The sequence below is a fragment of the Ahaetulla prasina genome, chromosome 3, assembly GCF_028640845.1.
Source record: "Ahaetulla prasina isolate Xishuangbanna chromosome 3, ASM2864084v1, whole genome shotgun sequence".
NCBI lineage: Eukaryota > Metazoa > Chordata > Lepidosauria > Squamata > Colubridae > Ahaetulla > Ahaetulla prasina.
Window position 1 is genome coordinate 106931949 of NC_080541.1, and position 264160 is coordinate 107196108.

Consider the following 264160-nt stretch of genomic DNA (forward strand, 5'->3'; position numbering starts at 1 on the left):
TCTGTGTTCCCTCCAGGCTTTCCTCTCTGCTCAGCCAAACCAGTGAAACTCACCAGCTGCACATAAGTGTAATAAGACATAAATCTTATACTTAAAGACATAAATTCTGCTACTTGTTCTGGGCAAAACTACTTATTTTAGTAGGGGAGGGGGAAAGCCTGGAATCCCCATTTCCCAGCCACAAAACTAGATTTATGCAATGATAAAATCATGCCCGAAGAAAACATTTTTACAAATAACTAGAATTGTATGAAAATAGTTGAAATGGGTTTTTTTGAAAAAAAAAAATAACAAAACTGAAAGATCAGAAAGCTTTAATGCAGTAAAGCATATTTTATTTAACTTAACAATAGAGATAATATATTCAAATTATATTTTAATTAATATTACTAGGAATGACAGACACTTCTCATTCCTAATTTCAGAGCCATTTGATTACGTGTTACTGATGAAAAATTAAATACTGCTTTTGATTCTAAAAATGATAATCAACTTTAGTTCTATAATATACTCACAATTAAGCATTTAAATCAAATGATTTGGAGATCTCAAACATTTTAGTGAAGCTCACATTTCAACCTAGCTTTGATATTCACTTATTTGAGGATTGCCTTTTCCCTATTTCATCTGCCCATCCCATCCAAACCAACCGAATGGGCATGTTACCCATTCTGTTGTTCAGGGAACTATGGTACATTTTGCTGTGGCTCTCAAATCTTCTCCCCCACAAATATGAGGTAGGCCTCATGACTCCGGAGCTTTCAAAGGTCCCTCAAAACCTGATTCTGCCAGTAGGCCTGAGGACCCCAGACAATGGATGACCTTGTGAGTCGGGTCCATTATTAATAACATCCCCCTGTCTCTTCTTTTCTTGCTTACTTTTGCTTTTATACATTTTAATGCTTTTAATATTTATTATATAGGTGGTGGGGGACAAGGAAGAAGCATCCCTGAAAAGTATAGGAATCCTAAACTCTGGTATCTCCTGGGCAACAACACAGAATCAACTGTTTATTCAATGGCAGTGAGACAATCTTTGTGATCTCCTGGCTTAAAACACATTTATTTAGTGTATTGCCATATGCTAAACAAATAATATAGGTAGTCCTTGATTTACAGTCACCACAGGGAGTGCCAGAATTGCCATCATAAGTAGGTGCAGTCGTAAAGCAAGAAGTCATGTGACCATATTGATTTACTCTTGGCAATCCTGGCGGCAACATCCTATTGCGGTTGTTAGCTGAGAATCACAGGTCATTAATCAATAACCCAGCCCCATCAAGCTATTCTGGATTTGATTCCGCTGCAAGCAGCCCCAGAACAGTGCAGCTCGGGTTGCTTGCCATGCCCCAGGAAGTCCCAGTCCATCCCAGCAAACCGCAACAAGCATTAGTTCATCCAGCTGCTTCTTTCCTATTTCCCTACACTAACCTTTTGCCGGTTGCTATCTCCTTTTTGGACCCAACTTCTTTGTAAAAGGTTTCCTACACATGAGTTCTTGAGTGTCTTTGGAAAGTTACATTGTCTTCATAAAGCTATGAGAAGCTGGATTCGAAAAGGAGATAGGAAAGGTAGCAAGGCATATCTGCTTTGGCCACAGCGGCTGGATGAAAAAGGCAAACGATCAGCCACAGAGCCATGTGATTCTGGGCCTGCTTGCTGCTCTGCGACGCAAAGTGCTGGGATATAGATGGAGGACGGGATATACGGCACACTTGCCGTCAAAAAGTGTGAGTAAGCTGCTGCCACACACCCAAATTTTGATCATATGATCATGGGGGCACAGCGCTTTGTACATGGATCATAAATCCAATTTTTCAGCCCTGGCATAACTTCAAATGGTTGTTGAACAAATGATCATAAGTCAAGGACTAGCTTTAGAAGCTTGAATAGATATAACTACTTGTAGAAAAGTCAATAAATTCAAATGGATGAGTCATTATAAATCTACCTTTCAGACTGGAAAATATCTAAATTCAGGAATTCTCACACGTTCCAGAAGGCTATTTTATGGAAGTGAGATTTAAGCACCTAGACAAAATGGTTAAATATGTTAACCAAGTTCCTTGTCATGTATCTGTGAAGCACCAGAGATAGAGGACATAGCACATACATTCTTGAATTCCAGTTATATGAGAAAGATCAATATATTGGATTGCACATTAGACAAATGTCCTATTGGGATCCATACATTAAAACAATATACTTCATGTATGTTCAGAATTGAAATATACAGAAATGCTTCTTTTTATCTGAATAAAACAATATCATTGAGAATTGCATATAAGGATCTGATTGGGATACAACAGAAATTATTTGCATTTCCTTTTAATTCTACTGTTTGCTCTCTTTTGTTATACATGATCTTATTGTTCTATATTTTGCATTCTGATATGGCCTTGTGCCTAATCATTAAAGATTATTATTTCAAAGCAAAACACTTTTTTTTCATTTGGCAGTCTTAGTAATGAGTAACAAGATGGGTCATTGACTGTTTAAAGGAGACTTGTAAACATAATGGTTTTGTTTTTCCTTCCTGGAAAAAGGTTCCTGTTCAATTCATTGTTTTTGAATTCTTTTACTAAAATCTTGAAATAACTGCCTATTAGATTCTTTAAGAAATCATTACTTTAGCCAGGCTATTTTATAGGTCTTTTATTTCAGAACTTGCAGTTGATGCCCCATTGGAGTATTTGTAAATATAGAATTTGACTTTGAATTCAGGCAGGTCTTGTTGTGCATATAAATGTCTACTGTTGCTGGTATGAGATAGGAAACTGAAGGGGAATATTATTTCAATGGAAAGCTACCAACCACCAAAATAAGGTTTGCTTTCTGACTTTTAATGACACTATTGTTTGTAGCTAGGAAGTCCTGGTAAATTCTCTTTTCTTGGTTTGCACTAGGTCTTTATTCAGTTGCTCCAGCAATAAGAGGTCCAGAATATAGTATAAAGCTGGATCCTCCTTTCAGAGTTTAAATTACCTAATCAGCTTATTTTTGGCCTTAAGACATTCTGAACCAAACCAGGCTGAGAAGGGCAAGCATCATTTCCCCCTCTTCTGTGGTATCTGAGCTCACAGTACTGGTTAGAGCAGTGATGGTTAACCTTTTTGGCATCGAGTGCTGAAACTGGAGTGCGCATACGTGCCGGAACCTGGAAGGGAGCAGCTGTCCAGCACACATGCGCACATGCGCACGACGGAATCCAGAAGAGCACCTGGCAACAGCGTGCGTGCCCACAGAGAGGGCTCTGTATGCCACCTCTGGAACACGTGCCGTAGGTTCACCATCACAGGGCTAGAGTAACTGATTAATTTCTATACTATAAAATAGGGGTGAAATGTAAAATTTGTTACTATTGGTTCTGTGGGTGTGGCTTGGTGGTGGTGGGTTAATGTGACTGGGTGGGCATGGCCAACTTTTTTTTTAAACTTTTAAAAGCATTTTTTCTACAACCTCTTTGGCCCGAAGAGGTTGTAAAAAAATGCTTTTAAAAGCCTGTATGATCAGGCTTTTAAAACTCAGTTGGGATCACCAGAGGAAAAAAGCTTTTAAAGAGTTCTGACGATCCCAGCTGAGTTGCCTGATCGCCAGAACCTTTTAAAAGCATTTTTTCTACAACCTCTTGGGCAGAAGAAGTTGTAAAAAATGTTTTTTAAAGGTTCTGGCGATCAGGCAGCTCAGCTGGGATGCCAGAGGAGCCTTTTAAAAGCTTTTTTTTAACAACCTCTTCGGCCGAAGAGATTGTAGAAAAAATGCTTTTAAAGGGTTCTGACGATCCCAGCTGAGCCGTGCGATCATCAGTGGCTTTTTTTTTACTTTTAAAAGCATTTTTTCGGCCGAAGGAAAAATGCTTTTAAAAGTAAAAAAAAAAAAAAAAACCTCTGATGATCGCGTGGCTCAGCTGGGGTCGGGGGGAGGGGCAGGGATTTTTGATACCGGTTCTCCAAACCACCCACCGCCATTGCTACCAGATCGGGCAATCCGGTCTGAACTGGGAGCATTTCACCCCTGCTATAAAATGTAGTTTTCCTGTCTACCCTCAACTATTGTAAAGTAAGTCTGGGACACAACCTTCAACATGAGCAGTTCAGACTTTTCCTTTTTGTACTCTTAGGTCCATTTAACACAAATCAGCCTTGACCTTAAATCAAAGTGAATGTTAGCAACAGTAGCCATTTCGAGAAATAGCTTACTAAATGCTTATATTACTGAGATGCTAGGATGAGAAACACAATCAGGTCAATTTATATATTTTATATAAAGGGTTCCTTGAGTTTAGAATGTAATTAATTGTCTTGGTCCATAGACAGAATTCACCAGGAAAATTGGTACTGATAGCTCCACTCTGTAAATATAAATTCATAATTTCCAATTATTTTTCTTAGCAATGAGTAAAGTAGTGAAATTTCACCATGTGATACTTGGTAAACCTTAGCAGTTGCTGCCTATAGTATTTGAAGCAGCATTTAAATTGATTTTAAAAATCATGTTTTATTTAACAATCTATTTTATGAGCTTTTCTATTAACGGTACTCCTACCAGTTTCAAAGATATAGCCATAAATATACAAAAATGTTTTAAGAAAAGATCATTCAGAAGTTGAATTTTATAACCATTATTAGTTTCTACAAATGCTAACACTCTGAAAATGTATGGCTCTGCCAATTGGAATAATTTCCTTTGAGTTGTGTTCTCTGAGCATTTTTCTTATCTTTATATCCAAGTTTCTGTGCTACAAAATGGCTTGCTTTCTGAAGAAAGCATAGCAGATACTGTAGTTCTAAATAAGCCATATTTATTTGTCAAAGATTTATGCATATTCTGTATTTGAGAACATTTTCCTTTCCTCTAATAAATTGGATGCCTAGCAGAGACAGCTTTGGATTGTAGAGTGAAGTGCTTCATTTTCCTCTGAATACTAATTTTGTTCCAGGTTTAGCAGCTAAAAGTGAAGTGGGAAGAGTCACCCTTCTGAAAAACATTATCAATTGTGGAAACTGATCCAAACAGGAGAGCTTGTTTATCTTTGCAACAAAGGGTTGTGAGCAGAGCTTTCTTAATGAGTTAACTCACCGCGTTAATGTTCTATTTTAACCATGACTTTTTTAAATACATAAATGTGTTACAGTGACTGAGTTGATTATGTAGATCCATAATTTATAAACCATAATTCTTGAGTTCAAACAATATATTAAGTCACAAACAGCCAAAGCACCTGGTTATGTAATTCAATCAAATCAGGATGATGTCAGGCCTTCTTTTTATGCAGAAGAGGTTTTTCTGGAACCTTGACAGATGATATTCTTCAAATCGTGTTCTACTGAAACGTGGCTAGTCATTCATTCTTGGGTTAACCTGCTTAACAGGGTTTTAAGAATGCATTTATATACTTTCATGTACAAATGTATTCTACCTTTCTTTCCTTCAGGAAGCTTTGCTAGTAAAGTAAATAGAGCCAGCAATACATTAAAAAATGAAGAAACCAAGTTACTTTCCTGCATGTTGTCCTCTATTTTATACGTATTTCAAAACAAAGAAAGTTGTTTTTATTTATCTCTTTCTCTTTCCTCCCCCTGGGGGAAAAAAAGCTCCCAAACAGGTTCATTTCTTAATATTATAAAAGTTAATTTAATAAAGAGGGAAGGACTATATAGCACTCTAATCTCCTTCAAAGAGGATTGAATTTCATTTTACTTACTGAATTTAAACTGCACCTTTTTGCTTATTCTGACACTTTAAATGGCCTACAACAACAATAAAAGACCAAGCACAAACAGAAATTATTACAATTGAGATTACAGATAAAACAAATCATTACAATAATTAACAGTTAAAAACTTATGCTTTGATGTGCTTTGATCATCTTCCTAAATATTGTGCAGACTGAAGCTAAACACATCTAGATAGGGAGTACATTCTGTAGCCTAAGAGCCACATGAGAACCTTTTTTGTGTAATGGAGCGGCCAGGTTTTGGCATCTTCAGAAGAAGCTGTCCCATTAGGCAAGTTCATGGCTGGCTAGAGGCAGCTTCATTGATAATCAGTTCCCCAAGCTGTTGAGGACGTGAATGGTCAATATGAATTATGCTCAATAGGTAAGGTGTAGCCTCTGCAGATCTTTCAGCTATCATATCAGTACCATGTTTTGTGTCCACTGCGATTATCTAATTCTTTCTCTAGAGTATCCCCAAATGAAAAATATTGCAATCGTTGAGGCAGGTTGTAACTGAGGCATGGGGAACTGTCACAAAGCCTGATTGGCTCAGGAAGAGTTATGGTTGGTACAATTATGCTGCAAATCCAATTACACCTGGGGTTAAGGGATGTGAATCTCTGCAATGGGTTGTAGGAATATCTTTGAGGAAAAGGAGGCAACAGTCAGCTATATTTCAGTCCAAGGCAGAAATGTAATTTGAGAAAGTGTCTCCATCTTGACTCTCCCTAATTCTCTTGAAGATAAAAGAAGGGAGGGGAAAGATACATTCTAAGTTCGAAGATTCTGTTAGTATAACCATGTAATAAAAGTAGTATCAGCATTCTCTCTCCCCACCCCTGTTTATTACAGTCTTAGAGACTGTACAGCGACCAGAACAAAGAAAAACACTCAGTACATATACAATTAAAAATTCTAGTATAAAATAATAAATGACAACTAAAATCTATAATATAATCCAGTCTGTCAATTATACATGGTCTAACTATACTAAAATTACAGTCCATAAACTTTATGGCCCATTGTAGGTTCAACGCTAAAAGGGAAAAGACTAAGCAATGCAAAAGGTTTGCCACATTTGTTATATAACATAACTATGGTGGAGAAGACATGAGTTTGCCATGAATGCCCAGTGCTGCTGCACAGAATCTGGCCACCTGTGCTGTAATTATGGACTGTTCATCCTTAAGCAGACACTGAACACAGGCAGTATTGGAACAGCCAGAAAACCTAGCAGTTATTGGCAGAATATATTTTTTCCTAATCTCCCTATAAAAGGAACATCTAAGGAGCATGTGACCCACAGTATCCACCTCTCCTGAGCCACAGGAACAGAGTCTTTCCGTTAATGGTACCCTTTTACACTTGCAGTACAGGACAACTGATGGAAGCACATGGCACTGTGTAGCAAAAATGCTTTCTGGTGGTTTGCTGACTCTAACTGACTAAAATAGCTGGCAGGCGCAACAACACATCTAATGGCATTTGGAACCAGAAACAGCAGAGCTTTCCCTAAGTCCACCTGCCTCTCGATGTCCTCCACCCTTTTTTGCAAAATTTGTCTTGTAGGTTGTAGTCCATCTTGAGTATTGAAGCTGGGGAGAAGCCTAGCTTGGCAAGGTTGGACTAGATCCATGACGAAGAGAATTTGTCTTGGAGAATTAATGGAGCAAGACTTTGTGGAAAGAAGCTAAGCTTTAGCCAGAGATTTAAGGATGCTATATAGATTCTTGTTTTGACTTTTATCAATCCTGTCTCCAGGTGCAGAAGTGCATTTGGGACACAATGCGGTATCTGGAGAATTGATCTAATGAATTTGGATTGAACTATTTCTAATGGTGTAAAACACGAAGCTGACAATCCGAGCCAAGTCCCATAAAGAAGCTGTGCTAGCAACTTGACCAGAAAAGGCTAAATTGTGGCAGGGACATAATATCCTCCCTTTCTGCGAAAAAAATTAAGGATAGTGCTTGCTGATCTTTGGCCCAAGGCAGCCGCATATTCTCCATGTGCTTTTCTCCATGTGTCAGCATTCGTAACTTTGATTTCCTAGACTATTGTATCTCAAAAGGCTGACAATCTCCTCTTTTGAGGGATGGGAGAGATTGCAATCCAATCTATAACACATTTTATTTAAATTTCAGAATATAGCTTTCTTTTTACCAACACCACTTTTATTTTATCTTCATTTAATTTCAGCTTGTTCTCTTTCATTTAGTCTATTATTTGAAGTTGGCAATGTTCAAGGTTTGGTTCCTTGGAGTAAGATAAGGGAAGTAGAAGTGAGTTCCATCAGTACAGTAATGACATCACAGTTCCTGATGATCTTCCCCCAGCAGTTTCATGTTGTAGATATTAAACAAAGTAGGAAACAGAGTGCAGGTACCATCAGACAGAGATCCAAAATTGAACAGTAGTCCCTGAAGCATTATCTTCTGGGCATGTTGCAACAGGAAGGATTGTACTATCATAATGACAACAGCCTGTCATTACAGCCTGTTAACCAATACATTTGGATTCCCAGGAGGGAAGAATTGCATTCCAGAGGACCAAAAGACAGTGATGTTTAAGTTGCTCCCTAGAGGTTCTCAGAATATATCTTTAATGATGCAAAATTGCTTTAGTTTAGCAAAATTTCTGTCAGCTTCCAAAAGCCAAGAAAGACACACAGAGTTACCTCTAAGCAGTTTCCTTTATTGTTCCTCACCTACAGGCAGATAAGCTTAGTACACAAAATCATCTGCTACAACCTGTTAATGACTACTTCAGCTTCAACTGCAATAATACATGGGCAAACAATAGATACAACTCAGGGTAAACTGCTCCAAATTCAATTGCAGAAAATATGACTTCAGCAACAGAGTGGTCAGTGCCTGGAATGCTCTACTTGACTCTGTTGTTACATCCTCAAACCCCCAAAACTTTAACCTTAAACTGTCGACCGTGGACCTCACTCCATTCCTAAGAGGAATGCATAAGGGGGCATGCATAAGCACACCAGCATGCCTAGCCTCTCTGTTATGGTAGCCATCTTCTGACCTTCTCCAATTTGCCAATGCCCTTTCTACCCTGTGGCTATTTTAAAAACTGCAGTGTAAGTTGGAAAATGATGATATATTAGTTTGTGTCTACAAAGAAAAGGAAAAGATATTCATCAATACCAAAGAAAACACATTTCCTCCATATCCAATATTTCTGCCATTGTTTGAGATACAGTTCTTGAGAGCAGTTTGTAAGAGTTTCTTCTTATTTTAGTGATAAATTAAAAACCCATAGAAAAATAATTAGCCCAAAACATGAGTTAGTTTAATGTATTTTTCTATCTTTATTGAAACACCAAGGATCACAGGAAAAGGCTGTAGGTTTAAAGACAGGTGACCGTTTGGTGCCTGGTATAAACATATGCATGCACACACAAATGTACTAGCAAAACCTGAGCCATTTATTACCTTGTGCTGCTTATAAAAAAAGAACAAAAGTACAATCAGTGTGCACCAAGGAGAGATGTGCCAGTTATAGGCTAAATGTATATATACATTATTTAAAGTATGAGAGTAAATATGGCAATTTAATAGATTTAGACCAGCTCAGAAATGATAATAGGTATAACCGCCTAAAAATCATTGCTTTAATTTCTTGCACATTGCTCATTTATATCAGTGATGTTTGTGCAGGAAAACCTCTCAGCAAATGACAACCCTCGTATTTAAGCTGATTCAATTGAAGTTTTGTTATAGAAAAGCACAAAAGCAGATGGCTCATTTGGAGTGGTATTCTTACAGAATAAACACATAGTTAATTTTCATTTTCAGTTTCTATGTCCTTCTGGAATAAAGATTGCTTCCCTGATACAAAATTTGTATTTTCAATGAAAAATAAATACAATAAATATATGGATAATTGTATAAGCACCAGCACAAAAAGTTAAATCTTATACTGTATTCAAAGAAAGAGTTTAGATTCAGTAATTCTACTAATGAGAAAATATTATAAAAATTACAAAGGTAAGCTATACCCAATTAGATCTGATACATTATACACACAATGGGCTGATAGATTACCAGTTTACTGCCTGATAAAAACATGAAAAACTCATCATTGCCATTTTTAGGCTTTTCCATTGCTGACAGAAATTATTAGCTCAATAGCAGCCAAAACTATTTTTTTAAATTCAAATGGCAGCCAGCTACCATGGGGTGAGAATACAAAGTTCAAGGTACAAACCTGAATATAAATCTATGTTTCTCAATTTTAAAAAAATAAGGACAAAAATGTGTCCAACTACTTGTACACACAACTGGTTTGTTTTAAATATTGTTCGGTATGGGATCTCCAGTTTTCAAGAACATAAAACATTCATAAAAACTGCAGTCATCCAGGTGGATTATCAGTAGCCGGAGTCCTATGACTTATTTCAACAGGTGGGAATAACATACCTCATTTTGTATGACAAACTGGATGTAAATTATATAGACAAGATTGATTTATATATACTGAGTGCAAACTCCACTTTGGAAATACCACTTTCTTCTTTGGAAACTTAGTGTTATGAAAATACAGAACAGTTATTCTTTTCTACCAGCAGCTCAGTTTATGATCTCTTAGTAGAATAACAGAAACGAATAGATTAATTCCATTTGCTCTACATATTTTTGTACAATCTAAAGCTACACTCTAAACATGCACTTTCAGTGTGAGACAATACATTTGAAGATACAAAGGAAGGTCAATAGAAGAAAACAGGATGCAAACAAAGTACCAAAATCTTAAGAGCATCTGTGGAAAGACACCATAGTTACTATAATTTTAATATGTACAAATAAGGGAGTACAATATTCAGGAACAGAGGAGAGGAAAGAAAGAGGCATCACCTTTTACTCACTGGGATGCCTTATACCTCTATTTTTCTATGGGATAAATCACAGCCTGCTCTTCTCTAGCTCTTCCTTGATAGTTCTTCAACTGTCCTCCACCATTAAACCCAGTGGGTAAATAATAGGACTGTGATGTGCTATGGAAATATGAGGACATGAACACATATCTGCTTATATCCTTTAAAGCAGCTACTTTTTTTCTGGCAGCTATATAATCTTGAGGAAAATATAATTGTTTTAAAGAATTGCAGATATGTGCTGTGTTCATATGCTTGGAAGTATATCTTTAGAATGAAATCTGAAGTGCTGTACAGTTCTAGTAAATGATGCCAATATGTATTGACATATTAATTTATATTAGAAAGCAAATTAGGGAAATCTAAGTTCATTAGGCATAGGTCTTACCTAAAAAGACTATGACATGAAATAAGAGTGAAGGGATAAAATGGGCCAAGGTCTCCAGGGAAGAAGGAAGAAAATGATCACAAAAAAGAATAGAATATAATGTTCTAGAAGAAATAGGGCTTTTCTCCTTTGAGAGAACTTAGAATTTGAAAGACATTCAAAAATCATACCTCATATCTTCAGTCTTAAATGATTTGCACCACCTCAAGATTTGATTTTCTGCTACATGTATTCAAAAATATTTTTTCCCCTTAATTACACTCATGTGAAATAATCCGTTTGCTTTTTCATTTAATATTCAGTCCAAAGCAATTATACAAATGTGATACTTCTGTAATGTGTGTGTGTGTGTGTGTGTGTATACACATATATAAGATACACACACAAACATATATATATATATATATATATATATATATATATGTGTGTGTGTGTGTGTGTGTGTGTGTGTGTGTGTGTGTGTGTGTGTGTGTATACACACACATACACACACACACGTATGTATGTATAATAATAGAGCTGTGTAATTTTGATAGGATGTTTGACTGGCCAAGTATAAGATACAATTATTGCTTAATATCGCACTGTTATTTGATAAATAAGTATTTGGTAAGACCCACAATGTCTCAGACAAAGGAAAGTAGTTTTAATGATTTTGATGTATGATTGTAGGGCTTTAATTCCAACAGAATTGCCTGAAATGGAAGCATATGAATATATTATTTTAGTTGATATTTCCTTTTAACATTTGTCAAGGATGAACTGAAAAAAGAGTTCCTTAGGGAATTGTCTCTAATTTTGCTCTAATTCCTGAGACTGTTTATGCGTACACCTTTAGTGATTGCTTTTATATGAAAAATATATGCCTATTATCTTGTGTTATTGTATCATAGAAACGTGTGGAAGACTGCTATTTTTATCTTCAGTTTCTTTTTTCTATCTCACACTTACACAATTGTGAATCCCTACTGCTTCTTCCTTTCTCAAACTTGAAAAATAATACCTGCTTGCTCATTCCAGTCTTTATCAGAGATTATGCCTGACAAAATAATAAATATATATGACTTGGATCAGTATTTGCCAGCCGCAACAACTTTAAAATACATGGACTGCAACTCCCAGAATTCCACAGGCAGAGACCTACAGGATTTGTGACCTCTTCCTGTAACAGCATTTTTACCCATGTTATTATATTATGTAGCAAAGTGTATTTGAAAAAGAGGGGATTTCCGTAAGTAATTTGTGATGTGGTACAAGGTAGGGGAAATATCTAGGCTAGTTCAAGCTTCCCACTTAAGACCAAACTAGAATGACAGGTCAGCATATTTATTGCTTGTCTAATTATCTCATTAAAATATAATCAGAATAAGAGGCATTTAGAGAGAATGATATGCTTTCATGCTTAGCTTTCCCCCAATATAATATCCTAGCCATCTTTTGATAATAGGCTGGGGGAGGGGAAGATATATGGTGTATCTATATGCATGAATTGAGCAGATGTTTACCAGGTTTCACTCATGCTGATAGGAATGACAGCAATCAAAACAGAAGTGCCACCTATAGTCAAAATTCTATCCTTTTAATTTAAACAGAAAGGTGGCAGAAAACCAACAATACTTTTATTGCCCTACAGTTCTTACATATTCCAGGTACCTGGGATATTGTAACAATAACCTTTCTAACAAATACTATTATTCAGAACTGTTAGATTCTTGTTCTTTGGATTAACTATTTTAAGTCTAGACTTCAAGGTGGAAAATCTGATAATATTGTCTCTTTTTCCCCTTTGGTTTTTCTCTATTTTTTAAAGAAATCAATCAAATTGTTTTTAAAATAATTTATCAATTCAGCCGTCTTCCCAAACCAGAATTCAATTCAATTCAATTCCTATTCCTATTCCTATTCCTATTCCATTCCCAATCCAGATCATCCTTCCTGTACGATGGATGTAATGATTTTGTAGAGATGAGGCTCTACAATGTGTAATCCCAATCTGACATTCCAAATGTTTGTTCCTTACTCATTTAAGGACAGCCAGATCACTGAAACAAATTATATAAATGCAAGCAGGGAGGCTTTATATCTTTTCCTTCTCCTTACTTAATGTTGCGGGGGGGGTGTCACAGGATTTCTTTTTATCCATCAATTAATATGAAACAACATATTGTCATAATCATTACTGCATGGTGTTTAGTTATATATAATTATGATCCAAGGGGGGGAAACCATTTAAAACTGCTTGTTATCAAGGACCATGGGATTAGGACAAAGATTGTCTTGACCTCTGGCTTCAGGATGTGAAACTTCTGGGCTGCTGCTATTGCTGCCGATAGGAGTAAATGAATTGTGGGCAAATTGCTTTAGGCCTCATAAATATTCTTAATTTCTTTCCCACTCCTAAATTCTTACTGGCATAAAAGCACTAAGTTTAATTTAATTTACTTAGAGAACAATTATTCAGTTTATCATTAACTCCAGAATTCAATTTATCTGAACCTATTGCAATATGGCTGGGAAATGGGATAAAGATCAATTATTTTGGTGTAAGATCTATATTGGGATCCCCACAGGATGTGTGGTCCTAGTAGTTCACTTGCACAGCTCAGCAGTCTTTGATACCATCAACTATCACATCCTTGAACAAAAGGAAGAAGAGGGCAGATACTGGAAAACAGATCAAGGGGGATAGCATCATAGATGCCAGGAGGCAGATTTTATTGACTTCAGTGTGCTCTGGAAAAATTATTTTATCATGGTTATACAAAACAAAGCAGTTTACACTATTCTTGCAAAACATCAATGCCTAAAATGAGATAAGATCAATTTGCAACATACAATATATACTTTAAACCTACAGCAAAAAGAAACACATTTTAAAATGAAAATGTTACGATTCTACTTATTTTATGTATAAAAAAATAAAATAAACATGTCATTTAACTTGGAGCAGAGTTGCTATTTGCAAAACTGTAACATTTTCACTTTTATGATGGAAAAGCCTGGACTAATTAAAACTATGTTTTAAACAGTATCTTCTAGTCTCATCTTTTATTGCTTTATATTTTTTAAATATTACATTATCACATAAATTGATACCATCTCCAACATGACCCTCAAAAATGCCTTAATGTTTTTTTGGGAGACGACTTCCGGTATCCGGCGGCAACGGACGTCTGGAGGTGTTTCTCCTGCCTCCAGTGTCCGAATCCGGCCGCCTCCGAGGCCCTTAGGGGCCAGGTGTTCCGAAAAGGACACCTGCCGCACGGACGGCTCGCCAGGGGTCTCCCAGCCGATATACAGGACTGGGGGGACCGATGCTGGCGCGTCCTAGGCTCGGAGGGGTTCGGAGGCCTCAGGCCGCGGCCATTACTTTGGTCGTCGCCTGGGCCGCTGTGCCCGGTGACACCGGGGCTTTGGATTTATAATTGCAGCAGCCTGGTGGCGAACAGGGAACGGAGAAGAATTGAGGAAGGGAGAAGGAAGGAGATATCGGCAAATGTGGTGGAGTGCTCTGGAGTGCGGGGGTTTCTCTCCCTGCGACTGGAAGGAGCACGAATCACTTTGGAGAGGAGAACTTAAAATAACAAGATTACGGTTTTGTGGAGCTCTGGAGAAGAGGTGATGGAGAAATTTAGGAGGGAGGTTTGAGGCCCCCTCCTCTGAGGAACAATGGTGGCGTCCAGCTTCCGCCTTCACTATGAGAATCTTGATGACATCACTTCCCTTGACTTCCTGGTTGACTAACTGTACTCTGGACTCGTTGCTCCTGTGAGTGCCCCTGGTGGATCCGGAGGAAATTACAAGGATACTGTGCTTGCCTGAGGATTTTAAAATTTTTTAAATGGCAAAGGTCAGAGACCAACTGCTGGAGAAATGGAGAATTTTGGAAAAGTTATCTAATATGGACAAGAAACTGGATGAAATAAGAGCAGAAATTGTGACTATCCAAAAGGATTTAAAGGACACTCAACAAGTCTCAGCAGAAAACAAGCAGAAAGTGGAAGGTCTGGAGGGTGAGATGCGGGCAGTGCAGAAAAGAGAGGAGACGACAGGCAATGCTGTGCTTGGGCTACAGATGGATAAAATGTCTTATTTCCTTAGGTTTCAAAATCTGGAAGAAGTGGACCAAGAAGACTTGAGAGATGTTGTGACTAAACTGTTGGGAGAATTTCTTGGGAGAGGTGTTGACTTTATGAATTGGGATGTGGATCGAGTTTATAGAGTTAATTCAAAATATGCACGCACGCATGCAGTTCCTAGAGAGGTTCATGTCAAATTTGTGAGAAGAGGCGAGATGAAATTCTTAGAAAACATAGGAGTGGGGCACTGACTTATAGGGGCAGGAGATAGCCATTCTGAGGCAGATTCCCAGACAGGTACGTGAAATGAGAAAGAAATATTACTTTTGTCAAGCAAATTGTACCAGAAGGAGTAGGCTTCAGATGGCTGATGCCAGAGGATTGATGATTTTCCGGGAGGGCATTACGAAAAAAATTAGTACAATTGCGGAGGCTGCGGCCTACGTGGAGGAACACAAAGCCCTCCTGGAATTAGATGACCCAGGAGTTGAAGAAGGGGAGGTTATAGACCATGGGGCGGGGGCGGCTGCCGCTGTTGTGGCCCTGGAGTTGGGTCAGGCTGAACCCAGAGTTCTGAGATCCAAAACTAGGAAGTGACAATGATATTTGGTATTGTGTTGGTTTTCCTTATTCTCTTTTGTATGATATTCTGATTATTCTTGACCCTTCTTTATTGCGTATGTAAGATTGATAAATTTAGCTACTTCGTATCACCTGCTTGCCATATGGCTGTTGTATGTGTTAAAAATTTTGAGTAAAATTCTTATCTTGTATAAGAAAAATGAAAATTTACCATACCTGATATGTATTTGTATAAACCTTTTTTGACCAATAAAAACTTTTTGGAAAAAAAAAAAAAAAAAAAAATGCCTTAATGTTTTTTAAGTTTAAGTTCCTAATTATCAATAATGAAGGCAGAGAAAGAAGTACTAGTGGCTAATATGCTTTTATTATAGGTTGCTAACATATTTACATAGGGAAAAAACAGCTGTTTTTACTTCTTTTAGGTGAAAGGTTTAAAAGGAAACTAACACAATCTTTTTTTTCTAGGGAAGTTGGTACTAAATCAAAAACTGAATTGGTAAATGAAATAAAACGGTTCCCAGCTTAGGTGGGAAGATTCTGTCACTTTAAAATAAAGGAGTTGGGATGTGCTATGTGGCTGAGAGTGAAGAGAAAGTGCTGAAAAGATCAGGATGGCAGCCAGGGCTATGTACTCTTAGGACCTAGTGCAATGACCAAAGGAAGAAAAGTGCTGGGATGACACAGTGTGTTGTGTAAAGGCTTTGACAATGGCAGCTGAGGGGTGGGAGGCAAGCAGAAATACTGAGAAGATGGAGAGAAGGTAGGCTAGTGGGATATGCCAGGCTGGGAACAGCTGAGAGGAGAGAATATTGCAATACCCACCAGCCTTTTTACCTGTTGTTAGAATTAAGGTAAACTCTCAATTTAACATTTGTCTTTAAATATTATTCTGTTCTTCAAGTAGTCTGTTATTGTTATTGAGTTGAAGGGATAGTTGCAGAGATGAACATGTGTTCCATTTATACAAAGATAGAAATTTAGAAAGGGATTCTTCACATTCCATAAAAAGACAGTGATGCAAAATGAAGAATTTTATGTCGGCAACATGCACTGTGCACTGCCCAGGTTTTTAGTAGCCACACTGTGCATGACCACAAACTATTTTTACCTCCAAAGTATTGTTATGTATATGACATTCCAGGCTCTCCATTTGTTCTGTTCCATTTTGTTTCGAAAACAGTTTTACTGTGTTTTGAGGGAGTGGGGAGTTACAGAAAATTCCAAGGGGATAATTTAGAGCTGGTCAAGACCGAAGCAGTTTGTCTCACCAATAAATTGTGTTGTGTTGACAATGGGACCAACCCATTCTCATCATATGGATGATGTGAAATGGATTTCTATATACAATCTATTATACAACCAAGAGGAAGTGATAATAATGAATGTTTTTAAAAAAGTTTCTGAATGCTAAAATGGTTTGATCAAAGGGAAAATACTGAGCGACCATAATTATTTAATTAAAAACAGAATGAAGAAGGCTGTTTCATGAAGATGGTTGATGGTAAAAGTGATATATTATAAAAATCCTAAGATTTCATAAGAGAATATTAAGCAATCTTTAATGAAAAATATCTGTAACAGCGAACAAAAATCTCTGAAAAGACAGTCATTGCTACTATTTATTTATTTCTGCATTTCATTCCTTTGTAAGAGTTTATTTTGAATTTAAAGCTTAAAATCCTGTTAGATCCCTATGTGAAATAATTGATTGCCCTAGATTAAAAGTCATAATTTGTCTACAGTGTATAAAAACACCTTTTAGAAGTTTTTTCTCTTGATGTTTTTAAAGTGATTTCTCATTACCATCTTCCTAGGGCTGAGAGGAAATGAATGGCCCTAGGTCACCGGCTGGCTTTTGTGCCTAAAAATGACCAGAACCCATCACCCACCCATAGACTTCTAGTCCTATGCATTCAACAATGCATCAAAATGGCTCTTGCCATGCTAGATGCTCAGTAGTTAATTAACAAAGAGATAGAAAATCCAGAATGCCGTTATAGTCCCTCAGAATACATTAGAACATTAAATTAGTATAAGAACATGAGTTCTGACAATTTTATTGCATTTGTCTAACATAAAATTGAAAACACTAAAAATGAGCACAAGGAAGCAATTGGCAAATTATGTTTATGTGTATGTGTGAGGGAGAGGTACAGAAAGAGCAAACTTTTTATTGGTTAAACTATGTTGTATTAATACATTTATTCTATCTGGCTGGCCACAAATTAGCCACATATGTGGATGACACTAACTAGATTGAGAGGAGATTCAACTATGGAAGTCATAAGAAAAAGCAAGATGCTATGTTGAAGGGAGACTACAAATCACAACATTTTATTTCATACTATTGATCCCAAAAAGAAACTCATTTGAAATAAGGAAGCACTAAAGTATAAATTGTTGGGTAGATTGAAAGATGTGTTTACACCCAGGCATCAGCTTGCTGTTTTTCTGTTAAGAATGACCTTTGTGGGTTATGTAGATAAAATCTTCCTTGCATATATGCCTAGCTAAAGATCCCTTCTTATAAAAACAGAGTAAAACAAAGCATATACATACATAAAACAAAACAGGACAGTCCAGGTCCAAATATCACTGGGACAGTCAGGAATGCTGCTCTTATCTCTGAAAATGTAATGGGGATGGATGAGGTCTACATGGAAGCTGAGGTGTCTTCAGGATTTCCAGAGTGAATAGAGCAAATCACATTAACGACAGCAGAGTCAATTGAACATTGAATGGGGACTTTATCATAGCATTCTCAGTTTGTCAAAATCTAATCCTCTCTGCCCAAGGTTCAAGAAAATTAAAAATAAGTGTTATGCAATTTTGTGGTAAATACCAACAAAAATTCCTAAAATAGGATTTGCATAAGCAAACCACCCAGTGGGATACAAAAGGAAAAACAATAATATGCCCAATCAGGTCCAGTGTATCCTTCACAGAATGGCAAATGATAACATCAGCAATAATATATGTGCAAAATATGCTTTTTACAAACCAGTGTCTTCAACTAATTATTTTAAAACATGTGCCATGTACTTATATTGCCTTCTCAACTAATAATGTCCCTTTACATCCATTTCCTATTCTCCAGTCTCCATACAGCAATAGATTGTCTGATGATCCAAATATCTGAATTTTGTTTTATATCAAAACAATTTTGGTTCAAATCTTAATATAATCCTGAAGTTGATATGTGCGGGGATACAGACTTTTTCAACTGTACCTATTTTTTAAGACACAGGAATATTATTAGTGCTTACCTTAACAAACTGTTGCCAGGAAAAAGAGGAAAGGGAGGGTCATAAAGTACTTTTCAATCTAAAAGTGCTAAAGAAATAGTCTCAATAAACATCGAGAACCCATAACAGATTAGTCCAGGCATGGTATTTTAAATTAAAAGGGAAAAAAAGAGTTAAATCTCCTTTGAGTCACATTTGGCTCCTGGTGATTTCATGGATATATCCATGTAGTTTTCTTGGCAATAATCAAGTTAAAAACCAGGATGTCATCTCATGAGTCTGCCGGGGCCGATAGGCCTAAAACTATTGCTTGGAAATATTCTAAACAACCTAGTGATCACATTCTGCTGTTAAGAATAAAATGGCAGCAAGGTTCATCTCTACAGTCTGAATTCAGTTAAGATTCCTCCCAAATCTCTTCCTGGGATACATTACTTCCCATAAGGAAGTCATTGTGTACTACTTCTGAAAAGTACAGGTCCATTCTTGTTAATAAGTACCTGGAATTCAATTCTCACAGCGCTATTTATGACATCGGAATCATCCAATGAGGTGTAATATTCTGCAAAGTAGATAAGCTGCAAGGAAACTTTCTTAGGAAAGAAGAATAAAATAAATTCCTTTTGCTTTTCTCCAAAAGCAGTCAATGCAATGTACCCTCTTCTTTGTATCTTAGCTATAGTCTCAATTCATAAATTAGTCTTCCATCAAATAACTTAAAAAAAAAACCTGTAATAGTTCAGTTTCTCTGGCTCAGAGCCAGGTAAAAGTTAGTTTGCCCATCAGACTCTCCGAATTTGTAAATCTTCACATCAATATAGGTGGTTTCCAGGTGAGTGTTTGTATGTATGAAAAGATGGCTTAGAAAGAGACTAAGCCAAGATAAGAAGAGGCCCCACTGAACTTCACAACTTTCATAGCTGGGACCTCATACTGCTTGGAAATGCCAACCATTTTCATATTGCACTGGTACAGAAGGAAGTTGCCTCTCAACAGACTGTCCATAGGATCAATGATCTCTGCACATAGGCAAATTTACAAAAGTGAAGACATTAAATTCTGTCATGATGGAGAAACACAAGAAGATTCCATAGAGGGAAAGGCACACAAACCCCAGCTTCTTATCTAACTTCCACTTGTTCAAATGAACTCCAAACACCTAGAAATAGAAAGAAAACCATTACTTCTATATAAATCTAGAGCTGGCCCTCCCATATCTATGAACCAATGTGAATAATCTTCTCTCCATTAATCCCTCTTATAAATCAGCAGCATTTCCTCTTCCAAGAGCAACAATCATCTGGCCTAAGTTCCTTGACAAAGAGATGCTTATGAGAACAATCCAACAGATTTATTATATCACATATTATGTTTCTCAATCGCGCTGACAAGAAAATGTTCAGTTTCATCCTTGGTACAATCTGATAAGATCCAATTTGCAGGTCTGAATGCTCCTTTGCTTTCCATCTAAACATGGGAACTGGTACTGATACAGTTTGAAGATCAGCCACAGGTATTGCCTCTGTGGAGTTTAGATTACCCCCCACCCCTCATGGCCATTATGCCTACAATCCCTTTAAAAAAAAATAAAGAATGATATACTTACTGTGACAAAAACCGAGGCCAGCAACAAGCCCACAGAATAGATAAGTCCACGACTATTCAATCGAATCTGAAAAATTAGGAGGATATGTTAAGAATTCTATTATTCACATTATTTCCAATGAACTGCAGTTATAATTTCTATGTAAAAGGAAACTGGCTGTCAGAACTATATACAGTATTAAGCAAGTCTGTTATGCCACATCTTTAGGCTCAAACTGAATACTGCATGTGGAGTATTGCTGGACCTTACCAGCAGGATCAGCCCAAGTCATCTATTGCTGTACCTTCTTTCCAAAAGTTAGAGAACAAAGGTGATGGTCTTTCTCCATAGTTTGGTAGTCTGGGATTCATAAGGCATGGATGGCTAATTGTGGCTAATGGCTCCTGAAAAATCCATCTAACTTAGCCAATTTTTCACATGTGTCTGCCTCAATTCCTCCATTCAATAGAGCTAGAAAGGTTTGCCACAAATTTTCTACATTGTAGGAATAACTGGAGAGATTTGCTATCCAGTTAATCTGGCACCTGGCACCAAGCACTTGACACTCCCTAGTTTCTTGGGCTGAAAGACGAAAGAGGAAAGATATACTTTCAGATTTGCAAGATTCTATAATCGTTCAGTAAAGTAAGTTGGTTGTGCTTCCTGTCCGAACTATTTTGCAAAGCTCACATTGTGTGTGTATTGCTCTGACTAGCACTTACAAAGACATATTTGAAATCGCTTAGACATGAAGTACCAGAAAGCACAGTGTGTTCTGGGATTTGAGTAGTATTTGCAGAAAGAATGAAATCGAGGGCTTTTCTCTAAAACAGTTTGTCATGTTCAAAGACTGCTTAATTGCTAAAGGCAAGAGTTGCTCTTATACAGAACAGAGTTCTATTTTTAAGATGTCTCTTGCTTCAGTTCAGGTCTTTTCTTCTGTGGTTTAAGTGCTGAAGGCAACAGCTGTTGTTACACGGAGCAGTTGCATTTTCTCTTTGTTGTATTTTGCCTACAGAGGCAATCTGTAAAAAAAAAAACACTCATTCTGAGGGGACATTCAGTTCCTCATATTTGCCTGAGGAGAGAATTATAAAGCCAGCCAGAAAAGGAAACTTATACCTTATCTGAAACGTGTGAACCTTTGACTTCTCATTATCTCATGATGGGATTCATGATATAACATAGGGCAGAAAAAGAAAGTCCAAAGAGCTTAACATCATGCCAAATGTGTCCAATCAATGGCTTAAAGAAATGGATGCTAACTTGCAACTTCAGGGGTTTTTCCTTGCTGCAGAATAATTTTCCATGTGCAGCAAATGACAAGTTAAAAGATAGCTAGTTATCATTGAGTAATACCTTGCTTAATGACCATTCATTTAGTGACCATTTGAAGTTACAATGACACTGAAAAAGTGACTTATGTCCAATCCTAACCCTTGGAATCACCACAGCATCCCTGTGATTGCGTGATTGTAATCTGAGCATTTGGCAACTGACTCGCACTTATGACAATTGCAGCGTCCTGCAGTCACGTGGATGCCATTTGTGATCTTCCCAGATAGCTTCCGACAAGCAAAGTCAATGAGGAAGCTGGCAGGAGGTTGGTTACAGGTCACAGTCACTTGATGTCTTGCTTAACAACATGAGTGATTTGCTTAACAATTGTGTCAAAAAAGGTTGTGAAATTGGATGCAGTTATATGATGGCTCACTTAACAACTATACCAGGGGTCTCCAACCTTGGCAACTTTAAGACTTGAGGACTTCAACTCCCAGAATTCTGGGAGTTGAAGTCCACAAGTCTTAAAGTTGCCAAGGTTGGCGATCCCTGAACTATACCACTTAATGACAAGCTTTCCAGTCTCAATTGTGATCGTAAGTCAAGGACTTAACTGTACTATAATGTTATGTTTCTATTGGCTGAAATGGAAAACTCTATTTTCAATTTCAGGTGTGTTGCTTTGTTTGACCTCTCTCTTTAAGCTTTAGAAGCCAGAATGCACGTTGGGGAAGATGAATAAGCATAAATAAATAACTTTTTTGGGTGGCATGCTGTTTCTATTTCTGATAATCATCTGATATATTGACAAGTATGCTTAAGGAGTGGACTAGATCTGGGAAGAATTTAGTCCAGTCATGGAAATTCGCTGCATGGCTTTTAGCCAGTTGCTACAGGTGGTTCTCGACTTACAACAGTTCGTTTAGTGACCGTTCAAAGTTATAATGCCACTGAAAAAAGTGAGTTATGACCATTTTTCATATTTATGACCATTGAAGTATCCCAGTGGTCATGTGATGAAAATTAGGATGCTTGGCAACTGATTCATATTTATGATGGTCGCAGTGTGCCAGGATCATGTGATTTTGCAACCTTCTGAAGTCAATAGGGAAGCCAGATTCATTGAACAATCGTGTCACCAACTTAACCGCGGTGTGGCTCAGGCTGTAAGAAGCCTGTTATTAAAACACAGCTGCCTGCAATTACTGCAGGTTCTAGTCCCACCAGGTCCAACGTTGATTCACCCTTCCATCCTTTATAAGGTAGGTAAAATGAGGACCCAGATTGTTGGGGGGGCAATAAGTTGACTTTGTAAATATACAAATAGAATGAGACTATTGCCTTACACACTGTAAGCCACCCTGAGTCTTCGGAGAAGGGCGGGGTATAAATGTAAATTTAAAAAAAAAACTGTACTAGTTCACTTAACAATTGTAGCAAGAAAGGTCGTAAAATGGGGCAAAATTCACTTAGCAAATGTGACACTTAGTAACAGAAATTTTGGGCTGAATTGTGGTCATAATTTGAGGACTACCTGTATTTCTGAACCCAGACTACTTTTCATAGTTGTTCTGAAGAAACATTGGAAATGGGAACAAACAAAGCATAACCAACTCATGGATAAAAGGGGAAACAAACCAGAAATAATGTGCCATGTATGAAAAACATAGAAAGAATGGTTGCTGGGTATGTCTAGTTTAATGAAAAGAAGAACTAGGGATGACATGATAGCAGTGCTCCGATATCTCAGGGGTTGCTACAAAGAAGAGGGAGTCAAGCTACTCTCCAAAGCACCTGAGGGTAGGACAGGAAGCAATGGATGGAAACTAATCAAGGAGAGAAGCAATCTAGAACTAAGGAGAAATTTCCTGAGAGAACAATTAATCAGTAGAACGACTTGCCTCCAGAAGTTGTGAATGCTCCAACACTGGAAGTTTTTAAAAAGAGATTGGACAAACGTTTGTCTAAAATGGTATAGGGTTTCAGTAACTCTGTAACTCTATTATTCTATTCCATTCCATTCTCATAATAAGATGCCATGTATGAACATAGGGCAATCATTGTCAACCTCATATAGAACATCTATATACATCTATCTACCAGTTTATTGAGTTTGGCTGTATAACTTTCTGTGTGACTGCTCTTAGCTAGGCTATGCAAATTCATCCTTTACTTCTGCATTAATTTGTTTTGCTTCCAATGGATATTTGTCTAGCTTCTTCATTCAGCTTGCATTAAGATTGGTGCTGCCTTTTCCCAGGCTAACTTAGATTCATTTGATACAGATTACAGTACAGTGTTGCCTTCAGCTTGCATTTGGCTAAACTGCATCTCCTCCACTGCCAATTTGGCATGCATTACATAAGCATTCCAGATTTCCTGCTGGAAACTGTAATTATACGGAAAACTATGCTAAATTTTCAGCATTTCACACTAGATTAGCATTAGATTAGCATTCCCTTTGGGAGAATAATACTATAAGTACAACACAGACAGCACAAAAAGTTTTAAAATAACTTTTAAAAATAAAACAAAATCCATCAATCAATGTACTGTAAGCTTGTTAGATTGCACTTCACAATCATCTGGCAACACCTAAAGAAAAGAGTGGTTGACCATAGGTCACAAGAAATCACAATTTAAACCTGGCATCAGAAGAATTTCTACAGACTGAACAAAATTACATTGTAGGATGTGAGTGTAATTTGCATGTGTATCTTCTACAATGCATCTGTCCATTTTGGGATGGGTATTTATATTACTTAATGTCGTATTCCATAACAGATACATAATACAAACATCTGAAGATTATATTGGATTTTCTTTGTTAACATCTACTTTGCAGACAGATTACAAGTATGCCTTTTTCAAGGAAAGTGTCCCATATTTTAAAATGGGAAGCAGCCTAGTCTAGCCATGGGCTGATCCAGTTCAGTACCAGGAATTTTCCAGGATTTAAGACTGAGACCCTCCTGGAAACTTCTCCTTGCAAAGCAGAGGGGCTACGCTAAATTCCAGCCTTTCCCTTCAGCTCTGAGAAACTGGCAGACATTCTGTGGAGAGTAGGAGTGGAGCCTGTAGGGAATGCCTTTTATCCTGAGGATGGGGAAAACATCTGTACCCGGCCGGGACTTGGAGCTCATTTTGTCTGCACTTTGTTGATCAACTACTTTTTTACTCAACTAACACAATACAACTTTGTTCATTAGTTCAAATGAATACTGAATAAATGCTGTTATGCCCTGAGGAATGCAAACATGCCTAGTTGCATATTCAATTAAAAAGTGACAGTATCAGCAAACAAATATTAGTTCTAGTGAGTGGGAAGCCCGTGCAAGAAGCCCACCATAATACAGAAGCCTAACCTTAAAATAGAGGCATATTAACGTCAGTTCAGCATAGTGGTTAAAGTGTTGGCCTAGAAACCAGGAGGCTCTGAGTTTTAGTTCTGCCTTAGGCATGAAATCCAGTTCGGTGACATTGGACCAGGCACTCTCTCTCAGATCAACTCACAGGAAGAGAAGGAGTATTAGATATGTTTGCTGCCTTGAATTATATATAAAAATAATAAAGGTGGGATTAATCCCGCAATACTGCATTCTAACCACTGCACCACCAGGGCTCCTAGACATTGAAAACTATTTTTGCAAAGGGTTTTTTCCCACCAAAAAAGTGCCTGGGGCATTGCTTACTCTTCCTGCCTCTGATATACTATGTACATATATACCCTGACTCTTATGAGTACATCGGTTTCTAGGAGTGGAACACTATACCTATTTACTGTATGTAAAAGCAATCTTACTTAGGACACATTATAATAATAATGTATAGGATTGCACTCTTAGTATTAGACAACCTGTGACACGTTGGGTCATCATTTCAGAAGTATTTCCATTTATGTAAATCACAGGTCTTTAAACTTGGCAGCTTTAAGACTTGTGGACTTCAATTCCCAGAATTCTCCAGTCAGATATGCTATGCTGGCTGGAGAATTCTGGGAGTTGAAGTCCACAAGTCTTAAAGCTGCCAAGTTTGAAGACCTCTGATGTAAACAGAGAAACAGAATGGCCATAAGGCGGGCAAAACAGAAGTGACTTCCAACTTTCTGATGGCTTCCCCATTGGTTTTCCTTATAGGAAGCTGTCGGAGAGTGTTGGAAATAACAATCGCATGACCACAGCTGACCACTGCAGCAGCACGGCAGTACTGAAGCAGCCACAACTTTGTCAAATCTGTGTCCCTGGACCTTTAAAGGTTTTCAGAAACAAGACATTTCCCAACAGTAAGAGAGATGGATTCCCGTTAGTCACCTTAGTAGTAACAGATGTGTATATTTTTGTACTTGGCTCTATTCCAGTATACACATGATCTAACTGGAACTTCAGTGGGATCATAATACATAGTTAGAAATAAAGTCTGCTGGGACAGCACATTTAAACTACAGCTGTTTAGAACTGAAGATGGTTAGAAAGAAAGATTTCAGTATTACTCAGAGTATATAAATGCATTTCCTATTTTCCTTCTAGAAAAACAGTTATATGGTGTCAATTTTACATGCTGCTTCAAAAAGAGTCCATGCTACATGATCAATATTTATGATCCATCAAGATAGGTGCAAAAATCCACTTTCAGGCCTGTTAAACAACCCTATATTGAATCAACTGTTAATTTTTTTTCCTGGAGCCATATAAACATCAGGACAATGTCCAAGAAACACAATTATTTTCCAGACATATTTTTTAACTAGTATTTGTTGGCTTGCTTTTATTTTTTTTAGGTTATCCAAATATTTTTAGTGGCAAGCCGCCATTGTTTCAGAGGGCTCAGGGCATCTCTAGCAGACAAATATTCTTCTTCTAAAGGTGATGGGATGACTTCCAGATTCTAGATGCTCAGCTGGGCTCACAGATGTACAGAAAGAGAAGAAGAAAAGCATTCATCTGTCACCACAAAATAACTGAGGATTAAAGTTCATGCCCTGTTAACAATGCATTTCTTGTTCGTTCAACAGAAGGACTTTCTTCCTAGTTTGTAAAGTTGTTCTCTGCCTAATGAGCAATTAAAATAAAATGTTTCTGTATCAAAGTAATGCTCAGTAGTATTGCATCAGTATCAACTATTTCTTACTTTGCCTTCAAAGGCAGTAAACACATGAGAGCTAGAATATGCAGAGGCAAAACAAAGTGTAAAAATTAATTTAAAATATAGAAATATCATGGATATATTAGAGAAGATATGGTTTAAGACTTTAATTTTCATATAGCATTGCTATACCTGTCATTGTTTTTTGGTCTTATCTCCTTAATTCCCAGAACCAGACTGGGTACAATAACAAGAAAATGCATCTAGAATATTTTTATATTCTTACAGGGCAGCCTGATCCAATACAGAATCACGGCATGAAAGGGCCAAGAAATCACTTTTCTTCATGCTGGATATAAGTTTTTAGAATCTCTTTAATGAATAAAGCAGGCAAATTTCCGTAGGGAATTTTCTCTGGGTAAAAATTCACTGGGACTGTTGCAACTGAAGACTTTGCAGCTTTTCCGTGTACTTGGATTAGAGACTCAGCTGCCCACAATGGCATTATAGTTGTGTTTCCTGAAACAAAGATTGGATTTCTTGGGCAAGAAAGCTTCCTGGCACATGACTCAAGAAACAAAAAAATAGCAGGCAAACAAAAGCTAGTTATCCCTGGCTAAGGTGCTGGCAAGATGTACTTTTATGCATCAGAAGTGCCACACTGGGAGAAAAGTCCAATGGGAGGGGGATCTATGAGGAACCAGGAAATGCACAAAAGAATAACTTAAGGAAACCCAGAAATGAACCAGTACTCCAATAACCCCCCCTTCTGGCTGTAGCATACTTCATTGTCACTACATCGCTGCTTCCTCTTCTCACAACAGATACAGGGTTGCATAAAAAAGCACTAGCTGTGTCAAGAAAGCAGTATTTAAGCACCAGCCATTAGGAAACTAATTTGCAGAGTAAGTCCTCTTGAAGTTTGACCAGGAAATCACCTCTCAGGATTAAGGAAACATTTCATAGGGAAGGGAAGCCTATCAGTATAGCTCATGCCATCAACAGAGAACGTTACACACAGAGAGGAAAGGGCTCCCCTTTCTCCCCTCCCACATTATAAGTTAGCAGTTATTCAGTAGCAATAGCATTTAGACTTATATACTGCCCCATAGCACTTTACAGCACTCTCTGAGCGATATACAATAAAAGCATCATTTGCATATTGCCCCCAACAATCTGAGCCATCATTTTGATGAACTTGGAAAGATGAAAGGCTGAGTCAACCTTGAGTCCCGTCCGAATTAAACTCCAGGCTGTGAGCAGTGTTTGGCTACATTCTAATCACTGCACCCCCAGCCCTCCTTTCCTTCTTAAAGCGGGGGTGGGAGGTGTTACTGGAGCAGTCTTTTAGATCGGGGGTCCTCTGTGGAGTTTCCTTTTCTCATGAGATGGGAAGGAGAAAAATTCCCTTCACAATCTCACTGAATAAACAGATGATTTTACAATATACTGTTCAAGACTCCAGTTCCCTTGCATAGAGAGTAAAAATAAGAAAATAGGAAGAGCAGCATTCTTTGCTTTCTATTTCTGATGCTGTACTTGGATCAGGGAAGATGGGGACCTGTTGCTAAAGCCAAAACCAACCTATTACAGCCATACATAAAATAGTAGAATTATAAAATTGGAAGGAGCCATTTCAGTTCTGATCAGTACAGTTAAAACATCCATCCATTAAAGAGATGACTGCAAGCAATAATTGGCCTCAGTATTAAATCTATTGTTGCAGATGAAAAGTTCCCCCTGCCAGCTTCCATTGCAGCACCTCCTTTCTGGGATCTGGCAACTTTGCTTCCTTTGGCATTCTCTGAGGTGTCTGAAGTGTGTAGCTACCTGTTTGTTCCTTCTGTGCAATTTGGGTGGGGGGAGGGAAGAGTAGAGAAGAAAGTGCCTCATGCTTCCTGTTCAACCTGTTTTTGCCATTGTTGTTTCCATTACCGTAACTTAACCAGTAGCGGTTTGGTACCAAATTATCCTCATTAAGGAATGCTAAGTTTCCATGAAACTCCAAAGGTTAGAATACACAGTTGCTACATCCCTACTGTTTGTATCCCTCTTCTGGGAGTCAAGCTATTGTCCAAAGCATCTGAGGGCAGGACAAGAAGCAATGGATGGAAACTAATCAAGGAGAGAAGCCAACCTAGAACTAAGAAGAAATTTGCTGACAGTTAGAACAATTAAGCAGTGGAACAGAAGTTGTGAATGCTCCAACACTGGAAGTTTGTAAGAAGAGATTGGACAAACATTTGTCTGAAATGGTATGAGGTCTCCTGCATAAGCAGGGGGTTGGACTAGAAGACCTCTAAGATCTCTTCTAACTCTGTTATTCTATTCTATTCTGTTTGTTTCTATGAGGATATCTCTGTTCTTTGAGTCATTGAAAGCAAAATACAAATACAGCAGAGAGACAAAACAAATTTAAAGTTGAAATGAACTTAATGAAATTGTGTGCCAAACTACTGTAATGTACATTCATATTAATAGGTATTACAATGCTGCTACAAGAAGGCTTACCCTGAAATCTAGTAATATGATCCCCATTATTGCATCTCAAATACTCAGAGTGAAACCAATGAGGATGACCTAGAAAAATAAAATGAATTGCCAAGTTGCTTAAGCTAATACATACAACGCTATCTGACCATCTCTCAGTAATTGGCTACATTGTTAAAGGGTTTGTTATGGATAAAAGATTTTCCCTGTCAGTTTTCATTGAAGCACTTCCTTTCTTTGATCTGACATTTTTTCTTCCTCTGGCATGAGCTGAAGTGTTTGAAAGTTAGCATGCCCTATTCCAATTCTTTTGACTCTTCAAACTTGGAACTTGCTTCAAAAATATGACAGGTAGCTCTCAAGTAGGATCTCAAGATATAACTTCAGGCCCCAGTTCAATTTCACTCTTGTTTTTTAAAGTACAGGTAGTCCTCAACCTTATAACAATGGTTTACTGACTATTCGAAATTTCAGTGGCACTGAAAAAAGTGACTTATGATCATTTTTCACACTTATTGCTTAACAATTGTGTCAAAAAAGGTTGTGAAATTGGATGCAGTTATATGATGCCTCACTTAACAACTATACCAGGGGTCTCCAACCTTAGCAACTTTGAGGACTTCAGCTCCCAGAATTCACACATCCCATGATCAAAATTTGGATGCTTGGCAACTGACTCATATTTATGATGGTTGCAATGTTCCGGGGCCATGTGATCATCTTTGGTGACCTTTTGACAAGCAAAGTCAATGAAGAAGCCAGATTCACTTAATTAACCATGTTACTAAATCCCTTGGACTGCAAACAAGTCAGTCCTAGAGAGATCAACCCTGACTGCTCTTTAGAAGGCCAGATCCTGAAGATGAAACTCAAATACTTTGGCCACCTAATGAGAAAGAAGGACTCGCTGGAGAAGAGCCTAATGCCGGGAAAAATTGAGGGCAAAAGAAGAATGGAACAACAGAGAATGAGGTGGCTGGATGGAGTCACTGAAGCAGTAGGCATGAGCTTAAATGGACTCCAGAGCATTGTAGAGAACAGGAAGGTCTGGAGGAACATTGTCCATAGGGTCGCAATGGGTTGCACACGTCTTCACAACAAACAACAACAACAACTTATCCCAAAATTGATGCTGTTTAGTCTTTTCTAGTAATACTGTTCTCAAAGGCACATTCTTTTTCATTATGCTTTACATTTACTGTATTTATTTATTATCTAACTATATCTATATAGGACCATATCAGGGATTTGGAACAGCAAAGTTATAGCGTCCAAGATCTCATTGCACAAAAGAATTACTCGTAGCCAGAGAAACAAAGACAAGTTAGCAAATAGACTCAGAAGTCAAAAGCAAAACCAGGTCAAGACTTAGACAAGGGTCTGGAAATCAATATTTAAGATTCAAGCAGAAAAAGGAGGGCACACTGACTGTTGGATAATCAGTATTGACAAATTAACACAACTAAGATAGTCAGTGAAGAGCTATTCTTAACCAAAGACAAGTTCTTGCAGCAGCTACTATTTCATCTATACTCAGCTGGTGTTTTTTCAAGCTCCTTCAGGTCTAATTGTAAGGTCATCTAACCACACTAGATTACCTTCAGGTTTCTCTCATCTTTACAATGCTGTACCTTACATTTTGTCAGGGACCATTCTTGGGACTGTATTAGTGGGTCTAAATCAATTCATAATGCAATGGGATTATCTGATTTTTCGTCTTCCTCTCAGAAAGTTGCTATGCCAGGAAGAGCTTCTTTTACATTTGATGGATAGTGAACATCCAGTTCCACAGCAACAAAATAATTAATGCTTTGACTCTGTAAAGTAGTTGCTACCGTGTGTTCCCTTTTCTATTTTGACTGCTTGGATACTAGCTTATATAGCTAGTGGTAAATAGAATTGTTTTGCTTTGACTTCTTGATTCTGAAAACAGCTCTTATTTTCTTTCTTGTAAATCTTCTACAATCAATTATAAATATAATAACACAGGTATTGTAGAATAGCACTGGATGGGAAATAATGCTTGTGTAAGTATATACTGTAAATCCATTGCAAAGGATCTTGGAACTTGGATTGAGGCAGATTTCTAAGAAGTCTAGCAGTATGGAGAGTAGGCATTAATGACTTATAATAGTTTGCAAACTATTTTCTTTAACTTGTTATTCTCTTAATATTTCCATGTTGTCAATATTATTTTTTATGTTGGTACTTCCCAGTTTTGATTTGGAATTTAAGACTTAAAACTGGATTAGTACCTTAGCTTTATGAGGTATGTGAAGGGAATATGGTAATTCCTGCATTATTATGCTAAAAATACTATTACTTCATATACTATAAGTGCAGTCACTCTGGTTCACTTAAGGTGACCGAAAAGTGGAATTTCTCCAAACTCATTGGTTATTTTTTAATTTTCCTTACGCTTTGGAGCGTAATATATAACTTTTACCAACCCATAGATTCCTATTTTAGTGCACCTCCACATCTTTCTAGATCAAACATGTCCAATTTTTTGGCTTGCCTGGTCTGCACTGAGTGTAGAGGAATTATCTTGGGTCACATATACCAAAGTAAATAACAAAGTTCATTTATTTTGGGGGGGTCTTGTGGGATCACATTATTAGCTGTCCAGTGGCCCACATCTGTGGGTTGGAATGCTTGTTCTAGAAGATACCATTTTATGCTTCTCATATAATTCTCCTCCCCACCTCCCATTTTAATTTTCTCATTGAAACCAAGAAATCTAAGCTGCTCAAACGTTTTTTGGATTGGGATAGTAAATAATGAAATCAACAGGTAACCTTTCTAGTTACATAGAGAAAGTATATAGAGAAGCTATCAGTTTTAATTGTATCCATGCCACTGGTCCTTGCTAACAGTAAGGTGATACCAGTCAAAATTGTTATCCACCTTAATTCTTAATTTCTTCTGAGTTTTGCTTATGTCTAGAAAGTTATCTTCCATCTTATGCACTTGCATTCATTCAGGCAAATGTAAAACTTACAACAGAGCCATAGTTTACTGCTAGAGTCTGTAGAGACCATGGAAGGCCAAGGCCAACTAGAATATCAAAGACATTGCTTCCGATGGAGTTGGAAACGGCCATGTCACCCATTCCTGCAACACAAGAAAGTAAGTAAGTCAGAATTACTGCAAAACAAAACTACTGAAGCAGATCTCTAAATTCATAGCTGGGCACTGCTTTTATTACGATCAGCTAAGATGTTGTAAAAGCATATGTAAGCTTTCTTTAGAACAAATTATAAGCAGAAGTTAAGAAATGGAGAAATTACTACTATAATATTATTATAGAGAAATTTAAAAAGCCTCCCTAAGATTTGTCTTCTGGGGCGAATGGAGGGGAAGGTGCTTTGAGGCTTCCTGTTCATCCTGTTTTTGTCATTGTTTTTATTAGCATAACTTAGTATGCAGCAATAGTGGTTTGCTACATATTGCTTTCAATAGTTTAAAGTGAAGTTTCACATGAAACTCCAAAGATTAGAGTACACAATGACTATAACCCTACAGCTCTTTTCTTTCTTTTCCTTTCTTCTCTCTGAGAGAGGTATTGTCTATTTGGTTATTCCCGGTTTTCTAGAGAATCTGGTTTTTTTTTCTTTTTGAGTCATTGACACCAAGATACAAATGCAGCAGAGAACAGATTTAAAGATGAAATTAGCTTAGTGAAATCATGTACCAAACTACCGTTTTGTATTTTAATATTAATAATTATAATAGCAATAGCACTTAGATTTATATACCACTTCACAGTGCTTTTACAGCCCTCTCAAAGTGGTTTACAGAGTCAGCATCTTGCCCCCAACAATCTGGGTCCTCATTTTACCGACCTCGGAAGGATGGAAGGCTGAGTCCACCTTGAGCCTGGTGAGATTCGAACTGCCAAATTGCAGTCAGCTGGCAGTCAGCAGAAGTAGCCTGCAGTACTGCTTTCTAACCACTGTGCCATCACAGCTCAATAATAATAATGTGTTTAATAATACCTGGTAATGATAACTATGTTGATTTGTAAAATGAAAATAATAATGATATATTGCTGAATTACTTTCACTTGAATTACATTGGTAGCGAATACTAACAATAAATGTAACCATTATTGTATCCTAAGGACAATGATAACTGTAGCAACGATAATAATTACATGTAAAGCTCTCCATTAATATAGCTGAACCCCTAAGTATTATCTTTGATAAAGCTTTCACTACCAGTTCTCTTCCCAAACTTTGGTCACTAGCCACAGTCATCCCCATCTTCAAAAAAGGAGACCCCAGCTTAGTCGAAAACTACAGACCGATCTCCCTTTGCTGCGTCACCTGCAAAGTCATGGAATCTATCATCAATCAATCCATTACCTCACACTTAGAAACTAACAACCTACTCTCCAACAAACAATTTGGTTTCAGGAAAAAGTTATCATGTAACTTACAACTTCTCCACTGCAAAAACATATGGACTTCAAATCTAGATCAAGGCAAATCAATAGATGCAATCTACATAGACTTCTGCAAAGCTTTTGACTCAGTAGTACACGATAAACTTCTCCTTAAACTAACATCCTATGGCATCTCAGGACCCCTCCACAAATGGATATCTGCTTTTCTGTCTAACAGACAACAAGTGGTCAAAATTGGCAATGCTTTATCAAATCCTGTTCCTGTCAAGAGTGGCGTTCCTCAAGGCAGCGTCCTTGGACCAACACTCTTTATTCTATACATTAATGATCTTTGTGACCATATCTCAAGTAATTGTGTTCTCTTTGCTGACGATGTCAAACTATTTAACACCACAGACAACACTTCTATCATTCAAAACGACCTTGACCATCTAACCGCTTGGTCTAAAAATTGGCAGCTCCAAATTTCAACCAGCAAATGCTCAGTCTTACATATAGGAAAAAGAACTCTAAAACTAAGTACATACTAGATGGACATTACCTTACAGACGACCCCATCCCGTTAAAGACCTTGGAGTTTTCATGTCAAATGATCTAAGTGCCAAAGCCCACTGCAACTACATAGCAAAAAAGCTCTAAGAGTTGTAAACCTAATTTTGCGTAGCTTCTTTTCCAAAACACCACACTACTAACCAGAGCATATAAAACATTTGCTAGACCAATTCTAGAATACAGCTCACCTGTTTGGAACCCTCACCACATCTCTGACATCAATACAATTGAACGTGTCCAGAAATATTTTACAAGAAGAGTTCTCCATTCCTCTGAAAACAACAAAATACCTTATCCCACCAGACTTGAAATCCTAGGCTTAGAAAACTTGGAACTCCGTCGCCTTCGACAAGACCTAAGTTTAACTCACAGAATCATCTATTGTAATGTCCTTCCTGTCAAAGACTACTTCAGCTTTAATTGCAATAATACAAGGGCAACCAATAGATTTAAACTTAATGTAAACCGCTTTAATCTAGATTGCAGAAAATATGACTTCTGCAACAGAATCATCAGTGCTTGGAATACTTTACCTGACTCTGTGGTCTCTTCCCATAATCCTAAAAGCTTTAACCAAAAACTTTCTACTATTGACCTCACCCCATTCCTAAGAGGACCATAAGGGGCGTGCATAAGCGCACAAACGTGCTTACCGTTCCTGTCCTATTGTTTTTCTTTTCTTCTTCCTATATATGTTTATATGTGTATATACTATATAATCTTTTTGTATGATGTTGTGACAAAATAAATAAATAAATAAATAAATAAATGGCATAGCACCTGGTGTTACCTAAGGGGCTGACCTTCTCCCATTGTTCTGCCTGTCTGGTACATTCAGGCAGAGTGGATGTGCTCCAGGTCTCCTCTTTTAAATGTTGTCATCTTACAGGACCTAGGAAGTGTGCCTTCTCTGACACAGCCCCCAACCTCTGGAATAGAACCCCTCTACAGATGCTGAGGCCAAGATGGCATTCTCCCTCCTGGGGCTCTGAAAAGCCTTTAATCCTGGATTTGGTTGCAGGCCTGGGATTTATGCATGCAAAGGGATGAGTCATCTTGCTTGTTTTAATAGTTCTTTAGTTCAGGCTGTCTTGTTTTATTTTATGTTTGTTTTGATTACATTTTGCATTACATTTTATACGATACCCAATGTCCAATGCGTGGGAGGCTATATTAAAATCTAATAATTATGCTCTCCCTGGCTCCACCCAGTTGCCATCCATTACTGCCCCCTTCCCACTTCTCAATGTGGTTTTTGATTTGAAAATAGCTGTTGACTCTAAAGGATTAGAGAAAGATTAGAGACAGGGTTAATTTAGTCTAGCATTTCCCCCCAAAAAAGCAACTCTTCTACAGCATTTGCTGAGAAGAAACTAGTATTGAAAACTTACATCTCTTCTTAACCAGTGGTGGGATTCAGCCAGTTCACACCACTCCGGGAGAACCGGTTGTTAACTTTCTGAGCAGTTTGGTGAACTGGTTGTTGGAAGAACTCATTAGGGCAGAGAACCAGTTGTTAAATTATTTGAATCCTACCACTGTTCTTAACACAAAGGTAACTGTCAGCAATCAGGATTATAAACCTGCCCTCCATAAATTATTGTCATCCCCTATCTTGCAGTAGCACATTCTCTGAGATAGATGCATTCTATGAGGAACACAACCATATGTGAAAATGAAAAGAAAAGAAAAGAAAAGAAAAGAGGCATGTTAGGAGAGAGGGTAATAAGTAATTCTCTTCCCTATGCCAACATTTTCAAAATTTAGTCTTTCCTCTTTAAGCTTTCCCCTCTTAATTACAGCCCTTAAATGACACAGCTAAATTTTACTATAATCCTGACTGAACACTAACTATAATTTTGATTTAACCCCAACATGACAGTATATATTTACAAACCTAACCCCAACAATATATCCCATAAATATCATTAAAAATAACTTTAATGATAACCTTGATCTCTAATTTAACCATACTCAATACAACATGCTAATTTAAATTTAACCTTAACATAAAATATTTACCCCATTTCAAATCTACCTTTTCCCCTGACTGATATTAAATTGAAGTTTAACCTTAACACTAAAACTGAAACTAACATTTTAATTTATTTATCATATTCTTTTTGGCTACCCATCTCAAAAACTGTGACTCTGAGCCATTACAATCAAACCATAAAATTGATTTGTTAAAAAATCAACAAATAGTATCATTAAAATACTAGAAAAGAGCATCAGATTATAGTTATGTGCAATGGAGCTACCACATCAGATCACAATTCACATGTGACTTCCTAGAATAGAATAGAATAGAATAGAATAGAATTTTTATTGGCCAAGTGTGATTGGACACACAAGGAATTTGTCTTGGTGCATATGCTCTCAGTGTACATAAAAGAAAAGATACGTTCATCAAGGTACAACATTTACAACACAACTGATGGTCAATATATCAATATAAATCATAAGGTTAGCCAGCAACAAGTTATAATCATACAGTCATAAATGGAAAGAGATTGGTGATGGGAACTATGAGAAGATTAATAGTAGTGCAGATTCAGTAAATAGTTTGACAGTGTTGAGGGAATTATTTGTTTAGCAGAGTGATGGCCTTCGGGAAAAAACTGTTCTTGTGTCTAGTTGTTCTGGTGTTCAGTGCTCTATAGCGTCGTTTTGAGGGTAGGAGTTGAAACAGTTTATGTCCAGGATGCAAGGGGTCTGTAAATATTTTCATGGCCTTCTTCTTGATTCGTGCAGTATACAGGTCTGTTTTTCCTGTTGATGCAGTCAGGTTTGAAGGACTTCCAGAAGGTGAGCAGAGATGGGGCCAATCTCACTTTGAGAGGATGATGTTCCACAGAGTGTGTGCCACAGCAGAAAAGGCCCATCTCCTGGCTCCTGCCAGATGTAACTCTTTGGCAGATAGGACCTACAGCGTATCTTTTCTGCTGGACCATATGGGATGAGATATAGTGGGGAAGAAGCAGTCCCTTAAATAACCTGGCCTGTGCTATGAAAGGCTCTAAAGGTCAAAACCAACACTGGGATTAGAATTTACCTTAATTCTAATCCTAATGGCAAATCCCAATCCTAAAAAAACTGTAACACTAAGGAGTCTGATAGTCACATAGTTCCAACATGTTTGGTTGCAATTTTCTACTCATTTCTACTCATTTTTTAAAATACAGAATTCGATCCTGTATGGCTAGAATTCAGTGTAGGAAGGTTGATAGTCTTGGCATCCTTGCTGCTGACATATTTGTTTTTGGCAGTCATGTGATTTGCAAGGCCTTGGTTTACCAACATCACATTCTTTGCCATATGTTGCATCACAGGAATATTATGTCTCTAGCATAATACAAGTAGTATTGTAGAGATGACAAAATCTAGGGCCCTCCAATTTAGAAGTTAGGCCAATACATTTAATATTGGGATAGGTGAGCCAAAATATAAAGTGGACAAGGCTGTTATTTTCAGCAGTTATGATCAGAAAGTGTTCTGAGGGCTACAGAAAAAGAGAGAAAGAAAATGAAAAGAAAAATAAGGAGGATGGAATTGTAAAGGAAGAAGAAAAGGAAGAGGTGTATATATTCAAATTGTCATCTGTGTAATCCATCATAACATATCTATGGTGAAAAATCAAAGAGAAATGGGAAAGGGAAAGAAAAGGGCATGCAAGTTTAGAGTCATTCCTTATCCTTCTTATTATTATTTTGGCTACCTATCTGAACAGAGACTACTCTTTTCCATATTATGAATATATATTCCCTATTGTAGAAATTATTATTTCTTTACCCTGAAGCAGAATTAAAGAATGCCTTTTAAATATCTTCAAAGACTCTGTAATATTCATATATAACAAATTACAAATATACCTTGTCTTGCCACAATAAGGCTTGCCATACAATCTGGTACACTGGTTCCAGCTGCCAGAAATGTGATCCCCATTATCACATCTGGAATACCCAAAGTGAAACCAATGACTGTGACCTAGAAAAATAAAATGAATTGTCAGGTTGCTTAAACATTTATCTATAATACCATTTGGTTTTCAGTGAGGTGTTCTGTGGTTGGAGACACTTTAGGTTTTCCCAGATCACCATGTGGCTACAACTCATTTCTGCAGGAGCAGTAGTAATTATTAGAACACTTTGGCTGAAAAAAGTATTAGATATAACTGGATTCCAAAAAGCCTGCGCTGCAACTGGTTTGGGTGATATTATGGATGAAACCTAAAATAGGAAGCTTGCAAGGACTCTCAACAATTGTTACTGAGTGCCCTCTCTGGTCTGCTGCATTATACAAAAAGAACTGTACGTACTAACATAGTAAGGCAGACTGCTAGAGTAGGAATCCCCAACCTCTAGTCCATGGACTGGCACCGGTCCGCAGCATGCCAGCAATCAGACTGTGCAAACAAACTATCTGCAGGATGCAGGCAGCATGCAAAACCACACCTCCTCCAGTCGGCGGAAAAACTATTGCTAACATAGTGTAAGCCGCCCTGAGTCTTCGGAGAAGGGCGGGATTTAAATGCAAATAAAGAAATAAAATAAAAAAAACCTTTCTCTGTGGAACTGGTCCTTAGTGCCCAAAAGATTGGGGACCACTATGCTAGAGGCCAGATGGAGAAAAAACAGAATTTAAGAACCACAGCTTAAAAACTACTTCATGGCTTGTGAAAGGAGAAGAATCTTCATTGCAGGCAGTGACCAGTCCATAACCAAGACTAGTACTATAGTGATGTAGTGCAAATAAGCACGAGAGGTTTTTTTTCCTGTGCCTATGGCACTCACAACCTTATGACCTGTTAAGTTGTTTCAAGTTGTAAGTGGCTGATTTGCATTCCTTCTTCCTAAAATTGTTTTAGGGAATATCAAGAGGTTTGTACTACTTTTAATGAGTTGCCGTATTTTGCTGACAAAATATGATTTATTCAGATTATCTGGGTGACATCTTTCATACATAGTCAACTATGAGGGTGTTTAATAGCTAACAATAGCTAGATCTAATTAGTTTCAACTGTGATGCTTGAATCATTGTCTCCTTAAAGGATATGCTCTATAACTAGTCCCATGGATCCTTGCTTAACTTCTTTTGTAATTTTTAGCTGAGAGTAAAGATGTTTTATTTAGTGAGACAAAAGCTTTCCAGAACACAAGTTGCCTCCTTGTTTAAAGGAAACCTCTTTAGATTGCCTTCAAGCACTGAGAGGTGGGCAATATGTTAGGATTGGCTAGAGGATGTGGATTTTTATAAAGAGATTTGGCAAATGCACATAGGACAGACCGATTGTATAAATTTTCCTGTCTTGTAAGAATAGGCATAATTATTTGGGGGAGGTGGAACAAATGGACTAGTTTAGAAATTTATTTTTCCTGAGATTTGTGCGGAAGGGAATGCCCACAAGCCTATTTTAGGATACACACCATAGTTGTGTGCTTTTCCTAACTCAAAATGGCAGAAAATGATACTTCTGGTTTTTTCCAATTGTGATGAAGGGATGGCAAGGACTATTAACCAAGGCGGAGCCACAAGAACACCTGGGGTATGAGGTTTGTCACTCCTGACATCATTTCACTGATTGCTTGGCAACTGTTGGGAGGACAATAATATTTTTCTTATGAGCTTCTGACTGATTAATGCTGAAAACAAAGAATGGATATTACTGTGAGAAGACAGTGCCTCTACCGAATCTAAAGCTATCTTACTCAAACCTAATACATACCATCCAGACCATTATATAGGAAAAGGCAGCAATCCAGAGTGTAGAGGAAGCAAAAGTGACCAAGAACCATTTCTCCCAGTAGGGTTTGCTACAGTTGGGCACCGTGAAGTATAAGAGCAAAGATAGAGGCCAGGTGAAGAGCCACTTGATAATTTCTATTATGCCAGCTGTAAAAATAAATCAATACATTTTATAAGAACCAAAGAACTTTACATGCACTTCTTATGCCACACTTTTATACATAATCAAAGCTATGCTAAAAACAGCAGTGGAGAATATGGTTAGTCAAAAGTATAGATATCTGAGTAATTCAGGTCAGCAAACTTTCATATATTGCAGAAAAGATAGAGAGACATGAAATGATGGATGGATGGACAGATGGAGAGATATACCTTTATAGACTTTATAATAATAGTCAAAAGCCAGCAGTTTAAAATAATGCTGGGTAACAAAGATTTTTCTTCCTGAACACTCCTGGATGTATTTTACAGGGGTTTAGCTGCTAATCATTAAAATAACCTGCAATTTAATCTATCACATATTGTTTTATATAAACTATGTACATCCTTTAGTACATGTTGGACACATGAAAGTACAACTGGAATATTTGGAAATCTAAAAGTAGTGGTTTTACTTGGAATGCAACTCCGATATACCAAGTACTGTTGTTACATATGCAAATAAGACAGTCATGCAAGAGAGTCATATTATATTAAAAAGAAATGGCCACTCTGAAAGAATTAGAATTCCAGGACATAAAAATGTGGCACATGAACCACCTTTTGACCTGACAAATATATTTTTGCCTCTGCTTTTCATAAAATTTGGACTCATGAAAAATTTTGTGAAGGCGATGAAAAAGGAAGGTTTTCATTATTTGTGACAGATGTTTCCAAGAATAACTGATGCCACAATTAAGGAAGGCAAATTTGTTAGTCCACAGATCAGATATGCCATCGGTGACAAGTGGTTCAAAGATCTGTTAGTGGGGTCAAAGAAAATCCTGGAAAGCATTTAAGGATGTCATTGAGAATGTTCTTGGCAACTGCAGATTATCAACCTACATTCATCTGGTTAACAAGCTTCCTACAGCATTCAAAAACCATGAACTATATGCCATTGAAGATTCATTTTATGCATTCACCCTTGGATTTATTTCCTGAAAATCTAGAGGAAATCAGTGCAAATATGGTGAAAGGTTTCACTGAGACATTGCCACAATCGAAAAACAGTATCAGGGCAACTGAAATCCACCAATGCTGGCTAACTATTGTTGGACACTGCAGTGAGATGCATCGGACACTGAATGCAAATGAAAATCAGCAGCAAAATACTTTTAGACCTACTGAACTTACTGTTGAACTCATGCAGCATGTCAGAAACATTATGCAATTAAATACATTATAGCCATTAAAAGTTAGTTTAATATTTCTCAAGATTCCTATGCGTTAGTCATTCTGGAATTACATTTTTGTTCAGTTTGAAGGGATCTATCATTATCATCAAAAGTTTTTCAGGAAGCAAAACTTTTGCAAAAAAAGTATTTTCCACTGTAACATATAGGGAATGAATATAAATTAAAAAGGAAAGAAAAGGAGGGTGGGGACTGAATACAATAACTGCAAATTTTACAGGATTTGATTCAGTTAGGGTCCCTGGCTTCTGACAGCAAATATAGTACAAAATTTAGCCCCTTGCCTGGAAACTTCACTGAACTGATTCCATAGTAAAAAGTGCATTGCCAACTCAAATATTGTTCAGGTTGAAGGGTTATCAATTCCACTGTCCAGGGAGGATTGATTGGCAAGTACTATCATCATTATCTTGATTTCCTATTAGAACAGAACTTGGGAGGGAATGTTGTTACAGCCTTGTTAACAGCATTGAGGGGAAGGTGCCTAAGTGTGCCAGAATGAATATTCTTTGGTATGAAAATACAGAATCTGAAACATATTTAGGGATGGAGAAAGATGGTTATATAAAGTCAAACTAGAAGTAGTATGAGATTGTAGTGTTATCCCTTTGCACACTGAGGTCTTTAATTTTTTGTGTAATTTCAGTTCTAGGTCAGCAGGCATAGACCTTGATGAATAAGACTGCTATAAGGCAGGAAAGAAGAAAAGTTACAGGATCCAATCTGGGTTGGCCACCAGGAGCAGAGGTTTAGTCTTCCGAGCTTTCAGACTTGTGCTGGAGCCCATCCTCAGGCAACTTCTCCCTAGTGGAGTGTGCTAGAAAAAAGTTTCCTGAGGATGGATACACTCTGCTAGAGAGAAGTTCCCTGAGGATGAGCTCCAGCACAAGTCTGAAAGCTCAGAAGACTAAACCTCTGCTCTTGGAGACCAACCCAGATTGGATCCTGCAACATTATCCTGGAACATGTATTTATTTATTTTATTATTTATTTATTTATTTGTCAACAAGTACAAGGAAACAAGTAATAGTATAGACATGGACACATGAAAAAAAATTGGCACAAATAAAAGGAAATAAATAAGCAAAACATAGCCATAAACACATAAAATGAGTACATATAAATGGGAACAGTAGGACAGGGACGGTAGGCACACTGGTGCGCTTATGCCCGCCCCCTTAGGGACCTCTTAAAAAACATGAAAGGTCCATGGTAGACAGTTTAAGATAAAATGTATGGGGATTAGAGAGATTAACAACAGGATCAGGTAAAGTGTTCCAGACATTGACTACTCTATTGCAGAAGTCATATTTCCTACAATCAAGATTAGAGCAAATTACATTGAGTTTGAATCTATTGATAGCCCTTATGTTATTGCAGTTGAATTTAAAGTACTCATTTACAGATAGGATGTTTTGGTAAACAATCTTATGAACTAAGCTTAGGTCGGAACATAGACGGCATAGTTCGAGGCTATCGAGGCCTAAAATTTCAAGCCTGGTGGTATAGGGAATTTTATTTCGAGCAGAAGATTTGAGTACTCTTCTAGTAAAATATTTCTGGGCCTCTGAAATATGTCTGAAATACAGTGAGGATTCCAGGCAGGTGAGTGGTATTCACGTATAGGTCTGGCAAAAGTTTTGTATGCCCTAGTGTCAAGTATAGCGTTACCAGAGAGAAAACTTTGTAAAATAAGATTGACAACTCTTAATGCCTTTTTTGCAATGATGTTATAGTGAGCTCTGGAGCTTAGATCTTTTGAAATGAGTACTCCTAGGTCGTTGACAGAGTGTAGGTCAACTTTTAGATCGTTTCCGGCCAGCAAATATTTTGATGTTCTTATTTCTATTGCCAATGTGCAGGACTGAGCATTTGTTAGCAGGGATTTGGAGTTGCCAATTGTTTGACCATTCAGATACACAGTCTAGGTCATTTTGAAGGGTAATAGAGTTGTCTGTGGTGTTGAATAGTTTAACATCATCGGCAAAGAGGACACAGCTGCTTATAATTTGATCACAAAGGTCATTGATATAAAGCAGAAAGAGTGTTGGATCTAGAACACTGCCTTGGGGAAGACCACTGTTAACAGGTGCAGTATTTGATAGGGCGTTGCCTATTTTGACCACTTGTTGCCTGTTTGACAGGAACACAGCTATCCAATTATGCAGGGATCCAGAAATGCCATAAGATTTTAGTTTTAGAACTAGTTTGTCGTGCACTACTGAATCAAAGGCTTTACAGAAGTCTATGTAAACTGTGTCTATTGCTTTGCCCTGGTTGAGTTGAGAGGTCCAAATGTTTTTGCAGTGTATGAGTTGCAGATTACATGACAAATTTTTCCTGAAACTAAATTGTTTATTAAAGAGTAGGTTATTTGTCGCTAAGTGGAGGGTGATGGATTGGTTTATGATGGATTCCATGACTCTACCCATGATGCAGCAAAAAGAGATTCTCAACAAGGCCGGGGTCACCTTTTTTGAAGATAGGTATGATTGTTGCTAATGACCATATGTCAGGCAAGGAGCTCATTTTAAAATTTACTTCATAGATGGTGCTTAGAAGTTGAGCTATGGCGGAGGAAAGCTCTTTAAGAAAGAAGTATATTCATCTTCATTCATAAGAAGAAATTTGGTGCTGCTGTGAAGAAATGTTACTTTTTAGGAGTATATGACTTGCACTAGAGATTCTCCTCCCCAACATTTGCTTGAACCAGTATTTAACAACAATAACAACAACAACAACAACAACAACAACAGTTGGAAGGGACCTTGGAGGTCTTCTAGTCCAACCCCCTGCCCAGGCAGGAAACCCTACATCATTTCAGACAAATGTTTAGCCAACATTTTCTTAAAAATTTCCAGTGTTGGAGCATTCACAACTTCTGCAGGCAAGTTGTTCCACTGATTAATTGTTCTAACTGTCAGGAAATTTCTCCTTAGTTCTAAGTTGCATCCCAAATTTTAACAAGCATAGCCTCAAGCAGGCATCAAAGAGAAAGCATCTAAAAGAAGGAGAACATTAGTAACTGAGTATGGGACTCAGAATGTAATTCCCAAGAATTTGAATTGTATTAACTCTAATGAGGGGACAGCCTTGTATACAAAATGATATATGCATTACAAAACAAGTATACAATAATAAAATCAAAACAACTTTGATAATTCCCCCTTCAAGCCAGTCTTGTCAGTTGAAGGGAAAGTGATTTTCATTAAACTAATAGTCAATCTGTAACGTTGTTGTTGTTAGTTGCGAAGTCGTGTCCAACCCATTGTGACCCCATGGACAACGTTCCTCCAGGCCTTCCTATCCTCTACCATCCTCTGGTGTTCATTTAAGCTCACGCCTACTGCTTCTGTGACTCCATCCAGCCACTCATTCTCTGTCGTCCCCTTCTTCTTTTGCCCTCAATCTTTCCCAGCATTAGGCTCTTCTCCAGTGAGTCTGTAATAGGGTGCATTTAACCCCATCAAATGCTTTTTCATAAATGTCTAAGAATGAGCAGGACACCATCCTGAAAAGGCTAGAGGGACTCAAACAAGCTCTTTTCATTCTACAATTTCTAATTGCTACTTGCTAGTGCTAATAATGAAGACAATGGCAAGCTGTTCTCTCTCCTTTCAATCGTTAAAGATACAATTCCTTATGATAACAGCAATCTATCTACAAAAACACTACCTGAGCAAGTCCTACTTCTCTAAATATTGCTGTGTTTCTTTTCTTTTCTTCACTGCAAGAATGGTATTGTCTTATGCCTGATGATTTCTTTACCAGAGCAGCAGAGATCAATGAACTTATTTGAAGTGTGGGATAAATCTAGTGCAAAAGGCAGACTTTTCACAAATCAACAAGATCTCCATCATGCAAAACTTTACAACCTAAACTGAAGGCTCCTACTGATAGTTTCAACTCAAGTGCTGGTGCACCTCCCATTCATTTTCTATTTCAATGGAACAATTCTTGGTTCCACAGCACCTCATATGGTCGTTATGGAACACTGCTGGCTGGCATACTACATTCAGGGACCCTGATCAGATCATTTTTAGTAAAATTTAAAATCCTTTTTTTTTGGTAAGAAACATGGCTTTCCAATCTATAAAATTAAAAATTCAAATATTTATTTATTCAATTTCTATAGCCAACCAACTCAACCAGGAGACTCCAGGTGGCTTACACTTCTAATACTATAAAATAATTAAAAGCATTAAAACAATAAAATCATCCACAAAATAAGTACAATAGCAACCATAATGATTAATCAGCAAACAGTAAAACCAAGTAATGGGGCCCTTAGACCAGAGTTCCCCAACCTTTCCAGCTTTGCAGAACGGCAGGGGGAGGAGAGGGCATGCTCACTGCTCACACAAGTGGGGATATGCATGTGCACACACGCACTCCCCCGCCACTTGCACAGCCCATTTCCGAAGGACTCAAGGCCTGGTTGGGAACCCCTGCCTTAGACAGTTGATTCTCTATTAGAAACTCTAGGCTGGAAAGTTGACCAAGCCCAATGAAGTATGAGCATGTTTATTGCTGCCAAATTGGAATGACAGATTATCTTTTCAGTATCCATCTCACAATATTCACCACTTTTATTTTAAAGAATTAAATAATCATTTCTTCTTTTAGTATTTTTCAAGGGTCCTCTAGTCTCTCTAGGTTCTCTGGGCCACAGCATCAGTATTTCCCTTTGCAAGCTGGCTACAGAGAATTCTCAATTCTTCCTCAGTTAGGCAAAGAAACAGGAAGTATTTTGAGGAGGCTTTCAGTGCAGAAGTAGCTTTCCAGAAGGTCAGAAGGTTTTACTGTTGTCCCCTTTCAGATTTTTCCCTCTCCGGTGTTAGTGGTAGCACATGAGATGTCAGTAACATTACTCCCACATTACAAAAGCTTTGCAACCAGCAGCATTCAAAAGGAGGGACTGCTCTAATTCCAAAGCATCCAATCAAGAAGAGCCAAAACAGAAATGTTTGCTCATTTATATTTTGCTTTCAGTGCTACAAATATTAATTGTTTAATAGCTAAAGCAAAAACACAAACATTTTTGAAATTTCTTCAAGAGTCCATAGACCTGTAACTTTATTCTTTGGAAGTGGAAAACTTAAATTTAATATAAAACAGTATTAGAGGATTTTGTAAGATTTTCCCCTACAAGAAGAGGAAGCTACTTGGTGCTACACAAAATATTTAGGACAAGGTCCACAATCCCATTCTTGCTGGGGTTGGCGGAAGTTGAAGTCCAAAACATCTGGGGAATACCAGGCTGCCTATCATAACCCAAAAGGGAAAAATACTTTAAACTGTCAAATCCTACAAAGCCCTGAATATAGAAAAGAATATCTGACATTTATTATTTCCCCTTTTCCTGCAAGGCGTCAAAGAATACAATTATTTAAGGACAGTAAATTAATTTGAATTAATTTTGTCTGTATGGGAAAATAATTGAAAGGAAGGGAAAGTTAAGAAGGTACATTGCTTGTTGTACTCTGTTGTTCTAATAGCATAAAGTACAATAAAGTAAATATCTCCAAATTAGATAGTTCATCTTTAAGGAATGATGAAAGATAAAGATTTGAAATGTTAAGGAAAGATAGGTTAAGGAAATGTTAAGGAAACACAGGAATTTCTTACATGGTGGATCAAAAGGAGTATAAGGGCCTTGGTCATCATCATCATCTTCTTCTTCCTCACCCTCATCATTCTCATTATTTTCATTGTCATCATTTTCATTCTCTGTTTCATTGCCACCCTCAGCAGCCTCCTCATCTCTTCTGGTTCCATTTGTGCTTCCTTTAGCAGAGTTGCTGAGCCCTGATCCATTTTCCATGGTATGTTTGAAAGGTACCTTGATGGCTATCTCTGATTCTCCATTGGTATACACTCGGCTGTTGATTAATCTTTGTCTCTGGAAGAAAACAAAAACAAAATGAAATTTGCAGGCATTTTTAAAACACAAAGAAACCGAATGAAATGATGAAGAGATGTGCAAAATGAAATGACCAAATTATTTGTTCAAAAATATTTGACTGATGCCAATATGATGTCAGGACATTGTGATTTTAAAGGGCATGTAACTTTTATTGATGCCCTAAGTCCGTGATGACGAACCTATGGCATGTGTGCTGGAAGTGGCACGCAGAGCCATTTCTCCAGGTACGCAGAACCATCGCCTGTTGCTCTTCCGGGTTCTGGTGCACCAGCCAGCTGGGTTTCATGTGCACCGGCAGGCTGGAAACCAGAAGAGCAGCCGCCCATTGCGATGCGCACTCCAGGAAGATGATCTTCCTGTTTCCAGAGTGCGCATGCGCACCGGCCAGCTGGTCTGGTTTCTGGTGTGCATGTGCGCGCTAAGACCAGCAACAGGAGCACCTGCCAAAAGACGCAAAGAGGGGATCCTGGCGGTCGCTCTTAAGGGGCAGAGCAAGGTAAACCAGGGCTTCCCTCCCTCCCTCCCTGCTTGCGTGGGCTTCTTGTGCAGCCCCAGGCGGTCTAGACCAGCAGCCGGTGAGGGCGGGGTGGTGGTAGTGGGCTGCCTGCACAGATAACCCTGTGGCCTGGTCTCCTCCCCACTGGGAGCTGCCGTTCCCCAGCTGGCGGCAGCACTCTCAGCCCTGTCATGTATCTGCCGGGGAAGCTCCGAATGCGTAGCTTGCCTGGCCTCCTTCCTACTGGAGCCGCCGTTCCCTAGCTGATGGGTGGGCTCTCGGCCCCGCCGGGGAAGCTTTGAACGTGTGGCTTGCCTGGGCTCCTTCCCACTGGGAGCTGCAGGCCAAGCAGGTGGAGACGGGGACTGGCTGGGCCCACTGCCACCTAAGCAGAAAACCCAAAGAGGGGCATCCCAGATGCACGTGCTGCCCTTGGCGCTTCCCCAACACTTGCCTGTTGCCACCACTGCTACGCGTTGCCTGCTTCCCCAGCTGCTCTTCTCTAAGTGAGAGCTCGGTGGCCAGGAAAACCAGGAGCCACCGCTTTCACCCTGCCCAGCACCACAGATCTGTTCAGCTCAAGTTCATGGAAATCATATAGCAGCTCTTGAAACTTCAGGAGGGAACTGGCTGCGAGACTTGGAGGCGGCCTTTGGCGAAGCCAGCCTGATGGGGAACTGAAAAGAGAGAGGCTTTTCCCTTCTTCCGCCCTGCTCGCAGCCTGTGGGGTTTGGGGTGGCTCTAGAGCCAGAATTCACTCGGCTGATGATCGGGCAACTCCAGAGCTTCCTGCTAAATATGTTCGTTCTCTCACCCGTCTTCTTTTCCTGTTTAAAAGGGCTGTGCTTGTAGGGGGGAGAGATCTGACTAAAGAGCTGTGCTTGTGGAGAACAGGAGGCGGAAACTGGGAACAAATCCTGGAATAGTTTTTATAGGAAATCGCCTCTAGCCTTTCCACTGTCAAATAAAGGGGGCAACCGTTGTTATACTTGAGCATGGAAATGGCAAGATGGCTGTGTCGTGCTGTCTGAATCTCACCTTTTCACGAAAGGTCACCACTCAAGGTACTTTTGCCTGGGCTCCTCCCCACTGGGAGCAGGCTTTGGCAGCTGCAGGGGGAAGGACAAGAGCAACCGGCCGACTCAGGCACATGGGGCAGCATTTGCTGGCTGGGCGGCTGGCTGCTCCGCCCACTGCTCCTTCCCCGTTGGGGCCCTATTGCCCCACGTTCAGAGCTTCCCTGTTGGGGCCAAGTGCACTTTCACCAGCCAGGGAACAGCAGCTCCCAGTGGGAAGGAGAATTTGTTCCTGGTTTCTGGGACTTTTGGCATGCAATGCCAAAAAGGTTCGCCATTACTGTCCTAAGCCTTGTATACTCATTCCATGAGAAGCATATAAAATGCTGAATTCAATAGCACTTGAATAGACAGAAAATGTTTTATTTTTAAATAATTATTAATCTTTTAGTTTTAAATATGTTTGCAAATAACTAGAGATTCAGTGTAGATTGATCTTTGAGGAAATTGAACTTTTATATGAGCTCCAAAGTCTAATGATGCCATCCCAATGACAAAGATTCTGGAAGGGTATGGGAGGAGACAGATTATTACATACCATACAGGGATGAAATGTAAAATTTGTTACTACCGGTTCTGTGGGCGTGGCTTGGTGGGGGGTAATGTGCCTGGGTGGGCGTGGCCAACTTTTTTTTTTACTTTCAAAAGCATTTTTTTTTACAATCTCTTCAGCTGAAGAGGCTGTAGAAAAATGCTTCTAAACAGTTCTGACAATCCCAGCTGAGCCGCGTGATCAGCTGAGCCGCGTGATCAAAGGGTTTTTTTTTTACTTTTAAAAGCATTTTTTTCGGCCGAAGAAAAAATGCTTTCAAAAGTTAAAAAAAAAAACCCTCTGATGATCGTGTGGCTCAGCTGCGCATGTGGGGGGCACAGGGATTTTTGTTACCAGTTCTCTGAACCACCCACTGCCATTGCTACTGGATCGGGCGATCTGGTCCGAACTGGGAGCATTTCACCCCTGATACCATATCAAATTCTGGTTTGCCAGGAATTAACAGCCTGCTGATCCAAACACTCCCTTTATGTCCTCTTATAACTGAGTGCCGCAAGCAGACTCAGAATTTTACTGTGTTATATAAGCCACAAATTCTGACTAACCAAATTCCTGTTAGTATGAAGTTATCAAGGTACAAATGAAGCCTTCTGGGTTAAACTGTCATCCCCACAGGCAGGAGAAATTTAGGACTGAGCAGCATATACCATTCCTTCCCTGCTTTCTTCCTGCTAAGATAATGAAAGGGTGGGTTGTAACATTTGAATAAAATCTAGTAAATACCTCATTGATCAACATGCGACTGGCCATGGAGAGCCGGGTCCTGGGAGGAAAGTGACTTGTGATCATAATCCGGAGTCCAGCCTCTGAAAAGGATAGCTGGTGTGGATATGCAGACAACAACTCGTCCACCATGATTACAGAGGCTTTGCGGTGGAAATTTCCTAAAAAAACAATTAACAGAATTGGAAGGAAAATGTCTTTTGCATCATCAATTTTTCTTATCTGAAAGTTCTACAATTTATGGTATTTTTGACCTTAATTTCATTTAACATTTTAGTAGCTTCTCCCTAATTTTTAGAAACATACAATAATTAATGCTGAAAAATCTAGATGTATTGAGTCCATTCACCACTGTCTTTTGCCTCTATTATCATATTTTTCTATCTGCTTACGTTGGCCAAATATATTTTTTGATAAACAGTACAAAATTCTAGATATTTATATATAATTTATGACAGAAAAATAAATTGTAGATAACTTTAAAATGATAATTTATGGATATATACTGTACCAGAGGTATATGGATGCTTAATTTTATAAATTACAGATTTTTACTGTTTCTAACCTGGTTACAGACTAGACCAATAATCCACTACTCTCTCGACTCTGCTGATCTATATCGTATGCCACATGGTAAGCTACAGATATTACAAATTACAAAATACTTAATGTTATTGTTTGAGCCATTCAGACTCCTAATGTAAACAGCAGCTTAGTTTCCAAAGTGAAGCATAATAGGGCATTGTCCTCCAGATACTTTTTCTTACTAAATCTAAAAATCTTTTTAGCTGTACATGTAAACAGATGGAATACTGTTGTGATTAATCGTAGAATCCTATACAAGTCTAGGATAGCTCAGGCAGTAGAGAAGCCTGTTATTAGAACACAGAGCCTGCAATTACTGCAGGTTCGAGCCCGGCCCAAGGTTGACTCAGCCTTCCACCCTTTATAAGGTAGGTAAAATGAGGACCCAGATTGTTGGGGGGGGCAATAAGTTGACTTTGTAAAAAAAAATATATATACAAATAGAATGAGACTATTGCCTTATACATTGTAAGCCGCCCTGAGTCTTCGGAGAAGGGCGGGGTATAAATGTAAACAAAAAAATAATAATATTAAAAATATTTTTCTGTTTTTGTTTATACAGTAGTCCTCAACTTACAACCATTTGTTTAGGGACCATTTAAAGTTAAAACAGCAGTGAAAAAAATAACTTTTTATTGGTTTTTCACATTTATGATGACTGCAGCATCCCCATGGTCATGTGATCTTGGAAGTCAAGCAGGGTTGGAACTGGGTTTGTGCTTGGATGGTGAGAGATAACCAGGGAATCCAAGAGATGTAATGTATACCAGGAAGTTGAAAAACATCTCAGAAAAGATAGCATCCAACTGTTGCCAAAGAAGTTGAATCCAAGACATTGTGCCTTTACTTAAGAGGTCCCACTTTCCCACTTTAGACCTAATAACACTAACTTTCTAAAAAAGATAAAAATGGCCACTGTCTAAGTCCCCCAAATTGCCTACTTCTTTTTTTGAAAGTTTATTTACAAGTGGAGGTCCTCTGCTCCTGTGTGCTTCCCCACAATCTGAGATTAGAGATTGTGTCCATACATATTGCTAAACCAGGATTTTTCATAATGGCTCGTTGAACAAATTAATGACTTGGTTCAGATGTAATGCTAAGACATCACACTAAGTTTACTTTATAACACTGTTGTGCCAGAATTGGTCCATAGGTGCCACTCCACCTCCAGATTCTGTCAAGGGGACTGCATCCCTTCAGGGGGGCTGAAGAACATTTGCAACTCCACATAAACCCTTAAATATTGACAAGAGGTTTCTCTTTAGCTGTGTGCTCCCAAGACTCCTTCAGCTGACTTTGAAGGATGCAAATATTAGTGATACAGCACTTCTGCTGCCTATCTAAGGACAAGTAGGCAAATGGGAGGGAGGGAGAGAGACAGGCTGAGAAGACATGCGGGAAGAGACATCGTAAAGGGAGGAGTGGGAAAGAGGATGTAAATCTGCTCAGTTATTTCCTCTATTAGCAGAAAAAGCTGAGTAATTCGTTAACTCTGTGAGCAAATGAAGTTTGGATTCAGTAATTTGTTAACTCTGTGAGCAAATGAAGTTTGGCTTCTTCCTTCATGAAGTTTGAAAACTGGCTATTAATGACAATGAGAATGGACTAATTTTGCCTCTTTGCTTTATTTTATTTAAGACCTTCCTATCTCATTCTTCAACTAAATCTGAAAGAGCATATAAAGTAATGATTAAAGGAATGCTTAGTGACAACAGAAAAACAGTTTACTTTGCTTATTATATAAACATTAAATATAGTATATAAAAGCTTAATATCTAAAAATGAATACGGAGTTTCCAAATTGTATTCAATGTGACTTAATCTGCAGGTAGTGATATACAAATCAGTACCAGAATATAAAGCATCAAAAATAGTTTATAAAAGGTATTTCAATTGGTTCAACTAGTTCTAGACCTTTCTACAGTTAATAAAAAAATTATATACCACATCAGAGTCTAACTCCAACCCCTCCCCCGCCTCTCTCTTTCTTTTTTTCCTTCCTTCCATCCATCCTCTGCTTGGAATTCTCCTTGAAATTGATTTATTTTACAGTCAGGTTCCATGGAGTGGGTAGAAGAGAAACTAACCTTATCACGACCAGTTGTGCCCTATGTGCAGCAAATAATAGCTTTGGAGTTGGGACTTGTAAATGAGGGTCCGTATTATTGCTATTGATTGGAAAATGACATGGGAAATCCCATGGATGAAATTCAGTTGGATCAAAAAAAATGCCTAGATTGGCCCTGGATTTCTAGCTTATTAAATGTTAGAGTTCTACAAGCAAGCAGGTTGACTTACTGGAACAGTTACCTTTCTTTAGTAATACCACTGTAGCATCACAATTGCTGTTGTCATCCATCTCGGTATTATTTGCTAATCCATTCACCATATTTGCTACATTCTTTGTCCTCCGTTCAAACATATGCTGAAGATTGGCATTAAACCTACACAAAGAGGAAATAATTAGGAATCATTTTAGGCACTCTTAGATGCTATACGATCTCTGGTCTCATTTAAGATTCCTGGCTGAATGTGGTAGGGGAACCAGCAGAGCAGCTACTTTTGAATTATTGTTTGGGAAGGCCCAGACAACTTTCATTTGGAATCCTGCAACCTTTTACTTTACTGCTAAAGTATGCTTCTTATTGGGGCACCTTCATGAGGCCCAGTATATGATGTTTTGCCCAGTTAAACGATGAAAGGAATCAGTTGGCTCCAGCTGGCCCTATAACCTGTCCTTCATTTTAAGTAGCTTGTTTTGTGATATGAGGATGTCCCATGGTGACGTTCCTCATAATTTCACTTGTTTTGCCAATCCAATCATATTTTAACCTGATTCAGAAGTTACTGCTTTGTTCACATTTTTATTCACTTTTGATATTAAGAGTCTGATTATGCAGAATCTTGACACTAGCCTCTCAGTTTTGGCATATTTTGTGATTATCTTGGGAGTCAGAATTCTACTGATGGATAGGTAAATCCAGTTTATAAATTCCCAGTTTATATTGAAAATGAGCAAAGATATTTTTTGTAAAGTAAAAATAATACATATGATGAAAAACCTGTAGGAACAAGTTTCAATGACTTGTATTAATTAACATTCACTGATCTCAAAACAGTTAAGCCAAGTCAGACCTGCTTAATACCTGGACAGGAGCTACCAATAAATACAGGTCTATAAATTAGACTTGGCTGTAAAGGAGACAAAAGCAAATGTCTTCTGTACTGTTGCCAAGGTAACTTCACGGACATGTCTAAGTAGTCACCAACAGCAGAGTTCAGCTTGCAGAAATCTTGGCCTTTGCTTTACTTGATGTACATGGATGGAAAATAGAAAATACTTACTTGTTTCCCATATTTCTATACTATCCAGCTATGTTTGTGTACTGAACTCTTTTGTTTCCTTCAATAATCTTCTGTTTGTCTATTCTACGAAACATTCTATGTAACTGCTTCCCCCCCCCCCAGCTGTGGGCTAGTAATGAGACAGGTTGCAATATGGCTAGATTTGCCACATCTGGATTCTAGAAGGTCATATAACCACAAGGTTGAAACGGACACAGAGAATATTACATTTTTTCTGCTGCCTTGCAGGTGACCAGTTTTTTTTCATAGTTTGCTAATATGAGAGTAGGATGAGTAATGACAGAAAGTGGAGAAGCCAGGAAAAAAAAACAGCAAGGTGTCTCTGCTAATTAAAATGGGAAGATATAACTGCCAAAGTGTACAAAAATTGTACTGTATTAAGGAGAAGCTTTCAAGCAGATTGAAAAGGACACTGATTTGTCTAAAATAAAATAACATGGAATAATAAACAGGTCGGGACATATTGTACTTACTTCATGATAAGAATGTAGATGAAGTACATCAGCACTAGGATTAAGGACTCCCACCTGTTATCAGCCAAGGAGGGAAGAAAAGAAAAAACATAAGCAGCACAGTTCCATGACTATGATTGCCTTCTCTTTTGAGATCCAGGCCAAGGATACAAGGAAGGGTGAATGATGACAAGTGTGGAGCATAGAGGGCAAGATACCCTCTAATAATAATATTGCTTATGGAGAGTGAGATGGCACCTGATAGTGAAAGGAGAAATCTGGGGTATCAAAAATGAATCTGGATAGACAGGAGAAGGCAGAGCAGAGTGACTGGCAAAACATACAACTGAAAACAGCATGCTAATTCATTTCAACCTTTGACCTTGAGTTGGTACTCATTCTCCTGAGATGTGATTTTGTGAAGAATAAATCTCTAGAATGTTGGCCCAAACTATAAGTCTTAGTCTATGCATGTCCCACATCCAATTATTTGGAATGGAAGCATCATCTGACAAAAGAGCTAGCAATATATAATGGATGGAGAACATACAAATAACTTTTGACACAGCTCATCATAATCGTTCACTAAAACCTGCAGTGCAATTCCTTATTACCAACCTTCTCTTTATTTATGTGAATTTGGCATTACAGTTAAGGTTGGTTGGGAGAATTACTTTGATCCTGATGGCTGATCCGAAAGTCCTGGGAAAAAGGTTTTCTCTTTTAATTTTAAAAAAGATTTAGACAAATCATTCTATTATTTAGTTTTCCTGCAGGATGGAAATTGGTCCCTGAGCTGCTTAGCAGAACACTGATTTTCCTTGCTTTTCTTAATTGGAAAATGACAACCATACTACTTACCAAGCAACTTTTTCATCATAAATAAACTGAGGGAAAAAAATGAAAAAATAAGTATTACTGTGTAGGACTGCTAATAAAATATCTATTGCTTTTTTAAAAAAGAATCTCATATCAGTATTTTATGCTGACTCTGTAAACCAAATTATTCTACACATTTCATTCTCTCAGACTGTTTAAGCATCTATAATGTAGAACTCCATACATTACATGTAATTTTTGTTTTAAATTAACATGTGAATTAAAAAGGCAGAGTTTACAATAAATAAATCAGTTATTTATTTCCAATTTAAGTTTCCAATTTAATTATCCAAAAGCAATTTATCAAATTTTAAATAAAATGCATATATTAAATCATATAGAGAAGCAAATAAGTGTGATATAAAGTTCTGTTAAGTAATTGTACGTCCAACACATGTGACTTTGCACTGTGAACTTCACGTAAAGAACTCAGTTGGACAAATAGGTAGTTATATGGCATCTTTCTGAATAGTGCCACTATTTTCATATATTGTAAATGCATAAATTTGAATAGTACATCATATATCCACTTTTCCCTTCATGTCACTTTATACACACATATCCATTCTGAATGTGGGAAAACTTTCTAAGATTCCATCTCCATATTGAAATCACAGTCCCAGATTCTAGCAGCTCCTTCTGCAATCAACATATAGCTCTATTCCTCTTCTGGGAGGTCCACCAGGAAGAAGTTTTCCACTACGTGACCACCAGGGTGCACTGATATTCTGTGCTTCCATTTGACTTGTGTCCTTTTTTTCTTTCAGATGTGCCTACAATGATGCTAGCGAACTAAAGTACCAGGAATGAATATTTAGGAGTAGTATTTGCACAGTTACACTTCTAGATTTCTACCTCTTTTATAGTTAGGTGGTTAAAATATACATCTGATTATCTGTTTGTTCTTACTTATCACCTATAACTACAGGCTTTATTATGAAGTAACTTACAGGCCAGGAAACATTCATGCAATAATAAAATAACATAGCAGAGGAAGACAGCAAAAATGCATTTCTGATTTCACAACTTTCCTTTCTTGCCATCTGAATTTGGTTAAAGATTCCTAGAATATTTTCTGACAATGGAAAAAAAGGAAAAGCTCTTGTATAGCCTTAACCACAATGTGGTGCTCCTAACTACAGAATGATCTAATGTCCAGATCTCCATTGTGCTAGGTGGCTGAAATGGTTTCTTTTGTCACTTCCACTCCCGGGGGCCATACATGCTTTCATGATAGTGCTTTGACTTTGCTTGAGCAAAGCCTAATTCTACTATAGAATTATTCTGCATGAGCCCAAAGAAGGCGCAACTGTTTAAGGTGTCAAGGGATTAAAGTGAATGTGACTGTTAAAGCATCTTCCCTTTTTTCACCAGCTTGGCAAGAGGCTGAAAAAAGAGGGAAAGGGACTGTTTTAATGAACAGTCTGCAGCATTATCCAATGTGAGGCTTCCAAGCACTTCTTCCACATTACAGCTCTACTTTCCCTATCAAAATTTCCATGTGAGATATGGAATAAAGAAAACAAAGCAGAGAAATTATCGAGAAGACAGCAGCAAACAACTTAAAGAAGTAGAATAAAGTAATCACATTGAATGGTGAGAGACACCACTACTGTACTTGAAATAGGCTCACTGTCATGATTCATACAATTTATTCTTTACTTAATTTTCTATCAAAATGAAAAAATAACTATCGGCATCATACAGAGTATTAGCACTTTCAAAATGCGACCAATCACTCTCTCACCATACGAATAGCTATATAAATATTCAATATAAGTGGTATTGAATTTGCATATTGATCTGTGCAACTGCTTTGTGTCGGTAATCCATGCAGTCCCAGTTGTCATCATTAAGTTAATGTCCCAGTTGTTAGGCATAGCAACTTTCTGCTGGCTTCCCACAACCAAGGAAATTCTAAGTTCCAGGCCCTACAGGATGGGTGTGCTTGGGTGTGCATGGGAGTTTCAGCGGAGATTTGTGAGGGCCTCAGAACCTCTTGGATTTTCAGACCTAGAGTCAAGAAGCTTCTGAAACTTCTCTACTCTAGGAGTGAAAATCTAAAAATTCTGCTTGGATTTTGGCAGATGTCATCTTCAATCAGTCTTTAGAACCTGGGAACTGGCTAAAAACATCCCATGCCAAAATCCCAATTGGATTTCAGGATGGAGTTTTGTCATCCAGTCCCCAGAGATGAAAGGAACTCTCAACTCTGGGATCTGGCTGAAAATACCCTATGCCAGTGCTTCTCAATTATTTTCTGTCATGCCCCCCTAGGAAGAAGAAAACATTTTTCGTGCCCCCCGCGCGACTGTAAATAGTATCATTAGCTTGTTATGACAGTGTTTGCTGGGGTCAAACGCGCCCCCAATTGGATTTCAGGATGGAGTTTTGTCAACCAGTCCCCAGAGATGAAAGGGAGGCCTCTCAACTCTGGGATCTGGCTGAAAATACCCTATGCCAAAATCATGCTTGAGAGCAACAGATCTGATTTTCCCTGCCGGCTTCCCATTGGCTTTCTACAGAAGCCAGCAGGGAAGACTGTAAATGGTGATCACATGATCGTGGGACACTTGGTAACTTGTTGTAAGTGCAAATGAGTTGCCAAATGCTCAGATCACATGGGGGCACTGCAACTTCCATAACTTCAGGGACCAGTTGTAAATCCCTTCATTCAGCATAATTTTGAATGATTGCTGAATGAATGATCAGAGGTTAAGGACTACCTGTCCAGTATTGGAAAGGAAATGGTTTCTTTAATAAATCTCCATTCAAATATACTACAAACAACAATACAAACATACTATTTAAAATGATTTAGATTTATTATTTAAATTAAAACTAATAAATTACAAATTTTAAAATAGAGACATAAAGCCTTTAGCCAATATAATGTAATACTTTAAACTGGTTAACAAAGTAGAATACAACTATAATATTCCTACTGAAGCTCCTGGAAGGTATCGGAGCTATATCAGGGGTGAAATGCTCCCGGTTCGGACCGGATTGTGAGATCCGGTAGCGATGGGGGCGGGCAGTTCAGAGAACCGGTAGCAAAAATCCCTGCCTCCCCTGCCCATGCCTACCCAATCGCCCGGTCCCCACTTGTGTACTTGGCAGCTTGCTGCTTCTTTTGGGCTCGCTCGCTGCCTTTCTTTGCTTCGGCTGCTGCAATCAATTGTATCAGCGAGCAACTCAATCTGCCTGCCTTGTCCCTTAAATTGGGTAAGTAAGGGGGGGAGCTTTAAAAAAATAGTTAATTGGGGTTTTCTTAAGGAGTTTTATTTTTTTTTTAGACATAGCAATTTAAAGTTAAGGAAGTTTTAAATTTAACTGCTTTTATCTAAAAATATAAATAAAATAAAATAAAATATTTGTGCAGCTTTCTGAGATTTGGTGTGTTTCTGTAGTGTTTCACTCTAACTACACAAACATACAAAATCTCACAAAGCTGCATGTGGCATTTTGTGTGTGTGTGTCAGTCTGTTGTGTTGTGTTGTGTTGTGTGTGTGTAAATTGTGAAACTTGGTTTTTGAGCTTTTTGTGGCTGTGTGAGGTTCCTACTACAGGGACCATTTTGGGTGAAGTGCAGCTGCGTTTACATTGTGTGTGAGTCAATTGTGTTGTTTTGTGTTATGTTGTGTGTGTATAAAGTGTGAAAGTTGGTTTTTGGTACCTCTTATTGTTTTGTGTACTTTATTATTTTTATTATTTATTGTTATTGGCCATGCCCACCCAGTCACCTGACCACTATTTAAGCCACGCCCACAGAACCGGTAGGGAAATTTTTTAGATTTCACCCCTGTGCTATATAATATGTAATGTCTGGCAGATTGTACTATCCCTTTTTCCTTGCAAAAATGCTACTCACTGGTAGGTGGGGATTGGTACCTTGTTAGAAGAAATTCATTTTACTTTCAGAATTCCAATTTCTCAGATCTTGAAGGAATGAGAGTAAGTAATGATCCCTATATTTAATGCACAACCAGTATTCTATTACATTATGTGCCACATTAACTTTTTCACCTGCCTCACAAACTCTTGCACTGGCTTTCTTGGAATCTCAAGATATTATTAATCCCAGGTCAGATAATAAATGATACAGAATCATGCAATATAAAATAATCTCTTTTACTTTTACAATATTCTATGAGAGGAATTTGACTTTCAGGGAGTTGTCTATAGATTTTCAACCCAGCTGAAATCATGAGAATATGTTAGTTGTACCAGGTAGTGCTGCTCACTGTAGTAACAATATGTTGAATTTCTTTACATAAAAAGCTCATGTAATGGAAGCCAAGAATTTATGGATTGCCAGAGGTTTAGCATGGCTACCAGATGTGGCTTGCAAAAATCATGATTGCCACTAAATAGCAACAAAGAGATAAATAGACATTTTTTTTTGCCATCAATGAGCATTAATCCAGAATTTTTGCAGCCCAGAATTGTAGCTCTACTTGAAAGTACATCAGTACATCAATGTTTTTAGGCTACCATTTTAGAGCCATTGTTATAGAACATACTGATGACTAAGGTCATGCACAAGTATGATTTCTGTCTTCATAAATTCAAGCAGATCCCCTGAGACACACAGTGCATCTGAAAAGATATCTCAATCTTGGCCTTTCAGGCCTCCAGAAAACTGAGTTAATCCAAAGAGTTTATTGATGTCACCCAATGGGATTGTTTTCATGACATTTATTATTTTAGTTCCTACTGTGGATATTTTATTTAAATGCTTGCTTTTCTTGTAATTACTGTAAACTGCTGAAAGACTGAAAATTGCAGCTGGCATAAATAGGCTAAATAAATAAAATATAACAGGAAATAAACATCTAAAGATGGAAAGAAGGGATAACAACTATGCTTTTTGTAAATAGCACAAAATAACATCTTGGCAGTTCACAAAACAAATTTTATGTCAACGTTCAGTTATTAAGACATATTTTCTGAATGACAACATATGTTTCAAGACTTCAGAATGTATAGCATTTGCTTTAAATACTAAAAATTGTTGTGTTCAATACAGCTGTGGCTATCTAAAGCTGAAGCCTCACAGTCTAAAATTTTGAAACAAGCTTTTTCAGATCTCAATGGACAAAATCTAAAGAGTCATTAAAGTAAAGCCTGAAATTGTTAAGGAGTGTGACTTGTATTTAATTAAATGGAATGTCCAGAAGAGCAAAACAATCACTATATTAAAACATCTCTCATTACTAAAACCTTACAAAATAGGAAGATCAACACTCTTTTGTTTGTTAAGGGCAGTCAAAGACTGCGTTCACATCACATTCTTACCCAAGGCCAAATTAACCATGGCTAATTCAGTTGTGGATTTGTACAATATACCTTATCATAAATTAGCTAGGCCAGTGATGGCTAACCTTTTTGCCATCATGTGCCAAAAGCGAGAATCACGTGGGGGTGGGGTGGGGTGGGGTGTTGTGGGGTGTCGTGTGTGTGTGCCCACACCCATAATTCAATGCGCCCCCCCATGCATGTGGGCATGACCGCCCCGCGCTCCCCCCGCTTTTGGCACGTGATGGCATGGTGGGCCCAGTAGGCCCATTTTTTGCCCTCCTCAGGCTCCAGAGTCTTTCTAGGAGCGTGTGGAGGGCAAAAATGGCCTTCCCCACCCCCAGAGGCCCTCCAGAGGCTGGAAATGGCCCATTTGCTGACTTCTGGTCAAGAATGAAAAATGGGCCTTCCAGTCCCAGCCGAAGTCAGCAAACAGGCATTTCTGGCCTCCAGAGGGTCTCCCGGGTGGGGGTGGAGAAGGCAGTTTTCGCCCTCCCCAGGTTCTTAGAAAGCCTCTGGAGCCTGGCGAGACTGAAAAACGGGCCTTCCCCACCACCCCGGAGGCCAGAAACAGCCTGTTTCCCAATTTCCAATGGGTCTGGAAGGCCTGAAAATCAGCTGGACAGCACATGCATGCGTGTCGGAAGTGAGCTAAGGCAACGCTTGCGTGCTCACCAATATGGCTCTGTGTGCCACCTGTGTCATCATGGAGCTAGGCAAACTGGGCATATACACAAATGCAAACCAAAATTTGATTGGCTAGGTCAGTATGACAAGCGCACTTACATAACCAAAACCTTTATTTAGGAGAATAACCACTTAGTACTTACCAAAATAAGTGCAGCAACGGAGCAGGTATAATACACTGAGTCTCTCAAGAGGCTCCAAGAAGACAGTACAACTATCTGAGGGGAAAAAAGCAAAAAGAAAATGAATTGCTGAGCACAAACTTTGCATCAAAAACAAATAGCAAGAAAGGGCTTTTAGAATAATTTAGAAGTTTGGGTGCTGTTTCCCATATACAATTATTCACTATGAGAGATCTGAAAATGTTGCAGTTTTGAAACCCAAGGTTACCTCAAGGAAAAAATACCTAGTTCCACACAATGAGAGATTAGTTCTCTGATTTGTGATTTAGTTTGAATTTAAAGTGAATCAAGGCAATTTAAGCCAGATTTTTACTTTTCTGAAGCAGGTTCTACCCTGCTCTGTCTTGATTCAAAACCTTCCCCAATGTTGAATTCCAGAGCATTGCTCCACTGCAAATGATGGCTCTGCAACACAAACACACACACACTCTCTCTCTCTCTCTCTCACACACACACACACACACACACAAAGGTGGCAGGGATTGACATTGGTTGTATAAAATATTGGTGGAAAGGATACTGGTAACCCTTTTAAAAGTAACCCTTTTAATTAGACAATGAGTGAGCCTTTGGGATGGGTAGGCAAATGGGCTCTGGGGCACTGACAAGGCAGCCGAGCAGTCAGCTAGAGAGACTAGGGAGAAGCAGATCGCAGTATTTGCAGGGCTTGCTCTGGGAATTCTGGTTCTTTTGCATTCAGTAAACCTGCTGAATGAGGTGTCTATGACAGGTCTTGCTGACTGAGGCTAGTTTGTCAGTTTGGCTTGGGAGATACCAAAATGACTGTTGTGTAAAAGAGGGGGCAGGAGAGCAACAAGATGAGGCACTGGCAGAGAAATATTACCCCCTCCTTCCCTGTGCAAATGGGTTGGTCTGTTCTACCTTTCTTCAGGCTTGGAGTAGACCCACCACAGTTATTTACTGGGGGCTGGTTTCTCTAGTTTGGGGGCTTGAACAATGGCTCAGCTTTCAGGAGGGAAACACATGCCTCTGAAAGGGATGGGTTTTTCTGAGAATCCTCACAGCAAGAAGAGAATTCTTTTTTCCTGAAACCATGTTCCAGAAGTGGGAACAAGTCAGGGCAGACTATCCCATACCAAGTATGTGTCAAACTATTTTTGAATCTGACCTTGGATGTGGACCAAGAGATCACTTATGAACATGTATGAACATTTATGGGGGGTGGGGAGGAAATGATTATGCCAGCAATCAGAAAGAGATTTATGATCATTAGTAACAGATTTATTATTGCTGCTGGCATCTTGGTTTTAGTGAAAATTGAAAATTGACCCCAGTAGATTCCTGTGCTTTTCCTTCTTTAATGCTAGAAAAGAGGAACAATTTTTCCTCTAAGAAACTAATCTATATATGTTTAAGCATTGAGACGACAAAATCCCATTTTTGAATGCTGATTGATATAGATTCACACAAGCTCAAAAAACACAATATATAAAGAAATCATGTGTTTCCAATTCACTCCTTATTATGCTAATAAATGTTTTGATTCGTCATAAAAGCAAGCTTTCCAAAATATGAATACCACTGATTTGCAATCTGAAGAGATTTGATTCATTTTATCAACACAGGTCTCTTATTGACCCATTGCTGTCTCATTTTGCCACTGCATTAAGGTGAGGCTTGAGTTATTGTCATCAAATTCCAAATTACTCCGTGGGTTACAATACTAGGATGTTTCAAGTCAGTTCGGTGGTAATAAGAGGTGGGTTTCTGCAGGTTCTGACCAGTTCTGAGAACCGGTAGCAGAAATTTTGGGTAGTTCAGAGAACTGGTAGTAAAAATTTTGACTGGCTCCACCCCCATCTATTCTCTGCCTCCCAAGTTCCAGCAGATGGGGAGGAAATGGGGATTTTGCAGTAATCTTCCCCAGGATTAGGGAGGGAATAGAGATTTTACAGTATCCTTCCCCTGCCATGCCCATCAAGCCACACCCACAGAACCAGTAGTAAAAAAATTTGAAACCCACTACTGGTGGTAATATATTTCACACTAGCTGTAGAATTCCGATTCCATACAACAAGATATTCCTTTAAGTTTATTTAGTGGTATGAATAAAGACTATATTATTTATTATTTAAAATAACCGTGCATTATTTACAACATCTAGTGTATTTAGTACATCATATGCTGCAAACTTTTTCAGAGAGTATTTTGTACCAAAACAATCACACCCAAAATCATTTTACAGGACAGCAAGTTCATGTAAACAATCATGATAAAAGAGATCAAAGACTGAAGCCATTTGAATTACTTGTACCTGGTAAAATGCAGAACTAGAGAAGAGAAGCAGCATTTGAATTATTGCTGCTCAAAGAATATTTGACACAAATAAATTGGGCAGAACTCCCACCCCATCAGCCAGGGTATATCCTAACTAACTAGTCACCCAACTATGCATCTAGCCATCTATAAGATTTCTTTCTTATATGACAGTTTAGTTTGATAAAGTTTATATGACCCATAATCTTCAGATTAAAATCAGGGAGGATATTCTGTTGGGCAAACCAGCTGTAGTTGTGGATCCTTCACTGTCTATTTCTGTGTTGTTAAATATTTCATTTCTTTTACATAAAATTAGTACTTCATTTGCAAGACCTGGAATGGCTTAGTGCTTTGCAAGAGTTAGTGCTCTTTGGTTCTAACAATACTTTATGGATATAACTCAGGGGTGAAATGTTCCCGGTTCGGACCAGATCACCTGATCTGGTAGTGATGACGACGGGGTGGTTCGGAGAACCGGTAGCAAAAATCCCTGCCCAGGCGCCATGCCCAACTGAGTCGCGCGATCATCAGAGGTGGGGTTTTGTTTTTTTTTACTCTTAAAAGCATTTTTTCTTTGGCCGAAAAAGTGCTTTTAAAAGTAAAACAAAAAGCCTCTGATGATTGCGCAGCTGAGCTGGGATTGTCAGAACCTTTTAAAAGCATTTTTTCTACAACCTCTTCGGCTGAAGAGGTTGTAAAAATGCTTTTAAAGGGTTCTGGACACCACGCAACTCAGCTGGGATCGTCAGAACCCTTTAAAAGCATTTTTTCTACAACCTCTTCGGCCAAAGAAGTTGTAAAAAAAATGCTTTTAAAAGTAAAAAAAAAAAGTTGGCCACACCCACCCAGTCACATTACCCTCCCCACCAAGCCATGCCCACATAACCCGTAGTAACAAATTTTACATTTCACCCCAGATAAAATTGCTATTGGGAATAATGTGAGGGCTCTTCCTTGATCCTAACTACAGCTGATACCATGTCATCCTCTCATGCCTAGCTCATAACTGAGGCAACTCACATGGCCTTTAAGTACTCTGGTTTCAACACAGTATTTTTGAGTATGATATGGCATGCTTTCCTGATAATAGGATTGCTAATCTGTTCAGGGGATGCTGTGGGATGGTATCTGTCCAATTTCTGCTGGCCACTTTTTGACTGTCAATAACAGTCTGTCTGCTTGCTACCTATTACCTCTTTCCATTTCATCCCAAAAGCCCTTCCTTACCTCTATCTCTCAGCAGGCTATTTTTGAACAAATGTACAGTGCATTCAATCTTTGTTCAGAAATAGTCCAGCTGACAGCAGCAGCACTGCAAGCTCTCTTCCCCTTTAGCCTTGTACCTCCTCTATGTTGATTATCTGTCAGCTGGGCATGAACAGATCTTAATTACCTTCTGTTTCACCTTTAAAAAGATATAGGTTGCCTGTATACTCCAAAAGTTCAGGGGTGCCCACCGAGTAGGACAAAAAGTAAAGATGGTGACTGTGATTATGTGATACAAAGGCTTTTGGGATATGAAAATACTGAGACGAAATGAGGTTTCCAGTTGCTAAAATAAACATATGGAAAGCTTCAAATGGATTATTCATTCCAAAGTATTTGTTTATAGGACTCAAGTGACTGCTATTACTTCCAGAGCCAAACAGAAGATGTTAAAAGATAGGAGTTGTTTAAAAAGTGCTTTATCTAAAATCAGGTATGAAATTGGTACATGGTTATTGCAAAATTACTCTTGCGTAATTGCTGTGATGATGCAAAAGGCAGTGTGTTGCATAAATGATCTTTCTTGAATGGTCTGATTGGGATTATTTTAGTTTCAAATGCCATTTACATTACCATCTAATGCCATTTATAAGAGTTTCCTTTATTATCCTGGTTATGTAACTGCTACTCTCTGCATGAACACACGAACAAGCAACTATCTCTCCAACAAGGTATAGCTTTATCAGCAGCAAACGGGGAAAACTAAGTGTGAAAAGAAATATAAAATGTAAAGAAAATTCCACTGAGAAATTCCCTTATAGTAGACCTCAGTTTCTCCCGTTTAAGAATTTAACTAAAAAAACCGCACATCTATCCATCCCCATGCTTCACTTAGGCTGCAAATCCTTTTTATCGTTTAAAATACTACATGTATTTTAAAATTTTTCCATAATACTTAATTTTTTTTATAGGAGTTGATGCTATCAGGAGAACTAACCCATCAACTTTTGCTACATATTTGCTGGACTAGCTATTTTTTCTTTTTTTAAAAAAATAGGAGTTTGATTCTAAAGAAGGTATATTACAAGGAGACATCTACCAAATAAGAAATCCTTGTTGATTTTGAGTGGCTCCTCATCTAGTCTGAACAAATATTCCGGTGCCACATTTTGTTAGGATGAATGGAACAGCAATACAAATAGAAAAATTGAGTATTAATACATTTTCTCCTGAATTTAATTCCCTTCCCTGTATTAATCATTAACTAGACAGATAGTACTGTAATAGCCACTAAATATGGCATAATGCTTCATGCTTCACTAATCTCCTGACCAAATTACTATAATGCATTATATATGGGTCTAGTTTCAAAAGTCAATTGAAAATATGATTGTCAGAATTTTACCTTCTGGAGTCGGATAGAATTAGCTTCCAACCACAATTCAAGAAACTGGAAATTATCTGTAATGTGCTAAATAGTTTGGTATTCAAATACTTAAAAGAAGCACCTTTCACTATGGCGAAGACCCACAACTATTTTGGACTATAATATAGAGAGCTTGAATATATATATATGTATATTTAGTTATTTATTCATCCTGCTACTGCCGCTTTGAGTGGTTGACAGTGCATTAAAATTCCCAAACAGTAACAATCTCAAATAAGTTAAAAAAAAAAGAATTAAAACAAGGGTCAATATACAATATACAATATATCAGAAGTTCAAATAGATTCTTCCATCTGGCAAATCCATAGTAAAAAAATGCTGGAGTTTACTTAGGATCCTGCCCAAATGCCTGAGGGTAAACCAAGGTCTTTAGCATCTTATAGAAAGTCAATAGAATTTGGGGCCATTCAGATTTCTTCTAGCATGACTCTTCCTGTAGCTGACTTCAAGAAAGAGTCATCTTGCAAAAGAGTCCGGGGTCTGGCATTTCTTTAGGTGATGCTTTAAAAGTTTCTATTACATTGATTCATTAAAAAAAATTCTAGTGATCTCTTATTGTACTTAAAAGAAACTTGCTATTGCATTCCTATAGGATTTCTGCATTCCTTGCTACTTGAAAAGACGCTGAATGGAATTCAGTAAGGTTTTTGTTTTAGGCTAAATCTTGTAGCATTTTCATTATCCCAAAATCAATTTTATGGAAATTCTCTTCATATTCTCTCAACTAATTATTTCAGCAATGGATAAGGAAAAGAAGTTTTTTACTTATATTAGCATATATTGATCCAAAGATAGGCAAATATGTGAACAAAAGGTTACCCATCCTCTTACAGATAACTATATGGATATATTCACATAGTTTTAATGGCAGCAATGTGAAAGTGGTTTGCTACCTTCAAAAATGCCCTTAGCAATGGTGAATAGCATTGTGGTATTGAATGGCATGTGTGGTATTTTAAGTTTCACTTTCAAATAATTGTGAAAATCAAATCCTTAAACTAAAGTATTCCTGAAACTCAGGAATCTACTTCTATAAATAATACTTGTACTGCAGTAGTGGGTTGCTACTGGCTCGCAAGGACCGGTAGCGATAATTTGGGCTAGGACGCGGAACAGGTAGTGATTGCTGGCTGGCCATGCCCCCGAACCGCTCCCCGCTCACTGACCCTGGCTACCCAACTCTCGCTCACCCCACCCCCCTCCACCCGGTCACTCCTCACTTCTACTGCATGGGTCCTCGTTTGCAGCTTGCTTGCCTGAAGCACTGTGCCCCAACTGAGTGGCCCTGATCTGCCTGCCAGCTAAATCTGCGAGTCGCGGCCTACCTAGCTGCCCCTGCACCCCCACACCATCCCAGCCTGCCTCCCCTACTCCCTTCCCTGCGGCCCGTAGCCCTGCCATGCTTGCCTGCCTTCCTTGTTGCCTTCTTGGCTTCCCGGTGGCCAGCTTGTGAAGGCAGGTAAGCGGAAGGCCACGTGGAAGGCAGGCAAGCATGGCAGGGCTACAGGGAAGGGAGCAAGCAACCTACTCCCTTCCCCGCAGCCCTGCCATGCTTGCCTGCTTCTTTGCGGTCCCCCACACCCGCTTGCCTTCCAAGGTCGGCGTCTAGCCCAGCCTGGCCAGTGGGTGGGCGGGTGGCCCTTGGTGGAGATGCCGCTGCTGTGCTGCCCTGGGACATGTGCAACAGAGAGATCAGGGACAAGTGATTTTTGAACGCATTCTCATTCTGTACAGGTTAAAAGAAGTTTTAGAAATGTTTTTGAATTCTATGAATTACCTTACCTGTCCTGCAAATAGGCCACAAACCCCAATTATGCACAGGATGTTGAATACTGCAGAGCCAACAATGGTTCCAACACCTACATCTCCTTTTGTGATAAACACACCTGGGGATGGGGGATAATTTCAATGTGTTATCAAAAGGCAGACAAAATTTCTGATCATGAATTAGAACTATGCAGAGTTGAACTGCAGAATAAAAATTGCATAATCTTTAAACTCTGATTAAAGCAGAGAACATATGCAGAATTACAAATGCAGCCAGATGTGGTTTTTGCATGATAAAGTGAATTACAACAACATTTATGCAAAGATTTCTTAACATTTATTCAAAACCCACAGAGCCACAACATATGTCTCAAAGTAAGATGGTGAAATAAACTTCCATGTGTATTTTTAACCAGATAGATGAGGCAAAGTTAGGGGGAATAAATCCTGCTCCCAGCCATTCTTGCAAATAAGCTCTTAAAATGTGACTTTCCTTATATTCAGTCTACAGGTAGTCCTCAACTTATTATTATAATTGGGACTGGAATTTCTGTCATTAAATTGTTGCAATTGTAAAGTAATTTATCACATGATTGGACTTGATTTTACAACCAATTTTACAGCATTTGTTAAGTGAATCAGGCAACTGTTAAGCCAATCCACTTCGCCAATTGACATTGCTTGTTGGAAACTGGCTGGGAAGGTCACAAACTGCAATTTCATGACTAGAGGAAGCTGCAACTGTTCATAAATGCGAGCACCCAAATTGTGATTACGTGACCATGGCAGGTTGGTATGATGGTTGTAACTTTGAGGATAGATTATCTATCACTTTTTTCCCCAGGCTGCTGTAACTTTGAGCTGTCATGAAACGAAAGGACTATTTGTATCACGTTTTCACCTTGAATATAATAATATGTAAAGGACTTATCAGATTTGGGTGGTACTGGAAATATATTCAGGAAAAGCTGCAATGCGTAAATGAAATCATTCTGGTAAATGAAATTATTCTGTTTTCTACATATAAATGTATACATGATACAGCATCAGAGGTGTAAAGTCTCACATTTTTTAAACTGCACTTTTGATTGACATGAGCAACAAGTTTTGGTATAGACCTAAGAATGCTGGACAGGTTGTTCTAACTGCATACTTCGTTACAGCAAGGACCCCCGCCAAAGTGCGCTGCTCCCTGCCTGGCAGGAGATCTGGCAAGGAGTCCTGTGCAAACATTCCATAAAGGCGTCTAACAGCCCTGCCTGCTGCTCTGGCTTCTCTCTCTTTGTGACCACACAGAAGATGCTCCAGTCAAATCTACTGTGAGAAAGACTAGAAGAGCTGAGTTCCCCTCACCTGATCCATCCTTCCCGAAATCAGATGCTGGAATATAAGAGTTCCCTCTTTCAGAACACTGCTGGTGACGGACAGTACAATATTTTCTCTGTATTCTTGCTTAGTAGCAACCAAACCAATCCGGCCTTCCCATCTGTTACATATTCCGATGATTTGTATTAAAAATACTTACGCTGTTCTCATTCAACTGCCATTTCAATGCAGTTCATTTACCTCCAATAAAATAAAACAAAGCAGCATTCTAAGCCAGCTCGGTTCAACCTCTCTTGCATTTCAGGCAGAGGTGCTACTCAGCATCCCATCTGGAAATGCCAGGAACATAATGAATGAGAGGCATGTGCTTTGTTAGTTACTACTACTTTCATTAGCTGGCTTCTCACCACATTTCAAACACCACATATCAAAGTAATGATCAGTTGATTAATGAACTGTTCTTCCCATCCTTTTTAATGTAACCTAACAGCAGAGTTAGCAGTTGTAAACATGGGAGTATGTATTAATTAATGCCCCTCTGTTTTGGCATTTTGGCGGTTGTTCCGAATAGAAACTTTTCCTGGTTCACAGACTTCTGCTAATAACCCTACATAGATTTTTCAGAGTCTGAATGTTGCTGGCATCATGCAAGATCCCACTTCATTGCATAGGGCGACCATTCTGTCACTTTTTCTGCCACAAAGGTTTTCTCTTCCATTAGCATTAGCTAGTTTCAGAGACACACTTACTGTGTTTTCCCGAAAATAAGACTGGGTCTTATACTTTTTGGGCCACCAAAAAAGGCATCAGGTCTTGTTTTTGGGGAGGTCTTATTTCCCACCCCCCATGTACTGGGAGGCAGGGGGGAGGTGCCCCTCGCATCTCCTTGCCTAATGGTCTTACCAGCAGCTTGGTCCGTGGAACAGCTGATCTGCAGATGTGCTCCTGCTGCCACCTCCAAGAAGTGCAGCTGCTTTTGCAGTTGATTGAGGCTGCAAAAGCAACAGGAGGCCCCACGCACCTTGCACCCCCCTTCAAGAACAGTCTTACCATACCAGCAACTTGGTCAGGAGGCCAAGTGAGGTGCCCCATACACCTTCCACCTCCTCAAAACAGCTGATCTGTGGGTGTGCTCCTGCCCAGCACAAATGCACATCCAGGATTGCAAGGCTGAAGGCTTCGGATGGAGCATTTTGGGGCTGTGCGTCTGTGCTGGGCTCAAGGAAAGGACGATCAGCAGGAAAATGAGGGAGGGAGGGGATTAGGAACACAGCCATAAATAGTAATTCTTATTTTCACAAATGTTAGTGGTTAGAAGTTAGTGGTTTTGTTACCTATCACAGATGTAAACAGCTCTGGAGCAGAACTGCCAGCTGCCATGAATGTTGCCCCTGCCACATCTTCACTGAGGTGCAAGCGCTGTGGAGGGAGCGGAAAAATCATTGATTGACTGATATGACTTTAAAACCTCTTAATGTTTCTCAAGGCATAATAAAAGGAGATAACAAAAATTAAAAACACATTTAAATTGTAGTTAAAATATCTAAGCAACTGTCATATTGATCAAATATTAGATGAGAAGCAAAGGGCATCTAATACCTGCCTGGGTAAGGATGCATTGCATGGCTCGTCAAGGGCGGAACTCCAGAACTGGTTGAGCCATTTTCTTCCTTCATGCACTTTTCCAGTAACATCAATTTCACAGATCTAGACTGATGACTGAGTATGCATTTTCGCCTAGGCTAGGTGTACTGGTACTGACTGAGAAGTTGGAAGCTTGGTTTGGTTATCACTTATCTGTTTCCTAAATATTCTATTTTTGCTCTGACCTATTGAATGGGAGCTCCTACCAACTTCAATTTATATGTTTTAGAGTTATCTTGAGCATTTGTTAGGTTTGGAGTGACGAAGTCTTTGTAATCAGAAGGTTTGTACAAATGCCCAGTATTATATTTATTTTATAAATATGCAATAGTCCTTAAACAATGATCCTGCATATGCATTCTGGATGTGACTGTATTTTTTAAGCAGTTATCAACAACCTATAGTCATGGATATCAAAAAAAGATACAGAAAGATACAATTATATTTGTATAAATATAAGGGAAATGAAAATTTCCCCAATTGGACTTTTTAAATTTAAACCATTCAATTCAGATCAGGGCAAACAAACATATCACACGGTTAAAACTGTTTGCGCCAGAATTATACTGTTGGATATACTGTAGCTCATATTTTTTATAAACACTTTCTAATGTCAGGCTTTATAGACAATCACAATTCTTGTACAATTTCAGTGTTTGAAAAGCTAATTCCCTGCTGCAGTTATTTGAAAAGAGCATGGAGAAAAACAAATAGGGAACTGCTGGTACTTTAAGAGTATTACACACATTTAATAGCATAACTGTGTTTGGAATACTGTGTGTACTCTGCCACTTTAGTAATTTTCCATTTAAAAAACACGTCAGTTTGGAAAAAAATACCTGAAAGGGGACAAATAAAACAATATGGAAATTAGAAAAAAAATGTGTGTTTTTCACTTTAAAAAATTAGAATAGGGAAATGTGCACTTCATGCGCTTATGGATTACTCTTTTATATGTTCACTGGAATTCTGCAGTGCTTCAGAATCAATTATGCCGAAAAGTTCTCTTGTAACATGCAAAAATGCCAAGGTAACATCTGTTGGTCATTAAACCAGCTGTGTCTTTTTCCATATCAGCCATGTGCTTCGGGCAACAGATATGGGTGTTTTAATGAATTATTGGCTGGTGCTGAATTCATTCTTCAGATGCTACAAAGCAAGTTGCAGAATTGAATCTGAAGCTTGCACAGCCTTTAAGTTTAATATGCTAGGGGACATTTACAAGGAACTAGACATACTCAAAATGGAGAATTTTTCCCCATGTGTATTAGCCTTAACTTCCATGTTCAGAGACCACAAAGCACCACCAATAACATTTCTTGGGAAGCACTAATAGTCAAAGCTATTCTCCTTACGTTTCTCACTGGTAAAAGAAGTACATAGTAGGAAATGGTATAAGCATACAGATGCTCAGGAAACCTCTACTACAGACATGAAAATGTAAAATAAGAAATTAAATATGACTAAATGCAAAACTTGGTAATGTATACATTTCAATAAACATGGAAAACTATTTTCAACAGATACTTACTTCACAAATTTTTTCCAATGAAGGAACAAAGAAATCATCACAGATAATAGCCAAAGCGTAGAACATGTAGACAGCCTAAATAAACAAAAAGCATTCCGTTGAGAATTTTTTTAAAATACTAAAGAGGAAAGACTATTTAATTGAGCTCAACTCATTGGTATGTCTACTTTGTTTTCTTGATAATATGATTAAATTTTTTTATTATGACCACAGGCAGACAGAAAAAAATATGGAATCTTTGATAGCAATATAGAAGTTGTTTCCCACTGCAACCCTCTGGGATGTTTCTCTATCTTCCCAGCTTAGTTTACAGCTGAGGAATGCCCTAAATATTGGAAAAGGTCCAAACCTACTCAATTTCTAACCCCAAACAAGGGCAGATGGGTGCATAGTTGATTGGGTTAATAATGCCTGGTTTTCTTGCAGGAAGAATATGAACATAGTGTAATAGACTTCTCTCAACTAGCTTACTATTGAGGGAAGTTGTTGAGAGAACTCCATTATACATTTCAGCTCCCTGAACAGGACTCCCTGCACAGAACAACTCTTCCTACTAAAAAACCAGGAATTATTAACCCAAGCAGATATGTACCTGCATGCCCAGTTCTCTACAGTATCTGTATGTGTGTAAAAACAACTCTATATTTTCAAACATGTTTTAATCCTTTCCTTAATTTAGGCCATGTTCAGTCTAAGAACTAGTGGTATAAATCTGCATTATGGCTTTTGCTATAATCTTGAAGTAATCACTGATAGGCAAGGCATCACAGATTCTGTCCACCTATCAGCTCCAAAATATGATCCCAATTGACAATCAATCCCAAACTGTTTATGCTGACTGTCTGAGCAATTAGAAGAATAACCCTTAGAAGAAACACCACATTGCTTTTGTCATCCTTGCTTCTACCTTCCCAGATGTTTTATTGTAGTATGCACTGTATTAAGACCAAGGGAAGAGACTATGTAGATTGCACCTAATTATGTCAGATAGCATTCTCTATAAAGGGATTACATAATGCACAATACACAGTACAAAAACTACTCATATCATATATCATATCATATCATATATCATCATATCATATATATCTGGAAAAAATACTGCACAATATTTTCATAGTGTACAGCGTTTTTGATGCTAATTGTCACATATTTGAAAGTACTTGAAGTCATCAATTCTGAATATACTTTTGTGATGGATAAATGGTTCTCTTATTCATTTGTGTTTGTTCTATATGTACATAACTTTTATGTGCTTATATTTTTCTATGTGATCCTTGTTGCTTTTACATTTTTATTCTGATTTCAAGTGATTTCCATATAAATAAACAATATTGCTATTCAACTTCCAGTAGCATTATTGCCCATGCCTAGACAGATTCAGTACAAGCATTACAAATCAAATGCTGATTATACTAAATGCTGAATTAATATCAATTCACATGCTCTGGCCTATTAGTTCCATGCAAATAAATTCTGATGCACAGACAAAGCTTTTTCCTGCACAATGATTCCTGAATCCATTTCAGTGGAATATCAATTCCACATGCCCCATTCCTTTGTGTAGAGCTTTGTACAAGCGCAAGGGAACCTTCAAGTCACTCAAGCATCTTATGCAGGCTAATCCAGAATCACTGGATATCACTACATCTCATACACAGGAACAGGAGAATCTTATTCTGTGAGGAAAAAATGCTAAAGCACATGCAAAGATATTCTCTTTAATGCATAGCATATGGTCAGGTCATATGCAAAGAGCCTCTGTGCACTTACCTGTGAGAAATTATGTATTATGACCAGTTTCTTTTCTGGAGATGCCAAATAATGATCACATTTCCATAGGATAGGTAACAATGAAGAAAGGTAATTTTATAGAAATCTACTTTATTTCAGTTCCCAAACAATTGGAACCACTTTTAGTTTTCATTAAATCAAGCACATTTAAATAAAAATGTCTCCCTAGACTAATTATCTTTTCATTGCAGGGTAATAAATGCTGTGCCAGAAGCTAAGCCACTTGGAGAGGTGTCTTCATGCCCAACTAGCATGCCTTCTTTTCAGGAATTTCTGGTCAAGATGATGATGATAATGTAATTGACTGGGACTAGCTTTAGTACTTCCTGCAACATGTTTCTCCTGCTTAATTACTACTGGAGCTAGAAACAAGTAATTGTTTTCTAATTTGGATAACTGAGCAGATTTCTTGCCAAGTGAGGCAAAGGCCAGCAAGGGGAGAAAAAAGCTCAGCTGTCATCATCCCCATCCAAAGAGCAATGTCTATGGCATCACTAAGGATGAAGATAATTTGTCTGTTCTCTTTGAATGGAGAAGAAACTATCATTGCTTGATTTTAAGGTGCCATTACTGAATAGACATAATAAACTGGATGGAGATGAAAAGAGATTGTAAGATTGTGGAAATTTATTGTAACATCCAAGGTGGGTAAAATGGAGACCCCGACTGTTGGGGGCAATATGGTGACTCTGTAAACTGCTTAGAGAGGGTTGTAAAACACTGTAAAGCAATATATAAGTCTAAGTGCTATTGCTATATTGCATTTATCTTTGCACAAAGCTTCTGATGTTCCTACTGACTCTTATTATTTCTAGGCACTTTATTATCTAATCATGTGGCAGAGAGTCAAATGCTTTCAAGTAATGCTTTCAAGCTACATTCAATTTTGTCTTCCTCTTGCTATTTTCCAAAATAATTTTGTCAGTTAGGAGCTGATCTTTTTATTCCTCTGCTATTTGGACGGTTTCATTTCTGGTCAGATGGAAAGAGCTTGTTTTCAACTACGGTAGTTGCTGTTAGACTGCATCATCTAAAACACCATTTAGCAATGTGAAAGTGGTTGGTAAGCAAGTAATTGGCCTGTAGTTGCCTGGTGCTGCCTTTTTGTTGGATCTTTCATTAACACTTAGATTTTGCCAAATGTTAACCAATCTTCAATTACAGCCACTTGCATTCTGTTATTAAACTGCTTGGCAATGAGTGGGTATCAACCAAGCAGATGTTTCAACCAAAAACAATGCAGTGTATCTACATCTAGCGCTGACCAATTCTTGATCGTCCTAGCTTAGCGATGGCTAACCTTTTTGCCATCGTGTACCTGGAGTGAGGGGGGTTGTGCGTGTGCACGTGCATGCCCACTCCCATAATTCTATGCGCCCCATGCATGTGAGCGCAACTCCCCCACTCCCCCCATTCCTGGCACGTGATGGCCTGGTAGGCCCATTTTTCTCTCTCACCAGGCTGCAGAGCCTTTCTAGGAGTCTGGGGAGGGTGAAAATGGCCTTCCCCACCCTCGCAGAGGCCTTCCAGAGGCCAAAAACGGCTCGTTTGCCAACTTCTAGTAGGACAGCATTCTTGTATTTCTTTGTATTTCCAAGGATTTAACTGTTTCTTCTTTGGCAGATACTGACTGATTCATTGCTGTCTCTCCATTGATTAGTAGAAATGTTTCTGTTTCAACTGAAATTTGAGATTATTCCTCTTGTGTAATTTAAGTTTGTATCTGTTGATCTTGACTGTATTTGCTACTTTATTATTTCTAATACTTCCTTGTTTCTATATTTCTCGATCAAGTAGTTTTTGGTCTTATTGCTCTTCAGCTTCTTTTATTTCATCTGTTCTAGCTTGCTTGCATCTGATCTTAGCATGCTGATTTATTGTCCAATCTGATCTTCCATTTTGGTGGTGCACTGGCTTCTTTTGTTGTTTGTTGATTTTGCATCAAAGTTATCTAGTTATAACTGCAGCCATGCTATACATTAATTGGTTTGTTTCTTGCAGCAAACTTATATTTAATATTACAGTATTGGCATCTTTTAAAACTTGTACTAGATGTTCCTTTGTAACAAGTTTCAAATAATACAACCTTACTATATTATTTTTGCACTGTTCTAGATGCTCAGTTAGTACAGTTGTCACCAGATGTCCATTTGGTAAACATCTAACATTTAGCATGGCTCTTGTTGACCCAGGAGTCAACTGATTGGGTATAACTTTCTGTAAATTATATCTCACCATATTGTTTATGGGAGAGACACTCTGATAAAACCTGTCTGGTATGGTTGAACTTCTGGCATAGCTCTCATCTTCCTCAGAGCACACAACCCACAACCATATCAAGGTAGTGCCTTACTGGGAGACAATAATTTCTTTTATCCTTGAGAGAGTTTGAATGATTTGGAATTGATTGGGCCTATGCTTTCCTGCTGTTTAAAAGAAACTATATAAACATTCCTTTCATTTTTACAATACATACAGAAAATTTGACTCACTTTTCATTATGGACTTAATGTTTAGCATTAATAAAAGTTTATGGTCCAACTTTACTAGTCTTTTTAATTTTAACTTTTTAACACGCACACCGCACATACAAATACACACAAATACCTGCATGCTGAATGTCTTTTTTTTCTCCAGTTAATGAACATCAAAAATTACAAAAAACAAAAACAACAACCCCAAACCCAGGAACATCAATAAAATTATACTTGGTAATGTTTTCACTGCAGCTATACTCTGTTTTGCTACCATGCTGAGAATTGAATATTTCATATCTGAAAAAAGAAGCATAACATTAAACCCGCCCATTCTGTAAAGGTATTGGCACGAGAGGAGCAACCCATAAATAACTTTTACAATGCCTCTGATGGAAAGCACTGTAGGAAATAAGGTATCGTTTCAATTCCCAGATAAGCATGGTCAAATGGGCTCAGCTAAAGGGATTAGAATATCTAATCTACAGAAGTGCAGGATAGAAAGCATTGTGCTTACCCTATTTTTTTCTCAAATCCAGAAAAGGCAAGTATTTAAAAAACCTGCTGATTTCTAATGGAATTTTGCAGCCTCCACGTTCCCATTTTTTTCAGATCTAAGTATTTTTTTCTAATATTTTGAATACAATCCTCAACTTGCAACCATTAAGCTAACTTTCATCTGTAAGTAATGTGGTTGTTAAGCAGGTCACCACTGATTGTGACTGATTTTACAACTATCTTGCAATGGTAGTTATGTAAAGGCAGCAATCATAATGCAAACACCATGATTGTTATGCAAATTCATTGTTTGGGATGGGGCTTTTTTTTCCAGAAACAAAAAGTAAACATGACTTTACAACAAAAATGTAAATCACAGTCAAGTGAGCACGGGACATTGCAAACAGCCATAAATGCAGCCTGAGCATTGAAAATGCAGTCACGTGACCACAGGAGAAAGGACAGCCATTCTGAGAGGACAACCCTCAGAACTCTGGGTTGTAAGTAGCTTTACTGGGGTCCATCATAACATCACCATCATAACATCACCAGTCATAAGGTGAAGACTGCCTATATAGTAATTTAGCCATCAAAGAAACCCTTGTTTTACCTGTTTACATTCTACAGCAGGGTTCTCCAACCTTGGTCCCTTTAAGACTTGTGGACTTCAACTCCCAGAGTCCCTCAGCCAGCAAAGCTCCCAGTTGAAGTCCACAAGTCTTAAAGGGACCAAGGTTGGAGACCCTGTTCTACAGTAAATACATTCTACAGAAAGTTGACATGATATTACCTTTTGCTCAATAGATATTTTCCAGCTTGATAAGTAATCATTTTTTAGAGATAAAGAAACAGCTTCAGAAAGTATATATTGAATTGATATTGATTCAGAACGTAATGCATTTGATTTTTAATTTCTCCCAAGGAATTGGACATCTTGTATCCAATCTTCTGGGAAAGATATAGTGTTTCCTGCTTTAGACTAGGACAGGGGTCTCCAACCTTGGTCCCTTTAAGACTTGTGGACTTCAACTCCCAAAGTCTCTCAGCCAGCAAAGCAAAGACTTCAAATGGAGTTGAAGTCCACAAGTCTTAAAGGGACCAAGGTTGGAGACCCCTGGACTAGGAGCCCTCCAAGGTCCCTTCCAACTCTGTTATTCTGTTACAGCTGCATAAAATATCTATAATTCTTTGAATTTAAAAGTTGTTTGTTCCATTAATGTCAAAATAGATATTCAAAGATTTTTATTAAAGTATGTAAACCTTTGACCAACGTATGAGACTTCTGTTTATTACAAACATATGAATGCATAGTAACTTTCCTATCTTAAAATTAATCTTGACAGTAATATAAGGCTTTTTCAGAAATGGCTTCTGTAGAGCATTGGATATCATCAAGATCATTTCATTTGAAAAAAGCTTTAAGATATATTCTATTCCATTAATACCATTAATTTCACTGTTCATAAGCACCAAATATTGGTTATTAACAGAAATAATGATAATGAAAAGGGACATCCTTGCTTTGAACCTCTTGTTGTTATTTCACTTTACTTTAAGTCATTAAGACCGAGTTTTGCATAGAATAATAGGGCCATATTATATGTCTCTAATAACTTTTCACATGTGGCTATTAAACTAAATCAAAGCTTATGGAATGTGGAGTGACACAAATGCAGCACCCATCACCAACTCTTTAAAACAACTGTGTCTTTTCTCTGGGTCTTGCTGTGTAATCCCAGGATTATCCCCAAAACCTTGGCTGCTTTAAGGAATTGCTAAAAGGTGCAGCGTGAGGAATCTCATGCTCCAAAGCAGATTTGCCTTACAGATCCAAAGCAATTTACAATCCTGATACTCTCTCTCTCTCTCTCTCTCTTAAATGACAAGTTTTTAAAAGAAGTGATTTGATAATGATGTATATTTTGGACCTGCAAATATTAGGACAACATACTATTTTAGCTACTTAGCTATTAATTTTGTATAAATTGTAATCTGTATTCAATAATAAAATTGAGCTATAAGATAGAGGATGTTTTCTGGATTTAAGAAGCCTAATCATTACAGTGTTCCTCCATGCTTTGGGAATTCAAAAGTCATTTTCTAAGCCATGCAGACATAGGCAAAAAGTCTGGATGAGTCTTTCACTGAAATAGAAATGAGTGAGTATTGTCCAAAAAGAAGAAAAAGAAGATGTGGGTAAGACAGCACCACCACCAGGTGGGTTCGTAACTGGCTGACCAACTGCACTCAACATGTAGTCCTCAACGGAACTAAATCCACGTGGAGGGAAGTATGCAGTAGAGTACCCCAAGGCTCTGTTTTAGGCCCAGTACTCTTCAACATCTTTATCAATGACTTGGACGAGGAGATAGATGGGGAACTCATCAAATTTGCAGATGACACCAAGCTGGCAGGAATAGCCAACACTCCAGAAGATAGGCTCAAGTTACAGAAGGATCTTGACAGACTTGAACATTGGGCGCTATCTAACAAAATGAAATTCAACAGTGAAAAAAGTAAGGTTCTACATTTAGGCCAAAAAAACAAAATGCACAGGTACCGTATATGTGGTACCTTGCTCAATAGTAGTACCTGTGAGAGGGATCTTGGAGTCCTAGTGGACAACCATTTAGATATGAGCCAGCAGTGTGCAGCAGCTGCTAAAAAAGCCAACACAGTTCTGGGCTGCATAAACAGAGGGATAGAATCAAGATCACGTGAAGTGTTAATATCCACTTTATAATGCCTTGGTAAGGCCACACTTGGAATATTGCATTCAGTTTTGGTCACCACGATGTAAAAAAGATGCTGAGACTCTAGAAAGAGTGCAGAGAAGAGCAACAAAGATGATTAGGGGACTGGAGGCTAGAACATATGAAGAATGGTTGCAGGAACTGGGTATGTCTAGTTTAATAAAAAGAAGGACTAGGGGAGACGTGATAGCAGTGTTCCAATATCTCAGGGGCTGCCACAAAGAAGAGGGAGTCGGGCTGTTCTCCAAAGCACCTGAAGGTAGAACAAGAAGCAATGGGTGGAAACTGATCAAGGAAAGAAGCAACTTAAAACTAAGGAGAAATTTCCTGACAGTTAATAAGTGGAACGACTTGCCTGCAGAAGTTGTGAATACTCCAACACTGGAAATTTTTAAGAAAATGTTGGATAACCATCTGTCTGAGATGGTGTAGGGTTTTCATGCCTGGGCAGGGGGTTGGACTAGAAGGCCTCCAAGGTCTCTTCCAACTCTGTTGTTATTATTATTATTATTATTATTATTAAGAAATCTTCAGACTCAGATGGTTTCTCAGGGCAATTTTACCATGGTTGGCTGGGGAATTCTGGGAGTTGAAACTTGCCAATGTTGAGAAACCCTGGGAGCATAGAGTGTCCTTGGCAGTTTTTTTCAGATGTACATTTGCCAATTCTTCAGGCTGAGATAGAATGACCAGACCAAAATCACCCAGCTGACTTTCATGCCTAAGGCAGGATTAGAACACACACTTTCCCAATTCTAAACCAAACTTTGGATTTCTTTCTAGACCATAAGCCTACCCAATCATATTCTCAGATTTATAACACTGGATAAAATTACACATATCGATTTAATGTAGATAATTTTCAGCATCCTTTAATCCCTCTTAATGAAAATACATACTTTTATATAAAAAAATATTTTTGCTTAGCCTATTTTCTGTTATTTCATTCCTTGGTACTAGGATTTAAATTATGTAATGTATACTCTCATGGTTTTTTTTACTATAAAATGATTTTGGTGATGATGCTTTTATTGCTTATATAATATGTTTATAACTACTGCTTTAGTTTAAGTGTTTTCTAAATACTCCTGTTATTACAAAAGCTCCCAGGGAAAAACTAAGCTTTGATATCCAAAATTTTAAAATAAATAAACATGTCATAAATATTTCACACAGCATTTCATAAAATGCCCTTATTTAATTTAATTTCATATCCTTATTTAATAATAATTTAATCACACAGAAAGCATTCTGCTGGAGCAGACCAACAGCCCATCTAATTTTGTTTAATTTAAGTTTAATTTTAAAAAAAGAAATATTGTTATTAATTTACTTAGAATACTAAAAAGATAGTAGCTTTAAAAATACAAAGTACATACATGTACACCATCACGATTTCTTTTCAAGATCTAGAACTTTATGTAGAATCCAGAAAAGCAAGGTGAAACAGCCAAATAGATTGAAAACATAGAATAAAAAATAAGAAAAAGTAAAGATAGCAGTTTACACCAATACCATGCACCATCCTTCTTCAAACAAAGCCCAGTTTAAGTCCACACATGCTAATTAGAGATTAGAGACCATACGCAAAGTAAGATCTTTAATCTAGAGATATATTGTTGCCTGTTTTCCACCAAAGAGAAGATATATGGAGTATTTTTCACACACACTCAAGGTCAATATTGAGAGACCTGGATAACATATTATTGAGTCCTCTCCTAAGCTGTAACGAAGAGAAGATTTGCTTAAATGCCAGTAACAGTTTGTTCCATAAATGGGCCCTATCATTACTGGTGAGAACTACAGAAACTACAGTTCTTTTAACTGCAAATACTGTAAATTTACACATTAAATGCTACTTTTAAATGGATGATTTGGGTGTCAGTTTGAACCAAATCTAATAAATAAATAAAATAAATAAATCTGATAACCTGCCTCAAAAGACTTGGTGGTCTCCAAATTGACTACTAGATGTTAGGCTTAAGGTGCCCTTGTGTTTCTTAGTTACTCATAAGGTAAATTATTCCTCTTGGACTCCTCTTATCCTAAAACCCAGGGTAAAGGGAGAAAAACATGATGGTGGCTGCAAATATTATCTGAAGACTATACCTGTACATCGATACTGGCATTCCTGGTTGGATGGGGCAGAGCCAGTGATAAAGAGATCCCTTACATCTAGATGCTTATAACCTCCCCATTTGTTGTATAGTATACAGCAGAGGTGGGTTCTATTTACCCTTACTACCAGTTTGCATCGTGTGCAGAAGCTTCTGTGCATGCACAGATCACTTTTGATGATGTTCGGGTCAGTGGGCGGACCCTCCCACCGATTTTACTACTGGTTCTATAGAACCGGTCTGAACTGGGGCAACCCACCACTGGTATACAGTATTGTAAAGTAACTATTATAGTCATAGATTATGGTTTAAATCAAGAAATCAGTTCCATAGGCAGATCTGGTACTAAGGAAGACTGGTAATTATCAGAAGGGCAATCGATAAGCTTTTAGGGAGCTGGCATACTAGAGTACATTTTTAAAATTATTGGTTTAAACTCCATAGGTTAAAAAGGGAGACTATTATAGATCTATTTCAAGTTATTTAGCTATCATCAGCTAGCCTTACCCTTCTGGGATTCAAACCTGGGCTTGCTTGCATATGAGGTTGATGTATTAACCTCTAAGCCACAGGTTCTCCTTGCTTTCTCAGCTGTACCAGGGGAAAGATTAAGTGAGTTTTTTCCTATTGAAGCAATCTGGTCTACCCAAATATGGGAGGGAGCATACTGCTTCCCTTTCGCCTTTCAACCCTAATCCAAGAGCCCTCACAGGCAGTTACTTTCACGACAAACTATTTTGTGTTAAATTTATATTTAAATTTTAAATTATATTTAAATATATGTATATTATTCATATGTATGTGTGTGTGTGATATGTTATTCTATATATAACTATATATTGTATATATGTTATGCTCTATATAAGTACAGTATATAGAGAATGTTTTGATGGCAATTGCAAATTAATAAAGGAGATACAGAAGGATCTTGACAGACTTGAACATTGGGCCCTATCTAAGAAAATGAAATGCAATGGTGAAAAAAGTAAGGTTCTACATTTAGGCAAGAAAAACAAAATGCACTGGTAAAGTATAGGTAGTATCTTCAAGATCCCTCTTACTATTTACTACTTGCTCAATAGTACTATTGAGTGAATAATAAGTAGTAAGAGGGATCTTGGAGTCCTAGTGGAAAATCATTTATTTATTTATTTATATTTAATCAAATTTTTATACCGCCCTTCTCCCAAAGGACTCAGGGCAGTTTACAGCCAAATAAAACAAAACAGACATAATAAATACAGAATAAAATACTATTAAAAAAACTTATTCAATTTGGCCCAAGTTAAAATCTTTAAAAGAATAAAACCCACTAAAATTAAAAACCAAATAAAAACTAAAAACCATATGCCAGTCCTGCGCGGATGAATAAATATGCCTTCAGCTTGCGGCGAAAGGTTCGAAGGTCCAGAAGTTGGTGAAGTCCTGGGGGAAGTTCATTCCAGAGGATGGGAGCCCCCACAGAGAAGGCCCTACTCCTGGGGGCCGCCAGCCGACATTGTTTGGCAGACGGCACCCTGAGGAGTCCCACTCTGTGGGAGCGCACGGGTTGGTGAGAGGCAATTTAAATATGAGCCTACGGTGTTCTGCAGCTGCCAAGAAAGCAACCACAGTTCTAGGCTGCATTAACAGAGGGATAGAATCAAGAAGTGTTAATACCACTTTATAATGCCTTGGTAAGCCCACACATGGAATACTGCATCCAGTTTTGTCACCACAATGTAAAAAAGATGTTGAGATTCTATAAAGAGCACAAAGAGCAACAAAGATGATTAGGGAACTGGAGGCTAAAACATATGAAGAACGGTTGCAGGAACTGGGTATGTCTAGTTTAATGAAAAGAAGGACTAGGAGTGACATGATAGCAGTTTTCCAATATCTCACGGGCCATAAAGAAGAGGGACTCAAGCTAGTCCCAAAAGTACCTGAAGGCAGGACAAGAAGCAATGGATGGGAACTAATCAAGGAGAGAAGCAACCTAGAACTAAGGAGAAATTTCCTTAGAACAATTAATCACTGCCTCCAGAAGTTGTGAATGCTCCAACACTGGAAGTTTCTAAGAAGAGAATGGACAACCATTTTTCTGAAATGATATAGGGCCGTGATGGCGAACCTATGGCATGGGTGCCACAGGTGGCATACGGAGCCATATCGGTGGGCACGCAAGTGTTGCCCTAGCTCAGCTCTGGTACGCATGTGCACGCTGGCCAGCTGATTTTCAAGTCTTCCAGGCCCACCAGAAATCGAGAACTGTTTCCAGTCTCCGGAGGGCCTCTGGGGGGGAGGCCATTTTGCCCTCCCCAGGCTCCTAGAAAGGCTCTGAAGTCTGGGGAGGGTGAAAAATGGACCTACTGGGCCCACTGTGCCATCGCATGCCTAAAGCGGGGGTCGCACACACATGCGTGGGCGAGCAGGGTGCATTGAATTATGGGTGTGAGCACGCATGCACGCAACCCCTCCGTGCTGTCCTGCTTTTGGTATGCAACGGCAGAAAGGTTAGCCATCACTGGTATAGGGTTTCCTGCTTAAGCAGACCTCCAAGGTCCCTTCCAACTCTGCTATTCTTTTCTTTTCTTTTCTGTTCTGTTCTGTTCTGTTCTGTTCTGTTCTGTTCCGTTCCGTTCCATTCCGTTGTCTCTCACACCCACACCCACATATGTATTTGTTGTACAATTGTAATTTTTGTACAATTACAAAAGTATAGACATATTATATATATTTAATCTTTTATTATATTTTTCTTCACTTAATTTTAACTGCTTAAGTATTTTTATAATGCATACATCTTTCTGTTTTGTTCCTCTTTTCCTTTATTTTAGAAGTAATAAAAATTATTTTAAAAAGGAGAAGATAGTAGATAGGTTAGGAGGCAAAGAATGAATACTGCTGCGCCTCAAAGTCCAGTGCTTACTGGAGCATAGACTGATTATCATAGTTTGATCTAGAATTCATAATTCTGGGGACAGCCATCTTGATCTAATGGTATTTGAAAGGTCAGGATGCTCTTTCCATTGTCTTCTGAAGGAGCCCCCAAACTAGTATCTTCAAGTTAGCAGTCTCCTATGGAGAAGGCATTTCTAGTGATTGTCAGAAAGCACAGTAGCCATACTGTCCTCTCTCTCTGTAATTTTTAGGCTACTAAATAAAGAGAGACAAATAATGAGAACTGATTTGACCCTCAGATGTTTACATACTCATCCTTCATCCATCTACCCGCCCCCTGCCACCCTGATTATACACATTAATGAGATTTAGGAGGCAGCCCAACTCCATTAGACTCTAGGCAGCTTACAATATTAAAAGGTAGTAAAGCTGTAAAAACCCAGAATATGCATATCCAGAAAAGATCCTCTATCAAATTAGTAAGGATGACATTATATTCGGACCAGAGAGAGCAATCCTATTATTAAAGCTCATCCAAACAGAAGCCCATGGCATTCTCTCCATAAACCAAACAATACCAAATTGTTATTAGTCCTTTCTGCACCTGCCATTTGCCTCAGTAAAATTTATATAGAATAGCTCACTGATTTACAGCTGAATAGTATTGGCTTTCTTTCTACTGTTCTTAATAGCATCAAACTTGCTACCTAAGATTGTCACAACACAATAACTCATGGAAGAGCTGCTTATGACTCCACTTCCATGGGGTAAATAACATTAAATGTAGCAAGAGCTGCAATAGCATTTTCCATTTTACTGCATATATTTAGGTATTAGAAGAAAAAGTCTATTGATTTGTAATTTGTCCTGCACAAATGTGTATACGTGAGCCATGGTGGCACAGTGGTTAGAATGCAATTCTGCAATTACTTCTGCTGATTGCCGGCTGCCAGCAATTCGGCAGTTCAATTCTCACTGCCTCAAGATTGACTCAGCCTTCCATCCTTCTGAGGTCAGTAAAATGGAGATCCAGATTGTTGGGGTGAGGTGAGGTGATATGCTGACTCTGTAAACCGCATAGAGGGCTGTAAAAGGCTGTGAAGCGGTATATAAATCTAAGTGCTATTGCTATTTTGTGAATGGGCTTTATAATTTGAAAGACCAAATTGGATTCCAACTGAAGTTTTTAATGAAGTTAAATCTAGGGTTAGATTCTTTCTCTAGGTTCAAATCCTAAATCCACAAAAACTATTACATGATGTTATGTTAATTAGGAGAAAGTGTTTGGTAGGCCAGGGATGGAGTTAGTAATTTCTGGAGCTATCAGAGATGATCATATAATGGCCTCGCTGTGCCTGGGGGCTCAGAGTGGACTTGGATGAGCAAAGAGCAAAGTAGCCAGTCCAGTTGCTCTTCCCTCATTCTATGAATATGTGGATAATCTGTTTGGGGGAATTTTGGAGTCAAACCATTCGGAAACAATCTGGTTAGGATTTGCTTTACAAAAAGAAAGATGACAGATGAAAAATATTCAGTGTTTCCTATAGTATACAACAGTTAACATAAAAGAGAAAGAACTGGGTCGGAATAATTCGTGTTAAATAAAGAAAAACAATCATATTCAAAAGACTGTATTTTCCTGATTGAATCATATATATGTGTGTGTGTGTGTCTGTATGTATATATATGTATATGTGTCTATATGTGTGTGTGTGTGCGCATATACATACATACATACACACACACACACCACCCATCTTACCATAAGGTAATTCTTACAGACATAAAAAATACATCTACATTAAAACCTGAATAAATTAAAACCAAACATTAAAATTTAAGGACACATGGGGAAGGTTGGGGGCTGGACAGGGGGAAGGTAGGATCTGCGGTTACTCGATCAACCACATCCACTGTGTGGTTCCCCCACTGGGGCCCCAGACCAATGGCAGAGTGAGGTCTTTAGACCCTTACAAAAGGAGAGGATAACCTCACATTGTGGGCGGCAAGATGTTCCAGGGGCCACCTCTGCCAGCGCAAGTGGGACGAGCCAATCCCAGTGGGATGAGATGGTCCTTCGAGTAATCTGGACCCATGCCATGAAGGGTTTTAAAGGTGATCACCAACATCTTGAATTGCATCCGGAGGCAGACTGGTAACCAATACAGGTCATGGAAAAAGTGTTACAGGGGCCATTCTTGGGGGCCCCAAAACTGCCTGCACCACTGCACCAGCTGCAAAATGAAATGCTCTTCAAGGGTAGCCTCATTTCAAGTGCATTATAATAGTCCAACTGTGAGATGACTAGGGACTGAATGGCTGAGTGCCGGCAGTCCTGATCCAGTAAAGGCCGCATCTGGCACACAACACAAATCACCTAACAGCACAGGGAAAACCACAGCTAACCCTGGAATCAATAGCAAAGTGTGGAGACTTGCATTTTGATGAAAGTAAAAGTAGGCTAGTCACTCACATCACGAAACAAGGAATCACAACTTTAAAACTTTTCAACCAAATAAATCCATCTCCTGAACAGGTCACATCGTTCTTTCAGTTACCAACTCAAGGTAAAAGTCAAAAATAGACCCAAAAGACGTTGAGAAAATACAATACTTTGGGCAAAGGTAACTAGGATGTGGAGTTTTGAACTCCCTCTTCAGTGCAGGACTCCTGACAGAAACAAAGGGATTCCTCTTAAAGTATTCTATCTATGTGTGAAGTTTTTGACCCAGGACTTGGCATAGCTATCAAAACAGATCTGGACAGACCTGCAAAAACAAATATCTAGATCAGAGCAGGATTATGAGAGCAACTGTAATAAAAGCTATGGAGAGGGAAACAGAAAACACTGACCTATTGATCAGACAAATTGGTAAGTCAGATTCCAGAAACAAAATATTCCATTCCTACTGCCATTCAATGCTACATGCATCATGATTCTCCTCAGTGTCAAGATTTTTTTATACATACACCATTTATGATATCTTACCCTGTTATCCCAGCCTAAAGCCATTAAAATCCTGATTTAAGACATCGAAATCCTGCCAAGCAGGATAATAACTGATTACATCACCACCTACAAAACATAGAGTGAGATTGAAAGCCCAAGCAGTTTGGTTTTAAGTGAATTCAAGTGCTGCTATGGTTCATTTTCTAGGTTGTTTTCATAGTCTTTTTTTATATGCTGATTTTAATTTTGTTTTCTGTTTTATAAGAGTACTACACTGTTACATAAATGCTAGTGTGGACATTCAAGAGCAAGCAAGAACACTATGCAGACGTATCTTTTGTAGCAGAATGTATAATACATAAACTAAAAAGGATAGTTGAGATAAGCAAGTAATAATTAATTGCCTATTAGTTACGGATTAAATTCTTATAATTCTCTCCGTGACTCATAAGAAACACATTTCACAAGAAAGCTCATTAGTTCCTATTGCATTTCAAAACTGATTTTAATTTAGATAGAATGTCGGAACACAATGTGCATGCAAGTTTAGAATTTGTTCTGCTATATGGATTAGTTTTTCGATAAGCAGATCTAGGATGAAAGAGATACGTGAGGCTATTCATTTATGTTTGCATTGGAAGAGAAAGGATCACAATTCAGTGTTACAGCTAACATTGGCTAAAAAGGCTGAGTGATCCTTGGCGTATCCTCTGCAGAAAGATTAGGAATGAAATTCTAGATAGCAGCTCTAAGTCAGTCAGTCAATCAAGCATTCCAATTTATTTTGACCATAGATCAGAAACAAAGGAACATTTTCATCCCAATAACTTAAAAATAGCCCAGAGATCGATCTGACTGCTTTATTCAAAGCTGCAAATTAACATAGATCACATTGAGATGAGTGGACCAACTACACATTTTCTATGTTTTTAAATCTCTTTACTCTTTAAGCACATTTTAGACATTTGTTACTTAATATGTCACACTACAGTCAATTGATTCTTTTTTATTAATATTGCCTTGAAAGGTTATCTTTCTACTAGTTGCAAGCCATATAATGGTATCTTCTTGTTTTGAATATAGTATTAATTTTATTGTCTCCCATCTTAAATTAATAAGCTTAATCATCTCAAAGTCTAATGATTTCATAAAGAACCAGCCATTTCATTTCTTGTGCCTAGTAAGTATTTTGTGATTGTTGAACTGAAATAAGCATAAATAAGTTGACTAAAAAATACTATGCAATCCTGCAAAGAGAATTTTCAGATACTATGATTTTCTTTGAATTTATTCTATTAAAATTATTATTAACAAACAACACTGCTTGCTGTTTTCTAAAACTTTTTCCTAAACCATTAACTTAAAAATGCCCAAGAGGTAAGCCCTGATGTATATTCAAAAGGGGGCAGTATTGCATGGTAACATTCTGCTGTGGGATGTCTCTATTCAGTCCTGTAAAACACCACTGAGCATTCAAGGAGGCCAGGCCTTGAAAAAACTCACTTAACTTGGCTAAGAACAGTTTGTCTACAGCCCAGGGTATCCGAACGGGGAGGGGGAAAGGGGGGGGACTGTCAAAAAAAGTCAAGTTGGTGTCTGTTCCTTTTTATGTACACTGAGAGCATATGAACCAAGACAAATTCCTTGTGTGTCCAATCAGACTTGGCCACTAAAAAAAAAATTCTATTATGTACATTACACATGTACCTCCATCACCGTTACTAGCCCTGAACACCTCAACTTCCTCAAGTTTGCCTTTTGTGGAGGGCAAGACCAGAAGACATAAACTTTGACTGATGTGATGGCTTATCTTTTTGGTTGGATATTATCATTTGATTATCACAGGTTTGCCTACTTGACCTAAAGTTAAGCAGCTTCAAGAACTATTATGATTATGGTTTGTCGCACAGCCAGATGTTCAGACAGGATTTGGCATTTTTGTCCACCTATCAAGTCCTTCCAACTGTGTTACCCCGCTCACTCACACACACAAGTAAATGTGGTTTAGTGAGTTTATTAATGTTCCCCAGCAATTCCCTTCACCAAGACTCAGAACTGCCCCAATTAAGTCCAGCTACAAGCAGGCCAAGATTAGTCCACAAAGCAATGGCCCAATAGTCCATAAAGCAAATGAAAGTTGCTCAAATAACTCCACCAAACAAACTTAAATCATTAGCTGTCTGCCACTGCAAGCTTTCCCCAGCTGAAGCCTCTTCCAATTCTCTTTCTGCCGGCCATTCAGAGCCATTAATCAACTCAGTTCCTGATGTGCCAGGAATGGGCTCATTCTCTCTTGACCTCTGAGAAGGAATCTGGGGAGTCGTCCAAGAGAGACATCACACCAATGGACCTTAGGTAAGCAGATGTGGATGTTTGATGGTCTTAAAAGATATCTTCACAGGATGTAAGCTATTCCAAGCAAAGCTGTCTTTTGCAATTGACTCATGGTGAATTTCTCAATGCTGATGGTGTTCAAGTGGTGCTCCAGTTATTTTGGGTTTATACCCAAGATGTCTATTATTATTGGTACTACTTTTGTTTTCTTTTGCCACAATCATTCTATTTTTATTTTCAGGTCTTTGTACTTTGTTATCTTCTTCAGTTCTTTCTCCTCTCTTCTGCTGTCTCCAAGCACTATCCAAACATTTTGTTTTTCTTATCAGTAATTATTAAGTCTTGGGTATTATGAAGCAGGTGCCTGTCGGTTGTTTGTTTGTTGTTGTTGTTGTTATCATTAAAATTTATATGCCACCCATCTTTCAATAAGGTGATTCTTACAGATCATAAGTTTATCATTAATAGATAAGAAATTAACTGAATATAATAAAAATATTACAGAAAATGGAGATAGCTTAGTTTCTCATTTTCGACAACAGTTCCAATAGCTGGTTGGCTGAGGAAATGATAGGCTACTAAGTGGTTGTGGTGGTGTGGAACCTGGAACAATATTGGATTTATAGAATGCTATTGCCTTTCTTTCATTTTGCTGTCTTAGCTCCTTGGCTCTTGTGTGTGAATCAAGCTGAAAGCAATTAGTAATCAGCAAATTGACCTTTAGCATCAATCCAGACATATGGAGGACACTGTTCTGGATCTTTGTTTATTAAGAGAGAGGGGGAGAGAGACAGAGAGAGAAAGTATGCTCAAATAAGCAATTATTTTACTATTTTTTCCAGGAAATGACAGAAAAGATATATGATACAAAGTTCAATATTCTCTCTGGAATTCAACCCTGAAACTTTGAATACAGAATACAGTAGATGCTACCATAGTTCAATTCAAGTGCATCTCGCAGATCAGTTTTTTAAACATGTATTTGCTTTTTTGTTTTATCCTGTGAATCAGAACTTGGATGGGAACAGTTATTTCACTTTTCCTACTGAAAACTAGAAAGTTTTTAATGTCTTAATTTTAAGAAATTTACGGTATGAATAGGCAATATTAATGTGACCCCTTGCTGTTTCATCTCTTTTAAGGCAGCCAACATAATATGCATGCAGGCAGATAGTAACTCACACAGAAAGCATGCAAAATTACTGCTCCATGCCGCCGATCTTCATTTGTAAAGACGTCACTAGGGAATTCACGGAGAGCTGAGAAGGAAAAAGAAAAGAAAATTAAAACATTGGAAATAGTTGAATTGTAATAAAGCTATATTAATTAAACAAGCAAAGTAGTTTTATAGACTGGCAATCCTTGTATGTTCCTATATTATGGAAATTATCCTACATTGCATATTATTACCAAACTACTTCATTTTACATCTTAGTGTAAATACGTATAATTAAATTTGATGTTATAATAATCAGGCTTGAAAGATCTATCAAATTCTTAAAACAATAAAATTATACTTACAATACTGGTCATAATTTAGAAGCACATTTAAAAACTTTTGATTAACATGAGACAATACAAACTTGAGAGTTTTATCATCTCTACAATTCAGAGCAATTCCCAAGTAAGTGAATTTACTTATTTCAAAATCTGTACTAACAGAGGATATATTAAAGGGGAAATAGTGATGGCAACTGTAAAATGAATGGGGCTAAATGTATTATTTTCTCACTATCACTGCATATAATACTAATTGTGGGAAAAATAATAGAATAGAATACTTTATTGCCCAAGTGTAAAGACACACAAGGAATTTGTTTCTTGTGCAAAAGTTCTCGGTGTACATGCAAAGCAACAGAGTAATAATAAGCATAATAATAATATCAATAAGAGGGAATAGTAAAGCAGATGGGAAGGATAATAATAATACTACAGCCATACAACATGATGTATTTAGAAATAAGACAATATTGTGAGAATTAAGTGTTCAGCAGAGAGATAGCATGAGGGAAAAAACTGTCCCTGTGTCTAGTTGTTTTGGCATGTAATGCCCTATAGCGGCACTTGAGGGAAAGAGTTGAAACGGTTTATGTATAGGATGTGAGGGGTCTGTATATATTTTCTCAGCCTGCATTCTGACCCGCGCAATGGTCTTCTAGGGAAGGCAGGCTGGCTGCAATTGTTTTTACAGCAATCCTACCAGTGGTGGGATTCAAATAATTTAACAACCAGTTCTCTGCTCTGACTGGCTGGGAAGGGCATGGCTGGGGGTGTGTATGGCCAACTCACCATCAGTCACATCAAGGGGTGCCTCCCCTGGCCCCTCCCCTCCCAGCTTTCCAATCTCTGTGTGTGTATGTGGGAGGAGGCAGCGGCAGGGGCGGCTTCTAAGCAGCATGATCCCCCCTCCCCAGTCAGCCAGCTCCACCTGACCTACTCCCTGAGTCTCGCTATTCTCCTCACCCTCACCCTCAAGTGGCGGCAGGCTCTGCGGGACAACTGTGCCTCTTATTTTTCCCACAGCGTGGCATATGCTTGCTACTTTTTCTTGTCTGCTTGCAAGTGGCGATTTTCTCTGCTTCTCTTGGGACGCTGCTGCAGGCACCATACATCACTTGTTGAGGTTGAGCAGAGAAGCCACTGTCACACCACTCCCCCTCACTTCCCCGAGCACAGAGCTGAGGCCATGTGCTTCCACGCCTGGCTGGCCACCAGCAAAGAGCCGCGTGGCCGACTTAATGCCCCGTGCAGCATTGCCCAGCTGCCGGTGGGGATGGAGCAGCCAGCCCACCTTGGGCTGGCTGGTTGGAGCAGTGCTGCAGCCAAGGCCCCCGCACTGCAGCTGAAAGAGAAGGCACTACGCATGAAGATCCTCATGTAGGAATCTATGACCGACAGGTCAAGGGGGCGGAGTGCATGGTGTGGGAGCCCATTGTCCTGAAAACCTCACAGTTTTTCAGAAGGCTGAATGAAGTTTTCAACTGAGTGAGGAAGCACTGGGGATTCAGGCCCTTCACACCACATCCAGCCCATCGGAATTCACTGCGCTGGGCCAGGAATGATTCCTGCAGACCCCGCCGCGGCTTGAGCAGGGAGGATAACACTGAGGAGGAGAAAAACCACAAGGTTTTGCTCCAGGCAGCTGACCCTGCAGTGGCGGCTTGAATGTCCCAACTAAAGTTGTGTTTGCCATGAATCACCAATGTTGGCCTTGATGACTTCTGTGAAAGGCTTTTTGATACCCTTTCGCAGCCCCTTTTCGATCTCAACTGCTTTCAGGACAATGGGCTCCTGCACCGCATACTCCACCACCTTGACCTGCCGGTTCATAGATTCCAGCATGAGGATCTTCTCGCATGGTGCCTTCTCTTTCAGCTGCAGTGTGGGCGCCTTGGCTGCAGTGCTGCTCCAACCAGCCAGCCCAAGTCCAAGCTGGGCAGGCCACTCCATCCCCACTGGTGGCTGGGCGATGCTGCACAGGGCATTGAGTGGCTGTCAGCTGCGTGGCTCTTTGCCAGCCAGGCAAGGAAGCACATGGCCTCGGCTCTGCACTTGGGGAAGCAAGGGGGAGTGGCGTGACAACAGCTTCCCTGCTCAGCCCCGACAAGTGATGCATGGTGTCCGCACCAGTGTCCCAAGAGAAGCAGAGAAGATTGCCGCTTGCAAGCAGACAAGCAGAGGTAGCAAGCATATGCTGCGGTGTGGGAAAAATGAGAGACCCTGTTGTCCTGCAGAGCCTGCCGCCGTTTGAGGGAGGGGGCATGAGGAGAATGGTGAGACTCAGGGTCAGGTAGAGCTGGCTGACTGGGGAGGGGGGGATCATGCTGCTCAGAAGCCACCCCCGCCACTTCCAGAAGTTTGGGTGCCTTGGCTGAAGCACAGATCCCTTCCTCCCTCCCTCTCACACACACACAAACAGAGGTTGGAGAGCTCTCTCTCTCCAAGCACCCCGTATACACACAAACAGCCTATTTGAGGAAAGGCCACACGTGGCTGGGCGTGCTTCCCAGCAGAAGGAGACGTGGTGCAATGGAGCCACTGTGGCTGCTGCTTGTTTAGGGTGAGGTCCTGGCTATAACGGGTGCCTTCAGGTTTTTTCCACTGCAATTTCACTGCTTGCCCCACCCACCACCAGCCAGATGCCCTCACTTCCCTCAAGCATTGCTTTGCCTACCTGATTTCCAGCTCTGTTGGTTTTTTTGCTATCGTGTGCGGGAAAACAAAAGTTTGTGGGACTAAAAAAAAATTTCAATCGATTCCAACTTTGCGAGATTTTTTTTCTTTCACGAGATGTTGAACTTGATTGATTGCACTTTATTTTTAGTCCCAGAAAGTTTTGTTTCTCTGCACACGATGGCAAGAAACGCGACGGAGAAACGCTAAGGAGTTGGAAATCAGGTAGGCAAAAAAATGTTCGGGGGAAGTGAGGGCAACTGGCCGGTGCCGGCCAACTCTTCTGCCCATAAAAGCCTCGTCTTTGATTGCTGACACCAAAAGGCAGAGCAAGAGCTGCTGGGAAGAAAATAGTAGGCCCAGAGTCTGGAATAACCTTCCTCCCTGCCCCACCTTTCCCCAACTGCCACACTCCCAAATTACAGTGAAAGTGAGGGGCAGGAAGTCTTGCCATGCCTGGTGAGGGAGCGGGAGAAGAGGCGGCAAGGGGAGATCCAATTTTGCTCCACATGCCCCAATGACAGGCAGTGGCAGCCCAGCCACTTCCCTTCCCTGCCCTCTCTGGTGCTGGAAGCCAAGTGTCAGCCACATGCCCAGTCACCCATGTAGAGACAGGTAGGCCGTGGCAAAGGCAGGCAAGAGGGCTGGGCTGTGTGGGAGGCAGCTAAGGGAGGAAGACTCACCAGGCAGATCAGCTGGGCTGCAGGGGGATGTGGCTGACACAAGCGAGGGAACCAGAGAGCAGCAGCAGCTATGCCACAGGTGTGACTGTAGCCATCGGTTAAGGTGGGCAGGGCAAGATAAGGAGTGAGGGGTGGGGCCAGCCAGCAATTTAACAAATGGTTCGGCTGAAGTTCGACGAACCGGTCAAATCTCACCACTGAGTTGTTGTGTCTCGTCCGATCTCACCACCACAGCCGGGGTCTGCTTATCTGCTTCCGAACGCTGAAGAATGTCCTAGCATGCCTCCCGGCCCCAGCCCTGGCTCCATGCCCAGACAGGCTGAGGAGGGGGCATCTCCCGGCCCCAGCCCTGGCTCCATGCCCATACAGGATGAAGAAGAGCAAGTATCTCCAGCCCCCAGCTCTGGCTCCATGCCCAGGCAAATGGAGCAACTAGACCCCTCTCCCTCCTCCACAGCATGTGAGCCTGAGGAAGGTCAATTACCAACAGCTGCCGATTGGAGTGACCCTCGCGTCAGAAGACTTGATAGGCGGAGGCAACAGAAGGAAGGGAGGGGCAGGCCTGGATAAGTGCTGAGTCATGGAGCCACACCCCATGGCCTATATAAAGGATCTGCTTTCTGGCAGTCTCTGAGTCAGGCAAAGTCTAAACATATCTTGCTGAAGTCACTTTCTGGTCTCCTGCCTGCCCTGAGGACTTTGCTAGGACTTTGGCAGAGCTGCAGAGGCACACCTGATTCGGATTTCCCTGACCCGGCCGTCAGCGAAGGAGTGGGACACGACATGAGTCCTACTATCTGTTAAGAGTCTGTACCACTCCTGTTCGGTTTCTATACCAAACCAGACAGTTATAGAAGTACAAATGACAGACTCAATAATTCCTCTGTAGAACTGTATCAACAGCTCCTGGGGCAGACTGAACTTCCTGAGTTGACGGAAGAACATTTGTGCCTTTTTTGTTGTGCCTTTTTAATGATAGTTCTAATGTTAAGAGTCCATTTCAAATCCTGGGAGACTATAGAACCAAAACTTCGCAGGATTCTGGGATAGAAGGACTCCTCCTAAAATCACTCTCTTCTACAGTTTTAAGCATGTTCAGCTCCAGATTGTTCCAGCTGCACCATAGGCCAGTTATTCAATCTCCCGTCTATATGCAGACTCATCACTGTCTAGAATGAGACCAATGATTGTTGTACCATCTGCAAATTTCAGTACTTTAACAGAGGAATCCCTAGAGATGCAGTCATTGGAGATGCAGTCATCTCTGTTTATGATAGGAAACACCATGTAATGTATGTTTCTTATTAATGGCACATTTGCTGCTGGACTACTATGTTTAGACAGTGATTAAGATTTTAAGAATATAAGGAAAACTTGCTTGCTTAGAGGAAAAGCCAACTGAATTAGTTCCCTCAGGGGCAAACTAGCTGTTTATTTGGAAAAAAATAGATAAAATTTGAGCTCAATCATATTGGAGTGCTGTTGTTGCTCAGCAACTGACATTCATAGTCATTTTGTCAGCAGCAATGCAAGCTAATGAAGCTCCCAGTCTGAACTGGTCACTAGAAGGCATTCTCCACCTTTGATATCTTGAATGTGAAGACCTAGGTCAATCTATTCTTTTGTCAGTGCCATCTATTGCTGGAAAATGTGTAATTTCTATTAAATGTTCCCTTCAAAGAAAAAACATCTAAACACATGCAATAGAAATAAATTGATCAAGGAATCGAGGCTTTTGAAAAATTTTGGTGTCATTTTCCAGTTTCTTACTTTTAGACAAAGCTTTCATCTCTCAAATAGCAAGCAGAGTACTTTCCAAAGTGGTGCATGGATATGCATATTGGAGAGGAGGCAGAGATGCTTTTGATCCCAGGATAATAGTCTTTGATCACAAGGGGTGTTTTGATCCAGAACTAGCCATCTTTTAACTCAGAAACAAACACAGAAAAAGCACCTTGCTACATAGGGTCAAAAAACCCAACATTCACTGTTTTCAATAGTGAACATGAACAGTTTTCTAGAAAGAGTACAAGGCAAACATAAATGTGTTTTTTCTCAGCATCTCAGAAATAAACTCATCCTGGTGATATTTAGGTATTTTCTCTCTAACAACAAATTCAAAGGCAGAATTCTGACAGATGTGGTAGAAAAACAGGTCTGTTAAGTAAGAAAGAACATCTTGGGAAGAGACTTGAAGGTTGCTTCCAGTCGGTAGGCCACAAACGGCTGCTGACTCATTTTCCATAGCCTACATATGCTTGATACATTCATACTGTCTCCAACAGTAGCCATGAGCTTGCTCTCTTACTTCTCAGAACTTTATTCACAGCCTTCCATCCGTTTTTCATGGGAATGGGTGTGGATAGGTGAACAGAAGTTGTGAACACCAGGCAGGCAGGCAGGCAGGCAGGCAGGAGGGAGGGACACAGGCAGGCAGCCATCACATTTTTCCTCTCCCTGGATTTGTCTTTTTCCAGTCCAGCTAGACACAGTGAAATGAAGCCACTATTAGGCTACTTGGGTTGCAACATAATCCTAGCACTGGGTTACTTGTGGTATGTTCCCAAGTATGGTAATAGGTGAAGGAGAGTGGAGAGGTTAAGCAATAAGTTCCACTTTTTGGTTCCCCCTATAAAGATGTCATACTTGAGATTTGGGAGGGAATAAAGTTATCATGTAAAAAAGTCCTATTCTCCCCAAAAGAAAGGGGGGGAAAAGCCAAGCAAACAGTAAGAAACTTGCAGCACCATCCTAAAAGGCCTTTCCACACTAAGGGAGAAGTGGCCTGGAAGCTTCTACTAGAATAGAATAGAATAGAATAGAATAGAATAGAATAGAATAGAATAGAATAGAATAGAATAGAATTTTTATTGGCCAAGTGTGATTGGACACACAAGGAATTTGTCTTGGTGCATATGCTCTCAGTGTACATAAAAGAAAAGATATGTTCATCAAGGTACAACATTTACAACACAATTGATGGTCAATATATCAATATAAATCATAAGGATTGCCAGCAACAAGTTACAGTCATACAGTCATAAGTGGAAAGAGATTGGTGATGGGAACTATGAAACGATTAATAGTAGTGCAGATTCAGTAAATAGTTTGACAGTGTTGATGGAATTATTTGTTTAGCAGAGTGATGGCCTTCGGGAAAAAACTGTTCTTGTGTCTAGTTGTTCTGGTGTGCAGTGCTCTATAGCGTCGTTTTGAGGGTAGGAGTTGAAACAGTTTATGTCCAGGATGCGAGGGGTCTGTAAATATTTTCACGGCCCTCTTCTTGATTCGTGCAGTATACAGGTCCTCAATGGAAGGCAGGTTGGTAGCAATTATTTTTTCTTCAGTTCTAATTATCCTCTGAAGTCTGTGTTTTTCTTATTGGGTTGCAGAACCGAACCAGACAGTTATAGAGGTGCAAATGACAGACTCAATAATTGAAAGGACCATGGTGTAGCTCAGGTACTTTTTGGGGGAGAGGGGTGGGCAGGTTATTCCAGTTTGTTCTAGAGGTTAAGGTACCAGGCTGCAAAGCTGCAGACCATAAATTCAAGTCTCACCTTAGCCTGAAGGCAGCTGGATGATTTTGAGCCAGGCTCTTTCTCAGCCCAACCAACCTGACGGGGTTGTTGTGGGGAAAATGGGTGGGGGAAGGTGTATTGGATATATTTGCCACCTTATATTATTAGTAAAAATAATAAAGGCGGGATACAAATAAATAAATAAATAAATCCTGCAAGGCAAATTCTGGAAGGAGTTTCTCTGGGGCTAAGGAGGCAGAAGCAATGAGCTGCAACAATTGTCAAATTGGGGGAAAAGGTAGGAAGCACTTTTGCCTCCAACAACAAAAGGCATAGAAATTTGATTGGAAGCAGGAATTAAGTATGCCTTCCTGTCAACGTTTTAGTATAAGGCAGGTTAAGAAACAGGCATGGCAGGGATCCCAAGAATGCTGTTTATTGTAGTAATCTAGGCCAGTGGCCTCCAACCTTTTGGGCACCAAGGACCAGTTCTGTGAAGAGAGGTTTTTCTGTGAACCAGAGAAGGCGTGCTTTTACATGCTGCCTGCATTCCACGGATGGGGCTTTGCTTGTTTGCATGGGCAGGTTGCCGGCATGCCACGGACCGGTACCAGTCCACAGACCAGGGGTTGCAGACTGCTGATCTAGACTAAGAGAATTTTGAAAGCCTGTCTAAATTTCTTTGTCCCATTTAATACTAAACAATATCAAGGTGGGGTTACTTAGGATTTCTTTCCCAGCCTTCTGTCTTTCTCAGTTCTGTGTAATTTTTTCTACGGGTCCCCTCTTACTGTTCACTCTTTCCCTGTCGCCAAGCCAGCTCTAAATCTGCTATACTTCCTTGAAAACAGCTTCTCTTGGAATGATGGTCCATCTGCAGCAGACAGCTTTGGTTCTCTAATAGTGCTGAGCTAAAATGCCCCACATCCTTCTCCTTTTCCTAGACCGGCTGGGGTTGATGGAGTTGCAATTTAGCAACATCTGTACAGCTTCAGATTATAGATTAGAATATAGTGATTAAAATGATTTTTGTACTTATGCATGAAAAATATTTGGTGTTACAATGAAATAGTCTTCATGCTGCCCCTCTTACAATTTGAGTTAAGATTCCTGCCCTAATTTGCGCCAGGCAAACAAGCGAAGGGGACATCATACTTCCCCCACCAGTGGAGCCCGAGGAAGGTTGTATCTATCATTGCTGTCCATATGAGAATTAAGGCTGAGAAATAACTCCTTCACTCGTGGAGCTCCTTATAGATTATTCATAACTCCCCAGCCTTCTAGAGCACTCCTATGGGAGGTGAAGATATACTTAAACATTGTGTGACAGGTCCTGCTTATCGGGGCTCAAAATTATTTATAGATGTACCATGACTTTTCTCATTCTTTCAGATAGCTGCAGCCTTCACATCTGGTGATAGTGAATTCCATAAATTCATGTGAAGAAAGAATTTTTTAAAAGTCTATTATTATTACATTTATAATGATATGAGAGAAGGAGAATATATTTTAGCTACTCTTTTTGTACCATTTTTAATTCTGGAAATTATTATAATGCTGTTCAGACTCTAAACACTTGTACCTAGCTTTAAATGCAGAATAAATCAAAGGCTCAAGAAAACTGAAAGGCATGCCTGTAATTCCCTCTTTAATCCAAGGATTTTAGCGTAACTGTTTTACCTGTAAGAAAAGCAATGTTCACCCCAAACAATTTTTACAAGGTTGTATCTACAGTAAATAGGCAAAGTGTGAGCAGGATTTAACTACTCATATACATGAACCTAGTAATCCCAGTGAATGCATCTCCCCACTTCCCACAACTCTGCTTCATCACAACTAAATTGGGGGGAGGGTAAGAGATCTGTGGCAGGATTAAGTAAGCACCCCTGCATGTGGGTTTTGAGCAAATAGTAGCAACAAGCTACTGCAAAAACACAAGGGTTCAACCCTCACTGCTATTGCATTTAGACATAGATAAAGAATGGCAAACCTAACTGTAAGATGGTTGAATTGTATATCTGGGGATATATAACTTTTCAGGTTAATTTTTCAGCATTTGAAAAAAATACTAATCACTACATTTGCTAAGGCTTGTGGCTGCAAATCCACAGACAAAGGAAACAGCTGTAGTACCGTAGTTAGTCATCAACTGGACCAGTGGTTTTTATTGATCTGACCTGAATATATACTAATACAATGATGACAAACCTATGAAATGAATGTCACAAGTGACATCTTACAATGTTTGGGGGACACAGCATTCACCTACACCTGACAATAACTGTTCTTGAAAGTACGTCCCATTCTTGCATAATTTTCGGAGGCTGCTGAATCTGTGTGAGGATGGGTGCTCTAGTGCAGCTTCCTGAGCCTCACAAAGTCATGCAAGAACAGGCTGTGCTTTCATGTGGGTTTCAGGAGCTGCAGAGACCATGGAAGAGCATTTTCCAGTTGCTTCAAGAACAAAGGCCTCATGTGACCTGGAGTTGCTTCAGATAGGCTGCAGGGGCTGTCAATGGAAAGAGAACACTGCCCCGAAGGTAAGGAAGCATCGGGAACCATGTGCTCTGCTTCCACAGGTTACAGAGTAATCTGTGCAGGGCTGAAAGAGATGAGAACAAGGTCTCCTTCCCCCTTTCTGGGTGAGGAAAGGCATTGGAGGATTAAAAGGAGGCCAAGGGCCTCTGGTGGCTCAGACTGCTAAGACAGTCTGTTATTAACACAGCTGCTTGCAATTACTGCAGGTTCAAGTCCCACCAGGCCCAAGGTTGACTCAGCCTTCCATCCTTTATAAGGTAGGTAAAATGAGGACCCAGATTGTTGGGGGCAATAAGTTGACTTCGTATATAATATACAAATGGATGAAGACTATTGCTTAACATAGTGTAAGCCGCCCTGAATCTTCGGAGAAGGGCGGGATATAAATGCAAATATAAAAAAAAAAGGTGCAACAGATCCTGGGGCTCATGCGCACAATTGGACTATTTAAAAAAAAAAAAGAATGTTTAAAGAATAGTTTTTCTTTTGCCTGAGGCTGGGATGACCTACCAGTAGAAGCAAGTTAGACATTTCCCAAATTATTGACATGCTGAGCCAATTTGTTTTGCCATCACTGTACTAGTCAGTAAAAATCAAGAAATATTTTCCATACTCTCCATATTCTACATAGATCATCAGAAGCCAAGCTATTACAAGTGGATGGTTACTAAAAATGATAAGATCCTCCATCATATTCCCTCATTCGTTACACATTTTAGATAGGCTTTGCTTTTCTCAAGACAATGATTTATGAACAACCCCATGTTTTAGAAACCCATGTTTTCTCCTTTTTCTTTTAGTTTTAGTTTGGCTTTCATGGTTTTACAATGAGATCAATTCAAAGAAAGAGTGCTTAAGCTAAGGGCTATTTAAAAAAACCCAATCTCCAGACTTCTGGCAGACATCGCAGTGAGATCAGACATGAGGAATGGGTCTCTGTGCTCCTGCGCAGAGTTCTCCCCGTTGGAGGGCTCCAAAAGGAACTAAAGTCACCCTATAGGGGTAGAGAAGAAAAGAGGGGCGCCCTGCAGGTCGCAGTGAGTCGCAACTCTCCCGTTTGACCCTGGGCTTTCTTCCCTCTCATCCATTATGGCTGCCAAGAAGCTGGGACAGCTGAGGCAACAAAGAAAGTGCAGGAATGGTGTAAATGTATAGTGATTGGAATTGGGTGAGATGACTCCCTTTTTACCTAGAATCTAACCCTAAAAGGAAAAAAAATCCAGGAAAAGAGACTCTTAGAATGAACTGTTAAAGCAGCAAACAACTACTTAGAGAAAAATCCCAGATCTGAAAGAAAGGAACTAAGGGGAGAAAAGTAAAAAAACTTTTAAAACATAGAAAATTGGACTTTTAAATGAGGTAGACACTGTTTTGGAAAGGCATTTTAAAATGCTGGAACTATCTACTTAAATAACTGACTTTGCTTCCATAAATTGAATTAAAATTGGATTAAAAACTTGCCAGATTTGAGACAACACTGAAATTTAAGCTGAGGGCACCACCTACTGATGAATGGAAAATATACCCTACTCCTGCAAGTCTGGAAAAATTTCTGATAAGGGAAATAAACAACATTTATCTGGAGAACTGTGGTGATACCTACTGTTCTATATTTATCTACTTTATGACTATTGGAGGTTCGATTGCAAGAACAAGAAAGATACCCAAGTAAAGCAACTCTTGAATGTTAAGATATATGACTAAACTTATGTGGAGTGGACTCAAGGAGATATTTGGAAAACTTCCTGGACTACCTAAATGGAACTGATCGAATAAACCTGGGATATAAAGAACTATGATTATTGTACTCTCTGAGAAGCAATGTTAGCTCTGAATATATGGTTTTTGGACTATTGAGCAAGAGTGGAACTTACTAAAATAAGACAAGATGCTCCACCAGGGGGAAATGAATGGAATTTAAAAAGAAATGGTGTTGATGTTCCAAAGCATTAATGACACTGTGACAAAAAAAAAAACACCACAGGGAGATAAAGAACCTAATGCATGGCACAGATGGGAAAATAGAAAATAATTTACAGGGAACAATGAATAAAGATCAAAATGTCCAGAAAAGGGAGGAGACAACAGAAAGAATGGAGGAAAAGTTACAACACACAAATCAGCAAATAAAGCAAGAAGACAACAAGAAGAAGACAATAAAGATAATAATGACTGATGAAACAAATCAAGGAAAAAGTATTTTAAGAGATTTAAAAATGGAATTGGATAAGCAGGAAGATACTTTCAAAAGGGAGATAGAGGCTTGGACAGATACTTTGGAGGTCTGGTAGCATAAGATGGTAGAGATGGGAGAAATATTTAGACTGAAAAGTAAAGATGTAGGTGTAGATAGAGACAAAGATCCAAGAGAGGAGTGTGGGAGGCAAGCCAAAAAATTAATAAGAATTGAAGTATTAAAACAGGCAAGATGGATAGAAAGGAATTGCCTTTTAATATAATGGAGGCCTGACTAAAACCTAGAATAAAGGTAGAAATAAGAATACACACTTTTATATAATAGAATAAAAACAATAGCTAGATGGAAAGATTAGAGGTTGAAATACAGTATTATGTATGTTTAATAAGAATGGCGCATTGAAATACTGAACAACTAAATAATGAAGGATTATATCTCAATACAAACACGTGTATCAACAGTGGGATTAGTAATGGTGGCCTGACTAAAAGCTAGAATAGAGGTAGAAATAAAAAATAGGGGGAATATACACATTTTTATATAATAGAATAAAAGCAATAATCAGATGGAAAGATTAGAGATATTACTATGTATGCTCAAATAATATTGTGATTGGCATTAGAATGGCACATTGAAACACTGAACAACTAAATAATGAAGGATTATATTTTAATACAAACATGTGTATTAACAGTAAGATTACAAAAGTTTGACTAATGTAACAAATATTATTAACATCATTATTGTTATTTGTATCAAAATGAACTCTACCCAAATGCCACACTGTTCATGTATTGATGTTGATGTAAATTTAAAAATAAAATAAAATATATATACAAAAAAAAACACCAATCTCCATTTCCTTTTTGTCAAGGATGGCAAATTGTCCTGTTGCTATTAAATATTTAAAGCAAGGCTGGTTCCCAAACTGTTTTGTAGAATCCTAACAAGGAATCTGAGCTTTTTGACCACTTTTGAACTACTATAAACTATTTTATGTATGATATTCTCATAAATGAGCAGCAAGGGATATACTGTTTTGAATCTGCCTTGAATTGTTTCAACAGGATAATTTGATGTCATGCAATATATTTCTGACGTAGACTATGTACAAACAAAAGTTTGCATAGTTAATTATAATTTCTAGGAATGTGCAAATTTCCTAAATGTTGCAGTTCATTTGCATAGTTAATTATAATTTCCAGGGATTTGCAAATTTCCTAAATACATTATCATTACAAGTTCAGTGCAACAACTGTAATTGTCTATTTCCTATATAGGTGAATGACTTTTATAATATTTTTTCCACATTTGAAGAATACTTTTAAGGTATGTAATGTATTCACCTAATGTTCAGCGATTTTTCAGGTATGCATGCCAAAACTTAAAATAGGAAAAATGGTTGAAACCTTGCAATTTTGTTAGAAGCTCTCAGATTTTGGGGAATTTACCCCATTGAGATAATCCCATTGAGAGAACTGTACTTTCATGCATTCTCATTTTCCCGTTTGAAATTTTTCACCATGTGATGCAAAAATAAGGTTTGGCAATTTTATTTGATCCAACATTTGGAATCACATTACACACAAGTGTACTTTTTATTTAATGTATGGAGTCTAACACTTCTCATATGAGAGCAACATCCAGGCATCCATAGCTGTGGTATCTATCTTTCATTTCATACTTTTGTTCCCTGATTCTCTTCTATTTCAGCGTTAGTTCAAGTTCTTGAGAATTCTGAGGGAGTAGCGCAGGGGTAAAATCTAAAAATTTTCCCTACCAGTTCTGTGGGCGTGGCTTAATTGGTGGGTGTGGCTTGGTGACTGGGTGGGTGTGGCCAATAACAATAAATAATAAAAATAATACACAAAACAATAAGAGGTACCAAAAACTAACTTTCGCACTTTACATACACACACAACACAATACAACTGACTCACACACACAATGTAAAAGCAGCTGCACTTCACCCAAAATGGCCCCTGCAACAAGCAGGAACCTCATCACACAGCCACAAAAAGCCCAAAAACCAACTTACACACTTTACACATATACAACACAACACAACTGACTCACACACATACACACACAAAATGCCACATATAGCTTTGTGAGATTTTATGTGTTTGTGTAGTTAGAGTGAAACATTACAGAAACACACCAAATCTCAGAAAGCTGCACAAATATTTTATTTTATTATTTTATTTTATTTATATTTTTAGATAAAAGCAGCTAAATTTAAAACTTCCTTTACTTTAAAACTTCCTAAACTTTAAATTGCTATGTCTAAAAAAAATAAAACACCTAAAAAACCCCCCAATTAACTATTTTTTTTAAAGCTTCCCCCCACTTACTTACCCAATGAAGGGAAAAGGCAGGCAGATTGAGTTGCTCATCGATGAGATGGATTGCAGCCAGGCAGATTCAGTTGCTAGCTGATGCAATTGATTGCAGCAGCCGAAGCAAGGCCGTAATAGCGAGTGAGACTGAAAGAAGCAGGAAGCTGCCAAGTTGGCAAGTGGGGACCAGGCAATTGGGTGGGCATGGGCGGGGGGGGCAGGTTTTTTTCCTACCAGTTCTCCAAACTACCCGCCCTCATCGCTACCGGATCACCCGATCCAGTCCGAACCAGGAGCATTTCACCCCTAGAATAGCATATTGGAAGATAGGCAGGTTTGCAAATTTTCTGTGAAAGACAGAAAATTATTTAAGGCAATTTTGGTGGAATATTTTTCAATATAGATTTATAAACAATCCAAGATTTCTCTCTGCATTATTATGCAGAGGAGTTTGCAGAAATATTTGTGGACTGAAATACTGTCCACAAATATTTATATAGTTGAAAAACTGTTGAACTTCACACAAAATGCCAATGTAAAATAAAAAATAACTTGTCCAGTACAATAATTTTCTAAATGAGATATCAATTTGCATTCTAGCTGTTCAATTGTTACTATTTGAACCCACCTATGAGTTGAGCTCATGTGTGTGAACATGGTTTACTTAGAGAGATGATCAAATCACCGTATTCCTGTCTTAACCACTAATTTTGTTATCCTTATTTTCTGGCATCCATTTATATCTGGACCGGAGAAGAAAAAGCTAAATTTTCTGATTTGAAAAACACATTAAATAAACTAGGAAAAATTTTAAATTCATTTAGCTACTATTTCTGCTGGGAGAAAGAACCAAATAGAAGTGATTAAGCAGAAGAATATCAGTGCATTCTTTATGATAACCAATGGTTGAAATGTCCTTCATAATTTGTCAGTGAGCATAAAAATCGCACTCATACTGTAAATTATAAAAAAGTTTATTACTTTATATTGCTACTGTCATAACTATAGTTGACAAATCACATCCAGTGTAAATAGATAATGTAATGAGGACTAAGTTTGATTAATCACATTTTGGAATAAAGTTGTTACAAATTTAATAAGATTGAGTTAATAAGATCACCAAGGTTGGCAATTTATGATGCAAAGACAATTTGGAAGCATATTCTACAAAGTTGTTACAAAATGGTATTTTAGGCAGTTGATTATACTGTAACTACTAAGTCTATATTAATAATTTTATTTTTATTCTTGCCCCTAAAAGATTTCAGTTTGTTTTTCAATTTCAATAGAATTGCATAGTTAATATGTTATATTTAAAACCTTGCAATTTTGGAATTGCAAAGAATTGGTATTATTGGAAAGAATTCTGAAGTGATTTAACTTGGTCTGACTGTTTTACATCTCAAAACCTGAAATTTTAACAGGGGTGTATAGATCTTTTATATCTACTATAGCTATAGTAGATGGCTTTTTTATAAGTTATGTGAAGATTGAGGTATTAGCAATTAGCAACATGTCAATTTATTGATAATTATTAAATTATTTAAGAGGACTGGAATAAAAAGAAAAATCTCTAAAGCTATCTTTAGGTAGGAAGACTGGCATTAAAGAGGTAAATGCAATTAATGTAAGCAAGTGGATAGCAATGCATTTTTGGTTATAAATAATCCACTTAACTTCACATTTATGCTGATGGATTCTAACTTGACAGTGACTGATTAAGAATGGAAACTTGGAGTTATGATACAATTCCTATTTGATTTTCTCATTTTATTTTGAATGTTGATATGAAAAGATAAATTGGGATTATACTAAAATGATCTGCAATTTTTAAAAACCCAGTCTATAATAATTCATTTGGTGAATGTTTTTAAACCTGATATAGTATACAATAACTCTTTAAAATAATCTTCTGAAAAAAACAAAGCATAATGGAATGATATTTCAATAAATTTTGGACAATCCTATTAATTTCCAAGGTTATTTCAGCTGCAACTGAAGTAACAGGAAATGGTAAATCAGTTGGGATTTTGATTTCTAGAATAATTGCAGCTTTATTGCTAGAGATGAAATATTTATTGGACATCTTAATGCTACAAAAAAAATTGTAGTATTGCTATAGTTTATCAATGAAGGTAGCATCATCCCAGGAAAAAGTACTATAGATACATATCTTGTGGGACTGTGCACTGATAATAACTGCTTGACCAATATCTGCTCTACCAACAGTATTATACAGATACAGGATTTACATCAAAAAACGATAAAAAATTACATACCATTATTCCAGTTAAAAATTAATGAAACTGAAACCCAATGTATTTAGAGACCATTACACTGAGAAAACAAAAGTACAGTCATTCATCCTATTATTGGCCTCTTACATTAATGCACATTTACAAGTAATTAAGGAAGGGATGGGAAGAGGAAAAAAATATGTTTTTCAACATTAACAGCTTTCTATCCTCATGATAAGTTCAAATATCTAAGAACTGGCAGAAGTCCTTCTTACATGATTCTGTGGTTTGAATGTGACCTGAGATATATGGGTTAAAGGATTACTTCAGGGCTGGCAACAGTTCTCATTATGTTTTAGTAACACATGAAATATGGATACTCATTGAAAGTACCTATATGTACTTGAAAGAGCTTTTGATCAAGCTTGTCTTTCATGTGTCTTTTTAAAAAATATTATTAGTATACTATTGTTGGTAACAAATAACTGCTCTATAGAATGAGTTCCATGATCAATCTATGTTTTAAAGCTTGATTAACAAGGAAGTCTGCAAAGCTCTTCTTATAAATCCAACTGAGTGGAAGGTTTTCATTTGGCTAATTAAAAAGGTAAGACCATAAATCTGAAGTACAGCTTACAGAAGAGCAATTAATGTCAGATTTACACAGAGGAGAGGTAGATGAAACCACTGTAATGAAAAAAAATTAAAAAGGGTATTTTATGAGAGATTGTTAACAGTAGTAATGTACAAGACGTCAGAACGAGGGGTGAAATTCAGCAGGTTCTGACAAGTTCTGGAGAACCGGTAGCGGAAATTTTGAGTAGTTCGGAGAACTGGCAAATACCACCTCTGGCTGGCCCCAGAATGGGGTGGGAATGGAGATTTTGCAATATCCTTCCCCCAGGAGTGGGTAGGGAATGGGGATTTTGCAATATCCTTCCCCTTCCATGCCCACCAAGCCACACCCACAGGACCAGTAGTAAAAAAATTTGAATTTCAACACTGGTCAGAACCACTATTTATGCTATTACAAGAAATCTTTGACAGAAGGAAGAAGCTGCCTGGCATAGTAGGGACTACATATAATTCAATAAAGATGCCTGCTTCCCCGTCCTTCTCATGCAATATTTCTAACCCAGAAATATTAGTTTCTTTCTAATTGGATAAGGCCTCTCTAGTTCTTGTCCATCAAAAAAAGACTTAACAGTTCTTTTTTTAAAGCTTGGGACCTACTTATGGTTAACATACCTAATTTTGAGAAAAATAGGGAGGCAATTATTTGCTAATTAAAAGAGTTTGTTACTTAAGAGTTTATCATCTGATTTTTACAGATGACAAAGCTTTATGTATAAATTTGATCTTTTCAGATAGGAATTGCACAATAAAGCTGGCAATTATGATATTGACAGTCACCAATTAACATAACTTATTCTAACATTGTTATTGATATATAAACTTACAGTATTTATATTTTTAACAAAATTTTCTTGAACCTTATAATAAAAATCCCCTCCAATTAATATAAAATAAAGATAATGCTTATGTTAATATTCAAGGAAATAAATTGCATACATGAGATACTAAATAACTTTTATAAGAGTTTCTGACTATGAACTGATTATTTGAGCTTATTTCCTATTTCAAGCAAAAGCTACTTTTGAGCAGATGGATGGCATATTTTGCAGTATTCCCAGGACAATTTGTCTCAACAGGATTTTTAAATGTAAGGAAAATTACAGGAAAGCTGTGCACTGATTATGAACATAGCATACAGAGAAATGAAAGTAGAGTTTAAAAAATATGGCTAGTGTAGCTTCATCCAACTAAATTTCAAGACATTAAGGTAGATGATCTATTAATAGATATCCTATAGGAATTGAATCATATAATCCAAACAATGTCATTCATTACAAATTCCCACTGAAAAAAACCAGGATTAAGTTAATCACAATGAACTTGTTTTATTAGATCGAAAGGAGCTTAATTACTGATAAAGGGCTCAGATCGCACAGGGTTTTTTTTGTACAAAAAAGCTGGCAATTATGATATTGACAGTCACCAATTAACATAACTTATTCTAACATTGTTATTGATATATAAACTTACAGTATTTATATTTTTAACAAAATTTTCTTGAACCTTATAATAAAAATCCCCTCCAATTAATATAAAATAAAGATAATGCTTATGTTAATATTCAAGGAAATAAATTGCATACATGAGATACTAAATAACTTTTATAAGAGTTTCTGACTATGAACTGATTATTTGAGCTTATTTCCTATTTCAAGCAAAAGCTACTTTTGAGCAGATGGATGGCATATTTTGCAGTATTCCCAGGACAATTTGTCTCAACAGGATTTTTAAATGTAAGGAAAATTACAGGAAAGCTGTGCACTGATTATGAACATAGCATACAGAGAAATGAAAGTAGAGTTTAAAAAATATGGCTAGTGTAGCTTCATCCAACTAAATTTCAAGACATTAAGGTAGATGATCTATTAATAGATATCCTATAGGAATTGAATCATATAATCCAAACAATGTCATTCATTACAAATTCCCACTGAAAAAAACCAGGATTAAGTTAATCACAATGAACTTGTTTTATTAGATCGAAAGGAGCTTAATTACTGATAAAGGGCTCAGATCGCACAGGGTTTTTTTTGTACAAAACAAGTACCTGAAATAATCCCCTGCCGAATCTCTTGGAATGACACTCATTTAACAAGCAGTAATCTTCTGTTTTCCTGAAAATAAACATTTAGACTATCTTCCACTGTAACAATGCTTAAGACATCCCAAAATCATAAAATTAAAAACACGAATTAAGATAGAAATAAAAAAATAAAATTACGCTGATGCTTCATCAAAAACTATTGACCCACGATAAGCTGGTCTGTTGAAAGAAATTTACCAGACAGAAAAATCCTAACTAAGGAAGAGGCAGACAGATGGTTCTATTAAGGAACTTCTACATGAGACAGAGCAAAAAACTGGATAATATTCTGCATCCCAACCAATTATGTTTTTGCACTACAAAGAGATCCAGCAGAATCAACAGCTTTCCAGCAAAGAATATCCTTTTTGGTACCAAGGCTGAATCAGCATTAATACTATGTTGGAAGGTAAACATAAAGAAATATAGATGATAGTATGCAGAAAACTTGAGTTATAGCTATTAACGAAGAATCAGAAGCTAGAAATAAATTAATATAATTTATTGACCCTGGAAAATGGGTTCTAGCCCAGGGTTGAAATGTAAAATTTGTTACTACCAGTTCTATGGGTGTGGCTTGGTGGGGGAGTAACATGACTGGGTGGGTGTGGCCAACTGTTGTTGTTTTTTTACTTTTAAAAGCATTTTTTCTACAACCTCTTCAGCCGAAGAGATTGTAAAAAAAATGCTTTAAAAGCCTGTGATGATCAGGCAACTCAGCTGGGATCGCCAGAGGAGCCTTTAAAAACTTTTTTTAAAAAAAGGGTTCTGACGATCCCAGCGGAGCCGCGTGATCATCAGAGGCTTTTTTTAATTTTAAAAGCATTTTTTTTGGCTGAAGAAAAAATGCTTCTAAAAATAAACAAAAAACAAAAAAACTCGGATGACCGCGCAGCTCAGCTGGGGTGGGGGTGGGAGGGATTTTGCTATCGGTTCTTCAAACCACCTGCCGTCATCGCTATCGGATCGGGCGATCTGGTCTGAACTGGGAGCAGTTCACTCCTGTTCTCGCCCATGTTTCATCATACTCATCACCAATTCTTTTTTCTCCTTTGCAACCCCCCCAACAAACTAAAATAACTCCTTTTCCAGAAAAAAAATCTGGATCAATAACCATAGGACCATCAGCAAATAGTCATGTCATCAGAAAACCATTTGGATTCTATCTCAGTAAATTGTCCAATAGTGACAACTGTCACTATTTATTTATTTATTTATTTATTTATTTATTTATTTATTTATTTATTTATTTATTTATTTATTTATTTAATCAAATTTGTATACCGCCCTATCTCCCGAGGGACTCAGGGCGGTTCATAGGCAAATAAAAACATATAAATACAAATTAAGATCAAAATTAAAAAACTTATTCTAAAGCCAAATTAATTAAAAATGATATAAATACTAAAACCAATTAAAATCCAATTTAAAAAACTTATTTAAATTAGCCCAATGATTAAAATTTACTCTACTAAAAACCCCATTTAAAATTAATAAATTTAAAATTTAAAATCCCAATTTAAGCCAGCCCCGCGCGGATAAAAAGGTGAGTCTTGAGTTCGCGACGAAATGTCCGAAGGTCAGGAATTTGGCGTAAGCCCGGGGGAAGCTCGTTCCAGAGTGTGGGACCCCCCACAGAGAAGGCCCTTCCCCTGGGGGCCGCCAGCCGACATTGTTTGGCGGACGGCACCCTGAGAAGTCCCTCTCTGTGGGAGCGTACGGGTCGGTGGGAGGCGTATGGTAACAGCAGGCGGTCCCGTAAGTATTTATTTATTTAATCAAATTTGTATACCGCCCTATCTCCCGAGGGACTCAGGGCGGTTCACAGGCAAATAAAAACATATAAATACAAATTAAGATCACAATTAAAAAACTTATTCTAAAGCCAAATTAATTAAAAATGATATAAATACTAAAACCAATTAAAATTTTAATTTTTTAATTTACATTTTATATATAGTGTCTTGTTTGTTTTTATTTGCCTGTACACCGCCCTGAGTCCTTCGGGAGAAGGGCGGTATAAAAATCAAATAAATGAATGAATGAAATGAAAATCAACCTAAATTTAAAATCTAGTCCAGTCCTGCGCAAATGAATAAATGTGTTTTAAGCTCACGACGGAAGGTTCGGAAGTCCGGAAGTTGACAAAGTCCTGGGGGGAGTTCGTTCCAGAGGGTGGGAGCCCCCACAGAGAAGGCCCTTCCCCTGGGTGTCGCCAGACGACACTGCCTAGCTGACGGCACCCTGAGGAGTCCCTCTCTGTGAGAGCGCACGGGTCGGTGAGAGGTATTCGGTAGCAGCAGGCGGTCCCGTAAGTAACCCGGCCCTATGCCATGGAGCGCTTTAAAGATGGTTACCAAAACCTTGAAGCGCACCCGGAAGGCCACAGGTAGCCAGTGCAGTCTGCGCAGGATAGGTGTCACACGGGGCTCCCTCTATCACCCGCGCAGCCGCATTCTGAACTAACTGCAGTCTCCGGATGCCCTTCAAGGGGAGCCCCATGTAGAGAGCATTGCAGTAATCCAGGCGAGACGTCACGAGGGCGTGAGTGACCGTGCATAGGGCATCCCGGTCTAGAAAGGGGCGCAACTGGCGCACCAGGCGAACCTGGTAAAAAGCTCTCCTGGAGACGGCCGTCAAATGATCTTCAAAAGACAGCCGTTCATCCAGGAGGACGCCCAAGTTGCGCACCCTCTCCATCGGGGCCAATGACTCACCTCCAACAGTCAGCCGTGGACTCAGCTGACTGTACCGGGATGCCGGCATCCACAGCCACTCTGTCTTGGAGGGATTGAGCTTGAGCCTGTTTCTCCCCATCCAGACCCGTACAGCTTCCAGACACCGGGACAGCACTTCGATAGCTTCGTTGGGGTGGCCCGGTGTGGAAAAGTACAGCTGGGTGTCATCCGCGTACAGCTGGTACCTCACACCGAAGCCACTGATGATCTCACCCAGCGGCTTCATATAGATGTTGAACAGAAGGGGTGAGAGAATCGACCCCTGCGGCACCCCACAAGTGAGGCGCCTCGGAGCCGACCTCTGCCCCCCTGTCAACACCGTCTGCGACCGATCGGAGAGATAGGAGGAGAACCACCGATGAACGGTGCCTCCCACTCCCAACCCCTCCAACCGGCGCAGCAGGATACCATGGTTGATGGTATCAAAAGCCGCTGAGAGGTCTAATAGGACCAGGGCAGAGGAACAACCCCTATCCCTGGCCCTCCAGAGATCATCCACCAACGCGACCAAAGCCGTCTCAGTGCTGTAACCGGGCCGGAAACCGGACTGGAACGGGTCTAGATAGACAGTTTCATCCAGGTGTAGGGGAAACTGATATGCCACCATATTTCTACAACCTTCGCCGGCGGGTTGGAGACCGACGATAATTACCTAAAACAGCCGGGTCCAGGAAGGCTTCTTGAGGAGGGTCTCACCACCGCCTCTCTCAAGGCGGCCGGGAAGACTCCCTCCACCAAAGAAGCGCTCGTAATTGCCTGGAGCCAGCCTCGTGTCACCTCCTGAGTGGCCAGCACCAACCAGGAGGGGCACGGGTCCAGTAAACATGTGGTGGCATTCAACCTACCCAACAACCTGTCCATGTCCTCGGGAGCCACAGGGTCAAACTCATCCCATACAATGTCACCAAGACCACCCTCAGACACCTCCCCTGAGTCACCGCAATTTTGGTCCAGACCGTCCCGAAGCTGAACGATTTTGTCGTATAGATAACCGTTAAACTCCTCAGCACGTCCCTGCAACGGGTCATCCCGCTCCCCCTGGTGAAGGAGGGAACGAGTCACCCGAAACAGGGCGGCTGGGCGGTTATCTGCCGACGCAATGAGGGAGGAGGCGTAGCAACGCCTCGCTTCCCTCAATGCCACTAGGTAAGTCCTATTATAGGACTTCACTAGTGTCCGATCAGCCTCCGAACGGCTAGACCTCCAGGAACTCTCTAGGCGTCTTCTCCGGCGCTTCATCCCCCTCAGCTCCTCGGAGAACCAAGGAGCTGGTTGGGACCTGCGCCGGGTCAGAGGCCGCAAAGGCACGACACGGTCTAAGGCCCCCGCCGCGGCCCGTTCCCAGGCTGCAACAAGTTCCTCAACCGTGCCATGAGCCAGACCCTCAGGAAATGGCCCAAGCTCCGTCCAGAACCTCTCCGGGTCCATCAGGCGCCTGGGACGGAACCAACGTATTGGCTCCGTCTCCCTGCGGTGTTGAATGGCGGTCAGAAAGTCCAGGCGAAGGAGAGTGATCTGACCATGACAAAGGTTCAATGACTATTTCCTTCAAATCCAGATCTCTCAACCACTGACCAGAGATAAAAATCAAGTCCAGAGTGCCACTCCCAATGTGAGTAGGGCCATCAACTACTTGAGTCAGGTCCAAGGCCGTCATGGAAGCCGTGAACTCCCGAGCTGCTGTCGATGGCGAGCGGAAGATGGCAAGTTAAAGTCCCCATGACTAAAAGTCTGGGGTCTCAACTGCCACCCCAGCAAGCACCTCCAGGAGCTCGGGCAGGGCAGCTGTCACGCAGCAAGGAGCCAGGTACGACCAGCAAGCCCATCTGACATCTATGACCCCATCTCACAAAGAGGATTCACACCCGGCAATCTGAGGTACAGTGGTCTCCTCGGCTCCAGACTCTCTCTAATCACAACCGCCACCCCACCACCCCTACCCTGGCCCCTCGGCTGATGGAATGCTCGAAACCCGGCGGGCACATTTGAACAAGGGCACGCCCCTTCTGTGCCCAACCAGGTCTCTATGCGCCCATAAGGTCCGCGGCACCCCCCTGGATAAGATCGTAGATCAGGGGGGCCTTGTTGGCCACGGACCGTGCGTTGCACAACATCAGCCGAAGGCCAGGGCTCTGAGGGTCCTGACCATCCGGGGAACAGGAGAAGTTTGAGGGCTCGGGGCGCGCGATCGCCTGCAAACATCGAGCGCGCACCCCCATAACACGATATGAGCCCCCACTTCCGCCATATCTGCCCCTCCCCCTTACCGTGGAAATAGCACCACCCTCAACCGATGGAACACAAACGCCCCCCGTGACCCTCGGACCTATTAACCTACCGCCACGAGCATGCGCAGGAACTGGATCCCCACCCGACGGGTTTCCCCCAACACCCGCCCTTTCCCTCCCACCCCTTAAAAATGCCCTATCTAAAAAACCCCAAAGGCTCTTCCTCTTCGCATGCCACCTCTGTGGGTCCCAAAACCCGTCATAGAGGCCGGCCCTTGGTAACGAAGCGGGCCATTCCTGCGAGGCGGGGGCACCTCGCAGGCGCAAGAGTTCTTGTGCAGCGTAGCGCATAGAAAAGTACGAATCGGCGAAGGATGATAAGATGGCAAAATCCCAGGTGGTAGGACTATAGGATTGCAGGCAAGAAGAATTGTATTTATTCTTTATAATTGTGCATAACTGCAAGAAGCTTATTCCTAGCCCATTAAGTACAGTTAGTCCTTGATTTATGAGCAAATTGAGTCAAAAATGTATGTTGTTAAGTGAGACAGTCATTAAGTGAAACTGGCCTCATTTTACGACCTTTCTTGCCATACTTCTTAAATGAATCACTGCAGTTGTTAAGCTAATAACAGGGTTGTTAAGTGAATCTGGTTTCCCCAGATCTGACCGTTGCTTGTCAGAAGGTCACAAAAGGTGATCACATAACACCAAGAGACTGCAACTGTCATAAATATAAGTCTCTAGTGAAGCCTCTGAATTTTGATTACATGACTACAGGGATCTGCAATGTTGTTAAGTATAAAAAATGGTCATAAGTCACTTTTTTAATTTTTATAATTTTGAACAGTCACTAAATGAACTGTTGTAAGTCGAGGACTATCTGTAATCAAAAACTATGGAACCTTTACTAGGTTCATACTATAAATTCCTAACAAATGTAATTAAATATATGTAGGCTTTGGGGAGTGGATGGGGGGAATGGAATACTTTGTTTTGTAAATCTTGGTACCAGATAAATGGCCTTTTACATTATCACAATACTTGGAGGAGAAATTGTGTGCAGCTCTAACTGCAAAAAGCCTTTATATTGTCTTTATATTGTATTTTTCTGGTTTTTGAACATCAAGTGTCCATAATATGATTTAAAACCAAGGCTGAATTACCCTCCCACCAATTGCTGCAGCAAAGAAGAATATATGAAACCGATTCACTTCCCAGACGTACCAGCCATCTCAAAATAACCTCCAAATGCAATTATTCTCATCAGCATAGATTGTTCTTCTGAATCAGCTTAGCTGTTTGCGCTGTGTACTTAACATGTACACATTATAAAATGTAGTCTTTTAATTAAAAAGAAACATAGGAGTGTGTTTGTGTATTTGTGTGTTTTTATCACAGGGTGCATTTTGATTTTTTCTCCCCCAACAATAATTCCAGCTGCATTTTCAGAAGCAACACAATCACATTTGGCTCTTCTATATATCTGATATTAGGTCAGAATAGACATAATCATACAGCTTAGCTGTATAAAGCTTTCATTCACTAAGCAATTTGTGTTTCCTTGCTAGATGATGATTAGCCCCTAAGACAGCTACGAAACTAAGATAGTAGAGTAGACAATCCCAACTGTAGAAGCCCATGTTACCTCCCTCATTTTCCAATCCCCTTTGGAAATGGAAGATATGACTTGACTTTGTGTGGCTTGGGAGGTGGGAGATGGATCGCTTACGGCTGGATAGGCTTAGACTGCTTATTGCTATACATCTCAGGATAGGTACAAAAATCCCCTGAGGATACTTGTTCATTTTTTGTGATACCAGTACTGGATGGTTCTTTTGGTGGAGAAATCCTTCTGAAAAATTGGTTCAATATTTTGCATAATGCAGAGTTTTAATATTTGTAGTGTTATTTTGTTTTTAAGCTTTATTTTGTATTTCTGGTTTGCTTTGTTTTTATGCTGGTAGCCACATGGATATGAATGGAACACTAGGATAGGAATCAAGTATCAGTCAATACTAGTAGAGCCTTCACAGCAATTAGTAGAGTCTTTCACAGAAGAACCACCTGCTGTTGTATCTGGAGATTGTTGTTTGTTTGTTTGTTTATTATATGGCAGATAAGAAAGCAGTTTCCCTACAAGCAACTACAGTAGCAGCATGCTAGTGTGCTATTTATATAGAGCTGCTCTTAGAAAATCTAAATCAGAGATTGCTTGAGTAAAGGAAATATCTGCAACTATCAGAGCATAAAATATACTGTCCATTACAAGACTTAAAGCAGCATATTGGCTTGGGAATTTTGGGAGTTGAAGTCCATGCAGCTTGAAATTGTACAGGTTGAGAAACACTGAAATCTGGACTACACTGAAAAAACTGAGTTTGGCACTCTATCTTTCCTTTCTCTTTAGTGGCTTCAGTGCATTGTCCTTGCTTCTATGTAATAAAGTGCTTCCTCAACTAGAAGCCTGGACAAACTTTTATTATTCATTTGTATTATTAAAGATGCTTTCCAGGACTATCATACCTGTCAAAATGACACATATAAAGAGAAACAATGTTCACAGTATAGGTACACCAGGACTGTTCCAAGTTAGAACTGAAAGAACAAAAGAAAGATTGATTAGAAAGCAGCATACATTTTTTTTTGTTCTTATGTTTATTCATTTGACTGATTTGCAACATTTTCATTGCTCTCCTGGAACATCTGTCTGTAAACTGGTCTGACAGAACTGATGGAGCAGTTTTGTGGATGGATCTGGCAACAATGGAGATATGGTAGTTTATTTATTTATTTAATTTATTTGTCACAACAGTATATATAAGCCTAAGCATGAAATAACTGTACGATATATAAGCATATATATTGTTCTGTCCTCCCTCGCCTCCGTCCGAGTGATGGCTTAATTAGCCGGCACTATCAGCTCTGGCAGCAGAATAGCCAGTGTATGCCAAGAGCCTCCGTTATCTTCCATGACGCTGGTGAGTCACCTAGAAACAAACTTCAGCTCTTAATCAGTGGATTTGCCTGTTACAAAGAGACACAGCAGCTCTCGCTGCCTTTTATATCCTGTGGGGTGTGGCTCCATGACTCAGCACTTCCTGGGCCTGCCCCACCCTTGTTTCTGTTGTTCCTTCCTCTCCTGCCTATGAAACTAGAGTTCAACCAAGCCTGATTGCCGTCAGCTGGGTCTGCAGGCGTGGCCTGGTGGGGGAAAGAGTCAGGGGACGGAAGCCTCGTTATCTCCTCCACCTGGGCTGCTTCTGGCTCCTGGAGCTGAGCCAGGGAAGCCGGTGCTCCCGAGGTAAGTCTTGACGGCCCTTTCCCCTCACTGTCCAAGTCACTTTCTGGCAGCAGGGCCAGCTCGGGGGGCGCAGACACAACATATATAAGCATAAGTAAGTAATAACTATACAAAATTGGATACAATCAAAGGGAACATTAGGACAGGAACGGTAGGCACATTGGTGCTCTTATGCACGCCCCTTACAGACCTCTTAGGAATAGGGTGAGGTCAATAGTAGATAATTTTTGGTTAAAACTTTGGGGATTTTGGGAAGAGACCACAGAGTCTGGTAATGCATTCCAGGCATTAACAACTCTGTTACTGAAGTCATATTTTCTGCAATCAAGATTGGAGCGGTTCACATTAAGCTTAAATCTATTTTGTGCTCGTGTATTGTTGTGATTGAAGCTGAAGTAGTCTTCAGCAGGAAGGACATTGTAACTGATGATTCTCTGAGTTAAACTCAGGTCAGGTCAAAGGCGGCGGAGTTCTAAATTTTCTAAACCCAGGATTTCAAGTCTGGTGGCATAAGGTATTTTGTTGTAATCAGAGGAATGGAGAAGTTCTTGTAAAATATTTCTGGACATGCTCAATTGTATTAATGTCCGAAATGAGGTATGGGTTCCAGACAGGCGAGCTGTATTCAAGAATTGGTCTAGCAAATGTTTTATTTGCTCTGGTGAGTAGTGTAGTGTTTCTGGAGAAGAAGCTACGCAAGATTAAGTTTACTATTCTTAAAGCCTTTTTTGCGATGTAGTTGCAGTGGGCTTTGGCACTTAGATCATTTGATATGAAAACTCCAAGGTCTTTAACGGGATGGGGGTCATCTACAAGGTAATGTCCATCCAGCTTGTATTTAGTGTTCAGATTCTTTTTTCCAATGTGTAAGACAGAGCATTTGCTGGTTGAGATTTGGAGTTGCTAAGTTTTTGACCATTCCAACACAAAGTCAAGGTCTTTTTGAAGGGTAGCTGTATTGTTGGTAATGTTAAATAGTTAAACATTGTCAGCGAAGAGACCACAATTACTTATAATATGGTCACAGAGATCATTAATGTATAATATGAAGAGTGTTGGTCAAAGAACGCTGCCTTGGGGAACGCCGCTACTGACAGGAACAGGATTTGATAGTTCTGCTCATTTTAGGATGATTGTTCTCAAAAGGCATTAAGGAAACTTGTGTTTCTGGCATGAGAGAGTCCAGGTCTAGTTAGGTTCCATTTTGTTCCCCATGCATCTATATATGTTGCAGCTGAAAGACATGTGAAGTCATTGCTGTGAATCAACAATCAGTTGAACAAGACTTAAGCCCAGAGCAAGAAAATGGTTTATGAAAAATTCTCAAGCAACAACCTCCCATCCCCACAGTTCTCAGGAAGATAAAAGATAAAAGATGAAGGAAGGGAAGGACATTTTGACTTGCAAGGCAAGACCGATGCCAGCTATACTAAACCAAGAAACAGACACTATGCAGATCTAAAGCTATTTTTACTAGAATAGCTACAGTGGCAGACTTTGCAAATCTCAAGGTACATAGTAGTAGTTTGAACGTAGCCCATTTATTGAAAATGTTACAATGCATGGACAGTTCCAGCCAATAGGAATGAAAGATTAGCATGCCTGAGATCATGTGAGAATGAAACTATGGACTTTTCAAATTTAACTCCTTAAAATGTTCTGCTATATTATCCATTAACTCTCATTAGAAATCTTAGAGAAGCAAAAAGAAAGAGAAATCAACACAGATTAATAAACATTCTCAAAGAAAACCAATGTAATTTCTATAAACTTTTCAAAAGTAAACTACCAAAAATATTCAGAGAAGATCATTTCGTAATTAAAATCCTCACAGTAATTATTAGAGTTTAGCACAGTGATTCCCAAACTGTGAGCCGCGGCTCCCCAGGGAGCCGCGCCACCGCCACAAGGGAGCCGCGAAGAAGCAGCGTCCGCTCCCCACGCGGTGCCGCGCGATCCCCGGCGCACAAAGCCGGACCCGGGCCCAGCGACCGGGGCCCGCCCACCGCAACTCGGGACAACTCAAAGCCAAGGGACCCCGCAGCCGCACCACACCCAGGGGGCAGGCCACAGCAGGCAGGAAGACGGCAGACGCCGCCGACGGACCAAAGGAGAAGCGCGAGCTCCGGCCCCGCCCGCCCGCCTGAACCACAGCGCCCGCCCAGACCCGCCGCCTGACGAAGCAACGGCGCACCTCCCCTCCAGTCTGCCCGCGACGCCACTGGCCTCCCAGACCACCCGACACGCTGCCCAACACGGCCGCGGCCACCACGCTCGACGGCATCGGGAAAGAGGGCTGCGCGAAAATAGCAAAACCACCCGTTAGTTCCTCCCAGGTGAGCCAGGCTGGAGGCGAGAACAGCCACCTCCTCCACAAGGCGGAGACCCGAGGCAACAAGGGGATCGCGAGAGGCCAAACTCCGAGACCGAAGCAGGGACCCCCACGCCTGGGAAAGTTCCACAGAGGCCGCTCCCATCAAAGGAGACGGCGCGTCCATCAGCAAAACATGAGTATGCCAAACACTTTGTAGAAACAGACTTTTTGATTAAACTCACATACCTATGTGATATCTTTGAAAAGTTGAATGTGTTGAATCTCTCTTTACAAGGAGGCAATATGCACATTTTAAAGTTAACAGAAAAGATTTCAGCTTTCAGAAAAAAAATCAGAAAAAAAGACAAAAATTAAAAAAAAAATCGGATGTACCTATTAAGGGAGCCGCGGAAAAAATCCGAAGTGTTATGGGAGCCGCAAACCGAAAAAGATTGGGAACCTCTGGTTTAGCAGTAGTAGTAACAGTGAAAACCTAGCAAACACGTCAGCTCAAATTTCATAGATAGTATAGCATGCATTCCATTCCACTTTCAAGCAGAGTGCTTGAATATAATTTGCTTCAAAGTAGTCCCTCTGACATTCATAGAAACTATGAAGTAAATATGCTGTACATAATAGAAATATAGGATATGTTTAATGGACTTTAAATCATAAATTGTCCTAATAAATATTATAAGGCATTTCAGCATGCCTGTATTAATTTGAATTTCTATTGGCTAGGTCCATACTTGATCATGCTGGCTCTGAGACAAGGAAGAGAATCATGATCCATGATTTCCATGTGCCCTGCCAACCAATCAAAATATAGTAAATAAAACTCAAGATATTTGAACAGAATGAGCTGTATAAATATTACTTTTCCTCCACTGCAATCAATCAAAGTATACCTTTCTTCCTTATTTCTATGGAAGTTGAACAGGATATACTGTTCACATAAATCACATGGAATGATTCTAGGTTTTAAAAGGGATTACTTCATAATAAATAGAAAGGTCTGTTACAGTTCAGAACGAGAGATTGAAAGTATGTATGTATAAGATTGGAAAAATGACATTTTCCATTCATTACAATATGTAGAAAGTTCAGTTAAATATCAGAGAAATACCATGACATTGATCCTGCATACATAACTCCTGTTCCTTTATTGATAATGTATGTTTTTATTGAAGCCGAAAGTGCAATACATCCCAATTAGCACCAGCATCTATGCATAGGATGGCATAAACCACAGGAAGCTAATGTGGGCTGTACGTTTTGCAGAAATGTAGCAAATCTTTGGAAGAAATAGATTCTACAGATCCTCATGACTGCAAACATCAACAACACACCATTTTCTTGCACTAAAGCACAGTTGAACTGAGTAAATATCAGAACTCAGCTGATATTGACTTCAGGTTAACCCAGTGATTCCCAAACTGTGAGCCGCGGCTCCCCAGGGGGCCGCGCCACCGCCACAAGGGAGCCGCGAAGAAGCAGCGTCCGCTCCACACGCGGTGCCGCGAGATCCCAGACGCACAAAGCCGGACACGGCCGCAGCGACCGGGACTCGCACACCGCAACTCGGGACAACTCCAAAAGCCAAGGGACCCCCGCGCAGCCGCACCCACACCCCCCGCGGGGCAGGCCACAGCAGGCAGGAAGACGGCAGACGACGCCGACGGACCAAAGGAGAAGCGCGAGCTCCGGCCCCGCCCGCCCGCCTGAACCACAGCGCCCGCCCAGACCCGCCGCCTGGCGAGCAACGGCGCACCTCCCTCCAGTCTGCCCGCGGCGCCACTGGCCTCCCAGACCACCCGACACGCTGCCCAACACGGCCGCGGCCACCACGCTCGGCGGCATCGGGAAAGAGGGCTGCGCGAAAATAGCAAAACCACCCGTTAGTTCCTCCCAGGTGAGCCAGGCTGGAGGCGAGAACAGCCACCTCCTCCACAAGGCGGAGACCCGAGGGAACAAGGGGATCGCGAGGCCAAACTCCGAGACCAAGCAGGGACCCCACGCCTGGGAAAGTTCCACAGAGGCCGCTCCCATCAAAGGAGACGGCGCGTCCATCAGCAAAACATGAGTATGCCAAACACTTTGTAGAAACAGACTTTTTGATTAAACTCACATACCTATGTGATATCTTTGAAAAGTTGAATGTGTTGAATCTCTCTTTACAAGGAGGCAATATGCACATTTTAAAGTTAACAGAAAAGATTTCAGCTTTCAGAAAAAAAATCAGAAAAAAAGACAAAAATTAAAAAAAAAATCGGATGTACCTATTAAGGGAGCCGCGGAAAAAATCCGAAGTGTTATGGGAGCCGCAAACCGAAAAAGATTGGGAACCTCTGGGTTAACCATTATTCCACAGTTGTTCAGGTACGATTACTTCCATTCTACTCCATATTCTATTCATGTGAAGAAGTGTATATTTGTTTCTAGCCTATCAAAATATTTTTGTTTTTGAAATGCAAAGGGAAACTTTGAGTTAATGTTAAATATTTAAAGAATGGTAATGTCAACACATACTTCCTACTTGCATCATCTATCTGATTTTATGTCTAATATTTTTGAAATTGGCTTGTTCAGCTAGCATTTCTCTTCCATGATTAGTTCTATTCTTCTCAAGCAAACTTTTTGTTTCTATGAAGAAATAGTAAAATGGTTAAGTAATTCGCATATTTCTTGGTTTTCCACTCTGATATGAGAATGCACATTGAACATTTTCCATCTCCAGACTGCACAATTTGCTCCAAATAAATAGTTAATATCAATTGTATAAATTTCCTTCACTTTCCTGTAAAAAGTATTTTACCAGATGATTCTCTAAAAGCCTCAACTAATTCCTCCAAAGCCTGTAACAGACCAAATCAGCTAAACAATGAGCAGATTTTTTTTTTCAAAATGAAGATTAATCCATAATGTAAGCTTTTTTAGAATCCCATAACAGGGCGGTATATAGCTTTTTGTAACAAATTATTTAAACAAAGGATCAAAGCTATTTCAGCCACCAATTCCATATATGCTTGTACTATTTGGTGCAGCAGTGTCCTCAGAACAGGGTCAAAACATGCAAGATGGCGAGCATGGGGTTATGATCCAAGCTCCACTTCTTTTGTTCATATATTCATTTATTCATGCATCTATGAGCTGTGGTGGCACAGAAGTTAGAATAAAGTATTGCAGGCTAACTCTCACTCACTTCAGGAATTCAATCCTGACTGGCTCAAATTTGACTCAGCTCTCCATCCTTCCGAGGTCGGTAAAATGAAGACCCAGATTGTTGGGGACAATATGTTGACTCTGTAAACCACTTAAGAGAGGGATGTAAAGCACTGTGAAGTGGGATATAAATTTAAGTGCTATTGCTATTGATATCTACAACCCAGCAAGCTTGGATATGACACTGTACCTATCTTGCAGATCTTGCAGATTTTGAGGGGGAAAAGCCATTTAGACATCACTGGGCAACTATTGAAACTGATCTTCAGATTAAAAAGGCAAGGATTTTCTCATGGTTCCAAGCAATGCACTCAAATGAATCAGGACTCAGAAGCTCCATTCGGACATGAAAGACCTTTTATTGAGTACATTGTATCAGCACTTAGAAAGTTGAAACTAACTCTGGGTAATTCCAGCAGTGAAATGCACTTAGCTTCACTACTGGTTAGGGAGTATGAGCGCACAGGCCTCTTCTGTGCATGCGCAGAGCCTTCTGCATATGCACATTGGGCCAAAAACAGGACACAATGATGTCCCGGTGGATGGGCGGAGCCTCCTACGTCGGTGCTACCGGATCGTGCGAGCCAGATAGAACCAGTCGGATTTCACTGCTGGGCAATTCCCACACTTCAGAGTAATAAAAAGATAGATAGAAAAAAAATAGAAACTTCCCACCCCCCTCAGGTGTCTTTGGTCATGTTAACCAATCAGTCTAGCGGGATCTTCCCCCTCTGCCTCAGCAGATGTTCGTTGCCATGACCTTGGTTCACATGCTGCGTCTGATGGATGTTTTGTCTAGTGGACTCAGGCACCACATTCCAGTTCCTTCTAACTCCCTCCCTTCCCCCCAAAGAGTGAAAACTAAGAAACGAAGCAAACGTAAATATGGCTTCAGCCGTAGTCATTTCAAAGTTGACAGATTTATTAGGTTCACCTAATAATATTCAAATTGGGTCCAAAGAGGCCTGATTTCTGAAATTTATTCCAATCAATAGCTGAAGCTAAAATAAAAGTTTAATGATAAACCAAAATTTAAAAAATCCCCAAAGGCAATTGTCCTAAAGGCGCTTTTTCAAAAGGCAACTTGACTGAGAATCTCCAAAGACACCTAGAGGCAATTGTTATGCAATTAAAACCCTGAGAGATGTTTCTGGCTGAGAAAAATATTTGTTTGTTCTTTAAATTTGTTTGCAATAATATGAAAAAATAAAAACAGGATGACTTTTAAAATATATATCAACATACAAGTTACATTTGTCATGGTTATGTTATTCCGAACATACGAAAGAATACCGGGTCAGCTCTCTGTATCAATAGCTAGACAGGCTTCCAAACTCATCCTGATATTTGGAACTCTGTAAAGCAAACTATGCTGCATAAAGCAAAAGGTTATAGTCTGTGAACGTTAATATTAAACAATGTTTCAATATTTTCAAAATTTCCATTGATACCAGGTAGGAGAGAAAGAGGTTATTTTTGATATATAATACAGCATGACTTTAATGAAAACCATAAACCCCTTGACCCATTGGATTATTGTTTCACAAATATTTCCTTACCTAAACAGAGAAACAGAATCACCATGAGAGGGGAAAAAAAAACAAAAAAACCCGGAGCTGGAGCAACTTCTGACTTCCTGCCGGCTTCCTCATTGACTTTCCTTATAGGAAGCTGGAAGCTGGTAGGGAGTATTGGAAATAACAATCATGTGGCTATTGCTGGCCATGGCGGCAATGCAGCACCGAAGCAGCAACAACTTTGTTAAATTCCAATTCCACCGAAATCACAGCAGAGGTGGGTATCAGCAGGTTCTGACCAGTTCTGGAGAACCAGTAGCTGTTCTGTCCTCCTTCGCCTCCGTCCGAGTGATGGCTTAATTAGCCGGCACTATCAGCTCTGGAAGCAGAATAGCCAGCATCTGCCAAGAGCCTCCATTATCTTCCACGACGCTGGTGAGTCACCCAGAAACAAACTTCAGCTCTTAATCAGTGGATTTGCCTGTTACAAAGAGACACAGCAGCTCTTGCTGCCTTTTATATCCTGTGGGGTGTGGCTCCATGACTCAGCACTTCCTGGGCCTGCCCCACCCTTGCTTCTGTTCCCTCCTCTCCTGCCTACGAAACCTTGGGTTCAACCAAGCCTGATTGTTGTCAACTGGGTCTGCAGGCGTGGCCTGGTAGGGAAAGAGTCAGGGGACGGAGGCCTCGTTATCTCTTCCACCTGGCCTGTTTCTGGCTCCTGGAGCTGAGCCAGGGAAGCCGGTGTCCCGAGGTAAGTCCTGACGGCCCTTCTCCCTCACTGTCCAAGTCTCTTTCTGGCAGCAGGCCCGGCTCGGGGGGCGCAGACACAACAGTAGCAAAATTTTTGAGTGGTTCGGAGAACCAGTAGTAAAAATTCTGAATGGCCCCACGCCCATCTATGCTCTGCCTCCCAAGTCCCAGCTGATCGGGAAGAAATGGAGATTTTACAGTATCCTTCCCCTGCCATGCCCACCAAGCCACGCCCACCAAGTAAAAAATTTTTGAAACCCACCACTGAATCACAGGTTCTGGATTTGGGATGCATCCTTTGAAGAACATTGCTTCAAAAACTGTTGGTAAAAACAATCAAACAGTTATATCAGTTTTAATAGTATATAGATGGGAAAGTATCATTTATAAGCAGATTGTTTTAGGTCATAAAAAGACTTATAGATTTATAACTAGATTATAAAACCGAAGAAATCCATAATAAGTCAGCATCCACTTCAAAGGGTCCAAGAAACCATAGCAAACTTTTCTAGCACCCAGCAAAATAATAGCTGCTGGTTAGCCAATTTTAAATTAAATTAAAACAACTACTTTAACTAGCTTTCATTGGAATCTTGATGACTGTATAAAAGTCCAACTAAAGCACACTAACTGGAATAACAATCCAACCATGCAATATAGGAACCAAGACAGTTGTTAACAGCAGCCAATTTCATTAAAAAAACAAATCTATAAATGAAATTGTTAGCTCCTTACTTTGCTTTGGGAGAACTATTGTATTTGCCCATTGAAACTAAAGGGTAAACATCTGCCTGAAAAAGTGTCAACATATACCTTCAAAAGAACAGGAGATAAGAACCCATCTTTAATTATTATTTACCTATAATATACAAAATAAAAACTAAAAGGCAAAAAGGAACGTAAAGAAAAATAAAACATAAATATATTTAGCTTAATTTTTAACTATGGGACATTTTCAATCCTCTCATGAGATTTCACCACATAGTTAAGAAATATTTTGATTCATCCATCACGTTAAAAGAACTGTTGTACACTTTCCAGATTTTTGAGAACAAGAATAGCTGTATACCTAAAGAATAATTTAAATTTTCTCTTAATAAGCAAGTTTTGGGTTGTAATAAAGATTTTTATGTGTTGTTGGATCTCCTTAGTATGTAACCTGTGAAGAATAAAGACTGATTCTTTCTGCACTCTATGACATTTGGCTTTTTAAATTATTTCTTCCCTCAGGGCAAACCTAAGAAGCTTCATAATAAAAAACAAAAACCTCTTAACTGAACAGAAAGAACAAGCTGGATAATAATATGCTGTCAATAATATGCTGTATCAAAAGCTGATAATTTTAGTAAATTTACCAACAAGGAATGACATAGGGGAGTCAACATATAAAATTCAGATTTAGTATGTTTTAATTCACCTGAAGAGAGCAGCTATTGGAAGAGATACCTAACATTGTAAATACCAAAGTGGGGAAACCCATTTCTATAATTCCAAAAAGTAATACAGTCAAGTGGTTTCTGTTGGGTAAGATGCAGGCATCCATACTCAAGCAAGAAACGAAATGGAAAGATACCTCATTCATAAATATTTTCCACAACAGACAAAAATAGGAAGAATGCAAAAATGAGATATTCTTTTAAAAAACAAGAAATGTCCCAGGAAAATGTACAAATAAGGTGAAAATGCTCAAGAGTAACAATGGAAAAGAACTAATGTCAAATAAGGTCAAGGGAAGATGGGAAAGTGTATGCTAAAACTCTATGCTAAAAGAATAGTTGAAGAGAGAGACTATATTCAGGATCCAATTTCAATAGAAAGTGAGGAACAAGAGCAGCAGTCAAAAATAAATGCATCAGAAACAGCTCTAATATTCCCTGAACTGATTAAAGATGCAGAAGAAACTGTTAAAGGGCTACCCATTTGGGGTCAGTTAATATGAAATAAGACTATGGCCCCTGTTGGAATAAAAGCAGGAGCTGGGTCAACTCTGCATTTGGACTGAAGAGAATACATTCCTTGTACAGTACATGTACATTCATGGGGAAAGGAAAAGGGAGAATCAATCTGCAACTCTCTCAGATATGGGTACTGCTAGTGGTGGGCTGCAAATTTTTTAACCAGTTCTGTGCCCTAATGACTGGCTAGGTGGGCGTGGCTGGGTGGGCATGGCTGGGTGGGCATGGCCTGCAGCTTCCTGCAGCACTCTGCAGGTCAAAATGGGGCGCGGGGGTTAATTACAAAATGTGGACTTTGCTTTGTAACATCCAGATCCAGTGAGCAAGGGGTGTGAACTGCACAGAAAGTACACTTTTGTTTGGTTATGAAGAAATATCTCCAAAGTCAGATATACACTAAATGTAGACTGACTTTTAGCTACACATCTTCCTAGCAAACAGCAAATTTTGAAGCTCCAGATAAAGAGGATTCATTTTAGGATGAGTAACCACAGTTTGCATGTTGGAGGTTCCTAAAGGAATGCTGAGAAACTCTGTATTTTAAAGGACACTTGAGGGAGGGGTGCAAAATAGCCTTTCTCTGCCGGAGGCTGTAGAGACCTGGGACTAATCAAAACACTGTTTGTGAAACAACTGATCAACACTGACAGGGTAAGCCACTGGTATATGAAAATAAGAGCAAACTCCACTCCCTTCTAATACTGATGATGTTACCTAGTTTGGTAATGTTGGAAGAAATATCCATCTGGGTTCAGTTCCAAGTGGGGAGAAAGACATTGGAAACATGGAGAGTGCTTGGAAGGATGGTTTTAATGGTGGACAAGACCACATGGTTTGGTCCTGGGCAAAATGAGCACATGGGTGAGAGAGAGGGATAGATTTATATCCTATCTTGGGCTATGACCTTGCTTCCTGTTCCTGTGGCAAGGGCAAGTATCCTGATTGGTCCCATGTGGGGTCATGGCTCCCAGGGCCATATGGGAGCCATGACCCCACATGGCTCCCATGTGGCCATGTGGGGTCATGGGTCATGATTCTGATGCAATGATGGGCTTTGTTTGTGCCATGTGGTGAGTTGGGTAGTGGGCTAATCCTATCATGTCCTGAGGGTGAGGTTCTTTTGTTTTGTAGATGAGCTGGCACAACCTTTTTTCTTGCATATAGGTTGGCACCAGTGGTGGGTTGCCTCCGGTTTGGTCTGGTTCTTGCGAACCAGTAGTAAAACCGGGGACAGGCTCCATCCACCCACCCGGATGTCATCATAGACCATCTGCACGTGTGTGTGATCCCATTGCAAATCAGTAGTAAAGATAAGTAGAACCCACCCCTGGTTGGCAGGGGCAATCAACAAAGGTGGGTGCTGCTTTCCAAGAGCATGTTTCTCCTTTTCTCATCCAGGAAGGTATAATATTCTGCCTTTTTAATATTTCCTAGAATATTTCATTCTTCTAGGAGACGGGCGGATGCTAACTTTCTACAGTAATGAAACATCTGCAAGAAAACCATCAAGCTCAGAGAGCACCAAGAACCCCACAGTTCATCCCCGAGCTACAAATATTTTCTCCTATCGATAGACACTTTTTGGTTAGAGGGACTCAGAGCCTCCATTATATGAGATGGCTCCCAGTGGATTTCATTCTAAATTTTGATATGATTTCTGTAAATAGGGAATGTAGAATTATAATGGCTGAATATTTGATCCTTCATACATCAAAAAAATACAAAGCTAAGGGATAAACAAATAAAAAACAGATTTGAAAAAAGAAAAGGCTCAGGAAAAAAAAGAGTGAAAGTGTAAGAAAGAAAGAAGAAAAGAAGGAAAACTTAAAAAGAATGACTTCCAACTTTCTTTGGTACAGATATAAATAAAATTAATCAAACTCTTACTCTAAAATTAACATTTGTCTACATTATTTCCATAATCCCATATCATAACCCCATATTTAATCATTGAAGCCCAGATCAACTTTTAATTTCAGTTTCTCACACAAAGTCCAGTAATGGTTCGTATCGCTTTAATCAGTGGTGGGATTCAAGTAATTTAACAACAGGTTCTCTGCCCTAATGATTTCTTCCAACAACCAGTTCACCAAACTGCTCAGAAAGTTAACAACCGGTTCTCCCAAAGTGGTGCGAACTAGCTGAATCCTACCACTGGCTTTAATTGCTATTTGTTAAAGAAACCACAACTGATTTATTTAATTGCACCAAACTCTAAATAAAACAGGAATGGAAAATTCTAAACTCTAATGTAGACCCATGCTTCTCAACTTTGGCAACTTTAAGATGCATAGACTTCAATTCCCAGAATTCCCCAGGCAGCATGAAGTTCACCCATCTTAAACTTGCCAAGACTGAAAAATGCTGATAGGGATTTTTCCATTCCTCTTTTACTGGTTCCTACTTACTTAAGAGCAATCATAATGCAAAATCCCCATTCCCAATTCACCCCACAGTTATCATAATGCAAAATCAGGGGTGGGTTTAAAAACCCGTCACTACCGGTTCACTTGTGGACCCGTGATCACTCACACACGAGCGTGTCCAGGTGCAGGGCAGAACCTCCCGCCGCTGCCACTACCAGTTCGCCCAATGCAGGGCGAACTGGTAACAACCCACCGTTGTTCAAAATCCCCATTCCCAATTCACCCCACAGTTATCATAATGCAAAATCCCCATTCCCAACTCACCCCACAATAATGATAACGCACTATTTTTCTGCAGCATTCTGGCAGCCAAAATGCCCCCCACCCCCCCGTTTTGGGCCTGATAGCCTCCCAGCACCACCCTGGAAGTGAAAAAAAGGCTCGTTTTGGGCCTGCTAGGCCTTCCAGCACCACTCTGGAAATGAAAATGGGGCACAGGGGGGCCCACAACACCCCCACACCCTGTTTTGGGCCTGCTAGGCCTCCCAGCACCACCCTGGAAGCGAAAACGGGGCCTGCGATGCCCCACACATGCCCCATTTTGGGCCTCAAAGGCCTCCCTGCACCAACCTGCCAAAATGGGGCGCAGGGGACTCCTGGAAGGGGCGGGGCAGCGTCAGCCAGAGGTGAGATTTGCCGCTTCACCGAACTGTGGAGATTCTTAACATCCGGTTCTAGAGAACCAGTGCAAACCGGCAGCAGCCCACCTCTGGGTACTGCATATGTTATGTTATGAATACATTTTCTACTATTCTGCTTAATCAAAGATATGTCATTTTATATATAAAATTATGCCAAGCGAGATAAAGACGTTTTCCTTCTAATTTTGAAAGGTCCCTGACTCAGCGTATCCACACTGTAAGCCCCCTCTGTAAACACACCTCTGTCTGGTAATGGGCTCAGATTATGAGTTTTCAGGGAAACAACTGACTCTAATGTTCAAAAAGCAGATTTAAATGAGACTTATTATCTAATCAGGCTGAAACTCAGTTACAATGGCTGGAAAAAGCTATAATCCAGAAATAGCAATGCTCAGCAGTAACACTTATCAGCTATGGACATTTACAAATGGAAATGCTACACTTGGAGAGTGATCTGTGGGAAGTCATTACCACAGGACGATCAGCATAAAATGCCAAAGCTTGGGATAGGAGCAAGAGATATATAATCAGTTTCTCTGTGGAGGATGAGCAGCTGATTAACACACAAAGATAAAACACAGCAAAAAGAATGTGGGTTTCCCTTCAGAAATTTCATGAGAGGACTAAATCAAACAGCAGAATGTACCTATTAAGGAAACTGTAAGGAATGAGGTTGCAAATCACACGTCCGTTTTTCATGAGGTTTCTTCTTTACCAGATCGTTATTATTCTACTAATAGGCCAAATTAATGAAATGGGCATAAATAATAGAAACTAAGCAGTACCTCAAATAGAAGCTGATATGAAGACCATATAAAAGCTGCAGCTGGTTCAGAATGCATTGGAGCAGACAGGGATGGCATGCCTGAGTATGCCCATTTGTTCTAGCTGCTGCCCTGATTCCCAGTGAGCTCCTAGGCAGAATTTAAGATACACGATAAACCTCTTCATGGCATAAGGCCAGGTTATTTGAGGTACTGCTTAGTTTCTATTATTTTTGCTTGTCCAGTAAGATCAGGGAGAGTCAGTTCACAACAGGTCCGTTTATCAACAATGCCATCTAGCAGGATGTGGGATGTGTATCATATCTGTTATGGCACCTTCCCTCTAGAATAGCATCCCCCCCCATAAAAATCTGTGGGGTTCCCATTTTCATGGAGTTCCAGAAGTTCTTTAAAATCTAGTTTTCCTTCCCAGGCTCTGGAGTAAGGTGGTTGTTGAGATCTGTTAAGTGTATTATGTGAAGTGTTTGGAATTTGTATTAAGAAATGTATATTCTCCCTGATTGCCTTTGTTTTTAATAGTGTAAGTTTCCCAGAATTGTTTTGATGTTGGATGGTCTTATTAAATAGACAAACAAACAAAAGCAAAATTCTAATAATATTTTTATCCTTTCGCAACCATTTATAATAAAGCCTCCTCCAGGTAAGAGGAAAATCCAACCAGCATCATCTCTTCTCAAATTGTCCAATGAGGCATGAACTGGAATGTTATGTTTATTTATTTATTTATTTATTTGATCATATTTATATACCGCCCTATCTCCCGAAGGACTCAGGGCGGCTTACAGGCACTTAAAAACACATAAATACAATATAAAAGCAATTAAAAAACTTATTCTAAAAGCCCGATAATTAAAAAATATAGACATAAAACCCAATTTAAAACCCATAAATTTAAAATCTAACTCAGTCCTGCGCAATTAAATAAGTATGTTTTAAGCTCAAGGCGGAAGGTCCAAGGTCCGAAGCTGGCGAAGTCCGGGGTAGTTCGTTCCAGAGGGTGGGAGCCCCACAGAAGGCCCTTCCTGGGCGTCGCCAGGCGACATTGCCTCGCTGACGGCACCCTGAGAGTCCCTCTCTGTGAGGCGCACGGGTCGGTGAGAGGTATTCGGTAGCAGTAGGCGGTCCCGTAAATAACCCGGCCCTATGCCATGGGCGCTTTAAAGGTGGTCACCAAAACCTTGAAGCGCACCGGAAGGCCACAGGTAGCCAGTGCAGTCTGCGCAGGATGGGTGTTATCACGGGAGCCACGGGGCTCCATCTATCACCAGCGCAGCCGCATTCTGGACTAACTGTAGCCTCGGATGCCCTTCAAGGGGAGCCCCATGTAGAGAGCATTGCAGTAATCCAGGCGAGGCGTCACGAGTGCGTGGTGACCGTGCATAGGGCATCCCGGTCCAGAAAGGCGCAACTGGCGTACCAGGCGAACCTGGTAGAACGCTCTCCTGGAGCGGCCGTCAAATGATCTTCTAGAGACAGCCGCTCATCCAGGAGGACGCCTGTTGCGGACCCTCTCCATCGGGGCCAATGACTCGCCACCGATGGTCAGCCGCGGTTAGCTGACTGTACCGGGATGCCGCATCCACAGCCACTCTGTCTTGGAGGATTGAGCTTGAGCCTGTTTCTCCCCATCCAGACCCGTCGGCCTCCAGACACCGGGACAGCACTTGATAACCGTTGGGGTGGTCCGTGTGAAAAGTACAGCTGGGTGTCATCCGCATACAGCTGGTACCTCACACCGAAACCACTGATGATCTCACCCAGCGGCTTCATGTAGATGTTAAACAGAAGGGGCGAGAGGATCGACCCCTGCGGCACCCCACAAGTGAGGCGCCTCGGGGCCGGCCTCTGCCCCCCTGTCAACACCGACTGCGGCCGGGCGGAGGGGTAGGAGGGGGACCACCCATAAACGGGGCCTCCCACTCCCAATCCCTCCACCGGGCGCAGCAGGATACCATGGTCGATGGTATCGAAAGCCGCTGAGAGGTCTAATAGGACCAGGGCAGAGGAACAACCCCTATCCCTGGCCCTCCAGAGATCATCCACCAACGCGACCAAAGCCGTCTCCGTGCTGTAACCGGGCCGGAAACCGGACTGGAACGGGTCTAGATAGACAGTTTCATCCAGGTGCAAGGGAAACTGATATGCCACCATACTCTCTACAACCTTCGCATGAGCGAAGGTTGGAGACCGACGATAATTACCTAAAACAGCGGGTCAGGAAGGCTTCTTAAGGAGGGCCTCACCACCGCCTCTTTCAAGGCGGCGGAAGACACCCTCCACCAAAGAAGCAGTCGTAATCGCCTGGAGCCAGCCTCGTGTCACCTCCTGGTGGCCAGCACCAGCCAGGAGGGGCACGGGTCCAATAAACACGTGGTGGCATTCAACCTACCCAACAACCTGTCCATGTCCTCGGAGCCACAGGGTCAAACTCATCCCAAACAATGTCACCAAGACCACCCTCGGCGTCTCACCTGAGTCACCGCAATTTTGGTCCAACCCGTCCCGAAGCTGAGCGATTTTATCGTATAGATAACCGTTAAACTCCTCAGCACGTCCCTGCAGCGGGTCATCCCGCCCCTGGTGAAGGAGGGAACGAGTCACCCAAACAGGGCGGCTGGGCGGTTATCTGCCGGCGCAATGAGGGAGGAGGCGAGCAACGCCTCGCTTCCCTCAATGCCACTAGGTAAGTCCTAGTATAGGACTTCACTAGTGTCGATCAGCCTCTGAGCGGCTAGACCTCCAGGAACTCTCTAGGCGTCTTCTCCGGCGCTTCATCCCTCTCAGCTCCTCGGAGAACCAAGGAGCCGGTTGGGACCTGCGCCGGGTCAGAGGCCGCAGAGGCACGACACGATCTAAGGCCCCCGTCGTGGCCCGTTCCCAGGCCGCAACAAGTTCCTCAGACATGCCGTGAGCCAGACCCTCAGGAAATGGCCCAAGCTCCGTCCGGAACCTCTCTGGGTCCATCAGGCGCCTGGGACGGAACCAACGTATCGGCTCCATCTCCCTGCGGTGTTGGATGGCGGTCTGAAAGGCCCGGCAAAGGAGGGAGGGATCTGGCCATGACAAAGGTTCAATGACTATTTCCTTTAAGTCCAGATCTCTCAACCACTGACCAGAGACAAAATCAGATCAGTGTACCACCCCAATGTGGGTAGGGCCATCAACTACTTGAGTCAGGTCCAAGGCCGTCATGGAGGCCGTGAACTCCCGAGCTGCTGTCGATGACGAGCCGGAAGATGGCAAGTTAAAGTCCCCCATGACTAAAAGTCTGGGGGTCTCAACTGCCACCCCAGCAAGCACCTCCAGGAGCTCGGGCAGGGCAGCTGTCACGCAGCAAGGAGCCAGGTACGTGACCAGCAAGCCCATCTGACATCTATGGCCCCACTTCACAAAGAGGGATTCACACCCGGCAATCTGAGGTACAGTGGTCTCCCTCGGCTCCAGACTCTCTCTAATCACAACCGCCACCCCTCCACCCCTACCCTGGGCTCTCGGCTGATGAAATGCACGGAAGCCTGGCGGGCACATCTGTACCAGGGGCACGCCCCCTTCTGCGCCCAACCAGGTCTCCGTAATGCCTATAAAGTCCGCGGCACCCCCCTGAATAAGATCGTGAATTAGGGGGGCCTTATTGGCCACGGACCAACACAACATCAGCCGAAGGCCCAGGCTCTGAGGGTCTTGACCATCCGGGGAACGGATGTTGTAATGTTGTAATCCTGGTTTCAACAATCTCAGTTTTGTCATGACCTAGTTGGGGACCCCTAGTGTTATAAGTAGTAGGGTCATTCTGTTGCTGCAGTGGGAGATTATTGCTCAGTGTTGGTAGATTTCTTTGGCAGAAGCCTACTTTTCTGAGTTGTCATGATGGTGGTTCCTGCCTATATGAGGGATTAGCCGGGGATAAGATTTCTGCCTCCAAGCATTAGTGAGAAAGAGCTCATTTGGCATGGGAACTCCTGGTTAATTAAGGTGTTTAGGGAAGGTGAGAAGCTGCGAAGAAAAATTTATAGTAATCAGTGATTGGTATATATTACTGGAACAAGGCAGCTAGGAGAATTGTGCTGGTGCGTCAGTTGTGAAGATGGGGTCAGACTGACAGGTTGAGAGAGAGATGGCACCAGACACTACCAGTAATGAGGAATCAAAACTATGGTGCTGACCTGCACTTGCTGCCTGGCAGCCCAAATACTAGATCCATTGACCAGATTACTAGTAAATTTGGCCCCAAACAGTTCTTGATAAATGCATTTGTTAACAACTGCAACTTGGTTGTGGATGAACAGGTGAACCTATTATATTATATACTATCAAAATTTGGCTGCATGGAAACAGTGATGTTATCTTTTCAGAAATATGGCAAGCTGGTTTGGGTCTTCCAGAATTTTTGACTCCAGATTAAGAAGGGGGATTGGGTCTCAGAAGGCACCTTACCTGTAATCAACTCCTGAAGTGGAAGATATGCATAGTACTTGATTAAATATATCTCTAAGGACAACCTGAGGATCTTTAAACTGGGCTGTCTAGGAGAATCTTTTCTAGAGTCCCAGCCTATACTCAGACTGATAATGGAGTTCCCTCAACTTTTGCTGTTAGGTGACTTTAGTCCCCATACCTGGAAATGTTCATAATTTCATTACCACTATATTAGATCATGTTTTTGCCTGGGAGCAGTGGTATTGTACTCTTGATGTGGAAGGCATTGCAATTAGCTATTTGCAAGATTACATCATTCCCTGGCGTAAACATCTAAAAAGGAATATTAATGCAACAGATTTTGTTTTTAACAGTTAAGCCTTTATATATAAAAATACAAGTTTTCACATTTTCTTCAATTCAAAATTAATAGATAAAGTTATATTAAACACCTTTGGACTGTGGTAATATAGTATTTATTTTATAGATAAAAATTAAGTAATTGAAATTGCTACTTGATATATTTTTATTTCTACCAAATAAAGAGATAGATTTAGTCTATCGTGATTTCCTTTTAACACACTTATGCTGGCTCCTGTTAATTGAGCATGTCTAATTGTTGACACAGTGATGTTTAATAGGCTGCTCATTATAGATGTCAAGCTGACAGGACTCTAGTTTCTGGCTCCTTTTTTTCCTTATATGAGAAGACAAACAGAAAACAGAAATTAAGAGGTTCTGCCTTCTCAGTATCATTCAGCCTCCAGTATTCACTTCTATCTCCTTTCACATTCTCTTCCAAGAGATAAGTGTGCACTTACAGCAGGTGTACTTTGGGCTTTCATCAGGCCAGAAGGCAACACTTGCAAATCACAATGCTTGCCTTGTGGATGTTGCTTCTCCCTCTCCATCCTTCCTTCCTTCCTTCCTTCCCTCCCTCCCTCCCTCCCTCCCTCCTCTCTCTCATACACAGACATATGTTATATAACCAAAATAGTTAAAAGTAGAGAAGAAAAGTATTGTTTTGGAATGTCCAAGTCAACGTTCTGACTTTAGTCCTATAAAAAAGGGGTCCCCAACCTTTCAGATCTCAGGGACCACTAAATTCATAATTTTAAATACCACGGACTACTAATATGATCTGCCTAATGACTGGCTGGGTGGGCATGGCTAGGTGGTCATGTGACTGGGTGGGCATGGCCAACTCGATGTCACTCATGTTGAGGGTGTCTCGCCGGCCTCTATTCACCCCTCCCCTCCCAGCATCTCCTTGCCTGCCTGCTTGGGCTCCTTAGGGCCCCAACAGGAAGCAGTTGTTGGAGCTAAGCTGCCACCACAAGAAAGAGTTGGCAAAACAGTTGGCTCACTTCAAATTGGATCTAACCGAGAAGGAGGCTCAGCAGAAGCACCTCAATGAGGACTACAACCAAGCAGAGGGAAGACCTGTGGGAGTGCAAGGCCAGGTACAGGCGCCTGGAGGCTCAGCGGGCTGAGATGGTCAGCCAGTTCCAGGCCATGATGCAGTCCCACTGGAACAAGGCCCTCTGGCTCTTCACTACCAGCGGCCCTTCTCTCCAGCCTTTGCCCAAAGCCCTGCATCAGGATGCTTAAGCAGACCCCAAGTTGAATTTCTTTCCCCCTCCAACCCACACAAAAAAACCCCAAAGGGGAAGACACTTTGCAGTACAACATTCATTGTACATATCCAGCTGAGCGGCCGTAGTTTGAGGGCCCCTGATTTAGTGCAATATAAAAAAATGCAAATAATTTTTCTGGGGACCACCAAAATTTTCTCACGGACCAGCAGTGGTCCACGGACCACCAGTTGGTGACTGCTGCTATAGAAGATTGTGGAAGGACCTGAAATGGGCAGTTCATGCAAGGAAGCCCATCAGCATCCCTGAAGCTGTTCTGTGAGGAGGAATGGGCTAGAAATTCTCCAAGCTAAAGTGCAGGGCTGATAACAGTTCTTAGAAACTTTTGCTTGCAATTATAGCTGACCAAGGAGGCTACACCAGTTACTTAAAGCAAAAATTCAGATACAGATAACTTTTAGATCATATTTATGCAGAAATATTGAAAGTTCAAAAGAGTTCACAAACTTTTAAGCACCAGTCTAGTGCTTGCTGGGAACATCCTTCCCATTAGTAGCATATAAATTAATTCACATTGGTCTACACTGGGTAGTTCTACATTATCTGACAGTCTTGCTTTTCTAAATGTGTATTGCTCTCCCTCACATAAACTAGTAGTTGTAACATATTATATTATTATGGTTCATTGCACAATCATCCAAATGTCAGGCTGGATTTGGCATTTTTGTCCACCTAGTGAGTGGACTCCAGATATAAAACTTCTCTCGTTTGTTCAGTTTCTTTAGTTTTTTCTACTTATTATCATAAAATATATATTCTGCCAGACGTCTACAATGTTCTAGTGCAGAGTTCCCCAACCTTCCCAGCTTTGCAGGCTGGGCGGGGGGTGGGGGGGGAGGATGTGGAGAGTGGTGCGCCCTCCATTTATGCAAATTGAGCGAATGGACACATGCTCACCCACTGCTCACACAAACAGCTCATGGACCAGTAGTGGGCCATGGCTCAGGGGTTGGGGACCCCTGTTCTAGCGGTACCTTAATATGAATAAAAAGGAAAATACCAAACAACAGGGAACAACAACAACAGCAGCAATATAAAATAGCAATTTGATAAAACCAACAAAAGAAATATATAAGAAACCTTCTGAAAAGGAAGGTCTTTACCAGTGATAGGAAAAATGAGGTTGGTTTCCTTTGAACAGAGTTCCAGGGCTCTGCACCCTTACCAAAGCAGCCCTTTTATGTATTTCCATAAGAACTGGAATTTTTCTTTCCTTGCAGCTAACATATTTTGGATATGTTACTTAGGATACAAGGTTTGTCATGTTTCCTTAAAAACAGGAGTGCCTACTGCAGCTTCTTCAACTGTTCTCTCTATAGGACCTGATGTTACGGCTTTTAACAGGTTAACAGAGTTGGGAAGGGACCTTGTAAGTCATCTAGACCAACCCCTGGATGGAGAAGCACATTTCTTCAGAATTAGATTCTGATATCACCGGCCTATTTTGGTCTTTATGTAGGTCTTGCATCTTATGTATTTGCCTATAAATTATCTTGTATCAGATAACTCCTTTGGCACTAGAGCCATTAGAATGATTACGACAATGTTCATAATTTTTTGTTGCTGAATTTTTGTTGTTTGCTTTTTTTGCCATTTTAGTCTTCAGATTCCCTATCATCCCCTTTTTCTATGTTCTACCTAAATATTATATAATTATATAAGTTTTACAGTTAAACAATTTATACCCAGTTACTAATTATATTCATAATGCTAATGGTATCGGTACCATGTTTTTATATTTATATAGCACCTTAAATTTTAGTTACTCCTAGAATATTTAGATTAGATTGGCACAATGGGATGGCTTTAATCTTAGTACTGAATGTAAATTTTGTTGGCCAATGATAAAAATAAATATTCATTGGGTAATTAAGCAATTAAACTTGCATATACTTGAACATGAAGAAGCCAATAAATTCAAAAGAGAAAAAGGGTTTTGGTTTTTATATGGCAAATATGATATATAATCATATAAAAGATATGATATATAGACACCATTTTAAAAGGAACATTTATTCCTATGTATGAAAGATCAGAAGGTAGCTTCTTTGAGACTATCATTAGCAGAAATTTTAAATACTTATAAAGACAAATATTTCTCCCAAAATATTAATTGTTGAAGTAAATAGGGTAAATGATTATTAATTGAAAAGATTTTTAATGAATGATATAATGGTCTAAATGTTGCAGCACTACTATTAATAGCACTAAGTATTATTCATTTTGAAACTATTTTTGTTTGCAGAATCCTAAATTACTTAATAGAATAAAATTTGCTGGCATGACTTCAAAAGAGTCTGGTCAGCGTACAAAAGTCTGGCTCAAATGAAATGCCTGAGTAGGCATATTGTTGCAAGGAAAACAAAAACAAACATGAACAACACAGGTGGACTTTCACAGCTCTCTCTCTCTCTCCCTCCCTCCCTCCCTCCCTCCTCTGTGTGTGTGTGTGTGTGTGTTTGTGTATGTCCTTCTGTATCATGGCCTCCAGAATTCAGGACCAGAACATTTTTACAGAAATACTGACAGATTATTTCATGGATTACTGTTCTTTTTGCTGTACAAGAACTTAACATACAGTGCATACAAACTGTTCACTGTATGTTTTACAATCAGTTTATCAGACATGGATGTGCCATGCAAGAACAAGCTCTTTCCTCTTACACCCACAGGGTGTTGCCAATAAAAACTCACTTGGCAAAACTTAAAAGGAAGAGCTGAATTTACATTTCATGAAGATTTAGTTCTTTTTTCTTTCTCAATCATGAGCTGTTGTGTCAAACTGTTTCTTTTTTTTACTGTAAAAGTTGGTCAAAGACCGTAATAAAGATATTTGATTTGTTATTGCTTCTGTCACAGTATGAAAACTGCCATCTAATGGTAACATTAAGGAAATAGACACTGAAGGGCTAAAGAATTATCTGGAGAGAGAGAGAGAGGAAGGCAGGCAGGCAGGCAGGCAGGAAGGAAGGAAGGAAGGAAGGAAGGAAGGAAGGAGGAAAGAAAGAGGAAATGCTATTGTCAACAGATTCAGATTTTGCCTCTCCCTATAAAGGCGTCCAATGCCATCCCAGTGGGTGGCAGCAAAAGGGGTGGCTAAGATCCTTAAAAGATTAAGAATCACTACATAAATATTTATCTTTTCCTGCCTCACCCTTTTGTCTTTATCTGTCATGTCTTTTCATATTATAATTCCACAATCAGAAGCTCTCTTTTATTTAATTGTAAGGTATACTGGGAGCGTTTTGGCTGAAATATGACTAGCGAATGTTTTAAATAAACTAAAGTTTGTAGCTTTAAATATAATACTTTTGTTACAAATTAGTTTGCACTAAAACAACAAGAAATCTTGCTCTGACTAAATCACATAGCTCCTTAAAATACTTTAATGCTGCAGAGTAATTTGGGGAATGAGCATGAAAAAAAACAATAATAACAATAATAGTGAGAAATTCTCACTTTGATTTAAAAAATATAATATGTAAAGCATAAAATGAGTTCATATTAACCTCTACCTCTCTGTCTTTCCTTTTCAGTTAGAAAGCTTGAAAAGGCATTTCTCTTCTAGGAGACATTTTCTGACTTAGTGCTTCCAAATGTACCAGATGTCAAAAACTGGATGTCCTGATGATTTTGCAATGATGAAATTTTAAACCATCACTTTGTCATATTGAACTTTAGCAACAGAGAAAGGAGCTGGCTGATTGTATATGTAACTTTAGGACAACTGACACAATCATCTTCTTCACAACCGGAAACTCAACTCTGAAGCTTCAAACATTTTTCATGTTTCTACGTAGTTAATTTTTTTTATGAAATCCCAAAGGTTTTCAAAAAAATGCAACTGGATTTTCTTTATTTTTTCTTTGAAAATGTTTCCCGTCATTCAAGAAGCTTCTTCAGTTCAGTTCAGAACTAAAGAAGCTTCTTGGATGAGAAGTGAAACATTTTCAAAGGGAAAAAAAATCCAGTTGCCTTTTGAAAAACACCTTCGGGACAATCATGAGTTGGATGATTCTCCATAGACTTTTTTTAAAATAAAATCTATTTGCTGTGTTAAAGAAATAGCACCACTGTTAAAAAGGGACATAATTTCAATTTATTTCTGATGGTGGTTCTGTTTCACCCAGGATCAGTGGCATACCTATGTTAATCCTGAAGAAACGTAACCAATTTCCCTTGGCAAATGCTGCAGTTAAAATGGGAAGGGAACAAATACCCTACAGATAAAACTCACAGGTCTCAGTAATACCTGACTAAACTCAAAAAGAGTTCCCTCCGGCTAGCAGATCAGAAAAGAAGTGAATATTTCAGCCAGCTGATGCTGTGCTTCTCCTTTGGCCTGACTCCCCTCTCCCTTCCACATAGTCTGCATTCCTTTCTTTTACTGCCTGCCCCACCTTTCATGCAACAGCAATACCCCCTTAGTTGGGGGTGTCAGCCTTCTGATTCATGAATTGCCAGCTCCCAATAAGCACATTCAGCCTTATTTCACATTCTAAGAGCCAGCACCCTTGGCTTGAAACTGTGACATGCTACTATGAAACATCTGGTTTGAGAGAAACACGAGGGAAAATAAATTTATTTATTTATTGAATTTAGCTTACAACTTAAAACAGAAAAACAGTAAAATGAAACTAGACATTCAGACAATATCCCATATACCAAAACACCAAAAGGGCTTCATAATCACCCAACAATCTGGCAGAACAACCATGTTTTCAAAAGTCCCCAGGACCTCATTAGAATTAGAGCCACATTATTTTCTGGGAGGATATTGTTAGGTTAGATGCTGCAATAGAGAAGAGGACTTGTTTTCTAGGCCCCAATAGGGGGCATTGTTTGATTGAAGGGTCCTAAAGTACACCAACTCTGCCTGATCTCACTGGATGAACAGATTTCATGGGGGATAAACAGTCCCTCAGGTAACCTGGCTTTATGTCATGAAGAATTTTATAGGTGATAATCAGAATCCTGAATTATTCATATACCTCTCCCAAAGGGGCATGATTAGAATAAAGATTTTGGTTATCTCTTTCTCTCTCTCAAAAAAGGAATATTTTAAAAACTAAATGTATTCTTCAGACCATGACATCTTCAAATAGTCACCTAGCCAAAAGTCATTAGATGATTCCAGTAACTAAGTGATTCTAGTCACTAAGACAAAACTTAATAGAAGTAATAAATTGAAACACTGTGTATGTTTTCTGCTCAATTCCAAACTTGGGATACTAAAACAGAGCACATATAGTCATTTGTTGAACTGGCTGTGTTCACACAGTACAAGACAGCGTATTCTTTTTGAGCCAAAAAAGAACATGGATTAAAAATGGCAGGGTAAGTCGTAATTATTTAAATTTAATACCAAATTTAAAATTAACTATAACATTTAATTGTTTACAGTTGTTGTGCTGTTATCCCTTTCCTGTCACATTAAAAATTACATTTCAGTTATTACTTTTGATGGATTGTGTTCCGTATATAAGGATCATACTGGCATTTTTGGAGTGCACATTTGGTGTTGGCATCTTGAGTTCTACCCATCTGATATATGGTTTAAAGAGACTGTGTTTGGGTTCATACATTGTGCTAAGCTCAAATGAAACAAACCAAAGTATGTCTCATCCTAATATGGCATAGGGCCGGGTTACTTACGGGACCGCCTGCTGCTACCGAATACCTCTCACCGACCCGTGCGCTCTCACAGAGAGGGACTCCTCAGGGTGCCGTCGGCGCGACAGTGTCGTCTGGCGACACCCAGGGGAAGGGCCTTCTCTGTGGGGGCTCCCGCCCTCTGGAACGAACTCCCCCCAGGACTTCGTCAACTTCCGGACCTCCGAACCTTTCGCCGCGAGCTCAAAACTTACTTATTTATCTGCGCTGGACTGGGTTAGTTTTTTTAAGTTATGGGTTTTTAATGGGTTTTATCTCTAAATTTTAATTGTGGCCAATTCAAATAAGTTTTTTACTAATATTTTAATTGTATCTATAATGTATTTTCATTTTTTACTTGGCTGTGAACCGCCCTGAGTCCTTCGGGAGAAGGGCGGTATACAAATTTAAATAATAAATAAATAAAAATAAATAAATATATGAATTAGCCAAAGTTTGCTGTTTAACTGTTGTTGGTAATCTAAGTTCAAATGATGGAGGGGGGGGGGTCAGCTGCCTATAATGTTTAACTATCATTAGGGCTAAAAGGGGGAAACCAGAAGGAATTCACTGAGTGCAATCCTAATGCCACTGTGATGTCTTTCGTTTCACTGTAGATGGTGACTAACTGGCTGCCTATCTGCATCTGTCAGACAGCTCCCAGCCAGAGACCCTAATTTTCTCCTGCATAGAACATAGAATCATAAGGCTGGAAGATCTTCTCGTCCAACCACTGCTCAAGGCAAGAGACCTTATATCCATGATGGCGAACCTATGGCATGCGTGTCTGAAGTAGCACACGTGCCATGTCGCTTGGCATGTGCAGTGTCGCCCATTTCTCCTCTGGGTTTCTGGCGCATATCGCACTCGACGATCAGCTGGCCTTTTTGCATGCAGCAGTGCTGGAAACTAGAAGAGCTGGTCTTCCGTTTTCCTGTGTGAGCATGTGTGCCGGCCAGCTGATCATCGCGTGCATAAGCACGCCAGAAACCCAGAAGAGTAGCTGGCTGAAACCGGACATTCAATAGCTGAAACCGGAAGTTTGTTTTTGGGTGTGCTTATGTGCCCTGGGCAGCTGGTCTTCTATGTTGCGGGCCAGACACACACACAACTCAGTGCCAAAAAGGTTTGCCATCAGTGGTATAGGTTCTCCTGCTTGAGCAGGGGGCTGGACGAAAAGATCTCCAAAATCCCTTCCAGCTCTATTCTATTCTAATTATTTACTCCAGCTAACAGATCTGGAGTAAATGGAAAGAGATGGAAATTTTCTGTCCAAAATATCTACAGGATTTAGACCATAAGAGTAGAGAGCTTCAAGGAAGGAAGTGTTGCAATCCAACTTATTCAGCCATCAGTTCTACTATCTGCCATTCAGCCGTGGCTCAGACAACACGCTAAATGATCATATTGCTTGTTTGGTTTGGGGCTTTAGCATATTGTGTAAACTGCTCCATGGGTGGGTTGGCCATCCTTAATTTCTGGGGAAGAAGGATAGGAGAGAAACTATGCAATAAAATACAGGTAATCCTTGACTTACGACCATTCATTTAGTGACTGTTCGATGTTAACAACCGCACTGGGAAAAGTGACTTATGACAATTTTCACACTTACGACCATTTCAGCATCCCCATGGTCACGTGATCAAAATTTGGACTCTTAGCAACTGGCTCATATTTATGATAGTCGCAGTGTTTCCGGGTCACGTGATCGCATTTTGTGACTTTCTGACCAGCAAAATCAGTGGGGAAGCCAGATTTACTTAAAAATCATGTGACTAACTTCACAGTTGCAGTGATTCCCTTAATGACTGTGGTAAGAAAGGTCACAAAATGATGCAACAATCACTTAAAAATTATCTCGCTTAGAAATTTTGGATTCTGTTGTGGTCATAAGTTGAGGACTACCTGTACGCATATAATAAAATTTTGTGGAAAGAAAATAATATTATTTGGCCATGCAAGCTTTTTTTGCAGGTGTGTGTGTGTGCATCATCTTCTTCCCTTCTACAGATGGCATCCAGTGAGACACCTCTAGGTCCATGATGGCGAACCTATGGTATGTGTGCCGGAAGTGGCACACAGAGCTATCTCTACAGGCACGCGACCCATTGCCCGTTGCTCTGGTGCTCCCGTTGCTCCGGCCAGCTGGTCTTCATGTGCGTGGGAGTGCCAGAAATTGGAAGAGCAGCCACCCGGTGCACATGCGTGCCACATGCTGGGCAGCTGCTCTTCTAGTTTCTGGTGCGCATGTGTCCATGAAGACCAGCTGGCTGGTGCGCATGCATGCACCAGAAACTGGAAGACCATCTTTCCGGCGCACACTTGCGCACCAGGTGGCTGCTCTTCTGGTTTCTGGCACACACACGCACTCCAGTTCCCATTTCGGCACTCGGTTCGCCAAGTTGACTTATAATCATCCTGGTGAAATGGCTGCCCTATCTATTTTTGAAACCTCCAGTGATGAAGCACCCACAACTCCAGGAGACCAGATATTCCATTGATTATTAACCCCCCCCCCTCTTCCTCCTCTTTACCACTTCAGATGTCAAGGAAGATACAAATTTTCGGTTCTTATACTTCTTGTCACCTCAACCACTGTTAATCGATGCTGCTGTAGTGTGTCTTTCTATTTTCTTCTGAGTCTCCCTTAATTGTAGACACTTCCAGAAAATTTCTCCTTACTTCTAAGTTGGATCTTTCCTCCCTGATCTGTACTCATCTTCAAAGACTACTTGGGGTTTCTGATAGAGCAGAATCCAACAGGATAAAGACTGGGGTGTCTGCAGAGAGGTCAGAAAGTATTATTTCCCCTTGAAGACAACTTATATTGTTGTTTTAGAAAGAAAAACACAATTTTATATGCTGCACTTGTGTGTGTGTGTGTATTTGTGTGTGTTGATGCATACCTGGGAAGAACAATAACAGAAAAAAATGTCCTGGGCAATATATATTCCTATCTTATGAAGAGCCTTAGCAAATTGTTCTGTGGTAAGAGAAACTTATTTGCATTTGGGATAGAAAAAGAGGAAAAATTTGAGATAGATGTGGGGAAGGGAGGGTGAGAGAGATCTTTAAATTACATTGGTGTTTCTTTGTGAAGAGCTTTTCAAATAAGTAATTTATAGGTATATATCTGATCACCTTAGCTTAATAAACTATGCATACCTTTCTCTAACATATATTTCTCTACAGAGCTTTTTACAATTCTTAACTGTTTCACTTGTTCCATCCCTAATTCACGCAGAAGGTTCTTATCACAACTATAACATGTTCACTCCATTAGACATGTTCATATTTTCACTCCTTCTGCTTACTTTAGTTTAGAAAGGAGGAGGTAAAGAAGGAAAATAATTGTTTCCTGAGCTCCTTGGAATTCCAGCACCTTGGCCAAACACTCCTTCTTATTCCTTAGTCTTTTTCACCAGGCAGTCTTCTCTGCAGGTCTCCTTTTCCCAATCTATTTGCTCCTAGTGTGTCTTCAGCTGCAGATTCCTTCTCCAAATCTGCCTGGATTCATACAACCCCTCCAGTCCATACTAAATACAACACCGGAAATATCCCACAACCTCCTCCATTACCTAACAGATCTGTCCTTTACATTCTTTCACCAAGAAGAAGACTGCTTCACTGCAAAGCATCTCAATTAGGCAAGAAACTATGTGATAATTTTCCTGGGTTGGACAAGTAGACAAACAGCAACAACAACAACAACCCTGTAACTGAGACCAATTTACTATTCTATCTCAGTCAGGACATCTCATCCTGTCAGTTTGATACAATCGCCCAATCTTCTACATTTATGCTGTCAGGAATGTTGTGCCCTCCTGTGTAGTCTTCTTAATATCACAGAATAAACCCAAACCAATAAAGTATATGTATAGTTGTGATACAGTATAGTACAATGAGGTTATTTAAACAGTTGAAGAAAAGATGCTTGGTTCATGCTTCTACCCATTGGACTTAATTCAGTCCTCACAATGGGAATCCCTGGTACTGTCAATTCTGCCCTAATTTCTTCATGTATATGCAAAAAAAAAATCCAGCAGGGATTATCAGATTGCACCAAAATATTTTTATAATCATACTCCTAAATGATAACAGATATCTATGTTTAAACTGATAGCTGTTTAAGAAGAAGCAGTTTGTTAATACTGGGTATGCACTTCACCCCACAAGCTTCGCTTTGGCAGTTTCTTTTTCCAAACACTTTTCTCCACAATCCAGCTCCAATCTTTGGTTGAGCAAAAAGCACAATTTGGTAGTACTTAAGGGTACATTAGGTTGGCCTTTGCACTTCTCAGCCTACCAGAACTGACTGGAATGCAGTGCTTCAGAAGCTGGACTCAGATCAAAGATAAACAGATTTAAAGCCCATGCATAGTGTATGAGACCCCAGAGAAAGATTTGGTTATAAATGTAACAGTAACTGCACTATAAATTTAAGCCCATGGAATTACCATCATCACTTTTAGTTTGGCCTTTAGGTTCTCCCCAGTGGTGAAATGTAAAATTTGTTACTACCGGTTCTGTGGGTGTGGCTTGGTGGAGGGGGTGTAATCTGATTGGGTGGGCATGGCCAACTTTCCCCCCACACACACTTTTAAAAGCATTTTTTCTACAACCTCTTTGGCCGAAGAGGTTGTAAAAAAATGCTTTTAAAAGGCTCTGATGATCCCAGCTGAGTTGCCTGATCGTCAGAGGCTTTTGTTTTCTTTTAAAAGCATTTTTTTGTCTTTAAAAGAAAAAAAAGTCTCTGACGATCAGGCAACTCAGCTGGGATCGTCAGAGCCTTTTAAAAGCATTTTTTCTACAACCTCTTCGGCCAAAGAGGTTGTAGAAAAAATGCTTTTAAAAGGGTCTGATGAACCCAGCTCAGCCGTGCGATCATCAGAGGCTTTTTTTTTACTTTTAAAAGCATTTTTTCGGCAGAAGAAAAAATGCTTTTAAAAGTAAAAAAAAACACCCTCTGATGATCACGTGACTCAGCTGGGCATGGGAGGGTGCAGGGATTTTTGCTACTGGTTCTCTGAACCACCCACCACCATCGCTACCGGATCGCGCGATCCAGTCCGAACCAGGAGCATTTCACCCGTTTCTCCCCTAAAAAACTGAGATCCAAGCAGCTACTTGAACTTACCAGCTGAAAGTTCTTTAAAACCCATTGCAGACCTGTTTACCCTAAAATATATTTTTCAACACTTAATATTTGTTTATTCAAAAGCAGAAATGGGTGAGTACAACAATCATTCCATGCATATATAAATTCATCACCGCTACAAAATGTTTCTCACAGCTGTCATCCACTTAATTACTAAAACTCAAAGTAAAATCAAGAGAAGCAGTTTTGGAATGCAGCAGACATCACATTTTTTATAGGAGAAGGAAGGTGGAAATCAAGCTTGATTGTATGAGAATTCAGTAGCAGTAGTAGTATGCTGCAATTATTATCACTCACAGCTGGATTTCACTTCTGTGGGAATTACTTATAGATGACAATACAGATGCTGACTAAAAAAGAAATGTGATCTCCATTTCCACACTCAGGCTGAAAAATCAAAGCAAAGTAGCCAATAAGTAGCTCCTCCATTATCAAGTGGGAATGAGGTATATGTTGCTAGCACAACTTCTAGAATAAGTTCTGTAAATTTTGTATAACTTTTTAAAAACTAATTAGTACAACAGTGAGACCAGAGCTGACTTCATTGATTTCGCAAGATACGACATATTCAATCATCACTGAAGGGCTATTGGAAGAAGTCACCAATTTAAAATTTTCCTATTGGTAGGGCTATCTCTTATGATTAAAAGTAAAAAGAAAACACACACAGAAAGCATAGGGGTCAAAGTTTCACTTGAACATTTTGGATAGTTGGTACCTATAGCCTTCCCTGATAAAATCTTTAACTCTGAAACTTAAAGATATCCTCAATTTGAACTTCTGATCTGGCTGTGGCTTCTGTGATTCTATAGACACAACTTTGTACATTTATTTTATACAGTTCAGTTTGCAAAAGCTGAACACTGTACCACAACATCCATACTTTCAAAAAAACCCCACCACTATTATAATGTTTTGACTCAGATATCTAAAGGGTGCAGTTATATTTCTAAGAAACACAAATACTAAATATACACAAAGACAACAAATTTAAGGTGATAATCAGCAAAACACCTGGGATTTGATACTACTTCCAAGATTGAAATGTTCTTTCTTCAGACACAAACTTTCCTAGCAAAATATAAAAATGACACTGCTAATTTCTGTAATGCAAATAAATAAATGCAAAGAACAAATGCTAAATAATGCTAACATTTGTTGGCAGGAACCAGTGTTCATACATGGATAATTACATGCAGGAACAACTTGAGTCAGATTATTTTAAAACATAAAAACAAAATTTGTCAAAGAACAATTCCTGGAGAAGAAGGAACATATGCTTTCAACTGAAGTTTCCACAGAATATTAATAGCATAGTACTTTTTTTTTTTTTGAAAATTAAGAAATGCTGGGGTGGTGGTGAAGGAACCACTAAGATGCTTTGAGTTTAGTTAGTTTCCAAAACAACACAATTAATCCCAATTTTGTTACTGTTTTCCCCCAACATTCCACTATATTGGAACACAGCAGTCAGCTAGCATAATTAGTACTTATAGTCAATCAAAAGTCTTGTCCAAGTCCTTTTGTGACCTATACTCCACATACGTATACTATTATATCCCTTTCTCACTGATATTATGTTTCATATTTAAGGCACCATTATTGGCACAGATACATAAAAGATACATTACATAAAAACACTGAACAGCCACAATTCATACTATCTTAAAAGGCAGATTTATATAAAGAGCATGGCAGCAATCCAATCCAATGGTTCCTAGTGAGGGTAAGTATGGCAGGATTAATTCTGTCAGAGACATTTTAGAACTGATGTAATAGTCTACTCCAGGGGTGAAATCTAAAATTTTTTCCTACCAGTTCTGTGGGTGTGGCTTAATTGGTGGTCATGGCTTGGTGGTCAGGTGACTGGGTGGGTGTGGCCAATAACAATAAATAATAAAAATAATAAACAAAGTATACAAAACAATAAGAGGTACCAAAAACCAACGTTCACACTTTACATACATACAACACAACACAACACAACATAACTGACTCACACACAATGTAAAAGCAGCTGCACTTCACCCAAAATGGCCCCTGCAACAAGCAGGAACCTCACACTTTCACACTTTACACACATACAACACAACTGACTCTCTCTTACACACACACAAAATGCAACATACAGCTTTGTGAGATTTTGTGTTTGTGTAGTTAGAGTGAAACACTACAGAAACACACCAAATCTCAGAAAGCTGCACGAATATTTTATTATTTTATTTTATTTATATTTTTTAGATCAGGGGTTTCCAATCTTAGTAATTTTAAGGTTTGTGGACTTCAACTCCCAGAGTTCCTCAGCCACCAAAGCAGGCAGATTGAGTTGCTCACTGAGGAGTTGGATTGCAGGCAGGCAGATTCAGCAGGGGTAGGAGGTGGGACCAGGGATTTTTGCTACTGGTTCTCCGAACCACCAGCCACCATCACTACCGGATCGGGTGAGCCGGTCCGAACTGGGAACATTTCACCCCTGATCTACTCTAATTTTAAGAGTAGTCTGATCCACATAAATGGCTTTTGCCTGCAGTGATAATACAGTACATAGAAGCATTTCTGAACTACAACTCTGGTGGTCTCAGAATAGGCTGAACATTGAAGGGGAACCTCCTTATCTACACTGAGTTTTATTTTATTGTTTTTCCTCTAATCTCTCCCACTATCAATCACTAGACCATAACACTGATTGTCTCACTTGGAGTTGAATAAAATGACAATATTATCTTATGACTCAGTGTTATCTCAGTCCACATTTTCAAATGATTTTTGTATGCAAACAAAGTAGATTCAAGATTTCCATACAAACAGAGTAGAAGTAACAGTTTTGTTCAGTATCCCAAGATAGTATATGTTTGTGTGTATGTGTGTTCCTCCAAACGCTGTTGCCATTCACTTCTTTTCTTCTCTCCCTTCTCCTTTTCAACTGCATTATAACCTCTCCTCCTTTTCCTCTACATTTATGTGCAATACAACTCTCCAATACATTAACATACTCTGAAAAACAAGCAGCGGTATTACTCAGATAATATTCTTCCATACACTACAGGTAGTCCTCAATTTACAACAGTTCATTTAGTGATCGTTCAAAGTTACACAACACTGAAAAAAGTGACTTATGACCATATTTCACACTAATGGCTGCTGTAGCATCCCCATGATCACATGATCAAAATTCAGATGTTTGACAACTGACTCATATTTATGACGGTTGCAGTGTCCTGGGGTCATGGGATCACCTTTTGCGATCTTCTGACAAGCAAAGTCAATGGGGAAGTCAGATTCACTTATCAATCAGGTTACTATCTTACCAAGTGCAGTGGTTCACTTAACAACTGTGGCAAGAAAAGTCATAAAATGGAGTAAAATTACTTAACAAATGTCTCACTTAGCAACATATACTTTGGGTTCAATTGTGGTTGTTAGTCAAGGACTACCTGTACAAATAGATCCAGTAAAAACTTTGTTTTTCAGTTAAAGGTAGTTCATATTTTAGATGATTTGTCCAAAGTCCTCTGTTGAAGGATTTTTTAATCATTTTTCAAAAAATAAAAAGCAGACAACTATGTGGTGACGCTCAGAAAGGTAACATATAGCCCAGAAGAAATTTGGACAGGTTTGTGTGGCTATGGATATTTTAATTAACCACATCTGAAGAATTTCCATTTTTAGTTGTGAATGAGGTTGTGCTTCTCTAGTCAGGACCGATTTACAATTTGAAGAGTTTCTTGGACTCACAACTCCTGCTTAAGAAGCAGATGGGCATCATCTTGGGCATCAGTTATGCCTGTTTCTGGTCAGAAAGAGCCTTCAAATAGTCAATCTTGCTTTGGTCAGCTTGTGTGTATACTATTATAATACATTCCACATGCGTTGTCTTGAAGACCACTTGGTCTAGAATGCAGCATTGTAGGCATACTAAAATATACCTATAGAACACCTCTGCTCTGTCAGTTGTTCTGGCTACCAGTGTGCTAGTTATCACCTACAACGCTCCTCATGGCAAGGAGGAGTCATTTGAATGAGCATCTATATTCTATCATATCTGCTCATCCTACTTGATCCAAGAGTTGGCATGTTTCAGATCCCATCAATTAAACATAGTCATCTAAGTTGACTTTAGATCAGGGGTCTCCAACTTTGTCAACTTTAAGGCTTGTGGACTTCAACTCCCACAGTTCTGGGAGTTGAAATCCACAAGCCTTAAAGTTGACAAGGTTGGAGACCCCTGCTTTAGATGACAATGTTTGTTGACAGAGTTGACAGAGAAAGTTGACTTTCTCTGTTATGGCTCCTGTCTCTGGAACAGCCTCCCTCCCAGAGATTCCCATTGTCCCCATCGTGACCTTGTTTAAATGGACCTTTAAACTCTAGCTCTTCTCTCAGGCTTTGGGCTAGGTTGAGTGGCAGGTCCTTTGTGAGAATTTTGCTTTGTTACGTTGATTTCAGATATTGATCATTTTTTTCTTTGTTGTGTGTCATCTTATCTGCTTTCAATTGATATACTGCCCACCAAAAAATTAGGCAAACTTACAAATTGAATAAATGATAATCAAATAAACATACAAACGTAGAAAATTTAAAAATAAAAAAATGGAAATTACATAAAAGAAAAACAAGAAATCCCATATCATTATTATACCACCTTTTATGTATATTTACATATATTTATAATGTTAAAGAAGTATAAAAAATACACATTTATTTCCATCCAAAATGACAATATTTGTCAGGAATTAGTAATTTAATTCTTATTTCCACTCCAGATATCTTTCATTAAGGATTGTTCAGAAAACTTTGCAGCTCTGTTTTAGCCAGTGCTATTCCCACATTTTAAATTATCATTGATCCAAAGAAACTCGTTAGTTTTCTATTTTTCTGATAGAATGCATTTGGAACTTTAGAATAGAAAGTGAATTAATTTCAAGTATTGCACCATTTTCTAAGTTTTGGGGGAAATGCCCAATAAAGCTACACGTATTAATTATTAAAAAGTGTTGTGTAATTTTTCCATTTCCTCACATTCAGACAGAAGGAATTAAAATGGTAATATGTACCAATCTGATTGCAACCTTTCTAACAATATCAAAAAAACCTGTTGCAATTTTGAGTAGAGGTATCATCTAGGAATTATTATATGGTCAGTTCTTGAACATTTTCTTTAAAAAGAATGTTATATTTTAAAAATATCCAAATAAACGCTTAGAGAAAGCATGCTGAGATTCAGAGCATACACACCACAAGGTCATTGTAATACATTCCTTCATTTCTCTTTCTGATTTACGTTAGGAATTTCAGTAGTTCTTAATACATATTTTTCCCTGAGTCTCAAAAAAAGTCAGCTAATGCTCCCACTGCCATGACAGCAAATCCTCAGCCTTTCATTCCTCCATATTGTCTGCAGTTGATTCTTCTTTAAGCAACTTAATGAGTATTCCTTTACTTCATTTTTTTTGGCAAGCTTATTACATTGTGGCATTAATTCACTGGGACTAGAATCAATCAATAGCAGAAATGTGTTCTTTGAGATCTCAGCCTTACGTCTTTGTTTTTAATTTCACTTGCTATTTTCTGAGAAGAGAATTTTACAATTGAATGAGGAAATTCATCTAATACCATCTGAATGTTTAATTTGGCACAAATTTGACAGAACTACTAGGAGCATATAAACCAACAATACCATCCCCTGTGAAACCTCCAATGGCAATTTAGGTCAGGAAATGGATTCCACAGACTCCCTTTTCATAGTAGAAATGGATTGCATTATGCCATAGAATAATCTGATAATGCTTTTGACTAAAATCTGAAAATAGAAATGAAACCACACTCTATTTACAATGCATTTAGAAAACGGAACTTTAAACAGCCAAAAGCAGCTTTCTTCATCCCTGTAGTCTAGAGGTATTTGACTACAATTTCCATCATCCCTTCTGCTATGTGGCTTCTACTAGACTTCTTTGAAGCCTACTTTATTTCTCTGGGCCCCTTCTTCACTCCCTTTCTTCTCAGGATCATCTTCCACACATCCTGTCCTAACTGAGGACAAGGACACTCAGTCAAATTTAGGTTTACAGAGATTCAAGCAAAACATGAAAGAAAGGCTGTAAGCCAGTCACATATGTGCCACTATGTAACATTTTGTCTTAGGATCGGGATTTAGATATATTTCAGGAAAGGAACCACAGAGATAGTCAGAAACTAAATATCCCAAAAGTTGCTTTCTGATGTCCACAACACACAAGGAAAGAAAGAACTAAACAATTAAGATAATATCTAATGGAAAGATAATATCTAAGGTAAAGGCCAGCGTGTAGGGGAGTTTAATGTATGGCTAAAGGAGTGGTGTAAAAGGGAAGTCTTTGGTTTTATTAGTCATGATGTCTGCAACTGGTCCAATGAAAAACTGTACAAAAGAGATGGATTGCATCCATCAAAGAAAGGGACTGAGTTACTTAGCAATACATTCACAGATTTTCTGGATAAACATTTAAACTGAACAGTGGGGACAGAGAATTAATTGATACAGAAAATTTCTGTCCCCAGCAATCCAAAATTAATAGGGTTATCAGTGCATGCAATACAGATGTCTGTGTGGGTAAGATTATCAGCCCTGCTATCAGGCAAAACCAAGCATTTAATAGTGAGTGCCATACCATATGCACTAGTCAAACAGGTGGCAAGAAAGTAGGGGCAGTCAGGCACAACACAGGTTATGTAGACAGTAAACACAAGGTCAATCAAAATGGACTCAAATGTCTATACATCAATGCACAGAGTATGAGGAATAAACAGGGTGAATTAGAAATTCAAGTAAATGAGGGCAGATATGATATTGTTGCCATTATGGAAACTTGGTGGGATGAAACCGACAAATGGAATATACAGCTAGAGGGATATAAATTATTTAAAAGAAATAGACCAAATAAAAGAGGAGGTGGAGTTGCACTATATATAAGAAATAACTACATCTCTACAGAAATAGAGCACAACAATGATGAAAATTATCTTGAATGCATTTGGGTCAATATTAAAGGGGGGGGGGAATGATATTGCCATAAGTCTATACTATAGGCCACCCAACCAAACAGAGGAAGTAGATGAACTTTTTGCTAGTCAGCTAACTAAGGTATGTAGGAAGCACATCACAGTAGTAATGGGGGATTTTAACTATACTGACATCAACTGGGAGACAAACTCTGTACCAAGTGGAAGATCTAACAGGTTTCTAACAAACCTAGCAGACAACTTCATTTCCCAAAAAGTAGAGAAGGGAACAAGGGGATCAGCCATATTGGACTTAATTCTCACTAACAGAGATGAAATGATGGTTCCTGTAGTGTTGAAGCTACAGGAACCTTGGGGGCAAGTGATCACGCAATACTGGAATTCAACATTATGCAAACACAAGTAGTGGAACAAAGTCAAACTAGAGTCTTGGACTTTAAGAGAGCTAATTTCAATAAACTTAGAGACAGCTTGAGAAGAATTCCATGGATGAGAATCCTCAAGGGGAAAACAATTCAAGAAGCTTGGGAAATTTTAAAAAGTGAGATTATAAAAGCCCAGTCTAGCACAATACCAGTGAAGAAGAAAAATAATAAATCTCAAAAGAAACCAGCATGGATGCATAAAGAACTATCTGACAAATTGAAAGACAAAAAGGACAAGTTTAAAAAGTGGAAAAAGGGGCAAATAACCAAGGCAGAATATCAGCAAATAGCCAAGCCTGTAAAGATGAAGTGAGGAAAGCTAAGGCTCACAATGAACAAAGGCTAGCGACAAAAGTTAAAAATAACGAAAAAAAAGCTTCTTCCAACATGTTAAAAACAAGAAAAAAGTCAAGGAAACAATTGGCCCATTGCTGGGAGAAAGTGGCAAGAAGGTGACAAGCAACAGGGAGAAAGCAGTTCTACTTAACTCATTTTTTGCATCTGTCTTTACACAAAAGGAAAAAACAATCCAACCTATCAAAAACAGCACCACAAAAACAGATTAGGAACACAAGTTAAAATAGGCAAAAAAATGGTAAGTGAACACCTGTCTACCCTAGACGAGTTCAAATCACCAGGACCGGATGGATTATACCCCAAGGTTCTGAAGGAACTGGCAGAGGAGATCTCAGAACCACTGTACTATATCTTTCAAAGATCCTGGAGCACAGGGGAACTGCCAGAGGACTGGAAAAGAGCTGATGTAGTTCCCATCTTCAAAAAAGGAAAAAAAACAGATCCAGGAAACTACAGACCTATCAACTGACCTCAATACCAGGGAAGATTCTGGAAAAGATAATCAAGCAACGAATCATTGAACACCTAGGAGCAAACAAAGTAATAACCAGAAGCCAACATGGGTTTGTCAAAAACAGATCATGCCAGACTAATCTCATTGCATTCTTTGACAAAGTGACAGAATTAGTGGACCAGAGGAATGCTGTCGATATAATTTACTTGGACTTCAGCAAAGCATTTGATAAAGTAGTCCATAACCTACTACTAGATAAAGTGGAAAAATGTGGCATCACCACCAGATGGATTCGTAACTGGCTGACCAACTGCACTCAACATGTAGTCCTCAATGGAACTACATCCACATGGAGGGAAGTATGCAGTGGAGTACCCCAAGGCTCTGTTTTAGGCTCAGTACTCTTCAACACCTTCATCAATGATTTGGACAAGAGGATAGATGCGGAACTCATCAAATTTGCAGATGACACCAAGCTGGCAGGAATAGCCAACACTCCAGAAGATAGGCTCAAGATACAGAAGGAACTTGACAGACTTGAACATTGGGCGCTAACTAACAAAATGAAATTCAACAGTGAAAAAAGTAAGGTTCTACATTTAGGCAAAAAAACCAAAATGCACAGCTATCGTATATGTGGTACCTTGCTCAATAGTAGTAATTGTGAGAGGGATCTTGGAGTCCTAGTGGACAACCATTTAGATATGAGCCAGCAGGGTGCAGCAGCTGCCAAAAAAGCCAACACTGTTCTGGGCTGCATAAACAGAGGGATAGAATCAAGATCACGTGAAGTGTTAGTGCCACTTTATAATGCCTTGGTAAGGCCACACTTGGAATACTGTATTCAGTTTTGGTCACCACGATGTAAAAAAGATGTTGAGACTTTAGAAAGAGTGCAGAGAAGAGCAACAAAGATGATTAGGGGACTGGAGGCTAAAACATATGAAGAACAGTTGCAGGAACTTGGTATGTCTAGTTTAATGAAAAGAAGGACTAGGGGAGACATGATAGCAGTGTTCCAATATTTCAGGGGTTGCCACAAAGAAGAGGGAGTCAAACTATTCTCCAAAGCACCTGAGGGTAGAACAAGAAGCAATGGGTGGAAACTAATCAAGGAGAGAAGCAACTTAGAAGTAAGGAGAAATTTCCTGACAGTTAGAACAATCAATAAGTGGAACAACTTGCCTGCAGAAGTTGTGAATGCTCCAACACTGGAAATTTTTAAGAAAATGTTGGATAGCCATTTGTCTGAAATGGTGTAGGGTTTCCTGCCTTGGCAGGGGGTTGGACTAGAAGACCTCCAAGGTCCCTTCCAACTCTGTTATTATGTTATGTTATGTTATGAATGTGTTCAGTGACCTCTCTGTTAAATGAAAAATGTTAGGGTGGAGGTGAGGTTTGTTGCACATAGTATACCTTGCCAAAAATGAAAGAAGGAATTTGCTACTATTGGTGTATGACTTTGAAATGTCTCTTCCTTGATGGAAGGTGTCTTCTTTCAACAAAAGATATAGCTGGATGAAACTGATGAGATCTTTTGTGAATGATTTTCCTAACATGCCTAAGTTATAAACTTCAGGAGTAAAATTTATGTCACCATTTTGACCTAGATTTACAAAAGCCATAGATGTATTTCTGATAAAACTTTCTGATAGAACAGCTGAGATCACGTTAGATGGAAAATCCAGAGTCTTAGAACAGTTTAGTCCTCTTTGCAGTACAATAGAAGAGATTAAAATGGTTACTTCATGTCTATCTGGAAGGATGATAACATCATCTATACAGAGGACAGAGGCTGGTTTATAGGTCAATTGGCCAGCATAGGTGGATAATGTTCTTTCTTGATAATGAAAAAAAACTGAATAAATTAGGGTAATGATACTTTATTTTATTTATTTATTTATTTCATCAAGCATGTATTTTATGACAGATACAAGTGTAAACATAATTATAAATACATGTAAAAGATACGAATAAAAGAAAACATTAGGACAGGGACGGTAGGCATGCTGGTGCACTTATGCACGCCCCTTACAGACCTCTTAGGAATGGGGTGAGGTCTACAGTAGACAGTCTAAGGTTAAAATTTTGGGGATTTGGGAAAGAAACCACAGAGTCTGATAGTGCATTCTAGGCATTGACAACTCTGTCACTGAAGTTGTATTGTCTGCAGTCTAGTTTGGATCAGTTTACCATGAGTTTGTATGTACTGTATTGTATTATATTGCATTGCATTGCATTGTATTGTATTGTATTGTTGTATTATTGTATTGTATTGTATTGTATTGTATTGTATTGTATTGTATTGTTTTGTATTGCTTTTGTATTTTTGGTTGAAGCTGAAGTACTCATTGGCTGGTAGGATATTGTAGCAGTATGTACTATGCTTAGGTCAGACCACAGATGTCATCTCTGTTTCATGTGTTTTGGTGGAAAGAACAGGGTGTTCACACTGAACCTGATGCTCTAATAAGTGTTCGGCTCTGTGCCTTGTCTAAACTTGCAATTTTAATTCTATTTATTTATTTTATTTTATTATTTATAAAATTTATAGGCCATCCATTTTACAGCAAGGTAACTTGGTATAAGGTAATTTGATTTTTTTAGGTTTCCATGGGCGCAGAAGACTGTGCCAGTGGCACAGTAATAATATGTTGCCAAGGTGTTTTGATTTATGGGATGAATGGAAAACTAGTTCATTGCAACCGTATTTCTAACAATGTATTTTCTGACTTGCAGCTTCTATCCTCATTTAGGTTCTCTTGTGGTTTGCTTGTTTTTTGTCTGAAATTATGTCTTTCCTTAGCTTAGTTTAACATACATCTTACCAAATGATCATTAGATTTGGGGTGGTTTTTTTTTTAAGCACTGGTAGGATTTAATAACAGCCCTGGAGCTTTGAGATGGAAAATGAAGGTAAGTTTAAAAGAGTTGACATTCTCATATTTATGTTAGTACCTTGAGCCTAAATTCTTTGTAACCAGCGTTCTAGATATTTCTGCCTTCTGAAGTCAGATATAAAACTCAATTATAATAAGTAAAAATGGTTGCTGATATGATGATGAAATTTCTGGCCAAAGATATAAAATTATTTAATTTTAGATTGCTTCACAGGATCTTCCCTTTGACACAGGATGTTTTAAAAAATGGAACTTGGAGAATTTCCAGCTATGTGCTGCATTGAAGTTCAGATGTGCATAAACATATCCTTAGAGTTTCAAATACAGGTGAACTAAACCTGTGAAACAAATCCTAAAGGTTGCATGTATATTTATCATTTTATATACCACTTAAGAAAAATAGATTTCTTGAATCAAATTCACAAGTGTTTAAAAGTATAGAAATATAGATGGATATTTCTTACGTTTAAAATCATGCAGACATTATTTTAGGAAAAAGAGAGCAGAAAAAATTATCAGAACTTTTAACACTGATAAAAGTCTCAACAAAAACACCACAGGGAAGGCATAAAGGCAGATTTTGGAAACATTTAGCATAACTGGAAACAGTTGAGCTATCACTTTCCAGAATAACATTCTGCAAATTCAGGCAGTGTGCTTTCAGCTATCAGTTGCCTGTTAACAGGAATCTGGACTAGCAGCTGCAAATGGATATCATGCTGTTTTTAGGGGGGAAATTACAAGTTGAAGCAGTCATTTGTCGCATAGCAATTTTCTGACAGAGACTGACAAGCCGGCATTATATATATATTCAATACATTTAAGATTATTCAGCCTAATTTTCACATTTTTCTCTTGGGTCTCAAACCTTTGTTTCTTAACAAAGCTTATAGATTTACAGTTCTCAGAAAGTCAGGTCTGACCATACTCTTTCTCTAGGCTTCTCAGGTTCAACTTCACACAGATTAAGAAAGCCACAATAGAAGAAATATTTACCACTAGTCCTCAGCTGAAGTAATTCCTAAATTGCACAGCATTATACCAATGCCAATTCCCTATGAGAGAAATACTACTGACAAAAAACTATCTGTAACATGTACTTTAACAGTAGATGTTAGTATACAAATACACACCAAGCTGAATTAGGTACCCAGACACCAATTTTGCAGAACAATATAAACATATACAAGAAAGACACATCTCATTAGGGCACTGTTTCTCAATCTCAGAACCTTTAAGATGTGTGGGCTTTAACTCCCAGAATTCTCCAGCCAGCAGGTTGAGAAACACTGCATTTAGAGCAATAGTAAAATGTATGCTCATTCGATATCAACAGCAGAAATTGTCTAAAATATTTCCAAAACCAAAGCACTATACAAAGTTAGCACCCAACCCTTTCCTAGAAGAATGAAATATTTTGAGAAAAATTTTAAAAAGGCAGAATATTGTATTTCCCTTAAAAGTGACAGAAACTCAGCTCCAGCTCCCTGCCCCCAGTAGATACTTGGTGCCCATTAGGAAAGACTGGACCATCCTATCTACAAGACAAAAGACTCCAGGGTGATGGGATTAAGACATGACCCTCCAGGACATAATAAGATTATCTAGCAGCAGAGCTCATCACATTGCATCACCCTCTAGGCTTCAACCTAACTTCTCAGACAACCTACAGTGTTAGCTATGATCTCCTACAACAGCCAATAGAATACATGTTGTTGCACAGGAACAGGAAGCTCAAGTTCAAAGCCCAAGAGAAGGTATAAATATCCCTGACTCTCCACTCCATGTGGTCAGCAGCTCAGAACCAACCATGTGCTTCTGCTTCATCAATAAATAGACCCTTTCCAATCAGCCTCCAGCCTCCATTTTTTCTCCAGTGCCTTTCTCCTGGCTTGGAACTGAACTAGATGGATATTTCTTCCAAGAGCACTCAATTGGCCAATGAAACTAGGTGCTGCTGATGCCTGACAGGGTTCTTAGGACAAGGTGACCCAGCAGAGAAAATCCTCATTGGCTAATTGCTCCATGGGAATTCTGACTAGGCACATCACAATGTGGCCACCCAAGGTATCTGGGGTCAGGGCCAAGGTATCTGGGGTACATGCCAGTTGAAGTCTCCAGCAAGTACTTCAAAGTCTTTTTCTACAATCCCAAATAACTCTTGTCTGCAATCCCTAAAAAGTATTCAAGCCACTGAAAAACAACTACAGGTAGTTTTCTGAGCAGAAAATTTCTGTTGCTAAGTGAGACAGTTGTTAAGTGAATTTTGCTTGATTTTACAACTTTTATTGCTATGAATCTTTAAGTGAATCATTGCAGTTGTTAAGTTAGTAACACTGTTGTTAAGTGAATCTTGCTTCCCTATTGACTAGTCAGAATTCCCTATTTGCTTGTCAGAAGGTTGCAAAAGGTGATCACATGACCATGGGACAGAGCAACGGTCATAAATATGAGTATCTGAATTACTTTGAACATGTGACCATGGGGATGCTGCAATGGTCATACATGCAAAAAATGATCATAAGTCACTTTTTTCAGTGTCATTGTAACTTTGAATGGTTACTAAATGAACTACTGTAAATCAACCTACAGTATTTTTTGGAGTATAAGATGCTCCAACTATAAGACGTATCTACCTTTTGTGGTGAGGAAAACAAGAAAAAGATATCTGCCTTTGCCTCACAGTAATTTTGCCTTGTTGCAGCAAACAGCAAATAGCAAATAGCCTGCTTTACTTTCATTTTCATTTTCAGCATAGCTTGATTAGCACAAGAAAAAAAAATCTGCTCCCAGCAATTTACCTCCTTGCAGCAAGCAGCAGAGGTCTGCAGAGCAATAGGCAATGGCAATCCCTGCAGCCTGAAACAGCTGAGAGTCGGGGACAATCAACTTGTGCCAATTAAGGAGCATGCATAAGAGCACAAACGTGCCTACTGTTCCTGTCCTATTGTTTCCTTTCATTATATCGAATGAATATAGTTATTACATACTTATGCTCATATATGTGCTTATATATTATATAGTTATTTTCATGCTTATGCTTATATATACTGTTGTGACAAATAAAAATAAATAATTAAATAAATAAATTAGGCTATGCTGAAGCTGAAATGGGTTGTTTCTTCTTGCTGCTTGCTGCAAGGAGGTAAATTGCTGGGAGGCAGAGGCCAAAGTATGAGGGCCAATGGGTGGGTGGAGCTACATTCAGTGTATAAGATGCACCCAAATTTTCACCCCCTTTGAGGGGGGGGGGGAAGGTGCATTTTATACTCCGAAAAATATGGTATATAGGCAAAAAAAGAAAGAAAATTGGTGCAGTAAATCACCAAAACCATCGTGTACTAACAGGTAATTCTTGACTTATCGTTTAGCAACTGTTCAAAGTTACAATGGCACTGAAAAAAGTGACTTATAACCAGTCCTCACACTTACAATGGTTATAGCATCCTCATGGTCCTATGATCAAAATTTGGGCACTTGGCAACTGGCATGTATTTACAATGGCTGCAGTGTTCCGGCATCATGTGATTGTCATTTGTGACCTTTCCAGCTGGCTTCCGACAAGCATAGTCAAAGAAGGAAGCCTGATTCGCTTAACAGTTGTATGATTGACTTTTGCAATTGTAGTGACTCACTTGAACAACTCTGGTAAAAAAGGTCATAAAACTCAGGCATGACTCACTTAACAATTGTGTTGCTTAGCAATGGAAATTCTGGTCCCCGTTGTGATTATAAGTCAAGGAGTACCTGTACAGTATCATTAAACTTATCACAAGTTAAAAAAAAAAACATGAACGGAAAGTCCTAGCAATTTTCTCCTTTGGATGACTTTAGATCACCAACTTTCCTTCACTGATGAATATTTTAGGGGGGGAAATCTGGAGACTTTGGCCCCAAGAACATGGACCTGAAGCTGTTTAGGGATTTATAAGTCAACTTGTATTCTATAGCCAATACAGGCTGCTAAAAATGGACAAGTCTCTCCCATATACAGTTGGCCAGTCATCATTTCTAGTCTCTACTGCAACCAGGGGTCTACTCCACTAGTAAATATATATGCAGAAGTATACCCAAATTAAATACCTGTTCCTTCAAACTCATGCAACTCCTTTCTGAAAAGATATGACCTCATGGACTTGGAATCTACTGCTAGCTATAACCTTTCCAACTTCTTAACCAAAAAAGGAGATATTATTATTTCCAAAACTGCAGGGTCCAGGAACAGTTTCTTAATAATAGCTTTCAAGGCATTGGTACAGGCCCATATTTTAAAAATACATTCATACGTTTCACAAACATACTGGTTGGGGAATTCTGGGAGCTGAAGTCCACACATCTTAAAGTTGCTGAGGTTGAAGAAACTGTTCTAAGGCAATCTGGATGTGCTAAATTTCAATTTGATTTAAATTTGTCCAGCTCTTTGCCTGTGTTTGCCAACAGAACACTTTGCCAAGTTAGAGGTATGTTTATATATGCAATTTTGTTTAGAAAGAAAACAAAACAAAAAAACAGATTTTCACTTTAAAAAAATAAGCAGAGTTATACACTCATGCATGAAGTAGCACAGAAATTTAAAGTTAAGCCATCAGCTTCAATTCCTACATTCTGTCTACAGCATTACTTTTTAAAGAATTTGCTCATATACACTTTCTCTTGGGTTTGTTTTTTTTCCTGCAACTAGGGAGAACTCTTAAAGTTTCTTCCTGCAATCTTCATATGCTGTTAAAGCCAGAAAATTGTTTGTGTTAGAAATGGAAGAAAAATAAGGTGAGGGGTTGGGGTGAGGAAGAGATTATAGCTCCTTTATGTATCAACATGAGAAAATACAAATCATCAAAAGAAAGGAAGACATGACTTCTACTATAATTGGTAATTTTCAAGTGGGCAGCACAGCTAATCCACATAATAACACAATATTTGTTTGACAGAGGATGAAGAAGACTGTGTTCTGCTGTTTTAAGATAAGAAGTTGACTGTCAGTATTAAAAATTTAAAAGTTTGTAGCTTACTACATCTGAATCATCACCTTTAGCATTATCCTTAACCTGCAGAGAAAGAAGGCTGGAACTGTAACATCAGAGGAAGTGTAGCCTCCAACAAATATAAAAACAGAATCTGATCCTATTTCCATGATGTAAAATTCAAGACCAGTAGCATGAGTTACATTCCCGTACTTGCAATTGTCTTAATTCTTTCCTTAGATTGAAATATGTTTTCTTTAATTTTAAATCTCTCTGCCTTTGTTTATCATAATCCTTCCATATACTCTACAAAGTAGCTGGAATTGTAAAAGGAAAAACAGATGAAATCACTCTCACCAAATCCTTTTGCAGCGATTAAAGTAATCAGAGCCTGCCCCTTCTGCATCAAATGGGGAAGCAATCACTGCACATTCTGTTTAGAAACTAAAGCTTTCTCAAAGGGCGTCTGTACTTAGGATGTAAACGATAAAGAAATGCACAAAATTAAGATACTCTCCACTTTACAGTCCTATGAATGAAATCCAATCAAAGATGTACGGAGATCACCAGACAAGAAAAGGCTTCATAAAAGGGCCACAGGTTCTTCACACTGTCTTTCGTATATCAAATCAAAAGTGATCGTAGGGTTCTAATTCTTTAGGTTTCTTGTTAAAAGCATGTGAGCTCTTCATGTGGTTTAGCATATTCTGGTTTTTAAAGAAATAAGTAGATAGACGATATGAATTAACAGGTAATGATTTTAAGTACAGCACAGGTTAATTGAGTCCCAGAGACTATACTATATGGAAAGCTAATTGCAAAACCTTGAATGTCAGATTGTAGATTATCATGCTTACTTGTACATGGAATTCTAGTGAAACGAGGGTTTACAGGGCAAATCTACTAAATTTGGGGATTCCTTATTACCTCTGGGATTAACACAAATTACTGACAATAGCGAGCAGAAGGATTCTCTTGTAAGCTTCCTTGCAATAATGGCAAAATAATTGGAGGTTGATAAATAATTTTTAAAAATTTGTTACTAATTTAGGGGAAAAGTACCTAGTTCTTGTAGAATGGTAGAGATTTTCATTATGAAAACCTGCACTTCAAAAGTTTTCATTACATTGCTGTATGGATGTAACTCACTGTGTCCTACAACTTTTTACCTCTATAATATTTTACCCCTTATAAGAGGAGTTCTATAGAGCTTTACTCGGAGGAAAACCAAGCACTTGTCACAATCTCTTTCACATGTAAATACTTCAGTCATACTGTATATATACAGCTCTTCCTTGGGATGTGGATAGAAAAAGGTTACTTAAACACATCAACTGATTTAGCGAATTACTGTGATTTACTGTATGGATGAACATCTTGCTTTTGTTTTGATCTAAAAAGCCCCTTATTTTGGAAAATCCAGAAACTTCGCCTGTCTCCTATCTATTTTAAGAAGAAAATAAACTAACAGCTATAATTGCTTTGTCGGCTTTTTAAGAATCTGATTAAGTTTTCAAGCATACTTGCAGCTGCTGAGCTGAAGCCTGTTAAATTTCAGACACATATATACATTGAGTATTTTCCAAAGAATCTTTAACATTTACATTTTAAAAAAACAAGACCCTGCCTTTTGGATAATTTGATTGTTAACGTTTATGACTACAGCACATAACGCAGAAGTAAGTGGCAGTACATAGCCAATCTTGGCAGATTTTTAAAAAGCTAAGCAGGTTTTTGTTTACAAAATCTAGGAAAATGCTAAAACAATAGGCTAGAGCAGGGGTATGAAATTCACGGCCCACAGGTGGGATGTGTCACAAGCTGGTCACACCTACCCCAGTTTAGCGAAGGGAAAAAAAGTCACGATACGTCACCTAACAATGATGTGACAATGCGAGTTTGACACCCCTGGGCTAAAGTGACTACGACATTTTTGATAAACCATGAAAACAACAAAAATACCAATTCAGAAGAAGGTGGTGAGAAACCACTTCATTATCATTTATTATCAAGAATCCTATCTGGACATGTCCATGAAGCCAACCTGAGACAAACTCAACTTGAAGGAGATCTAGGGTACAAGTAGTCCTTGATTTATGACCACAATTGAGCTCAACATTTTTGTTACTAGCTGAAACAGTAATTAAGTGCATTTTGCCCCTTTTTATCTTTTTTGCCACAGTTGTTAAGTGAGTCACTGCAATTGTTAAGTTAATAACATGGTTGTTAAGTGAAACTGACTTCTCCACTGTCATGGGCCCATCTCCAGATCCCGCTCTGGATGTGAGTTTGGAGAAGGCGGATTAGCCAGGTCCTTGCGTTGTGGGGGAATACAGCACAGAGGCACAGAGTGGTGTGAAGCTGAGGCCTCAGCCCAATGGACCAGCCTCAACAGGGATGATCGGACAGGCAGCAGGCTGAGATCGAGCCAACAGAACTGTAGCTGTGGCAGGTTAGCCTGGAGGATCCAGGCAGGGAACCCAAGCAGTTGCCAGCAGTCAGCGAGGATGAGGAGATGGAAACCACACCTCCTTCTAATCCAAGGACACACAGGGTGGAAAGTCACAGGTATAACACTGGTAGGCCAGATTAGTCACAAGGAGACAGTCTCGCCTATTGTAAGGGGCTGTAACCGGTATTGCCTATTTAATATCGCCCAAAGTAATGGGCGTTGCTGGAACAACATGTCCAGTTTCTTGCCTCGTGTTCCTGTTTCTTGCATTTTGATCTGCAATCCCATGTTTGAACTTTGGACTGGCCTTTGGACTATGTTTGGACTGAGTCTCGTCAAGAGTTCCACTTGTGCTGAGGTTGGGAACTGGACCCACTCGTTTGGTTTGCTGTTGAAACTGTTGGGGTTTTGAACAAAAAACCTTTGAAATCTTCATTATGAGCCTGTGTAGGGGAAGTAATGAGTAGCAAGAGGCAAAACATTAGTTAGTTAAGTCTAGATGCAGAGACCAAAAATCAGGAAAAGAAGGAAGGAATGGAAGTACTATCCTCTTCCATTTGAAGGGAGGAAGGAAGGTGGTGGAAGGTGTCATCCAGGGGCATCAGTAAACCTTCTGTACTGCAGGACCAAGGATGGCATGGTATGGGAGTCCGTCAGTCTTGGATTTGAAAATCCATACTGTGATGTCTGCAAACTTTGCAAGACTTGGACCAACAGGGAGAGATACTCAGGGACAATCATACAACAAGTAGCAAGATCAAAGGGATCAGATGTGGCAGGTACTCCTGCAATGTTCAATGACTAGCCGTTCAGAAAGGGTGGAGAATGTTAGAGTTTGGCATTGCTTTCATCTAGTTGCTCCTGACTTCAACTTTCAACAGTCAGGTAAAGCCTTTCTTGACACAGGAAGAAAACTTTAGGACTACTGCAATTTGTAGGCCCCAACACTTCAGAAATTTTTATCCAATCAAGGTAGAATCCATGCTTCTTATCTCTCCCTCACTTTGCACTGGTGAAGATAGGGTGAGAATGAGAAATTAGCACTACCTATAATGTAAGATATAGGCTCAGGTTTGTGCTGCTTTATGCTTCCTGGTAGATGTAGCCCACACATGAGGGTGAGGTGAGCAATGTAGTATTTAAGAGCTGCCTGTCACAAAATTAAAGGACATGCACTGAGTTCACATCCACGCCTATCTTCAACAACCCATCATCAACTTAATTAGCTTTTTTGCTGATGGCTTGTTTTTGTATGACTGGCTCTTTTGGAAAGTTTGACTCTGATGTGATTCATTCATTCTTGACCTCTGTTTCCCCAGGGGGAAAAAACCCTGTAAGACTTTCACAGAATTATCCTAACGATCAGTTTTTCCAATTCCACTATGAACAATTGCAGATATTTTGTTCCAGAAATGTAACATGCCAAGTATATAGAATCAATCCTATAGCACAGTATCATTCTAGATTTCCCATGATGTGCAAGTCATATCCCAACATACCTTAATTTATAACTTGCAGGCAAGAGATGCATCAAATTACCTAAAGATGTTCAACAACAGTTTCCTGTCCAGTTTCCTGTCAGTTCACACATACTCTTGATTATTAGTGACATAGTCTACTAAAGAAGATTTCAGCTGTTACATGTATGAACATCTGTATCTGTTAACCGTCTCAGTTAAGCCAGTCAGGAAACAGGACTGTGGGAACTACCATAATTCTGTTTTATTGTAAGGCTACATTTAATAAAATCTTGCAAGGCAGAAGGCACAAACTTCCCATTGCCATTTTTAACTGCTTTATCAATTAGGGTGCTTCTTCCTAAATTCCTTCTCTGACAATTAAGCCATAGGGGGCTCCTGCCTTTCTTGTCTGATTGTTTTCTAGGCAACATCTCTTCCCTTCTTTTCTCAAAGTCATCCACACATTCCATTACAGCAGCTTATGTTTATACTATATATAGCCAGGCTTTATAAGAGAAACCATTTGTTGTACCTTCCAAAGAACAGCCTCCAATTTGGAAAGCTGTCTGTTCTACGTTCAGTTTAAAGATGAAGGTTGTAAGAATGAAAAACAGCAGAAGCTGATTAGTTGCCTGTCAGTAGGATGTAGGCAGCAAACCTACAAAGCACATAGTTCACTTGGGGAAAGTCTTCCCAAGTGCACTTAAATATACTATATTCTATGATATTAGAATATGATACTAGTTAATTTTAAATTCACACTTAAACACATATAATGTTTATTTAAATAATATGTAAAATTCTTTAGGGTTCTGGTGATGCATAACTGGCAACTCTAATCCTCCTTGTTTCCCAATATTGTCTAAATCTTTCAATAAGTTTAATCAGAATTATATATAGTATTATAATAAATCATTCCTTTGAATATTATTCACTAAAGCTACATAAAAATCCATATTTGAAGGGCTAAGTGTGATTCAGAGTGTGCACTGGTGTGCATATAACATCTGTTCAGAAACACTTTAAAGCAACTACATATTTTCTTAAATACCAGCTGCTGAGAGTAATCATGCAAATACAAGAGAAGGTGCAACAGGTTTAAGGAGTTGCTGAAAAGTGTGGTATTGTATGCCCACACACATGGCAAGTGATTAGTTTGATCTTTGAAACTACCAACTAATTTTTGATCACTGAGTTTACAAAGCCGCTACTTCACAAAAAATGATGGTGATTGCTTTACTGCTTTATCTTACTAACATTATAAAATAGTAAATATTATTTATCATAAAATCTACATACTTTTCCATTAAAACATTAATCATGTGTTGGGAAAATGTTGATACAGATTGATGATGCAACTTGGTATCACATGCTAGTATTCATTCATATTTTCCAGTTTTGACATACTAAACCAAATTTTTGTTTTTCAGTTTTTAAATAGTACATCTACTATTTTTCATTCATAATATTCATTATTTCAGGAGAACAAGTAAGATAAATTGCTCAATAAGTAAGCCATTGTTACATAGACAGAGCTCCACAAACAAAAGAATTCTCAAGATTGCAGCTTGAAAATATTGAATCATATTAGTACTTTATATTTTAATTGTTGTATGATTTCTGGTCTACCAATCTCCCTTTTTTCTTCAATTTTCTGTTTGAAAGCAGTATTTTCTTTGCAGCTGTTTATCACTGATAAATAAAGCTAAAATAGGTGCAACACCTCCATCTATTTTTACTCAAATTTAGCTCAGTTACTGTATGGCTGACCAAAATATCAACACATTAAAGCTTGTGTGTTCATTCAAGACTCTGCTTTCTGAGCTATGATACATTGGCTACCTTATTAAGGAGAAACTCTAAAAAGTAAAAGAGGTAGTGGAATATTATGTCTTCAAAGGCTCTGTGTAGCGTAACAGCATGTAGTTGAGCATGATAGAGATGCTTTTATGTCACCAGGTCTAGATATATCACCTTTAGGTAAAGGTAAAGGTAAAGATTCCCCTTGCACATATGTGCTAGTCGTTCCCGACTCTGCTTATTTTACAATCCAACAAATTATCTTGTGACTTTTATAGATATGATTATATTTGGCCAGGGCTGAAAGCTCATGGCATAATTAATTTTGAATTAGACCTCATTTTATTTATTTATTAGATTTTTTTGAGGGCGCCCAATTCTAGAAGGACCCTGGGTAGTTTACAATATGTGCAATACATTGGTTTAAAATGCAACCTAGAAACCACAACATTGCACAGCTGTCAGACGAGAACAGCCAGGTCCACATGTGAAAAATTCAATTAGGTAATTTATTGCTCATGCCTATATACAGGAATATTCTCAGACTGACAGTTTGCACCTGGGTAATACTGGATAAAACTCAACGGCATTCATGATTGGTCATGACTTTGCGCTCTTGTGCCCACATAGGAAATTCTAGACTAATTCCCATTTGTCTCCTTTCCCTGGCTCTGCCAGTCTTTCTCTAGCAACAGCTTACTCACTATTTCTCCAATGTACAAAGTAAATCTGCTCCAGAGGAGAAACCATGTAATAGTAATAGCAATATCATTCCTTTCTCACCATGGCTTCATTTATTTTTTAAAAAATCAGAGAATTATTCATACTTTGTGTCATCGTTCTCCTGCTTGCCCAAGATAATCTTAGGGACATTACAGTACAGTAAACAAGCATAATCTTCTTGTCCGTAGCTGACTCAGAGAGAAATGCTGCTGTGCAGGAAGGCTGTTCACTCTAAATGTTTGACATTCTCACATCGTGTATCTAGTCTTAAAGCTGATAATCACACCTTTATCCCATCTGATTTTCCTCATTTAACTTCAGATGGGCTTCATGAGCCAGAAATGACCTAGGAGAAACTACGTAGGAACATTTGCCAAAATATGATTTAAGTCTAGGAAACGAAGAAAACATTAAAAAGAAACTCAAACTCAACTCTGCCCTAACTCCCTTAGATATAAGGTGGAAAGAAGGGAGATACAGTCAGGCTTTCAAAATGTCAGTACTATGGTCTAGATCAATTACCTTGCCAGCCAAGGTAAAAGCTTTTCTAAGCCTGGGGTAAACCAATTTTCTGAGTTATGAGGTAGGTTTTAAAAAATACCATATGTGCTGCTCCACAGGCAATTTAGGACCTCTGCTTATATTAGTGTGACGCACTACATCAATAATACACTGTTTAATGAGCAATGTCTATGGAAATTCTCAATCATCCAGGTCATTGATTGTCCCAAAGTGCTTTTCAAAAGGCAACTGGACTTTTTTTTTCTTTGAAAATGTTTTCTTTCTCATCCAAGCAGCTTCCAGAACTTCAAGAACTGAAGACGCTTTTTAGACGAGAAGCGATAACTAATCTTGTAAGATCACCACTCACATAAAGTCATATTTTGGTTTGTTTGTGGCTTACCATGATATGCCCAATCCGCCACTCTGTTTTAGAATGGGTATATACATTATGTTAAGCAAAAACATTTGGCATTTATCCTTTAGTGCAATGTATCGCCTAGAGGGACCTTTGCTTCATGTTTACCTTAAGCTCTCAAAACTGTCTAAAGAGTTGCTGGATGCTTGTAAATATTCAAGGGTTAACTGCATTATATTTATGTTGTAACTATCCCAATTTTAGTTGAACTTGAACTTGCTTCTAAATATATGTTAAAGCAACTAAGATTTAAATTAAACATGATTACAGGTGAACAGACTCGTTGTACTTGCTATTTCCAAATAAACCCAGTAACTCCTGTTAAGCCAGACAATATCTAAACAACTCATGGTAGAGATGGAAAAAAGGAAGCAAAATCACTTCCAGAAATCTGCAACAAATTATGTAGGGAAAAATCCCAAAGAAAGCTCTCTTGATCAAGATTTTACCATTTATAACTCAAAGAGTGTCAACATCCAATGTTTTAAATAAAATTGCAGGGCAGATGTAGTGTATGTCCAATTATTTTAGCCTGAGCTGAAATGACACACTTTTTTTTCCTATTCTTTTTACCAAACCTGTACCCCACTGCTTATTTATTGCAGTAAAGGAAAAGAATATGCTATATTTTTGTCTATATTTACTTGAGAGAAAAGCATCCAAGTCAGGGATGAGATGTCATATTATGAGATTGCAAATAGACACCCATGTGCTCCCAATTCGCTATAGTTGAACAAATATGTTCAATATCAATATTCATATGTCCATGAATATGTTATTTTTATGTGCCATTATTATTCCACATTTTAGCATGCTGTGTTACCAACTTCATTGTCAATCTTTAAGGCCTACGTAATGCCAGATAATGTTATTTATGGAAATCAATGCCAACCATAAACATTGCAGAGGAGCAACTAACTTCCATAGCTTCAAGACAATGCGCTACAGTTCCTGTGGAGAAATATTTTTTACAGAGATGGAAATCAAAGGCATATGATAACTCAGCAACCATGAGGCCAAGAATTTGATTGAAGTAGACTATTCAGAAATGTTAACACCCTATACTGAAATATAAACATGGCAAAAATTCCACACAGTCCTAATCGTATTTTGTTTAAATTTTATTGCTTCTACAATGTCTAGCTTTTCTTTTGTGATGATGAAAACAGCAAATAGAAATGCATAAGAAATTGTAATTAATTTATAAAAATTACACAGTACACATGAAACACTGGGTCAGAAAAATAATGGTGTGATTGTAAAATATATTAAAGGCATGGTGGAAGATGGAAGCCTGTTCTGCCTTTGACTTCCTGCCCTTTTTCATTCGTTACAATCTCATATTCAAGCTCTAAATCTAGGCTTATTAAAAGGTGAATTGGGAAGAACAGGGCAGATAGAGGAAAATGTTAAGGCACTTTACTGGAGTGTTTGGACATTTATCTTGCTCTCCATATTATATTTAGTTGCAGATCTGGGGTAAAAATCCCAGAAGATAGATAGGAAATACTATATCCATATTACCAGTCAGAGACTGAAGCTGAAAGCTTCGCAATAAAGGCATAGTTGATGTGTTCCTTAAACAAACATATCTAGATAAAAGTCATATTGCTATAGTGAGGAGGTATACATAAGGTATATTTCATCAAATTTCCAGAAAGAATATTCTTCCAAGAATTGCAAGCAAGTGAGGTATTGAACAAATCTGAGAAGAGCCACCCAGAGTCACCTTGTAGGGGTGATGGAGGTCATAAACATTTAATAAAAAAACAAGCAAGCAAGCAAATAAATAAATAAATTGAAGAAAGAAAGGAAAGTCTGTTTCCAATTTTCTATTGCTTTCTATTGCTTTTCCGCTAAAATGACATTTAAAGTTCTCACAAATGAGTGTTGGATATTTTTGTCTGGGTGACAGCAGAACCCTGCCTTTTCTCCCCTTTCAAATGTTCATATCAAGCAGGATCCAGTCTTTCCCCTAAACCTCAAAAACAGGAGAGGGTCAAGTAATCTCACCAACAAGAATAGCAGAACAGGACTGTTACTTTCCTGAATTTCCTGATGTGAAGCATGGATTGTCAGTCACAGCCTGAGTTTCAAGCAATTTTATTCTTTTTTTCATTTATTTTTAGGATATATCCTCCCTTTCAACTAAGACAGCTAACAAGAAACAGAAAGCATAATCATGGAAAATTCACAGAAACACTTAAGCACACATTAAGCTATTGAAACTAAAAAGACCTGTAGTCATAGGAAGAATGCCTAGCCTCCCTTTCTAAAAGCAGAAAACTGAGGACTGAATATATGTCTGGAGGCAAGGAAGCAGGTTTCACCATTCCAGAGCAGCAAAAGAATAAGCTCTCCACCCCAGGTTCCTAATAAATGGGAGCCGCTTTTAGAGCGGTGTTTCTCACTTGGCAAATTTAAGATGTGTACTGGCTGAGGAATTCTGGGAGTTGAAATCCATGACTCTTAAGGTTGCCAAGATTGAGAAACGTTGTTCTAGAGGATTTTATATTCAGGCACGTTCATATTGAGACAAGCAGCTCCTCAGATAGTCCTCTCAACTTTTTAGACCTTAAAGCTCAAAGTAACACTTTATGGTTTTATCCATGAAAAATCACTGGCAAATAAAGTCATGTGGGCCTTTCAGCAAAAGCACTTAAAGCAAGTGGTCTCTTGCTTTAATCCCCCAGCTAATAGCCTAATCACAATATTTTGCATATAGAAATTGACTTTCTAACTCCAGAGGTGCATTTAATTCAGTACTGCCAGTGACACCTGCTATCCGAGATGTTGGCAACCAAACCCAGGACCTTTCAGATATAAACGTATTTCAAACACAACTGAGAGGTGGACTTTTGCCACTTCAAGGTTCCCCCTACTTTTTACTTGGGCGTTCTCCTGGATGAACGGCTGTCTTTCGAAGATCATTTGGCGGCCGTCTCCAGGAGAGCTTTTTACCAGGTTCGCCTGGTTCGCCAGTTGCGCCCCTTTCTAGACCGTGATGCCCTATGCACGGTCACTCACGCCCTCGTGACGTCTCGTCTGGTTTACTGCAATGCTCTCTACATGGGGCTCCCCTTGAGGGGCACCCGGAGGCTTCAGTTAGTCCAGAATGCGGCTGCGCGGGTGATAGAGGGAGTCCCTCGGGGTGCCCATGTAACACCTCTCCTGCGCAGACTGCACTGGCTGCCTGTGGCCTTCCGGGTGCGCTTCAAGGTTTTGGTAACGATCTTCAAAGCGCTCCATGGCATAGGGCCGGGCTACCTATGGGACCGCCTGCTGCAACCGAATACCTCTCACCGACCCGTGCGCTCTCACAGAGAGGGACTCCTCAGGGTGCCGTCAGCCAGACAGTGCCGTCTGGCGACACCCAGGGGAAGGGCCTTCTCTGTGGGGCACCACCTCTGGAACGAACTCCCCAGGACTTCGTCAACTTCCGGACCTCCGAACCTTCCGTGAGCTTAAAACATATTTATTCATCTGCGCAGGACTGGACTAGGTTTTAAATTTATATGGGTTTTAACTGGGTTTTATTGTGTATATTGTTATTTTTAACTATTGGGCTATGTTGAATAAGTTTTTTAATCTGATGTTTTATTTTGTATCCTATATGTATTTTTATTTTGCCTGTGAACCGCCCTGAATCCTTAGGGAGATAGGGCGGTATATAAATATGAATAAATAAATAAATAAATAAATAAATAAATAAATAAATAAATAAATAAATAGTTACAAATGTATTCCTGAAGGGGCCATCAAGAATTCACATGCCCAATTTAAAGGGGGGGGGAGGAGAGTACTTTAAGTGTTTTTGTTTTTGAGCCAATTTTGCCATTGCATTTTGGATAAGTTACAATTTGTTGCATCCAGATCCTTGTACTTATGTTTCTGCATATATGGAGACAAGCAGTGGCAATAACAAATAAGAGACTAAATAACCCCATTTGTTTGAAAGAGGTTCTGTCTCCATTCCTCCTGAGGAAAAGTTATCCAATCTTACCTATTCATATATCCAAAATATGTTTGCACATAACAACAACCACCACAGGCCTTTTAGTTCTTCCTTTAAATGAAATATTAATGTTACTTTTGTTTAAAAAAATATAGGCATTCATCAGAAAATCTATAAAAATGATATTGCTTTTTCAAAGATAACAGCTAAGAAATTAATGTAACTGTTAATTATACTGTAAGTGAGAATTTGCAAACAAAACTTCCAGGATTTTATAATAAATTTGTTGGCAAAATTATGTGGTCAGCTAAATAATTCTATAAATGTTTATTCATCTTTTTTAGTATGTACAAATCTTTCAGTTCATTAATCACTTGCTTTTCTGATTTTTGTAGTGACGTTAGGTAAAAATACATAAATGCAGCTGTTTTTGTTGAATGTTTGAGAACATGTATGCGTTTAATAATTACAAACTTAGGTATTTCATTTTTTTCTCATCTGTACTCTAACCTTCCTTACTGAGAAATGCCCTTTTCCATTATTAACTGAAAACAGAATTAAAACAAGAGGTCTTATACATTACTTAAATGAACTGCATAGTTTCAAGCAAGGCATTCTCCTCTAAAAGAGCCTTCAATAATGTTTGTTTGGAAGTTAGTGCATTCAAGTAAGGATCCCGCCCAACATTAATAAAAAAAACTTATGGCATACAAGTTTAGCCAGTTTATTGTGTCCTACTGAGTATGATCTGGGATAATTGAAAAGTAGCCTAATAACTGCTCCTTGAATAAGTTCTCTTAATTGCCCTTAATCTTACTTTCTATTAAAGTCTTTAATCACAGATCACCTTTTCATTTGCATTTGCATTTCCTTTTCATTTTGCACAGCAAACGTAACACAATGTCATTATACAAATGATAAAATAAGGGAACAAAAACACAATAAAGGGAACAACAACCCCCATTGAGAAAATGGAAAAGAACACATAGAAATCAAATGATTTACCAACAACATAATTTGATTCTCCATAAAGGTAAGGGAACAAAGGATAAGAATTTGAACAAAAAGAAGTTCTCAGAAAAGGAGTTGTGGGGCTGTTCTACAAAGGCAAAAGAAACAACTGAGAATCTGACAAATCAGAAAGAAAAGCTAAAAGAAGTAACCAGCGTTAAGGGACATCTGTGGCTTTTTCAAATACCATGTATTTTTCTGTGAACTAGTACTAAAAGGGAGTGTAGTTTTATTGAAGAAAAATAGGCTGTAAAGTATGCTAAATATTTGTATGTCAAAGATGTACCTACCATTTATGTACAAACAGGCCTTTTATTAAAAATATTTTACAAATTTCACTGAAAGTCAAGTGGCAAATCAATTTAATAAATTATTAATTATTAAACTCTTTCGTTCAAAATCCATGTTCAGGCCACAGTTTGCAATGATAACAAAATCAAAGATGACCTAAAACTAGTAAAAGTTTTTCACGGTTTTTATATATACTGCATGTAAAGTCCACATAAATTCTATAAACCTCTTAATCTTGAGTATGAACTGGAAGGGACTTGCCATCTTTCATCTTAAAATACATACAAAAAATGCATGATTGGAAATATTAAATGAGTGGTGTTTTTGCAGCTATTGAACCTCACAGACTACCAAATCAAGGAAGAAAACTTCCATCCTACCTGGTTCAGTGCAATTCTTTCGATAGAGATGTTTTACTTCTTCTGGTTTATCGGTGACATTATCCTCAGTTTCTTGCAGTAGTCTTCTTCCCAGCCATTTGTCACTAGTCTCCAAATCAAAGTTCAGAGATTCGTAAACTACCAAGAAAGAAAGAACTAAGTCAGTATACTTGAATAAGCATCATATTTGAACTTTTATTGTTCTAGGTGTCAGGATCAGATCCAGCAAGGAAAAGGTCACAAAGAGAAAGGAATTAGGTTTCCCACTTAAACAGATTAACAGACTTAAAGGGACTTTGCAGGTCATCCAGTCTAACCCCCCCGCCCAAGCAGGAGACCCTACACAATTTCTGACAAATGGCAGTCCAATCTCTTCTTGAAAGCATCCAGTGATGAAGCTCCCACAACTTCCGAAAGCAAGCTGTTCCATTGGTTCATTGTTCTCCTTATTTCTAGGTTGAATCTCTCCTTGATCAGTTTCCATCCATTATTCCTTGTCTAGCCTTCAGGTGCTTTGGAAAATAACTTGACCACCTCCTCTCTGTGGCAGCCCCTCAAATATTGGAACATTGCTATTATGTCTCCCCTGGTCCGTCTCTTCACTAGACTAGCTATGCCCACTTGCTGTAACTGTTCTTTGCATATTTTAGTCTCCAGTCCCCTAATTATCCTGGTTGCTCTTCTCTGCACTTTTTCTAGAGTCTCAACATATTTTTAATAGTGTGGTGACCAAAACTGGATGCAGTATTCTGGTCTTATTAAGGCTTTATAGAGTGGTATTAGTACCTCAATTGATCTTGATTGTATCCCTCTATTAATGTAACTTAGGTGTCAGTTTTGGAAGCTGACATTAGAATTGCATTGGCTTTTTTGGCTGCTGCCACACACTGTTGGTTCATATTTAACTGGTTGTCCACTAAGACTCCAAAATTTCATTTTGTTAGATAGGGTCCAGTGTTCAAGTCTGTCAAGATCCAGCTGGATCTTGAGCCTATCTTCTAGGGTGTTAGCTATTCCTGCCATCTTAGTATCATCCACAAATTTGTTAAATTCCCCTTCTATTCCCTCATCTAAATTGTTTATAAAAACATTGAGGAATACTGGGCGTAAGACGGAACCTTTTGATACCATTGCTTACTTCCCTCCATGGAGATGTAGAACCATTAAGGACTACTCATTGAGTACGGTCAGTCAGCCAGTTACGAATCTATCTGGTGGTGATGCTATCTATCCCACTTTTTTTTCTAGCTTACTAAGAATTAAGTTGTGGTCTACTTTGTCGAGTGCCTTGCTGAATTCTAAGTATATTATGTCCACAGTATTTCGCTGGTCTTGTATTCCTACAATAATTTTACATGTCCTTGTCCTTAATCTCTGGGTCGTTTCATTGCAAAACAAAATCTCCACTCCATGCATGTTTGTTAAGAGTTACACTGAAAACATAAACTGAAAGGAAAAAGCTGGGAGCTCTCAGGATATTATCTAGCACAATTATCATTAACATTTATCAGATTTTGCAATGTTCTTAGTCACTGCTTCGAACCAGTCAACCACTGTTTCAGATTAGGCAATGTCTCAAACCAGCTCCCATTCTCCCATCTCAAGCTATTAGTGATTTGACCAGTCCTCCCTAGGCAGTGCTGGCTGGGGATGATGGGAAAGGAACACAATATATCTGAAGGCAACAAATAGGGGATGTTAGCAACCTGAGCTTAATTAGAGGATGTACTCCACCTCCCAGATAAGGTAGCTACTTGTAACATTGCATACTTTACAAGGTTGTGGAGGAAATAAAATTGAGAACACTTAGGTCAATGAAACCAGAAAGTGCTTTGTGTTGCAGGAAACATACACACACACACAAATGTGACCAAGAAAAACAACACAAGTAATTAAATAAGTTGCCAGAATTAACATGAGTAAGAAATGTGGGAAATCAACCTTCTTTTGAAATTAACCAGATCAGCCTAGCACTGTCTTTCTAACTTTCAATATCTTGCCAGGCTTTAGTTTTAGTTCTGCCACCAGGGAAACGCCAAAGCTGGAACTTCAAGCCTTCTGTATACAAAGCAGGTGCTTTGTTATTCAGCAGCATGTCTCTTTCTCATAAAAAGCACATGGGAATCACTTTGCTGTTCCTGTTAAGTGAGTTTGAAAATGCAAATATTTAAACAAAATAGCCAGAAAAACATATAAAAACAAAGGGCATTAGAAAGATTCCAGAGGAAACTGATTTTTGGAAGCACAAATGTTGGATAAACTAAAGATATTTTATGCTCTTTTCACAAATGTTTATGGATGCCTTCAACAAGAGTAGTTTTTATGTGCACGAGAGGTAACTAACTAGATATGCAATGCATTGTTACTGATATATTGTCCTCCTTTCCCACTTTACTTTATAGGAGACGATAGTGAGCAAAACTCCAATTTTTCCATTTCAATTCAAACACATGGCACCTGTCCAAGATATATTTTTTTGGCAAGTGCTACTTAATCCTGGAAACTTGCATGTTGCTCTGATTAAGCATGGAGTACATGTTCATATGCCAGTAACATTTGGCAGGCTACAGCAGCGTGGTGCTCATTATATGCTATGCAGTCTCAGTCTGAACCTCTTTCAAGAGTTAGCAGTGCTTTATGCCAGGTTTCCATTACAAGTTTCACTTTTTCTTGCCTCAAGTTAAATGTACTACAGTTCTTTCTTTCCTATATATCTCTTTTTTCATTCAGTTTTTCCATACAGACATCAGGGAAAAGAAGAATTAGTGTCAAAATTGTTGGATAAGTGTAGCAAGACAGGTTCTGCTGCCTTATACAAATAAAAAGATAAAATTAATTCATGTTGAACCCCAGGTTACTTCATATAGAAATCCTTGGAAAAAAGAAGAAAGAGATAAAAAGCATAAAATGTTTTAAAGCAAAGCATGAAATGTTAACCATATGGAATAATTTTAATCAATCTTCTCAACAGCCAGTTGATAAGCAGAACACAAGCTTGTTTGCTCCAAAGCAAAGTAATCACATTCTGATTTTTAATCCATACAATCCTTCCCAAAAGGATGTCAACAAAATTATTGATATTAAACTAAAATGAAAGAATAGTGTAACAATACTGTACTATATCATACAATATGTTTCCCATCACTCTTTTTAAACTTTCTGTATGGTGTTCAGTAAGCATGAAAAAATATGTTGAATAACTCTCATTTAATATCATAATAAATATATTGAATAGCATTTAAACCTTGAAGCTTTGATTTCTTACTATTCAATGCCATGGTAATACAAGTCTTTATTTCAAAGTTCAAAATAACTGATAATTGTCCTTAACAATAAAAAATGCTCTTGATTTGCAAAATTCCAAAGCATGCTTCAATATATAAAAAATTAAGCTTTAGATATATTTGTCTCAGTACATTCTCTGATTTTTTTCAAAGTGTTAGTTAGCTGTTAAGAATTTAGGAATGGATATTATATGTGTGTGTTTATGTGTGTATACACAGATACATACAAGCACATCTTAATCTTATTCAGTTTTTCATTGTTAATTAAAATGAGAACTCTGCATTTAAAAGACATTACTTACATCAATTTCAATTCCATTTATGTGATCAAAGACCAGCAGAGATAATCAACAAATACAATTTAAAACACAATTAAAATCCATTTCTAAAATAACCTAACTAACATCTAATTAAAGACTAAAATTATATTTTATGATATCTAAAATTATAGCAAAATAAAGGAATCTATTAATATCTGAGAAATGTTAATATTTAAAATGCAGATGAATTATAGTTACAGGAAATTCATTACGGGATATTGGCCCATCAGAGTTCGACACATCTTCTACACTGCTGTACAAAATCTAGCTGTACATGTGCTGAACTTGTAGACAAGGGCTACTTTGTCTGTAAGCAACATCTAAGCATAAACCAAACCTAAGTGATCAAAATATCTACCAATCAGAGAAAATATGAACCTGGCTCGGATGTCTCCGTATAGGAGCAACGAAGAACGACACATTCTGTTTCCAACTCTCTGGAATCACAGGGGCAAAGCCTTTCAAAAGTTCAATGGAAATGGTCTTCTCAGGGTGCCGTCAGCCAAACAGTGTCGGCCGGTGACCCCCAGGGGGAGAGCCTTCTCGGTGGGGGCACCTACCCTCTGGAATGAGCTTCCCCCAGGACTTCGACAACTTCCTGACCTCCGGACCTTTCGCCGCGAGCTTAAGACATATCTATTCTTCCAAGCAGGACTGGCTTAAATAGGGTTTTTAAACATGGATTTTATTGGGGTTTATTTTATATTTTGTATTGTATTTTAAATTTAGGCTATACTGAATAAGTTTTTTAAATAGTGTTTTTATTGTAATGTATTGTATTATTTTATCTGCCTGTTCACCGCCCTGAGTCCTTCGGGAGAAGGGCAGTATAAAAATTAAATTATTATTATTATTATTATTATTATTATTATTATTAATAATAATAATAATAATAATAATAATAATAATAATAATAATAATAATAATAATAATAATATTATTTACCATCCAATCCTGCAAAGGGTAGAGCATGGCACTGGGCTCCCTTACACACAGATAAACCCAAAGCTTGGGGGAGCCAACCAAAGTCCCATAAAGGAGCTCGGCCAGTGGTGGGATTCAAATAATTTAACAACCAGTTCTCTGCCCTAATGTTTTCTTCCAACAACCAGTTCAACAAACTGCTCAGAAAGTTTAACAACTGGTTCTCCGGAAGCGGTGCGAACTGGCTGAATCCCACCACTGAGCTGGGCTAGAGGCTTAGCCTTAAAGAGTTTAAGTGCAGCTGGATCGGAAAAATTTAAGGATGGCATTGGCAGATCTTTGTCCAGTAGAAGCAGCATATTCCAGTAGCAGCAGTATATTCACAGTGGGCTTCCCTCCAACTAATGGCATGCATAACCATTCCAGCATCCCAGTGGTCTCATGATCAAAATTCAGATGCTAGGTAACAGGCATGTATTCATGACAGTTGCAGTTGTAGTGTCCCAGGGCGGGGCCACGTGATCACCTTTTGTTACCTTCTGACAAGCAAAGTCATTGGGAAAGCCAGATTCACTTAACAACTTAACAAAGGTAACAACTACAATGATTCACTTCACAACAATGGCAAGAATGTTCTGTTTTATTATCATTAATGCTTCATAAACGAGCTTGGGCTCTTAGGCAAAAGCCATAATCTTGTTTTTCTGATAGTGTATTTCAAGATTAACCTTGTTGCAGTATTGGACCAAAGCAGTGGTGGGAGTCAGCCAGTTCGCACCACTTCAGGAGAACCGGTTATTAAACTTTCTGAGCAGTTTGATGAACTGGTTGTTGGAAGAAATAAGTAGGGCAGAGAACCGGTTGTTAAATTATTTGAATCCCACCACTGGACCAAAGTTCTTAGAGCTCCTTTGAGGCCTGTTGGTGTTCTGGAAAGAATTGCTGCAGCAGCATCTGCATAGAACAGCAGGGCGATGATGCAACCCCCTATTTTAGGGGGATGGAAATATTGATCATTTGGACATCTCACCACACCATTGCTGTAGAAATTGAAAAGCAGGGGACTAACATGCATCCCTGTTTTAACCCCTTTTGAGTTGTAACTGGTTTTGAGATAACCCTTGCATATTGCACCTGATCTTAAGAATTGTATTGGTGTATAGGGTGCAAATGAAATGAAGAAGCTTATGGTTGATTGATGTGACTTCCAGTTTCTCACTTAATTTGGTCCTGGATACAGAATCAAAAACAGCCTGCAGACCAATGTTGGCACCATACAATGATACTGCCTTGTTGGTTGAATATTTTTCAGTCAGGTGCCTTCTCTAAAACTGGCCTGCTCTTCCACTATCAGATTTCTTGACCCAGCCAGTCCTTAAGTATATTATGGAGGTGCTTAGAATAAAGTTTGCTTATTACATTAAGCAAGATAATTGACCTGTAGTTAGCAGAGTCATCTCTTTTTCCCCTTCTTAAAAATTGGAATTATACGGTAATTGCCAGGCCCATCTTTGGGGCTGTATGCCTTGGTGTCAACATTGGTGAAAAGTGATTCCAAAATTGGAGCCCACTGTTCTATTATTCTTCAATAGTTCTGGGGGAATCAAGTCAGTTCCAGGGGCCTTCCCCTCCTGAGTTGGCTGATAAGGGACTTAATTTCAGATACAGATATTGGGAGCCACTCAGGTAAATTAAAAGGTAAAGGTAAAGGTTTCCCTTGCACATACGTGCTAGTCGTTGCCGACTCTAGGGGGGCGGTGCTCATCTCCGTTTCAAAGCCGAAGAGCCAGCACTGTCCGAAGACGTCTCCGTGGTCATGTGGCCGGCATGACTTAATGCCGAAGGCGCACGGAACGCTGTTACCTTCCCACCAAATTATAGCATTTGCTTACTTTCAACCTCTGAACACCTCAGATACTCAGATGTATCATTAGAGTTGCCATTTTCTCTAATAAAGATTGTTCAAGTCTTTGTTCAGGATTGTCCAAAATTACAATGGTGTTGAATGAATGGCACTTTCAACTGGTTCTCAGGAAGCTGCGGTCCTCTCATTGTGATTTCCATGTATCCTGCCAGCTCCCTACAAGCAAAGTTAATGGGAAATCAGTTGTATCATGTGAGGCCCTTGCTTTATGACTTAAGTACAGTCCTTACTTAATGACACCAACTAAGACTATTGGAATTGCCACTATTAAGCAATGTAGTCACATGACATCACACTTTACAACTGCATCACTTAGGGATGGCAATTCCGGTCAGAATTGCCATCGTAACCCAAGGACTTCCTGTAGCAAATTCATGTGACTGACAGACAATCCAAAAAGGAGCAGCAGCACTTCAAATACTTCCATGTATTCCAGAGACTGTAAGACATGGGTCCTATTCAGCAGGTTCTGACAGGTTCTAGGAGAACCAGTAGCAGAAATTTTGAGTAGTTCAGAGAACCGGCAAATACCACTTCTGGCTGGCCCCAGAGTGGGGTGGGAATGGAGATTTTGCAATGTCCTTCCCCCAGGAGTGGGGAGGGAATGGGGATTTTGCAGTATCCTTCCCCTGCCATGCCCACCAAGCCATGCCCACCAAGGGCGGGTTTCAAAACCTGTTGCGACCAGTTTGCTCGTGGGCGTGGGTGCACTCGCGCACGGGCGCAACACTTTTGCTCATGCACAGAAGCATCCAGATGAATGGGCGGAGCTTCCCACCACCGCTGCTACCAGTTTGCCCGATCCGAGATGAACTGGTAGCAACCCACCACTGATACCACCAAGCCACACCCACAGAACCAGTAGTAAAAAAATTTGAATTCCACTATTGCTGTAAGATATTTAAAAGAATGTAAATTGTCAAAAATGAATGAAATTATTTAATACACCTTCCAAACAGCTTCCAAGTATATACAGAGTAATACAGGTATTCCTCAACTTACAACAGTTCATTTAATGACTGTTCGAAGTTACAATGGCACTGAAAAAAGTGACTTATACAACTCAACACAATTCCCCACCCCACCCGCTTCTGCCACCATCACACTCCTTATTCTTCTGCTCTACTGGGAAAGGGCAAGATGCAAGAAAAAGAAGTGGGTTGGGTTTGGGCATATTGTGTGTGGAGCATGAAGAACAGCATGTAGGAAGGAGAAGGAAGTAATTAAAAATAAAAGAATTATTGTATATGGAGAATAAAAGTGTATTTGTATTTGCAGTGATCAGTCACAGATATCTTCATCACCTCTGACCATCTGACATTGAACACCAGATAATCAAGCAGCAAACTTGACAATCAGTCAGTTCAGAACTCTCCATGACAGGAGTCTCCAACCTTGGCAAGTTTAAGCCTGGAGGAATTCAACTTCAACAAGATTTCTAAACTAATGTCGGTAAGATACTTTTCCTCAGTTCAATGACAACACTAGTGTCAAACTCGCAGCGTCATGTTGCCGTCACATGACATATCACAATGTTTTTTGCCTTTGCAGAGTCCGGGTGGCTGTGGCCTGCACGTGACTCATCCAGCCAGCGGGCCACCATTTTGACACCTCTGAATTACAGGATAAGTAATTATAGGTAGTCAACTTGCAACCATACTTGGAATGAGAATTTCTACAACTAAGCAAGTGTTTCTGAATTTAGATCAGACTTTACTGAAAAGAGTGCCAACAAATAATTCTTCAATTATACCTTTATCTTTACTTATCGTATCATCTTCAAATTTCTAGGTTCTATCATATCGCAAGATCTAAAATGGACAGCTAACATCAAAAACATCATTAAAAAAGGACAACAAAGAATGTTCTTTCTGCGCCAACTCAGTAAGCTCAAACTGCCCAAGGAGCTGCTGATTCAGTTCTACAGAAGAATTATTGAGTCTGTCATTTGCACCTCTGTAACTGTCTGGTTCGGTTCTGCAACCCAACAAGAAAAACACAGACTTCAGAGGATAATTAGAACTGCAAAAAAAATAATTGCTACCAACCTGCCTTCCATTGAGGACCTGTATGCTGCACGAATCAAGAAGAGGGCCGTGAAAATATTTACTGACCCCTCACATCCTGGACATAAACTGTTTCAACTCCTACCCTCAAAACGACGCTATAGAGCACTGCACACCAGAACAACTAGACACAAGAACCGTTTTTTCCTGAAGGCCATCACTCTGCTAAACAAATAATTCCATCAACACTGTCAGACTATTTACTGAACAGGAAGCTAAAATTCAAAGCCCAAGAGAGGGTATAAATCTCTCTCTCTTTCACACCCATGTGCTCTTTTTGCCCAGGACCTCAAACTATGTGGCCCTGTCCACCATTAAACCATCTTTCCAAGCAGTCTCCATGTTTCCAGTAACTTTCTTCCCACTTAGAACTGAACCCAGGAAGACATTTCTTCCAACAGTTGCAGTATGAAGAATTTCCCTTCAGGATTCCAAGTAGTCACACCATTTTTCAGAGTACTCGGTTCTACTCTCTCTCCTGGTTTTTCATTTACTGCCTTCCTCCAATGAAAATTCAAGTGTCATAATGGTACCCACTATGGATATGGCATTGCCTTGCACGGTTTTCCAAAATACTCAAGAGATATAAATCAGAAAATCCTCCAGATTCCTCTTTTTTTTATTATTGAAAAAGTTTTACAATGAGAATATTCTTTCGTAGACATTCTTTTGAGTACACTAAAGTTTCTTCATTCTCTCTTAACTCCATTAAAATTAGTCCAATCTTCAACAATAAACAATATTCCATCTTCCAATGTTTCAGTAACAAAAGTCCAACTGCCGATATTAGATTTAGAGTCAATTTACTCATTATTATTCTTCATAATATCTTATATAATCCAGCAAGTTTATAAATCTACCATACATAATAACAAATAATATCATTTTTCAATCCTTAATACTCCATTTCTTATTCTATTATTATCATTACCTTATTTAACCCCAAATCTATTTTTATCCAAAATAATTTACAATACTACAATCACTCAAGCATTAAAATTATAAATTCAAACAATACCATTTAACTTTAATCCAGATTCTTCCCCATATTTCCATCACTATAAATTACCAAACCTTCAGATTATAAATTCAAACAGTACCATTTACATTTAATCCTAACTGCAGATTTCTCTTGCCTGCTGAGCTCTCTCCTTTATGTCATTAGAGACGCCCTTTGACCAGCAAAAATATAGCATATGAAACATGCTATTCATTGTTGGGAGTTAAGTCAAGAGAAGCTTCTTACATTACTCTTACATTACTAACAAATCCTGTTATAAAGTATTTTGAAACTTTTAGCCCTTTCCTTATCAAGCTGTTCAGATTTTTAATGTTTCCATTAGACATTCATCATTGTGGAGGGCTGCAACATCAAATGATATAGCACACATTTTTCTTAAATGGGAAATGAGCCAAAACTTCCTGCAGTGTGAATAGCAAAAGAGAATCAATATGAGCTTGAAATTTCTTGGAAAAGACAAGGAATAAGTTTAGAGAGATTACAAAAGTAACTTCTTTATTTAGGTTTGCACTCATACCATATCTCTTCCACTTCTTTTTAAGAAGCTTGAGATGCCAGTAAGTGCATCAAACATAGGCACTACTGTGAATTACTCAGCATCTGACAATCAGCACAAATTGCTGCACTGTTTTATTTCTTTGAATAAAATCCAGGACAGAGTGAAAGGGGAGGAAAAGGAGTATAACTGGTTACAGACAGGCTTTTTTTCCAGCTCAACAAGTGGCAGCCTGTAGCTGACTTTGTCTTAAGCTTGGAAGTTAAACAGGATCACTCCTGGTTGCTACTTACAAATTGGGATATATATATATGAAAATATGAATGCCCAGCGCAATGCATTGGTTCATTCTGAAAGCTAAACTATTTATCTTAAGTGAAAATTAATTGTTTTGTCACAGCTGTGGTTATATCAAATATAAACAATAATTATGAAACATAAACAATGGGCAGGTTTCCTGACAAAAGACATCTATTACATTGTCTCCAATTTTCTACATTGTTTGCAGTTCTCATCAACATCTACCATTGGGGCTGGAGAAGGAATAAAAACTGGTTGGGTTTTGTTTTTGTTTTTTAATATTTTTTTACTGAGGACTTCCTTTCCTTAAACTTCCTGAACCTATCTATCTGAATAATGACTGGATTTTCCCCTCAAAAGGGTAAGTAATCTGTAAATATCTATCAATTTAACTATTGTTAAAACTTACAAAGTTACAGACTCTTTGGACACTTTTTTAAAATCATTTTTTTCAGATGTCAGAAATTTGCAGAACTGTTAGTGCACCAGTACATCTCATCTCATTGTGTTGAAAAATAAAAATGCTGTACCTACTTGTGTTTTCCCATGTTCATCCACATAGGAATGGTTTCAGGGGTGGGTTCTAAATTTTTTTACTACCGGTTCTGTGGGTGTGGCTTGATGGTCATGTGACACTGGGCGTGGCTTGATGGTCATGTGACTGGGTGAGAGTGGCTTGGTTGTCATGTGACTGGGTGGGCGTGGCCAATAACAATAAATAATAAAAATAATAAACAAAGTATACAAAACAATGAGAGGTACCAAAAACCAGCTTTCACACTTTACACACATACAACACAACACAACACAACTGATTCACACACAATGTAAAAGCAGCTGCGCTTCACCCAAAAGAGCCCCTGCAACAAGCAGGAACCTCACAAAGCCACAAAAAGCTCAAAAAACAACTTTCACACTTTACACACAACACAAGACTCTCTCTCTCTCTCTCTCTCTCTCACACACACACACACACACACACACACACACACACACACATACACACAATGCCACATACAGCTTTGTGAAATTCTGTGTGTTTGTGTAGTTAGAGTGAAACACTACAGAAACACACCAAATCTCAGAAAGCTGCACAAATATTTTATTATTTTATTTATATTTTTTAGATCAGGGGTCTCCAACCTTAGTAACTTTAAGGTTTGTGGACTTCAACTCCCAGAGTTCCTCAGCCAGCAAAGGCTCTGAGGACATGGATTGCAGGAAGGCAGAATCTGTTGCAGTTGATGCAACTGATTGGAGAAGGTGAAGGAAAGCGAGCCCGAAAGGAGCTTACTTAATTAAGTGAGGAGGGGGGATTGGGTGGGGCAGAGGAAAAAAAGTTTTTAAAAGGCTCCTCTGAGGATCCCTCAGTCATGCAATCATCAGGTTTTTTTTTTCTTTTAAAGGCCTTTTTTTGGCTGAAGAAAAGAGGCTTTTAAAAATAAAAAAAACAAAAACAAAAAACCTCTGATGATCGGGGAACCGGTTCGGGGGCATGGCCAGCCAGCCATTACTACCGGTTCTGTGGGTGTGGCTTGATGGTCATGTGACACTGGGCGTGGCTTGATGGTCATGTGACTGGGTGAGAGTGGCTTGGTTGTCATGTGACTGGGTGGGCGTGGCCAATAACAATAAATAATAAAAATAATAAACAAAGTATACAAAACAATGAGAGGTACCAAAAACCAGCTTTCACACTTTACACACATACAACACAACACAACACAACTGATTCACACACAATGTAAAAGCAGCTGCGCTTCACCCAAAAGAGCCCCTGCAACAAGCAGGAACCTCACAAAGCCACAAAAAGCTCAAAAAACAACTTTCACACTTTACACACAACACAAGACTCTCTCTCTCTCTCTCTCTCTCTCACACACACACACACACACATACACACAATGCCACATACAGCTTTGTGAGATTCTGTGTGTTTGTGTAGTTAGAGTGAAACACTACAGAAACACACCAAATCTCAGAAAGCTGCACAAATATTTTATTATTTTATTTATATTTTTTAGATCAGGGGTCTCCAACCTTAGTAACTTTAAGGTTTGTGGACTTCAACTCCCAGAGTTCCTCAGCCAGCAAAGGCTCTGAGGACATGGATTGCAGGAAGGCAGAATCTGTTGCAGTTGATGCAACTGATTGGAGAAGGTGAAGGAAAGCGAGCCCGAAAGGAGCTTACTTAATTAAGTGAGGAGGGGGGATTGGGTGGGGCAGAGGAAAAAAAGTTTTTAAAAGGCTCCTCTGAGGATCCCTGCTCAGTCATGCAATCATCAGGTTTTTTTTTTCTTTTAAAGGCCTTTTTTTGGCTGAAGAAAAGAGGCTTTTAAAAGTAAAAAAAACAAAAACAAAAAACCTCTGATGATCGGGGAACCGGTTCGGGGGCATGGCCAGCCAGCCATTACTACCGGTTCTCCAAACGCCAGCAGAGTTTTACTACCGGCTCTACAGAACCGGAGCGAACCGGGGGCAACCCACCACTGAATGGTATGTAGGTATGAAAATTGTCTGAGATTAGGTTATATGTAAATCTTAGGTTAGGATTTCAGTACTTTAAAACCAGTAGCCTTTTCTGCGTTGGCCTATTTTCCAAAGTCCTGAATCAGGATTGAACAAAGCCTTATGGACAGTGCACACCCTTATGTACTTCCCTCACCTGCAAAGAAAGACACTTCCTAAAAGTCAGCATGTAAACTCAATGCTCTAAATCTGGTGGAAAGACTCTTTTGTACTAAAAATTGTTAAGGAATGACAAGATCTTTTGCTGTATTTTTTAGGAAATGTGCACATTTCCTAAAGAAACAGACCTTGTTAGCATAGAGCAATTAGAAGGGGTCCACCATTTTTGTAGTATTACAAGCCTGATAAAATCATTGCCTGGAGCTTTACCAGGCTTTAGCTGATTAATGAATGTTTTTATTTCAGCACTTGTAATTGGGGCCCAATCTGAGAGCAGACTGGCACTGAGTTCTAAATCGAAGTCAGGAAACTCTTCTTATGGACATAAAGCTCTAAAATGGTCCTCCCATGCAGAGGCAAGGAATAAGATAAGGGGGTGAAAAGGGCTTATCAGCTGGGTGGGAGATTTTAAGATGCCAAAACAGAGGAGAGTTCCTGGCTTAGGATGCTGTTATCAAACACTACCAGGAAATTCTGATGAACTCCTCCTCCTCCTCCTCCTCTTCTTCTTCTTCTTCTTCTTCTTCTTCTTTTATTTTCTTTTTTTTTTTGGGTAGAAGATGTTTGTATTTTTCTTCAGGAGAATAAAATCTTGGATAGGGATGCCTGCAAAGGAGAATTCCCATAGCTTTCACTAAGTACAATGGAAGGAAGATGCAATGCTGCTTCCAATGGAAGTTGCTGAAAGATTTGCTCGCTCAATTTCTGGGACCATTTAATGCAGAAGAAGGATAGGTGTGTAGTTTCAAAATAGAAAAAATGGAAATTATTTCCTCATTCTATTTTGTGGTTGATGAACAATTAGTGAAATGAAATAAATCTACAAGCTACTTGTTCAATCTAAAATTAAAACTTAAATTAAAATTAAATTAAAACTTACAGAACTAAGTCCAGAATAGAAGGAAAATGAGATGTCATAAAAGTTTTCTCTAATAATTTCTCAGGAGGGTAGTTTTTGAGCCTTCCATTGTGAGCATGAAAAAATCCCCCATGAGGGAGAACATGGAAAATTCAAAGTTCAAGTTCAAATACTCAGGGGTCTCATACCTCTAAATCCCAGGAATCCTAGGCTTTAAAAACATATGAGACAAATGAAGAACAGAAGCTTATCTATAGCTAGCATAAGAAAATGAAATGGAAACTTATGTTAATGAAGGACAGTAATCTCAGATAGAGCAAATGGCAGTGACAGAAAACTGTGAGAACTTCCAAAAATATGATGATAAAAAAATAAAAAATATGAATTCTTGTTAGAGGACATTTAATTGAAATTATTGCATACCTTCAATCTTTAATTAGTTTCTTTTGATAGAGAAGTGAGGGGCCAGCTTCAGTAGACAAAGCTGCGGCCAATAAAAGTTCCTAACTGTTTCATGACATCAAGCAGGCAACAACTGTAAACAAAGCAGAAGGTCACCTAGCCTATCGCCCAATGTGGTGGGACAGCCAAATCCAATTTAGGATTTAACTGAACCTTAGGATTCTTAATTACTTTGTGCCTGATAAATGGTTGTGACTCTGTGAACTAATTCCAGTGACATATAGGCTTGGAGGAGGTCTCTGATACTATCTTCAGTGCCTTTCTTCTTCATAGAAGCAAGTAACCATTTGATATTAAGGCATCAATCATAAAAATATAGAGTTAGGCCACAAAGGCTGTTATTCTGGGAAAGGCAGATGCCATTTCTGATTGTTTCTTCTTGCTTGATTCTATTCTTGTAGTTTTCTTTTTCTTTTCCAAAATTGTTTAACAAAATTGAAGTGTTGCAGGCTTCTTAAAAGGCTCCTTTAGGTCTGAGTCTAGAGAAGGTTGCTTAAGTTTTCTTTTCATATTGGAATTTGAGCCAAGGATTAAAGAGAGATAAAAAGAAAAATGGCATCAATTAAAATATTTCCCCGCCACCATTTTATTTCATAAAGGGAGAAGGAATTCCTGAATAATGGTGCCTAATGAGACAAGATTTAACTTTGCCCAGTCTATTGCAAAGGTGGTCCTAATTCTGACATGGAAGCTGACTGAGTGACTTTATGCCAGTCCCTCCCTCTCAGCCCAACCTAGTTGATAGCAGGGTTGTGATTGTGGGGAAAATAGGAGGACGGAGCCTTATGCGGCCTTGAGTTTATACAAAATAAAGGCAGAGGATAAATGTAATAACTAAATAAATAACATTGTTGGTTGCCCAATGATGAATTCACACAAATATCTATTTAAAAGAATACTATGTATTGCAGTCAACACTCATAAAAGTAAAAAATTGAGAATTGTTTCATACCTGACCTTTGCCCAAAAGAGAACACCTCCTAGAGAAAAGTTGGGAAGTATGTACCAAGAAAGTATAGGAGCATTAGGGGTTAAAAAAATAAAAGCGGGTGGGGGGTGCTTGATTCAGCACCCTGCCTGTGGTACAGATAGAACACAGTGAGATTTTATTACTTGGTGCCCAATAATATAGGCAACCGTTTGCAATTTAGTTTATAGTTTTCAGAGTAAAAACCAGTATTTTGAAATACTAGAGATCTTTCTATCTGGAATCCCGCTGGGGCTTAGAAGTTCCCTGAAACAGCAAACATGACAGAATGTATAGGTGAGAAGAAGTCAATATTCTGACATTCATGGTAATTATTTAATATAGAATAGAATAGAATAGAATAGAATAGAATAGAATAGAATAGAATAGAATAGAATAGAATTTTATTGGCCAAGTGTGATTGGACACACAAGGAATTTGTCTTGGTGCATATGCTCTCAGTGTACATAAAAGAAAAGATACGTTCATCAAAGTACAACATTTACAACACAATTGATGGTCAATATATCAATAATCATAAGGATTGCCAGCAACAAGTTATAGTCATACATCATAAGTGGAAAGTGATTGGTGATGGGAACTATGAGACGATTAATAGTAGTGCAGATTCAGTAAACAGTCTGACAGTGTTGATGGAATTATTTGTTTAGCAGTGATGGCCTTCGGGGAAAAACTGTTCTTGTGTCTAGTTGTTCTGGTGTGCAGTGCTCTATAGCGTCGTTTTGAGGGTAGGAGTTGAAATTCTATTCTATTCTAATATTAGCATTCAATGCATTTAATATATATATATAATATTATCCATGCTGGTTTTTCTCGTGCATTTCTTGTAAATCATTATGTTATAAATTACACTATATGTACTTTATTTATTTGAATTATTTATGTCATGACAAGTTACAAGTTTTAAAGAATATACAAATTGAAATCACAAAGTGTCATTTGATCATCAACCACATAAAACACCATAATAATAGACCTCACGTAAAGAGCCTGTTCAGTACAATCAGCTGGTGAAGATTTTTTAAATAACAGAATTAAATAGTACAGATTTTTCCTAAGGGGCTTTTATTATTTCAAACAGACAAAAGGAATGTTGCCTGTTAGACTCCTTCTCCCTTAAAAAGTACCTGGCACCTGAAAAACTAACATGTCAAAGTTAGGTCAGGATCATCAGATTCTGGTGAGCCTCTTTCCTATGTACAAGGAAGATTTCCATTGCTTGTTTACAAACCCTCCACAGTTAATATTTAAGATGCATTTTATTGTGTGTTCCTCCTCTTTTCTACAGATTTGGAATATTTCTTAGGGAACAAGGAGAGCCAAAAGGCAAGAATCTCCTGCTATATTCTGCAGTATAAAGGAATATCCAAGTTTGGAACTGCAGATTGCTTGTTCTTTTTTTTTTTTCCATTAGAGCCTGACATGGAAGCTGACTGAGTGACAGTCCCTCCCTCTCAGCCCAACCTAGTTGATAGCAGGGTTGTGATTGTGGGGAAAATAGGAGGACGGAGCCTTATGCGGCCTTGAGTTTATACAAAATAAAGGCAGAGGATAAATGTAATAACTAAATAAATAACATTGTTGGTTGCCCAATGATGAATTCACACAAATATCTATTTAAAAGAATACTATGTATTGCAGTCAACACTCATAAAAGTAAAAAATTGAGAATTGTTTCATACCTGACCTTTGCCCAAAAGAGAACACCTCCTAGAGAAAAGTTGGGAAGTATGTACCAAGAAAGTATAGGAGCATTAGGGGTTAAAAAAATAAAAGCGGGTGGGGGGTGCTTGATTCAGCACCCTGCCTGTAGTACAGATAGAACACAGTGAGATTTTATTACTTGGTGCCCAATAATATAGGTAACCGTTTGCAATTTAGTTTATAGTTTTCAGAGTAAAAACCAGTATTTTGAAATACTAGAGATCTTTCTATCTGGAATCCCGCTGGGGCTTAGAAGTTCCCTGAAACAGCAAACATGACAGAATGTATAGGTGAGAAGAAGTCAATATTCTGACATTCATGGTAATTATTTAATATAGAATAGAATAGAATAGAATAGAATAGAATAGAATAGAATAGAATAGAATAGAATAGAATAGAATAGAATTTTATTGGCCAAGTGTGATTGGACACACAAGGAATTTGTCTTGGTGCATATGCTCTCAGTGTACATAAAAGAAAAGATACGTTCATCAAAGTACAACATTTACAACACAATTGATGGTCAATATATCAATATAAATCATAAGGATTGCCAGCAACAAGTTATAGTCATACACTCATAAGTGGAAAGAGATTGGTGATGGGAACTATGAGACGAATAATAGTAGTGCAGATTCAGTAAACAGTCTGACAGTGTTGATGGAATTATTTGTTTAGCAGAGTGATGGCCTTCGGGAAAAAACGGTTCTTGTGTCTAGTTGTTCTGGTGTGCAGTGCTCTATAGCGTCGTTTTGAGGGTAGGAGTTGAAATTCTATTCTATTCTAATATTAGCATTCAATGCATTTAATATATATATAAAATATTATCCATGCTGGTTTTTCTCATGCATTTCTTGTAAATCATTATGTTATAAATTACACTATATGTACTTTATTTATTTGAATTATTTATGTCATGACAAGTTACAAGTTTTAAAGAATATACAAATTGAAATCACAAAGTGTCATTTGATCATCAACCACATAAAACACCGTAATAATAGACCTCACGTAAAGAGCCTGTTCAGTACAATCAGCTGGTGAAGATTTTTTAAATAACAGAATTAAATAGTACAGATTTTTCCTAAGGGGCTTTTATTATTTCAAACAGACAAAAGGAATGTTGCCTGTTAGACTCCTTCTCCCTTAAAAAGTACCTGGCACCTGAAAAACTAACATATCAAAGTTAGGTCAGGATCATCAGATTCTGGTGAGCCTCTTTCCTATGTACAAGGAAGATTTCCATTGCTTGTTTACAAACCCTCCACAGTTAATATTTAAGATGCATTTTATTGTGTGTTCCTCCTCTTTTCTACAGATTTGGAATATTTCTTAGGGAACAAGGAGAGCCAAAAGGCAAGAATCTCCTGCTATATTCTGCAGTATAAAGGAATATCCAAGTTTGGAACTGCAGATTGCTTGTTCTTTTTTTTTTTTCCATTAGAGCCTGACATGGAAAACTCTTTCTTTTCAGAGATATCCAGAATAAGCTTCAAAGATACGGCATGACTTCCAGAGGCCGAGAAATGTCAGTAATGAATTGCTTCATATGAGAACATCCCACACTGGAAAGAAGATTAGGGAAGCAAACCTCAGCAATGATATAGGTTAGAGATTAAAGCAAACGTTGATGATGCATTCCTGCCTGTTGATCAGGTTTATTCAATCTTCTGACACACTTTGAACCTGCTTCCTTTCAAAAATCCAAATTCATCATCCAATTCAAGACATTACTAAGCAGCTATGTTTTCCCACATGTAGTATTATGGCTGTACAAACTTCAAAAAAAATGCTTGGAAAGAAATATTTTGCAACTTGCATATGTATGACTATGACTCCTCTCTGTTATTTTTAAAGCATATCTTTTCTTAAGGCTTCCAAGTGAACAGAGGTGAAGGACGCTTTATCTGAATTGCAGTGATTCTTTAATGCACTGCTTTTCAGGCTCACATGGAAACCTGAAAATGAGGGCTGCTTTAAGGAGTAAGAGAGAGGGGCTGTGCTTGCACTTCTTTCAGAACATTTAAGAAGCATGCACAGTTCTACTATGAATTATGCCTTGATCCACCACAAACAGCTGCATACATTTCACCTTTTGTGGAAGATAATCTATTAAAAAACTTAATTATGTGCATTTTAATGCATGCTATATTTTTTATGTTCAAACCTGTGGTGCTAATTACATGTTCTGTGTTTTTACCCACTGCTCCCAACCCACTAAGAGTAGGAAAGCATCCAAACTTGCAGTAGAGACTTGTAGAGGTGGTGGAATGAGTGCAAATAGTCATTCCATGTTCAAGTTTTCTCTCTCCTTAAAAAAAAAAAGAATCCATCAGCACTGTAGAAGAAAGTGTTGCTTTGAGGGTATTAGTTATCATCTTTAGCTGATAATGGTTGCTGATCAATCAGTAATAAGGAAATAAAGATTAAAATAAACAAATGTCATTCTCCACTTTTCTAATTTTACTTTATTGGAACAAGTTAAATTCCACTTTATCACAGGACTTAAGTGATTTAGAACCATAAAATAGATTAAAAACCACAGAAGAATCTCCATGAAACACAGAAATATGGTCCACAACTAAGGTTAAAAACCTAACAATATGAAACATAATGAAAAATAAACATTAAATAGTCACAAATCCACAAAATGAACCATTTTGAACCCATTCCTGCAACTCATGGGAGTCTCCAGGAGACAAACTAGTCCAAAAGAGTGGGGCAGCCACTGAGAAGGCTTCCAGCCCCACATCTTTCACAGCAGACACCCAAAGCATCCCTCCTGGATGGAATGTACAGTATAGGAGAGAGAGATTCTGTTTGGAGTAAACAGTTTTAAGGACATGCAGAGCCAAAGTATATAGGACTATATAGGTTATTTTTATGTTATTCCCGTTATGTAGAACAGGCCATAAAAATCATTTCCACAGGAAGCCTAAAACTACTTTCACTGAGATTTACTATAATAATTTATCTTTGTAAGCTGCCTGAAGTCACTGAGAATGAGTTGGGCAGAAATATACATTTTCTTAAACAACAAACAAACAAACAAACAAACAAACAGAATCTTGTCTGACTGGAAGGTATTTCCTTCTCCTTAGTGAATTAGGAATTTACCTGAGACACTTCCGAATGCTAATCAAAACTCATTTAGGACTTTAAAAAACATTTCAGCCCTTTTTGCTAGGGTTTTTTAGCAAATCACTGGCATATCTCCACAAGATCACCCTCCTTACTCTCTACAATTGAACTGAACTCAGAAACCTATTGGCAGCCAATGTAGCACTTATAAAATCAGTCTTGGATGATCAGAGTGGCTTTCACCAACCAGCAAGTTGGGAGTTGCTTCCTTGCCGACTGTATTTTCCAAGTATTCAAAGGCAGCCCCAAGTAGAGTACATTGCAGTAGTCTATTCTTAAAGAGATTAAGCGCATAAATCACTGCCATGACGGCTTCCTGTTCCAAAAAATGCTGCAATTTGTGATATTTCTGAATTAGATTGCTAAAATAGGAATATCATAGGCAAAAGTGGACTCCGGGAACAGAAGGACATAACCTTGCAGGCTCCAACTAAACATGGTTTCCCCCCCCCCTGATGTAGCCCAGCTTCCTTTGCATTTTGCAAGAGAATTGACACACTCTCTGAAATATTAAACAGAGTAGCGTGCAGTCATCAGTCTTACCCATATCTCCCTCAGGCAGGCTAAATGTTCTTTTCAAGCACCGAGCATACATTTTTGTTTCGAAAGACACTGGTTTAGAAAAAGTGCAAAACAGCTCCAAGCAGAGGAGGAAATAAATGTGTTTTGAAGGCCTAGGTGCCAGTTGGTCCAAAGTGTCCTGGCAGCTTCCCCACCCATTTATAAATGGTTTCCCCTGAATTCAACTCTGGATAACAACTAAATACTTGAACAGAGTAAGTGAACTTCTATAGCAGCCTCATTGTTGAAATAACACTCAGAGATGCAGTTTTTAGCACATGGCTTTACCAATACTTTGGGGTTGGCTATATATTTGTAGAATGTTATCATAATTGAGTTAATTATGTGATCCTGATCCAAGTGTAACTATTAGCTGTCACTGAAGTATGCAATGAGACACTAATTGAACAAATATATAAATAAATGAATATACCTTTGTATCAGTCACAAACTTTATTTAAGATGTATACTTAAAACATATTTGCTGAATGAATAAAATATCTAAGTAATTATAGAGCCTAATCTTTTATTTGCAAAAATTCTAGCATCAAGAACAGGAAGTATATGGACATGTGTTCAAGCTGGAGATTATAGGATTCCAAGTGCAATACAGTTGAAGGATGCCAAAATAGGAAAGGTTGTATTACCTAAATAAAATACTTTCCAACTTATTTACATGTCTATCATTACACAACAGTGTATTTTTATCATGGCTGCAAGCAAAAAGTTTGTCATTTAAATACCAGTGTTAATTTTTAGATAGGTCTGAACAGTGGTCTAAAATGAATAGGGTAGAATTTAACAGAGAAAAATGTAAAATTCTGCATCTGGATAGAAAGGAAAATAGAATGGAGGATATCTGGCTTGGTAGTAGTACCTGTGAAAATGATACCACTGTCCTTGTTGACCATGGGCCAGGAGTGTGATATAGTTTCTAAAAAGACAAATGCTATCTTGAGGTCCATTAAAAAGGAGCACAGATATCTCTATTAGGAAGAATAGCGACTATTAAAACGAATATTTTACCTAAATTACTTTATCTATTCCAAACAATCCCTATAAAATTGGATAAGAAGTTTTTCACAGATCTAAAAAAAATAATTATAAAATTTGTCTGGTCAGGTAGGAAGGCACGAATAAAATTAGTTTCACTTCAGGACAGTAGAAATAGAAGTGGCTTTGGACTCCTGGCGTGGGAACTCTATTATAAGGCAGCGATATTAGTATGGATTAGAGATAGGATAAAATTTAAAAATAGAAGAATTTTAACATTGGAAGGGCATGATTTAAAAAACGGGTGGCATGCCTTTCTATGGGACAGGGGAAATAAGGCACATTTGTATTAAAATAAGGGATGCGCTGTTACAAACGTGGGAAGACATAAAGAAAAAACATTATATGAAGATCCCCGGGTGGCTATCCACCATGGAGGCTATGATCCACCCCAATACACTAGATGCAGGAAAAATGCTCACATGAAACGAAATTTTAGATAATCAAGGGAAACTCAAAAGCAATCAGGAGTTAAAGGAACAGGGAATATTTATGGATTGGTGGCCATACCTATAGTTACAATCTAGAAATAAAAAGGATGCAGAAGAATATGGATTCGATATTGAACCACAACAAGTAGATAAACTGTTGGAAGGTCCAGAGGGAAAACTAATAACCAAAATATATAATTATTTACTAATAATAGCCTCTGCCTCTGAGCCTCTGTGGCTCAGGCTGCTAAGACAGTCTGTTATTAACACAGCTGCTTGCAATTACTGCAGGTTCTAGTCCCACCAGGCCCAAGGTTGACTCAGCCTTCCATCCTTTATAAGGTAGGTAAAATGAGGACCCAGATTGTTGGGGGCAATAAGTTGACTTTGTATATAAATATACAAATAGGATGAAGACTATTGCTAACATAGTGTAAGCCGCCCTGAGTCTTCGGAGAAGGGCGGGATATAAATGCAAATAAAAAAAAAATTGATACAGCAGAGAAGGTGGTGAAAGAACCCATGATTGCCTGGGCCAAAAACGTAGCACATAACATAGAATTAGAAGACTGGGAAAAAAATCTGGAATAAAAATTATACAATAACTAAATTGGGGGTTTATAAGGAAAACCAATATAAGATGTTTTATCATTGGCATTTAGCGTCAGAGAGACTGGCCAAGATGTGTCCAAATTTAAATCCAAAATGTTGGAAATGCAAATAGGGACAAGGTACCTTTTTTCACTCATGGTGGTGATGCCCCGAAGTGAAAAGATATTGGATGAAGATACAGGAATGGCTGCAGGATTTAACTAAGTGTCAAATATCTCCTGTGGATATTTAGGGCGAAATATAACAGAAAGATAAAATATTTGATGTTACATATATTAACGGTGGCAAGGATTGCTTTTGCGCAGTATTGGAAGAAAGAGCATACCGCCAGAGGGATTAGTAATTCTAAAAATATTTAATTGCGTGGAAATGGACAAACTCACATTAGATTAAAGGGAAAGGATGACTCAGAATATTATGCAGTATGGGAGACGTGGTATGAATAACTAGATAATAGAAATAAGGAATGGAAATGTACATAAAGGAATAGAATGTTTAGAAATAGAATGCATACAATGTATTGAATATTGATTCTAGTTATATGAATAATGTCACAGATCTATTAAATATGTAAGAGATATGTAAAGAGAAAAAGGGCAATAAAAAATAAAATAAAAAATAAAAAGGAGCACAGAATCCAGACCACAGGAAGTAGTTGTTCCACTCAACTGTGTCCTGGGGAGACCATGCCCAGTTAAAAATGACAGTGACAAACTGAAGCAACTTCAGAGGAGATGAGCTGATGGGGCTGAAATGAAATGCCATGAAGAATAATCAAAGGATCTGAGCAAATTTAGCCTATAGAAAAGATGAGTCAGGCAAAATATGACTTCAAATACCTGAAGAATTATCATATAAAATAGAGAATACAGTCATTGTCTGTTACTTCTGAAGACAGGATTAGAACCAACGAATTTAAAACTATGGGGAAGTACATTTAGGAATGTAAAGAGGAATTTCCTGACTGCCACATGATGTTTTGAGTTCTCCTTCTCTACAGATCTTCAATCAGACACTGGGTGATCATCTGTCAGAAATGCTATAGTGGATCCTGCAGCAAAATTAGATGTCTACTACTGGTAACATTCCTTCCAACTCTATGTTTGTATGAGCAGGTGTTTTTTCTCATATTCTATACATACATGTATACAAATCCAAAAGCTTGTTTTTACAAAATTTGCTGTTTTTCTCATTGTACTGGAGTTCTATTGTACTGTTTTTCTCATTGTACTGGAATTGTTATTGATATTTCTGAACAAAGTTTTCAACATTTTACCAAGCTTTGGTGAAAAAGTACTCATCTCTAGTACTGCTATCCTTTGTCTCTCCTCCTCATAAATAGAAAATATAAGATGTTGTCAGATTCACAGAAGGAGATCTGGATATGCTGAGAGTCAGAAGTTAGATGCCTATTGAGAGGTCTGTTTGTTTCATTAGGTTGATCCTTGATGACATTGTTTTAAAACTTGGTTGGACACTCAAAGTCACAAAATATTTAAATTCATTAAATATTCATCATAATAGCTATCAGGTTACATCTAGAATCAAAGGAAATAGAATGAACACAAATAGCAGGTGTAGAAACATAAGTAGGAGTGTTTTATTACATTTATATTCTGCTTATCTCCTTGCTTGGGTTGGGCACTGAAAGTCTAAAATGCTGGGATGCTTTTGGTCTTCTGATTCAATATGATGTAACTCTTTTTATGCTTTTAATGCTACTTTTCAACCAAATCTTGCAATTTTTCCACCTCTTCCTACCTCTGAAGATTTCTTTTGAAGACTTCTAATCTCTTTAAATTATTGCATTGTTCTTTTTGCCATTTGCCAAGCTTCTTTGGCAATATCACATGGTCACTGTATATCATTTTATTTATCTATTAGATTTATTCATTAGATTTTTATCCCACCTCCTTCATAAGGTAACTTAAGATGGTGAACATACCTAATAATTCTTCCTCCTACTATTTTCCCCACAACAATAACCCTCTTTGGTGAATTAGGATGAGAGAGAGTGACTGGCCCAAAGTCACCGAGCTGGTTTTCATGCTTAAGGAAGGCCTAGAACTCCAGTTTCTACGCCAGCACCTTAACCACTTTTTTTAAAAAAAATCCCTTCACACACTAAATAATAACAACAGACAAAAGCAGCCCTTTATCTTAAAACCCTGCATTATAAAATCTTCTCTAAAACAAAATGCTATCAACATGTTGATCTAAAGTTCTAAACCATGGCACATCCTCTAAAGAAACAGTTTATCTAGAAAAAAATATTTAATTCCTCAAGGTTATTGGCAGCTCACTTTGTAAAAACATTAATAACGATAACAACATGACATTTTAAGAGCAGCACAAAATCTATGCACCAGAGTATTCTAACTTTAAGCACTGCAAATTGGAAAATCAGATTATTATTTTATCATAATCCCTTATTGACAGACTGCAATTTTATACATTCTTCTTCCACACAGACTTCCCAAAATCCTTTCTGCATCCTTCCAACATCCATCACAGCACTCCAAGTATCACTGTCTACAGTTGCAAACTCATAGCACAAGGGATTTGGAGCAATTTGCAGCCCCAAACAAGGCTGAGTAAGTATCTTATTACATTTGTAACTCACTTGTTCTCTAAAAGCTCTAAATGGTAGTCACATAAATTAGATTCACTCAATAAGGACCTGAACTTGGATCTCCCTTGATCAGTCCAATACTATGACCAATTAGCTTCTAGTTTTCATGTTTCTCTGGCTAACTCAAAAACAGGTTGACTAAAGAAGTGAAGAAGTTCTTGGAACCACCATTGCTTAATTATTACCAGTACTTTTACTGGTGCGTCTTCTCCTGTTATAAGGTAGATTATGTAGTTATGCCCCTCCATGATGTACAAACTCTTCCATTTAGATTAGTGGAGTACTCATGAGACTACCACTGGCGATTTTCTGAGAACAACTAATACAAAAAATGGCCAGGAAAGTTTTAATCAACATTTATTTAACACTAATTGTGCCATATTTGTATGGCTCCCCTGTTCATTTCTGACAATCATTCGAAGTGTTAGTAATGCTTTTAATTGTTTGCAGTCGAATGACCTGCCTCTTCCTATCTTAGCACCTCAAGTTCTTCTTTTTAGGGTCTAAGGTCCTAAGCACCGAAGAAACTTTTTGAAAAAAGAACATTTCAGAGATGAATCAGTTATGAAATCTTTCAGGAACATCTGAATGGAGCCAACACTGCTTCCTTTCACTTGTCAGAGCCATATATTATTATTCTCCCAATATATAAATCCTTTATCATAAAGTCTCAATTGGATTTGTTGGTTTATGTTTAATTTTATTGCCTGGATAGTTTATTTTTTTTATTTTCATTTCATTTAACTTGTATTTTAACATCCTGACATTGTATCAACTTTTTATTTTAATATTTTTTGTTTATTTCTGCATTTAATCACATTGCTTTTTTGATGATGTTTTTGTATGTTTGCTTTATATAATCATGTACCAGCTCAAGGTTGACTCAGCCTCCCATCCTTCCGAGGTCAGTAAAATGAAGACCCAGGTTGTTGGGGGCAATATGCTGGCTCTGTAAATCATTTAGAGAGGGCTGAAAAGCACTGCAAAGCGCTTTATAAGTCTAACTAAAGAATCTGTTTTAAATATAAATAATATATAAATCTGACTCTATATAACTAACAGTGGCTTGACCTCTGGAATAATCTGCCTTTAAGAATGATCAAGGTTCTTGTCTATGTTTTATTTACTCAATCATAGATATACACCTCTTATCTATACAACCAGATAGAATTGCCTTGAAAACCTTCCTCCAGTTTTCCCCATTCATATAAGGATGGAAATAAGATTTATGCTGGACAAGAAGGCTAGTGAACTGAATAGGCCTTTGTCTCTGAAGTAAGCTGGCATATAGACTCAGTACTGAGTTGCTTAATGCTCTGATAAATCCATAAGTGGACTAGAAACTCTGTATTTAATACATTCAAATTTAATTCCCAACATTTCTAGTTAAAATCAAAACATTGCAGGGACTAAGACCAAGTCCTGCCTGAGAGGCAAGGCAATCACTCACCAGCAGCCATAAACCTCATTTTTAATGTATGGAAAAATCATCTTTTCAAGATAAAGAATTGCCTTGGTCGAAAATAGTTTTATTTTAATTTTGTGTAGTACAGCCAGTCCCGAGTAACGCTTTTTATTTATTAAGATGTCATTTTAAACAGTGAGGTCCTTTGAAAAAACAGATGCGGGATGGTGTGTATGCTCAAAGCAAAAAACAAAACACCTCCAAAGAGATCCAAACAGCTGGGAGCAAGCATCCCTCTCAGCAAACACTCTCCATCAAACCACTTGCTCTGTGCCCAAAAAAGGAAATCTGTGTAATGTCTTTCAGTTGCATGCCTCATAATTAAAATTCACAAGCTTACCAAATATCAGGAATGGTATTCAGTATACTAAAGCCGTATTCAGACATCGTGCTTCAACAAGTTCCCCCAGGTTCAAATTTTGCATAAATTATGCAGCTGAAATAAAAATTGGGGGACCCAGGAGAGGCACTTGAAATGGAAAGATGGTGAGCTCTGTTCAGCTCAAAAAAAATTGCTGGATTCAGAATCCTTTAATTCTAGGAGAATGGCTTGTTCACCTAACTCAGGTTTCTGGGTCCTGGGCTTATAAATTCTAAGTTCAGAGTCTACCCACCCTTGATTCAAGGCATCATCTTACATTATGATTGGGCTGGCTTTGAGTGAAGCCCTGCAAATTTCAGCATAGTATCAGATAATAAAATAATACTATGATAATAGCAGTAGCAATAGCACTTAGACTTATATACCACCACATAGTGCATTACAGCAGTGGCTTCTGACCTTTTGGGCACTAGGGACCAGTTCCATGGAGAGAGGTTTGGTTTGTATGCCGCCTGCATCCTGCAGATGGGGCTTCGGTTGTTTGCGTAGCCCATTGCTAACATGCCACAGACCGGTGCCAATCCACATACTGGGGGTTGGGGATTTTTGCTTTACAGCATTTTCTGGGTGGTTTATAATGTCAGCATATTGCCCCCAACAATCTGGGTCCTCATTTTCCTGATTTTGGAAGGATAGAAGACTGAGGCAACCTTGAGCCCTGTCAGGATCAAACTTCAGGCTACTGGCAGAGTTTCTCTGATAAGATACTAAGATTACAAGGAGCATGGTCAGAATTTTCCTGATGTATCACCAGAACATTCTGCCATCAACTTGCTACAGATGTGAAAATCCATTAAAAATGGGGCAGAGCCATTGCTTCGACACAGGAACCTGAGACAGGAGCACACATGCCTAGTCTCATATTTTGGGGTGTGCATTTTAGGGGGAATTAAGGAATAGGGCAGGGCTGCGTTTTGATGATGCAGGATATGAAAAGTAGTAGTTTGTTTTAAAAATAATGTTATGCTTTTTATAAACTTCCACTACAGATGTTTTTTAAATTTCCCCCAGTACAAAATGGTAAGAGACAATGTCCCAGCTTTTTAGCAAAAGAAACTCAACAGGAAGCCAAAGTGGGACTTAGGGGGCAAAGCCTATTGCATACTTTCAATCTACACCTATCTTTCATCAACAGAATAATTAAATACTTAATCCAAGAAAGGTTTTTACTATTGTTTCCAATAAGAAGACTTCTGAATTAATAACCATCTATTCCATGCCTTTACATTAGGCTGTGTTGTCATTCTATGTAGTAGATGACTAGGCTGAGCACGAGGGAGGGGTCAAACACATTATCAGTCATGAGTCCCTTTGCACTCACAAGAGATCTAAATCCAGCTGATCTTGAATTCCCTCCCTGCAAATTTCCTGTGACTGTTAGTAGCTCAGATTCTTATAGACAGCTTAAGCTTGCAAAAAAACAACAACTTTAAACCCATTTGAACTGCCTGGATCTCCTGATTTCCCTGGTACTCCCAATCATATCACCCTATCAGTTGTATAGAAACTTCACATGAGAGACTGTTGCTCAAGCCAGGGCACTTCTCTGTGGGGCTGTCAAAAGGCTGCATGATCAAATCCTACAGAGCATAACATTTCTTTATAACTGCTACATTACTCTGTGACCTTGTGACTTTCCTTTCATGTGATTTCTATACATGGCAGATTGTGACATATATTTTGTGCAGTAGGACCTATTAAAACAAACACATCAGTGGTGGGTTGCTCCCGGTTCGGTCCGTTTCTATAGAACCGGTAGTAAAACTGGTGGGAGGCTCCGCCCACCCGCCCCAACATCATCATGGGTGATCTGCGCATGCCGTTGCAAACTGGTAGTAAAGGTAAGTAGAACCCATCCTTGAAACACATGCATACATGTTTGTGCATATTTAGGTAACAATAGATATGTATATGGGAAGAACAGAAACTACAACCTGTCAGTCCTGAAAGCCATCTTTTACTTTGGATCCTCAGGGCTGCCGCATTTAGTGCTGTGGGAAACTGGGAGTGGGGATTGTATGGAGTTGGGGAGATATCTAACCATAATAACATTCTTTTCTCTGAGAGTCAAGAACATCCTGGCCTGCATCTGTAGTGGCGTAACTGGGAGGCATCTCCAGTTGGGGCAATGCATTGATTGAACCATGTGATGGATATGTGGATGCTGGGGCAGGGACTTAGACTTTCTTTTGGGTGGGGAAAACCTGGAAGCTTTCAGATTTGGGTTTTCCCAGATGTGCCAATATGACATCTCTAATAAAATGGAACTTTGAGGACCTTCTAGCCTCGGAATTTTCTTTCATTTGGGGTGTTACTTGAAACCCTGACATAAACCTAAATTCACTGTGTAATCTGTATTCATGTTTGATATTTGTACCTTCCTGAATTTCAGAGTTGCTTTGATTCCTCGTACACAACATGCTTCATACTCAACTACTGATAAACATATATTGTTCTTAATTATATGAAAATATAAATTTTATCATATTTAATTGCATTGGACGGTTGTCAAATCCAAATTTAATTACAAAAGGAGTAAGAGTAAGATGTTTCTTTGCCCCATATGTGATAAAGATAAATGATAGTAGACAATAGATAGACAGACAGATAGACGTTGCATGGATAGATGCACACACATCTACATACATAAACACAAACACACACACATTGACCAATTAAACACCTCCAGAAATTGATTTGCATGCCCAAAACTGTCTGAAAAACATTGATTGATTGAATTTATATTACCATCTATTCACCCATGGTGACTCAAGGTGGCTTACAGAATATAAAATCTCATTTAAAACAATAAAACTAATAAAAAGAATCAAATAAATTAATAAAATAAAATGCATCAACTGGAGCTTCCAGATGCTCTTCAAGGGCAGCCCCATGTAGAGCGTGTTGCAACAGTCAAGACAGGAAGTGACTAGGGCATGAGTGACTGTGAGTAGGGATTGTTGGTCCAGGAAAGGGCATAACTGGCGCACAACCCGGGCCACGACCGTCACCTGCTCTTTGAGCAGGAGTCATGAGTCCAGGAGAACCCACAGTTTACGCACAGGGTCTGTTTGGGGTCGTGCCACCCCATCCAAGATGGGGGTGGCACAACCAAAGGTGGCAATTCTCCCTGAGCCAATGAACCCCAAACCAGAGCCACTCGATCTTGCCAGGGTTTAGTTTCAACCCGTTGCTCCCCATCAGACCCCTAACAGCCTCTAGGCACTTTGAGAGGGAGGACACAACATCACTTAACTCACTATGGGCCGAGACATACAGCTGAGTATCATCAGCATATTAGTGATACCTCAGTCCATGGTGGCTGATGATCTTACCCAGCAGCTCCATATAAATGTTGAACAGGAGCAGAGAGAGTACCTAGCCTTGCGGAACCCTGCAAAGTAGTGGGTGAGGGCTGGATCTTCCCCCTCCTATCAGCACTGACTGAGAGCAGTGGTAGAGGAAGGAAGTGAGCCAGGATGATACAAGGGTTCCCACTCCCATCCCCTGAAGCCACTCCAGGAAAATACTATGGGCGATGGTATTGAAAGCCACCAAGAGATCAAGTAGAGCAAGGATGGATGGACTACCCCATCCCACTCCTGCCAGAAATCATCCAAAAGTGCGACTAATGCCGTTTCTGTCCCAAATCCAGGCCTGAATCCTGACTGGTAGAGGTTGAGATAATCCATTTCATCCAGAAACCTCTGGAGCTGCCACGCGTCCACTTTCTCAACAACTTTCCCCAGAAAGGGAAGATTGGAAACAGGTTGGAAATTATCCAACAGGGTGGAGTCCAGCTATGGCTTCTTAAGAAGGGGGCAGACCACAGCCTCCTTAAACTGCTGGAGCACTACCCTCTCCTGTAGGGAAGTGTTAATCACCGCCAGAGTCCTCCTGGCTGTCACCTCCTGGGAAGCTTTCACAAGCCAGGAGGCACAGGCACAGGCCAGGAGGCACAGGTGCTTGCGTGCATACTCCTAGGATCCTGTCCACTTCCTTGGGAGCAACAGGGTCAAAATATTCCCAGATAACTGGGCAAGAACCTGCCTCAGGGGCTTCCACTGGACCAGTAACCATGCTGGCATCTAATTGAGAACGAAGTCAGTAATTTTGTCTTCCAGAAAATCTGCAAATTCCTCAGCGCGCCCTTCAGGTTGACCTCAATCTCCTCCTTGCCCAGGAGGAGGAGGCTCACCTTAAAGAGGGTCGCAGATGCAATTAGTGTGGATAAGTATTTACACTTCACCGCACAAATCAGCACAAGGTAGGCCTTAATAGCAGCTCTTACCCATGTTCGATCAAGTTCATCCTTTGCCTTCCGCCAGCGGTGCACTAGACGTCTCCTCATGCATTTCATCCCTCTCAGTTCCTCTGAATACCATGGGGCACAGAGAGGTCTATGGGTGAGGAGAGGTCACACGGCTGCAATCCTATCCAGAGCCTCAGTCACCTTCCTATTCCAAACAGTAACTAAGAGCTTGGCTGGACTGCGCAGTAGATCTGCAGTTATAACCCCCAGCTCCTTCTGGAACCCATCCAAGCCCATTAGTTGACAGAGGTGGACCAATGTAATAGGTCCTGCCTCCCTGTGGAGGGGTACAGCTCTTGAGAAACTCATTGCCACCAAACTGTGATCCGACCATGACAAGGAGATGAAGGACAAGTCTACCTGTCAGACCTACAGGTCTACCTGACAGATCTACCTGTCTTACTCTATATCAACAACATTCCAACCCTACCAGAAATTATCTCACTGCCTTAGCCCAATATTGTAGGAAGGAACAGACACTTATAAACCACCAACAATGAAAGCTGTAGTATTTTCTATCAGCACTTCCATATTGACTTCTGGATAACCAACCTATAGAGCAAATCTAATGCTTCATATATATGGGGCTGTATATGAAGATCACACAGAAGTTACAGCTGGTCTAAAATGAAACAGCACATAGTGTTGGGTTGTCTCTGTTCATACTGCACCCCTTTATGTGAGCTGCACTGGCTCCCAGTTTTCTTCTGGGTACAATTTAAGCTGCTGATTATATGTTTAAAGCCCTGCATGGCCTGGGACCAGGTTCAAGACCTCTGTCCATCTCCTCACAGGAGATACAGTAGAGTGGACATGTTCCAGATCCTTTTCCTTAAACATTTATATCTTGTGGTTCCTCAAAAATGTGCTTGTTCTGTTGCAGCTCCTGCCCTATAGAACACCCTCCTCCCTGAGATCTGATAAACTCCCACCCTTTTAACATTTTGGAGATCAGGTAAAAGATGGCTCTTCCCTTAAGTGTTGGGATAAGGCAAGATCAGGGTGAGACAAGAATGTGGGTGCATCAATCAAATTTGGCTGTGGCACCAGGCATTTCTGTTTTTGTCAGGCCCGGGCCCAAAGATGACACAGTGGGATTCAATGGAATACAATCCTTTATTTCATTGTGGACAGAATCTTGCCAAACTAAAGCTATAACCATCTAACCTCTTAGATATATCTTAAGGTGTGGCGACTATGAACCTCTTCCCCACTCCCCCATTTAGCTCAGGACCACAACTGCTTTAATCTGGGCCTCTCTCTGGGAAAGCTCTGACAGCAGCCCCCACCCCACACACACACTGCTTCTCCAGGGTCACATTCCATCACTATTTTTAGTTTTATGGCTATTGGTTTTATACTGTTTTATATTGTTTTATTGATTTAACCACCAGAGTTGTTTTAAGATGGGCAGCTACATAAAAGAAATAAACAAATAGACAAATCAGAATAGTCACTAGTTCACAGCATACACATCTCATTCAGATATAATTGGGAGAAAATGCCAGGTAGGAGAAAGAATTTAAAGCAACTACCTTCATTTGCAAACTAACAATAAACTAAAGACTGAACAGACCACAAATAAAATGACACTTGCATCTGAATTCACATATCATACCAAGCTATACAAGAATTGTGCAATTGTTTAGTGTAATTCAGTGCAGCCAGCTATTTGATTTCTACACTATGCTTTCTATACTTGTATGAGAACAAGATAGCTTAGCTTTTTCAACAGTCTTTTTCAACAAACCAACACTATATAAGTTAGGGACAAAATATTAGAAAGTAGGCTAGAAAGACCCGGGTTGGAATTTTTATAAAGTCATAAAGTCCACTGGGTAACTCAGGAAATATTTGGATTATTGTGATGATGAAATAATTCCATGTACTTTTTTACAAAAAGGGGAAAGGGTACAGCACAAATGTTCCATCTAGATAATAAAAAGAATTCAATACAACATGTATACAATTTAGGAAGAATTAACGAGATAGCAGCCTTTTGAAGAATGATTGAAGAATTTATGCTAAAGAATGCATTGAAACAGAGATGTCAGAAATGTGACACCATAGATCAAAGAGACAGCATTAGACACTTCAACAGGATATGTCATTGTATCAAGACCACTCATAGAGAAAGGTCGAAGACAACTGATAGAAACAGCTAATTCTAACTTAGTGAAAAGCAGTCATATTTACTTATTTAGGTGATTATAGTATTTGTCTGCCACAACTATCCCTATATGCAAATAATCTTTATCTGCCATAATAATCCCCATAGTTGAGTATATGTTATTATGGACGGCACCAATGTCACACAGTTTCTTTCACAGCTAAGGTAGCCTTGTTATGTATGGGCATGGATACCTGGCAGGGGAACCGCTTACAAGTAGAGACTCATCCTCCAGTATGAGAATTTAAGTTCCCATGGCAGCTTATAAATATTGGCCTAGCTCACTCATGATGCTAAAGATTGATGTGGTTTGTTGATAGATTAACCACAATATTTTAATATGTGCACATAATCCAGGATTAGTTTTTAATCACAGTTTATCAAGCAAGGAAAAAGTCAGGCAGAGTCAGGATTAGGATTCATCCATCACATTAAGCTATAATTAATTGTGTTTGGATTTTGGTTTACCATATTTGAGCAGTTTTTTCAGAACAGCAAATTATTCACTTATTGTTTGCCCAGTTTGTGCTTTGTTTCTTTTATTTTGTCAGTAGCTCCGAAGGTTGGCAACTTCAAAAACCAATCAAGAATAACCTTGATGGTTTCTTGATTACGATATTGTTTTCCGCCTGATTGTTTGTCAGGCACTGATCCTGGTTTATCTGAATGTGGGCTGCTGGAGGGGATGGGTTGTGGTCTTTTTGTTTCCTTCCTTGTTTTTTTTTTTTTATTTTCTTTTTTGAATTTGATCTGGATTTGGATTTAATTTGGATTTGACTTGGTGAAAGATGCTAATTCAAAAGAAGAAAACCATGCCGCCCCCACCAAAATTGGCAAGGCAAGCTACAGTACTGCATATAAACAGACAGCAAGTTCCACATTCACCTCCACTGATGATGTTGCCAGTTGGGTAATGAAATGTCAGAAAACAAGCAACTAAGCTCAGAGAGAACCAAGGGCTCCACTTTCTATCATGTTGTGGAGAATGTCAAGATTCCATATCCCCAAATTTCAAAGAAACTCTTGCTGATATAATAATAATGATGATGATGATGATGATGATGATGTACTCGGTACACTGGGAGCTGTGCCTAAAGACCTAGGCAAGCACTTAAAAGCAATTGGCGCTGACAAGATCACCATTGGTCAGCTGCAGAAGGCCACCTTACTGGGATCTGCTCGCATAATTTGCCGATACATCTCGCAGTCCTAAACGCTTGGGAAGTGTTCGACTAGTGATCTGTGATACGAAATCCAGCATAGTTATCTCATTTGCTGTGTATACTGTCATAATCATAATCATAATAATATGCCTATATCTGAGAAGCACTTTTTTGCCCTTCTACATGTTGCTCTTTCACATATGGCTACTTAAGTTATATATAATTTCACAAATTCATTTTTAAAATGTAAGTGCAGGACTAATAAATGTGCTCTAACTTATATACTGTGTGGCACGCATATACAAACTGAAATGTCATTGTTTCTCCCTCCTTCTTTTTCATTCATTCTTCATCATCGTTTATCAGTGATTCATTATTTTTATCAACAATGTAAGATATGAGGCAAAACATATTATGAATGAAAATGAATGGCACAATTGATTGAAGTATGTAAGGAATTCTGATACACACACACATTCCCTTCTCCCCTCTGTGGGTGACATGTGTCTTCTTCATTCTTGGGTTAGTTGCCAGAGGCAGGGAGTTTGAGGCTTCTGCACAGTATCAGCTGTTCCTTGCACTGCTCTCTTTTGGACAGAAGGCTCTGATGCTGTTCCTGAGTCTGCTGGAGCCACTCTTCCAGTTTAGGAGTCATAGCCTCAAATGGTCCCACATCCACTGGGACCATTTTTATATTCCACATTGTCTCTAGTTCCTCCTTCAGGTCCTGGTACTTCTCCAGCTTCTTATATTCTTTCCACCAGTACCTAATATTGCTGTCATTTGGCACTACTACATCTATCACCACTGCTGTCTTTCTGTCCTTGTATACTATCACAATGTCTAGTTCACAGGCCAATACCTGCCTGCCTTTATTTATTTGTTTGTTTGTTTGTTTACTTACTTACTTACCTACCTGTATTTATTGGCATGATATCATGCATATATATGAGTTTGGTGTAATGATTAAGGCATCAGGTTAGAACTGTGACTTGTAGTCCCACCTTAGGTACAAAGCCAGCTAGATGAACTTGGGGCAATCACTTTCTCTCAGACTTAGGCAATACAGAATAACAGAGTTGGAAGGGACCTTGGAGATCTTCTAGTTCAACCCCCTGCTCAAGCGGGAGACCCTATATCATTTCAGACAAATGGCTGTCCAATCTCTTCTTAAAAATCTCCAGTGATGGCAAGCCACTTTTGAAAAGCCTTGTCAAGAAAATTTCAGTCAATAGAGATTGTCAGTCATCCAGGTCATGGTTGTCCCAAAGGTGCTTTTTCAGGAGGTAACTGGTCTGTCTTGTTTTTTTCTTTGAAGACGTTTTGCTTCTCATCCAAGAAGTTGCTTCAGCTTTGACAGAATAGTGGAGAATAGAAGAATTTCTATTCCTTGCAGACAGCTGGTAATCTGCATCCTTTTAGAGCAGTGGTCAACAACCTTTCGGACATCAGGGACCACTAAATTCATAATTTTAAATCCCATGGACCACTAATATGATCTGCCGAATGACTGGCTGGGGATGGCTAGGTGGTAATGTGACTGGGTGGGCGTGGCCAACTCGATGTCACATCCAGGGGTACCTCCCTGGCCTCTACTCACCCCTGCCCTGCCAGCCACTCCTCGCTTCCCCGCCCGGGCTCCTTAGGGCCCCAACAGGAAGCAGTTGTTGGAGCTAAGCAGCCACCATGAGAAAGAGTTGGCAAAACAGCTCAGCTCAAATTGGATGTGACCGAGAAGGAGGCTCAGCAGAAGCACCTCACTGAGGACTATGAGCATAGGCTTTTCAAGCTGAGGGAAGACCTGTGGGATTGCAAGGCCAGGTACCTTGCAATCTGGAGCCTCAGTGGTCTGAGATGGACAGCCAGTTCCAGGCCATGATGCAGTCCCACTGGAACAAGGCCCTCCAGTTCTTTGCCACCAGCGGCACTTCCCTCCAGCCTTCGCCCAAAGCCCCACACCAAGAGGCTGAAGCAGATCCCAAGTCAAAATCTCTGCCCCTCTCCCACCTACACAAAAAGATACCAAAGGGGGAGATTCTCTGCAGCAACACAAATATTCATTGCACATATCCGGCCCAGGGACCATAGTTTGAATACCCCTGATTTAGTGCAACACAAAAAATGCAAATAATCTTTCTGCGGACCACCAAAATTTTCTCACAGACTACCAGTGGTCCATGGACCACCAGTTGGTGACCGCTGTTTTAGAGGGTCTTTGAAGCACTTGGAGGTTTATCTGTGTCCTCAGGGTCACTTGAGTAGTGCTCCTGGTTCCTGTAGTCTGCAATTTTTCTCTGGAAATCCATTCCTACTCCCACACCCTTCAAAGGGTGTTCATCCCAAATTGTATAGCTAAAGGTTATAGAGATTCTCAGTCATCCAGGTCATGGTTGTCCCAAAGGTGCTTTTTCAGAAGGCAACTGGACTTTGTTTTTTCTTTTGAAAATGTTTCACAGATTACCAGCTGTCAGATTACCAGCTGTCTGCAAGGAATATAAATCCTTCCATTCCCCATTATCCTGTCAGAGCTGAAGAAGCTTCTTGGATGAGAAATGAAACATTTTCAAAAGAAAAAACAAGAAAGTAGTGGTTAAGGCACCAGGCTAGAAATTAGAAAATCATGAGTTCTAGTCCAATCTTAGGCACAGCTGGACAATTTTGGACAATTCATTTTCTCTGAGCTCAAGGAAGAAGGCATTGGCAAATCACTTCCAAAAATCTTGCCAAGGATACTGCAGACACTAGGCAGTTGGCAGGAGTTAAGACTCACTTAAGGGCATGCATACATGCATACAAGAAAATACTTTGAAAACGTTTTCCTTTCTCCGTCCTTGTTGGTAGGATTCCACCTCCCCTTCTCTGAACCCCTTAATATTGAAGCAGTAATAGTATGGGACTGTCCAGGAATTAGCACTTTCATAGGTAGCAGTACAGCTTTGTTGAAAAGACAGCAGAGCCTCTTGTATAGTAGCCTGCAGATAATGTGCTACTTTATACTAGAATAGTGTACAGAGTCCTCAGGTTATGACAGCAATTGGGGCCAAGAATTCCATTGTTAAGTGAGGTAGTCATAAAGTATAACATATGTCCACATTGCTAAGTTCCAGTTGCTATTGTAAAATTAGGACTACATTGGTCATTAAGTAAGGACCTTATATGATCACAACTTCTGACTTCCTGCCAGTTTCCCCATTGATTTTTTTGTGGGAAGTTGGTAGGGAATGTTGAAAACGGGGTCACTACAACAGCCAAAACATTGAGGATTCGTCATAAGTCAGCTCCATTCGGAGCCATTGTAACTTTGAATAGTCACTGAATAAAAAAATGATTGTTACCTAAGGACTACTTGTAAGTGGGATATACCATAATCTAACACAAGTATTCCCATGATCAAAGCTTTATGAATGCATGATACAGGAGAATAAATCATCAGAACAAATGTTTTCTAGTTCAGGTAACAGAGTTTGGTATAAGATCTCCAAGACACAAATCAAGGTCAGGTTTATGTTATACTAGACCACTCACGTTCCTCAGTGGGTAAACAAGAACTCCAGAGAATACAGTAACACTAGTAGGAGCAAGACAAGTAATCTAGTTCTGATTACATTTGCTCAGTTTTCTACTGCATGCCCTCACAATTGAGAAGTGTTAACTTAGGTTCAACCATTCACTTTCCAGGGCTATGTATGGGACTCAGTGACTCTTCTGCATGATATGAAACATAAACATAAACCATAATCAGATGGATTTTCCTTTGGTCAGGGGTAGGTGAGATATTGTATACAGCCTTTCCCTTCACAAAATCCAGCAGCATAGGGGAATTACAAAAGAAACCTAATGAAGAGCCTTTCCACTAGTTATGCAACCGTAGTTGAACAGATATATGTAATTCCTGAAAATGCTGATTGGCTGTCACAGTGGTGCCAAATAACCTGGAATTACAGATACTTCTATGAAAGTCCAGAATGACAAGTGAGACTGTAAAATCCAGCTAGTTGAAGTAACATCAGAAAATCATGATTCCGAGGAATTTTAAACTAGAAAAAACAATACAACAACAGAAGAACAGTAGAACAAGAGCAGTCTTGTTGACTAACTAAGCAATGGATGGAAATGTTCAAATCTCACCTCCGTCATGAACCTACAAAGAAAGACACACCTTCTCTGCCATCACCTGTAACTATATAGGAAATAATTATCATCTGCCCCATTGAAAAAACCCCAAGGCAATGCATGTGCTCAATGCAGAGATGCTAAGAATAATTGATATAAAATGGTAAAAACTTAATGTTGCACATTGGTTAAGAATTAATTGATCTATTCTATCATTTCAACTAAAGAATCAGTTTATCAGTCAGTTAAATGTCAATAGAACTATTCATAGAGTATTCCAAATTTTTTAAAAAATGTTTATTTATTTATTCTATTATCTGCTATTCAGTACCACATCAGTCTGTATGGTTTCTCTAGCTAAGGTTAGATAAAAATAAGTCTTGCTGATCTAAGGCCAAGAAAACCTGAAAAATTGCAGCTTGCTCAAAAATACTCAACTTAATGACATTGATGGAGGGCAGACTAATTATCTCTTTCCATGTTGAGCTGGAAGAGATTACTAGGCTATTAGATGAGGACTAGTAATAGCAATAGTAGATGCTTGAACCCACTAAATTCTTTTCTTCCTCCCCTCTCTACTAGTCAAGGCAAATGGGGGACAGCTAGGAAGAATGGCGCATAAGCCACAGTTTGGAGGAAAGATTCATTATTGACACTCTAGAAATATATTATTAATATTTGGTTTCATTAACTGCACAAGCCTAACATATGTTCTTAATAGGCCCAGTGAATTCAGCTAGGCATATTTCTAGCAGAAAGTGAGTACAAGAATGCAATCTAAATATTACAGCCTTCTAAAAGCATGCATTAGATCACAAGCTGAATGAAGGTCAGTTTGGTAATATATGCAGTTTGGCTACAATCCCAGTGAGATGTGCATACAGGTCCTTCAATTGTAGGAATCCAAGCCAAATCCTAGCTTTTCCATTTAACATTTAGCCCAGTAGTTCCTTAGGTCACTGGAGGAAGTTCCATAGCTGGGGATAATGTAGAAGTCAGTAATGTGAAAAGCAAACTTTGGGCCAGGACAGGTGATTAAGTAGTCACATTTGTACAACATACCAAACCATGGTTAATTAAAACAGTTTATTCTAGCCCATTCCCTAGGTTCTTTTAATTTACTGAACCCTCAAAGGGTGGCGGTCACACAACATGCTAAGTTAAAATATGGTTAGCCAGTTGGTGATTAAACTTATTAGGCAAACTCAATGAATCAGGTGGGAACTCCAAACGCCACTTATTTCCTGATGTTCTTCAGTAAGACATGTTTCAACCTCCCGGGAATATTTCTGTGAAAAAAAGCACATTATTGGGACCGGTGAGGGAGCAGGCAAGAACACAGCTCATTCCAATGGGGCTGGCATAGGAGAACTTCAGGGAAAGGAAAGGGAGAATGCCGAGCCCGCTCGCCGGTCCCGACTCGGCCATCCGAGTTGCCTGCAGCCTACAAGTGAAGGCTCCCGCAACGTCCGTTCCCTGTCTGCAGACCGGAGTCACAGAATGGCACCTGCCAGGCAGAGTGGTGGAGGAAGAAAGGACCACCCCAAAGACTGTGGAGGTAGGGACAGCTCTCCCCACCCCTTCACATTTGGGAAAGGGCGAAGGATTCCGCAAATCGACGCCCCCCCCCCACACTTGAACCCAACCCACAAACCCGAGCAGCAGGATTCCTTTCATCTGAAGGACAGAAAGGGGGATGCCAGAGAGCGCGGCACTTCACGAGGGAAGCCCCTAGGCAGGACACCCGATCACCGAACCCACAGGCAGGTATGGCCGCAGCTGAGCACCTCCACGCCGCCCGGGGGGCTGGTTGGTTTCTCCCCAACGCCGCGTCGCGGCTCCTTTCGTAGCTGCCGGAGTCCCTTCTTCGCCCCCCTCCCCGCTCCGCGACCCCGCAGGTTCACTTCCCCCTTCTTCTCACTCACCGGCTGCGGCGTCTGAGCGGCCAGCCCGCTGGCCTGCCCGGGCGCACGAGAGCAGCAGGAGCCCCAGGAGCGAGGCCAGGAGGCATAGCTGCCCCGCGCGCAGCCCCTTCTTGCGCCGCCAAGCTTGGACCCTCTTCGGCGGCAGCATCTCAACGGACGGCGCGGTGCAGAGCGCCACGAAGGATGCCGGCGGCAGCTCCCGGAGCGAAGCAAGAAGCGCCCGGGCAGCCCGCTCGGGCGTCAGGAGCGAGCCGAGCCGAGCCTCCTTTGTCGCTCACGCCGAGCCGCTTTCGAGTGCTGTTGCCCGGAGGGCGCGCGGCTGCTCGGCGAGGGCGAGGCGCTGCGCCATAGGCAGGGCTCCCCGGCTGGCGGCTGCTAAGCTTAGCTCTCTAGCCGGCCTGGCAGCGGCGGAGATCCGTCGATCGGGGGCCCCCTCTCGCCGATCGACTCCGCCCCCTCCTCGAGGCCGGGGGCGGGGTCATTTTCGGGGCCGTCCCGCCTGCTGTCGCCGCCTCTTCCAACGAATCCTGTTTTTGGGGGAACCGGTGGACCGGCTGGGGAGCCCACGCCCCGTTGCCGCCGCCAGAGCCCGCTTCAATCCCCCTAATGGTCCAGCCTGGAAAGCTTCGCGTGGAAAACGACTCCGGTCTCTACGCAAAGCCCAGTGGGGACCAAAGGTGGTTTGGCCAAATTCTCCAGGGCTCCAGCCCGTAAATTGGGCGCGGTTTCATTTGTCTCCGGGTTTCGCTTCAATGTCTGCTGAAGGCAGCAAAAAGTAACCCCGAGCATGTACAGAGTATTTGACCCCGATCATTAAAGGATGGCACTTGTTAGGTGGCTTGATTTTTTTTACCAACATCTGTTGAGAGAGGTAGTTGAATATGTGAATTCAACTGACACGGAAGAAAGAATCCAACAGAGGGGGGGGGGGAAAGCTGAATTAAGAATGGTGGTAAGGATGTTGTTATCCTGTCTGCAGTGTTAGGTCATAGCTCATTTCTACATAAGAGTCATCAGACAATCATCTCAAGTCATCTTGCCTGAACCAACTCTAAGGTAGGATGCCGGGTCCCTAAACAATTGTGATAAATGTGGCTTCCAAAGAAGGAAGAATTCTGCTCCTACCTTTCCCCTATTTTAGAAAAGCATTGTGGTTTACTTTTGCATATCAACCTCAATAATTCTACCCCTCTTCCCAGGTCTTGTTTTTAAGCAATTTAGTCACCTAATTGTAATAAAGATTCTTGGGGCTATTTTACAACCCTACCTTGGCCTAATAAAGTTCTTGCTTTAATATGCATTTGTGATTAAAAACTGAGGATGTTGTTTTCATTTTATTGCTTCATTCAGCTTGCATAAGCAACACAAGCAGTGAGGTGAGATCACTAGCAGCATGTGAGATCCAAGAGGAATGCCTGGGAATCCTTTGCTGTGTCACAGAGAATACCAGAAGCACCACATCTAGAATGTACACAGATCTTACTCCCTGACATTATTTTCCTGCCGCTCTGAGGAAAAGTGAGGCTGGAGGGTGTGAGATAGGGGCTTCCCATCTCTCTGTTTGTCTGCTCAAATGGCTTGATCTGATCCATCTGCAACAAAAGATGACCTTGGGAATATAAGAGACGTGTATGGTTGAATGGCACAGATAGTGACACAAAGATGACTACTAGCTATAAAACTGAAATTTGTTTCATTTGAAATAATTGTCAACAACAAAATTATTTTTCCCCTGACAAAGTTGGTGGCAACTGACCAGAAAGGAGTAGGGGGAGAGATTTCTATTACCAAAACAAATTGAGGTAAAGCAGTAAATTGCTGTAATTATTTACAAAAATACAAAAGCTTTTAAGTTTATTCCTTCAAGTTTTTCTAAAATATTTAAAAGCACATTTCTTCTCAGAGGCTCTTCATAATGAAAATACATCATTATAAACCAGGCTTTGCCCACATATGGTTAAAACATGTCTTCAGAATTTTCAGGATTACACTTACATTTATAAACGACATGGAATCCCTATTGAGAGCCAACTATCTGACATTCAAATAATCATTCAAAGATAATTGGTAGAATAATCGTTTCCCTGGATGGAACAGAGACCAGATCCATGCAGATGGAATAATTGCCGGAACACACAAGTTCTCAGCCTGAGAAAATGAAAGTTTTTTTTTTAAAGTACCAAAGTGACAGAAAAATTACAAAAATGCATTTAGTGTGACTGGAAATGCTGCCAGTGACCTTCCATCAGGGACTTTTTCTATTGCATAAATAGCTCCAGAAAAGAACCAATGGACTCTCAAAGAGAGACACCTTTGCCTGTACTTTTGCATCACAAAGACATGTCAATAAAAAGGTTTTTAGTTCCCCTGTTTCAGTATTCAAGCCTGCAGTAATCCTGCTGTGTCAGTGCCAGGCATCCCTAATCACAGGCTTTTAAGTAATGGTATTTCAAATTGGAAACATTGCAATTTTAGTTCTCAGCAGCCATTCCAATCTTGCCAGAAGTGCTCCAGGGTTGTACCGACAACTGTCTGGGCAAGTAAGGTCAAAATGCCCTATTTTCAAATCAGAAATGTTTTGTGCATTTCCTGATACAGGTAGTCCTCAATTTACAACCACAACTGAGACCAGAATTTTTGTTGCAAAGCAAGGCAGATAAATGAGTCACACCCAATGATTGTTAAGAGAATAACTGCAGTTGTTAAGTGAATCATGCAGTCATTAAACAAATCTGGCTTTCTACCATTGATTTTGCTTGTCAGAAACCCTTTGGAAAGGTGGCAAATGGTGATCACATGAGCCAGGGATGCTGCAACTGTCATAAATACATGTTGGTTGCCATGTGCACAAATTTTGACCACATGACCGCTGCAACAATCATAAGTGCAAAGACTGTTTGTAATTAATTTTTTAGTGATGATGTAAGTTTGCACCGTCATTAAACAAATACTTGTAAGTTGAGGACAACCTGTATGTGATGAAATCTGCCAACATAAATATTTTCCTGTACCTTTAAATGGTTGTACACTACCAGTGACTATGGTATCCTTAAGGATAAATTGCCTAAGTTAGTTATTAGACAGACTGCCTGCCTCCTTGGATAGGTGATTTCAAAAGCTGGTGCAGTGTGACAATTGCTCCGTCGTTTCTGATGTTAACATTTTCAATGAAGCTATTTCAAGAGAAATCGAAGATGTGAAATTAAAATGGGACTGACAGCCATCTCTCTTCTCCTCCTTTTCCTCAACCTCATGTGAGGCAGAAGATGTTCTAATCAGTGGCTGAGTGCAGCAATGAACTAGTTGACTTGAAGCTCCATAAGTCTAAAATACTGTTGCTATATAGTTCATCTGCCCAGCTGTATGCACTAAAGCTGCTCTGAAAGCCTTTTTACTAGGCATGCGCTTTTGATTCTCAGAAAAGCTCAAATCTACCATGGGTTAACGCAATTCAGAATAGATATTTATTAAGATAATTGAAAGAGCTTACTTATTTCTGACCCTGTTCAAGATCCTCCATGAATCATACAGCGTGTCTTTTGATGCTTCCCTGGGAATCTGTCATGCTACAATTTGCTACCATGGCTGCCACATCAAAAATTAAATCAAAAAGTGGGGAGGGAAAATTGAAAAAGCAACTGATGGTTGCTTATGAAAAACACCTTGATTGAGGATGGGTAGGAAAGAGGAATATGGGATTCCATGTTTAATAAGTTTGTCTGCAATTGAGAATGCCTTTGTTATCAAACCACTTTTGGTCACTCCTTTCCACGCTTTTGAGAAAAGACTTTTTAGCACTGAACGGAAGTCCAAGTGGCTGACCAACTACACCAAGGAGGGTAAAGGGCAGGATATTTCTATAACATTGTTCTCAAAAAGAGCTTTGAGGAGGTTGCAGAACTGACCTCAACAAGCACTTGCTAATAGGAGGAGATGAAGATCAAAACTGTATTTAGAGTCTTCATGCTGAATCCCAACCTGGGAGTGCGGTCTTGCTTGGGAGGCCCCAGAATTGTTATACTGTAATCAGAAAAGTGGCAGAGAGAAGATCGAGATATATTTTAAAGAAAGTCACAACAATTTCTCCCTCCTTATACAAACAGACAGCTTATTCTCACCCTCACTAGATATTTAGAGCCATCATTAATCATCCTGTGGGAATGCTCTCCATAAATTTAAGCTGAGGTGGCTGTCATGAAGGGGAGATGAAGACAGCTGTGGCTGCATTGTAGTCACTGGATCTTGACCACTTTCTTTGTTACTCCCTGACCCAAAGGGTTTATTAGCATTATTGTTGTTCTGTAAGAAGAATTCTCCCAGCAACAATAGAATTCTGTTTTCTTGAATTAAATCCAGAGCTGGAAACAAGTTGGAGTGGTTTATTTCCCAACGAATCAGAGGCAGGAAGGATTGGGGTTGGAGTTCAAATCTGGCCAATAACTCAGCACAGCCTAGTTTATATTTTAAGTTTAATGTGGGACTATCTTTGCGAATTTGAAAAGGAAAAATTAAACTTATTTCAGATTCAGCAAATCTGAAATAAGATATCAAGATATCAATAGAACTGACTTAACTTACCATATTATATTTATGTTCTTCTACTCCACTGACTGTTTCTGGCACAAATTCATATGAGTGAGATAAATGATTAAGAAATAGGAAATATAAATAATAAAATAATGTCATTAACAGTCGGAATCTACAGATTACTTTATCTCACTGATTAACAAGCAATGTCTGAAAACTAGAGGCAAGAAAACTCTTGAAAAAAAATAAAACCTTTGTCAAATGAGATCCCCAACTAAAACATGCTCTTTGACAAAATAAATGCAAGTAGTCAATAAATGATTAAAAAACCAAATAAACAAAAAACTTTGAGTAGCAGGTGGCAAAGATTGGTAAGAAAAAAAGTTAGCTATACTCAAAGCAGTAAATAAACCCCCAAAATTGCAAAATTATTGTGGGTGGGCTAAAGGAGATTAGGGAAACTGCAGAGAAACTGAATGTAGTCTTTGCTTCTACTGAGGACATAGAAGAGATGCTGTATTTAGAAAATCAGGTGAATTACAGTAGAGGAAGGCAATCTTTGGATGTAAGTTCAATTGACGTTAAAAATAAACTAATGTCTAGATTCAGATAATCTTCACTGTCAGATTCCTAAATAACTCAAATATGAAATTGTTGGTTTTCTGAAAAAATACTCAATTTGTCTGCAAAACTGGCATCTTTTCCTGAAGACTAGAAAATGCCCAATGCACCTCCTTAAAAATGAATTGGGAGAGGGATTTAGTAAAGTATAGGCCAATTAATTAAAATGGCTGAAAGTATTATTAAAGATTAAATAACAAAAGAAACAGAAAAGCTTGGCTCAGCAAGGCTCTATGTTCTTCTAATGTTTCAAATTTTTAATTCCCTAGAGAAAGTATAGTAGGTTACAGGTATTCCTCAACTTTCCACCACAACTGAGGCCAACATTTCTGTCGTTAAATGAGTGATTTTTGCCCCATTTTATTATCTTTCTTGCCAGAGTTGTTAAGTGAATCACTGCAGGGGTTAAATTAGTAACACAGTTGTTAAGTGAATCTGGCTTCCCCACTGACTTTGCTTGTCAGAAGGTCACAAAAAGGGATTGCATGACTCTGGGACACTGCAACCATCATAAAATATGACTCAGTTGCCAAGAATCTGAATTTTAATCACACGAACACAGGGATGCCAAAGTGGTTGTAAGTGTGAAAACTAGTTGTAAGTCACTTTTTTCAGGGCTGTTGTAACTTAGAATGGTCACTAAATGAACTGTTGTAAGTCGAGGACTCCCTGTTCTGGGCAAACCTAAATACAGTTAATAGCTTTGACAGATCTTTAACCTATTGACCAACCTGCCCTCATTGTCAACCCGGGTGATTAGCTCCTGCCTCTGCTGTGCCTGAGGCTAATCATCCTCTTCACCCTCCTACCTCCAAGTACATTGACCACTCTCTTCCCAGCCAGACAAGAACAGAAACGTCATGGCTTTTACTGAAAGCATCTAGGGAAGAATATAGCCTGGAAAAGAAAGCAACGTGTAGACATTCTATCCAATCCTGGCCATAAGGGTACTATGCTTGGTTGACGATTCAACAGATGGCAGAGTAGTTGGGACTGTATAGGAAAACCTTCATCTGCTCCCTTTTACAGTACATACAAGACATTCTAGCTACGAACAAATGTAAATTGTTGGTAATTTCTCTTAGGATCAGGTACAATTCCACCCCCAGCCTTCTATGTTGAAATCAACATCTCAAAATTAACTTTCTTTCCCTGTGTAGTGTGATGCTAATGAAAGCTTACCAAGATAGGGTCAGGGGATGTAAAGTTGTGTGGGAATGACCTGGGAGACAGGAGAAGGAGCTACAGCCTAGGCAATGATCTGACAAGCACACTTTGAGCCTAAAGTAGAAGCTAATGCATCTCAGAAGGGACCTTCCTTAGTTTTCAGGAGAATAAAAGTGAAGAGGAGCACTTTCAGATTTTGCAAGCTTCTGTTAATGTAACCTTACAAAAAACATAGAGCAATTACTCCCGGTTGTGCTTTTTGTCTGGATTACCTCACAAGGCTAACAGGGGTAACATTTTCCTCAGTCTTCTTTTGCTTTAGAATCAAGATCATAATGACAATATCTAACTTGTCTCAATTTACAGTTGTTTAATTCAGGGGTCTCCAACCTTGGTCCCTTTAAGACTTGTGGACTTCAACTCCCAGAGTTCCTCAGCCAGCTTTGCTGGCTGAGGGACTCTGGGAGTTGAAGTCCACAAGTCTTAAAGGGACCAAGGTTGGAGACACCTGGTCTAATTGACAGCTGCTGTGGGGTGAACAGGGTTTTACTTTTCTGTGACATATTTTTGTTAGCTTGTAACTCATAGTCTTGAAGATAACTTGCTCTGCCTATGATCATTCCTCATCTTTGCCATCTCATCAGCCCAAGGTTTATGAGGGAGTAAGAATAGCCTCTCCTAACTCATTAGAAGGACAACACGGACTATAAGCATATATTCCACCTTTTTTCCTTTCTTGGAGTTTGAACAGATTATAGAGTTTTTCTGATATATTGTTCCTAGTTGTATTTTCCCAGATTTCATCAACATATCAGCATATATATTTACGTCAAGTATTAAACATTTAATTATTAAAGAGAAAGAAAGTATGGATATTATGTTATCCATATTCTTGTGCCATTGATTCTGCCCATGTTTTAATTCTATTTTATTTTGATTGTGGAAAGTGGACCCTTTATCATTCATTGAGGATATGTCCTCACAAAAAAGCAAACTTCTAGTTGTCAGCCCATTCCTGAAGTAGGTTGATGCAGGTCCCAGATGATCTGCATGAAAGTAAGTCAGGAAATTTGGAAGAAGCGAGCCAGCAGCCATGCAGACAACCTGGGCACCATGAAAAAGGAAGCTTAGTGAACTGCTGGACCAATAAGCTCCTTGCAGGATTGGATTGCCTACCTCCCATCTTTTTCAAGCCCAGGGAGACAAAACATTCCTTGCATAGTTTTTCTTTTTGTTATTTCGTTTATGAGAGTATGAGTGGAGAGAGGGCTGTATGATTTGGCTACTGGGAATATCAATCTCACAGAAGATGAAATGCAGGATTTCAAGACTGATACTCACAGCTGGAGATCTTGCCTGGTAAAATAGATGGTGGGGTTCAGGGGAGAAGAAAAAGAAAGCCAGATACCAGCTCTAATTGCTGCACCCTGGGCCATCGCACACCCCTCAAAAGGTAAAAATATGCTTCTCCATTTTCCCCCCCTCTTCTATGCTTTTCAACATCCTTTTAAGAATCAAATCTATCCGTTCTGTAGGACTTTTTCGTCACATGTGTCTGATTATTTGATCCTCTCTCCTCTGCTCTTATTCTTTATTTTTTCAGTTCCAAATCCTTTCCTCTACTTTATATCTTCCAGTGTTTTCTTTAAATTGTTCCTCACCTGCACAACATGTCTCTTCTCCTTTTTCTTAAAAAAGAGGCTAAAATGCATAGGTTTCTCCCAAAGTTTACACTGTCAATTTTATGTTTAGACTTTTAAAATCCTGCCTATGTAGAATGCAAGGGCATTACTTAGGACAGCAGTAAGTATTCAACCAGATCTCTTGAGCTCTAAAAAGAAAGGCAGCCCCCCTCCCCAAATGCACCCATATTTTTCAACAGCGGAATAAGTACCCTTCTACAGAGCTGAGTTCTGTAGAGCTGGATCTTTCTTTTCTTTCTTTTTTTTAGAGTCATTCCATGTAAAGATGGGAGATGTAATACAACTCTTCAAAGAGAAAAAAGAAAGAAAAATGTTCTGTCCTTTAGCTCCCGTCCATTATTTGCTTATGGAAATGTGATAGAAAGTGAATGGTAGAATACCAAAATAAGGATGTGATCGAGATGAATGAAAAGCAAATACCTTTCAAAAAGAAATTTGGCTCAAGAATTTTCTCGGGCAACCTGTGTCTCCACAGATACTGCTCTCCACAGGATCCCTTTATCAAAACATTTGGGTCATGTGTTACTTTCACAGAAACCATGGCAACAGCACCATGTAAGCCAGTTCTTTTTCATTTCTGTGATTACATTTGTGGGGTGCTATCTAGCAGCAGTTTCCAGATAATTTGCAGCATTTTCAAATGTGCTCTGTGCTGAGTGTAAAGGAAATCTTGGAAGCATATTGAGGCACATTTTATTTAACTTTTTAAAGATAAAGTGGCATTTCTTGGCCCCCTAGCTCTGCAATTCAGCAAGCTCAGCATTTTCTACTCTTGTTTTATAGGATGCATGTTGTTGAAGACATGGACAAGTGATTTGGTGAAATTTGGCCAACTGAATGTTTGTTTGATCTTTGTCCTCTTGGCTTTGTAAATGTAGCTGAAATGAACTTCTCTGCTAACTAAAATAGATTTCTCTGGTCATTCCAGGGAGTAATAAATGCCTTTATAGGAGAGAAAGCTGTCTGAATAATTCCAAGAGAGGAAATTGAGACCACTCCCGAGCAGATTTTTCTTTGCTACCCAACAAGCTTTGTTGGCTTGTCATTAACATCATAGATTATTCACTTTGATCTTACTGATGATGAAGATTATAAAGCAGCTCAAGTCCTTGTAAAATAGAATACCTAGACATTATTTATAAATGAACAAATGAATAAAATAAAAATTCAAATTATCAGGAAATTGAGAAATTAGGATTGGGAAAAATCCTGGAAACTATTCTGAATCTATGCAGCACAACAAAACATAACATAAATAAATGAAATTCCCAGGCAACTTCAGATTTCTTGGGTGGGTTTCATTATTTCAATTTGGTTTCAGACATTTCTAAAACCTCTTGATAAAATTTCAATAGATTAACTATTTTAATAGAAGAGTAGTATCCATGAAGTCCTGACAATTCTCCTAAATGTCTCAGTAACTTTAATTTTTTTCTCAAACGTGACTTTTTCTTTGTCAAGAATTCCTGTTCAAAGTATTTAGAAAATACTATTCTCATGAATGTGATATTAACACTAGGAATCTTGCAAGCTTGCAATTTATGCTTCTAGATTTTTGTGGATCCACATAAAATTGCTAAGTAAAGTAGTGGTGGGATTCAAGTAACTTAACAACCGGTTCTCTGCCCTAATGATTTCTTCCAACGACAAGTTTGCCAAACTGCTCACAAAGTTAACAACCAGTTCTCCTGAAGTGGAGCAAACTGGCTGAATCCCACCAATGAATCTGGGACTATGGGCAAAAGTCTTGTCCCTTAGCACCTCAATGTATGTTTATCTATATTAGGATGGGAAATACAGTGGATATTTTTTGGTTTGTTTTCTTGGGAGGTGAATAGAAGTGAAGGCATTTGTAGAGATTTAAGACATTTATTTCCACTCTTATTGTTGTATGACTAAACTGCCCCAAATCAACCATTTTACTATCAGATATTTGATCTGTGGTCATATTCTTCAAATATTTCAAATATTCTTCAAAATGGGAACTGGGGAACTGCAGGAAGCCTGAGATGAAGGATTGCTCATCTCTATTGATATAAAGCTTCCTTCCTCTTTCATGGTGTCAGATGCAGAGCTAAATGCGGATTCAGTAATGAAAATAAATGTATTCTTATATCCTACTTTGATTATTACTATATGCTTACAATTGTACATATTGGTTTTGAAACATTGTGCATTTTAGAATGAGATCTCTATTTATCAAATGGGCAAATGAAAATTCATTAGGATGAAATTATTTCCTATGTTTGGCTGTATCACAATTGTTCAGTTGCAAAAGATTCATTTAGCCTTGCAGATCTTTCTTCCCTTCCTTTAGAGAAACCCAGTGATTCACCAATAAGCTTTAAATTACCAAAATAGGAACTATAGAATTATTTCAGTGTCCCTGCCAGACTAAGTGCATCAGACTAAGAGTCATCTATGCCAGTGCTCTCTTTAAAAATTAAGTATTCCTAGACAATGAGCCATAGAGTAATTTTCTATCTTTTGACCATTGTTCTTACACTCTTTTATCAGGGTAAATAACATAAAGCAACAAGAGGCAAACTCTGCCCAACAATTTTATTATCTAAACTTCAATTAAGGGAATGAAAATACAAAGGAGAGAAGGAAACAAAGACAATCAGTGCTAACAAATGTAGTTATATGAGAAGCTTTCAACTCCCAAGATTCTGGGGGCAATCTGTCTCATTTGCTGTTGCTTGTTCTGTGGTTTATGTTGTGTCAGTTACTTTATATATTACTGATGTATAGATAAATCTGCCTTTAAGTGTTGGATTTCATTACTTCCTACTCTATAAAGTACTCTACCCTACTCTGAGCCACTCAGTCACTTTCTAAGAAGCAGCAGTTACGTTGTTTTAGAGTTAATAGTATTTGTCACCATTCCAGATAAGGGCAAATCCACTGATTGCCCCATCATCAGTACAAGCCACCTACTCTGCTCCAAAGCCACTGTAAGTCCTCTTACATCTTTCTATGCAAATGATTGAAGTATTTCCTTCTGATTAGTGACAGTCCCAGCTCTAATTAGCTACAGTGTTTGACATTTATTTATTTATTTATGTCATCAAGCATGTATTAGATAACAGATATAAGTATAAACATGATTATGAATACATTAAATGGATACAAATAAAAGAGAACATTAGGACAGGGATGGTAGGCATGTTGGTACGCTTATGCACGCCCCTTAAAGACCTCTTAGGAATGGGGTGAGGTCAACAATAGGCAGTCTAAGTAGGCAATCTAGTAGACAGTCTAATAGACAGGTCGACAGTAGACATGGTCCTATCCTTCCAGCTTCTGTCTTGGGCTGCTAAGAGGTTACATTTTCTGCTGGTGCCATTTTTTATTATCTTGCAGCACTTCCAACAATCACCAGTGAAGGCAATTAAGTTTCTTCAATCCATGTTCCCCCACTGCCAATAGAAACTCAGTGTTCTGTTCAGCCATTACATCTTCCTGTGAATAGCTTTTAGGTTTCTGTCCAGCTGGATGAAGCATGGTTCCTTTACTTTTATACTGCTTACCTACAGTACTGCAGTATTCTTTTCCCTTCTGTGTTTTCTTGTAAATCTTTGCAAGATAGGCATCTTGGAATAAAGCAGCAAAATTCCATTAAATACTACTTCGTTTCTAGAAAGCTGAACCACCAGTTTCAAAGTACCTATAATCTGCTCCTTTTGCTTTGGATAATGTGGCATCAGAGCAATGATGGTACAGTAAGAAGGGAAAAGGATGGGCCTAGATTAGTATCAAAGGAGAGGATATGGGACAGGATTGTAAAGTCATCTATGTCTGCAAACAACTGAGAAAGCAAAGAAGGAAAAGGCAGGCAGTGACAGACTTGCCCACACATGGGCCATCCCTCCAACCATGCAGGCTTTCCCTACATGAATGGGAAGGCAAGGAGCAGGGACATGACCAATTAGGCCTTGAAGTGGCTGGAATCCAGGTAAACATATCTACTGAGGCTGTCTGCTTAGTGTTACCAGACCTCTGCCAAAAGGAGGCCATGTCCTCCTTTTTCTCCTTATGTCCTCCATCCAACAGACACAGTTTTAACTTCAAGTATTGTCAGACTATTTGTTTTGACTATTAATTTATTAATAAATTATATAATAAATAATAAATCAATAATTTTAATAATGATTAATAAATAATATTTATTAAGTATTGTCAGACTATTTACCTATTTGAATAGGTAACTGAGCAGTTTGTCTCTGCCCTATGCAGAGTACTAACCACAAGTTAACAAGTTGGTTCTGGAATTGACAAGATGTTAATCAGGCTTTTGACCTCTAACCAGCTTGCAGCCTAAGCAAACTAGACAAACAGCTGGCACTGGCATATTTCTCTCAATGTGCATTCCCCATTGCATGCCTGTTTACTCTCTGCCTCTCCATTGAATGCAAATACAAATATTAAACAGCTTGTGTGGTCCTCCTTTCCTCTCCTTTTGCCCTGCTTTCCAGTAGTCCCTGCACTCCTTTATGAGGTCCTTGGTATTCTCTGGGCTTGGTGGTTTTCTTGCAGATGTTTAATTATCATACCATGTGACATCTTCAGTGACAGAAGGTTTCCTTCTAGCACTGACCATGTTACAAAGCTTGATAATAAAACATCTGCAAGAAAACTACCAAGTTCAGAGAACACCAAGGACTCCACAGTTCAACCTTGAGCTACAAATATTCTCTTCTATTAGTGCCTGTCCTCCTTTGCCTGTTCAGATATCTGTTTATTCTATATCAGCTACACTCATCTGAGGTAGTTTGTTTCTACCTGCTATTCCAGCCCTACCTAGGTTCATACACATGACTAGGTTCTTTTGTGGATATGCACACACTAGCCCCACTGTAATCATGATCAGATTTGCTTTTTGCAAGCCTATGCCTGTGCATGTCAAGAGAGCTACTTCTGTATTGACGTCAGTACACCTCTGGCCTTTCCCCATTTGCATCTTAGCAGAGCATGGCAACCTCTTTGTTTTGCTTTGTCTCCTTGCCTCACCTTCATCTCACACTTAGTCCATGAGTGAGGCAACCTTGAGTCATTTTAAGTCATAGGGATGTTAAGCAATGGCTTCCCTTTATTCAGACACGATCCAAGAGTAACTGGAAGGTGGAAGCAACGTGATTACAGTGATTTAGAAAAGAGTATACAGACCAGGAGTAGCAATGGTAAAATTCATTGAAGAAGGGAATCTTGTCATTGGGAGGGGGCTTTAAATCATCTCCATTCCCCATCTCATTGCAGGAATACATCCCTTTGATCATGGCCTCTGCTACTTCTCTGGGTAAAAGATTACACTCCTCTACATGTTAAAAAAAATAACTCATAACATTCAATCAGAATCTGTCTTCTCATAACTAAAATCTACTCTTCTATGCAATATACTTTGGAAAAGGGGGGAGCAGATCTTAACCTCCTTCTATGTGATTTCTTTTGGGGGATGTAATATCCTCTTACTAATTCCCCACCCACCCCTAAGCTATATTTATCCAGTTCCCTCTGTCTTTATTGGGTTTAGTTTCTAGACCTGGATCCTTTGTTGCCCTGTCCAATTTTTTGGAAGCCTTCTTAAAATATAATACTGAATTTTTATTTATTTTTATTTATTTGATTTTTATACCGCCCTTCTCCCGAAGGACTCAGGGCGGTGTACAGGCAGCAGTAAAAAATAACAATACAATGTACAATTTAAAATAGAAATTAAGAAACTTATTATAATTAGCCTAGCATTTTAAAAATTTATAAAACTAAACCCCATTTAAAATAAATAACAAATTTAAAATCAATTAAATTTAAAATTTATAAAAATTAAAAAATTTAAGCCAGCCCCGCGCGAATGAAAAGGTGTGTCTTCAGTTCGCGGCGGAAGGTCCGAAGGTCAGGTATTTGGCGTAAACCCGGGGGAAGCTCGTTCCAGAGTGTGGGAGCCCCCACAGAGAAGGACCTTCCCCTGGGGGCCGCCAGCCGACATTGCTTGGCGGACGGCACCCTGAGAAGTCCCTCTCTGTGAGAACGTACTGGTCGGTGGGAGGCATACGGTAACAGCAGGCGGTCCCGTAAGTACCTGGGCCCTAAGCCATGGAGCGCTTTAAAGGTCGTAACCAAAACCTTAAAGTGCACTCGGGAGGCCACAGGTAGCCAGTGCAGCCTGCGCAGGAGCGGTGTTACGTGGGAGCTACGCGAGGCTCCCTCTATCACCCGCGCGGCTGCATTCTGGACTAACTGAAGCCTCCGAGTGCACTTCAAGGGGAGCCCCATGTAGAGAGCATTACAATAATCCCAGCGGGAGGTAGCAGGCGCATGAGTGACTGTGCACAAGGCATCCCGATCAAGGAAGGGGCGCAACTGCCGAACCAGGCGAACCTGGTGGAAGGCCCTCCTGGCGACGGCCGTCAAATGATCTTCAAACGACAGCCGTTCATCCAGGAGGACACCTAAGTTGCGCACCCTATCCTTTGGGGCCAATAACTCGCCTCCAACAGTCAGCTGCGGCTGCAGCTGACTGAATCGGGATGCCGGCATCCACAGCCACTCCATCTTGGAGGGATTGAGCTTGAGCCTGTTTCTCCCCATCCAGACCCCTACGGCTTCCAGACACCGGGACAACACTTCAACAACTTCATTGGGGTGGCCCGGGGTGGAAAAGTACAGCTGAGTGTCATCAGCGTACAGCTGGTATCTCACCCCGAAGCCACTGATGATCTCACCCAACGGCTTCATGTAGATGTTGAACAGAAGGGGCGAGAGGATTGACCCCTGCGGCACCCCACAAGTGAGGCACCTCGCGATCGACCTCTGCCCCCCTGTCAACACCGTCTGCGACCGGTCGGAGAGATAGGAGGAGAACCACCGATACACGGTGCCCCCCACTCCCAATCCCTCCAACCGGCGCAGCAAGATACCATGGTCGATGGTATCAAAAGCCGCTGAGAGGTCTAATAGGACCAGGGCAGAGGAATAATCTGGAGCTGGTAGTCAAAACAAGATCTTATCAACATAAAATAAACCAGAATGATATTTTCCTTTGATTTGGAAATTATATGTGAGGTGACCTAAAATCTTTTTTGCAGCCAGATTATGCTGCTACTTCAATTTATAATCAGCTACTATTTCACAATCAGTCATCATCCAGTCATTTACCAATCATCGCCAAGTCACACATTCCTCATCTTATATGTGTGCACTTGATTGTTGCTTGGTACTATCTCATTTAAATTTCACTCCCTTTATTTCAGCCTATTTCTTGAGCTTATCAAAATTACTTTTAACTTTCTTTCTGCCTTTTATGGAATTGGCTTTTTCACTCAATTTTGTATAGCTGAAAATCTGATAAACATCCTGTCTATTCTTTTAATTAATAATAAAAATGAGAGAATAGACCATCAGGGCTGAATCTTATGGCACCATATTCAATGCCTCTCATCATGTGGAACATTATATAATTTTCAACCTCACTTTCAGAAATCTGGCACTTCATCACTTTTCTATTATGTCTCAAATATAATATATAAGGTTTTGTCCAGAGAATCAGCTGGTACCTTAAGCACCATAGGATGCAATTAAATTTGGCTTGGAATTATCAACTCACTCAAAATAAAATAATAAATGGGTTTTTCTTGGCCATATTTTATTGATCTTAAACTTCAAACTGCCCCCGGATCCTGCTTTTCACAATTGCCAACGTAAGTGTTGAGTTATGCTTTTTCTTTGTTATTGGCCACAATTTTGTCATTTTAACTGAGCAACTGAGATACCAATTCTTTGCTTTTTTTTATCCTGAACATATCAAAAGAAACTACATCCTTCCTTAATCTCAGTCTATTCTGAACTTTTGCTTTTCTGATACAGGGCCACCGTATCTATACTCTTCTTCAGTGACCTGATTTTTTCCTCATTTCTGATATGTGTCCTTTTTAGTTTAGGAAACTTCACAAAGCTTTTTCTGCAGCAACATGGACTTCTTCCACTATCCTCCATTTTTTCCTCATTGGAATTGTTTACAATTGTACTTTTAATATCTCCTTGTATAGGAACTCCCATCCTCCTTTTCCCACCTTCCCTTGCCATGGGATCTGATTTATCATTGCTTTCAGTGTATTAAAATCCATTATTGTAAAGTCTCAAAATATACAGTATATTATCTGTTTGATGATACGAGTTTTAAAGTGTTCTGTACACATCCTTTGTTCCCAAATGTAGGTATTAACAGGAAGGGATAACTGGCAGTGGACTTCATAAACCTTGGAAGTTGTTTTGTCTCATCCTTCATCCCAGATTACAGTCTTCATTCGTGTACTTTTATATAATTGTGTTAGTTTTGTGTTTACAACAGTTTCTTAGGGCCATCACATTTGAATTCAGCCCTTAGAAATGTTTATCAACTGCACAACCATAACATATGGAATCCTTTAGAAACTGACCTTTATAGCACAAAATTAAACTTGGACAGGATTAACTTCAATGAAAAGATGGGGAAAATTAGCACTACCTTCATTTAGTCTAGAGAGACAACAGTTCATTGTAACATCCATAACCATATCTCTAGTTATCATTTATTTCTTATATCTGCTCCCAAGCCCAGCAGTACCTAGTAACAAGCAAATTAAGACAAAGAAATAGAAATGTTGGGGAAAATGGAGTGAAAAAGTGGAAAATCTCCTTCAGTCAGGTTTTAATTTGATTTAAGACACAATTTCTGGGTCCCTGCCTCTTGTCTAATGAGGAATTTAAGAGACCCAAAATTCATTTCTAAAGCTGATTCAAGATAATTATCATTTGTCTAATCACTAAATAATAGATTCCAAGATTTTATTCCTTTCCAGTTTGCTCTTCTGCTTGATATATTCTAGGTTGCTGCATGTAGTCAACATAGGTTTATCCGAACTTCTAACACTGAAACTGTTGGCAGCTTTCTGAGTTTTGGGCATTTGAATTGAGAATACTAGTAAAGAGTAAAGATCATTACATAAATATGCACTAGATTAGGCAAAGCTGGAATCAAGATTTCCATCCCTCACAAATATTTGTTAAAACCATTCCCCGTTAATTACCAAGCCACACTAACGGGTATTGCAGGACAAGTGAATTTTGTAAGGATTGAGATGGACAAATTAGTTTATTAATTTATTTACTACCCCCACTCCCCAATAGAGTTATCTCCTTATGTTTCCTTACAGATCGAAGTGTGAGGGTTACTTTCCTCCTTAATTAAGATTAGTAGAACTATGTATCAGTCTTCCTAATGGAAAACCTCATTCCATTTGAACCACATCTCAAAAAATTAACTAGGGAGTATAAGACATTTTTATTGCAATTTATGTTGTGCCCTTTGCTTCCATATAAACTACTCAGAGGAAATATTAGTGAGAAATGAGTCTAACCAACAACATAGCCACAACTATGAGCAATCTACCAGTGGCAACATTCTCTACTCAGTAGTGAGTTCCACTTACCTTTGCTACTGGTTCGGAATTGTGAGTGCACGTGTGCGTGTGTGCGCTCACTTCGCTCACGGCACTTCTGCGCATGCACAGAACCTGCACATGCACAGAGCATCCGTGATGACGTCCGGGTGGGTGGGTGGAGCCTCCTGCCACCACCACTACTGGTTCACCCAAACCAGGGTGAACCGGTAGAAACCCACCACTGTCTCTACTGATGCCCACAAGAGGCACTATGGAAGGCACTATGCCTGACTAAAGACTAATTATTTCAAGTTCTATTTTATCTTAAGGTTGCTTTCTTTTTTGGCAATTTTTTCATTATAAGCCCAATATTTGTGACTCAAAAACCCTCAATTCCCCAATGCTTAAGTCTGAAATAAAAGAGTTCCTATAGCACAAAACAATACTCCCAAAGATAGTATCATCCCTAACTCCAGTTCCTAGATTTTCCATTAGACTGGAGAAAACTGAAATAGGCAAACTATTTTCCAGCACAAACTGGGATCTACAAAGCAAGAAATGCCAGCAGATCACAAACATCTACACCTTTGGCCTCTTACAAACTGTTGCAAAAAGCACTTAAGAAGATATGGAGACAATCAGCTTAATAAGTGTGTGTTTCTTTCTCTTAATATCTGTTTATTACATAGATTTATATACATAAATTGTTTAAATCAGCAGCATAAAATAATTGAAATAAATAAAAATTATAAAGAACCATCACTAAATGAAGATAAAAATAATCTATAGAGCAAAGCATCAGTTAACACATCCACCATAAAAGAAATAAAAATTAAGAATTAAAAAATATAGAATTAAAAGAGAAAAGACAATTTGAGACTTCTACTTGAGTCTTTAGTGTTGCTCTTAATTGGTACCATACCCCTTGTTTTCCAAGCTGGTGCTGATCTTAAGCAGCCAAACAGATTTTCTTCAGTTCCATTACCCAAAGTCTCATTTTACAAAAATGCAATTTTATTATTTGAGACTTTTGAACCCCATAGCCTTGGGGGTGGGTAAATTTGCCATCGTTTATGCCTGCTGACTGTAGGGCTACTCCTTCATCTTGAATGTGATGTCTCTGGAGTGCTTTTATACTACGCTATAGTGCTTTTTAAATTAGCCAGATTCCTTTTTTGTTTTTCCTTATCATGACGTAACAAGACACTACAATATAAGGATGGTAGGAGTGCTAGCTGGAGACGGATCTCTATTATCTGTATCGTTTGCAAGAAATGGCTGCAAGCTGTATGGTTATTCTTATAATGGTTATGGCAAATACAACTTTGAGCTACTGCATGAGCTAAACAGAGGAGTATCTGAGAGTGTTGAAAATAAATTACAATAGGAAAATTTTAATGGAAACATAGACTGTAATGAAAGAAAGAAAAGGGAGAAAACAGGACAAATTCTACCAAAGGAAGCATCTTTAATCTTTTTGCTAATCATCAGGAGGAGATGGGACTCCTTCATTAGTTCTTTTGATCTGGTTCTTGGTAGAATTGAAACATCTTCTAACAGATGGCTGTAACAGGGGTGAAATCCAGCAGGATCTGACAGGTTCTGGAGAACTGGTAGCGGAAATTTTGAGCAGTTCGGAAAACCAGTAGCGGAAATTTTGAGAATCGGCAAATACCACCACTGGCTGGCCCCAGAGTGGGATGGGAATGGAAATTTTGTAACATCCTTCCCCCAGGAGTGGGGAGGGGATTTTGCAGTATCCTTCCCCTGGAGTGGGGTGAGAATGGAGATTTTGCAGTATCCTTCCCCTGCCATGCCCAGCAAGCCATGCCCAGCAAGCCACACCACGCCCACAAAGCCACACCCACAGAACCAGTAGTAAAAAAAATTGGATTTCACCACTGGGCTGTAATAATAAAAAGATGACTTGAAATAAGTTGTTTGGGTTGCTCACATCTTACAAGGGTAAATCTATGAACACTCAGAATACTGTATACAGTTCTCATGGCTGCAGCTCAAAAATAATACTATAGACTGAAAAATGTAGACAGAGGATCAAATAACAGTGTTGAGGGCCTACAGTAGCATCCCTAGGAGAAAAGGCTGACTTCTTTTTGCATGCATGTAGTGAGCCTCTGACACAGCATTCTGGACTAGTTGGCATTTGGCCAGATCCCGTTGGACTCCTCTTATGTTTCTTTTTGTACTAATCTTACAGGAAGCAAGTTATTCTTTAATAGCTATTTCTGGACCACAGACTCCTGCTGTATGTGCAGTGAAAATTAACTACTTAACTCCCAGAAGCACAAACTGTTTTTCTAAGGTACCGGTATCCCATTTCACCACAAGATCTTGGATTACACTTAAGATTTCAAACAGTTCATCGTTTTGTTCATTCGTGGATAGCTGTCTATAAAAGGATGTGAAAAGGGATTTCTCCAAACACTCATGGAGCTCTCTTCGTTCCAAACACTTCTGTTTTACCCCGTGTTCCATTTAATGTTAGTATGAGATACCTGAGTGAGATCATTTGGAGATATAGATCAAAGACTTATTATCAATGCAATATGCTAACTAGATAGGAAAAATAATCACTCCCTGGTTGCACAAATAGACTGCAGGGGATGAAAGAAATGAATTTCTGTCTGAACAAAAAATACAATTACCTGACAGCATTCAGCATGTTCAAAAGAATTTATATTCATTCTAAATAAACTATTTAATAGCTTGGGGGTCTTCTAATTCCATCTCTGTCATCAGTGTTCCAACTATATCATGGCGGTCCTTTTGCCATATTAGGCTAGAGCACTAGATATGGCACTTAATAAAGGTGACCTCATTTCAACAATCCATGCTGTGCTAACATCTTGATTATTGCAATGCATTGTGGTCTAAGCTGTTCCAATAGAAGAGAACATATGTAACTCAACTAATATATAACTAGGTAACATCAGCAGTATGAATTGTATAATACCATGCAGTAATATAATTGCACTAATGATGTTACCTAGTTCAGTAATGAAATGTCTACAGCAAACAACCAAGCTCAGAGAGTACCAAGGACTGCACAATGTAAGCTGTCTTAGAAGATGGTCTGGAAAAACCCATTACTGGCAAAACATTTCAAGAAGTAGACTAAATGAAACTTGGTATTATTGCCATACTGTTGCTCAATCTTTCATGACACTGGTACTTGGTTTGCTAATATTCACCTCTAAAGGATTTCAGACCTAGAAATCACATAAGTTCAGGAAAAGCCTGAAATGTTTGGCTTATTGTTCATTTTATTGAGAAATGATTGAAAAGTTGCCTGTTTGGTTGGTGTTTCCCCTATGCGTGTATGTGTGCATACAGTGTTTATACCTTTGCATGTGTGAGACGGAGACTTTGGGTTTAAGCTCCATGAATTGTTGTCAAGTAGCTGTTTCTAAAAGAGTTCCCCCAGGACAGTAGTGAAAGATAGGAACTAATGCTCTGCTTCAGGCAGTTTATTAGTCTCCTAAAAAGTAACCCTTTATAGCCTTTCTCATCTAACCTAATTGCGCAATAGTATCAAATTGCGGTCAGAAGTATTCTCAATTTATGTAAAGATCCCTGTTTGGGTATGCAAAATCACCATATTTACACTGCAAAAGTCCTTATGAACCAGTATGAAAGAAAATAATACTTTTTGCTACCAAGCAGTTGCTTGAAAGCCAGTTTTGTGTAGTGGTTAGGGAACCAGGAGAGAAAACGGGAGACTTTGAGTTCTAGTCCCATCTTAGGCACAAAGCCAGCTGAATGATCTTGGTCCAGTCAATCTGTCTCAACCCTAGGAAAGAGGCAATGGAAAACCACTTCCAAAAAACTTTGCCAAGAAAACTTCAGGAAAAGGTAGTCATCAGGACCCCTGATATTGTATATACAAACAAAGTACTTAAGTTTTTACAGATCCAATAATAGTATTCCTAAATTGAAGGGAAATGTCATTTCAAAGAAAATGGTCAACCAAACCCAGCATATACGGTATGTTTCCAAAGGAAGGAGGGGAAAATGCAACCTGGTAAAGACCAATTTCAATATTAATAACCATCAAGCATCCGGAATGAAGCCTATGACTCACTGTCCCCAGGTACATTTTGCTTTTAATTAAAAAGACCATAAGTCTATAATAAGTACAAGAGTGCCAGAAAAATTAATTGCACTATCATGACTACAGAGAGCAAGAAGAAATATCAAGAATCACAAAATGCAAAGATGAACAGCATCATTTATTTAACCAGAAAGTGTTTCATGATGCAAAAATGACAGTGTTGGCAGTTATGAGATGATTTGTGGCAAACATCCTTGCTACCACTAACATTATCTGGCCAGTTAATTGTCCATAATAAGATTACTTAATGGATATTTATCAAGAGTTTGCTAGCTTTACCTCTTAACAACCTACCAAGTGATCATAGTGAAAGATTACAGATGATTACTTTTTGCCTATAGGATATAGCATAATTATTACCACACACTTGCATAACTCCCCTTCATTATGTACAGTTTATTTGGAGAAATGTACATTAGATTTCAGCCTCTATGATGTGGAATAGATACATTTATTAAGCACCTATTTAGTATCTATTTAGAGAGAAAAATAAAATAAAATGACTGGTGTACAATAAATGAAAACATATAAAAATGCTCTACATAATTGTCTTGATTTCAGTTACTTTGTTCTAGGGGAACATCTGGAGATATATTCCTCAAAGTGGTAGATTTGAGGTCATTTCAAAGAAAACTAATGGGATAAACGCTTTAACCTGATTAACTTTATTGTATCTTTATGAGTATATTATTGTGAATAATTGTGCATATAATTCCCTACTATATTGTCACAGTTCATGTATTATTGCTATTATCCAGCCTTTCAAAATGATATGAAGCAAAATTTGTATGTAAATCACACGTTTATTAAAAATCAAATAGTGCTGTAATGGACACTGGTTTGAATTCAACCTGACATCTTTCTTGAAGCCCTCTTGAGATTTCTTTCACTCTTTCATAGTACCAACAAACACAAGCCGCATTTTAAAAAGATGGAGTGTTGACATTGGTAAAATGTCAATGTTGATAGACAAACATCTAAAATTTGGTGCTGTATGCATGTGAGTCCTCCCTCAACTTTTTTTCAGCACCATGTGGAATTTGACCCAGGTCATCCTAACATTGGAATCATTGCAGAACAAGCCCTCATTTTGTTGGCTCAATCTTCTACATTTTCCTCCAGAGGAAAAAAGAGGAAATTCAACTGGGAAACTCCAGCAGAAAACTGAATTAGTTTCTTTAAGATATTCAGCTCTGTTACCAGAACCAAATTAGGTTAGTGTTGTGAATAAGAGTGAAGACCAGAGTATGGAGAAAATTCTTTTAGTGGAAGAGGAGGCCAGATTCAGAATGGTTTTATTCTCTGTGAAAAACATCTCAGTGAAAAATATGGCGTTTGAAGGTAAACAACTGTTCACATCCTTTATGGATCTTATTGCACCATTTGATTCCATTAACAGAGATACTTAGAGGAAAAAAATAGCCTTGGTAAATATGGAACCTAGACTCCTATATTTTGTTACATTTCTTTAGACAAATATATATTTGAAAATTCACAATGAAGTCAATAGATCTTTAAAATGGAACACATTAGCCATAAAGAAATCAGCCATGAGTGCTCTTTGGCTCAATTTCTGTGTTAACATTCCAGGTGTCCTCTCTTCTTTGGATGTCCAAATGCCAAAGATCTCTAATAAATTAATGTTCTTTCATATGAAGATAGTATTCCCAAGATAGCTTGAGAAGACTGCAGTAGAAACTAAGTGCCTATTTGCTTCCAACTCAGTGAAGTTCTACAAAGCCAAGTCCAAACTGGTGGTATTCAGTGAGAAACATATTAAATATAATCAGCAGCTGAGGAGCCTACTGAGCAAGTTGAGTTCTTCTCCCTACTTAGGAGTGTTTTCTACTGATAAGCAACCATGGGTAAATCACTTCAAAAGAAACCCTGCAAGGGCTGCAAGGAATGCCAAAATACTATTTAAATTAATTATAAATATCCAGGTACTCTGACTCCTTATCTTTAGTACAAGACAGAAATATATCCTGTATTAATCTATGTGCAGAATTGAGGTGCCTATCAATGGCCCTTATACTTAAACAAAACCAGATTCATTTTTTAAGCTTGTGGGAATCAACAATATGCTGGCCCATGATTAGAACCAAACAAAAATTGGCCCTTTATATAGCTATGTAATTAAAGTCTTCCAATCACTGACAGAGTTCCCTTAATGGACCATAGTAGGCTACCTCCAAATATACTTAGAATAAACAGCAATAGTTTAGTCCAGCATGTTGATGGATCAACTTAGCCAGAGGGTAAGTGGGAGGAACTGGACATCTTGGGACCCTCATCCTTTCTGGCTTATCAAGTGAGCTTGAGCCAATCAATTTCAGCCTAACTTCCTTCACATGATTATTATGAACATCTGCTTCTCTGAGTGCTTTGAAAGAAAGGTGAGATAAAAAATATAATTCATTGTGCAATTAATATGCATTACATGAATATGTCCTTGCCTCAGCTTGAATTATTGTATTGTTTTCTTTCTTTTTTTGTTGGTATCATTCTTTTCTATCCAGAAGCACTCAAAGCAGCTAACAAATGAAAATTTATAAATATTTAACATTTCATAAAAAGTTGCTGTGATTTTTAAAGAACTTTGGCTGAAAATATACAAGAAATTAGACATTAACTGCTTTCCTAGGGCCTTGTTTCCCCTTAACCTAGTTACCCATTCAAATGTTTTTACAGATTTGGCAGCACGTAAGTACCCTAAGTGTGTCAAAAATCACTATTTGGAGAATATAAACCCTCTATTTTTTTCAGGAAGTGCTTAGTGTCATGTGAACTCCTTCATTCAAGAATATGAACCCAATATATTGGACAAATTAGGGTACCCTATAAGGTAGATTCATTTATCTGATTAATTCATTTATTTGTCTTTTTGTATTAACATATTTGCAATTTATTACTTTATTTCCTCCTATCAATCTTATTCCAAAATAAGATTGATGGGTACATGCTGTATTTTTTTAATTAATAAGGTTGCAAGACTAATCAAAGAATAAACTATCTCATTCGATACTGGCAAGTTTTTATTACATCGCTACCTGTTGCTAGTTCTGTAAGGCATTGCTTAGGGACTGCAACTACTACAGTATATATGTGGGGAGGGAGATTTCTTTAGAGTGGGTATCAGATTTTAGCAGTACATTCTGTAGGAGAGAAAATTGCTTTTCAGGCAGCTCTCTTTTTTGATTGGATAACTAGGTAAGCTTAGTGGAACCACAACATGGTTAATTTAAATTAGTTTAACTCTATGCAAATCTGGGCCTGCTTTGCTATAAACCTAACTCCTGAAGCCTGGTTGATTGAATTTCTTGATTCCTTTCTGATACTCCTATAACAATGACTGGTCCCCAATTGGTCCCAGCGGTGTGTTGTGGGAGCAAGAGTTGTAAATAGAATGAATGAAATCTGAGCACAACTCTTTAAAAAATATATTTCACAGCTTGGGAGCCACACAGGAGATGGACTATGTGCTCAACAAGTTAGAGCTATCGGATCTGAGCCTGCAAGGAAGCTATTTCCATAAGTACCAAGCAAATAGGCAAGTAGTACAATGTAACACACCTTTCTCCTTCCTATTGTCTGTCTTTGTCAGGTGGTAAATTTTGCAATCTCGACTAACTAAGGAGTGAGATGCTGTTAATGACAAAGAGTTTCAAGGTAACATTCCTTTAAAATGTCAGAGATTGGAAACTAATACAACATTGGGTAGATTGTTCCCTGTGGGAGTACACAATCAAGTTTGTATCTTTTATATTATCCATCATTCAGTTTCCTTGACTTCTCCTGCACTAGGACAGTAAGGGCACTGGATGGTGCTGTTATTACTAAGACAGAACAAAGATGGGCAATAACGATGGCAGAATTAATGTCAGAAAACATTTTATTCTAGGTCATGGACTGGAGGAAACCATTTTGCTCTGAAATTTCTTCTATCTAGCACTGCAGAAGTATTGAACACTGAGACCTGCACCTGAATGAATAGACTAAGTGACCAATTGCACAACTCAGAAATTTGGTGGAGGTTGATAGGGAAATGGGAGTGTAAATCTTCCTTTCCTAATGCTTTCCCACCAACTGTGTTAGATTACAATTCCTACAATTACAATTCAGTAATCTTGGCTGAGTTCATAGGAACTGTAGTCTATCATGTGTGGAGGGTATACTATAGTCTTGAGAAAGGCTGGCATACAGTTCTGCAGCCCTTTAAATTCTGAGCTTATTTTTGTCATAAGAAAAAACGAGTGCTTTTATTACAAACCGTCACACACATTTGCAAAAGGAGGTTAGCAAATGTAGACAGCCGTGTCAACTTAGTTTCTGACATTTCTGATATCAAATTTGTTATCAAAGAATGTGAGATGAGAAAAGAACAATGTCTCTTCTTCTGGAACATTATTGCTCTGCATCTGAAAAAGCACCTGATGTGCCCTCTTTCATTAGCAATAAATTAAATGGAAAGCTATTGTTTTTGTTCTCTGTGAATGAAAAGTGTACTGTTCTCACATGAAGCGTTTATGTAGACCTGAACATATCCAGCTATGAATGTACAAAGAGGAATAATAGAGTGTAGTCATCCTGAGGTAAGCCAGCTATTTTTTCTCCTGCATTCAGTTATTCTGTGGATGAAAGTAGCTTAAGAACAGTTTTGCCTGTCTTGGACTTTTGTCAAACCCAAGCCAGGGAGGATATGGAAAAGCAACTGTCAGTATCTGGAGAAATACTTTTTTAAAAAAGTTATTTCTATGATGTGAAAGATGTCATTCTGGTTCAACTTTGGTGTTCAACCTTCTTTTATTTGGGGAAAAAGAAAACCTTTCAGGACATCTCAGAAAAACAGCAAAGGTCCATCCCTTCTATCTTGGGGGAAATCACACATATTAAATGGTCCTATGATCCAGTCCTCATTGGAAGAAGAAAGAGAAGTTCCTCAGTCTGACAGCAGTAGACATCCTGAATCTTCCAGCTCCTTTTTCAAGTGTCACAGGGAAATAAAACTTGATTGTATACTCAGACAGGTATGATTTTAGGCAAAAAATGTTATCTTCTCTCCCAGTCTGGGCTGGGCAATTCCCATAAGTCACTGCCTCGGCCTCAACCTAATTCTGTCCATCAGGACCATTGGCACTGCAGCAGTTCAATTACGGTAATCCCAAGAGAGACTGCTGCCACAGAGTCATTTTTGTATGCTTGGCCATAATAAATGTATCTGTCGTGTCCCACTCCTCCGCTGACGGCCGGGTCAGGGAAATCCAAATCAGGCTTGCCTCTGCAGCTCTGCCCAAAGTCCTAGCAAAGTCCTCAGAGCAGGCAGGAGACCAGTAAGTGACTTCAGCAAGATAAGTTCGACTTTGCCTGACTCAGAGACTGCCAGAAAGCAGATCCTTTATATAGGCCATGGGGTGTGGCTCCATGACTCAGCACTCATTAAGGCCTGCCCCTCCCTTCCTTCTGTTGCCTCCGCCTATCCAATCTTCTGATGCGAGGGTCACTCCAATCAGCTGTTGGAAGTAAACTTTCCTCAGGCTCACATGCTGTGGAGGAGGGGAGGGGTCTAGCTGCTCCGTTTGCCTGGGCATGGAGCCAGGGCTGGGGCCGGGGGATGCTCCCTCCTCTGCAGCCTGCTTGGGCATGGAGCCAGGGCTGGGACCGGGAGGTGCCCCCTCCTCTGCAGCCTGCTTGGGCATGGAGCCAGGGCTGGGACCGGGAGGTGCCCCCTCCTCTGCAGCTTGTCTGGGCATGGAGCCAGAACTGGGGCCGGGAGGCATACATTCCTCCGTGTTCGGGAGCAGATAAGCAGACCCCGGCTGCGGTGAGAGCGGACAAGACACAACAGTATCCTATTCTCAAGTAGGGATATGCTTCCAGCCGTCCTCCTGACCAGATGGTGCACTGCAGAAAGTCTGTCACTGACTATGACCAGAGGACCTTTGGCTCCATCTAACTGGCTGCTTTTCAGGAGATTGGGATGGGGGTTAAAGTGAGGATGGGAAGCATTTTATTACACAGAGAAGCTTTGCTCCCCAATTCCCACTGCATTATACTATTTGGAGACCTAGGAATTGGACTTTTAAAAATGTGCACTGTGGAGTCCTGGGTGCTCACTGAGCTTGGTTATTTCCTTGCAGACATTTCATTAGTCACCTAGGTATCATTGTCAGTGCTTCATCCAGTTTTTCCCTCCTACCATCTTCATCTTTTTTTCCCCTTTTTTCCCTCCCTTTATTATTTTAAACAATTTGTAAACCAGCCACAATTGGTGGGGGTTGCTTCCTTTTGCCTCAATTCCCAGGTGAACTCAGGAGAAACCTAAGGAGAATTTTGTCAGAACAACCAAAAATTGTAGTACCTCGATGAAGGTATCTTTTCTTTTATGTACACTGAGAGCATCTGCACCAAGACAAATTCCGTGTGTGTCCAATCACACTTGGCCAATAAAAAAATTCTATTCTATTCTATTCTAAATGGAAGACTGGAAGGTCTATGCAGATTTATTAGACTTAACTTTATACCTTTTTGCTGCTGTTCTAATCTACAGAATTTAAACAGCACTTTCTGTACTGTGCTAGAACTTGAGAGCAACACTTAGAAGTAGTACTGAATATTTCTGTGGTTCCCTGAGATACTGGGAAAACGAAAGCATGAGATATGTAACATTTTACATCTTCATTGATTGGCTTATAACATTTTTGATCCTCTGACAGTGCAAAGCTACAAAGCCATACACGTCTACCTAGAAGAAAGTCAAAATGACTGTGAGCTTGAAACCTAAATCTAACTGACCTCATTTCCTTAGTTCTGAAAAATAAATGCTTAGAGAAATGTTTTTAAATAAACATCCTCCCAAATTGTGAACTCCTACATTATACACTTCTCTGGACCCAATGTTAGCCTGATTAGCAACCTAGCCAGTGACAGCATTACCTTCTGTACTTTAACAATGACTGAACCAACCCCTCTGTTAAATAACACCTCTGTTCTCATTAAAAAAAAAAAAACACCTTCTAAACTGGAGCTCTTGACAGATGGGCTACAGTATCTGACCCCCTGACTTTGCTTTTGGTGCTTTGTTTTCCAAGAGTTAAAGGCTCATCTATGGAAGAAAATTAAATGAACTTCAGCTCATTTGTTTTTCCATCGCCAGTAGGCATTGCTGGAAAAGTCTACAGAAGAGATTAAAGCGATAGGGTTTGGAGGGAGAGTGTAATCGTTTATACCCTGTAAAGAAACATTCAGCATTCCTCTGCTTCAGGAGGAGACTATGGCAAATGTGCAAAACACATTTACTTGGGAGTAAGTCTAATCAATTCTGTTGGGTTTACCTCTGAATAAACATCCATCAGGCTCTCTGAGCTACACAGAATAAACATCAACCCAAAATAAATTAAAACCAAACTATGAGAAATACAATTTAAGGATTTTAATTCATACAATAAAGAGTACATTAAATCTATTTTTATAAATAAACTGATAACTTCTTTGAGCTGAGAAAACAGATCTCAGTGACTGAATATTTCAGATTATATAATGCTAAACTATGAGCAGAAGAAAGCTCATATGTATAAAGCTTCTGCTTTATATATAGGCACAATATTGAGACACCATACAACAAAGTAACTGAGCATGTGTTTTCTTACAACGTGCTTGAAAGTTCAGTCTAATATCATTGGGGGGGAAATTAAAGCTGACAGACAACCATGGATCTCCACAGTGATGAACAGAATGGTGGACATGATCCAACACCTGAGGTCTTTTACATATGAGTAGTGTCTGATCCTTGATAAAAGGGGTGGGACTTTCATCACTGCATCTGCCAACCTTTTTGAAGCTAGCCACCATTGCTGAGAATGCTCCTAAAGACTATACTTATCAACAAATATAACAATTGCAAATCTGATGTAGATTTATTATTTCATGTTATATAATCCTCATTTTAACCCATCTCCATCGTTTCAAGATGAAGTATTTGTGGACAAAATAGATGTGCAATTGAGTTTTCTGCAGAATTCTTTCTATATATATATACAGAAAAATAGATTGGTCTAATATGTACCAAACAAATTAATGCAGGATAAATCTATCAATCATTACTGATTTTCATATAGTAGTTATATGGACTCTTTGTATCCAATGCAATAGTAGCATACCAAAATAAAATATATTTTGAGTTGAGACTCCTAACAGTACAGTAATATATTTTTCCTTTAATATTTATGTCACTGAGGCGATGAGTTTATCAAGGATGTTGCTCATTAAAATGATTACTCAGAAACACCATCACCTTTTACCAATTAACACCCAACCAGGTGACTCAGGTAATCAACTTCACCAGATGCTATAAAGAATTTTCCCCAACTGGAAAATGACTATTGTAATAATGACAACAGGAAGCCTAGAGAGGTTCTTTATTCAATCCATAGCATCATAACAATTCTGTAGTACACAGTAAATAAATTTATACCTAGAAATGCACATTTGCATTAAAGATCTGTCTAGGGATCTTAGCACTTTGGGAATCATTCAGAAAAGGTGCTTCAGAGTATGTTGGAAGATGAATATAGCCTCTTTAAATGATACACATTTTCAGAATCAAAGCAGTACAAGTCCTAATACTCTCTTAACTTCATCTCATAAGCAGAAGGTAAAAAGGCATCAGCTGTCACATCTAGTCAGCCTTTGTGACTCAACATGGATGTTTTGAGGGCTGATATACCAAGAAGAAAAGCTCTGACTAGCTTTTTTGTTAACAAGCTCATCTTAGGTGAAGGGATTTGTGTATATATGTGTGTGCGTGCTCACAGGTATCATTGAATCATGGAAGCCCCTCCCTTGCAAAAAAAAATTAAAAGCTATGAAAGGTACTAAATGTGAATGTAATAATGTAATAAGGAAGCAGTAGCTTGTTGGTAGAACACTCTTGGACGGGCATGGTCTTTCGTTGTTGGAGATAGTTAATCTCTAACTGGACAGATTCTGTGTTTGCATCTTGCATTGCAGATCTTCCATTGGGCAAGGGTGCAGCTACATGATTTCCAAATCCTTGTCAGCACTGCACTTCCAGAAATTTGAGTGCACTGGGTGGATGCTATAAATTATATCATTAACTATATAGTAAATTATATATTATTAAACTGGACATATTCAATGCTAAATATGTAATTTAACAAATGACTATCCAACTTATTCAATTCAATAATATTGAGTTATATAGATAAGTTAAATAATATATAGTGTTGCTTTCTCAGTTCAGCACCTGTTAGAAGTAATTTATTATATTTTTAATATTATTTTTTCTAGTATTTCTTGTGTGAGGTCAGGGCCGGAATGTGTTGTTTCTTCCTTCTCCCTGCCACTAGGTTTTTTTTCCCTCACAACTATGTGGGATAATTTAGGTTGAAAATTAATGACTGGCTCAAGGTCAATTTGTGAGCTTTGCTGCTGAACAAGTATTCAGGTCCCAGTCCTAGCAATACTGTTCTCATTTGCTTACTGAGCCACCCTGGTTTGTGAAAAGGCAGAATACTCCACCCTCTGAATTATTATTTTCCTTTTCATTGTGTCATAACTGTAATATCAAGAAGCTCAACCACCATCAGCACATGCAGTTGACTTTCCAAAGACTTTGGAAATATTTCCAGGGGAGGTCTAAGGCAAACATGACAGAATTATAGCAATTTGTATGTAGATTTCAATTACCTCTTTAATTAATTGGTAAATAATAAAGTTATATGCTTGTATTAGTTTATCATAAACATACATCTGCTTGATTAAAAATGGATTTAAGTGAAGTCAAAATTGACTCCTAGTGACTATGTGGTTATAACTATGTGGCTTTCTTAGTAATGGTACAGAAATGGTTTTCTGCTGGATTCTTCCATTCTATTTCTCTCTCCAAGGAAGAGCTGTAAATGCCCAGCCAGGCAGGGAGGAAAACTCATGACTGACCCGCACTCTCTAAAGTTCCATGGAACCTTATCTGTCTGTTCCCAAGGGAGGGCAAGCAGTCTGGGGAGATTCCTGTATTATAGGCAGATGTAATAAAGTAGCTAGTTTGAATTCTATACATGTGGATCTCTTGCTTTTGGTTTCTTCTGCCTGACAATAATTAAACTTTCCCAAGTATTCACAGACTTGATTGGGCTTAATTCCAAGAGATCAGCCACATGATAAAACTTGCTGATTCAACAACAAAAAGTATGCCTGAGCAAAGCAAAAACTATAGAACTCTGGTAGTATTAGGATTAGTACTGACTCTGTCTAAGGTTCATAAAGTGTAATAAAAAGACATACATTATTCTTTTTGCGACGATATTAAGATATCTCACTAGTTTTTGGGAAGATACAGCTGTATTTTTTTGCTTTAATGAATCTATCACTTAGCTTTAAATGCAACAGCAATCTTCTTTGGTAGCTCACCAGGTGTGAGCAGCAGTCCTCTAGTCCAGGGGTCTCCAACCTTGGTCCCTTTAAGACTTGTGGACTTCAACTCCCAGAGTCCCTCAGCCAGCAAAACTGGCTGAGGAACTCTGGGAGTTGAAGTCCATAAGTCTTAAAGGGACCAAAGTTGGAGACCCCTGCTCTAGCCAACATTAGGGAGAATTCAAATCCACTTTGACTCCTTGTAATTTTCTCACATAAAACTATGAGCAATGGCTCCTGAGGACATGGACAGGTTGCTGGGTAGGTTGAACGCCACCACGTGTTTACTGGACCCGTGCCCCTCCTGGCTGGTACTGGCCACTCAGGAGGTGACACGAGGCTGGCTCCAGGAGATTACGAATGCTTCTTTGGTGGAGGGAGTCTTTCCGGCCGCCTTGAAAGAGGCGGTGGTGAGGCCCCTCCTCAAGAAGCCTTCCCTGGACCCAGCTGTTTTAGGTAATTATCGTCCAGTCTCCAACCTTCGTTTTATTGCGAAGGTTGTAGAGAATGTGGTGGCATGTCAATTACCCCAGTACCTGGATGAAACTGTCTATCTAGACCCGTTCCAGTCCGGCTTCCGGCCCGGATACAGCACTGAGACAGCTTTGGTCGCGTTGGTGGATGATCTCTGGAGGGCCAGGGATAGGGGTTATTCCTCTGCCTTGGTCCTATTAGACCTCTCAGTGGCTTTTGATACCATCGACCATGGTATCCTGCTGCACTGGTTGGAGGGATTGGGAGTGGGAGGCACCGTTTTTCGGTGGTTCTCCTCCTATCTCTCCGATCGGTCGCAGACGGTGTTGACAGTGTTGACAGGGGGGCAGAGGTCGACCCCGAGGCGCCTCACTTGTGGGGTGCCACAGGGGTCGATTCTCTCGCCCCTCCTGTTCAACATCTATATGAAGCCGTTGGGCGAGATCATCAGTGGCTTCGGGGTGAGATACCAGCTGTACGCTGATGATACTCAGCTGTACTTTTCCACCCCGGGCCACCCCTGACTGTTGGGGGCGAGTTATTGGCCCAAAAGGAGGGAGTGCGCAACTTGGGTGTTCTCCTGGATGCACGGCTGTCGTTTGAAGATCATTTGGTGGCCGTCTCCAGGAGAGCCTTTCACCAGGTTCGCCTGGTTCACCAGTTGCGCCCCTTCCTTGATCGGGATGCCCTATGCACAGTCACTCATGCTCTCGTTACCTCTCGCCTGGATTATTGCAATGCTCTCTACATGGGGCTCCCCTTGAGATGCACTCGGAAGCTTCAGTTGGTCCAGAATGCAGCTGCGCGGGTGATAGAGGGAGCTCCACGTAGCTCCCATGTAACACCTCTCCTGCGCAGACTGCACTGGCTACCTGTGGCCTTTCGGGTGCATTTCAAGGTTCTGGTTACCACCTTTAAAGTGCTCCATGGCTTGGGGCCTGGGTACTTACGGGACCGCCTGCTGTTACCGCATGCCTCCCACCGACCCGTACACTCACACAGAGAGGGACTTCTCAGGGTGCCGTCCGCCAAACAATGTCGGCAGGGGAAGATCCTTCTCTGTGGGGGCTCCTACTCTCTGGAATGAACTTCCCCCCAGTCTACGCCAAATATCTGACCTTCAGACCTTTCGCCGCGAACTGAAAACATATTTGTTTGTTCGCGCGGGGCTTTCTTAAATTGGTTAGACTTTAAATTTAATTGTTATTTAGTTTTAAATTGGGGTTTTTTAGATTATATATTTTAATTTATCGGCCTAATTGTATAATAAGTTTTTTAATGTATTTTTAATTGTACATTGTTTATTTTTATTTTGGCTGTACACCGCCCTGAGTCCTTCGGGAGAAGGGCGGTCTAGAAATTTAATAAAATAAATAAATAAATAAATAAATAAATAAATAAATAAATAAATAAATAAATAAATAAATAAGGTTGCAGATGGCAACCATGGGGCATATGGGACATACGTTGCAACACCCATATGAATATGGGTGTAGCAACCTTCTGAGAAGCAAAGACAATGGGGAAGACAGATTCATTTAACCGTGTTACTAACTTAATAACTGCAGTGATTCACTTAACAATTGTGGCAGGAAAGAACATAAAATGGGGCAGAACTATGAATGCTTTTCCAACCAAAATTTTGGGTTCAGTTGTAGTTTGTAAGTCAAGATTACTTCTATACAACACTGGTCAGATCTGTACTCCAGAAAGAGCAGGACTAAGACAAAAATTAACTGAATACAGAATACAGAATGATAGAGTTGGAAGGAACGCTGTTATTATAGTTGGAAGGAACTGGATGGATAAATGATGGTTAACATTAATTGTAAAACATGGCAAAGAACACACAAATATGGTATCTTCCCCCTACCCTTTAACAGAAACAAGAAAGGAGGGAAAAACAGAGCAGAGTTGGGATGCGGAGAAGGAAGAGTTGTACTTAAAAGGATAATTGAAATGAGGGAATGAAAAGTAGGGAGGAAGGGAGGGCAGGGAGATTGTGGAAAACTCCAGGCCTTTGGAGCTGAGTTCAGCAATCATAAATTTCTTGATAAGTCTTGCTGAGTTCAGTGACTCTTATTCATACAGAGAGGATTTACCTAGGCATCATAAATTCCTACAACAGTTGTTTCCAAATAAAGGGAAGACAATATGTTAGTTTCACATTCACTCCTTTGCCTTCTGGTACCTGAAAAGGATGTCTTCGGAAAAGTTGTGGAATTATGGACAGAGGAGACTTTCTAAAATGTTTCCTCTCAATGAAGCTATACAGGAATGCAAGAATTTCCCACTTCAAAGGTAATTTATTTGGGGGATAAACCTTCTCCGTGCTTTCATGCTGGCTAATCAAAACACATTTTAAATTAATCCTAAAAATATCAATTTGGTACTTGTATGTAAAACACAATATTTATAAAGCTAAATCCAACCATGTAATTAAAGCTGTGTGCCATTAACACTTGCAAATGAGCTGGAAACTTGCAAAAGTGCAGTACTAAATTTATAGTCTGTACTGTATTAACAAGTTACTAGAGAGTAGTTCAAGCCTTTATGTATATGTGACCATAGAAAACTAAAAATCCAGATATCGAAAAATTGACTATTATCACATTTTCCTGAATGTGAATTCATTGATTTAATATTTCTTCAAGAGGAGGAAAGTAATAGATTTTTGCATGTCCTTTAATATAACTGTATTTTATTCCTGTGGTTATAGCAAAAGTCAGAAAAAATGATTAAAAGTTGCTTTTCTCTTTCACATCTTACTTCATATCATAATGGAAGGGGTTCTCTAGGCATACATATTGTTTTTATTAAAAGAAAAAAACAATAACATTGATAACATAGCTAGCCAATCAAAAAAAGCAGAAACAGGAAGTTGGCCTTTTAATTCATCTTGAACTGTTGGCAAGATATATGGTATAAATTAACAATTAAATGTATAAGCAATCCATCTACTCTATAACAAAAAAGTAACAATATCAACAAACTTATAAAAAAGAACTCCAAAAATGTAGACTTGTTCCTCTGTGTTAAAACAGACTAATTAAAATATTGACAAATAATACATATTGCAAGCCCATTTCTGCAAATACAATGCAATGGTCATGTTGTGTATTTTATTTCACTGTCTCCTCGCTTGCAAAGAATCTGTTAGCTATTCTCTCTTTATCCCCATTTGTTGATAACTTTCTTGATAACTTTCAAGAGAAACTTGGAAAAGCCTACGGGATTGATTCCAGCCTTTTGAGGAAGGCCAGGAGAAGAAGCAAACATTCTGAGTTTCTTTCTCATGTTTGCTTCAACTTCTGGAATATATAATTGCTTGTATAAGTTCCTCCTTAGTGGTTCTTTCACTCCAAGATCATCTCTAAATCTTTTCACACCTCTTCAGGGCAGAAATCGCCAAGAGGGTCCACTCCATGGGCTGATGGATTGGGAGAATTTTATCTGACAGGCAGTTCTAATTATTTCCTGGTTAGCTTTTGCCAATCGGAAGTGACTAGGGCTCTCAATGAAATTGTGCGACCTGTTTCTTTGTGCCAATCCCATGATGTGCTTTTGTTTACTGAAGAACTTTGGGAGGTGAAACAACAGAAATAATGCCCTGGAGCCCCATGGAAAAAGACCAAAAGTGAACTTGATTGAGCATAAGTATAAACTAAATTTTGAGCTTTTTTCATATTAATAAAGGAGGTAAAATACCAATACTTCTCCTTTATGGGCTGCTTGACTGTCAGCCTTATTCCCTCATGGGGAGGGATGAACAGATGCTTGACACCTTATTGTGCAATATTTTACCAACCAAATTGCTCAGATACCCAGAAATCTTGAGTCCTGGCAGAATCTATGTGATGACTTTGACATAATTTAACCCTATTACGAGGGACTCTCTTGGCTTGTGGATTCCAAGAAATAGATACACTAATCTCTGGTAGAATCCCTACCTTGGGAGGGGGGAGCCTGCAAACTTGAGTGTATGTGTGTCTGATGAATGCAAGATATTATCAATGTCACTCTTCAAGAAAGGGTGATTTGAACAGCTCTAAAGAAGTGTGATGCATTCCACACTTAAGAGACCTGTCCTGGATCCAGCAGTTTATGGATACACATGGCAGGGATTCAGTTGCAAACATTTTAGGAGAAGCAAATTTTCTGACAATTTTTCAGTCAGGACTCAAGATCATCCATGGGATAGAGATGCTAGTGGGTTACTTTTATTGACATGTTGATAGGAGTAATATACCCATTTGTAATGGGGAGTAGGAATAATCTTGAGGAAGAGGTGGAAGAGCCATGCCTAAGATAAAAGAAATTTGAGTCCTGCTCAACTCCTTTGATGCCACTTTCCAGAGGCTGGAGAAGACTGAACTTTTCCAGAAATATTGCTTATCATTGGGATTTGAGTTTCTGGTGCAGGGGTGCCAAACTTGATTTCATTGAGGACTGCCTCAAGATTGTGTTTGGTCTGGGGGGACGTGGCTGGGATGGGTGTGGCCAAAGTGGGTGTGGTCAGCACGATATCACTCTCCGAGGCCCCGTTTTCGGCCACGAAGGCCTCCTGCAGCCCTCTGCCAGTGAAAATGGAGCTTGCGGGGGTGCCCTCCCAAGCTCCATTTTTGCTGGCAGAGGCACTGCAGGCCGGTCCGTCAATGTTTCCAGGGCAGCCCTGCCGACCAGACCTAACCACTCCGTGGGCGGATCTGGCCCAAGGACCTTAAATTTGACACCCCTGATCTAGTGTATTGTAATTTGGTCTTGAGCTATGAATTTAGATTGTTATTTTTTCATTTATTACCATGGCCATTTTATGGTATTTTATTATGTTGTTGTAACCAGTCTGGATCTGAAAGGACTCTGTAAAATATTAACTTAAAACAATGAATAATCAAATACAATGGTTCATCACACAGTCAGCCAAATATTCAGACTTGATTTAACATTTTTATCCATTTCACAAGTCCCTCCCAAGGACCTGAGATAAACTGATGTTAATGTTTTATGGTATTAGAGGTATTGTTGAAGGTGTAAACTGTTCTGAGTAAAGCTGGTTGTTGCAATTGACTGACGATGAATATGTCTGTGCTGATGGTGTTCAAGTGATACTCCAGTTGTTTTGGGATTGCACCTAGAACTCCTATTACTATTAGTACTACCTATGCTTTCTTTTGCCACAGTTGTTCTATTTCTATTTGTAGGTTTTTGTATTTTGTTATATTCTCCAATTCCTTTTCTTCTGTTCTGCTGCCTCAAGGTACTGCCACATCCACTATCTAGACATTTTTTGTCTTTCTTACTGTCAATTGTTAAGTCTAGTGTGTTATTATTTTTAAACTGTTTTTTGCAGATAAGCAACTGTTCTATATTTATTAAAAGTACCAAAGACCACGATAGATAGTTTTTGTTTTATGGGCAATATAAGATTTTTGACAAAAAAATACATTTCCACTGCACTTCAACATATATTACATAAGAAGAATAATAGAATTGCAGAATTGGAAGTTCTCTCAGAAATTGATTGATGTAACTTCCTGTTTAATACAAGATTTGCTAAAGCATTTAGATTGCTACCAGCATCTTCTTTGAGGGCCTCCAGTGAAGAAGAATATAACATTTCAAGCAGGGGTGGGTTCTAATTTTTTTTACTACCGGTTCTGTGGGTGTGGCTTATTTTGTGGGCATGGCTTGATGGTCATGTGACTGGGTGAGAATGGCTTAGTAGTCATGTGACTGGGTAGGCGTGGCCAATAACAATAAATAATAAAAATAATAAACAAAGTATACAAAACAATAAGAGGTACCAAAAACCAACTTTCACACTTTACACACACACAACACAACACAATACAACTGACTCACACACACACACACACACACACACACAAAATGCCACATACAGTTTTGTGAGATTTTGTAAATTTGTGTAGTTAGAGTGAAACACTATAAAAACACACCAAATCTCAGAAAGCTGCACAAATATTTTATTATTTTATTTTATTTTATTTATATTTTTTAGAATAGATAAAAGCAGCTAAATTTAAAACTTCCTTAACTTTAAATTGCTGTCTAAAAAACCCCAACTCCTTAATAAAACAATTAACTATTTTTTAAATAGTTTACTTACCCAACAGAGAAAAATCCAACTATATAATCAAAATATTTTAAAACCACATTAAATCCTTCATCTTGTCATCTAGTATTTATAAAAATGATAGCACAATTATCTAATCATGCAAACAATGCATTTCTAGTAGGAAAACTGGGAGGTTTTAAACTTTGCAAAGGAAATTTGGTCTCCCCCTGGCTTCTGTTTCAGATAATTTCAGTTTAATATTAAATCTACATGCACTTCATTCAGTGTCTTTTGAACTTCTATGTTTTCAAAATTAAATGTGGAAATACACTTTATTCTTCCTTTCTTACATGTTTTAGAGTGTCTTATTGTTTGGGAACCCAGTTTAAATAAGAGGAAGCATTCTGGTCGGAAGGTGGGTCATTCTGCTGCTTCTCTGGAAGCAGGAACAATTTGTAATGAAGTATCTGTTTCATCTCTAATATTAACAATATCTTAATTATTCTTGCAGAGGTACAGTAGGAAACTTCCACTGAAAGAGATAAAAATAAAAAAAAAAAAATACTTGGAGACTTTAATTCACTGAGTTAATCCATATTATCCAGACCAACGATACTTTGAGAATTTAAACCTACAAGAATGTGTATGAAAATTTGAAAGAAAATCAGTAATCTATTGAAGAAAATCAGTAATCTATTGAAGATATTATTGAATATAAGATCCATATCTTATATTCTCAAGAAATAACCAGGGTGGAAACTCGGGCAAATTAATGTCATGATACATGAGATATTATTTCCCTTTATCCATCATTTCCCTTTGTTTATTATTATAATTTTTGTTTGTTTTTTTGAAAGTTGTTCTCTGCCTGCCTTCTGGTTTTGATGTACCATATGTTCAAATTCTGTATTTAGAGAAACAAACCCATGGAGTGTTCTCATGAAAATATCAAATGCTGCTTGGAATTATAGACCCAAGAAAGCTTCAACCACTGCTATTTGCCTTTTCCATGAAATATTATTAGCTTTGAATTTCAGAAAGAAATAAAAGCCAAGGACACCATCTGGTGCCTTTTAAAAGTGACAAAATAGGAAAATAATAATAGAGCCTTTGTGCAAAACAGTTTTGCATTGGTTTAAGCTCAAGAATTTGGAGCAGTTACTATGACCTTGTTGTCAAAGCACATTCAATCTTTGCAGCTAAACATTTATGCTGATAGCGACTGATTCATTGGAAGCTAATTGTTTCATAAGGTACTGTGGAATTCTTAGCTTTACCAGGTATATGAAATACCTTCTTTGGTAGTACTTTCTTGCTGTCTATTCATTATTTATTATTTATTTGATTTATATCTACCTTTCTTCCAGAAACCCCACAACCTTCTCCATTGTGATATTCTTGTTCAAAATTCTCCTTACTTCTGTAAGCTGTGTTTCAAGCATCTATTCACTTTTCACCAGTCTTTTGTTGTCATTTTTGTCAACTCACTTACTATTCTGCTTCTTTTAAATTTCATGTATTCATATAGTTTTGTGTCATTTAATCTATTTTATACCCAACTTGGGGAACATTTCATTAACAGTTGGTAACTAGAGGTGGTCCTCACTTAACAATAGTAATTGGGATTGGGATTTTCATCACTATGTGATGCTAGATTACATGACCACATCCCGCATCATGACAACAATCCTGGCAGCCCCCATTGTGTTGTTAAGAGTGGGTTGTGGGTTGGAGCAGCTTTCTTGTACTAGATCCCTGCTTTACAAGGCTTTCTTTTTTCCATTCTCCTTCTTAACCTATGAATGTTAACACCAGCATGGCCATGGTATCATTACTATGTTGATGATACCCAACTGTATATCTATTCCTGGGTCCCCCAGATGAAGTTGTCAAGGTTCTTTTCTAGTGTCAGAAGGCTGTGGGGATCTGGATGGGGAAGAACAAGCTTTGGCTTAACAAGATAGTGTCTATTTGATTTGATCCACAGGTCCTGGAACTAGACAGTCTACCATTGACCCATTCTGAGCAGAGCTGCACTGCCCGGTTCAGATTCAGTGCACAAGTTGGGAATCCTCCTGGATTCACAGCTCCTGCTGGAAAAGCATGTGGCAGCTAGGGGGTATGGCAGAGAAGCACTTGTCGCATTTACCCATGCCTTAGTCACTCCCAGTTGGGAATACCTTTGTACATCATATGAAAATTTTAACTGGTCTAGAACACAATAGTATGAGTACAGTAGTTATAGACATTCATCATCATGCCCTTTTATTTCAATTCTACCCCTTTAGATGAACTGGTTTCCAATAGGCTTCTGCTATAATTCAAAATACTGGCGATCACACATAAAGCCCTACATGGCATAAGACTGGATTATTTGTGGGGTCACCTGCTTCCAAGGGTATCAGGTTATCCCCCACTCAACAAAGCGGAATCCTCCCAGTTATATCACTGAAACAATTACATTTAATCAGTGAAACAATTGCACTTTGTAAGACCTCAGAGACATGTCTTCTTGGTGGTGGCCCCATTTTTTTTAATGATGTGCTTCAACAATATACAGTAGACATCAAATCGTGCAGACCTTTAGATAGGGAGTCAAGATTGGCCATGTTCTCAAACTTTTCAGGTTAAATTGAGTGGAATTCCAATTGAATGAATGAATGAATGAATGAATGAATGAATGAATGAATGAATGAATATTTTAATTTGTATACCGCCCTTCTCCCGAAGGACTCAGGGCGGTGAACAGGCAGATAAAATACAGATACACACAATAGTTAAAAACATCCCTTAAAAAACTAATTTAAATTTGCCCAAATGTTAAAATAACATACTCCCGCATAAAATTATAAAACTTTAAAAACCCATAAATTCAATTAAAATTTAGAGATAAAAATCAGGCTAGTCCAGCCATACGAAATAAATAAGTTTTAAGTTCACGGCGAAAGGTCCTAAGGTCAGGTAATTGTCGAAGTCCGAGGGGAAGTTCGTTCCACAGGGTCGGAGCCCCCACAGAGAAGGCCCTCCCCCTGGGGGCCGCCAGTCGACACTGTTTGGCTGACGGCACCCTGAGGAGTCCCTCTCTGTGGGAACGTACCGGACGATGGGAGATAGAGGCCGGCAGTAGACGGTCCCGTAGGTAGCCTGGTCCTAAGCCATGGAGTGCTTTAAAGGTGGTAACCAATACCTTGAAGCGCACCCGGAAAACAACAGGTAGCCAGTGCAGTCTGCGCAGGATAGGTGTTATGTGGGAGCTCCGAACCGCTCCCTCAATAACCCACGCAGCCGCGTTCTGAATTAGCTGAAGTCTCCGGGTGCTCTTCAAGGGGAGCCCCATGTAGAGAGCATTGCAGTAGTCCAGGCGAGAGGTAACAAGAGCATGAGTGACTGTGCATAAGGCATCCCGGTCCAGGAAGGGACGCAATTGGCGGATCAGGCAAACCTGATAAAAAGCTCTCCTGGAGACGGTTGCCAAATGGTCTTCAAAGGACAACCAACCATCCAGGAGCACGCCCAGGTTGCGTACCTTCTCCATCGGGGCCAATGACTCACCCCCGACAGACAGCCGCATCTGCAGCTGACTGTACCGAGGTGCCGGCATCCACAGCCACTCCGTCTTGGAGGGATTAAGTTTGAGCCTGTTCTCCCCATCCAGACCCGTACGGCTTCCAAGCACCGGGACAGCACTTCGACAGCTTCGCTGGGGTGGCCCGGGGTGGAAAAGTACAGCTGAGTATCATCAGCGTACAGTTGATATCTCACCCCGAAGCCACTGATGATCTCACCCAGCGGCTTCATGTAGATGTTGAACAGGAGGGGTGAGAGAATCGACCCCTGCGGCACCCCACACATGAGGCACCTTGGAGTCAATCTCTGCCCCCGTCAACACCGTCTGCGTCCGGTCAGAGAGGTAGGAGGAGAACCACCGATAAACGGTGCCTCCCACTCCCAACCTCTCCAACCGGCGCAGCAGGATACCATGGTCGATGGTATCAAAAGCCGCTGAGAGGTCTAATAGGACCAGGGCAGAGGAGTAACCCCTATCCCTGGCCCTCCAGAGATCATCCACCAGTGCGACCAAAGCTGTCTCCGTACTGTATCCAGGCCGGAAGCCAGACTGGAACGGGTCTAGATAGACAGCTTCATCCAGGTACTGGGGCAGCTGACATGCCACCACACTCTCTACAACCTTCGCCATGAAGCGAAGATTGGAGACTGGCCGGTAATTTTCTAAAACAGCTGGGTCCAGGGAAGGCTTCTTGAGGGGTCTCACCACCGCCTCTTTCAAGGCCGCGGGAAAGACCCCCTCCCGCAAGGAAGCATTTGTAATCCCCTGGAGCCAGCCCCGTGTCACCTCCTGAGTAGCCAGTACTAACCAGGAGGGGCACGGATCCAGTAAACATGTGGTGGCGTTCAGCCTACCCAGCAACCTGTCCATGTCCTCGGGAGTCACAGGATCAAAGTCATCCCAAACCACCTCAACAAGACGAGTCTCGGAACCCTCGCCTGGATCTACCCAATTTTGATCCAATCCGTCCCGAAGCGGAACGATTTTGTCGTATAGATAACCGTTAAACTCCTCGGCACGCCCTTGTAGGGGGTCCTCCCATCCCTCCTGTTGAAGGAGAGAGCGGGTAACCCGAAACAGGGCGGCCGGGCGGTTATCTGCCGATGCAATGAGGGTGGAAGCGTAGGAACCTAACTAGTGTCCGGTCAGCCTCAGAGCGGCTGGATCTCCAGGCACTCTCTAGGCGTCTTCTCCGGCGCTTCATCTCCCTCAGCTCCTCGGAGAACCAAGGAGCTGGTTGAGACCGACGCCGGGTCAGAGGCCGCAAAGGCACGACACGGTCCAAAGCTCCAGCCGCGGCCCATTCCCAAGCTGCAACTAGTTCTTCAGTCGAGTCGTGGGCCAGGTGCTCGGGAAACGGCCCAAGCTCCGTCAGGAACCTCTCCGGGTCCATCAGGCGCCTGGGACGGAACCAGCGCATTGGTTCCGTCTCCCTGCGGTGGTGGGTAGCGGTCAGAAAGTCTAGACGAAGGAGAAAATGATCTGACCATGACAAAGGTTCAACAACTAAATCATTTAAAACCAGATCATTAGACCACTGGCCAGAGATAAAAATCAAGTCTAGGGTGCCTCCCCCGACGTGGGTAGGGCCGTCAATTAATTGAATCAGGTCCATGGCCGTCATGGAAACCATGAACTCCTGAGCTGCCGAAGATGCTACGCCGGCTGATGGCAAATTGAAATCCCCCATGACCAACAGTCTAGGGGTTTCAACTGCCAACCCGGCCAGCAACTCCAACAGCTCAGGCAGGGCTGTTGTCACGCAGCAAGGAGCCAGGTACGTGACCAACAAGCCCACCTGAGTCCTACGACCCCACTTCACGTAGAGGGATTCACACCCAGCTCTCTGAGGCACTGGTTTCCCTCGGCTTGAGACTCTCCTTAATGATAACCGCCACCCCGCCACCCCTACCCTGGGCCCTCGGCTGATGGAATGCTCGGAAACCTGGTGGGCACATCTCCACTAGGGGGACCCCCCCTTCGGTGCCCAACCAGGTCTCCGTAATGCCCATAACGTCCGCGGTCCCTTCCTGAATAAGATCTGAAATCAGGGGGGCTTTATTAACCGCGGACCTGGCATTACATAACATCAGCCGAAGGCCCAGGTCCCGATTACT

General features: G+C 39.4%; 1 protein-coding gene across 2 annotated transcripts; it reads right to left on the reverse strand.

Moving 5' to 3' along the window:
• Positions 1–15468: 15468 nt before the first annotated feature.
• Positions 15469–220853, reverse strand: SLC24A3 (solute carrier family 24 member 3). 2 transcript variants are annotated; one of them, XM_058178333.1, is made up of 17 exons: positions 219929–220853; positions 178933–179070; positions 91854–91930; positions 72869–72943; positions 71028–71112; positions 68383–68486; positions 61629–61703; positions 55483–55508; positions 54643–54696; positions 53102–53247; positions 50219–50379; positions 47073–47346; positions 40031–40197; positions 38178–38292; positions 32347–32459; positions 20514–20579; positions 15469–20066 (listed from the first exon to the last, which is right to left on the reverse strand). In XM_058178333.1, the coding sequence occupies exons 1-17, from the start codon at positions 220074–220076 to the stop codon at positions 19917–19919; spliced, it is 1974 nt and encodes a 657-aa protein (XP_058034316.1). In that variant the 5' UTR covers positions 220077–220853; the 3' UTR covers positions 15469–19916. The 2 variants fall into 2 exon arrangements, with proteins under 2 accessions (XP_058034316.1, XP_058034317.1); XM_058178334.1 differs by having other exon boundaries at positions 53114–53247; positions 219929–220851.
• Positions 220854–264160: the final 43307 nt, after the last annotated feature.

Excerpts from the sequence above, each read along its gene's own strand:
- SLC24A3 (XM_058178333.1), bottom strand. The coding sequence starts at position 220,076 with ATGCTGCCGCCGAAGAGGGTCCAAGCTTGGCGGCGCAAGAAGGGGCTG. Across the intron at positions 61,704-68,382 it reads GTGGCCTATTTGCAGGACAG|ATAGTTGTACTGTCTTCTTG; the intron begins GTAAGGTAATTC and ends TTTTCCCCTCAG. Across the intron at positions 20,067-20,513 it reads TGGCCTCGGTTTTTGTCACA|GTGTTTGGAGTTCATTTGAA; the intron begins GTAAGTATATCA and ends TTCTATTTCTAG.